The sequence below is a fragment of the Numida meleagris genome, chromosome 1 (genome assembly GCF_002078875.1).
Source record: "Numida meleagris isolate 19003 breed g44 Domestic line chromosome 1, NumMel1.0, whole genome shotgun sequence".
Classification (NCBI taxonomy): Eukaryota; Metazoa; Chordata; class Aves; order Galliformes; family Numididae; genus Numida; species Numida meleagris.
Window position 1 is genome coordinate 89,413,913 of NC_034409.1, and position 252,473 is coordinate 89,666,385.

Sequence of the window (252,473 nt, forward strand, 5' to 3'; positions counted from 1 at the left end):
GAAAGAGAAAAAAGACTGCAGACTCAGTCACAAGAGCAAGGGGTTTCTACTCTATCTGAGAGACAGAGCAGCTCCTCTGTGACCAATATGACATAACCATGAATTGTTTGCTTTATTCACAAAATTCCTAAGATCCATACTATCTAAAAGTTCTTTTCAAGCTGCTCATGCACATAGGTCACTGCAACTGTAAGTTTTCAAGCAGCAGAGCTCTAAGCCACAAGAACACTTAACAGGGAATTTGTTTTTATGCTGATACAGAAAGGACTTTCTTTCGCTTTAGTCAATGCATTGGCAAGTTCACTGCAGGAAGAGATGGAGGGACACTATCTGAGATAAGAAGCAATCCCACCCCAGCTAGACATGAGACAATGAAACCCAAGCATCCAGTGAAATGCATCATCCCTTTGCCAACAGATTCCAGCACAAATTACAGTGAAGTTATGTAAGCACAGAGCTAGCCAGTTAGTCAGCAAAAGAAGAGGAAATGTGTACACATACACACAGGTATTAACAGCAACCACCAACTTGATTAGTTACCATGGTGTCTAGTGGGACTGGAAGAGAAGACCCAGCCCTGTTACATTCCCAATCTGGCGTCTATATCAGGATCTCTGTAAGGAGAGGAAGATAAGCAGGATCCGATCCCAGCACACCAAGGCAGAAAGGAAAAATAAGAACAAAAAACAAAAAAACACCAAAGTCAGATCATGAACGGAAACTGTGGCCATGCAGTGCCCCAGCCCACCTCAGTTTAAGGCAGAGTTGTTATCTAAGAGTAAGTGCATCTCACCACTACCACCACTCACTAGGTTAGTGTCAGGGAGAAGAAAGTTTGTGAGTTTGAAGGGGGTCACAGCGCATTTGATTTCTCTTAGCATGTCATGCAGAGCTGGCATGGTCACCAAAAGCAGTATTTAAACTTCAGAGATTACTTTCCTGGGCGAGTAGTTAAATCTACAGCGAGAAATTACAGCACATAAGCTACTTCTCCAGGCTCAGCTCCAGCATGTATCCTCCAGCAGGAAGACACTGAACAGCGGGTCACTCGGAAGCAAAGCATGTGGACCATCCCATGTGCACTTTGGGTGCATGACATTTCTTCTCAGTTTTTAGGGGAAGGACACATGCAGAAAGTGGAAAGCAGACTTTCCACACAATTTTGAGCACATACCACTGCCTTCACTGCACTCGGCTTTACTATTGGGAAAAGCCAACTCACTTTCTCTAAGCTCGACAACTGAGAAAAGGTCAAGGCAAAGCTCAATTTAGAAATCCCCACAAGTTTATTTTATGAGTTGTTTTATTCTATCCTATAGGCAACCAAAAGAACTCACAGGAAGCAGGAATACTTGTTGGGGAAAGAACAGAAGAAAGTTATTAATCGTGATTTCATTTCTAAGATTAAAGACATAATTTTAATCCTTTCTTAGAGAAATAATCAGCTAGTTAGAAGGAGAAAGGAGAAAGTGCTTCCCCCCCACCAACAAGCTCCATCACCACAGGACTCAAGTCTGCTTTCATTAGATCTTGTTGCTTTCTCTTATCCCCACCTCAAAAGATCTGTGCTTCATTTTGGAGATGTTCTAATACAAAAATTTTTCAGGGATGGTAACAGTTTACTAGAGTGGTGATGAATGGGATTTTTGCAAGTGTACTCCAGGCTCAGGAGCAAAACACTGGAAACTGAAAAATTCAGTCTTAATCTGAACAGATTGTCTCTTGAAATTGCATGTGGGGCAGTTTTTCTTTGGGAAGGGGCAGGGCAGAGGGTGAGGGGCTAGGGAAGGGAAGGGGAACAAAACAGAGCTAGGGGATCTTTGATTAAGTGTTCATAGGGCATACAAGTTAATGGCAGGGAATCAATGGTAACGTTCAGTGATTTTCAGGCGTAACTTACGGTCAGTAAGTCTTTTCAAGCACAGAAGAAAGATAATTATTATAGGCAGATGGCCAGTCTATCACACAGCTATACCCTATCTCCAGCCATGGTTGTCAAGACCTGGCTGACCCAACTCCTACCCCCCTCTGAGCCCTCCCTCTTATCCTACTACTGTTCCTCACATCATCCACAGGTGAGGAGAGAGATCTCTTACCCAGAGTAACGTTTTTTAGAGTTGTTCTTTCTCATAACAAGACACACGACAATAGAGATGAGCAGTGTGAGACCTGTAACCGTACCGATGACTATCCCTGCCACCATGGCAATGGGGAACGCAGGCAGGCTGTCTGGGGAGAGAAGGGAGAAAACATTCAACTCTTCTGCATTCCCTGAATAACAGAAGTGCAAATGACACATGTTCTTGACCTTGGATTCTTTTAGAGCAGAAGCACTAATGTCATATCCAGGAATTAAAACATGCGGCCTAAATGGTAGCAACAGCAGGCAGCTAGCAGAATAATGTATGAACAGATCAGACACCAAGAGCATTCTTTAAGTTACCATCCTTCAGAAGAGACTTTATACCAAGAATTTTTTACATGTGAAGGAACACAAGTGATAATGACAATAATCCTATCTTATTTTGTACTCGAGAAAAAAAGTTATGTTCTTCTGGTAATTCCCAGTGAGGTCAACAGGAAAAGGCAGGCACGCTTGAAAGCACTTCACACATTGCTAATCAACTAAGAGAACTGAATGCTGGGTGTTCTCTGGGTAGCATGCAGCAGACAGCCCAATTACTACCCACAATCACTCTAAGAGCATTTATACATGCTTCTGGTCCCTCAGTTACATCTCTATACATTTTTATAGAGTCATTCTTCTCCTTCTTAAGTCAGGTTCACTGAAAATTATTAGCAATATGCTTACAGGAACACAGTATTGCTTTACTCACGTTTTCCCCAATACAATTTGGGGGAAGGGGAGGCCAAGAAAGAGCAGCCAGAAATGAAAGCCAATCAGAGAATGAGTACAAAAGATTTACAAGAGAAAGAATACACAAAGCACCATTATATCTTTTTTCAGTAGCAAACAACATTCTTCCTCTCATCTTATTTAATGCAACAAACATCTTTGATTGGAAGCTTTCTTACAAGAATCCATGCTACGCTAGCTACCTGCACCAGATACCAGTAAATCGGCATAAGATGCAACTAGTACAACACATTATATAGAAAACCCTTCTCAGACATCTGTGTCTGACCACCACAGAATCGTGGAGGTTGGAACAGATGTCTTGAGATCATCTAGGCCAACCCCCCTGTCCAAGAAGGGTCAGCTTATGCAGCCTACTCAGTACTCTCTTTGGTCTTGTTTTCACTGTCTCCAAGGATGGAGCCTTCACAAACTCTCCATCAATCCATTCCAGTGCTCAACCACGTTTACAGTGAAAATGTCTTTTCCTATGTTGAAATTGAATTTATTGTGTTGGAAAGTGTGTCCATTGCTGCTTCTCCTGTCACTGAGCACCTCTAAAGAGCTTGGCTCAGTTTTCATTACATATTCTCCCTCACAAGATATTTATAATCATTGGCAAGATCTCTCCGAGTCTTTCTTCCCTTTGCAGGCTACACAATCCCTATGAAAGGTGGGCTAGTTCCTCCTTGCTGGATTTTTTCCAGTGAGGACCACATATCATGCTTACACAAAGCATTCACAACAAGTCTGTAGTATGTAGATCAATCCCATTTTGACACACTTTTATAGAAGGGAATAGCACAATGCAGTACCCTGATGATGCAAGGGCATCACACAACATTTAATATTGTTGATTTTGAGTTTAATGACTTCCAAGAAAAGGGCTACATGACCTCCAGCCATTTTACTGATGACACCCCCACCTGACTGAGTATCCTATCAGCAGCTTTCCTAGCTTTCTGCAGTGTTTGATGCCAATTTGTAACAAGAAGTCTTAGAGAGAAATTAAAGATGAAGACATAAGTGCTGCAACCTAGAGGAAGACATTCTTTCTTTTAAGAACCTTCTGGCAACCCAAAGATCCATCTACCATGAAGGAGAAGAATCTTACAAATAATAATACTTTTCAGGTACAGAAGACAGAGATTGCATTTGAGCCTCATGCAAAGAGAAACAAATTTATTTTGAAGAATTTAAGAAGTAGGAGCTCATAGTTTTTGTTTTTCTTTCCCTTTCCAGGGGCAGGAATAATTGTCGGGAAAAGTATCAAAACAGATATGTATTACTGCTAGCAGATCACCTCCTATCATGTACTGAAGAGGGAAAAAAAAAACATTAAAACTTTCGGAACAAGAAAGTAGCAATCTAAAGCTATAGTGTTGCTGTCTGCTGAAAAAGTGATATTAAAAAGATGACAACGTCTAACCTGACAAATTTGTTACTACTTTGATTTGGATGAGGTTTTCTGTTATGTACTGTTGACAGAGTTTTTAAGAGGCTGCAAGAGTGCAACTGTTTGCACACAAAACTAGAGGCTTTACTGTCTCTCAGAACACAATCCTACAGACTACAGAAGTTTATACAATTCTATGACCACATAGCTTACTTGGAGAATTATGCCTCCTACCCCTTTTCTGAGGTTCTTCAGTATTGAACTTGCACAAATTCCTCATAAATATTTGCAGAGCAGTCAATGATTTCATTGTAACAGACAGTCCCAGCTACACACATAAATGTTTGCTTTCAAACCTGATGTTTAAGTTCATGGTTTAACAAAAGTCAAGAAGACAGTCTGTAAAGGAACATTTTTCACTAAAAATCACTGTAATTCAAAGCATCTTCCATTTTCTCTGGAAATGTGCTAGAATTAATTTCTTGCCAATTCCATAAAACAGAAGTTTTCCAATGGAGGTAAGTATAACCATTTCCATAAAACAATTATAGTTTTTGCTCATGAGAACTCAGATCGAAGATGGACTGCCTTCAGGTAACACAAGCTGTGTTGAGCACTGTGTTAAGTAGCTTCCTCTTACAGGTAGGAGGCAGCCTAATCTAGAGGACTTGGAATTCCCTACAAATTTATATCAATACGGCTTTGAATAGTAGTCCCTCCCAGCTTCACACACACTAACATAACAACAGCCTTGCTTCTCATCCCAGCAACAGGATCTTTCCAATGTAGTTGAAGGAGCTGTCTGAGCACATGCTGTGGAGACATTGCAATGAAAATCAGCTGAGTTAGCTTGGCAGTTTTGAACAGCTGAGCCAACAACAGCAATGTATTAGATGGCTAAACCAAAATGTAAGGCCAACCAAGCATAAGTGGTCTAAGATCATTTAAATGTGTAATGCAGCTGACCCAAATGAATCAAAGGAATATTCTGTACCACATGATGCCATATTCAACAATAAAACTGGGTAGATGGGTGGGTGTCCTGTCATTGCTTGAGGACTGCCTGGGCAGCAGTTGGCAGGTGCTGAGCAATTGTGTGGTGCATCACTTGTGGGTTTTTTTTGTTGATTTTTTTTAAGCTTTTGTTGTTGTTGTTTTTCTTTCTTATGGCAAGGAAGAGCAAGCAAGCAGCTTGTGTGGTGCTTCACTGCTTAGCCAGGTTAAATCCTTTGAGATGATGACAGATTTTATTGGAGTGTGGAGTGCATAAAACCAAATTTATAGATGTTAGAGCAGCTTAGCTGCTAATATGCAGGCTTCCATGGGGCTTGCTTGCCTTACAGTATATTAGAGTCCAATTGTTGTTAGTGGCTGCTACAGGATGCGCTAGCAAGCACAGTACCTGGGCATGACATAAACGGTATGGAATAAGGGGTGGATATTGTCCTCATTTTGGTTGGAACAGAGTTTCTTCATATTAACTGGTATGGTGCAATGCTTTAAATTTGTAATGAAAACAGTACTGATACCACAATGATGTTTCAATTGTTCATGAGCAGCACTTACACAGTCATGGGTTTTGTTCCAGTTTCTCATGCTGTTCTACTGGGGAGGAAACTGGGAGAGGACACCACCAGCTAAAATATTCTGTGCCATATAATGTTATTCGCAACAACAGAACCAGGGGGAAGATGGCCAGGGGAACTGCCAGTGCTCAGGGACTGGCTAGGCATTGGTCACCTAGTGGTAAACAACTGCACTGTGCATTACTTGGGTTTATTTGTTTAGTTGCAGGTTGTTGTTTCTCTTCCCCCCCCCTCCCCCCTTTATTTTTCTTTCCTTCTTCCTTATGAAACTGTCTTTATCTCAAACAACAAATTCTCTGACTTTTGCCCTCTCATTTTCCTTCCCCCTATCCCACTGCAGGGGGAGGAGGGAACCAAGCAGCTGTATAGTGCTAAACTGCCTACTCAGGTTAAACCATGACAGTGCCTTTGAATAATTTACAACACCAGATAAATGATTCTGAACAAGCAAACTTATACAAAGGAAAGAAAAGTACAAGAGTAGAGATAAGCTCAGATCAGGATGTGCTACAGCCTATTACATGAGTAGTACTTTCACATATAGTCAAAGAAAAACAGGATTATAGCTACAGCTATTGGCCTATAGTATGAAAACCTATTTACAAGGTGTTGCAGGTGTTCAGAAAATCTGAAGACAATTGCTGCAGCCTTCCCCCTGTGGTACAAAGTATTGCACCCTCAACTTGAGTACTGAGTGCTGTTTTGGGCATCACAGTACAAAAAGGGAGATAAACCTCTTTTGGACACACCCTAATAGTTTTACAAAGATGGTGAAAGGTCTGGAATGCAAGACACATGAGGAACAGCTGAGGTCCCTGGCTGGTTCAGCCCAGAGCAGAGAAGCTGAAGGGAGGCCTCATGGCGGCCTGCAGTCCCTCACAGGGAGAGGAGGGGCAGTGCTGAGCTCTGCTCTCTGGTGACAGCGACAGGGCCCGAGGGAATGGCATGAAACTGCGTCAGGGGAGGGTCAGGTTGGATATTAGGAAAAGGTTCTTCACTGAGAGCATGGTCAGGCAGTGGAACAGGCTCCCCAGGGCAGTGCTCATGGCACCAAGCTCGCCAGACTTCAGGTCTCTGTCAGACACTGGGTCTGATTTTTGGGTGGTCCATTGTGGAGCCAGGAGTTGGAGTTGATCCTTGTGGGTTCCCTTCCAACTTGGGATATTCTATGATTCTATGAAACGCAGAGTCATCCATGCATACTAAACTCCACTTGATTGTCCACAGATGATCCTCGGGCTTCATTTTTCCACAATGTGATTCATTTTATATTGAGTTCGTATCTAATTGAAGCCGGCATGCAAGTCTTACAAAAAATATCAGCTGAATTAGCATACTGAAGGGTCTTCATATTTTAACTCAAACAAACGAACAGGCTTTGCCAAGGCAGCCTGTCTCTGCCAAACCAATCATTGCTTTACTGCTTCTTCACAGAGACTATCAATACAATATAAGAAAATAAAATGACCTATTTTATATACATTTTAACTTCTAAGAAACAGAAAGCACTAAGTGACCTTCAAAGGTCCCATCCAAGTCGAGCTACTCTGTAAAAAGAAGTAGACGTAGACCTTGCCTACAGTGTATGGAGTAAATGTACCTTTTATAGAAGCAGGATCATTCTAACTAGGGAATACACATGATTATCTCCTTTAACATATCAAAATCTAGTGGAATAGCTGTATTAGCACTGCCATTTATGAATTCAACATTTGTTCTTGTCTTATTAAATATAAATTTGGAAATCTGATCACTGTGAGAACTGTTCCTTTGCAGGAACTGTCATACCTTGGCTGACCTCCAGCATACCTAGAACAACCATATGTTTTGGGTGGCCAAGGGAAATAAAGAGCCAAACTGACATATGGAATCTAAGTGCTCTTGAACTGTGATAACTGTTACTGAATACTAATAGGAAGCTTTAAATGACTGAAAGTAGCCAGCCTTTGCAGTTTATAAGAGTCAGTATGGATAATATAAGAATATCTGTGTAAAAGAGATTAAGTGCACGTCCAACACAAACACCTTTGCATAGAAGACAGTAGCATCTCACTGTCTATCAGTAGATGCTCAGGGCAGATTTCTCCCTCGCCCTTCCTCTCACATTCCTCAGTACATATACTGCATGGGTTCCAAAACCAAGATTTTGTCACTTTCTCTCCTTGCTTCCCAGATTTCTTAAGTCATCCTAAACATTGATGTAGCACAATACAGAAAACAATATTCACGGGACTTTGAAATGAAAAGATGGGTTTTCATCAAGGCTTCCATCAACTTTTACTATTATGTGTTAAAAGTTTAGGAATTAATGGAAATAAGAGGAAAAAAAATGCATGACATTCAGGATTTTTTTTAAACACTTGACAGACTATCAGTTCAATAATTAGGACCTGGAAGGAGAGAATTAAAGAGATGGTTGTTCTCTCCAAGCCACTACCCCACCCCCAAGAAAAGTGAAACAGACACAGAAGAGGGGAAAAAATATTAATAAAATAAAATCACACAGGATGAATACCTTTGTCCACAACTCTAAGCCGGATTTCTCCTGGTTTGACAACAATATCAGGTGGGTTCTTGACATCACAAATATAAGTGCCATTGTCCTGGAACTGCATGTTTGATATACTGATAGATGCATCTTTCTTGTTAAGGTCTCCAGCCCAAGTGACCCTGTCCTTAAATGGTATGTCCTTTCCAGTGTATGGCTTCCCATTAGAGTAATAGAAAAACTGTAGTAAAGGAAAAGAGGATATAAGAACAATTCAATTAGATATTATGGAAACACCATGTTTCTCTTGCTATTACAGCGTTATCCTATAATCCACTATATAATACTCAGCTAGCATTATAGATTTTATGTTCTTCTTTTGTTTTACCTCCTGCCTCACCACATTAATTTGGCTTGTTGCATCTTAATCACATAACAAACACTATGGCTTATACCTCAGTTATACTACCATAATAGACTGCAAGCTTTGGTTTTCTGTTGTTGTTTTTCTTTTCTCCCATTTTTGAGGACATAGGGTTTGGCAGACAAAGAGCTGAGGGGAAGAGAAAAATTCTAGTAGACTGGGGGTAATTAAAGGACAGAACCACTCTGGACCACAGCCATCTGTCTTTCAAGCAAAGGAAGCCTTGAGTAGCCTAGCAGGAAAAGGATACCAAGTTTCCTATCTTGTGTGTTGCTGTGTGTGACTCACAACCACAGTATAGCTTAATTAACAGACAATACCTTCCTCCCCTCCATTTCCCAAAATACGCCACTAACAATTTAGAGTGCACCTAGCTGTGTTCCAGAAACCTTTAAGGTGATTAAATATAGCTGTTTCCTGATTTTTAGGTGACTAAGTCCTTAAAGCTGAACAAAAAATTCTTTAAGGAGAAACTGCACCTTTTCTCATTATACCTGTCCAAATTTATAATTTACAGCAGTAGAAGCACATAAAGCTCTATAGGACAGAGGTCTGCTTTCAGACATATGGGATGTTTAAGCACTGGACATAACCTTAAAAGAGTGATCAAGGCTGTATTACAGGAGCACATTTATTCTTTATTTCACATTCTGAAAGAGAATGAAACAATCTTAGCTCAACCAAAACTCAGTCTGAATTCTCTTCAGTTCAGCTTCTGGAGCATGGTTAAAGAAATCTAGGGCTATATTCCAACTTCCTCTTTCTACTGCTCTCTTTATAAAGGAGTTCCTGTTTTACAGAAGAAACTGGTTACAAGCAGGTTCTCTTTCCATCCAAGACATCTCCTATCTCTTTACTTGTTCCTACCCTTGATCTGATGGTTGTCCATTCTGAAATATCAGGGAGACTGATATTACAAACCCTTTCAAAGGGAAATTAAGCAGTACAAAAGCGGAGAATAAGCAACACGTACAATACATAACGTAATACTATAATAGTAGTAATTCAGATTGCATGAGCAGTTTCACAGTTCATTTCCAAGTACAAGAAGATACAGAACTTATATGATTCCCAGATGCTCATCTACTTCCTCTATATGGCTACCACTTCAACATACCGCTCCTCTGACTGAAAAACTACTAGTACATTTTATAGCTGCTGCATGCCCCAGCCTTTGCTGTGACCTAGCATGTTGCAGTACTTTTAAGCAGCTCTAAACAACAAAATAAAACCACACTAAAATCAGAGTGATGGAGGCAAGACACATGAAAGAAGGCTCCAATCCATATTTACTGACTTTAAAACCAAGGAGAAGATCTCTGCTCAGTTTCACAGCCTCCCACCCCGCCAGGTTCCCTACAGCCATTCCTTACTGAGATACGAGTTGCTTCTCCCTCTGGTTGAAAACTCCAAGAAACAGATGCTGCACTGCTGATCACTTCCACAGACGTAAATGTGCATGGAAGCTTTACATCTGTTTCATTTTCCACAAACATCTCCTCTGGTGTGGTGACTTCTACTGCCGATACTTCGACTGTATAGAAAAGGTAAAGAGAAGAAAGAAGTAAAACAAGAGGCATCAGTGCTGTTTTGAGAGTCAGGAAGTTGCAGTGGTAACTGTTTGTATCACATTGCTTTTTAGGGGAAAATTGTAAAGAGACAGCAACAACTCCGCGAGCAAGTGTGTGCACCGACAGTGCATTATACTTACAGTACAAACAAGTATACAGCAGGTCAGTTCACTACTCTTTCCGCATATTATCTGTTACAGGATGTTTTCCATCCACAGATGTTTCCTCTACAACAGTTTATGGAAATAATTTCTATAGTGCAAAGGATGTGCTTACACCCTTCCCTACTGGCTGCCAGCAGAGACTGTAATAAAGAAGATCCACTGGAGGAACTAATATCTCGGTCCCAGCTATTACTCAGTTTCCTCTCCAGCTCACATCTTGTTTCCTATCTCTTCACCTTCTCTCAACTGTAGGTGGAACAAAAGCTCACCTCCACCAAGCTGAGCAGTAAACTTCTCTGGTTCCCAGCTATGCTACCTGATTCTACACGGTCTTCATGTGCTAGACCTTATGAAAAAAAAAAAGCCACCCATACAGTTTGGAAGCACAAGAGTAGCTTGATTTCTTTCCACCACAGGGCTTATGCATAGTCAAAACAGCAAACGGACTACAATGACATCACAGGTTTAAAGCAAACAAGGTTAACTTTGTGATTATATCAGCAGTATTCCTCTACATGGTAAGCGAAATTCTTCAGGATTTGGAAAAAACTTGGTAAATACATTCTTTATCTGGCACTGATTAAACTGCAAAGACACTATTCAGATTTAAGCAAAGATACACCTGCACATTAATTCAAAAAACAAAGAATGACCTCGCAACATCAGGAAAGAATGCATCTCATTGTGTCATATCCAAATGACGGCAAAAATCTTGGAAAAAAATTGTTGTGAGTGGGGGCACACATAACATATGTCCCCCATAACTCACATGAAAACCACATTTTAATAATGTCAAAACTTACAGCAGAGCGACAGTACAAGTAAGCTTCTTCTGATCGTGGGGTTCTGTTTCTAGGCTACAACATCCTATACTCTAGGGCCTTACTCTCTTATTATAGGTGGAAAGCATGCCTTCCTGTTTGTTCAGTACCTCAGTTTATTTCTTAACTTTGAATAAACTAGTTCTCAGAGTAGCCAACTGAAAATAAAGACCACGGTTGAAGACAGTTTTTAAAAACAAAAAACGGGACACCTACATTAGTCCTTAAATGACGGGTTTTACGCTTTTAGTTAGTGACAGCTACCAGCTCAGTAACCTTCAGGAGTCCGATAGCAAGCCTCTTTCACGCAATACGATCATCCTAAGAAGGTACTGATTTGTCATAAACCGGGTTGTTTTTAAATCAGAGCTGAAAATTAAGCTAAGCCTATGCTCCACAGAGAAATTTTAGAAACCAGCTTTTACACATGAAACTTTGAGCCCGGTTTTCCAAGGAACAAAGCCTGCACAAGCTGTACCATTCACTCCCTCCCTCACCACGTGACTACTAGGCAAGTCCGTCTGACCGACTGTGGCAAAGGGCCACAAGCACAGCAGGTAATGGCAGCTGGCCCTGCAGGGCAGACCATATGCAGGCTCTGGAAGGGGTCATTCAGTCAGTGAAACGGCTGAACAATGAAGGAGATGAAAACACTCCGGCCAGCTGGGTAAACCAAGCAATCAGTACATGCAAGGCTTTGTAAGAACTGTTGTCTCTCACTTAGCCATCATGGCAAACAAGGGTAAGGCACAGCACGTGCCCAGGGGACATGGGATGAGCATGTAAGCACTGTAAGAGTGGAAGAATTAAGCATGCCAGTTTAATTACAATAACCAAAACCAGAAGAAACCACCATTCCTTTACTTTACCATTCAAAGGCCATGCTGTTCACTCTTCAGATTCACTCTCTTCAGTCCCATCAGGTTATTCCTGATTCTTTTGACTATCCTGTCACCACCGCTCTCATTTCAAATGAATGAAAGAGAAACAGCACCCCAAGGGAGGGGAATTTTCATCAAGAGGTTGTATCAGGGCTTCTTTTTCTCTTGTACATACTCTGTGAGCCAAAAAATATTCTTTTGTAAAATAATTACCAAATATTTGTTTGGAACAAACAAAGGCTTCTAGCAATTCAATTAAATGAACTCAGAGCTGCTGTGCTTTATGTATTTTTTCCAGCTAATGGAGTGGCGAAGAAAAAAATAGTCCATTGTTTTGAGTCCAAGCCACAGAATAAGTCTTCCTTTCAAGAGTAAAACAAGCAAGATGCCCTCAGCATTTATGTAGGAGGACAAATAGTCTGCACAGACATTGTCTGCTTGTACATGGTACAGAGAACTCCTTGCCACAAACAGGGAGTGGGAAGCACAGATCAGCTTCTAAATAAGTCCCTGTTCCAACTTAGTAGCAACACGTGAGAGAAATGTAGTAAAGAAATCCAACTTCTTCCTACAGTTTAGAAAGGCAGGAACTATACAATAACTTGTACAGGCATTTTATGGACAGTTTAATTTTCACTTTCTACTTGTTGTCTCAACTTCACATCTTTCTTTGCTCATTCTCTCCTTGCCCCCAGCTTAAATAAAAAGGTCACTCATTATTTGCTCCTTCAGCATGCACCAATGCAACATTTTTTTTCTTCCCCTCTGCTGTCTTACAGCAGGAGACATAAGAACTTGGAAGTAGTAGAGAGGCCACAATGTTTGACAGTTGTTCACCCTTAGCCCACAACTCATATTTTTGGGTACACAGTAGCAGTTTGGGTATATACAGTAGCAGTTCCCACTACCTTGAACTCCTCCTTAATCTCCTCTACCATAAAACCATAAGGATAACCTCCATCTCTAGATCCTCACCTTCTCTTTCCACTTTTACCAGACTGACATCCCTCTTCCAGCTCTTCCATCTATTTAAATACTTCAGTTGGAGAGAGTTGAATTTGGAGTCATATTCCAGTCACATTTATCTACTGGTCCACTCCTCAAGCTTTCTGAGCCTAAATTCTATTCAAGAAGGAAAAAAAAAAAATTATCAGGACACCATCAGAGAGAAGAGAGCTTGAGGAATGGAAGGTCTGCAAACCAAGTAGAGCAAAGATGAACACGCATTATTTGCCCTTCTCTCACCAAACCTCATTTATCCTACCATCCTTTCCAAATGCCCTAAGTCCAGGTATTTCCATCTGAACACCTCTTCTAATCTTCAATTGCTTTAATTCTTCTAACCAATCCCCTAAACAGGCCTCCTCTTCCATCATTTATTTTTTTCCTCTCTAGTGTTGCTGGAGTTGTTTTACTCCGATTACACTGACTGTCACAAGTTAAATGCTCAGCCACCACACTCCAGCAAAAATACTTCAAATCCAAAGTCCAGTGGCTCATCCTCTGCGAAGCCATGGAACTGGTGCTCCATTCTCACCTTCTTTCCCAACTCTTCTATTCTTCAAATACGAAAAAACACTCTTCCTCCATCCTTCCATCCTATCCTTTCTTACTGTTCCCACATTGGATCTTCATCCTCCATCAAGGCTCTCTATTTTCACATATCTTCCCTCAGTAGCTTGCCTCTGGATCTCACTGCAGAACATGCTCAATTGCCATCACTGCACTGACTACTCAGATCTTCTTCTCTGCTCAGGGTCTGCCTCCTTCTGTTCAAAGAATAGTCTCAGTCTGACATCTTTGTCAATGCTAAGTTGTCAGTTCACACTACATGGAACTAAAGCATACCTCATTTCTTCCCCCAGAGCCCTCTACCACTGCATCTATCACCATGGTTTATCACCATGGACCAGTGCCACATGCCTCTCCAATTCAACCTGTACAGTGTTTTTTCACTTTTCCTCAGTTTGAGAATATAGCTGAAGCTTCCTGAGCATTTCAGAGTTTTCAGCCACCAGCACAGCTGTCGCCAGTCCAAAAACTCCACTCTGTGCAATAACGAAGAGCAAGATACATTTTGCTCTGGATTTGTGGAGTACTTCTGGGCTTCTGTCAATAGATGCAATGATTCTTTTCTAAAAGTTACTTCACTTGCAAGCTTATCTGCATCTTTCCCCCTTTTCATTTTACAAAAATATAAACCAGCTGGTTTTCACAGCAAGTGTCTCCTGGCCTATTTCCTAGCAGATCTTATTTAGGGTAGTATCAACATCATCTGCATCAGCTAACTAGTGAGCAGTTTTTGCCCCTGGCCACTGAATCCCCAGAAGCACAAAAAGGAAGGAAGGATCCTGACTGGCTTCTTCTCTACAGAATGGATAAAGATAGAAACATTTACCATGTATCAGAACTTAAAAGCTGAACATTCAGCTTCCACAGCAGGATGTTACTATTGACGTACTGCACTTTGAACATGAGGTGAGGTTACCATAAGGAGCAATCATTGTTCATGTTCCCCAAACACTACCCTCAGCACCAACTGGCTGACATCCAGGCAACAAGAATGCCTAAGGCACTGTCTCTATGTAGTGACTAAATGACCTCACTGTAAAATAAAAGACTGGAAGGAGGGGAAAAAGAAAAGAAAAAAAAAAAGCTTTGCCATTGTAAAACAGAAGCAGGGCATCTGGCAGACTTGAATCAGCCAATACATGGAAAGGACAGCTGGAGAGTCACAATACCAAGCACAACATCCCAAATGCTTTTTTGTTCTACTGAAAAAGACAAGCACTAATATAATTACTGGGAACTGAATACTAACTGCTCCAAGGGTAACATCAGGAAGATATCACATATGCAAGATCACCGTTTTCTTCTATGAATTGATGACAGAAGATGCACAACTCACCATACACACAACCAGAACAAGCACGACCCTGTTATATAGCACCTCCACCTAACCAACTTTACTGACTAGGTATTGTTTCAATTTACTTGCTTTGTATGAACAAGACCTTCCTAACTCTGAAGGTGCTGTTCTACAGCATCTAAAGCAGATCCAAAGACTTGGAGCTTCTTGGTTCCTTTGTAATAACACCACAGCATGTTTACCAGGATGTACAAAACTAGGGAAAGAGTTGCATGTTTTCAGCTAGTTCAGCCCTGATTCAGATCATAAACTCCTGCCATGCATATGTCAGCACTGACGTTCTTATGAGTGGAGTGATGTATTGCTCTGAAACCACCTACGTGAAGAAATCCTACACTCGACCAGCAGCGAAGTATAGGAAGGTGAAGTCACTCAGAACAGATAGCTGACAAGCATTCTTAACCACAAGTTTGCATCTAGTTAGTTAAACAAATTATGGTTAACTATTTAACTTCCGGTGAGACTAAGAGCCGTCAAGCATACAGTATTCATCAGAGTAACATAAAAGATTGCAGCATGACACTGCTAATTGAGCTTCACTGATACCTTTGAAATGGGGTACACTTTGAGGGAAAAGCTCAGGGAGAAAGTGGCTAAACACTCTCTACAGCACACTGCGGGTGTTCTCCCTGCAGGTGTTCCCTCAGGGGGATCTTTGTCCTGCTCAGCCAAGACTAAGTCACATAGGATGGTAACTTAATCTGTACAAGAGGCACTGCGTGTGTGACTAGCTATCTAACAGGTCAAAGTCTGGATACCTCCCCTTGTCTGATACCGCTCTCTACATTCAAAACCATATTCTTATTTCTTCTGCTAGAAACCATCTCTAACACTTTGGACGGTCTGCTCAAACAGTGCAAGCTTATTTCACTTCCTTCAAGCTCTCTTAAAACGCCTCCGTAACATTTGGCAACAGCACCTGTATAAACCCAACACTGCCTAAACCGGCAGTGCTTAGAGATAAATGCTCCCTTGAGCTGGCTTTTTTTTCCCATTACTTTGTATCCCCTGATTGCTTACACTTGTTTCATGGTGGTTAGTGAAAAAAACTTGGGAGCAACAATTGGTTTTCTTCTACAATTTTGTATACAAAAATAGGGCATCCACTGTGCTAGGCAGAAGTTGAATATGGAGCTTGGTAGCACTTCATAAGGAAATCCTTTCTTGACACTGGAAGTCCACACTAATTAACACATAGTTGGAAGTCTTTTAGAGACCACAGTCTGCACTGAGATCATGGATCCAATGAAAAAGTTCTGTTAATTAAGGCAATGATCACACCAAAATAAACCTGATTCGCCTGGATCCAACTCAGCTTGATCACTTGGAGTGCCAACAAAACCAGAACACAAACCAAAGCTGTAATCATGGGCATTTTATTCCACAAGTACTAACACAGTCTAAGTGGAAACTTTTATCAGACCACCAACAGTTTCCATACTACATTGCCCTCCTCCTGAAATGACGAGTCATCAGTTAACTAATTAATACAAACAAATTGCTTCATTTATATTAAAGATATCTAGTAACACATTCATTTACATCAACTATAAATAAAGTCTCCTATGGATGAAAGATCAAGAAATAATCAAAAAGTCTGATGAAAGAAAGATTTAAAAAAATTCAGACAGGCTGTTACAGGTAACGAGTTGATGACAGAGTCACGGACCAGGAAAATAGAAATAGATGCTATTTAATTAATTAAAATTAATTAATGCTACAGACTCAACAAGTCACATTCAGAGGTCTTGACAAAACCACAGTAAGTCAACATATCTGTATGTTCACAAAGGCTTCCCTAGCAGCTGTAATTTTCCAGGAGAAAGGAGGTTGTGAGATTGTCTAGTGATTAGGAGGTCATAAGTCACAAAAACAATATACGCTTGCTAAAGAGTGCTTTCATTAAGAAATACTCAGTGTCACCGTGAAACATAGTCCACTGTTGACATCTCTCTCAAACTACAGTTTCATGACATTTAGTTATTTCTCATACCAAAATGTCTTCACATACAACCAGCAAGAAATAACAACAGTCAGCTCCCCACAAAACATTTTAGAAAGGCAGCACAAGGTTATAGTTCCCTACTACAATTACAGGCACCTATTTCTCCATGGGCCACCATTATCTCATTTTCAATAAAATGTGTGGTGGAGCAATCCTATCTTTGATGGTCTCAATAGCTAGGAGCAGACAGGCCCAAATCATTCCTCTGAAACTCCACTGAGATCTGTTGAAACATCCAGATGAAGAATTAATTGACACAATTTAGCCTTAACACAGAAGCAAAATCCGCACAAGCTGTTCTGGCCAATAACAAAATATGTTGCATTTCATAAGAACAACACACAAGTATTAAGGAGCCATATACCTAGGCCTAAGAAACAACAGACTGCCCCATCATCTCCACACCAGAAATCTATCATGGTGTTATCTGAAGTCTCACTGAGCGTATAGATATAAAAATGCATACACGCATGCATAATCCTATATGCATATCATTGTACATCACTTAGGAGAGTTGAGCCTACCTGGCTCCCAGACACCCATCCTCTCACTCCTGCTTATCAAATGGGACAGAAGGAGAAAATAAGATGAAAAAGCTCGTGGGTGGAGGTAAAGACAGGGTGATCACTTACCAGTTACCATCACAGCCAAAACACACTTGACCTGAGTAAAGTTATTTTAATTTGAAATAAATTGTATTAAGAGATGGATTGTGAGGAAAAAGTCAACAACAACAACAAAATCAAGCTCACCTTCACTCATTTATTTCCAACTTTTCTCCCTCCCCAGGCAGCCTGCAACAGGTAGGAGGTTACAATCAGCCCACAATGGCTCCCCTCTGCCACTCTTTCCTCCTCACACACACTTTTTCCCCGCTGAAGGTGCAGGTCCTTCTCATGGGTAGCGATTCTTCAGGAGAACCTACTTCTGCATGTGCTCCTCCATGAGCCACAGTGTGGATATCTGCTCCTCCATGGTCTCCTCCACAGGGTGTAGGGAAATACCTGCTCCATCATGTCCCCTTCCAAAGCTTCTGCTGCAGGGGCATCTGCTCCAGTGCCTGTGGCACCTTCTCTGCCTTCTCTTCCCTGGGTGCCTGCAAGGCCATTTCTCACACCACTCCCCTGCTCCTCCCTGCTGGGTGGTGTTTACCCTCTCTTCCCCAAGCTGTCCACAAAGCACCGACATGCTGGCTGCTGGGCCAGGCCTCGCCTCACACAGCAGAATGGTAGCCCTCCTAGCCCAAATCTTGACAGAATACCCAATATATTCATACAGAACACAAAGCAAAATCAGCTACAGAAAGGATGGCCAGACAAAAATCATACGAACTACTCCTGACACCCAAGTTTCAAATCAACGAAAACTAAGTTCTGCTGCCCCAAAGGAGGGGAGAACGGTCTAGCTCTACTCTGAATCATCAACCACCAGAAAAGCATCTCACTGCTGCAGCAGCTCCTCAGGTTGTCGATCTCACCACGTACTTCAGACCACTGAAGAAAGAGAGCTTCCTGCCTTTGGTAGCACAGCCAGTCCTGCAGCACTGTACCAGCTCTGAGCAGCAGAAATGCTGCTGACACCTCGCCCATGAACACCTACCACTGACTTGCTGCTGGGAATGAATGATCATCCCCCATGGAGATGTGAGCCCAGAAGAACAGCTGCTAACACATTTGCTTTCTGTTGGCCTCTTTGCACAGTTAGTTGAGCTCTGCCTGACTCAGTGATGAGAGAAAAAATGAAAAACTGCGGCATTTTATCTCCTCCAGTGAAAGGAATAAAGTTTCACTGAAAAGCCATAAATAGGCTGTGGTAACACTGTCAAAGCTGTCAATAACAGTGTCACTTAACCCTGTATATCTCTGCATACATACTTGACAGAACTTACAGACAAGTCATAAGAGTCACTTTGGTACCAGCTTCTAGAGGCTCAGTTTTTCAAGTAGTTTCCTTCATGTTATGCAAAGCTGTCCATTATTCTGCCAAGGGGCAGAAGAACTCATGCCAGATTTATGTCTCCAGTCAATGCTTTTAGCAAGAAACTATGGACAAGCATGAAAAGCAGCAGAGAGTGCCTGAACTCCCTTGCAAGCTAGGCCACAGATTTCTTGTTCTATCCTGTGGAAGTCACTTAACTACTGTATTACTCCCTCAACTTGGAAAGCATAAAAATGTAGATGCTTGTGAAGGCCCAGAGTTCTACAAACAAGTATTACTGTTGAACTGCTTCATGCTCCACAGTTACACAACCAGTCATATGTCAGGTTTGGGCAGATGCTTATTTAGCCTAGAAAGCGATAACATCTAGCCCTGTTCTAGTAATTTTTTCTCATGGATCACAAGGCAATATACTTCCCTGCCTATGCCAGAGACTGAGACACCAATCAGCAGCTCAGATACTTTCCAACCTTAAGTGGTTTTCCTTCCGTTACCAACTCAGTTTACAAGAGTTCAAGTTCAAGTAAACAGTTCTTGTTGACCAAGTCAAACCGAAACAATTAAAGACCCAAACAGACAAGTAAACTTACTCAAAGTGCAAAGAGTATCTGGAACAGCTGATAACAACTATTTTACCTCTAATCATGCAATACTAACACAGCTGCTAGCAAATGCAGCAGATTATTCCTGGGCACAGGGAAAGATTCATGAAAATAGGAACTAAGATTAAAGAAGATCAACAGAGAACAAGATAAACAGTGTACCCTAAAAGAGTCTCCTTGAAACACAGTGGTCTTCTCCCACATAAAAGAACATCCTTAAGCTTGTTTAACTACAGAACTGAGAGAAACTGAGTACATACGCTCAACATATGACAGAGATATTGAAGAAAGCATTCCATCATCACAAACATTTCCTAGAATTATTACAGCAGTCCACTAAAACTGTCACAATGTCTGCTAAAGAAACTAGAGTACTAAGGATCAGAAGTTGGGAACAAAATGAATTCAAGGCACAGACAGCAAAGGTATATGTCACTGGCTGGAGCAACAGCCTCCATTCTAGGTCAGCACTAGTTATTAGTACTAGCTGAAGTGAAATGATATTCAGGTGGTATCAAGAAACAAGAACACAACCGTGTTGTGAACTGCTGATAATTTTTGACAAAATCTAGCACTAGCGGCATGGAAACTAAATCACCCAACTGATTACTCCCCTCAGCTAGCAGGGTCACAAGGCCAATCCGTTCTGGTATGACCAGAGACTTACCTTCAATAGCTCGAGCAAACTTAAAGCTCTGTGCAGACTATATCCCTTACCACTTCCACTGATGCTTGCTCACACTAATTTTTCACCACTTGCTAACCAAATCCAGCAGAAAACTCAGTAAGCTAATAACTATAACCTGCATCAGCATGACTACAAAACCAAAAGAAAAAACCCACGCTACATATTTTCAAGTAATTCTTGCTTCACAAGAATTTGGCAGTGACAGTGCCAGTTTAAATAGCTCCCATGCCCCCCTATGACACAACACGATGAATCTGACCAGGAACTAGCTCATGTTCAAAAGAGCATTTCTTCCATTGTTTTCTTTTAAACCAGACCAACACCCTAACCCAGTTCACTGTGCCCCATGTTTGCACAACAACAACTGTGCAGGATGAGGAGGAAGTGACTAGCAGCTGCTTCAGACAGCTCATCTCTGGAAAGCTTCCCTTTCTGGAAGTGTTGATGGCCTCCCTTCTCTCTCTCTCTCTCTCTCTCTCTCTGTAGCACTTTCTCAGTTTACACTAGGGCACTTCTAGAAACAAGCCTTCCAATTAAGGCAGCGCTTTCACCCATGCCTGTGCTGATGTTGTCAAGCTTTAGGGTATGCAGCATCACCACACAGCCACCAGCTCTTCATCTTCCACACTGGAAGAGCGAAGCAAACAAAATTCCAAGATGCATTAACTAGTTAGATCTTAGAAGTCCTGTTGCACATACAGCTTTACAGAATTTACTACCAAGAGGGAGCCTTGTTCACTGTATTTCACTTCAGCACGTTACAAAAACAAGTTACTAAAAACTGTAACCAACGGCAAACAGACAATTGAGGGTAATCTCCTATGCTGGCTATTTCACCTAACTGAAGTACACCTGCCCTGATTTGACCCACCTCATGTATATCCAGCAAGCTTCCTTAACCCCATTTAACATTATGTGTATTAAGCATCAGCAAATGTACTGCAAAGCATTTTCTTCTGCCAGATTGGAAGGAGGAATTCATAGGACAAACAGCCTTCCTGCTTTCCTCACGCATTTCAAGGCAAAAGGTAGAGCAGCACGAACTGGAAACTGCTAACTCAACAGTAAAGACAAAAAAGCAGAAGCTGAAAGACACAGCTGTAAAAGGGAACAACATACATGTGACTGGATGTAACCATCTATAAAACAGGCTTTTTTTAGGTCAACTAGCAGAATGATCTGATCGCTTTTAAAGCAATGGAGGCGGGAAGGAAACACTGGAATTGGAAGAGGTTGCCAGACTGAAGGGTCATCTAGTCATTCAACTAGCTCAAAAAACAATACTGATGTTGGCCATGCATCAAAGTGCATATCCACAGCACTTGTGCTATGGTATCGGTACAGCATACTGCTAAACGACATTCCAAGTAAATACTTGCTCTGCTAAATAGCTGTTGTCCTAAGATAAGCATAAATCACTGCAATTTGAATTCCCTATCAGTTCAGACCTTCCTGTCCATTGCTGCCACAGCTTCCGCTTACACAAGAATTCAGTATCCTTTCTTTTGCACCAGTCACTATATGCAGGGTAATACTAACATAGATCAACACACTAATGAAGATAAGAAAACCTCAAAAAAAGAAAAAAAAAAAAAGACAACAGCAAACACTATAAGAATGTAAATGTTTCCATACTCAGTGTTTCCTGCACTTTCTGATTTATTCCTGGGATATCTCGAGCAAGCATTCAATAATCTTTCAATTTAAACCTGACAGGATGTCTGCCTTGTAAAACCAGGACAGATGGTACCCTGTACAGTACACAGGACACTCACAGCCTACTCTTCCCAGTCAGGATAAGACAAGGCCACTGACAGACAGTGCAATAGCTGATTAACACATTCCTTAATCCATTGTAATGCAGACAGCAAGTGAAAAGGTGGTTAAGTATCTTCACTTACACAGAAGTAGAGGACTGCTGGGAGGCTGGGTTTAAGAGAAACCTAGGCATTTTACAAGCCACATTCTATTACCAAAACATTAAGTTATCTTTTCAACTTCTTCAAGAACTTACTGCTGCTATAAGCAAGGTAACCTAACCAGTAGTCCCACCCTCAACCTGACTAGCAGAGGGTAAAGTTTACCCACCTCAGCACCTCTTCCCCTTGCAGAAACCAAGTAAGTGCTGCAGGCAAGGAAGAGTTCCTACCTACAGCATCAGTAGGCTCCATTTGAAAGAACTAACTGCTTCTGACTGGGTGAACACAACAATCCTGACTAAACCTGGCACAAACATGAAGAGAGCGACGCAACCCTGACTTGCAATGTTATTTTCATGAAACATTTAAAGAGGCAACTGAAACATGCAGGTAAGCTCGAAGCAATAGTAGACGCCAGAAGTATTTAACATCCCAATACTTCTCTGCTTGTTACATTGACCTGTGTGTATGTGCATGTGTGCACACATGTGAGTGAGTACAAGGGGTGGTAAGACACAGGGAGCAAAAATCAGACTTTGTCAGCATGAGAAAGAATGGTAAAGATACTAACACTCTTTCTAGTAATGTCTAGACAATCTTTAAGACTCTCGGAAGTAATCAGGCACCACACCCTTGTGTTAAAGACAGATGCGATCCCACTTTAAGTGATTACTTATATGGCTTACAAACTCGGGATTCCAAGGTAATCTGTTTCCCTGATGCTCTGGCTAGCTGCTCGGGGCTCACCTACCATACAAGAGATTATACCTAGATTAACTACTCATGCCACAAATGCCCACAGAATCACAAAACAATTGGGAACGATTCTTCATTCTTACAAGAAAAGGAAGCAGTTGAGTTTTCAGATGACTGAGCATAAACAAACAGGACAAACTCCAATGCATACATGCAGCTGTACACAAGAAAATAAGCCTAACACTTGTTATCTGAATTTAGCCATGAAGCAACAGTTACGTGCTTGGCTTTACAAGACAGACCATGACGTTAAACTCAACCTGTACAACACATCCCACTTAGTAACATTTCTGTCTCACTGCAGGTTACTGGCCACCAAACACATTAAGAGGGAGAAGAACCACAAACCACAGCAGCTAACTGTGCAGCACGCTCCCCAGCCACATGTCACATCTGGGCAACCAAGTGGCAACAACACAGAACAGAAAGTTACTTCTGCCCTTCCACTTGCTTGGTGGTTTTTCGTTTCTCATCTTCTCATTAGATGAAAATTCAGCACAAGGAAAGAGGAAGGAAAAAGAATCCTTGCTAAATTGCAGGAAGTGAAGCAACAGATGGGATCTGAAAGGCAGACTGCTACACATGACTGCTTACACCCTTAAACTCCAGAGAAGGTCATCTTCTCCTGACCAATCAGCTAGTCACCTTGTATATCCAAGTAGATGGAACAGCTTGCAAGGTAGCTCTTATTCTCAGGTAAAGACATAAACCTTGTGTCAACTCCACACTTAGAAAGGAAAAAAAAAAAAGTGCATTTTCAAAGAAAACGGAAGGATTAACCGTGTATAGTATAAGCATGGGGAGGAGAAGCCAACATGGGACTAACTTCTGATTTGAAATAAGAAATATTCAATAGTTAGAGGAACAGGCAGAGAATCACTGTCCAACGCAGATGAAATAGTTGTTTTAGCATCCATTTAATCCTTTAAACTGTAATCTTGCATTGCCCACCCTAGAGAGGACCTCCTTCAAAATAGTATCTTGCAGCTTTGTTTGCCTTTAAGATACTGTATTTGGTTACATACTTCATGCGCTGCAGCCATCTCTTTCTCTGAGCTTCCCATAGCATTACTGCAGTTCTACCTTTTGTTGTGGTCAGGGGAAATATGTGCCCTTCTTTCTCTTGTCTCCATATTTATTTTCAAAGAACTAAGTTTCACTGTAAGCTATATATTCAGCTTATTTACCTACTTCATTCTAAGTATTAAACTGCCTCTGAAGGCGTACAGCAAGCCTTAGCAGTCTCTACTTACACTTATTGCAAAATGCAGAAGTTTAGGTTAACAAAAGCCAAAGAACAATGCCATTTGGAAAGAAGTTCCTCATCACTGGGCACAGATCCTCTTCACAGACAGACTTACAGTTTTTTTTTTTTCAGAAGCTTCCAGACATATGAACAGAGAAAACATCAGGCTTCTTTAGAAATTGCTACTAACTTCCTTTGCGCAGTTTCAACTGCTAAGCAAGTATTGCCAAGCAAGGCTACTTTCAAGTGACACACAAACATTGGTGCCTCCCTTTTATACACACACAGATCTGCTTTGGGAAAGTTGCTTGTTTTCATTTCAAAATTAAATGGCAAACACAGAACAATTTACCCTGTCAGTACATATGCCAAAGCAAAGTTAAGCTTTATCCTTGCCATTACTACCGCTCCAGTATTAGCTGTGTACTTACTCTCCATTTATACGAGTCACAAACACTTGATTTTGGCTGGTGTCATTACTGCTCCACCCAAATATTTCACCATTGACCAAACAAAAGGTGCTTTCTAAGTTGTTTCCTACAACTCTAGCCTCCCAGCTGCAGGTCACCTCCCCACTCCACTGCGTCCTTCCTCAACAAAGAGGACTGGCGTCCCATGACTGTGCAACCAAAGACACAAACCAGAGAGGCTGACATGCATCATGGTTGCCACGTGCCATGTCACTGGGCCCTGGCAGCCCGGGCACCTTTGGGAGCAGCACAGCACTGCTCTGGGGCACGTCCAGCTCCGAGATGCTCTAGGTACACCTACAGAGCAATGACCGACTCTGCCTTTTGCAAGTACACAACACACTTGAGTGCCACGGTGTGCAATGTGCGTTGAACGGTTTGCTTTTGATCTGGAATGAGAAAGAGCAAATTCTTGCATTCGTGCATTAGATACACACGGCACCAATTTGAGAAACAGCAGCAAAAACCAGCGGAGGTGGGCTTTAAACCGAGCGGCTTCCTTGGATGGCTGGGGAACAGCCAAACGGCACGCCGTTCTCAGAACGGCCCTTCGCGCTGGTAGCCCACCACGGGCAAGCAGGAGAGGCATTTAAAGAGGGGGAGCGCCTCAACCCAGCTGTGGGAGCAGCGCGGTGCCCCCGCGGGAGCTCTCCCCGCTCCGGGGCCTTCCCGACGGGCGCGGCCGACCCCTCGCCCCAGCACCCTCCGCTCCGTGCCCGCGCCGGCGGGGGAGCGGCCGGGCCACGGGGCCGAGCCGCCCCACTCCCCAGCGCGAAGGAGGGCGGATCGGCGCCCGCAACCCGGCTCCCTCGCCTCGCCTCGTCTCCCCTCACCCGCGGGGACAGCTCCCCCGCCACCCCCCAGACCCGCCCGAGCCGCGGGTGCGGCCCCACGGGGACGATCGGCGGCCGCCCCTCACTCACCGGCAGCCAGCACGGCGGCGGCGGCCAGCAGGCAGGCCGAGAGAGGCAGCCGCGCGGCTACAACAGCCGGCGAGCACCCCGCGCTACCTCCGGCCGCTGCCATTTTCCTGCTGCCACCTCCCCGCGCCCCCATTGTCCGCCCCCGGTCGCCGCCCCGCCCCCTCGCGCCTCGCGGCCCTCTTCCCTCGCCGGGATAGGGCCCCGCCGCTGTCAGTCGCACACACCTCCCGCGGCCCCCTCGTCCCCGCTCCGCTGCTTCTCGACGATTGGTCAGGACGCGGATCCGTCAAATCTCGACGCCCAATCCGAGACGGAAGCGCGCCGTCCCGCCTCCCGAGCCGAGCACGTGACCGGCTCTCCCGGGCCCGCCGGGCGGTGCCGCGAGGGTGTCGCTCCCGGCGCGGTGCGGACCCGACCGCTCCCGGGTAGCGCGGGGCTGGGCCTGGTCGCGCTCGGCGGCGAAAAGCCGTGAAAGGAGCTGACGGCCACCCAGCAGGGCTCTTTTGGATGGCAGCGCGGCGGCGTCCGGGCGCTGCTTCCCCGTCCGCCGGAGGAGGGTGGTCGGGGTGAGAGTCTGCCAGCTGAGAGAGCCGGCTTGGTGCGTATTCCCTGCAGCGCCGGCTGCTTCCTCCTGGGCGCCAGCGGGATAACCGCGTTTGCCTTTAACCTGAAAATTTCAGTTGTATTTTAATGAAGTTGCACACGCTCCACCAGATCACGAGACGATTGCTCACCGCGCGCGTGAGACTTCCCAGGCCTAAAACACAGGCGCGGGGCTCCCATGTCAGCGGGGCTGCTGCTCGGCTGAGCCGTTCCCAAGGGTGCACCCGGTGCAGCACGCGCCGCCATGCCAGCATGCACCTTCCTGCAGCCGCTCAGGGAGGAGGCCCCTGGACGGTGCTGGCAGCAGGCCCGCCGCCCTCCTGGGATTTCCAGCGTCATAGCTTGTGCCTTTCTTGTACATGCCCCCGGGGAGAGCTCTGGAGCATGTTCCTCAGCTAACCGTTGCGGAAGTTTTCTAGAAACCCAGGATAGGTTATTGCTCTGCTCAGCGACCAAAGGTGTTCGCTGCCACGGAACACACCATGTCGATACCCACTGCTTTATCTTCTGCCCCCACCCGAACAGCCCAACCTTTCTCTTTTAAGCCATTTTTCCAAGGTAGCTAACCTTGGTTTTTTGCTAGTTTTTAAAAATCATACCCTCTCCCTTTGCAAATTTACTCTCCTCCATGGAATTCATGAGTTCTCTATATAGGAGGACCGCTTGAAAAATAACGCCTCCTATTTTAATATGTTGGCCCACAATGTCAGAGGTGGATGTCGGTGGTACGGCAGTAGAGGCTGAACCATCAGACCAATATTTTGTTACATGTTGTTGCCATGCGACAGGTGGTGGCAGAGGGACAGTCTGACAAAGAGGCGTCTGGCATGGACGCGCATGTGGAGCAAAGTTGTGTCACTGAATCCCTCCACGGGGACAAAATGGCACCCACTGACATTCAGCGATGCTTGCTGAATGTTTCTGGAGACCAAACAGTGGATGTGAGCACAGTGAAAGATGGACTGCACGGGCAACATTTTCCTAGCAACAGTGCCATCATAGCAGCTGTGAAACAGAGGGTCACTTTTGCTGGAGCAGATTTTTATGAGCACGCAGGCTCTTGTTCATTGCTGGTGAGTACGCATAGCTAATGGCAGTGACTACGTTGAAAAATAGCTTTTATAGCTGAGAATTCACTCTATCAATTAGTGTTATGGTGCTGTTTATATTTGTTGTCGTTTCCATGGAAATAAATAGGAGGCGTTACTTCCAGAGCGACCTACACAGCCTGGCTTGGCCAGGTGAAGCCCTGCGATGGCCCAGCTCAACCAGCAGCACTGCACAGAGAGCACCTGGAAGAGTACCGGGTCTGCTTACCGTAAACCCTTTTTTCCAGATCGCAATGACTGAACTACTGCCTTCAGAGGACCTGGTGCCGCCCCCAACGGCCGCCACAGCAGCAGGCCGAGCTGCGCGGGTGGGGCCCCTTCGCTCAGAGATTCCTGTCCGACGGCAGAAATTCTTCCCTCATGGCGGCTCGTTGGTCTAGGGGTATGATTCTCGCTTAGGGTGCGAGAGGTCCCGGGTTCAAATCCCGGACGAGCCCTGTTTTTTTTTTTTTTTTTTTTTCCTCCCCCCCCTCCCAGTTTAGTCCTCCTTGTCGTTCCGCACCCACTCACTTTACGTCTGCTGCACGCGCTGAGCCCGGCGCACATCGCACAAAAATCGGCCGCCACTGCACAAAGCAGCAGGGCGAGCTACACGCTGTTCCCTTCTAAGAGCACAACCAGCGTGATCACGTCGCGAGCGAACAGATCCTTCCTCCCCCTTGCCCTCTCGACTTCCCCTCCCACGGTGCGCCCCGTTGCCCCGCACCGCCCAGTGCCTCCCCCCACCGCCAGCATTGCCCCGTCTGCAAACTCCTGAGCCCCGCAACCTCCCTGCACTCTGCCAGTCCGCTGGGGAACAACCAAGGCAACAAAAACACTGCGAAGGACAACAGTGGCAAAAAACGGGAGGAACTGCAACCACCCTTCACGGAGGGCTCGTCCGGGATTTGAACCCGGGACCTCTCGCACCCGAAGCGAGAATCATACCCCTAGACCAACGAGCCGCTCTCTGCATACGTTTCCCCAGCTGAACAGTTGACTCATCTCCGCCTCCTGCGGCTTATAGCCATCTCCTCCACGAAAGCCTTCGTGCCCTGCCCTGCGCTCCTTTCCCCCCAGACGGCCGCTGTTCCGCTCGCCCGTCTCCAACCCCGTTTCTCCGCCGAGCTGCAGCACCCGCCGCTGCTTCTCCACCCTCGCAACCTCGCTCCGAACCTGGCCGAGGTGGGGACTTGAAGCCGGGCGAGCTCATTCTCAGCGAAGAGAGGGAGCACTTGGAAACGTTCCCGTTCCCCCCCCCGGATGTCCGTGGTTTAACTCTGCCGGCCGCTGTCGCGCCATGGAGGGGCGTGAGGGCTGGGGAGGCGGGTCGGGATCTCCTCCCACGGGCGGGCAGAGCGATGGACTGACTGACTGACTGACTGACTGACTGACTGACTGACTGACTGACTGACTGACTGACTGACTGACTGACTGACTGACTGACTGACTGACTGACTGACTGACTGACTGACTGACTGACTGACTGACTGACGGGGCTTTCTGGTGTCGTCGCTTTCTCCTGTTTGCCTATTCGTGTCCTTACCTCTGCCCCCGTACACGCTTGCCTCGGAAGTGTGCCGGATCTCTGTGGGTGTGAGGGGACAGCCCCAAGCCGGGCGCTACAGTTCATCAAAACGCTTTGAGCCTACACCTGGGGGACAGCAGACGACACTGCCATTTGTGGGCCCAAGCTGGCATGTCCTGGCAGCATGGACACAGCAGGGATATGTACCTACCTGTGCTCCGCTTCTGCAGTGTCGTGGTAGTGGCCAAAGATTTTTTTCCAAAATTGCTTTTCCTCAGCCTGTAGAAGGGTGAGTGTGAGGTTTGTGTGCAGCCTGCGCTAATGGTTCAGGCTCCTATATCGACCCAGAAGGAAACACACACGTTTTGTTTTGGTTTGTTTTTATTCCGCCATTTATTTCTTCTGTTTCTCCCTCAGATTTCCACTCCCTTGCTCGGGACACACATGCTCATTCTCTAAACAGGCACACATGAATTGATATGTACAGTCAGGCACAGTCACTCACAGGTGGGATGCTGCTGAGAGAGGAAACAGGATACAGCAAATGATTGCAGCCTGCCCTGGAATACAAGCTTTAACAAACACATTGAAATAGGTCCAAAGGCCACAATACTCCACAATATGGCTCAAAAGGATGTGGGGGTCGCGTTTGCCAACAAGCCTGTTCTGTGTACCAGGGCCAGCGCTGCTGGCTCTTGACAGGTAACCCCTCAGTGCTCTCACTTGAGGAAAAGAGAGGCAGGGCATAGAGGCATTTATTCCTTTGTGATTTTAGAGCTGGTGAACAGAAAGGGGACATCTCTCCAAACCCTGGGTTTTGTAACAGTGCTGTGCTTCAGAGCGCAGTGCAGGAAGGATGTGGGCTGTGTCGTGTTAAATCCTTGTGCATGCCTGTAGGACAAGGGACAGCGTGAACCTCCGACTCCACTCAGCTTAACATTTGCTAGGAAGAGCTTTGTGAGGGACAAAGAGAAGCTGCCTAGCTCTGCCTTTGGTCTCTGTAGCAGTGTCCGTAATGCTGAACCCTGGGTGACTGCCGCAGGTGCAAGCACTGGCCCTGCACCGCTCACGGCACTGACAGCCACCCTACGGTGCAGCTCAGCTTTGGGCAGCCCTGGCCAGCTGTCCCCACGGCAGCCTGCTGCAGGACACGAGCCCAATGGCCCTGAGCCACAGCAGCATTTTATTCAGTAATACGGTCACAGCTTCAAGCACTACTGACAGGAAATTAGGTATGGGCCTGTTTTCTTTCCCTGCGTAACTTATTTCATACTCCCTAGACGTAGATGTAAAAGCTTTTTTAACTTAAGAAATGTTAGTCCCATATCTTAGCTATTACTCCGGGAGTGAGTGGAAATCTAGTACAATGCCAATCCTACAAACTTCTGAGGGACTGGCTATCTGTCTGGCACCAAATCATATACAGTCAGGTCACATGATTTGAAATGACTCAGCCATCTAAGACCTCATCTTTAACTCACGTATAATTAATAGGCAGTTTCTAGTAAGTCAGGATGCTTTCTGTCAGAAGTGCCACTGAGTAGCTTCAAAAGAGAATCAAAAGGCAGAGTCTAGATGTTAAAAAGACTGATGGACAGGTGGCCCTTCTAAATCAGGACTGGACCACAGCATTGGGTAAGAGAACTTGCCCCGCTGACCTGCACAGCACAACTTTTCTGTGCCTCATGTCTGTTTGTTGTTACTTTCCACCAGCACTAAAATCACTCCAAAGTTGAAGTACACAAAAACTGCCCACCATGACTAGATGTTTCACAGATCAGCGAGCTCAACCCCCACTTCAAAGGCATTTTATGCTTAATGAACAATTTCCTAAGAGATTTCCCCATATTCAGGGTTCACATTATCTGCATTAACATATATGGAGAAAATATACTCTTTTTTCCTACTATGAAAACATTATTTACTGAAATTTGAAAACCCGAGATATTTCAAAAGAAGCTACTGAAAAGGCACCATACACATATGTATGTAACTGATGAACTTCATCTAAGACCAATACAGGGGAGAATAAAATGACATTCTGTAGCTCAGCAGGAATAAGGAACAGAGGGCCCAGGAGTGGCAGCGGCTGCCCGGTCCAGGACAGCACATAGCAAGCGGGTCTCTCAGTCTCCGGTTACCACCTTGGGATATCAGCCAACACCTCAGTTTTGTACTCTCAAGAGATTGTAAGGCAGTCTCTTGTTCTGACTGTCACAAAATATGATGGTGGAAAGCAGAGAGATGGTGAGCAGCCACTCAGCTCTGGGATCAGTCTGGACCTCGGGGAATATCTGTACTGTGCTCCTCTCCTGCCACTGAAGGTTTTCCAGTAGCTTCCACCTTGATTGAGTTAGATGGCTCCTATTCACACGTCATCTCCTGTGTCCTGGTTGGGTACGTCCTTTGGGGAGGGAAAAAGTAAGAAAATGATGAAAAATAATTACAGGTCTAAGTAAATACACGAGTGGGGAATCTGTGACTTGGGGTACTTTGGTAGTTTCCATGCTAGACTGCCTCTTTCACATGGTCATTGCCCAACCAAGGATACATTTGAAAAGGAGACAGATTGAGGTGAAAGGATATGTTTCCTCAGATCTCTGTAGCTAAGTTGTCAGTGGCTGGAGAACAAGAAAGAAACTATATGGAACAAGCTCTGCTTTAGTCAGCAGAAACCCTCTTCTTTTTCAATGGTGGAGACTCACAAAGGCTGCTTGCAGGCCTGATCAAGAAACTGGTATGAGTATATACACTATTTTTGTTGGCACAGCTAACAGGCTAACAAGGTATGTATCTATATATATGGTGTACGTGTATGTATGCATGTAACTATACAATGTGTGCACAAAACAGTAAAAATATATACATGTAGGGAGGTATTTGAAAATAGTATATACAAGGTAGAGTTAGTATATACGTGGTTTCTACTTTCAAACTGCTTTCAAAACAGCAGTTGGGTAAGGTGCCTGGCATCAGAGAGCCTCTCCGTTTTACTGCAGCAAGAATTGTTTGTTCCTTCTTTGCCTCTTTATCTTTTCTTTCTGTAACATCAGCCTGGAGGACTGGTTGTTTTAAATGTAATGCCTTGAAGCCTCTGCAGAGATTTGATACTCTAGAGGTGTGAGAAGCAGCATAAATTCAAGGGGGAACTCAAGGGGGAATGGTTTTAAACTCAGACAGGGGAGGTTTAGGTTAGATATTAGGAGGAAGTTTTTCACACAGAGGGTGGTGATGCCCTGGAACAGGTTGCCCAAGGAGGTTGTGGATGCCCCGTCCCTGCAGGCATTCAAGGCCAGGCTGGACATGGCTCTGGGCAGCCTGGTCTAGTGGTTGGCGACCCTGCACTCAGCAGGGGGGGGTGAAACTCAATGATCTTTGAGGTCCTTTTCAACTCAGGCCATTCTATGATTCTGTGATTCTATGATAAATGTTGGCATGTTCTGTTACACTTGGCATTTTTATTAGTAAGCAAAAACTTCTGGTATTTTAGGAGCTATCCTCATGCTGACAAGACTTACCTAATGTGCATCATGGCTACTCTGTGACCTGGTCCTGCATGGGTGATGTTGAATGCTCACTGGCAGTCTCTAAACCCACTGCCTCCTGCAGTGGTTCAGGTGCCAGTGGTGTTTCTTCAGTATCTGATGTTCTCTGTGTGTCTGTGCTCTCACTGGTCTCCTTTTCTTCAGCTTCTTCCTTCTCTTTGTCTCCCTTCTCCTGTTCACAGGCACCACCTTCCTCCTCTTGCCCCTGAGGAGCCTCACCCACCTTATCTTCCTTGTCTTCAGAAGCTGACTGTGGTGAGTTCTCCTCTCCTGGAGCACCGCAACACACCTCCTTCTCCTCCTTTTCTGTATCCCCTGCATTACTCTTGCAAGGAGTCACTTCTTCCGCTTGCTTTTCCCCTTTTTCTTCATTTTCTGATCTGCTGGATCCTCTCCTTGATGGGGGCTTCTCATCAGACACCATCTGTTTCTTTATTTCTTTGTTCCCTGTTTCTGCTTCCTCTGTCTTGCCCTTATCCCCAAACACCTCATCCCCATCTTCCTTGGCACCATTTTCTGGAGAGGGAATGATGTTCCCTAAATCTTCCCCATCTCCACAGTTGGACAGAGATCTTCGGAACTTCCTGGAGGGAGGCCTACGCTTTATTGATCCCCGCGTCCGCACCTTGAAGGCAGGAAAAGCAGACATTGAAGCAGTCAGTGAGCAGTACTGGAAAGCAGAAAAGCACAATAGAGGGAAATACTGGGGGAAACTTGATTGCTGCACTGGTTTTTCTGCTCTGCTGCTGAGAGGTAGGGAGGGCTATCTGTTGCTGAAAGAGTACTTTATAGGATAAGCAGCTCCCCAAAATATAACCTTCCTTCCCTTTTTAGAGCTGATGCTGAAGATCATTGCCCCAGTATTAACTGTGAGTCTGTCCAAGTTAGACTCTAAACCAAAGAAGCTGATTTCATGGTGCAGATGTTGCTGACGTTGACTGTTTAGCCTCTTCAGCTTTTGGCAGTTTGGTGACTGAGGAAGGAGTCTGCCCTCCAGAGGAGGCTGGTGAATGCAGGTTACAGTTCCTCATTTAAGTGCTGTACACTCTGTGGAACACCTGGGCAGACTGTCACGGCTCCACAAATAGCACCTTAGCCACCTTTGACATTTGCTGACATGTGGCACCATCTCCTCATGGTGCTCCCTGCTCAGCTATCAGCCACCCAGTTACTGCTGAGCTGAAATAATCGAATCCTTCCGCCTTACCCCTTCTCTATCGTCATGGGGCCATGAAAGCTGCTGGAGCCAGTGGGCCACAAATCTCTATGGACTGGTAGGTAAAGAGAAGACCCACAGAACTACACCAAAAGGCTGTTTCAAATCCAGCACTTAGATCTCCTGACTTGGCTAAAAGGCACACTGTTATGGCAGGACTGAGGGCTAAAGCCTCCCCTTCCTCCTCGGCTACCAGCAGCAGACAAGCTTTATCTCACTGTGGTGGAGACCTAGCGCACGCCCTACCTTGTTATAGGATTGCAGCTGATTGCCTTCCGGGGGTTTATCAAAGCTGACCGGCGTCTCACTTGCTTCACTGGACTGCGGCTGGATTCCTGGGCTGCTGGGCGTTGAGGGAGGGGTGCTGAACGGAGAAACCATGACTTTCGGACCAGGGCTTTTGGGAGATGCTCCCGGCAGCAGAGCTGCTGGCGCAAAAGCCAGATTGGCCTGCAAAGAAAAATCCCCGTCACTGCGGTGGGTGACACCGGTGTGTAATACATGCATTAACCACGTGGAGGAACCCTTGCTCACGCCACGGGGCCACCACGTCTCAGCTGTCATAGCCCACATACCTTCTGGTTATGGGTCTCTCCTGGTGACACTGTCAACAAACAAGTCCGGACAGAGGAGTTATGACTGGACATTTGCCCTTCCCCAACAGCTGGATCTCAAGATGAGTTCTTTTGTCATCCTAAGGACTTTGGGGATTTTCCAGTGACCCAGCCAAGCCAGCAGAGTGTACAGTGGCTGAGCCAAGGTATCAACAAGCAGTCAGCAATCACATTGAGATTTAAACCATCCCTATTTGTGCCCAAGCAGACCTCACATTTTCAAGGTTGGTCTGCAGGTCTTCTGAATGACCTGTACAGCCGTGAGGAGAGAGAAGGCCATGGAAAGAAACAAGTTTGTGATTAACTGTGGCAAAGCACCTTGCACTAGCCTGCCATTAGGAAGTTCTCCAGGCAAATGTCCTTGGGTGCATTAATAGGGACACTGCTATGAATAGGCTTGCGTTGTGTCAGGGCGCTCAGGAGGCATTATGTTTGGAAGTCATGCATGCTGCCAGGAGCGGCAGGTGGCAGTGGTAGGGCACCATGTCTATGTGCTATTGAGGGTTGAGCTGCCCTCAGTGGCATGAATCAGGTGCCACTGAGAGACAAAAAGGACAAGAAGCATGGGCCGTTTGAGTGTAATTCAGGGAACTGAGGCAAGGAAAGCACAGAACTTCTAGGCACTCTTAGGGGTGTGCCAGAGACCCAAGTGATGCTGTATGTGCCACAGATCCAGTACAGTGATCCTGTGCCCCACACTGACCTGCCAATTCCCATGCCCAAGGACAGCTGGACTGTTTCTGACAGTAGTTATCCACGAGCAGACCTGATCTGCTCTCCTTGTTTATGCATTGTGGGACTGGGCCATTGTTGGTGAGGCCACTGTCCTCCCTACCTAGCTGTCACCCTCGGCTCCTGGATCCTCTTTCTTTGTGGCTCATCCACAAGGGAAGTGGCTCTGACAAATGCCAAACAATTTTATTTTGCTGGGGCAGCCATGTGGGCTCTTCCAGGACCTACCTGCAGCTTTTCAATCATGGGGGAGCTTTTCACCTTGACCTTGGCTACAGGGCAAGCGTTTGGAGATGGCTTCTGCAAAACAAAATGAAAACATGAAAAGGTCACAGTAAAGTAGGTGAAAAAAAGGAAATGCAGAAAAGGTACAAAACATAGAAGAGATGAAAGTGCTTGTAAGGGAGCTAATGAAGCCTCATATAAGACCTTCACACAAAAGTTTGCCTTCTTCTTTCCTAACCACACTCCCCTTTTGTTTTCTAGACATCTTAGGGCTCTACATGCATTTATCCTACTTTTGGGAGAAAAGGTGATTGTCCTTTGGCTGAAGTGTCTGAGTTAGGTGCTGCTCAGTGGCTTTCAGATGAGTATCTAACCTATGATACAGTTTTCCCTGATACTATATGAGGATTGGACAGATTAAAAGTCTACCTCAAAAAGGGTACGAGGCCTTAATCTTGGTAAAACATCACAAACTTTTTGTAACGGTAAAGACTTCCTGCTACCACTCAACTAATAGTTATGGGGTACTCAATTACTTTGGAAAGGAAAGGTCTGAGTGGCTAGAATGGTTGGGCTATGAAAGGCTCAAAACTGAGAAAGGGAGAGCATTTATTTGAGAAGGAACATATTACTGTTTTCATATCCAAAGGAAAAGGAAGGAATGTGAGACTTTAAATCCTGTGTTTCTCTGGCATGGAGGCGCCGAGAGCCTGTGGCTATCAGAAAAGAAGGTTCAAGAACCATTTTTCTTACTAAGGGCAGGCAATGATGTGAAATTTGGTGAATAAATCTCATACTTTGACATTACAGAAAGACAGAAGTGACTGGAGAGGGCTTGAATATAAACTTGGGTGAGTAGCAGCCAGCTTCTTGGGACATTCTTGGGATCTGCTCATTCAAAGGTGCTGTATGGAGGACACCTCAAGACAACATTCTGCAGACATTGCTGAAAGAAACCCTCTTCACTCTAGATTAATTATTCCTTTTTTCTGAAGAGCAGAACTATTATTCAAACCTCTAGTGTTCATATGAAGTTTAAAAAAAAGATGCTCCCTGTGCTAAATTCTGTTCAAATGTAATAAATGCTAGCAGTTCCTGCTTTAGAATGATTCAAAGGTAGTAAGTGTGTGGATCTGTCAGTGCAGTAGGGTTAAAAACAAAAGCAATAGAAATAGGATGTCTCTGTGCAAGAGGAGTTGGAAGCAGTGTGCTGCTAACTCAGTCAGTGCCTGTGTGGAAGCATAGGAAGGTTTGATGGTGCATGACCGATGTCTTCTGCTGCACAGAGCTTGCTACCTGCAAGCTCATGTCTCGGGAGAGAACGGACTGCAAAGAAGAGATTATTTGTCCCTGGGTTAAATCGATAACTCACTTGCTCATTGTTGTGGCTTGTCTCAGTTTTGTTGGAATACAGCGGAAGGGAGCATGGTGGTTTCCTCCGAGTTGGCTTATGTGGTGGCACCTAAGAGAAGAAAGCAACCAACTCAGCAGAAGGAACAGTAGTTAGTTGTTGTTAGTGTTGTTGTTGTTATTTTGTTAAGTGAAATTCAAGCACTAAACAGCATGCTCTGTAAGTGACCTGTTTGGATGGCAGAGCCGAGCTTACCTAAAGGAAATTTCCAAAGGCACCACATGACATTAGTATATGGCTTTGTGTCCAGCATGCTAGGCTCACAGCATCTCAAGCCCAATCCTAATACTGGAAATGTAGACTATATCTCTTTTCACAGCGTAAACCATGACACTGTTAGTTTTGTGCAAAGGATACTCTTCTAAGCTGTGAAGGGTGGAGAAGCCTTCCCAGGAGCTTCATCCTCTAAGCACCCTGCTGGGCAACCCCTCTACCCCTCACCCCCACCTCTCGGAATAGCTTGGCATTGTTCTCTTTCCTGTCTTATTACCACAACTTGTTCTTAAAGAATTTCAGCTTCCTACCTGGTTCATGATCTTCCTAATTTTTGGACAACATTGTGGATATTCCTTAATATCCACAATATAATATGGGGATAATTTTGCTACTTCCTAACAGGCAGGCATGTGAAAAAATGGATTATGGCACATGCTCTTTATAGAATTGGATGTCTTGGAGGACAAGTGGAGTTGATTTCAATTAACTACTGATGGTATTACATTCAGCCACGGCAATGCTGCATCTCTAAGCAGACAAAAGCAGTCCTGCCCTTTCCCTTACATCACACTTGGAAGCAGTAATACCAAGTTTTATTCATACCCTACCATTTTACAACCAAACAACGCAGTGTTGTGCCAGAGTGATTGTCAGAGGTTCACTGGCTGATAGGTTCCTCATTGCTGGCATGGGTCAAGCAAGGGTTAAGGACCATCCAGGCAGCCATTAATCTGAGGCCAGCCTGAGAAAGCTGTGGGGAAGTGACAGGCAGCTTGGAGAGAAAAGACAGGAAACTTTGTCCTCCTCAGTCCCTAGAGAAAATGAGTTTTTCCCTCACTGTGAGGCCCCTCCACCCTGCCTGGGCTTGGGAACAGCAGAGGTCTGCAGATAACATAAGGGAGGTCTGGGAACTTAGGGGCTTCCTATGGGTGAAGAACTTGGTGCAATTAAATCCCATACCTTAAAAAGAGGAAATGAGTGTAATGGGATGGATGGAGTAGTATACTGGTGACTGGAAGAAAAAAAATAGTGGCTGGGGAGAGATTGGCTATTCCCAGCCTGGGGCCTGGCTATATGAGTGTTAACCTCTGATAAACAGTGGCACGCCAACCCCGCAGAACAGAGGTCACCAGTGCATCCCGCCAAAGATATGATGGGCTACAGGGAGGATGCCCTTAGGACCAGCCTGGGACAATACTGAAATCAGCTGAGCAAGAAAAGCAAACAGTTCAGTTTTAAAGGAGTTTAAAACCTATTGACTGGAGAGGGCTCGTCAGTAGGCATTTACACTTCTAAAAAAGTGTGTAATGATACAGGGGGCTCTCCTAAAATGTCAGTGTCCATTCATAAACACTTTGATTTTCCTTTCTTCCTAAGAGGGGTATTCAAGTGTTCTGCTTATCTGGTGAAAGACAACTTGTGAGTTGAATGCTTGGCATAGTGGGCTTTCAGTAAAATAAAGCCTCAGCATGACAGAGGTAGGCACAGAGTCTGAATGTTGTTACTGCAAAGAGGTAATTAGGGCAATTAAGGAGATAGCTTTCTGTCTCAGAAATGTATAGAAGGAAGCACCTGAAGGAAACTTTCTCCTTTTGTGAACAAGGTGCTGGTGACCTGCCACTGGCTTCTGTTCTATGTAACCTGTTGTTTGCCGCCTTCTTCCATGATTTAAAATTAGCTGCTTTATTATTCATTGCTGTCGTCAGCCCACAAAAGCCAGCCTACACAGTACATGCATTGCTACCTGCTACTGTTTGGGATACGTTCATATCCTACCTGTCTTTAGAGCATCTCATGTGTGAACACATGGCTCTACCCAAAAAAACATGCAGAAATCAGCAAGGCACCAAAGATAGTGTCATAGCTTGCATTGCGCTTATGAGACAAAGCCTTTCAGAAGATTCAAAATCAAGGTGGATTTATGTTTAGATCACTGAGGCTCTAACTTCTACGGGCAGAGGCAAGTGCCTCATTTCCCACTAAGTTACCTGCTGGTGGCTGCAAAGATCCTTACCTCTTTTCCAGTGATACTGGCTGCTTGCTCTTTGAATTTCCCTGCTAGCTGAGCCACTGAGGGTGATGCCGACTTGTCCACCTCTGAATTGGTCTCTGTTGGCCTGTTCTGACAAATCAGAAACAGTATGCTGTGAGCAAAGGCTGGGAAAAGCAAGCAGGCTAGAGAGGAGCCTGCTTGTGTGTTACAAAGTTCAAGAGTAAGCAAGGACTTAAAACAGAGTTCCTCACATCTGGCATCAATCATCCAGTCTGAGAGCAAAAGTTTTAGGAATACAGGACGTAGCAGTACATTCAAATATCCAACGTACTCAGTACAATCACATAAAACTAGTAATTCATGCACCTCTCATCTCTGGCTGAAGGTTCTATACTCAGTATTTTTCATGGGAAGTAGACAAAATATTCCAAAACAGCTACCTGTTCCCTCTCTTTTCCTAGCAGCGAACTGATGGAATTGCATGATAAATGACATCTCCATTCACTTCTCATCCCTCCCACTCCTTTTTGCTGCCCCAGTGACAAGCTCTTTTCCAATGATTCTGTTGTGAGAAGCCGTTCTCTGCCGCTGCAGCAAGCTAGCATCTGCCTGAGGATGTCTCCTGTGCTGTTCTGCTTTCTATGACAGTGAAATAATCAGGCGGGTGGGTGGGAGGAAGGAAATACCAGGACTGAGGGAAGCTTCTCCTCTTCCAGGCCAGAGCAGGCTGAGAAGTGGGAGGATTGCTGGAGACTGGATGGTGCAGCTCTTCCTGCAGCAAACAGCCCTGCTCATCCCACATTTACCTTGTTTTCTTTGCTATATGTGTATCAAGCAAGGGCAAGAGTAAGCCTTGAAATCAAAGCTCACGAAAGGAAACTTTTGTTCTTTGTCTTCAATATCTGATGCAGTGAAAACCAAACCAGAGGAACTGTGAATATCTAGCCAACAATCCTTGTATTGTTGGTAACAGACCTCAAAACAACAAATCAGGCTACAAACCATCGGAAAGGAGCCTCCACTCCCTATACCACCACTATTAATGCATGACCAGCACCACACTTCTTGTCCTTCACCCTCTACACATTTCTATTTCTCAGTCAGAAAGTGCACCAAAGGCTGTAGTTTGAGAAATACGTTTCTGTTTCTCTGGAGGTGCCACCAGTGCTCTTCCTTCTCCCTTCATGCTGCACTGCCTGGAAGGAACTGGCTGGCTAGTTAATGCAATCACTCCTTCAGTATCGCTGGCCCCCAAAACACCTAGCTGGCCCATGCACGGGCTGTTTCTTCTGTGCTAAGGACCTTTCTCAGAGAGTGGTAGTTCCCAACAAATGCCATCCTACTTCTTCCAGCCCCAAGAAGATGTCTGCTGTTCCATTTCCAGGACCCTCACTATATCTTCCCCCTTAAAATCTTCCCGTACACTTCTGACCAGCTTTCCTGCATCCACCCACAGAAGCCATTTCAAGCTCAGTCTTCTCAGTGAGCTTCTAACACCTCTTCCCTCCATCTTCTCAGCCTTCATCGAAATCATTAGAGGCAGAGGAAGAGGCAGAGAAGGGGAAAGGAAGAAACAGTGAAGTAAGCAGATGAGGAGGACAACGTGCAGCACACAACAATGATGGCTGGGCTCAGTGGGGAGGCAGAGCCCTTTCCAAAGCTTCATGCTGTTCAGGAAGGGCTGCCTGGAAGTAGGAGGGGAAGAAGGATGAAGCTGGGAAAAGAAGAAAGAATCCAGATGCTCGACTCAGCCTGAACCAGGGACTCAGCTAGGGCTGAAGAGATGCAGGTGCCAGTAGTTTGTATGGAAGGGTTGCCTCCCCTATAGTCCCTTTTTTTCTCATACTCGTGCTTCTTTCACAGTCCTCTGCCTTCACCCAGAAAAGGCAATGCACTTCCTCTTGACCTCCTTGACCTCTTATGCTGGGGTTGTTGTGTGGCTGTTTTTGTTAAACTTGTTGCTCTTCAGTCTGAAAACATGGCTCCTTTTCTCTAGATTTGATTGGAGCAGTGCAGCTGGAGAGATTCTGTGCATTTCTTGTTTTGCTGGTAGCATTGCAGCACAGCTCTCCAGCACATGGAGCCTGTGTCCGGCACACAGGAAGCAGTGAGCATGCCATTCTAAGATTAGAACAAGTAGCCCATGGGCTGTGTCCTCCCGCAACTGCCAGCTGCAGGCTCTCCAATTACGCTCTGCCTTTTGCAACAGGAAAAGTTCTTTCTCAGATCCTTTCTGGCAATTGAATTGCTGTCCTCTGTCCAGCTTTTTCTACAGGTTGTTTTTCTTTTCCTCAGCTGGTGTTCCAGGCTGTGTGCTTCCTAGTTGAGGAGGTTCACCATACTGGGACACTTGGATGCGGAAAGTTCCTTCCCATGCATGGGAAGGAAAGTGCTCTCCCGCTGACTTCCAGGGGCTGCCTGGGCACTGCAAGAAAGGGGGAAGCCTCATTTTCTCACCCTCCCTGCAGAGCTGGCACCAGCCCTCGACCTCCTCCACTGCTGAGACACGGCTGCTTGGTGCCAGCTCTCTCCTGCCCCATGGTATTAGTGCATTCTCTCCCATTCTTAGTGTTTTTCCCCTTTCAGTGACACAGTCCATCAACTTTCTGAATGACGATGAGGAGCAGCTCTGCTCTTCTTTTGCAAAAACAGCAAAATTAGTCAGACTTGAATTTTGCACCTGTCAGAAATGTGGTCTGCCTGCATGGACCTGAAGCGCTGAGCCAGTGTATAAGACTTACTCCATCGGCCATTTGGTGGCTGCTACTCTGAGGTCTTTCACTCTTCCATAAAAGTAAGTATCTAAGCATCACATATTCTGAAAGATTTCAGATTGAGCGGCAAAACAGGAATTAAATTGCACCATGAATATAAGCATGACATTGGCTGCAAAAGAGGAAGTGCAACTACCAAGTTCTCTGTGAAGGGTTTCACTTTCCTCTTCCAAATAAGTTTATAAGTTTGAATAAATATGAAAATGTTTTTTTTCCAATCCCATCTCTTTGCTTTTCAGACTGAACCCAGTCACTTTAGCTGTGCTACAGAAGAAAGTTCTGCCTTTATTCATGGGGTAGGAACAATTGAAGTGACCCAAGCTTCCCTCTAAAGCCTCTCCTTTCTTTGAAAGAGTTCTTTTCCTCTGGAGTCCTTGCCTCTGATGTGAGAGCAAAATGTGCTGCCTGCCTGTCCTCGATTCTGTAGATGGCTTGAAGGGGCACCACCATTTTTAGCAGAGATGTATGCCCCTATTTCTCTCACAGGCTGTCTGGCAGGCACACCATCAGCCCCACAGAAGTATCCCATGCCATCCCTGCTGTGTCTCTTCAAGGTGCAGTCCCAGCTGCACTGGCAGGTCAATATGGCAGAAGGTGCTAGGGTTAGAGAAGGTGCTAAGGACAAAAGAAGTCTAGAGACCACAGTTTCCTGTCTGTATTGTTTGTGTACTCACAAAGAACTTTTCTTAAAGGTCGTGGATGTAAGTTACAGGTGGGGAGTATCACTACAGATAATGAGTTTCTTACAAAATTAACATTGCAAGGAGTCCTGGAGAAAACTGGACAGCCAGAGGTAGCTTTGGGGATGAATTGGAATGTCCTGCTGGGACTGGTGCAAAACTGGCTCCCACAACCTCCAGGCCTTTGCAATCGAAAGCTATCCTGACCCCATGTCATGAGATGAGTACCCTACAAGTTTGGGCACTGGCTGTGATACGTGACTGCAATGCTAGTCAGAAGGGGGACCAGTAGGGGCTGGAAGCAGACACTGAGGGAGAAGCTCCAGTTTGGATTTGTGCATCTGCTTTGGCTGGTGAAAAGAAGAAACGTGTATTAGTTGCCATACAATGAAGTGTTTGGGCTTAAGTAGCACCTACATACCAGCTGAGTACCAGCAGAGATGTGTGCTGCCCTCTCCTCTGCTGTGCCAGGAATTCTCTCAGGTGCCCGCTTTTGCAGTTACAATACTTTGGCTACATGGAACACTTTTTAATTGCAAGGGAGGGTAACTTTGCATCACTTTGCAAGGCTGGAGTGTTTTGTGGCTATGAACCCAGTTACTGCTACATGACTGTTTGCACCAGTCCTATGTACTTTCCCACTCTTATCCTCATGCAGCTGCATCTAGACTTGGTTTTGAGGCCCGGACCTGTCCTCTGCGTCCCACCCCTGCTTCAAAGAGCTTCACAGGAGCTATTCCCCACAGGCAGTCCTCTCACCAGACCATCGTGCCTGCTGCCTTGTTGCACCCTACGCTTGCACAAGCTCTGCACAGCTCCCCCTGACTCCCATGGAGTTTTTAATTGCTGCACTATCTACCAAAGCAAAAGCAAATGTGGCAAAAATTATGATAAACATAGTGGCAGATGCAAAATAGTGAAAGAGAATCAGGGCCGGTGTCTTGCTCTCAGAAACGGGATCCAGAAATCAGAGATCTTCAGCAGACAGCTCTCAGTTCTGCACCACGAGAAAACCAGTTGTCAATAAGCTAGATGAAAAGCAGAGACTGCCAGTGCTTTTGGGGTGCTGTTTCGTGAAATCCTGGTTTGGACAGAGAGCTCATGTTTCCAACTGCTCTTTTCTCCCCTGACCTTTCCTTCCCTTCCCCCTCCCTCATGCCAGTGTGTTTGTAGGGATGTGCTGTAAACTGGATCACTGAAATGATCTGGGCTAAAAATACTTCCCTTAACTCTTTACCAGGTTATTTTTAACCCCAGTCATCTCAGTAACAGCATTGGTGGCACGGCCCAACAAGGGAGTAGACTGTGGCTGAGGTGCCAGACCTCACCACTGCTCACTTGGCCAGAGCCTGAGGAAAGGCCATCTTGACGTGTCCTTCTGCTCAGAGGGTGATATGATTTTCTTCACGCCCCTCCCACTCACTGCGAACACAGGTACCCAGTTCTAAGAGGCATGCTTCTGTTAGTACAGTAGTGAGGGCATATTTTGAACTTTTCTCTCTACCCACAGTGCTGTTTTGAGCAGCTCCTATTCTTACCCTTCCTCAACTCTGCCAATGAAATTGCCTGCAGAACTGGGCCATAAACCAGGTCGGGGATGTAATTTTGACTACAAATAACCCAATCAAAAAAAGAAGAAGATTGTTTTTAATGCAGCTTCACCATGCCACCCAACAGAAAAGAACGCTGGCACAGCAGAGGGTCAGTGTGGGCACAGGTAGTGCTGAGGCCTACAGTGTGGCACAGGAAGAGCAGCCCCACACCTATAGAACCTATACAGCCAAGGAAAGGATGGGATAGGTGTCTGGGGGCAGGAATCTGCTTAGGTCAAAGCTCCTGCCAAAATAAATATCGCTACACTCTGCTGAGGCTCAGTAAGAAATACTGGGAAACGATGCTGTGGTTTCCTTTGAAATTAAAGTGAATCCAGGAGAAACCAGAGCTTTGCACAGGCTCCCCTTCCCCACCTGACCCTGCAAAACAGTGCTCCCAAGGCAGACTCGTGCCTTCTGCTCACAGCTTTCCCAGACACCACATGTACCCGTCTCAATTTTCAGTAAGGTAGCTGCAGGATTTAAAGAGCCAACCATTCAGAGACCTTGTCTGCAAGGGGAAGCTTACACCATGTACCCTAGGGTCACTATCTCAGCTTGCACAGGGAGCAATACAACCTTCATCTGATAGAAGTGCCTTTTTTTCAGAGTAACTGAACTCCTTCACAATCTGCTGCCTTAAGAGAGCAAGAGAGCCATTCTCAAGCATCTCAACTACCTGTTTCTGACACAGAAGACATCATTTTGAGAGTGATGTAGCAAGGCATGTGCCCTCTGGCAGGGCTTCCCCTGGGGGTGGACATCTCTTGTCCCCATGGTGAGGTCACGCACCTTCCCTCTGGAAAGGACTACCCCTGTGCAGATGGAGTTTGGTGAACCAGAGATACCCTACTTTCTTGCACATCAAGTAGTGGAGAAGTGATGACAGCATCATCTCCTCCCACAACACCCTGTGAAGATATGGGGAGTCTATATCTTCAAGTATGAGCTAATCTCTTCTCCCTGGACAATCCTTCATTGGACTTGTGGTAAATGTTGTATTTCATAGAAGTTACTGCATATTCACAAAGCATGACATATAAGGTATTATTCCTGTCTATCTGGAGAGAATATGAACTTCTGCACTGGAGAATGCATCATGAATGCTCCTCACTACCAGCCAAACGTGTGTGTATGGCCAGTCCTACGTGGTTAAAAGCCACAATAATATTCAATATTGATGCAAAACTTAATAATACCATGTCTGCATGAAGTGAATTGATAAAACCTTCAGTTAGGAGGATCCCTCGATTACCTGTTCTGAGAGTAAGTGTCCAAAGAGGCCAACATACCAAACCATTATTTTCTACCCCTAAGTTCATTTACTGCTCAAGGAAGAGAATATTAAGAAACTTTAAGGCTGAGACATGTAAGACATGTCTTACATGTCTTACATGCTTGCATGTTTTTTAGGAGAAAGGGCAGGAAAATCTTACTTTACATGACATGACTAAGACATGTAAGTCTTAGCCTTAAAGCAGAAAATAGTGCAGAACAGACAAGTTGTGGTTCACCTGAGCAAATCTGCCTTTTTGTCTTGTTCAATGGCAGGAACTAGGTAACTGAATTTTTGTTTTCAACCTCTCCCAACAGGCACCTGTTATTTCCATTCTTGTGTAAGATTAGACAGCTTGTAAGACACTCCTCTTTAAATGAACTTTAAAAAAGCTCAAGAAGAGGTTTTAATTACAACTGGAACCAAATTATCCATGGATAAATCTAATATATAGTCTTTAGTTTCATTCAAAGCCATCTCTCTGCATCTTCCACTTAGATGAATCCCTGTTTGCATCCTCGTGCCAACATAATTTAAACTGTTTATCTATGTCCATGTGAGCGCTGCAGTGGCATCAAGATTATTTTGAAAGGAGAACATTGTTAGGACTGCAAAAGGAGAAATAAGTGAGAATGGCAGGTTTAGAACACAAACTCCCCCAAAGGAGCAAAATGAAAGGCAAGAGGATGGGAAAGTTACTGAGTTGCAGCGTGAGGAACCAGGCTGCAAAAATTGCTAGAATCCAGGCACAGTCTGAGCCTATTAATTCTTCTGGTGATCCATGAGAGTATCACCGAGGGCTGAGTGTAAGTTACCCAGGAAGTGGGATGGCTCACATTTGTGTAGCCCATTTTTACATCCCTAGAAGGAAATCTCATGGTGATGGTTCCGACTGGAGCTCAGCAGTATGCCAGGCCCCTGGCTCGAGGAGCAACACATCCCAAGATGTAAGCCTTGAATAAACAAACCTCTTATTGCTACACTGACCCCTCTCCACCCCAGCAAAGCATCTTTCTTCCCATCTCTTTCTTTTACCCTTCTTCACAAATCATTCTCATTGGAGACTGTCCAACTCCCTGTTTCAGGAGGGATTTATGTGGTTTATTTATTCACTTGGCCTCTTATCTGGCAATGCTGCTGCTCCTCATCTGCTCATGTTAAATTTTAACTATTGGCAGAAGCCCCAGATAGAAGTGGCTGCAGCTGTGCCTGCGATGATACCTTATAGCCAGTTCTGTCCGTCATTGTGTCGGTGTAGCTCCCTGCGATTCAGGGCCAAGGCTCCTGCTTGTGTTTCCTACCACTCATTACAGAACAGGAGTGACTGTAACTGTGCTGTGCTCCACCACAGCAAAAGCTGCGATGAATACTGTGTAAGCCACATCTCTGCAAACCTGGTGTACCAGAGCTTTACTGCAGTTATTTTCCAGGTGAAGAGAGGTCCCAAATACCTTGCAGTTCTGTCAAGGGCATCCTCTGTGCTGGAAAAGAAACAGTAATTTTCTACTTTTCTTTCTGTCATGTTTTCTTTGATAAGCCTTTATCAGAACCTCAATTTCACAGAATGTTAGGTATCTTCTTAAATCCTTCCTTTTGGTAAATTTTATAGGGGAGAGCAAGCTTCTTGCCTGAGAGCAAATCACTGCAGCCTATCTATCAAAATTTGCAAGTAAGTTAGCCACAAGAATAACTCTGAGACATACAACATCCCTCCTCAGAAATGGTTCCCAGGTCAACACTTATCCCACCACAGATGAATGAACATAGAATAAGCGTGTGTCTGAACTCAACAGCAAGGTCGTTACATAGCCACAATGATGGTGAGAAAGAAGTTCTGACTATAACGCAGAGCAGAATAGTATGAGGAACAGGGACTTCAAAGGAAGCTTGCATGTTTTTTAGGAGAAAGGGCAGGAAAATCTTACTTTACATGAAATATGTAAAAATATGTAAAATTTTCCAATGTTTGGGAAGGGTTTACTTTAGGGAAACATTTTTTTTAGACTTGCAGTGGTCTGGTCTTAATTTTTTCCTCCAAGGGCTCCCTTGTGAACTTCTGCCATCTTGGCGCTCAGGGTCAAATGCTGCACAAAGGGTAACAGGAGGAGATTTCAGCTCAGTAATGATGAGCAGCCTTCCTCTAGAAGACAGCAAGCAGCTCCCAAATACAGTGCAGCTGTTTCAATGCTACAGGGACTCAGATCTGCCAGATTTAAAGGCTCATGTAAGCAAGACCAGTGAACTGGGCCAGGGTGGGAGATATCTGGTAGAAATTAGTAAAGGGAAAAATGCTTTTCAAAGGAGGGACTCTGTGTTGAACTTGTCTGCTATGCTGTAGCAAAGTGGTAATGTACTTCCACCTTACCTACTAAAAATAGAAGGGAAACTTCTGCTGGTTATCCTTCTTTCAGTGGCTTGCACTACCCATGCCTACATGTAAAAGGGCCTGGATAAGTAGCAGAGTGATTGGAGCGTGACTTTTCTCCAGAAAGCTTTGCTGTTTCTTTGAATGAGAAAATTGCTCAGGGTCCCAGCCACAATCCCTGAGGAATGCAACTTGTCACTGAGCTCCACTTGGACATTGAGCCACTAACTGCAACTCTCTGAATGCAACCATCCAGACAATTCCTTATCTAGCGAGTGGTCCATCCTTCAAATCCACTTTTCTCCAATTTAGTGACAAGGATGTCATGCAGGACAGTGTCAAGCACTTTGTACAAGACCAGGTAGACAACATCAGTTGCTCTTCCTTTATCTACTGACGCAGTAACTCCTTCATAAAAAGCCATCAAGTTTGTCAGATACAACTTGTCCTTGGTGGAGCCATGCTGGTTACCACCAACCACCTCATCTTTATTTTTCATGTGCTTTAGTAGGGCTTTCAGGAGGATCTGCTCCGTGATCTTGCCAGGCACAGAGTGAGACTGACTGGCCTGTAGTTCCCTGGATCTTCTTTTTTTCCCTTCTTGAAAATGGGGGTTATGTTTCCCCTTTTCTAATCAGTGTGAGCTTCACCAGTCTGCCACGACCTTTCAAATATGATGGATAGCAGCTTGGCAACTTCATCTGCCAGTTCCCTCAGAATCTGTGGATGGATTTCATTGGGTTCCATGGACTTGTGTATCTTCAGGTTCTTTACATGGTCTCAAACCTGATCTTCACTTATAGCAGGCAGATCTTCCTTCTCCCAGTTCTTACCTTTGCTTTCTGCAGCTTGAGCAGTGTGGTTGGAGCCCCTGACAGTGAAGACTGAGTCAAAGAAGTCATTGAGCACCTCAGCTTTCTCTGTATCTCTTGTGACCAGGTCTCTAGTTTCCTGCTGGAGAGGGCCCGCATCTTCCCTGGCCTTCCTTTTATCACTGGTACACCTGTAGAAATTCTTCTTGTTCCCCTTTATGTCCCTGGCTAGATTTAATTCTGTCTGGGTTTTAGCTTTCTTAACCTGATCCCTGGCTGCTCGGACAACTTCTTTGTAGTCCTCCCAGGTAACCCATTCCTGTTTCCACTCCCTACAGACTTTTTTGCACTAAAGTAAGTCCAGGAGCTCCTTGTTGATCCACGAAGGCCTCCTGGCATTCTTACCTGCTTTTCTTTTTTGATGCATTTCTCTTAACAAAGTGGGTACAATGCTAATGTTTGTAGTGCTGTTTTTCATGATTGACAGAAGGCTGGTAACAATGCCAGCTTTTGTAACATTTTCTGAAAGGTATTCCTTCTCCTCAGTGTAACTGCATGAAGTCTCAGTTTAACTTAATCAGGTGGGACTTCTGCCGCTCTCTTCTCAGCCTCCTGGACCCAAAAGTGAAGAAAGCAGACTCCTGTATGCCTATGTGGATTTTGTTAGTAACTTATCCTGTCTGGTCTGGAAAGGCCCTTATATAGGAAGAGAATTCCAGCCACCTTGTACTAGTCTTTGGCTGGCGTTGCAAATTTCTGAGGTTCGATTTATGACAAGTTGTTCTTTTCTTTATGCCATGGTATGTAATTCTCAGGAGTGCCTGGTCTTTGCTTTCTAAACAGTGCCTGGTGAGATTAGTAAAACCAGTATCACTGCAAAAGATGCACGTTAAACCTTGACTGTCCTGCTTAGTAATGAGAGTATTTAGTAATTGCATAGCACTTATAAGTTGTATTACTAGAACATCACTTCAAACATTCAAAACCTTCATGGTTAGAAGCCTTGACTGAGAAAGCAATGCACTACTTTACTTTGAGCATTTTTATGTGCACTAGTAATTGCTGCATACAACACAGAGACAGTTCTGAGGGAAATCTATCAGGAGACAGACTAGGAGATAATTCTCCTAGTCTAATTCTGAGGAGAGAACTCAGCCCACTAGGACACAGGTGCATGCTTCCCTCTGCCCCAGAGAACCGCGGATTCTTTGCTACGTGCTGGCACGGCTTTAGCAGGAAGGCTGCTGAGTGCTTGCCCTAGCCCTGACCTCAGCAACAGATTAAAAATCATCTCTTGTTAGGCAGACCAGAGAGTCTCAAAGCCACACCCCTTGACAACAGAACTGAGCCCAGGCCATGCACTTCCTGAGCAACTGTCTTATCACATCTGTCAAAGGCGGCCAAGAAGGGGTTGATCAAGTGCCATCCTTACCAAAAGAGGCAGTGAACTGCAGCACCTGGTCTCCGCTGTGCTGTGGGCCTGCACGGGGCCTGCATGCACATAAGCTCAGCCCATCCCCTTTGAAGATGGGAGCAACTTTTGGCTCTGTCGTGTACAAAATGCGGCATCTGGCTGATCATCCAAGACTTGCTACTCAGGGAAGGAGGTGGCAGACCATTTAAAAAGGGAATTGTTTATTTTCTGTGTACGTATAGTGTTTTGGGAGTCCTTGTCTGAGGCAACTGCAGAAACCTGCAACAACACAGGAGCACCACCATTTCTTTCCCTGTGAGCAGTGCATTCCGTGAGCTGCCCAATCCTGTTCATGTTCACCGGGCTGAGAGTATTCTCCTGGGGAAAGGAGTGGGTAGTAGAGATGAGAATATGAGCAAGGGGGAATGTAACAGGGAAATGCCTTATTTCTAACACCAGTTTGGTCTGGCAGCAGACCAGTCATGAACAGGTCAGAGGGGGCAACTCCAGGCTTGTACAGAAGCAGAACTCCAGGCACTGGTCAAGTTTTAATGGCAAGAAGGCAGATGCCTTGTGAAGTGAAAGAGGCAGAAGTCAGGCGACAATTGCAAGGTTTTTTCCAGGCCAAAGAATGGATTACAGTGTTTCAGTTCTGCATAAACAGTACAGTTATCTTGAACAAAATGACTTGCCCTCAGCTACTCAAAATCCAGGGCAGAATTTTAGTCTGGGCTACACAAGTTCCACTTTGACCTTGTCTTCCATGGCCCACTGGTTCTCCACAAGACTAATGTCTGAAGATGACTACACGGTGCATTAAGATTAGATAGAAAGGGGTCTTATCGCTATAGTCGCAGTGTTGCACAGCTTCTCATAATGGTGTCAAATGGGATGCATTCGTCCGATGCCGTGCTCACACCAAGGGAGCCATCAGCTTAGACACAGTGCTGCATGAACATGCGTGCAGATCAGGTATCTGCATTTCACGTCTGTGTCCACGGGATGTAGCCATCTGGATTCTGTGCAATACAGAATACTTTGGGCATATACTAATTGAGAAGATCTGTTGCCATAAAACTCTTCCTAAGTACATCCTGAGAACTTCTAGCACCTACAAAGGGCTGATCTTTTTGATGGAATTTCAGTCTGGTTTCTAACAGAACCAGATTTTTTTTTGAAAGAAAAAAAAGATAATATGCAGTACAGTTATAAGGGTGTCTTAAGGACATTTTTCTAGACAACAGATTTCATGTCTTGGTCACGTGCATCCCTTGTTTTTATTGGCCTGTTTGTTCAGCTTACTCTTCCTGTCTGTAGCTGCACAGCTGTACTATAACAATTGTCTGCATGCACAATAGTGTACATAGGCTCAGCAAGTAGAGTCAGAGTGTGATTTCCCTAGACCTCTAACTCAACAATATGAGAGGAAGGAGAAGCTCAAAGATGATGAAAGTAGTAAAAACGAAACAGCTGAAGTAAGATTCAGAAGAGAGAATATGCAAGAAAGGCTCAGAAGAGACTAGGAGGGCAAGAGGACTCCTATTGCAGTGAGCACACAGGAGGCCCAGAGGAGAGGTAGGGAGGTGTAATTAAAGGCTGTTAAGTATCTGTGAGCCCTAACACTATGGAGGGGAGAAGCAGTGCTCTGTACAGTAAGAAGAGATCGTGATCATTAAGATCACTAGATTTTTAAGATTAATAACAACATTTGCTTGTGGTCAGTGAAGAGGAAAGAGTAGAAGGACCCAGTGGAGAGAGAAGAATTTACACTGGCTGGATACCTACAAGGCCAGACACGTACAGACAAGGTAACTCAGAAAGCAAAGCAAGCAGATAAGCCTCATTAACACATTCAATCAGTTCAAGGAGAAATGTTTTTAGCCTTTCCTGTAAAAGGGTCGTGCTTATGTAATTGCCACACTACAAACCCAACACAGCTGCTTGCAGACAGGCCAAGCAGCCAGCTTGGAAATAGTTTCAGACAGCAGGAAAAGCACTGTGGATAAAGCTGCTATCTGGCTGAATCCAGCCATGCTAAGCCACATGAGGGGGGAAACAGTGAAAGGCACAGAGACTCTGTCCATACATGCAGTATAGCAGCCTTTCTCTGGAGCAGCTCTATGCAGATGGAGATTTCCTGTAACCTGAAACAGCACCAACTTCAAAAAATCATCAGTGCTATGTTTTAAGCCCAGACACACCACACGGGGCTCTTCTTTCTGAGTCTTTGGGGGTGCACAAGTGTCTCTATTCCAGACTTACTCTGTTGTGATGAGGGCAAGACATGCTCTTTAGGAGAGCCTGAGATTTTCCAGGTGCTACAGCTTCAAGAAAAAAAAATACAGCAAAATTCACAAGTCAGTAACTTAGTACAGTGCTACAGTAAATAGTAATATATTTCAAACCTTCTAACTGCTACACAGCGAAGCCCTCTGCACTGCAAACTGGAGCTGAGCCATCAGTGGCCTTCAGCAATGACATACAACCATGCGTCTAATTTAACAAAGATCTCTGCACTTACTAAGTCCAGCTTTGCTAGAAGACTTGTTGAAAGTATCCTCCTTTTATGAAAGCCTGGGAACTCAGTCCCGCTGTTTCTTTTGAGTTAATATGTCTGTTTAAAAATACTGGCTGTATTTATCTGGAACAAACAGTTTCAAGAAATTACTGGTCATCATGAATGAGAATTTGGCCTTAAAAGAACAGTTTTAATACTGCAGAGTTCTTCTCTTGCTCCAAGTGAACACCAGCAGCACATCTGTAGTCTTTTTCCACGGAGTTTACAATAACGCAAAGTGTTTTTTGGGGAAATACTTTGTGTCTCTAAAACATGAGTACTGACAGTGAGCCAGAATCTTGCAGCAGATAATACTGAGCATTGCTATTAGTCGAGATTACAAAAATGCGTATTGGGATGACGAAAACCAGGTCTCTTAACTGCCTTAAGGAAAGTCACATTGAAGGAAGTTAATGGACATTACTTTGGCAGTAAGATTTCAGTGTCAACTCAGAGCCAGGGCACCGCTTTCCTAAATAACTGAAGAACCTTGATCTCTTTCAAACACCACCACTGCTGATTTCTCCAAACTTAGTCTTCACAAAATGAACACCTACACAGCTTTCAGCTTAGTTCAGGAGGAACTCTGTTTTTTCTTGTGTGTCAAGCAGGATATATAGTCCTGTCAGCAACACCTTCTCTCTGTCTGATGGGAGCCCTCCAGCTGCTGCCTGAAAACTTGGTTGATACAAGCAGACATGAGGTACTGCAGATAACTAAAATGCAGATAAAAGGCTTTTGGGGGAACGAAAAGGGTTATTTCTCAGAAATTATTCTTCGAATAGGTAAGTCACTGAAGTTGCATGGTTTAGGAATTCAGAGACACTCCAGATCTGAAACAGCTCCTTCAGAGCCAAGGGCTGATCTCTACTCCTAGTACTGCTGATGTCCTAATCTACAGCTGACAACAGCTGTGATCAAGATTGCAGTCTGGCTGGACTGAAGTGCATGGCTTCCCATGTGACTTTTAGCAGCTTGTACAACCAATATCTGGGATTTGTCCTTAAGATATTCATGCTACTAGCAAACGTCTCCATGGTTGAGGGGTGAGATGGTAGTACTGAAGAGGAGCATTAATAGCTATTGTAAGACATTACCCACTTAACCAGCACACTATCTGTATCAACTGCTTGCGCATCACTCTACTCATGGTCTGGGTTTTCCCCAGGATCATTCTCAGCTTCTAGATGTTTCCCACTTGGCTTCTGACTGTTATTCCTGCTGGTCTGGGGACTGTACACAGCCTGTCAGTTGCCCCAAGTTAATTGCTGGTGCCTCTCCATGTGTACTTCTGGGTCATGTCCAAGGGAGTTCTTGCTGCTCTAGACGGATGAGGGGGGAGCTAATGGAAGAACAACTATCAGAACCTCCAGGCTGCCCCCAGAGAGCGGGGAAGTGATGCCACCTGTGAGGCAGCTACATCCACCCTACATGAGCCTCATCTCTCCTCACCCAAAGCACAGGGGAGGGGCAGCTGGGAAGACAGGGGATGGGTGCATACTATTTAAGAGGGGAGACTACAATGCATGAACCATGGCTGCCTGATAGAGGCTCCTGAAACGAACAGTTTTCTGTTGATTAAAATGTGCCTTGCAGAAAATCATTATTTAAAACCATCTGAAACATACTGTGGCTTTCAGTAACTTTCATAGCACTGCACCTGTAGACACAATGCGAAGCCACACTCTGCTTCCACCTACACAAATTGATACACTTGGGTAGCTGCTCTGAAGGAAATGAGCTGACTTAATGGAACAGCCGTAGGAAGCAGCTCAGCCCTGTGAATTACCTTTCAACTGCTTTTCAGTTTGGCGTCTCCTTTGCTTGCTTCACATGGGGCGAGGAAAAGGCCTACTTTTAGCAGAGTTCTGAGGATGAACTTTACCAGGAGGAGGCTCAGACACAAGATGCTTCAGGTGAGATGAGGAAGGACAGCTCTTGGACTGATAGAATGGTTAAAGATGACCTTTAAGCAGGTACATATTCAGTCTGCATTAACTGCCTAATTGAAGCTATTCAGAAGGTCAAATCAGTAATCAAAGTAACTGAACTGTCAATGAAAGGACACAGATAACGTGAAGAAGCAGCGACCGTTCCAAATGCTTTTGTTAAAATATTTTAAGTAGATTGTGATCCCTCCCAATTTAAACTTAATACTAGGTACAGTCTGGTTGTAGCAGCACAGGGATTCAACTCTTCTCAATTTATCATGCTGGGAACAGAAAGTCAGAAGGGTAAATGAGCCTGCACAGGGCTCCCAACTGCTGCGGCTTCCAGGACACACCAGTTAGGACTGTGCTATCTTTGTAACACATTGCTATTAAATTAGGTCTACACTGGATACAAGCAGGGTAGAGAAGGAGGTTCATATTTATCTGGGCCAGGAATTTAGTCTAAAAAGATATGCAGATATGGAAGGGAGGAAAGTGATAGTAAGCATGCAACTAGTGAGGTGTGAATGCTAAGCTACATCCACAGAGATGTCTTTTTAGTGGGACCCTGGAAAGCTCAGCGGCACCTGCTGCACTTAGGAACTGGATTTGGGAGACTTCTTTCTCAGCAGCTGCCCTCTGTGATAGGGCAGCTTGGAGCTTCTGAAGAGCTGGCCCTAAGCTGGGCAAACAAATCCAGGCAGCTGTAGTTTGCAGTTGTGCTTGAAAATGTCTACCCAACTTTTCAAGCTGAGTCTGGATCAGCTGTAGTTACACATTAGGAATTCAGTGATTTCCACTGGTGAATGATTCTAATATATATCCTAAGGAGAAGGCACACAAGCAATTCCCAAGCTACAGCTTAGCCTTTGACGTGGATTTTTCTGTGATCTGAGAAAGACAATTACTTCTGTTTCTGAGTTAACCAGCTTATAAAGTTCTCTCGACAACCCCATAAAAGAGAAGCCCAACGTTTGCAGGAGCTTTGAAATACCCTACCCACACCAACGTTCTATTTCTTTCTCCCAACAGCTGTCTGAAACTCTTACATGTTCTTTCTGTGACAAGAAGAGGGACTGAGTTCCTTCAACCTCAGACACAGTTTCTGCAGGTGGGGCACTGGTACCAGGTCTACAGGAAGCACAGGCTCAGTGCACATCACATTACTCAGTGAGTAAATCATCACTAGAGAGCACAGGCCAGCATGTCCCTGAATTTGCAGACCTTAAAATGAAAGGTTTGGAGAAGAAAAATTCTATTCAATTTATGAGAGAATAATCCAGGAATTTTTAATTTCCAGAAGAGATGCAGAATAAATGAAACACAACAGCTGCATTACTTGGTAGGTTTCTTTCCCATAGGCTACAAAAAGATAAGGCTTCCAGCTTTGGCCTCTGAGAATCTACAGCCTGAACTGATGCTTGCTACAAGGCTCGAAGAGTAGCTATGGATGATGCAGACCTCAGTTTGCTGGGTCAGAGTGTGAAGCTGATATGGGATGGACCCTGTATGACTGGACCTTGAGCTCCACGCTTCTAAGCAATGCCTTGAAGGGTCTGGAGTGAGGAGGTGGCTGGTGGGTGACCCACATCAGTCACGTGAGATCAGAACTGGAGCAGTGTGAGTGTGAGATGCCACTGCCAAGAGCAGGAGACGGGTGGAGTCAAATACAGTGAGGTCCATGCTTGGTGTATACAAAGGAGTAGGGGGCGAGGGTCAAGAAATCCTATGGTCCAGTCTGTGGGTAAAGGTTTCTTGAGTTATACAGAGTAGGACTTGAAGTTGCATGAGATTGAAAGTCCTGATATTAGTGAAAAAGACATTGATCTAGGAGATGAAAGAGCTATGCAGAGAAGAACTCAATATTACATAAGATTAATAGCCCTGGCATTAGTGAAAAAGACAGTTGTGTCGAGAATAGAGATGAAAGTGACAGTGCTAAAATTGCTTCCTTTCTGCATGGGTGACCTGCCTGACTTGTTTCATTTCTGTGCCCTGTTACCTCATACTCCAGAGTATTCAGCAATCCATCCCTCTTCTTCCTCTCTGCCCTGTTTACAGATGCCTGCTATCTACGGGACTGGTGTGCATGTGTGTACTTGCTTGCACTTGCAGCCCCTGTGCCTCTAATAGAATAAATAGCTTGAAACTGAAACTGGCAATGAAAATACCGGGTTTACATGGAGAGATGGTGTTGACAACTCCATGCTCATTACAAATACAAGCAAGGAAACCAATTAAAGTACACACGTATCACAAGTTAAATACACACTAACTGCATGGCCCAAGGGTTGAAATTCCTAGGAAACCTGGCACACAATCTCAAGTGTGTGTATGTGAAAAGAGGGGAGAAACAAAGTGGACCTTTTTCATCCAAACTTACATCAGTGGAAAATGGTACTCAGCAGTAAGGTATTTCAAGAGGATTGACTTGAAAAAACCATTATTGCTACTGCAGTTCACAGTTCCAGGATAAAGAAATCCATTCTTAAAACAGGAAGAAAGAGTAACATCAGTTTTGTGTTTCATACATATCAGCTCCCAAAGTTTTATATGTACTATGCCTGTTTATTTTGACCTGAATTTCCAGAAGGCAGAAGTTTGCAGGGCTTGAACAATGTGATGTAGCAGGAAGGAATCAGAAATGCTTTTTGGTCCTGATGCTGAGTAGCCACTGGCTCCTGCCAGCAGCTGCACACTCAGAAGAGCTGCAGAAACAGCATTGTCCTGCCCCTCTGGCGGCCCCATCAATACTATTGCTTGAATTCAACAGAACATAGCTCCTGATGTTGGCTTTTTAATGCTCTCCCCAGTTGATTCACTCCCAGAAAAGAGGTTTCCTTTACCTTTGGATAACTATTCAAAATCCTGCTAGATCTCACTGCTAGATCTTCCTGGGGTTTGGTGAGATATTTATCTCACTTTGATCCCATTATTCCTAGGCATACTGCTTTTCCATAGAACTAAATGATCATTTCCCCAGTTAAAAGGTTTAGATTCCTGTCCCCTGTCTGACTGCACAGCCACCCTGACTTGTTTACCTCCATTCTTCTGAGTTAGCTTTTCCTCTCATTGCATTTTTTCTGTAAAAACACAAAACTCTGAACAAATAATTAGTATGCATCCATTAGATACTGAGGCTTTCCAAACTGCACACATTCTCTGCTGTCTTTGAAAAGCTGTGGTCTATGTGAGCACCGAATGTCTTGCCTTAAGAAGAAGTACGTAGCTTGGTTTCATGATAAAGCATAAGGCAGAGGTATTAAATTTTGTGAAATGCTTCAGTATGCTCAGAAAAGCACCATGGCGTGCCATTGCTACCAAACTGTACAACAGCACAATCTGAGCTGTGGTCCAGTCGTGCATGGTATTAAGAACACGAGTTTCAGACATCTGAGATGAACAGAGGCTTTGCTGAAGCTGGCACTGGTAAATCAATATCCTTTGCAGACTGGCCACTAGTCATTCATGGTGACCAAAACAGCATGCATCTCATTATGGAGGGTGAACAGGTTTATTTGCACAAGCACACTAGATTATGAAATAGAGCTTACCACCTTGTTGTCTGTTGTGTGGGGTTTGAGCTCTATTGAAATCTGATGCTGAAGAAAAGAAGAAAAATGACATGCATCTGTAGGAGGTGTCAATTTAGCGAGTGAGGTTTGAGTCTTTGTTTGAAGAAGACTTGAAGAAGCTCCTTTTAGCAAGTGATGTGTTCCTATCTGACAGGAATTTGATCTAATCTCTCTCACAGGTGAAAAATTCTTTTGGCACTAATGGGGCAGATAAGCCTTGTCTCTGTCAGTACATCACCAACACCCATATACTGAGGAGAAGATACCACAGAGCTATGCCTCAGACTTGATGCAAACGTAAAAGCATTTCTGGCACGAGCCATAACTGGATACTTAAGTGGCTTAGATGAACTGAAACACCTACATGAGACACCATAAGAACAAAGAGCCCCAGGCCTCTGACAAGACCTAGGTGTGAAGCAACTGTGCAGCGAGTCTGTAAAGTAACTTCTTATACAACAGATCTCCTGTCTGTAGACCAAATTCATCCTCTTGCATGCTGTGTTTCAAGCTGCTCATGGCATATAATTGTCCATAAGATATCAAAATAAGCTGTGTCTCTGCAGTATTATACCGCATACAGGTAGCAAGAGGGCTTCACCTGTAAAATAGACAAGTCCTCCAAACAGCCTTTTTCTGCTGCTATCTCAGCTGTTATCTCAGATCCCAAAATGATGTTGTAGAGTTGGTGTGGAGGAAAAAGAGCATGCACCCATCTAGAATCATTAACCAACTACATGGAAACAGGGGAAAATCTCCCCTAGTTTGTATGGGCTCAGTCGGTTCCTAGTAGAAAGCCAGCAGAGCTTCCTAGCAACACCTATGGCAGCTATCTGTAAAGCAGTTTTGATGTTTTCCCTGTTCTTCAGATAAGCAGGTTCTGGGAATGTGGTAGAGAAGGTATGCATAATATGCTGCTCAACAGTAATATGTCCTGCCAATTAGACTGCGGAGTACAGGAAAGAAGGCTTTTCCAAAAAGCTTTCACCATGACTGACGAAACTCAGACATGCAAAAGTTAAAATGGGGAGTAAGAGACAGGAAGGGTTCAGAAGAATCATACATTCTCTACTGGCACAAGAAAAGATTTGATTCTGCACACCATTTACCCTGGGTCCCATCCAGGTAAAAGTCAGGGTCACAGCACCCCCGTGGGGTTTGGTTTTTTTCCTTCCTGTCCCTCAAGAGGGGGCTTCATCCGGTCACTGGACTGTGGAAGTCTGGTGAACTTGATCCTGTCCAGCTGTGCTGCAGACATGCTATTTACTGTCAGGCAGGTCCTAAACTTGTCCAGACCTAAGGAGTAAAATGGGGTCATCTCCTAATGGTACCTCTCCTAATATATTTAAATACTCTTCTCTTTTTTGTTGCAGACTCTCTGCATTAATTGTGTTATTTTTATGAGTTTTGGGGAAAACATTGAAGATAAGTGCATTTGAGCTGAAAATGCTGTTAAGTAAAAAGATAATAAAGAAAAGTGGAAAAGGAAGGTTTTTTACTTTTGCATTGAAAACCAAACAGAACAGCTTCCTGAGAAAGGGAAATTGTTTCCTGGCAGAGCTAGCCATGGCATACTGCCTGTACTTATCTTGAATCCATGGCTACAAGGGTGGAACTTGCTCAACCCAGCTTACCTTCGTGTGGCTTACTGTCTCAGCCCTCTCGGCTACACATCCTTCATCCCCTCCACTTCAGTCCTCTTGGGTGACAGATGATACACACTTTGTGCAGTTTTCCTAGGCCATGGTAAGCAGCTCTGCAGAAGGACAGCTGTCCTGTAGCTTGGGAGGGAGCATCACTCCCCATGGCTGTTGGAGGGGTGCAGCGGTTGGGATACTAGACCTGGAAATGTGCTCTATTGTGATGTTAGGTTGACCACAGCAAAAACGAAAAACAGCTTCTGACTTTGCTTGTCCGAGGGAGCTGTTAGGGGACATGTTTGAACCCAGAGAGGTTTCTGCAGGGTCCCAGTGAGATTGGGAACAGAGGAGTCAAATAATATTCCCTGGGCTGCTCTGCTCCTAGCTAGAGGAGTGGAGGCGGTCCCAGGGCCTTTTCATGGTATCCTCACCCAACACACACAAGGCTACTGAAAAGAGCAGTGGGGCCATCACTCCCCAGATGTCCCAGATGAGGACAGTGTGGTGTAGGGAGAACACCGTGCTGGGGAGAAATGTCCAGTAGGTTGCTCAGTAGGAAAGTGGAAAACTGAGCAGAGAATTGCTTTTCCTCTGCTTAGCTGGTGTAACAACAGGCAAAATGAAGATCCAGCAGAACCTAATTGCAGAAGAGGCATGGGTTTGAAGACAGCAAACAAAGACGTGAGGTCTGTTGGTAGGCACAAAGGAGAAAGGAATCTTCCTGAAATAAGGCTACTTGCTGCATCTTCACAACTAAGGGAACCCACTGCACCACAGGGAGCCACCAATGTGGAACTCTGGCTTGGATCGCTTCCCCTTGTTTTGTGAGCAAAGTTCAAATGTCTCCATGCTCCCAAGCTCCTACAGAGAGGCTGGAAAGAGGAATGCCATGACTGCTGTTGAATATGAGCTGCAGAAAGCCACAAGCACACCCAGTGGATGCTTTTATTCACATTTACAGTGAGGTTTAATACAGCTATGAGAATGAAATAGCTTGGACTGATTCTGAAAGTGTAAACTAACAAACCAACACAATTCTTTTTTAAATCTAAGTACAGAGATTTAGTGGCTTCTTTATGGACTCTTGCAGCTAACAGTCTGTTTGCGGTAGAAGCTTCATGGTTTCAAGCTCATTTGATCAGCTTTAACACAGGAATGAAAGCCAATTCTCAAAACTATCTTGCACCTAGGAGCTGGGTCTTCGCAAAAACAAAACAAAACAAAAAAAGTCTTGAACATCAGCAGACTCACAAAATTATATGGACTGGCAAGAACGGGGTTTTGCTGCTTTTTTTTGTCTTGCTTCTGTAGGTTCTTCATAAATAGGGTCTTCCTGCCAGAGACGTGATGGAAATCATCTGGCTAGGTCAGCCCTCTGCCCTTCTTTCCCGAATGCTGGTAATCCTCATGCATCCCACTAGAGCAAAGCGCTTGCCAGTTATGCCAGGAGCAAAGTGTAGAGCAGCTCTGCATGCTACTGATGAAGCAAAAAGGGAAATGACAGAACTTCTTGTTCCTGTCACACAGGACCATTACATGTTTTTTAAAGCAAAAACGGTAATGAGCCTCCATGTCCTGCTCACACTGCCTGTGAAAAGCTCTCAGGAAGAAATAGAATATTGGCAAGTGGGAACTCAAGTCTTTGCTCTCTGCTTTATTTTAGTCTAATATATTAAGTATGGGACATCAACCACCTTTTTGGAGGGTTGGGGAAAGGAGGGGAGATCCCCCCCTCTACTAAAAATATGTCTGGGGAGTTGAGGTGTTTTAAAAATAAGAATAGATGCAGAAATCTACCACTGATCTGAAAACAAGGTAGCACGAGAAAAGAGTGGGAAATAGAGGTAAAGGATCAGAATCAAAAGGATGAAAGTCATAGGCTAAATAATTCAGAGAAGCTTCCCAACAGTCAGACCCACTGCATGTGTGACATGTGTCTCCCAAAAGGAAAGAAAAGGTCTGTGCCTTACAACTCGAAAACACACCTGTAGCAGACAACAGAAAATATTGACAGGTGCAGTCCCCGGTGTGGGTAGAGGACAGGAGATGGGGCAAAGTGTCCTCAACAAGACAGAAATCTGTTTCAGCCCTCATTTATTTTTTGCTCCATATGCTACTTCCTGTGCAGAGCAGTGACAACAAATTAAGAGTTCAGCAGCCCCTCTGAGACGTGACAGGATACTACACAGTGAAAAAGTATGAAGCAAGCATTACTGGCTACTGATCCAGGCTTTGACAAACCTAAAAACCCTCATAAAGCTATGTATTTGTCATGCTACATCTCATCTACACTGCATTGGTTTCAGCAGTGCTTGGTTCTTCTCCACACCAAAATTTTTTAGATAGTCTGTTGAGGCCTTATCTTGTAATGAACGTGCCTGATCTTTAACCCTCATCTGGAGGGCAGGCCAGCACAGATAACAAGGACTGTGATGTTAACACCTGGGTGTTATCAGAACTGCCCAGCTGAGCTATGTGCTGGAAATCTTCAAAGAAAAATTACAGTGGTGCCTGGCTTTGTTGCGTGTTCCCTGCTGCTGGTGCCACACCAACACGCAAAGAAAAGGCTTTTCTGGGGAGATTAATATAAAGTGTTTAGTAAGATCTGTGTTTTGCTGAAAGAAATACCCGAAGTCCTCTTTCGTCATTTGAGGTTTTGCCAATGTTGTAATCGCATTTCTATCTTCCGTGCCCCTCCTAAACACAAACAATTTTTCCTCTGCCACTTAAAAATGGTTTGAAAAGCTTGTGAATCCCATCTCACATGAGCAAAGCAAGCGCTGTCACTCCCATTTCATATAAATGGGAAAGGAGGCAAAGAGAGGTGAACTACCTTGCCTAAGAGGCTGCTACACAGGAGAAGGTTTGGACTGAAAAGGCAGGGGAGACTCATTCCTACTTCCACACCCCTGTCCATCAGCAGTGTGCCTGCCAAGGGACAAGAGCTCCTATTCCCTAGAAGCACAAGGCAGACAGCACGAAGAAAAGCACAGCAATCGTTCTGTGTCTGCGCTGTTCATTCACCTTGCCACAGCAACTGCTCTCAGGTTTGCTTTCCTGAACCAAGATGCTGCTGATAATGAAAGTGAGACTGCAAGATCCACGTGGAACAGGAGGGACAAGTGGGTGTAAATCACAGCTGCTGTTCTATGGATCGGCTAAGAATCAACCCCAAGGAGTCCACTAATCCTGTACAGTTTGTTCACTTCTGCTTATGCACACAATTTTACTGAATTTTCAAATCCCCGTTTCAAAATTATTCCTATTAAAATGTGACTCATTTTCCCACCTCAGAGACTAACTGCTGAAGTAAATGGCAGTCCTTCTCACTCCCCTTTCACAGATGTAATTGCTCCCCATACCGTCCCCCACCTCCAAATCTGAACCCTGCAAACCACTCTGAGGTCCGCGGCAGAGGCTGAAATTGTGGGGGAGAGACATTTATCTGAACCTCAACGATGAGGCATTCTGAGCCGCCTTTAGTGAGAAACTGCTTTGCAAGGTGCAGCTAATGCAGATCTAGGAGTAAGCCATAAGCGAGTGGAAATGAGTTTTCTTTACCTCCATGTCCTGAAAGAGAGAGGTGTCCTCAGGGCAATCTTCCTTCCCCACCCCTTTCCCTCTTATCTGTGGGAAAACTTCAGCCGAGCCAGAGCAAAATTGCGCTGCTCTGGAGGGTATGTAATATCCACGCTCCCGCTCAGCTTGAAAACTGACAGAGCCCAGTGAGTGGCCCTGCTCTACGAACAAGGAAGAAGGGCGGGTGGGTGAGAGGAAGGGAGGGAGGGGAGACGAGAGGAGAGGAGGGGAGGCAAGGCAATCAGAGTTTAAATTTAGACACAAATCTAAACAGATACTGTCCTTCCCGGAGTGCTGGACTCATGAGGCAACAAGCAGCAAACTCTGCTGCTGTGCCCAAACTTGGGGATACCACGTGTGCATTTTCTCCCTCCCTTTCTATATCCCCTTCACATTTCTATCACCTCGTTCATTTATTTATTTATTTCTCTTCCCAGCCCAGTTTTGCCTCTATTTCTCTCTTTTTCTGGCAGTTGCTCCCCAACATCTCTGCCTCAGTCTCTCCTCTGCTCACTCTTCTCTCTCCAAGTCTGCAAAGTCTCCTCCTTGTATTTGATTCAGATCTTTTCTTTCTTTAGCTACAGTCTCCCTTCCCTCTTCCTCCAATTTCAATTGCAGTGGACTTTTCTTTAGCGTAGTTCGAGAGGCAGAAAAGGAGCAGCAGTCAGGTGGCAGTGCATTTGCACAGAAGATATGGCTTTGGTACCTTGGTCCACAGCTGGGACTCGCAGGCACAATATAAGCTGTACTAACATTCTGTTGGGCGATTCCCCTGAGAGAGACCATGGAGTCACTGAGAAAGGTGCTGCACAAAAGCAGCCACAAGCAGGGTGTCCCCATGCAAGGTGTCACTGGCTAGCTCTAGCACAGGACTTGCTCTTTCCATTCCGAATTCGTTTCTCACATTACTAGGACAGAAATTGGAGGATGTTCTTCCCTCCTTTTGAAGGGAAAGACAGACTTACGCACTGGAAATGAGAAGCTTCTATGGTGGTACAAAAACTCAGATGGGAAAAACTAAGCCTCAGGAATGTTTTGCAACAGTTTCCCTTTCCATTCAGGCTGCAGGGTTGTAAACTATACATCTTGTTCCTGTTTTAGCAACCGTTTGCACATGCTCCTTCTCAAGAATTTCAGTCCCCACCTCCTGAGATCAGGGTGGTGCAGAGGAATTTGGAAACACTCCCTTTGTCTTCAGCTAGGCCTCCTTGCCTTTTGAGTGACACAGTTTCATGTCATTGTGTTGGGGGAGAAGAGGGTTAAAGCATCTTTTCTGAAGAGCATGCATGCTTTTCCTTTGCAGTGTTTCACAACTCTCTGCTGGCTGTGGAGGAAAACACTCCAGAATGGATTTAAATGTGAACATAATCAAATCCCAGATTATTGGTACCAATAAATTGTCTGAATATAGTTGTTTTTATGGCATACTTAACTTTTGCCATACTGAATGCTGTAGGACTCTTGCAGTTCTTTAGAAAGTATAGGAATTAGTAGATTGAAATCATGATCTCATTATCTCCTAAATTCAATATACAGTGTTGCTCAGTCCTTAGCCAAAAGAGTGATACACTGAGTTGTTGCAATCTGGAGGTTAGGCAAGAGGACAAAATAATCTTCCGTTGCTGAAACACTGGATTAGTTGAATCCTCTCTAGTGTAAGCAACCAGCAGATGCTGCAACAAGAAATCTAAGAAAATAAAGATTATGATTCTAAAAGGAGTACAAAAATGAAATTCCTTCTTGGTTGGAAATCCTGTTCATTTCTTAAAGTTCTGCACAAGTTGAGTGGATAGGAGCTGAAACGATGAGAAGCAGGTTGGGGTGGGGAGGGCAAGACACTTTTGGCCACCCATGCTTTGCCTGCTGTAGCAGCAGCAGGAGAATTTCATGCTCAGGGAATTCACTGTGGGCATTGGTCACAAATGTCATTTTCAAGATGTCTGTCATGTAACAGACCCTCAAAATGAGATACCAATTAGATACCATGGTTGCTTCCTTGTACTCAGGTCCATTTCAGTATTTTGTTTCTGCTTTCAGGGGTTTTGCTCTGTGGAGGAAACTGTCTGCTTGGGCCTACAGAAAAGGAAACTGCTAGGCAGAGATAGTATCACTTTACCCACACTAATAAAGCACAGGGAGTTACAGCTACCCCCCCACACTTCTCTGCTCTATTTATTTATGCCCCAAAGTGTCTTGCCATGAAGTAAATCTTTCCTGCCGGCAGAATTCCCAAATGCCATTGCTCTGAACATGGTACACAATACTCAGTTTATTAATGTTTAATCTTCATTCTTGAACAAGCAAGGAGAGAAATTCACCAAAATAGGGTGCGTGTTTTTCTCCAGAAAGAAAGACATGAGGTATGGATTTGCTCTAGGCTTTCTTTATTCTGGACTGAAAAGTACCAAAAAATCTGTAACAAACAATCCACATGCTTTAACTGCAAGAACCTTCTGAAAAATGTTATTAAGGGAAGTTGTACTGAGGAACTGAGTGTTTTACATGATGTGTACGTGCAAGTATGGATGTGAAATATTCTGGAGTGTGACCCTCTGTATCTCTGTTTACAGACTTTCTGGGATGTCTATAAGACTCATCTGTTGGTACATGCAAAAAAAAGTTTCTGCATCTGCTCTTCTCAGGAGAAAAAAATCCAGACATCACAAGTAACATTAAAACAGATTAAAACAGATTTCACTTGAGTGAGAAAATGCTGCGCTTGTGGACCCCTGGGTTTTGCAGCTTCCCAGCTGATTCTCTTCAATACGGTGAGGCCAAAAGAGCAAGTTCGCTTCAGACCAAATGACTGGTGCTTCTGCTATACACAATCACTCATCCTGGCATGCCTGCAAAAGATGTAGCATAACTAGTTCTGCCACGCTTAGCAATGCCATGTATAATAATTGCTGACCTCTTGCTTTCTGGCAATGAATTATGGAGTAAGGGACATCTCTATGATACTAAATCAATAGAAAGGACGTGTGGGAACGTGGCAATTCTTTCTTCAGAGGCCACTCAGGAAGAAAAGCTTTGGAGGGCAACTGAAATTTTGACTCAGACATTTGTGTCCCCATAGCTAGTTCGTTTGGGTGTGTCGATGTGGGCACTGAATCTGGGAAGGTGTGTTTGTGAGGGTGGTGGACTAACAGAGGGTGGAGGGAGCTGTGGGTCTCTGCAAGATAGATTGAATCTCTGTGTTTTGTTAAAATGTTTGTTTACAGTTTATTAGAACGTGCCTGTCACTACCATTATCTGAGGTTTTCCCATCCATCTATGCGTCCAAAGTAGGCTGGTGACACCCGCACCATTCTCCAGAATTTATATTATTAACCAGCAGCTGTTACCAGGCTGTTTTTGACTCTTCTGAAATGGAGGTCTCAACCTTTCCTGATTCCACTCAAGCAATTTAATTCTCAACTGAAAAATAAAGGAGATGGGGTGACCACAGGAAAAAAAAAAAAAAAACAACTTGCATTTCAAAGAGCAATCAACTCTAAAAGCCAGCATCCTGTTTTGGGCTGCGTTTGTACATCAGCTCCTCTGACAAAGGCAAGCTCACAGGAAGTGAACGTGAACAGCATTTTCTACGGGAAACTTGCGTTTTGAACCCACCATTCTGCTGGCTGCATTCAGAAATATCTGCTCCTGCTAACCCTGCCCTCGCCTCTCAGCATTAAACTAATGCTACAAACACTCAGCCTCACCCTCCTCTTCAGGGAGTTATCGGCAGGAAATGAAGTCAGTTGGAACGCTTTGTACTATCGATATTTTTTGCTCTAATTCTGCAGCTGCAGTGAGGCACATCTGAGAACACACGCACGCACGCTCACATGTGACCAGGCACTCATATACACACAGACTCGCGTGCCACACACTGTACACCCCTGGGAGCTGAGGTGAATGGTCAAGTTCCATTACCAAAGATGCTTGAATAAAACGAAGGGGCATGGCTGTAAGGGACTCTCACTGAGCTGAATTGGACAGGGAGTGCAAGATTGTGTGTGTTGCGCAGCGGTCACATAAAAAAGCAGTTGATAGACACTAACAGAAAAGGTTGAATTGTTTCAAATGTTCCTGATTGCCAGGCTGTGCCTGAGTGCTAACATCATGGTTCTGTACAAATTTGCCAGGCTCCTTAAATTCCAGGATCTGGTCAAAAGCCTGTCCCTAAACAGAACCAACTTAGAAAAACATGGTATTGTATAAGGTGAATTTCACCTGCAATGCCTTGCCTCGGTGGTTCTGCTTTTCAGAAGAAGATCACACTGAAGTTCACCACCCTCACTTACACCAGGCAACCTAGGACCGGCAAGTGGTGTACAGGCAGCTTGTGTCACCTTTTGCAGCACTTTAATTTCTTTGGAGAGCTCTACTTTTGCTACTGATCCACTTGACTTCAGAAAACAAATTGAACTGGGGTACTGTACGGCATGGCTGCATCGCATTCTATTAATACAATGATGCGACAATTATTAGCAGCAGCAGCCACTGCCGGCCTATTTCTAGATTGAAGGGTTCCTCCACCACTTACTAGCTTTAATATGCAACAAGACCTAACAGAAACACAAAGTTATCATCACAACAGGGTTGCTAACACAGTCTCTGGTATCTGTGCTGGATACAACAATATTTTTTATTACATCATTCCCAAGCCAGTCCTACCGCACATCTCTCAGCATCACAGAAAGCAGTGTCACAGCTGGCCCTCTAAACAGGTTCCTCAGCAGGCAGCCCAAGCTCTGACTCAGCAGCAAGATTTTCTGACTGGAAGCAGAATAACATTTCTACTCCTTAACAAGTTAACACAGAGGAAGCTTGCATTGCTGTGCTCTGTGTAATGGCTGCTAAAAAGATAGGGGGACTCCTCGCTGAATGCTGGGCTGGTGCTATGCTCACTTCACCTCTCTTTTGAAATATATACAGACAAAAGGGGAAGAAACTAAATGTAATTTGGGATCTTTGAGGACAAGAACAAATAAATGTATTAGGCACAAGCACACAACAACTTTTTGTGTTCAGCAAAATTCTGTATTGTGTGAAGTTTCTTAATAGCAGCCGTACTGCACAGACCAACAGGGCTGGTGTCTCCTTAGGCTGATAACTAACTAACATTTTTAGAAACAATTTGCATGGTGGGACTCATGTGGCACCCAGTGTTGGCACTTCAAAGCTCTGAGTATTTCAGTTTTGCCAGAGCTGACTCAGAGGTCGGCCCCTTCTGTCAAATGCAGTGGCAAGTGACTTTAATCACTTTGTCTGTCATTTGGATGCAGAGAGCTGGCTCACAAATCAAGCACTATTCAGGACCAGATTGCACGGCCTGCGAGCGTTATCTGCACAAAGAAAGGTTTCTGTTCATGGAGAGACTGCATGATCTAGACAGGAAGCCTGGCCCAGCTCCCAGCTGGGCTGCATCTGAAGAGAAAACTTGCCCAGCCCATCGAACAACCATGCTATCTAAGTGGAGCTGGCTCAGGGAAAAGCAGCTATGAAGAGGGCAGCAGGAGCATGATGAAACACTGCGCAGAGTGGAGACCTCGCTGACTTTCTGGCTAAAATACACCTTCTCCAGAGACATGGCCCCCAAATACATCCTCCAACCCATGGTATGTAAACTACACTGAAATTATGGTTGTTCTACTACCTGGCCAACACCTGGAGAGAGTAAACTGGCTCAATTACAGTAAGATTTTCTGTTTATTTGCAGTTTTGCAGATGTAAATAAGAACATAAGTTGAAAAGGGGAACTGGTGGCTAGCAGTAATTTTCTGAATTTGTTATGCAAGGATCCTGGAAGCCCCTAGACTCATTGCATCACAACAGAGAGAATCCTTCTCCTTTCTCTGAGATCTAGCTGAGGAAGTGAAAGAGGCCTGGACATTTACTTCAGGTAACGTCGTTTCAGACCAAGCAAAAGGAGTTAAAGACTGCATTCTTCACCTTACAGATTCACCCAACGGCCATCCAAGAAGAAGGGGGCCACTGCAAGCCCCCTTCATTCAATGCAGTGTGCAAGACAGACTATATGCTGGTGTGTATTGCCCACAGCAGAGAGTGCTCAGCCTAATAAATCCTGCTCTCTGCAGCACAGAGAGACAACACTACTCATGTCAACAAATGCTGTTCTGCAATGAACACCCACTGGATGCAGCCCAAATCCCCCAAGAGGGCTGGGAGCAGGTGCGCTTGCTGGCCTCTGCAACCACTGCGAGCAGGGCTGGGCAGCAGCACCCCTTGGCGGCTGCTCACGGAGAGGGCTGCAGGGCGCTGTGCGGCTGCAGTGGGAGAGAAAGGAGAGGAAAAACTTGCAGGTGCAAAGTTACTGTCTGGGGAACACCTCTGGTAACACACACTCTTCCTGTGGAAGGACAGATAGCGACGTTTGGCAAATACATTCTCCTAATAAATGTAAACTCTGTAACATAAGCTTCCCCCTTTATGCATTTTTCTATTCTGCAAAAAAAACAAAAACAAAAACAAACAAACAAACAAAAACCCAAAAAACGAAAACCTGCCAGTTCTCCTTCACTCATCTCCTTTATCTCCTCTCCTTTCTATCCTTTTTCACTTCTGTGACATCCCTTCTTTCCTGTATTGACCCCACCCTCCACCTCCTGTCTGCTCCCTATGACGCTGTCCTGTTCCCCAGCAAGTTCAGCCATGCACTCATTGTCACCCCTCCACCTCCCTCTACCACTTGTCCCTTTAGCTGCAGCGGGGAAATGCTGAACCCTTCCCTGGTTCTCAGAGGGCAGAACTGATGTGAAAATGAAGAGTGTATGCATATATATGTTGGTGGAAAAAGAGGAAGCAATATCTCTGCTTCACCTAGCAAAATCTCTAACTAAAAGAGCTTGTTCCAGTGCGTGTTCCTCATCTTTAAGTCCTCAGCTAAACAGTTTAGGAACTCTAGATCATTTTTGATCCTCTTTTCCATACTATTTTCACTTCTGCAGAACAGTTGCTGTCTTTTTCAACACATTCCACTCCTGCCTCACCTCCAAATGTAGCCCATAATCCTATCTACATAAAAGCATCTTTTCAAGCAGCCTTCTTTTCTCTCATACTAGCTTCTTTTCTTGTCATATTTTCTCTTCAGCACTTTGCCCTGAGATAGAACTTGCTCCAAATCAGAGGCAAGGATGCTCTTACTGCTGCGCTACAACAGAGCAGGTTTCTCCCGAGCATTGCCAGGAGAGGGCAGCAGTGGAAGGCTCTGTGCTTCAGCGTTTCCCCTTTCCCAGAAAGATGCCACTCTGCCGGCTCTCTGGAAGCAAGAGGAATGCTAAAGGAAAAACAAATTTATTCTGCCTGTACACAGCTACAGGACAGCGCATAAATGGATCTGCGGTTTATTTTTCTTCGAGTTGAGATGGCTTTCCTGAGTTCAGCCCAACGAATGACTCCTGGAGTACGCCGTCACTCCCACAGGCCTTACAGTTCCTTGGCCTGGCAGCCTGCAGCCGAATCCTTCCCACATGCCCACAGCCTCAGCCACTGCCTGGATACACACGTGCCATACGAAGAGGTATTTGGGGACAGATGTCACATGAGAAGCATGCATGGTGAGAAAGAGGCCTCGGTTACAGACCTGAAGGGCCTCTTGTAAGCATGTGACCTGCCGCAGATGAAGGGCTGGAAACCGTTAAGGTCTGCATTTATCAGGCAAAAAGAAGGGCTCCAGAACGGGCATGTGGGACTCGTCTTTGTAACATAACACCTTCCATTAACATGAGTAAAGCTAAAGGAAAACTCTTGGCATAACCCCTTCTGAGGGATTGAAACTCCGCCTTTTTTAACGTGGCTTTGGGGGTTTGGCTAGAAGGGCTTTGGGATGTTGAGGCGGTCGTATTGGAAACAAAACTCTTGGGGAAAAGGCTTTTGCAGTCTTTGTAGGAGGGCTCACACGTTCTTTTCTGTAAGGCTGTTCTTTGGCAGATTCCATCAGCGTGGAATATTCTGGTTTTGGCACTGTCATCTGAATGTTTTTAGCTTGAAATTCACCTTTGCATGCAGCTGGATCTTGAGCTAGCAACTGACCCGTTAAGCTCTGTCAGAGACTTGAATAGGGAGAAGAACCAAGAAGGCTGGGTATGGCACGCTTCATGCTTTGTTGTGCTCCTGTTCTATACCTCCGTCTGCGTTAGGCATACTGCAAGGTGCTGCAAAACAGCACTGAAAAATATTTCTCTAACTGGCACTAAATAAATATTTCAAGTATAGAAACTTGTTGTTTTTGATGCTGATCTCAGTTTACGCTCCCGCAAACCTGGTAACTGTGGAAACTGAGTCAGTTTAGGTTTCTCTACGATATGCTGCCACTTACACAGTGTACGTACGCTAGGTAAGATTGAAGTGGAGCAAGGCGCCTCTGCATTTCGTGAAATGTGATTGGCAGAGAGTTCCGGCGAGGCCTTTCATTGGCTGCTGGATCACCGTGGCCCCGCCCCCCTCCCCGCTCCTCTGGACGGCGAGCCAGGGCTGTCAGAGATGTTTACCACCTCCGGCGTCCGAGGGGCTCGGCCCCGCCTCCCGTCAACTTCGATTGGCTGAGCGTCGGGCAGGTTGGCTTGGATTGGCGGAGTGCAGAGGGACGCGCCCCTCCCCGCGCCGGGTTGTAGTCCGTCGCCGCGGCGCCTGGGATAGAGTGTGGCGTTGGTGGGCGCTGCAGGGCGTGATGGTGCTGTTGGCGCTCCTGTGCGCGGCCGCGCTGGCGGCCTGCGGGGCCATCCCTCCGCCCGAGGAGGCGGCGCGCATGGCGCGCTTCGTGCTGCACAACTGCGACTGGGGCGCGCTGGCCACGCTCTCCGCGCAGGAGGGGCTGCGCGGCCTCCCCTTCGCCAACATCTTCTCCATCAGCGACGGCGCTCCGGGGCCCGGCGGCGGCAGCGGCGTCCCCTACCTGTACCTGACCGACATGGAGATCTCCGTGCAGGACCTGGAGGTGAGCGGCCGGCTGGGCCGGCGCCCGTGTCTGCGGCTCGGGTGTTGCTTTGATGCGTTAAAATAGCTTAACCGTGCGTCTCAGTGATGCAGATAGCCTGATTTCTCTCGTGTGCAAGCAGTTTCCTTCTCTGAGTTCCCGACGTGTGTTCATCGGGCTGCTGTGGGGCAGTCACGTGGAGGGAGGCAGCTGATAGCAGATAGTGCTGACTAATGGTGAGTCAGAGCTCTTTGCAGTGAAGCAGCTTCCCCTCTGTGCTGTGGGGCAGGTGCTGGCTCCTGTTTCTGAAGCGCAGTCCTACATCACGTTGTGCCTCGGTCACTCTTGTTTTCCCTAAGCTGTCTTGACGGTGTCAATACACTGTTCATCTAAGCTGGCTTTTGCATACACTTAGGAAAAGGTGGTGAGAGCCTCGGTCTTTTTACCAGCATCTCTGGGTTGAATGAAGCCCCAAAAGCTGAAAACGTGGTGTAACTCTTTCTCGTGAAGGTACACAAACCTCTTGTTTTACTGTCTGCGTTTCAGATCAATTCAAATGCCTCCTTAACTGTGTCTTTGGCACAGACTCCATACTGCAAGAAGCACAGATATGACCCTCAGAACCCCCTCTGCGCACACATAATCTTCTGTGGGAGCATTGTGAAGGTAAGCAGTGGAAAGTTGGCACTGGATCTGTCTTAAAACCAAAACATCCAAGGCAACTCTCTTGCGAGTGAAGTGTGAAGAACTTTTCGTCTTATGTTCAGTTAGGTTCTGTGGCCCAACCACTTCGACACGTGCACATCCCAAACTGTATTGAAGTACATATTAATCTAAGCTGTAAAGCTGCAAGTATCGGACACAGAAAAAGTTTGTTGTCTCACCTGGTGCCGCTCCTGCCAGGGCACTGATTTCCTGCACCAGGACCTTGTTGTCCCATAGAAAGAATTTAGAACTGCATGTGTTACTCACCGAAGATCTTAATCCCGTCATTAAGGATAATTGGTGAAGATGAGGACTAATCACTGGTCTCTTTTATATGATAGCCTGAATTCTTGTTTGGTGTTTTCACATCTCAGATTACATTACACTCCAGCAATCCTTTAATTGCTTTCATGAGGTTTGTTATCAATACTGGAACTATTTTAATTCCAGTACCATTTATTTTAATTCCTTTTGTACCATATAACAGAATCACAGAATGTCAGGCTTTGGAAGGCACCTCGAAAGAGCGTCTAGCCCAGTCCCCCTGCTGGAGCAGGAACACCTAGATTAGGTCACCCAGGAATGCATCCCCAGAACTCTTGCTGATTTAACCCTTTAATCATTTGCACATTAAGTAGTAACATGTTTCAGCTTCCATTCTCTTGTAGACTTTGTTATTTCATTGTGTGTGTGTGTGCTTGAATGCATGTGAATGCTGGTTTGTTGGTGCCTCTTTGAGTGAGCAGGTGCAGGAGGAGGTAAAATTACACCTAAAACATTGCCTTCTCATAATGCAGCAGGAATACTTTTCTGTTTTGTCATTTGTTGCTGTTCCAAATAACATCTAGGATCATGGTGTATGTTGTTGTTGCTTATTGATTTGAAGAGTCATACCTAACTTAATATGTTTATATACCGTTACAAATGTACCACTACTAGGATCGAGAACAAAACACTTTCCAGCCTTGGCTTCAGGCTCTTATTCAATTTTTATTCTTAATTTAATACCATTGCTGCTTAAGTACTAATGCCAAAGATACTTTTTTTTTTTTCCCCCCTGGCTTTTGTTTGTCTGGTCAGGTTGTACGCACTTAAATCTTGAATATGAGGGGAAAAAACCTTGTCTCTAAAAGCATAATTCCAAATTACATTCTAAAAGCTAGAATTCAAACAAGTGCTTCAAGGAACAATTTCACATGAAAGTTTCATTCTCTGTAAATGGATAGTTAACATCACTATTTGCTTTTTAATAGAAAAGTAAAAACTGACATCTTAATTCATACGAAAATCATTCAGTGTGTCTTTTAATAACCAAAAACAAAGCTCTGTACCTCATTATTCCACTGTTTATTCATTGTCTCTCTAGTAAGAACTTTAAGTATCCGTTTAAGATCCTTTAGCAAATGTTCTGTGGACTTGAATAATTTTTATCTCTAAAATGAAGTTTTTCTTTGCCCACAGTATAGGGTGTGGTTTTATCCAGTTGTCTTTAGACAGATCAGTGTCAGGTTGGTTATAGTCTTTATATCAGAGCAGAATCAATACTTTTTTCAAAGCTGTCAGGCTGCATCTGTCTCTAGAGAGCGGTAGAAAGACTTAATTTCATGTTGATGAAATACTTTCTTGCTCTTGCTTACTTTAAAGCACCCTTTTGATTTGGTATTAAAAGCAGTTCCCTTGGAGTGTTTTCCTGTCTCACGTACAGTTGTACACCATCCTGAAGATAAGTAGATGCTGCCACAGTAACGAGCACTTTAGGGCAAAATGTGGCTAAATTAAGAAGAGCACGCTTGTGTTTTAGCTAATATTGGTCTTCCATGTGACTCTATCTTAATATTTTGTTGGCTGTTGTTCAGGTGAATGATTCAGAAGCAGCCTTAGCGAAAAAGGCATTATTCACTCGGCACCCTGAGATGGAGAGTTGGCCTAAGGATCATAACTGGTTCTTTGCTAAATTCAACATCACCAATATTTGGGTACTGGACTACTTTGGTGGACTGAAAATTGTGACACCGGAAGAATATTACAATGTCAAGCCTTAGTAAGTACTTAAGTTTGCGTGCTTAACTCACTATATTTGGAAGCTGTAAAACTTTTCCATATTAACAGTGTATTACTAATCTCTGCTTTTTTAATACACTTTTATTTCCTTAAGTAGTCTACTGGAGGCAGTATCTCGAATCATAAGATATGTTTGAATAGGAGAACTACCTACTTCAAGATAACAAGTATAGTATCTATAATTAACTCTCTATGGATAACTCCACTTCTGCTTAAAAGTGTTTTCTTGGGAGGAAGGACTCCTGCAGAGTAAGTGCAGTTGCTATCCTTTATTTGGGTTATTGCAAGGCAGACTATGTTTTGGTCTAGTAGCTAAACATATATTGTTAAGCATTTATGAAGCTTTAACAGTGGGATTGTAGCAATACTACATCGCTTTCGAATCTTTTGTCATGATACTGAAGTATATTATTAATAATAATCTATATAGTATATATATTCTGTATCTGTTGTCAGATACGTTTTAGCACCATCAGCAAGCACCCATACCATTTCACTCTTACTCTTACTCCTTGTAGGCAGAGGAAGATCCTTAGTGATGCTGATAGTACAAATGGATTACTTTGGATGACTGTTCCAAGAAAGATTTCCTACGTGTTGTAGAGCCGAATTAATAATGCAGAAAAATCTTACAAATTACATTGTTAATAAGCTTGTGTAATCCTTCTGAGGCACATGTAAATTCACACTATCTAGCACAGCTTGAATCATGCCATACTCAAAATCCTTTGTGCGTAAGCCGTAACTAAATCTTCCTCAGTGGACACGAATCTGGAAAGTTATTTCCCTTAGTTCTCCACATTTGGAAATGCCATGTTTACTAGAAAGTAAAGGATTAGACTGGTTCTAAGCTTTCAGTGCCTTAGTTAAATCACTTCTGTTTGTAGGCACTCTCAAATTTATTTTATTTTTAATACCACTTCATTTGTCAGTGGTATTAAAAATACCACTTTATCTGACACGGTACTACAGAATGGCTCAGATGACTGCAGACTGTAAAGCCTTACTTATATTGCAGTGACAGATAATATATTGAGTTCTAAATTTATCTTTCGTAGATCATAGAATCACCAAGGTTGGAAAAGACCTCTAGGGTCATCCAGTCCAACTGTCCACCTATCAACAATATTTCCCACTAAACCACGTCCCTCAGTGCAACATCTAAATGTTTCTTGAACACGGCACCTTTCCTTCAACAGCTATACACTCAATTTGAGCTGTTTTTTCTGTTTTGCTACCGTGATTGTGTTTATGAAAATTGTATTTGTTCTTCAGGCTCTTGGTAAGTTCTCAGTAAGTCTTTGTCTAGTAGCAGTTATATGTCCTGATTCTTGTAAAGAAGTACTAGTAGGAATGAAAGTACCCAACTGTAGTGTATGAAGAGAAGTGGCTTGCAAATCCAGTGAGAATGATATAAAAAGTTGTTTACTGACTTGAATTTTGAAATCTTTGGCTTTGCATTCTGATCAAATGACAATGTAACAGCTTTTACCACAATTCACAATTTGGCAGATTTTTTTTGTTATGTTTTGGAAGCCTTACACAGCAATTTTAAGTCTGTAATTCGAGAGTGAGAAGGAAGCTGATACAGTATGCAACCGATGTCTCATCAACGGTAGAGAATGAAAAGTAATGAAAAGTGTTGTAAGTTTTTTTTTTTTATAAAATAAGCCCTATGCAACCATGGAAAAAAAAAATTCAGCACCTTTTTATATCCTGTCACATGTGATTATGAACAATTAATTTGATTTTACCCCAAGCAAATATTGCCTGCTTGACGTAGTAAAGAATGTGAACATTTAGAATCCTTAGAGGCAGATCCGTATATTAGAATAGTGAAATTGATTACTTTCAATCATCTATACATAGTAATTGCATCATTATACTACTGCTCATCTTGTATGGGAAAGATTTACAAAAGCATTTTGAAATAAGTTATTTTCTTCTCTGTGAAGGGGGGGGAAGGGTGCTTTTTTACTGTATTAAACACATTGTGTGCTACTACTTGGGATAAAAAAAAAACTTAAGATATAGAAACAGTTTATGATGAGTAAATAACATTAAAATTAAATATGATAGTGGAAATATTTTTATATAAGGCATAACAATTGTGAAAATTCAAATGATTTTATGGTATGGACTGATTCTTTCAATGGGGACACCTGAATGTGTTACCTGTCTCTCCATAACTTCTGTTGCGTGAGACTGATTATGCTGGACTTTGATAAAAATAAAAATATTTTTATGAAATATGTTGTTGGTTTTATTTATTGCACATTTGAAAGTATTTATCTCTCTCACGCTTTCACATAAGTATACTTACTTCAGGGTTCTTGTTTTATTGTCACTCAAGAGTCATTTATGCTTGCTAAAGTATGCATTGTGAAACCATTCTATTTCCTTTTTTGGTTGAAATAACCATGTTTGAGTTTCAGTTTCTTAATTCCTTTTTTGCAACTAATATTGTTTTATAATTTATTTCACAGTAACACTGCAGCTTGTGAACATGAGGAAAAAGTCTTACTTGACTATTTCTTTGGCTAAGGCTTCTACTTTTATAAATGACTGCATCAGTTACTTTTTCTACCAATACTTTCTTACTCAAATGTCCTGTCTTATGCAGATATTAATAAGTCTCCTTAATATATACACAAATATGTGTTTGTACAAGGTATGGTATGTACTTAGTGTAATTCTAAACCTAAGGTAGTGTTTTCAAATGAGGCTTTTCACTGTTATTTTAATTGTTAATAAAATGAAAATGTCTAATGTAAAACTTCAGTCACACTGTTAGATGAATCACTTCTGTACTGAAGCCTTGATTAAATGGATTAAAGCATTTTTTTTTCCCCCTGTATTGGTTACATTTCCAGACTCGATACTCCCACTTGTATAAGCTCCCCACTATTTTCTGATTTGGATTAGAGGGTTTTTTTGTTAACAACTCGTCTGAAATAGTTTTGTAATGCTACTGCATTTTATTGGAACAATTTTAGATCATCTGAACTTCCTTACATTTGAAACTTAAGAGGATCCCAGCCCGGTGGTACTTTTGGAAAGTGACATACAACAGAATGGTTAAGCTAGATGTTTGGAGTTGGAATTGAAGATTAATTGGAAAAATACTGTCTGACATTGTTATATTGATGTAGCTCATCAAACACATAGCTAAAGATACTTCTGTATGTAGAAGTGGAATGTAAAGCAGACTAGAGTAGAAGTCATACTAAACATCTGTCTATTTTTCTCCCTTAGTAACAGGCAGGTAAATGTTAACAAACACAAGATGTTACTTTAAGAAAGTCATCAACTTCTTGTCCTATTTTTTGTCTCCTTTTTCTTCTCCATGTGCTAACCTTTGTATAGTCTCATTAAGGAATTGACTTTTGAGCGTATTTCGTTTTTTTCCTAATATCCAAGAATAACATTGTGGCTTAGAGTAGATGAGGCTGAGTGTAAGAAATTATTACAGCTGTAAGTCAGTTGACTTCTGATTGTATGTCCTCAACCAGGGCATGCTTAAAGTTTCTGAGCATATTCTAAATAATAATGAAGTCATTCTGCATATTCAGGAAGTGTCTCTATTCATTGATAATCTATGGCACAGGATAACCTTGGGCAACTCACTAAATCATGGGATGTTTGTTAGCCAGGAATCTAATTAGGATAATCTCAGCATGCACTCTAATGATGTAGTAATGTGTTTCCTTTGTCTACTGATCTTGTGTATTGATGTTGTGATTGTTGTGAGGTTCTGTATCATTATAAAGCAGTTTAATCCCTTATTTAGTTCTATCTGGAATTAATTTTTAGCTATTTTATATCTGTGATTGTCACAGTAAAATAAGATTAAGGGTATTAGATTAATACAAAAAGTATTAATTATAACTTAATGTTATGATCATTTTAATTTAGAGAGATTCAAAATTGAGTCAACTGTTGTATTATTGTTGAACACAAGAGGGTGCCATAGACTTACAATCATATTGACTGCTAAATGTTTTGTACTTGAAGTTAGTTACTGAATTCTTCATAACTCAGAATTCCTGGAAAAGGGTATAATGGGGTCACGATACTAACAAACTGTTTTTCTACGCTGCTTTGCATTATGAATGCTTTCTTCCATAAACACAATGGACTACTAGCTGCTAGAAAACAGAGCCTTTCATCTTCTTTGTTTTGTAATCATTTTGTGCTGTGGAGTGCCCAAAGATAATATCCATGGAAGTAATTTAAAGGTTTTTAAATTTAAAAGCTCTAGTAAAGGAAATCGAGGTGAGTATAGAACACCTTGGAACATCCACCAGTTGGATCCAGACTTGAAGCCAGAATACTGAGATCTCAATAGAATCACAGAATGTTCTGCACTGGAAGGGACTCATAGATATCATAGAATCCAACTCCCGGCCCCACACATGACCACCCCAAATCCAAACCCTATGCTGAGAGCGGTGTTCGAGTACTCCCTGAGCTCTGGTACTTGGGGCCATGCCCACTGCCCTGGGCAGTCTGTTCCATGCCACTGCCCTCCCCTGCAGAACCTGTCCCTAACCCACAGCTACCCCTCCCCTGACGCAGCTCCATGCCTTTCCTTGGGGCTCTGTCGCTGTCACCAGAGAGCAGAGCTCAGCGCTGCCCCTCTGCTCCCCTTGTGAGGGTCTGCAGGCCGCCATGAGGCCTCCCCTCAGCCTCCTCTGCTCTGGGCTGAACCAACTACAGAACCTCAGCTGCTCCTCATACACCTTGCCCTCTAGACCCTAATAAAGGCAACACAACCCAGTTCACGTTTTTCTCAAGAAAAGACAGTCACAACTCAACTGTTTCTGTCGGGAATAGGCAGCTCCTGAAACTACAGCTAACCATGGGTTACCTAGATGGAGGCAGTGTCGGGATGTGTTCCATGTTGTGAGGAAAGGAGACGCAGAGTATACTAAAAAGACATACTTCTCAAAAGTTGGAACATCAGCTGTGCTAGTGCCAGAGCAGTCTGGAGCCTTCTTGTTTGATACCAGGCATACAGTTAGTTTCTGAAGTGTTAAAATACATTATTATTTAGTGGATATTCCCTCTTTCTATTCAAAGGATCTGATAGCTGTGGTGAGGGTTCTGAATTGTGTTGTGATTTTTTTTTCTTTTTCTCCTGAATCTTCATATCGTAGACAGAAAAACCCTAACAATTCTCCATCTACTCAGAAGCAAATTTCTGACTCCAGCAGCTCTTAGGCTTACTTTCCCATACAATTTTTCTGGTTTAAACAAAAAATATGTCACACTTGTGGTGTTAGATCCAACACCATTTGAAAGCATTGTTGAGAGGATTCTCTCCTGCAACTTCAGTAATGCTCACAGTGTACCATACAGATCTACAACTACTTCCCATTGGTTTCGCTACTGATCCAGGCTGTAACCTTTCCCATTTTGCACCTGTGTGATTGCTGCAAAAACAGGATAACTTGACAAAGCTGTGTAGAGGCTTTGTGTGTAGGTGTATGTTATGGTACGGAAGATAACAGACTTTCAAGAGATACTAGGTAGTATGTAATTGCATATGTAAGTGTGTGTATTTATGTGGGAGAGAAAAAAAGGAAGATACTTTGTATTTCTAGAATGTTTTATGTCAATTCAATCTGTTAAAATCATCCGTTATTAACAAGTTACTGTTTCTAAACTGAAATCAAGCAATTGTTTAGGGATAAGAAATAGAGAAATAATTGCACAAAACGTACAGTATGACTGTAAGAACCTTGCATAGCTCTTTCACAGTGGCACTTAGCAAAAGTTGCCTAACAAGCGTGAATTGGATTTTTGATTTGCTTTAAATGCTTAAATGTTTTTCAGTTCATTTAAATAAGTTTTCCCCCAGATGAGCCTTTGAAAAGTCCTGAATAGATATGTACTACGGTTGAAAAGGGGAACAAAACACAGGAAATAAAGATACTTATCTCTGGTACCGATATCTAGCTTCATAGTACCCTTACATTCATGAAAGACATACTCTTACTGATCAATTACAGTCTTCACAGGCATCTAAGAAAATACTGAGGCTGCTCTATGATTTATTTTTTGAAATATACACTGTAATGTTATTAGGGAAATTAAGCTGAAATTTACAGATGAAAATATTAGTGATGTGAGAAAGTAGCTTGAACTAGCTCAAAGGAGAAGAGGCACTGGGCTTCCTTCTGAAGATAAGACATATAAGCAGTGGTCTCGCGTGTGCATTAAAACAAATAGAAGTCCAGAGCAGATCATAAGGACTCCACTAAGAATGAAAGAATTGGGCATAGTATATTCAGTAGTCTCAATGAGTATTCAGAAAGGGTGTATTTCAGTTTTTACTAACATCTCCTTTATACGTTTCCAAAACTGATGTTGCACTGAAAATTTTAAGACCATAGCAGGAACAGGGCTCTTCTAGATACAAGAAACAAAATAGTGAATAGGAATTCGTTCTTACACTGTATCAAGGCCTCTTTATCATCTCCCATAGGAAACATACATTCATGACTATGTTTGTCTTTATGATGCTGCACAGATGTCTGTTTTCTTTTTATTTTTTCTCTTTAGATGTGGCAGGGTTTCTATTTGCACAATGCAGCTGCAAGGAGCAGTGACAGTCAAACATTTTTTTTTCCTTGGAAAAGCAGTATTTTCACACACAGAGGGGAGCAGATGTAGTGAGACCAACTTCTCTTGTCTCCCTGTTGGGATCTGCAAAGCAAGACCCGTAGCTAGGCACTGTCTTCTTTCCAGCTCTCTGTGTGCAGTGCTGGCAAAAGTGCAGGGCAGGGACTAATCCCCTCGGAATGCAGCAATTATCACTAAATAAGTATTAATTGCTGCATGCCAAGGGGATTAGCACAGTTGAGCCCAATTATAGCAAAGCGAAGCTTCACTGTAAGGCGCTATGGTGCATTGAAATGCGGTGAGGCAATATAGGACTGTCACTCCTCGACAATTTGTCAATAGAAATTGTGGGCTTACATACTGTAAACAGCAATTTCATCTTCTTTTCAGTGTATTAGTCTAGTGCATGAATGGTACGCCTCGCTGGGGGCTACAGCGTTCTCACCAGAGAAAATTGTTGCTTATTTAACACCCATTATCTTTGTGTGAACATCTCCAAAACCGATTTTGATACTTGTAGAGTTAGTTCTGGTACTATAACTGATTCCCTGCTGAATCAGGGGCAAGACTCTGCAATCTGGATTCTCCCGTCTCCTCCATCAGGTCGGCCAGCTCCGCCATCAGGTGATGTAGGTATTAATTTTGCCTGCAAGTACTAACTGTATCAAATTGGCTTAGGAGAACTTTTGATAACTGACCTGTTCTCAGTCCCAGCAGTCTGCGGTGATGATTACAGGCAAGATCTCTGTGGTGGCAATACATGAGCCAGAGGGCAGTGTGTAGTTATTTTTTAATCCTCAGCTTGACTGCGGTGTGTTTGTTTTCTAGTTTTCATTTATTTCCTGTTAAAACTGCAAACCCTGCTGCTTTTTTTTTTTTAATAGCTCAGTCAAAGCATAACCAGTAGGTATGAAAAAGGAATGCTTCTGGGATGAATCAGCCCCTTGCATTAGAGCTGTTCCAGGATTTCTTGTGTCCAGAGAAAGAAGGGCATATTGATGCACAGAACCAACTGAATGCGTGCCTTATCTATTTTATGAAAGATGTTATACCTCGTTATATAACGAGCTGCACCTTAACCTGTGTTAAACACAATGGAGTTGTACTTGGGGATCACCTTAATTCCCTGCCCTATTCTGTTTCAGGAACCATGGATAAAATCTTGTGGTCTTCCCAGCACAGGTAACTCTCGAAATACTCTTTCCTCCACCCATATGTCTAGATAGAGTTGAGTTAGTTGAGAGCTTTTCCTAACCCATCAGGGAGGTTTTCATGTCTCTCACGTGGCTTTGTCTGAACTGAGAATAACTGCTGTTTCAGCTGATGTTGGCTTTAGTCTCTAGTCCAGTGTCATCAAGATTATTCGGAACTGACTGAAATGAGTAAACTGAAACACTGTGTCGTTTAAACTGTTGGTTAAAAACACATGTATGAGTTTGTCTAATGCACAACATAGGTAGGAGCTGCCAAAATTTAAACTGTACTATGTAGTTCCTAGAAAGGCAAAGACTAAATAAGCTGAAAATATGGTGGCAGAAAAAGAAAATTGTTTCTCATAGTGCAGTTGCAAGATATGTGAAGACAGAGTCAATTCTTCCTAGAGAGCGAACCACTTCGCCTTTTTCTGCACTCCTCAACTGCATGTGATTTGTATCTCCAAGGTTATATTTGTTTTGAGAATAACTCATAATACAAGCGTGATTACTTTTTTGTATACCTTAATTGTATTTCGATTATGTATTTCAATTATTATATTTCAATTATGATGATAAGCTTGCCTCTGTGTAGGAGATGAGGGATTGGAGGAGAGAATTTCTAGGAGCACTATCATGCAAAGCCTTTTTTTCCCTCTACCCACAGTTTTAAATGAAGTCCATTTCTCTGACCTTTCCCTAACTATACATCAAAACACACTGACCCAACTGCTGTTCTCCCAGTGTGCCTACTGTTGCCATTAATCTCCCTTTCTTATACAGCTCTTCATTCCTTTTCCTTACCTTTGGCCTCAACTCTTTATTCAAAGTGATAATTTGCTGGCTCTCTGCCTGAGGGAGAAGCTGTGATCAATAACAGGAGGAGACAGGGGTCAGCAGAATAGTGATGAGCAGTGCCATTTGCTCCTCTGAAGGCGCTGGTACCCAAAAATATCAATAACTGGTATGATATTATTTTAGCTTTTGAATAAGGTGCCAGTGAGATTTAGGTAGCCTGAAGTGGAAGCCGGGCTCATCTCCCTAATCCTTTATTTCAGTCTTCCTTTATGTAGGAAAGTGGACAGAGAGGACTTTATCTAGCTTGCACTGGAATACGGATCATGTACCCCATGTACCTGAGTGCAGCCAGTTCTGGATCTGACACAGCTCTTCCAGCTCCAGCGTGTGAGGTGGCTCTCGTGATCTGTGCTTTGCCCGCTGCCTGCAATGAGCAAGTGCATCTCCAGCTTCCTCTTTTAGCTTCTGGGGTTGAAAAGCTACACAGGAAACCCTCACTGTGGCTAAGAGAGGGCAGACACTCAGCAGTACTGTCTACGTACTGCAGAATGGCATGCAGCACTAGTAATATTAGTGTCCAATTATTTTGGCATTGAATTGTACTGTATATAATAGTTATTAAATAAAAGAATTATGCTGTGTTATCAATATATTAGCTTTCATTATTCCAGACTGCAAGGTGATGTATTTCTTGGTCTCCATCTTCCAAGAATTTCAATTTACTTTGCTTTTGAAAGACTATAAATCCTTACTTCTTATATGCATAATAATTCTCACCTTGCCAGTCATCTTCAGAATACTGGGAAATAGAGATGACCAGTGCTGTTCCCATACTTGCTGGGGATGCACATTCCCTTTTCTCATTTCTAAAAATCAGAAATGAAAAAAAAAACAAACACTGTTCTTTAAGATACTTGTGCTCCTTCCCACCCTAAGCTCTTACCCTGAAATGTATTAATAGCATTCAGCAGTCTTTGAGCCAGTTGTATTTGATGGGGGAAAGGTTGAGTTTTCAGTTTTAAGGTGCACCTAAGTCATGTTTTCAGGCTTCTCTTATTCACAGTTGTCTAAAATCTACTCTTTATTTCTGGTAATAAAAGTGAAATATTTTATTTGCATTTGAAAAACTTAATGTGAATTGTTTTTACAAAGTGAGTGCTGGCATCACTCTGAACAGTTGTTTTTTTTAATTATTTTCTTATAAATTCCTTTGCTGAAGAAATTACTTCTCTCATATATTCCCGTCTCAAGAAGAGTTTTCAAAAACTCCAGATTTCACCTTTCTTAATTTCATTATGCTTAGGGTTGTTCCTTTCCACTATTGCTTGTAATTAGTCTTTTTTTTTTCTTAGCTTCTTACTCTTTAGAATAATAACTACATGTTAAGGAGGAAGTATCCCTAACCACACCTTGGTTCTTTTCATCCAAAACCTCTAAGTTCTAAAATTCAAATAAGAACCTCTAAATTCCTGTTTGTCTTTTAGTGCCTTGTTTTTCTTGTCTTCTGTAATTTCTTCATCTGTTAAAGCTTAACTCAGCTTTGTAATGCTAATTTCAGCAGTACATTGAGGTCCTCAAGTAAAAGCATAATGAAATGATATAATATTGGTAAATCATTTTTTTGTGTCTTGTCAGCTTGTAGTACAATGCATTCTCCAGAGTAATATTTGATGGGTTACTATTTAAGTGTGCTTTTTCTGTTACCTGTGTAGTTTCCACTCCTGCCTATTGAGCGTTGCTTTAATACTGTTAGATGTGATCACAAGCTTGGCTTTGTAAGGAAACAAGTGTTGTGATTCTCCTGACTCAGTCTGCCTCTCACCACCACCACCACCACCTCCCCCCAACAACTTGTGACCTGGGGGGTCAACATCAATCCAGCGAAACAAAGGAGACTCAAACATAACCTGCTCCTACTTGTAGTTTTGTGCAGGCACCCACAGAGATCTTATTAGTGCCCTAAGAGCAGCAGTAAAAACGGGGGCATTTTCACTTTCACATGGAGCTGCTGGGTTAGTCAGTCAGCACGTGCACATGTGCTTCAAATCAGCCACATAACCCACAGCTGTGTGCCTGGCCACCTGGCCCCACAGGGGGACTGAGGGTGTGAAATGGCCTAGAGAGCAGAAGAGGTTTAGGAAAATGTGGAGGGTGCCACAGCAATTGCATTGGATGGAGAATGTGGACTTGCAGGAAATGAAGATTTGCAAGCACTGCAGCTGTGCAGAGCTGCTCTGTTTTGTGTTGTTCTGAGTGCTGTATTAATGCCTATAGCATGGAGCTGAAAAATTCTGTAAATTCCCAGGATGCATCCAGATGATTGCTTCTAACAGTGCGCTATCCATGCTGATCCATTGCAGTACCTCACTAGAGAACAGCTTTGAGCAGCAGAAGGCTGAATCCCACGCCCTGCTTAGTCTGTAGGTGTGGTGCCCAGCTTCCTGTGTCAGGCCTCGCGGGGAGGAGATGCATGCTGTGCTCTCCCACAGAGCTGGCCCAATGCTCCACTATGCAGGCCACTCTGCCTCTAAGGACAAAATGGCTCCGGAGCACTGCACACGCAGAGAGTTTCTCACAATACAAAGATGTGGTATGTTCACATCAAAAGGCACCTCCGGTTCAGAGTTACATACAGCTGAATGAGGCAGGTAGTGCCAGCTGTGCAAATGTTTTATGTCTTGTGGACACTGCAAAGACAGATGGAGTCCAGCTCTCTGCAAAGCAGGCCATCATATAGCCCTGAGAGTGCAACAACTTTCAGCTGCTAATGTGAAGTCTGTATTTTAACCAGAGCTTTAAAATGATCTTGGTGCCTTTACAAGTGCAGTCAAGCATCAAGAGTGGCTGCCACTTACAACTTTAGATCTCTGTTGATGACATACTATACACTGGACATAGTTGTGTCGCTTTTGAAGTTGGATGGAATTTGATACTACGCACACTTTCTAGGCCCCTCTTAGAGCTACTGAATTGCTGAATGGTCCTAGCAACCATCAAAGTTTTAAAGTCTTGTGAAAAAGAAGAATACAAAAGGAAACCCCAACCTCAAGCATCAATACCAAGAATGTAAAACCCAGACCTCAGAAGCTGAGGGGGAGAGGAAGATGCATGCATTTTGGGGCGGCTGCCAGCAGGTGGACTCTGAAAGCCCTTATAGAAGCAGTGCTTCCTGCGGAGGCAGCCAGAAGATACCAGCCTGTGGAGGTGCCTTCCTCCCCACCACCCCTCACTGCACACCCCAGCACGACCCACCAGAGCAAGATGAAATGGAAGAGGATTGCTGTCTTTGTCACCTTGCAGGCGTGGCTCCCACTTACAGGTAAGGCAGGCTTTTATTTTATGAGGCACTGTTTTAAAACTTTTTTGAGGTGAGGGAAGAGCACAATGCTGCGTGGTAAATTCCCCAGCCCTCTGGTTGCAGGAAGGTGTGTTGAACCTCAAATGTGTTCAGCCCTCTAGTTGCAGCTAGCAATGGGCTGGGGCAGCAGGACTGGTCAAGTCTGACACCCCTTGTGTGTCTTCTGGTGGGTGGGGAGGATGGCTGTTTCTTTGTGCCATTGCCAAGTAACTATTCGTCCTTAAGCAAAATCTCAGCCCTCACCTGGGCAGCATTCCCTGGGATTTAAAAGGAGATATTTGATACTAAAATGAAAATGTAGTTACTTTCAGTAATCAGCACAAGAGAGAGTATCTCAGTCTATTCGGATTAAGTTAGAGCCGTGTTACTCGCAACAGGACGTTGGTGGTTGGAGGTAGTGCGTGGCAGAGCCAACAGGCTGGGTATAGAGGAACATATGTCAAGATAAAAGGGATAGAACCCTTCCCTTTGTGTCTTTACCCCCATGATTCTCTCTGCTGGATGCAGTGTAAAGTGAAAATGCTTTTATATATTCATTTGTGGTGAAAAATGGGTTGGCCCTGCTTGGGCAGAAAGTGAGGCTGTTTTGGCGTGCCCAAATCTTCAAAAGTCACATTAACTTTAGGAGTGAGGAATGTACTTCTTTGTAGCTTAGGAGCTCAAAAGAGCAAGAAAACTGAATGTAGATCCAGGGAAGGCCTGGGCATAGGCCTGTGTTTGGGGAAGTCAGCGACAGCAAGATATGGGTAGGCCACATTTGAGCATGCATTAAAATGTCCTGGGAAAGTATGCACTAAATGGACTTAACAAATACATAATCACTACACACAAAGCTCTTGCTGTGGAGACTGCAATGGAATTTTAAGTAAAATGTTTTCTGGAGATCAGAGAAGCATCTCGCAGCCATATGTGGCACCAGTTCTAGTAGTTCGTGGAGATCATTTCAGGAGGGTTTTAAGTAGAATAACATTCTCTGTGGTAAGTATGCCTTCTGTTTGTCTACATTTAACAAGCTACGTCCCTTTCTGATACTTAAGTTCCTTTTATACATTGTTTTGTATGCATAGATACGGGTGTGAGATGTAAACAAACAATAGAAACTCCTTTTCCTTGGTCTTTGAGAAGCACTTTTGAAATGTATACAACCTTAAGATGTCTCAGGAAAAGATTATTTTATTTTATAGGACTGTAAATTTATGGGGATTACTTCAGACACATTTTAAGCTGAAAATACCCTTTTGCATTTTTTTTCTTTTATTCTGTCCAAAATATTGGAACTCTGGTTTCCTATCTGTAATTTTTTTGGTGAGAAAACTTACTGAAAAATATGCAATACTTTGCAGATAGCTAAAGTCAGCCCTAGAAGTGTCTATTGTGGAAAGCTTTTGAAGTATTCACACTTACAAAGAATACATGAGATTGAATTTTGAACAAGCTACAGCTGCCATTGTTTTGAGGCAGTTGCATATGAATTTGAGGGGAAGTATTTTTCACTATGCCACTACACTAGGTAACCGCAGTAGTTTGAAGAGTTGTACGATTTAAAAGAAAAGTAACACTAAATTTGTGGAATTGTTGCAAAATATTGATGCAAAATACAGAGTGGCAAACATGTAGGATCATTGTGATCTTAGCTCAAGGATGAGACTGAACAGATCAGGTTTTTCAGCTCAAACAGAACAAATGCAAAGATCTGCTGCTGCCTGGGGTGTTTTTCGAGCCTTTTTAATGTGAGGTAAAATTCCAGAAAGTTTTGATGAACAAGCTGAGAGTGGACGGAGGTTCGGTAAACTGCATCCCACTTTACAGTGAATTCATTTCCACTTCACTGTAATGCAGTGAAGTGCACAAACTGTAAGTTTGTGCTTGCTCTCCAAGCAGTCAAACTAAAAGCGCTACCAAGACTGGGACTAGTAGACTTGTGACAACTTTGCTTTGATCTTTTGAATACTGAAGTAAATAGGCACGAGAAACGTTTTGTTTTCAAATAAATAACTCTAGAGGTGGAACACAAATTCTGAATCTCATTTGTTGAGTTACTAACATTAGACCACGAATTTCAGAATCCTTGACCTTTGAGCAAGTACAGACAAGTTTTATTGCATACATGTTTATTTTTCTGTGTGGTCCCCATCAAAGGTACAAAAGTGTAGCTCTGGGAGTCTAGCTGAGATCTTTCTATAACCTCTCTACTCAAAAGTATCTAGATATAAATTTTAGCAGATAATTTTATTAATCATCTTGTTCTTTGATACATAAGAAGAATATTAAAAGACCTACACAAATATCACAATCAGAATGGTAAAAATCTTTGTATGGTTTATAGATCTTTTAGTTGGAAGTATGACATGCTTTAATGGCAGTAGGTCAGTACTGTGGGTAATGCTGTAGAAGTGCTCATTTTAAAAATGGCTGATGTGATGGCATTTTGATTTATAAATACACAACACCCCTGTATGTATACAAGTATATGTACATATACACGTGCAAGAATTCTTCTTGACTTACCCTGTTTGTCACAAAATAGCTGTAGTCAGAATTATGTGTTAAACAGAATTGAACAGTGCACTTTTTTTCGCTAGCTCTGCGGAAACTAAAACATGTCAGCCATTGACAGAGATTACTTGCACAGCTTATTTTCACAATATTTTTCTGCATAACTGTGGCCTCTGCCCATTGGGCGCCATGCTAGCAGGAGCTTTTTCTAATCGGTTAATGGACAGGATGATGAAACAGACAGATTGTGGGTCTTAGGGTTCATTTGTGCCTTCCTTTTTGTAGGATGACTTAGCAGATCTGCAAACTACAAGACTTGTAAACTTCAAGTTGCTTACTAGACCATCGGAAAACCCAAACGAATAAAACCAAAAAATTCTGGCTACTATCTACATGTCCCTGCGCCTAGGCTGTTAAGGTCTCCTAGCTGAATTCTTGTTAGACCCTGAAGGGGTGGAAAAGAAATTAGAAAGGCTTAACTTTAATTGTTTTATTTCCCATTTCTCTTTTCTATTCACAGTGACTCATTAATAATTCATGTAAAAAAACCTATGAACTGGCACATTAGCAAATGGAACAAAATGTAGGCAAATGTAGCTTTTCTTTGTAAAGGGCCATTTGTCGAGCTCTTGCAGTGCTGTAGTCAATTCTCCAATGCTTGTGACAGAATAAGAGATTTCCATTTGAACTTTTCCAAGCAAAATTCCTCATGAGTGAAGTAGCAAGTTAATGATAGTGTTCCTTTTGTTGTTTCTCACGTATGCTAGAGAAAGGTTTCTGAAAATGTGTTCCATATATTTATCTCGTCTAAGTATGAATCTGTGGATATCAAATAAGACAATGTGAATTAAAAGCAAAAATTGGGGGGAAACATAGGAGATTTGCTGGCAGTTTTTAGGAGACAAGAACTTGATTTATGAATGAATGTCCGTGTGAGGGACAGTTTTCACAATCATTTTCTGCTACTCATGCGCGCTTGAATTGTGACTAGAGCAATGCTTAAACTCATTTAAATAAATCATTTGTTTTCCCATCTCTAAGCTGTAACCAAACTCCCTTTACAAAAGAAAGAAAAAAGAACTACTTGAAGAATTGCAGATGGATGCCAAATCCCTCTCCCCCTTCTATTTATTGTATATTTGAATGACTGTATGTAGGATTATACAGTGCATTGGCTGTCCTGTCAATAAAATAGACTATCTTTTTACGGTGGCGTGAATGAAGATACAACTTCTTAAAGATACTTATAAAATATTTATTCTGCTGAAAGTATTTGTTTTGTATGTATGCGTAGCTGTATGTTTATTGTTCGTTTTCAGTGTTCTGCTGATGTGAATTCAGTTAACATTTAAAATAAAGTTTTGCTGCTGCTTTTTTTTTAACGTTAAGGAAACAATTTAGGCTGTTCCAGACGCTTTACGAAGCTGAGATTTTACTTTTTTCTGATTTGCACTGATGTATAATGTAATTAAGTTCTGTTTCTTCAAAAAATATGGAGTATTTTTAGCTTTTAAAATATGATAGTCCAAATCAGGTTTCTTCAGGAAAGCAATGGAAGTATTTAACTCCACATTATCCTGTACAGCTGATTAGTAGCTTCATATGTAACTTAGATAAAATACATGTGCAAATGAGCTCAGTTTGTCGTACTTCAGTCTATCTGTTCAAGTGCACAAATCTTAGGAGACAGTGGAAATGCATGTATGTAGCCACATGCAGAGGATACGTCCATCTTTTTAAAGGTTAAGCGTACAGATATATGGTTCTTTCACTCTTGACAATTTGGGTATTAAAAACAGGAGTGAAAATGTCTAGCTCCTAAGCATCAAAGTCGCAAGCACTGGTGTCTATGCAAGTGCTGTTTAAGGGTTAGAAGTCATTTTAATATTTGAACCATACAGACTGGAAATATTTGAATCCCTACAAGTTTCCTAGGAATAAAACATCAACCTTCAGAAGCTCTATATGTATTTTGTTCCCAGTACTTTATTATATATATTTTTCAAGTCTTTCAATCTCACTTTATTTCTTATTGGAAATGGTGATAATTGGGCAGGACAGACAACAGTATACAGAATGAAGGAGAGAAGAACTGAGAAAGATGGGAGTTTTCCAGCTCCTCGTGCGTTTTGTATACGAGAGTATGTTAAACATAGCACTTCTAGTAAACAGGTTGCTGAGCCCAATGAAACGCTTGGACTGTTTGCCCTATTTCTTTCAAAGAATGTAATCATAGTGAAAACTTCATCTCTATATCCTGACTGATGCTCATCTACATCCTGATTCTTCTGGAGTAGAAAAACAACTTTTTAAAATTTATTATATTTCTGACTGAAAGAAAAGCCATAGAGTTAACACTTAGCTCTTCAAAAGCTCAGATAATACGGAGGTGATACTAAATCACAGTTAGGTGGAAGTTGGTGGGGAAAAAGAGTTGGAAAATTGTCAACAAATCATAGCACACAGTAAGTCTGGGTTGTGGCTCTGTCATCAACACTTGTGGTTTTATAAGAAATTTTAACCTATTTGATTTACTTACAATTCAAGCAATTGTCTTAGGTGAAAATACTAATTTTCACTACTAAGATGCTTTGCTGTTTTTTCTGCTAGTTTTAATTCGCATTTTCAAACTTGCATGACACCAGAAAGAGAAAAAGAGCTAAGCAGCTCTATAGCTGGTAACTTTTCTTTTTGCGTTTTGGCATTGCTTGCGGTTGACAAGAACTGAAAATAGCTTCCTGGTCAAAAAAAAGCATGTAGAACATGTAGAACCAAAGAGCACTTAAAAAGAAGCTTTCCTAGGTGCCCTGAAATTTGAATCTCAAGAAAATGAACCTATTTTATTACATATGTTAAAAAAAAGAAATAGCGAGTAATGGACTGAAACACTTTTCTAATGGAGTAAGATGCGATATCCAGGAAATTAATAACACAGTGCTAATTTTTGTCGTATGTTATTTAGTTTTAAGTAAACTGTTGAATAAAGGAAAGAACTACATGATGAGAAAAATGTTTTGCTGGTTGTTTATCCAGGTTTTATATCCAATTTATTCCAGCTCGGAGCGTGAGTGTTTTGCATTCATTTCACTTAAAATGTTGCTGTCATCTATATGACAGCCAAACCTTAAATAAACATTGTCAAATATTTATAGGAATGCTTCCCAAATACTGAATGCATAAGTTTGCATTATAAATTCATTCAAATTCCTCATGGTGTACATCTTGTCACAAAGTAAACTGAGGCTTAGAGCTGGGGAAACAGAAAAATGTCCAGTAGGTAATTAGCTGGATGAGAGCATGCCTTCGTACTTACACCGATCCTGTAAGTGAATCAAGATATTTTTTTTTTGCGGACATTGATGTATGGGGGCAGAGCCCAAACTGGTAAGATTCTTCAGTTAGAAGAATTTATTTAGAATTATTTAATATGGAAAATTGGCTGAAACTGTAAATTAACATACGATAATTCGTTACTTTATCAGGTCAGTTTGAAGCAAGAGATTTGTAAAATGTGACAATACTACTTTTAAATATTCTCGGCGCACATCAGTTTAGTGAAAGAGATCAACCTCCCACAGTTAGGTACTGCGCATTCCTGGCCATCAAATGTTTGTTTTGTCATTCAGAAATAGCTGAATGGTTTGGGTGATGATTTTTAAAAGTGTAATTAAACTGAGCACTGGGCTGAGACTTCACAGCTCGCAGTCCGTACAAAGCCTTTACAATGGAAATTCTTGAATCGCACCTAATTATACATTAGGTCCTTATAATATTATTTAATTTTTTCAGTCGTATATTAGCAAGCTTCAGTCAGAAAACACAACATCCAGTCTTTGGTGGGAAAACTCTTTTCTGTCTCTACTTCGTATTTGTTATTGCAATTTACATTGTTTCTCGTCTAGCCCTGCAGTACTGACTGCAATAAAGAAGTCTTAGCAGAACTCTCTGGAGTGATTGCTCCTTTCTTCTGAGTTTCTCTCTCCGTTATGAGAACTCACACAGTATCATTGTTTTGCACTCTTACGTAAGTAAGGCAATTTTGGCAGCACTTTGTGCAAGCGTGAGGGTGCATTTATGAGGAAAAGTGGAATGAAGTCCTGTGAGTTTCACTAGAAACCGTATTCTGAAGGAAGGAAGACAATACACAGAGAGAGAGAGTAATATCTAATTAATATTTAATAATTGATACCTTTAAAAAAAAAAGTCTGTCTTCACTAAAGGGAGTTGGTTTCTGAGAGGGAAGCAAGCAATTCTGTGAATTACTCTGAGTATAGTTCCTCTGTTCATGAAAGGTCTTCTAACAGATTGGCTTCTTATAATTTTTTTTAAAGGATGTTATTTCAGTTCTCCAGATTTCTTCCTAAGAACTTGCTACTAATTTTTCAATATTGAGTTGCTATTTTATATTATTTTATGGTTTATTACCTCAAGGCTTGATACCTGACCAGGAATAAGTTGCACAGGTGAGCTCATTCTTGAAGGCTTAAACAGACTGGAACTTGTTCAGGGAATTTGTCATAAAAGATTGTCAGGAGAGATGTGTGGGAATTATGCTGTATAAAGTAACGTAAGTACACACTTTTCTGTTGTGTTTTTTTTCTTCACATTTCTCAGGAAGTGTAAACGTTCTTGCTGTCAATATTACTTTGACACTTAATAGTCTGTTAGGATCTGAAGAGTTACAAATGCAACGCAACCGAAATAATCCATGTGACGGCTAACTGAGTTTGGAGACTTACATTAGCGGTAGGTTTGACTTCATGTTTATTACCTCCAATTTTTTCTCCTATTGCCTTTGATATACTCTTCATTTCTAATGGTCTTCTGTTTCTTTTGATCTCTCCCTGGAAGTTTAACCTCGCTGTGTACGTTTGCTGGGGACTACTCTGATGAATGGAATATACCAATGAAATTTGGCAGATAGTGAGCTTAAAGAGTTTTAGTGAAAGTAAATAAAATAAAACCTGCACTTTTAAAAAAACATCCCTTAATTTCCTTTTCTTGAGAAGGCAGGAGAGTAATATTCAATTTCAAGTGGCTTGATTTTTAACTTCTTGAAACTACTCTTCCACATATAAGACCAAGCATTTGTGTACTGCAAGAGTAACCAGACTTAACAGGCCAGAAGAGGTAAGCAAGGTTAACCCATCTGGATTTCTAGGTGGAGGTCAGATGTCATTCCAGTTTCTTAAAAAAAAAACAAAACAAAACAAAAAAAACCCCTAATATTAAAAAATCTTTTATATAAAAGTCTTCAACTTATATAAAAGTTCAACTTTGTGGATTGTTTTTTCAACCCCCTGTTATGATGGATGACTTCCACTTTCTGCATCAAGCTCAATTACAGCTTGCTTGCTGAGAATGTGGTTTTCTTTTTCCTTCCTAAATAATGAATAATTTTATTAAAACCAGCACAACATTGTCCATTTTCTTTATGTATAAATTTTGTGAGAGATCTCAAAGGTGTAATTTAAGGCGACTGCTTCCCAGACAATTAGCAGTGCTGCCTTAGATGTGACCTAGATTTCTAATGAAGACTGCTTGTAACTTCAAAATGTAATCCATCCCCAAAAGTTTGAAAATAACTACAGATCTTCAAGAGTGGTTTGGGGTTTTTCGTTTGTTTATTTCTGTGCATGTGTGTGTATTTTTTAAGGGTTTTGCCTAAAATATAATGAGAAAAGTTATGCATATTTGGTACATTACTGAGGACGCATTTTTGATCACATCTTTGATTGTTTCTCCATGATTCAAATGTTTAAAAAAATGGAGATTCTCACTACATTGTTTCTCTCTCCAGAAGAAGCAGATTTAATTTACTCTGTTCTGAATTCTGTTAAGTTTCAGATGCCTCTAGTACCAATGTGAACTGGACAGAACTGGAATTCTCACTGTCCTGTCTTTCCACACAGCTAAATTAATCTCTTGTCTTCTAATAAGTCAGATGTTACTTTACTACTTGCCTCAAAACCCAGCAGGTACTATGAAGCATTTGTTGCTGCTATTAAGTATGTCTCTTCTGACTGAAAAGCAGCAGATTTTCAGACTCTTTTTTTTTTTTTTTTATAACTCTCTTGAAGTTACAGCTATGAAGCTTCAACCCTATCTCATTGTAACATCTTTTCCAAGATGTTTTTATCTGATTTTATCTTTCTCAGCTGCAAAGAAGTAGCTAACAGGCTTGCCTCCTTTCTCTCTTGCTCTTCTTTTTATATCTTGGGCCAAATGTCTGTTTGTTAGACATGATGGCTTTAGTAGATCAGATACCAGGTTTAAAATTAAACTTCAGGGGAAGCAATTTTTTGATTCTGCTAAACTTTTCAAGATTTTTGCTTCTTGTTTTCCACTGGGGTAAACCAAACCCTTCCAAAGTGTTCTTCTGAGACGCTAAGCAGTCTATGAGCAATTAGTCTTTTGTGTTTGGGAAGAGGGAAACCCAGTTTCAAGTCCTTGGTCTGTCTGACTCAGAGCAGGAGCTTGACTGGGACTCCCATGTGCTAAGCTAGTCAAGAGATACCCATTGGTATTGATGAGAAATTCTGAAGGGAGTCCAGAAACATTCCCCAACCAATGCGTCATCAGAATTTGTCATGTGAAATGTTTCTGATGAACTACTGTTATCTAGTTAAACGTATGTATTTAAAAAAATGGTTTCAGTTTCAGTTGTAGTGTTTTATACAGTCAATTTAATCCTTTGTGGTCAATGGAATACATGTGTTTTTGCTGTGGAGAAGAGTTACCAATGCCCTTGCTGGTCTTGAGAAGCCTTATACTAAGGGTCAGCACTACACAGGGGACTGTGTACTTGAGAGTTTCCCCACCAATCCTTCAATGAATTGTGGTTTCTCTAGTAGTGACTGTATTTCAGCAACAGCATAAGCCCAGGCAGGCTCCTGCGTGCGAGTTTATCTGCAAAATGGAGTGTAGAGGTGTGCTGTTCTCTTATCCAGAGATACATATAAACAACTTACATATGAGTATTGATAACATCTGCTTATACATTGATGATCCTCAAGTTCTGAAACCATGATTTAATGATGCAGAACTGTAAGATTTAGAAGGTCCTAAGCTGCCAAATTTTTAGGGTATGTAAGGACCTGCGGGTGCCAGCAACATAGAATATGATCAGAAGTGGCAATCTGAGAAAGCCCAGCACATGCATAAGCTATCTGGAGCAATAAAGGAGGGCTTCAGGCATCTAAAAGGATTTGGATGAGTAGCTTCACCTCCACCTCTAAATACGCTGTCTATATGCTGTAACTGTGAAGTGATCATAATATTTAATTTCTGTCAAACTTCCTGCTTCTGAAAGGGGCACGTCAGTGTTTTAGAAAGTGCTACTTATTTAAACATATCTAACTTCCAGTTAGTGTTCCTGTTTAGGCAGCTCTCCAATGGTATTGGTAATAATAATGGTATTGGTAATAGTAATGGTATTATTGGCAGGAGTTTTACTTCAGACTAACTGGCTGAGCTTTTAGCAAAATGTTCACTCAGATTTTTGCAGCTCACACAATGATTTATGCTGAAGGAAATACGCTGCTGTCAGTTGACATAAAACCAATTTAGCTATGTTTCTGTGAGCCACTCCCGCCTCCGTAATAACTGCGGTATACACAAACTTTTTGGAAAGGACACATTTCTCATTCTGTACCTTTAAATTCAGTGGGATCTTCTCCTCTTTTGAAATGTCGGGGTCATATTATAATAAAAATGTAGTAGTTTTCAGCTTCTTTTATATTTAGAAGGTATCTCACACCCAAGAAAAAGAAAAAAGGCACCTCTAAGTAGCCATTTAAGCAGATTTTATTTGTCAATTTACCTGTATAAGTGATTTTTTAAAAGTGGTTTTATGAAATCTGCAGTTAGGTGTTTAATTCCTCACAGAAACTTGGTTTGAATTTTGGGTTGTCCTATGCGGAGCCAGGAGTTGGGTTTGATGATCCTTGCTGGGTCCCTCCCAGCTCAGGATATTCTGTGATTCTATGACTCCTAAAGCGGTCTTTGTTTTGAGGCTTTTTATTTTCAGTGTTTTTCTGTTTAACTTTGTGTCTGAATATTTTAAAAGTGTTTTCTGGTGCTTTTTCTTTTTTATCACATTAGGAAAATTGCTATTAAGACACTAGACAAAATTAATGTGACTACAGTGTAAACTTCAAATTGGGAAGTTTGAACTTCAGGATCTTGTCTGAGTCATTTGTAGAAAATTCTGATATTCCTGTCATCCTCACTGTTTTACTGATTTGTCCTCCCCTGCATGAATTAATGTTACTTCTTAGATAAAGCAAAACCTACATGCTGGTGCTCTTAATGTCGATGCAGTTCTTAGTGTGGTGGCATTTGACCTGGCTGCAGTCTGAGCATTAGTATTTAGGGACCACAGCATTGGGATCGCAAATTTATGTGAACAATTATTGCCGCCACCTTTTACTCCCATGACAACACCTAGCTAGGACATGATGATTGTAATGCCTACGTATCTCATTTAGGCTAATTAAAACATACGTTATTTTTAGTGGAAATAGTCCTTGTTATGTCAGTGGATGTTAAAGCTCAGCTCTCAGTTGTCTGTCTTCCTGGAACTGCCTGCTTCTTTTCTTATAGGTAGCTTCCGGCTATGGAGGACTTGCCCTATGCATTAACTATTAACCAAGCATCAAAGCGAGGAGTTCCTTTGGGGATTGACTGCAGTTTATTTGCTCAATGTATGTAGCCTCTTTTGCCTCAGGCACGGAATAGAGCACCTCGGTCTTGAACTCCCTGGTCTTTGGCTTCTGAGAAGCCAAGTTGCCTAAGGGGAGCTATACTTCAGCAGAGCTTTTGTTCAGGATGTTCTGGCTTATACAGGGTAATATTTGTAATGTGGCTTGGAAAACGCTCAGTGCATGGCGCTTATCTATTATCTGTGAGGTAGTATGTGAGAGCCAGAGGGGTGTGAGCTTGCCTGAAAGCTGCTTGGGATTTTTTTTTTTTTCCAGAGCTGTCATTCTGTTGAGCCTTTCAATCTTGGAGCCTTGAGCTGAGGGAGGATGGGGGGGGGGGGGGGGAAGCACAAAATACTTCGAAATAGAGCCCTAAAGGCAAGTGGCACTTTGAATGGAATTTACATATAGCTCATCAAAACATTGCCTCTTCAACATCTGTATGTGGTGTGTAAAAGGACACTCACTTGTGTATTTGTGCAGTAGATTTGAGAGAGGTGATGACTGCTGTCTAAATTACACCAGGAGGAGAGAGGATGAAATAAAAATGAGTGCATGTTAGAACAAATAGATATAAACTGGTTGCTACTTCTTCGAAGGGAATAGAAGAAGTATGTGCACCATATGAAGAGTTTTGGCTTAGGTCATTCTTGGGCAAGGGAAGTAGAAACTGATATTCAGGAGAAGCTTGCTGAGTGTGTGGAATTTTATCATATGACTGTATGTAGGAGCAAAAGACAGTTAGCTAAGAAGGTCTTCTACAGTCCTTTGTTCTTGTTTGTGTATTTGAGAGGTGAGGTGCACAAGAATACACCATGTTTAATCAAGCGCATTATAAGTCAATGGCAAGATAAAACTACAGACACTGTTGACATTGCACAAATGTATATGCAGAAAGCAATACAAAAATGTGTGAATGGGTTTAAGGGTGCATTGCAGGCAAATATGTGTAAGCCCATTCAGTTCATATGTGCTATGTGATATATTAGCATGAAAATGTGTTTCACTTCCATTATCTAAGCTATTTCTAAATGTAAATTTAATAAGAAACGAGATGATCTTAAGCGTTTTACCTCTACATCTGTACATATTAAAATTACAAAATATATTGATTTTCTCTTTTCTATGCTATACATCAGGTTGTTGGTGTTTGTGTTTTTGTTTTGTATTACATGCATACAGTCAAAGATGAGGGGCAAGAATGCTTTCTCAGCTGATCCCAGAAATAGTGGAATATTTATCTTTTAGCTTGCATTTACTATTTTAAAGGCAGTGAGTGGTATTGGTGTCAGGACCTCCTCTGTTTCTGCCCTGTTTCACTTCTCTTGCTGAAGTACTACCCAGATTTCATCTTTAAGAAGCAAGTGGCACAGGAATGACTTCCTAGCTATTTACCTCCCCATTGGTGACACAGCTGAGATTTGTTATCAGACGGTTATATCTATGGGATCGAGACATAAATCTCTCTCTACAAGGAGAGACATTGTGCTGTGTGATGAGGAAAGAGTATGGTGCTGCTCTGCTGTAAGGAAATATACAAGTTATGTATTTTTAGATCCGTGTCTTGTTCACATTGCTTACCCAAAGGTGTTGGTCATTGCTACTTCAGTCACTTTCCTTCTCCTCCAAGAAGACACTGTGGATGGGTGGATTGTGCAGGATCACAAAACAACAGAGATGTGTCTAATGGGTGGGATGTTTCCTTCATACCTAGCATTGTGTACTGGGAGCTGACAATGTGAATGCTGTTCCTAGCATATGAAATTAGCATAGGATGGATACACCAGGCTTTTAACCATTAGTAGCATCCCAGTATCGGTGTTGCAATATGAACAGGAATCTCCTAAAAGCCTCAGAGTAGATGGACTTTTTGTGAATGCAAACAGAAAGAAGCCCCTGTGCAAAATCAGTCAAACTATGCTGAAAAATTAGCTTTTTGATAGCTCTAATTACATTGTGGCTAAAACACATTTTGGTCTTGCAGTGTAAACAGGACAACGAATTGTGTCTTAACCTTGTCCCTGAATTATGTGATAGCCTTTGATTCTGGTTGGGCTGTAACATAATTTGGGAATGTGGCTTGACATCACCTACACTGCAGAATAAACTGTGTTCCTAGCAGGATTTAGCAATTCCCATCTCTTGAGTATAATCTCCTCTCCCAGTGTAGATTTTTGTATCCTTTAATGTATTGGCGCTTGCTGCTAATTACATTACGTTTGTTAATTTAATAACATCTTAGAATTTTGCTGTACTTCATAAGAATTAACAGGTTCTTACACTACTCTTCTGAGATAGTATGTTTTTGTAGTGTGTATTATAATGTGGTAAATCAAGTAAGAAATGGGTAATTGCTGTATAGAAAGTCTTGGCCAAAGCCCGGAATAGAAATGCTAATTGCTTTAGCTGTTAGCTGTATTATGTTTCCGTGTCTAAATTCAGGATAGACTAGCAGAATGGAAGACTAAACTAGAACTAGTAAAAAACTATTCAAAAGTATTTTTTAGGGACCCTTGGTTATGAGTTTTCCACCAAAGCAAGAGGAAGTTGTTTCTTGTTGCTATTTTTGAACAACCCCAGTAATATAAATAGAAACCCCTATTAAGATAAGAGAAGTATCTTCATGTAAGTTGTTGCAGAAAGAATAAAAAGGACTGGAAGATAAATATACCGCTGAAGCGTGTAGTAGATTAATTGTAAGATACTATATATATCTTTACAATCACTAAATTAACAAAAAATAAAACCATCAGTCAAAGCAAAATCTGTCAGCAAGTAAGTGCCACATCCAGCATGCAGAGACCAGGACCCCCTGTACAACTGGGCTGAAGTGAGATGTACTGGGTGCGGCTGGGATGTGCCTCAGGGTGAGTGGTACCAAGAAATAACAGGTGGAAAAAAAACAGTAGAGCATGGCCGAAACACCAGTGATCACTTCAGGCTCTGTCAACAATGTTATAATTAAATTTGTGTAAATATTTACAATGATTTACATTAAAAATGAAACTTCAAAATTGGCTGAAGGTTTTAAGAGTCCAATTAGTACAACCTTAAATGGCCTTGTCTCTTGGGAGTGATGAGAGCTCACTGGGTAAGTTAATGGGAATTCTGTGCTAGCTAGTTCAGTAGAGGAGACCTAGCAAAATTCAAAATAGCAATGGCTCATAACAACATTAGAGAAGAAATCAGTGCGGTTATTTGAAATGACAACTTTGAAACACTCACACAAGCTTACTAGTACTACAAAGAATAGTTAAAATCCATTCAGTGCTTCATAGCAGGATGCTAAAATGCCATAACAGAACAAAAAAAATCAGTTAATATGTTTACGTAGCTCAGAAAGATCCTAAAACTCAGATTGTCTTGTTCTTCTACTCTTGGGAATCTATTGATGCCAGTCAAGGGCAGGCTATTAAATACAGAATTTCGGTGTATGGGTTAGCCACAGGAGTTGCACTCAATATTGTTTTCTAGAAGTTACTAGAAGGTTAGCTTGAGTCTGGGGTACATGCAAAAGATAAGAGCAAAAGAAGATGTAAAAGTAACATTACTATGCAGAAGAGTTCAAAAGGACAAGTGTGAACAAACACAGATGAGGAGTGAATGGCATTCATCAGTTAGCATTTATGTTCAGGTAGGGCACTGGGAAGGGGAAGTCACCTGATATCGATTACAAGATTTAAGAATGGGTGAATGGATGTTAAAAAGATAATATCTTTCTATGATACTACCCTTATTACTGAGAATGCTAATGATGTATGGGAAACTGCAAGAATAAGGTCACAGTATTTCTCTTAAGCAACTGTCTGTAGAACAGAAATGACAAAGTTGACTTTTCCTTGACAGAGCTGGGCATTGAAAGTTGATATTAGAAGGAGGTCAGTATGGAAATAACCACCAAAAAACCTATTGTGAACATGCTCCTCTGTAGAAGAAAATGACAGATTGTTGTGTTACTGCCAGAAGGGAAATCTCTTTACTTTGCCTTTGTTTTTCTTTTGAAATGCCAATACTGCAACTGCTGTATTAAATTAAAGGCTTAAATGGAATGAAAATGTATCAATCACTCGCTCGATTTATATTTTCACTTCTAGCAACGTTTTAATAGCGAAGAACATTTTGTTTCATGCAAAATGTGTGTACAGAACTGTAGTAAGGTTATGAGTTCCCAGGGCACTGCAATGAGACTAGATAGTGTGGTGCATCTACCTAGGTGTCCCTGGATTAGTGCTGGATAGCAAACCTTCAGCAGGCCCTGCTCCTGTTCTTGGGATAGAAGCAGGATGGTGAACATTTGACTAACTCAGAACGTTGGCATCTGTAACTGCAGAGGTACGTACATTAAGAACAGTAGGGGGTTTTCCAAGGTGCTGAAAAGGAGTGGTGAGAGTGGGAGGCAGAGGAGCCGCCAGAATTTTTCTCCAGGCACAGAGGCTAAAAATGTTTTGAAGTCTTCCTCGTTACAAGGCTAAGTCAGAGGGAAGAACCAGAGGGGCTTTCACAAAGGCTCTGTGTGGGTGTCGAAAATGAAAACGCAGTAAGGCCACTGTCTTCAAATTCATACAGCGAGTAAGTTCAATAGCGTAACGGGGTCTGAAGTTGTGGTATTAATTCCTCTTATAAACCTTGATGCCTCTCATGCTGCTGGGAATCTCGCCGCGCTGTCACACACCCTCTCCATTTGCAGTGGTTTTGGATCCAGGGCTTTCACTGACCTGTCACGAGGGTGACAGAGCCCTGGAGCAGGCTGCCCAGAGGTGGTGTAGCCTCCTTCTCTGGGGATATTTGAGATTTGCCTGGATGCTTTCCTGTGCAACCTGCTGTAGGGAACTGCTTTAGCAAGGGGTTAGACTCAATGATCTCCAGAGGTCCCTTCCAACCCCTACTGTTCTGTGATTCTGTGAACTTCAAACAGCTGCTGCCTCTTTTGGTGCCTGTTCCCCTCAACAGATTTTGTCAGCTGTTCATTTGGATTCTGATTGTGTACCACCTTGCGCAGTCCAGAAATTAATGCGCAAATGGAAGTTAAGATTAAATAAACACGGGTCATTGCAGGACTGAGGTATGTGCAGTCTTTTGCAAATATTTGCTATATTTATCTATATAAATACTTGTAACACCTGAAACAGTGCCATCCAAATCACCTGGGGCACTCAGGACTAGTTAATAGCTTATGACAGTGATGAAGTCTTGCTGTTGGACAGAGCAAAATGCAGCCTCTGTGGTAGCAGGAGTTGCTACTGGGAGTTGCAGGTAAGCTGAGTATCTCTGACAATAGTACATAGGAACTTAAAGCAAGAGAACTCAGTATATTTCTTGTCTTGTTTTTTTTCCTGTCCACTTCCACAGACAGTGGTGTTTTCTTGCAAGAGCATCTTAGAAATGACGTCTCTTCCACTGCTGACCTGTTTAGGGCAAAAGAGGCATTTCAGCACTGGGGCTGACCCCTTTTGTTTTCGACGCCTTTTGCGCATATCCTCCAAAACATGCAAGTTTCAGGCTGCTTTCCTCTCAACTCAGCAGAAAATGTTAGTACTGCTGATCTCTGTGGCAGAACGAGGGGTGACAAACTGCCTTGTCATTTCAATCAGAGCCACCCACACTTGTCATCTGATTTACCCAGGGTTAAACCGTTTATTACATACCATCTTGGGCTGCCCAGTGTAGCTGTTTTTCTTAATCCCTTGTCATAACTGTTGTGGGTTGGAGGCGGGAATGAAAGCACCTGGTGGCTGAAGTGACAGCTTTATTCTAGGAGCTGGGTTCACAGCTGAAAGAAAAAACAGGGACAGGAATACTGGGTTTAGTAGATTTTACTGAGTTTAGTGCAGTTCAGTAGGATAGTGTGTTTTGTAGAATTAAGAGTTTGTTTAAAATAAATTATACAGCAGTTGTAACAGCCTCCTACTTTCTATATACTCTACATCTTGGATATATTTTCTGTTTCTCTTGTTTCCCCCTCCCACATGAAACGACTTTTTGTTTGTTTTTGCTAAGAGACTTTGCAGTTTTAATTGGAGTGTCTTCAACAAAACTTAATAACAATTCTTATGCCAGTTTTTGTTTAAAAATGCAAATAAAAAAGGAAAAGATGGTGTAGACCCAGCTGGTGTCTGGTCCCTGTCTGGGTGACACAGACAGTCACATTGAACCAGAGCACCTCCCGGTGCTTTTTATTTTTAACTTTATCATGTTCCTTCTCAGTGTGTTAACTGCCTCTGAATTATAAACTTATTTTTCTTCATCCTGCCCCTGTGCTGTTAGGGAAATACCATTTGGTGCCTTAGCTGTAGGAATTGGATGCCTGGTTTTGAATCTGAATTGCCTTGCCTCCGACTTACCCTACAGCTAAGTGGAAAATAATATTTTTATAGATTAATACACTTGTGGCTAAGAATAGCTGGTATTAATACCTTCACCCTTGTATATGACTTTGCTCATTAAATATACATTAGTAATTTCCTGAACAACCTATTGTCAAAAGCTGAGCGGATATATTAGGGAAAGATCGTTCTGTGTCATGTTTCTTAAACATCTGTTGTTTGACTGTATTGCAAAGAATATTACCTGGATATGTTTTTGGGCTGACTCGCTATGACAACTTCTTGTGTAAGTGATCAAAAACCATCAGCAACGTCTGTGTTATTTTAGGCTGTTTCAGAGAAATGTTGTCTTTTTTTTCGCCTTTATTTTAACATAAACGTTATCTGACATTAATACATCAGAGAACGCAGGGGAAAAAAAAATTAAAGGAATAAAATAACAGTATTAATTGGAGACTTGAGGTTAACAGCCCAGCTATACACATAGCATGGCTGTGGATCCTGAGAAGCTGAGGGAGAAAGGAATAATTAGATAATTAGCTGGAAATAAAATGGCTGGAGTTATTTTAAATAAATATGGGAGACTGATCTGATAAAGATTTTACTTCAGGAGAATCACTAAAACTTGGAATGAATTTTCATAGGATGTTCAAGTGCTGGATATCACGTGCATGTATTTTTTTAGGACCCGAGTGACCTAAATGCTGGCAGCACTGCCAGATATTTGTTTCTAATAGATAACTTTTGATGTTTCAGACACACCAAGCAATTTGAGTGACTCAGGCTTTAAAATAGAATAACTTGTTGCAGGCAGGTTCTTTATTTCCCCCTAGTTTGACCAACTTTAACTTGATAAAGGCAACATTTAAATATGTTATGTCAGTACCTTGCAGGCTAAAAATAGGTGTCTTCTAATACTGTAGATAGTCTCCAAGAAAATGCCACATACATCCCAAGTTTGTGTTCTGGGCCAAGTCTTACAGTGATTACTATCTAAAGAAGGGCTTCTTCTTGTACAGAAAAGCAACATTAGTCATCTGATGTGCACCTTTCCCATGGAGTTCTGAACGATAGGACTCTATCAGCAATGTTTCTCTCTGTATGTGAGAAGACAGGAAGCAGACTGAAGTGTTTTTTTTTTTTTTTTTTTTTTTTTTTTAGGAACTTCCTAATTCTTCTCCATTGCTTTATTCAGAACTACTACTACTGTAGCGTGGCAGCCTGGGCAGAAGTTTTTAGAGCTCTTTGCTTCAGATGAGCTGTCATATATATTTCTATGCTAGTGGCACTCAGTACCTTTACATTTCCAGCACGTCTCTTATACCTTCTCTCTCGGCAGCCCACAAACCTCTTGGGGCCTCCGGGAAAAGGGCAAACTTACCCTGTGGGATACTGCTTCTGTGCAGGTGTCCAGCAAAAAAACAATCCCAGGGTACTTGCAGAGGAGCTACGGACAGCAAAGTACTCAGAAAAAAATTATTACATTCCCTCTCTTTTACTGGGAGACGATTTCTGCAGGCTATTAGGGAAAAAGCAAAGGAGAACTGAGTAACTCCAAAGGATTTGTAGTCCTTCCTTTTCCTTTCTTTATTCTTTCTCTTTTCTTTGTTATCCTTCCCCTTCCTACCAAGTCATATCATTGACACTAATCTGTTCCTTATGTAGTAGTCTTTGAAGTATAAATCCATACATCATACGGATTGATATGAGGAAAAATAATGGCATGATTTGAAAGAGACTGCTCCGTGTCTGAGTTCAATTTCAGTTTTTAGATCCTCAATTCAGAGCCACCTCTCAATGCCTAAGTCACACTAAGACCAAATAAATGAGGGATAAGAATGGAGTCCTGTGATGTTCCCTTTTCTGATTGTAAAGAAAAGGGAAGCAGAAGCCACCTCGCATTAGTGAAGGCAGGAGAGCTCCAAGATACAATGAATGTCATCAGACAAATATTAAATTATTTATAAGCTGGTTGCAAGTCAGTCTTTTGGCTTGTACTGTGAGGGACTTGGCCTAGTACTTCCACCGAGATGAATAAGAGCAGTGGGATCTCCATGATTACGCAGAATCAGGCCCTCTACAGTTACGTGGGATTATTTGGTCACAGGTGCCTCATTTTGATTGTAATTTATTATAGGATGATTTAAAATTGGAGAGCTTTTCTGTAAGATGTCTATGGAAGTGGAGGAAGGTGAAGATGAAAAGAAGAGGAGGGGGGAATGAGGCAAATATTCTGTAAAGGTTAAACTACTTGCAGAGACAGCCCAGGTGGGAACAAAAGGGAAAGCATCACTTAGTGGATCAGAGGATAAGCAGCAAAGCAGAAGATTAAGGAGAGAACTGTAGATTTGATGGCCCAGTAACTTACCTTTGTATCATCCTCTTCATGTTAGAAATGATTCTGGGAAGCCAAGCTGTGGTTCAGAGAAAAGATGCAATTCAAACACTGCTTTGATTGTGACCTCTAAGGTAAAGGTAAAAATGACCTTCCTAAAGTTTTGCTTACATAGATGGGGATGAGCACAGAATCCTGGAGGGATCTCTGGAGCCATCTAATAAAAGATTGTTCTCGCTGAATCTTGCACAGCATTAAGCTGTGATAGCAGCGTCATTCTTGCAGGTAGTACTTACGTTTGGATAAACATCTACGTTGTCCATCTAAACCATCTACAACATTTCTTGTTTTTCTCCTTTTTAAAACACTTTCTATCTTTAGATATTTCAGTTTCTCATTCACTGGTTGTCTGTAAGTAATCCTTCCTGTTTCTTTGCTTAACTAGGCAAAAGAAACTGGGATTGAACCACTATGAGGTCACTTCTCCATAGGACAGAAGTATAACGAACTTGCTGCTAATAGTTCAGAAACAGAAGAACAACGATCAATTACAACTCTGCTAGTTTTTTACCACAGTGGGCTGAAATGTTTCTGGGTAAATTCAGTGGAAAAGACATGAGAGACGGTTATAGGTCAAGTAATACAAAGTGCAAAAAGGCTTTACTGGAGATTGATTCGGAGGATAACCAAACTGATTACTTGGTAACGGATTACTAGTTATCTTCACCTATGTATGGATGGTGGACTTACCTGGATCGTTTTTTCATGTTGCTACATGGAAAAAACGAGTTTAGTGCAAGTATTGTGAAGGACATGGTGAAGTGGCTAGCAATGAAGTGTCAGTAGGACATGCTGCAGGAGAAAATTGGAGACTAAACAGATGGTTAATGGCAATTTCTAAAAGCTTGTCTGGATATTACTGTTTAATATCTTAGCTAATAACAGCGGTAAGAAGTAGGTAGTTTGTGAATAAAATTTGCTGAAGATGTAAGGCTGGAACATGTCTTCAGCACAGAAGCAGACTGCAATATCTGACTGGATTTCATAGACTGGTACAAATAAGGTGCAATGTAACAGTACAGAGCGTAGATATGCTATCTATTATTCAGATGTCTTTACTATAAAAGTACAGTTCCTCATATCTTCTATTGTATACAATTTTTTAAAAAGTTGAAACAAACCAAATTAGTGTACAGTTAATGTTAAATTAATTGAAGCTAGAGTTTCTAAGTCCCTTAAAGCAACTCAAGTTCTGAAACAGCATGCAAGGATGAGCAGGGGAGTTTAACTGCTGAAGTGTGCCCCTGCTCATCTTAAAATGGAGCATGAACTGTGCTCATGCATCTCTGGGATAAGGCAACAGGAAGGCATTCTTGGGTTTCATCTGTAAAACTCATCCAGTGAGTCCTGTTCATCTTTGTTCAAAAAGCCCAGACCATTGCCGCCTTATGTCCCTGCAAATTAAGCCTCTCTAATTAACAATACAGCAGTAACCTGAAAAGATCATGGTTTTCCTTCCCTCCTGTTAGAAGTGTGAGGAAGAATTAGATGAAAATTGCTAAATCTGAAGTTCAAAAGAAGTTTGTAACAACTCTGATGATGATTATATTACCGCTGTTGTGTGAAGTTATGTCTTTTTAAGCCTTATTTGAATTGAATGCAAGTGTTGCATTGTCTAGTATCTTCAGCTGTGTCCTGTTCAGTGGCAAGGCATTCAGACTGATGACAAGAAGGTGTGTCGGAGACCTCATTCTTTTTGCTTGAATGCGCTTTCTTCTGCCTGGGCATACAGAGGAGGTGACTGAATTCTTAGCATTTCCCCCCTTCGAACCTTCTGCTTGTAGTCTTGATTTCTGTACCCTAGTCAGTGTTTCCTCTAGTGATTTTGATTGTGTGCATAAAGCATTTGTTGACTATGGAGGTGTTTTAGTGCATATAGAAAGGAATTCATGATTGGTATCAAATCTGATACGCTCAAGTAACACTAATACAGCAGCTCTAGATCCCATTTCTTGAGCATGCTGCTAAATTCTGAGGGCGCAAGACTGAGGTTTGGTTAAATATGGTGTGTGACGCTTCTTTTTTTTTTTTCCTCTTTCAGTGCTGAAAGTGTGCTAAATTTGCAGGGAAGTGTTGCTTTTGAAAGGCAGGTGATAGGTGAAAGGTGGTAGCTTAGCTTTGTGTCAGAGAGCCTGAGATTGATAATAATCCCTGCCTCGGTATCAGTGTCGCTGAACTCAGTCTTGCAAAACATTTACCCAGTTCTGTTTGTTATGGAACTGTCAATATATTATATTTTTTTCAAGTATCTTGTGGTTTTGTTTGTGTTTACGAAAAGCTTTTGAATGCAGTCTAACTACTTATATAATCCTTTGGTTTTTTAACATGTGGTGTTGGTGGTTCAGTAGCTCTGCTTTTCCCATCTCTTCCTATCTGAATTTCCATCCCCTGTCAGTAGCAATGTACCTGCTTGCCTTCACTGATGTTTTCTGCCCTTCTGTGCACAATTCTTCGCGGCGTTTGCAGCTTGGGGTGCTGCTGAATGGTTGTTAGTGGCCACCTGCACTGTCTCCCCTTGACCTCACTGCATCCCATGTTTTTTCTCTAAAACTTGCAGAGATGCTGATGGGCTGGGAAGCTTTTCTGCAGTGGTAAGGGACATACTGGTAAACAGAATGGGTTTAAGGCTGACATGGAAGAAAGTCATGGTGACAAGGGATGTTCAGTAAACATCTACAAGTGTTGGAGCATCATCGGGTTGTGTCTCTAGGGCACAGCCTGGGCAATGGAACATATGTAGCTGCAACGCGGAGGTTCAAAACAAGCAGAAGAAAAACCCACGTAGAGTCAGAAGGCCACGACTTCTGTGAACTCAAGTGTTTCCGCGTGTGGGGCTGACTCTCGTGGGGTCTGCTGCTGCCTTTTATCGTAAACGGTAGAATGCAGCTGGGCTGGTGCTTGCCAGGCAGGAGCAAGCTGCAGAAACCCCATCTCTGACCTTTGTGCTGAATGAACCAGGCCAGGTCTGCAGCCTGACACAGCTCTCGTGCAAGTGGTTTTGGTTAAGGGCTAGCACTACAGGTTTTTATCACACAGAGGAAGCCAGTCTGCATCCCAGAGAAGGTTGTTGTTGACTAAGCCAGAGAAGTTTTTGAATAAAAGTTATCTTCTTACCTTCAGTAGTTGAAATTTCTCCATCCAGCTGCACTGACTAAATTTAAAATTCAGCTTACTGTCAGTTTCGTGAGTAATTGTAGTGAATTAAAGTGATCTTGAAATATCAGTATAGTAAAGATAAGTTTCTGTATTATACCAGAATGAGGGATCCCAAAACACTGAGACTTAAAAATCTTTTCTGGAGTTAATTCTAAGACTTTTGTCTGTTCTGTTTTTTGTGTTTTTGTTTTTTTTTTTTAAATGCTGTTTGATATTTAGAAATAAACAAAGTTACTTCTTGAGTTTTAAAAATAAAAAAATACATGAAAAAGTATACGGTCTTATTTCTACTTCTGATATGTCAGGAAACCAAACAAAAAAGGTAGTGACCCAAGTATTTGGGTTCTAATTTTACAGAATGAAAATGTTTGTAAGCTGTAATCTCCACCATACTAGCACTCAGCTTTATTGTGTTTTATGAGCATTTAAACAAAAACAAAACGTTGTTTTTTGTTAGGAGTGTTGATATATCTACAAGTTTGGCACTTTTTCTCATGCCAAAACATCTTGTTTCTTCAAAACATAAGCAACTGTGGTGTTAACTATGAAAAATCATTTTTGTTTATAGCACATTAGTAAACGTAGCTTGAACTTTTGAGCGTGAAAACTCAGCTAACAACCTCAGGCACCACAAGGATTCATTTTTTTTATCATTAGAGTGGCTTAGGAGCACACATGCCATTTTCTTCAGGGTGCATTAGGACAAAATAATTCTGCTTTTTTGGCTGAGTTATCAGGTTCATCGAGGGGATGAAAAGAACATTCAAGAGGGCAACAATCATAGCAGCTTATGCTGCCAAGTGAAGGAGTCTGTTTGCTGCTTCGAGGAGAGCACAGTCTGGGCCCTAGGCAATTGCTTCTATTTTAGCATAAATGAACACATCAGATATGGAATTTAACAACTTATTTCTACAAAGGAAAATGTTCTGGTGGTACAAATACTTAGTACAACATATGTGCTAACATCTGATGATCAAAAGAAAGTAGACGAATAACATGCAAATAAGTTTTGAAATACAACTTGTTATTATCAAGTATTTTTTGTCTATTCTCTTGTTAGCAAGTCACCTCTTCATCATAAATGCTGACAGGCAGCACTTGGTGTAGTTTATGTACTTTATCTTCTTGTTTTCTGGTCTCTTCAGCACTGGAGCATCTGCCAGGTGTCAGAGCAGCTTTGGGCTAGGGCAGGGCAGTGTTTTAAAGGAGTGATGTGACATGAGTGACCACTGACACTTTGGTATTGGCTTATTGATTGCTTGTCAGTATCTGTGGCTGTCACAATGGGGCTTCACAGCTACACAAACTGGGAATGTTGTAAATAAATTCTGAGAATAAAGACAACAGCTGGTTTTTATGGTTCTCTTCTCCATGAAGTTGGGGTATTAACTACAACTTGTAGAGCACCATGCACTCTCTCTAGTAGCCTGAGATTGAATATACAGACTCCATTTGCTGACCTAATTTTTTTTTAACCTCTGAATAAGTTTCATGATTTAATGACAGGCCAGAAAGTTATTGTGAGTCTTACAGAAGTGATAATTTTTCTTCAAACCTTGGCTACTGGGAGTTCATGTGATTGCCCACATTCTTAATTTGTTTCTTCAGAAAAATACATGTTTTTTTTTTTTTTTTGACTTTACAATGCCAGGAAAACTTGAGAGCATGGATGGCAAAGACTAATTAGAAAGGAAACAGAGGAGTCTACATTTTGTTCTGTCAGGATCTTAGTGTTGTAAAGGAAGGTACGAATGGAATCTTGAAATTTTTACTTGCTTATGATAATACAAGAACTGAAGCAAGTGTTAAATGTACAATGGTGGGTTAGACGGGGCTGATATGCAGTATACCAGTCCGTCTATGCTGTTTGAAGCACTAGTGTTGTCCCTGACGCGGCCTAGCTGGCCGTAGGCCTGCCAGCAAGGCCTAGGCTGTTCAGAAGGAGCTCTCTTGCTTAGCTGGCAGATCTTGGATTTTGGCAGAGCGGCCCAGCCCTTCTGGCAGGTGGGGCCTTGCTGTGTGCCTTGGGCTCAGCTGCCCTCTGGGACACGGGCTTCAGGGCTTGTCTGCTGCAGGGGCCAGCCTGCGAGCTCCACCAGGGCAGCTGCAGGGGCCAGCCTGTGAGCTCCACCAGGGCAGATTCTCAGCAGCCCGCTGCTCTCCCAGCACAGACCAGTGGAAGGGGCCTTGCCGATGGAAACCATGCGGGGGGATGGGAGCCCTGTGCAGGACCCGTATCAAAGATGGTGTGACTTCCTCTGTGCTACAGTCCCGGCACCCTCTTATTTGTGAGGGGAAGGCAGGGAGGTTCTCCTGCAACACAGCATGAAGGATAGGTGCTCCCTTCTTCACTGAGCTCTTTTTTTTTTTTCTTTAATATACATCTGCCTGGCTGAAAGCTGCCGCTACATGAGTGATCTGTGCTGCCGAGTGTCCTCATCTCTCAGGTCTGCAATCTGCCGTGAGCATGAGGACGAATGACCGGGGAGCAGATACGCAGATGCTTATCTATGTATGCACATCCACAACACACCCCTCATACATACGTATGTGTACATATACATGCACAAACACCCCTGGTATATAACAGGGCAGTACAGCAATTAAGTAGCGTGTGTGCAAAAGCAAAACGGCAATGGATGAACCAAAAAGCTTGAGGAGCTCATTTAGACTGAATAGGATCATTGATTTAACCAAGTCCTACATTTTTAGAAGATGGAATCAGAGGAGAATCCTATTACATCTCTGTATTTCTTTCCATGTATCTGTCACTGACTTATCGGTAGTTTTAGGAGCAGGATGATCTGAGGCAGCATTAATGCAAAATAACAGGCAAAGGGAAAAGATGTTCTTGAAGATATTTTCAAAAGTTTGGTGTAGATTTTTGTTTTGATTATTTAAACTCTGCTACATGCTTTCAACTGCGTGCGTTAATCTTTTTGATCGTGCAAAAGACCTTCAAACCTTTTCTTGCAAATACTGTGTAATGCCTCTGCAGTTCTGACTGCAGCTCGTACCTGCTGTTCTAAAATACCACAGCTCTATGGGCAGTGTTATGTTTTGTGGTTACTTTTATTTCTATGAGAAAGTTTTAGCCCAGCCTCATACAACAAGAATTTAACTTTCTGGATGTTTATTCTGACTTTGAAATGACAGTGCATGAAACATTTGTAGGAAGCTATGTTTTATTCCTACATCTTCAAAATTGTTGCTTGCTCATGGGAGCCAATACAGTATATTGCAGAGAGCACAAGCATGGCTTTTTTGCCCTTTGACATAGTGACTTGAGTTATGTTTCCCTAAATCATTTAAAGTCAATTATTCAGATTGAAACCTTCCAGTTGCTCATTATGAAGGAGTGGGAGTTGGCAAGAAATAATCAGAAAATACATGTTTCTATTCTGAGTGCTTCTTATTAAAGAGAGGGAGAAAGTATTTGTATATTGGTAGTTACTCCTCATGGATGTTAACTTGTTTTTTCCCTCTGGCAATTTCATTTTTTCAATCCCAGAGTCAAAGCTGCCTTCTGACAAGAGATCTATATTTTGCCTTTTATAAAGCCCAACCCAAACCAAAGCACACTGAGCCTTGTAGCCTTTCCTTTTTGTCTGAGCCTGTTGGGCAGCATTTTCACTGGAGCTGCCCTTGTTGCACCCTGATCTGGCTGTGCAACACAGGAGTATTTAGCGTGGTTTTCTTTCCCAGGCTCCCGGGAGGTGCTGACTGTTGATTTCCTCAGCTCAGGCTGCAGAGCCTGTGGCGTTGGATGTCAAGGCATTGCTTTCACTTCTCTCTGCTGAGCTCTCCAGGGGTAGCTCATTTCATGAGTGAACGCAACAACTCAGCCGTGTTTTGCAAGCAAACAAACAACCTCCCATCATCACAATCTTGCTTTAAAAAAAAAAAAAAAAAAAAGCGTTGGTGTATAAGATTGCGTCATATACGTATTGCCTTCAGGGTGTTGAAAGGGCTTCCTTTGGAGCCAGGCACTTCAAAGGAAAACCAGTCCCTAGATGTGATGTGCAGTGCTCTGTAGTGGGGCTGGCACTACGCCTGTGTGTTTGGCTGAGAAGCTGTGTAGTCCTTCTCCAGTGTCTGGCACCTCGCAGAAGTGGGGGTGTAGTCCAAATTAGCACTTTCTTTCATCAATGGGTTGACCTGTTGGATAAATCATGGTTTTTCTCAAGAGGGTTGCTTCTACCTCCTTGAGGCTTTGAGTTTGGGCGAGGGGTGCCTGTGCCTCAGGTGAAAGGAAAATATAATGTTGATGTTGCCCTGTTTCAGCCAAGCACTCATTTTTGTGCTCCCTCCTGTAGAAAGAGAGATTAGAGAGCCCTGAAATCAAAAGACCTCTCCTACGTGGTCTTTGTTTTGAGGTAATGATTTCTAGCTCTGTTACAGAAGCTTCGAGCAAGTGCTTTCTCAGATGCACCTGGTATTGCCTGTCTTTGCTAACAAAAGTCTCAGATGTGTGTTTGCTGGGGCGGGTGTGTAGGGGTAGATCCGTATCTGTCTCAGGGAAGCGTCCTGTCTCGTTTTGAGGCTTCAAAGGGTCTGGGTGCGCGTGAGTGGGGGACCGTGAGCCCCGCTCAGTCGCTGCAGCTTATAAGTGGAGGAGATTGGGTGGGCACAGACACTGTGATGGCTGACAGATAAGCAAAGGTGGCCCCTTTTGATTCTCTCAGCAAATACATGTAAAAAAGATGTTCAAGCTGTTTCATAATCCGCTTCATAGCTCATTTCTGTTATATCTAAGGGCCACTAGCAATCAGTGGTCTTGCACAAGGAAGAAAGGTTGAAGAAATGGAACAGAGAAAATAAACTTGACCTTACTGATATTAATCTATCCACGAGACAAGGAGGATGGAGATCTCTAAGAGAAGAAGGCAGCTCATGCTGTGAGAGCGGCGTGCAGCGCAGCGGGCTGGGTGGCGGCGGAGGTGAGCAGATGCAGGGGCAGGCCCCTCAGTGCCCCCGTTTCCTTCCCGTTGGCTGATGAGAGCAACCAGAAAGCTTCAGCAGTGGGCTAGGAATCCCGTTCCTGAAGTGCTCCCAAAGTAGGATGGCCAGCCTGCTGCTGGCACTGTGTGGCATGCCAGGAAGAGCAAGGATGCTGGGCACGGGAGAACTTTGTGAGTCTGTACTGAGATGTAGCAGCAAGGGGCTGGAGCAAGAGAAGGTTCTTGGCTTTCTGAAAGCAAAGTGTCAAGTTCTGATGTGAGTGGTCTCCCCTAAAACACAGGTCCAACCGTTTCTGGTCAAAATGCATTGTATCTAGAGCGTAACAGGAGGACAAAAAGAAGCTGCACCAAATCTATGGAGAGAAATGCATCTTTATTAATGAAATCTGATAAAAGGATGGTTAGTGGTCAGGGTGGAAAGCCATAATGTGTAGGTGAGCAAGCTGGATAGATATCAGAAGTCTGAGGAGATAATAATGTAGTCATTTTCCTCTTAACTCTGACTGTGAAGCTATTATTAAAATCAGCCTGGATAATGTCTAGCATGCAATGGCCGTGGGGGATGCAAGCACAGAACAGTGTCCTGGGCTGATTTCATGGCTGTGTTGTGGTTGTATTTTTCTCTGAACTGTCCTGGTCAGCACTGAGAGTATCATTAAACTGCAAATGTTTCTGTGCTTAGGAGTCCAATTTTGTCTGACCTTTTACAGTACAGAGTAATTTTAAAGAACAGGAGGAGAATGGAATGGTCTGTAAATAACTATAGAAAATAATTTAGTACATTCAGTTTTATGGTTTTCTGTCCTCTTGCACCATGAAGATTCTCTTCATAAAGTGTATTCCTTCTTAGGTTTCATGTTGTTTTTTTGGTTGGTTTTTTTTTTTTTTGACAAGTGCTTTGGAAATTTGTGCTTTGGTTGCCTGGTTGGGAAGGTTCTGATTTTCAAACATTATGATCACCTCAATGCTATGAACCACATTTTTAAACGAACTCCTGCAAGATTCTGCTGTCACTGCTAGGAATTTTTTCTTTTGACTTGGAGTGTGCATTTGTAGTTTGAAGAGCTCAGATGCAAATGACCAAGAGAGTAATGCCGCGTTCTCTATGACACTGCAAGCAGAGCGCCGAGCTGGCTTTTCACTTCCACACTTCTGCTCAGTAACAAAACTAAAATACAATCCCTGACTGAAAATATACACACGTATTAATTTTGCTGCATTAGCTGGAAGAGAGTAATTACTGCATAAAGCAGCTAGGCATTTTTTCCATGAAAAGGATGGCGTCATCAGGTGCACCAGAATAAGCACAAAACGTTTCTGAGGTAATTAGTAGAGGCAGTTGGGGTTTCTGGAAGTGCAATGAGTTCACAGTTTTGCTCCCAGGTGTTCAAAACGTTGATGAAAGCTTTTATTATCAATTTCAGCACTGAAAGGCAACTGCATGGATGGTGACATTTAAATTGCTTGTGTTCTCATAGAACTTGATTGCTCGTCTGCCCTGAGATTGCAGGAGGTAGCTGCAGAGGTATGATTGTGATTAGAAGCCAGCCTGTGTAGAGCCAGCTGCAATCCCTTCACTACAATTGCTCTGATTTGCTAGGGTAGATTCACATAGCAGAACTTCTTTTGTTTTTAAAGTATAACTTACTGACACTTCATTCGAAAAAAAAAAAAAAAACAAAAAACAAAGTACAACTAACTCTGATATAAGATTCTTTTAGCTTAATTATTCAGTTATGCCTTGAATTACAAATTGGTTGTGCACGCATTCTAATCCTGCATGAAATCTGGTATCGGGTTATTCTGCGGAGAGCACGACCATCTGCAGAATTAATGTCATCTCTTAAAAGCTGCAGAAATGCTAAGCTCTGAACAGCTTATCGTGAGGATATTTCTAAGCCACAGTCAGCTGAGAATTTTAGGTGAAGCGGAATATTCAGTGCAATGCTCTACGCAGCGTCGCCTGGCTTATAAATCCCTCTGTAACACTTACTTCATTCACTTACTGTTCCTAAAGAGTACTTAGTAATGTTGCCTAGGATTTGTTAAGGTTGTTTTTTTGTCTTCTCGTTAGTTTGCTTTTCCTTGATATGCTACCAGTATTATAACAGTTATTGCTAGAAATGTGAGAGAGAAGGAATATTGCTTCTAAAAGCGTACGGTTTGGATCCCTGATTGTGAACACAGTGGTAACAGAACTGAGCAGATTCTTACTCTCTCCCGTGGTCTGACATCTTTTAGAGACTTACTATTTTGACCATAAACTTAGGACTGAGACACGTAACGGTGGGGCACTGGAGGAGAGCAAGGCTTGCAGAAGGAAAATTCAGCTTTAGGGGGCTTGCAGCGCTCCTTTGGTAAAATAGAATTACTTCTGTTCGATGCGGTTTTGCTTATTATTTTTCTGTGATTTTTGTTTTTGGTGGTGCTTTCTCCCCCATATGTAAGGCAGTGTATTTACTCGATTTTAAATAATGTCTTCTCACTATGATATGTATGTATGTACGTGGTTTGAGATACCAAGTTACAGTGTGACAGTGGATGCAATCATAGTCTAGAAATTTCAGGTGGCTGCAAGCTAGAGACTTTGTGTCGCATCTACTGCAAATTGGCTGAAATGACAAATATATGGTGAATTTTTCCCCATCATTTTTTATTAATTTTTATGTTCTGAACAACATCAAAGAGAGCGCTTTGCCCCTATCTACAAAGCCAGAGTTCTCTTGCTTGATGCACATGGGCTTTCCTCCCAGCCTTCGTATCCCTTGCAACTGCTGTGTTCCTCCTCAGTGAAGTTGTTTGGAGTTAGATACGTGCATTTGGTCCTTTGCAATGAACCATGTGCTTCCTCCTGCTTTTTTTTTTTTATCTTGCAATAAGTTGCACCTGCTTAGCTCTTGTAATGGACTTTGAGTAAATGATTGTTAATTTTTCTTGATGCATTAAAATATACATGAAGTACACAAATGATGTTTTTTAAGGTGGTAATTTCAGTCGTTTTTGCTGACCTCTATCATGTAGGTATTTGGAAATGAATTGCAGAAGAATGAATTGTGAAGTTACTCCAAAAGCACGGTATCATATGGCAAATCTAAAGAAAATAGTGATTAGAAGTTTTATTTTTCCAGAAACAATATCATGGCATCATAGCCTCCCAAACTTAATTTGGTTACAGTGAGTAAATAAAGATTCTTGTATGATGAATATCGTGCTAGAGAAAACAGTTGTGTCTGTCTTTTCATTATTGTTGCTTATTAGCGCATGTTTCTTGCGTGTCCTTGAAGGCGTGCGCGTGCCTGCTTTGGGATTAAGCCTGGGCAATCTGAGTTAAATGGCCTGTGCTAAGTTCTGTTGGAATCAGTGGTGTGGGAGGAGAACTGGGCCATTTATTGGCATTCACTCATGTTACTTCTTCCATTTTGATGCGATACATCTGAATATATAATCCTCTTAATTGCCATCACTTTGAATAGCTGTACTTGTACTTGTTTTCTCTCTAAAACCAGGGTAACTTCTTGGAACAATTTTCATTAAGTAGGTTGAAGCAATTAATGCACATCTAATGGCTAATTCTGTGTGATAACACTTTGCTTAATGGGATTTATTCTGTAGCGGCATTTATGAGACGCTCCCAGAGGCGCAAGTGAGACTACTGCACTGCACCTCGGCATTGACTTTGTGCCCAGCATTTCTCTCTTCCCTTTTTCAAATAAGGGATAGACTCTAAGTCCAGATGCAAATGAAATATGGATTAGTCACAGCTAATTAAAAAAAAGAAAAAAAAAGAAAGAAAACAAAAAGCCAACATTTGTGTTAAGGGAGAATGCTGTTTTATTTTATAATAGCCAGTGCATTGCCTGGACAGCCTGGTTCTTTGTTATGTATTTTAAGTAGTACAACATACAGCAGTCAGCTCTGTGGCAGGAAGAAGTCTTCACGGATAGCAGCAGCAGAAGGATTTTTGTAGGGAGTACACAGCAGAAGTAAACATAATGCTAAAGAGCCTTTTCACATATAGGGGAAAATTCATCACCTGTGGGCATTTGGCCATCTCTCACCCCACTCAACAGTTCTGTAACTGCCCTTTCCCATGCTATGTTTGGAAAAAAGGTTAATTAAGCACTGAGTATTACGAAAAATTGAGAAAGTAGAAATCCCCCTTGCATTCTAATTCCAACTCACTTGCACACAGAAAGCAAAAAAAATGCTGTTTCTGGGCAGTGTTTGTCTTTGTCTGCACATCTCAGAGGTTTCCTGATAAGGCTTTTGTGGAGAGAGATGGGGTTTATAGGGTAAATATAATGCGAAAATTTTCATCCATTTTAGGAGCAGCATTAAGGCCTTTTAAAGGAACATCTTTCATGAGATCTGCAAGCAGTTTTATCAGCACAGTGATAGTGTAATGCATAATTCAACACTTAGAGAATGAGAGTGAAGTTAACATCCCATCTTATGTGGCTGTTTCAGAGATGTGTGCTGAAACTCTCAAGTATGAACAGCTTTGTTCAGTCACCTGTATCTGGCCTAGTCACTGAGTGCTGCTGCTGTGTTTTAAGATGCCATGAAGAAATACAAGGAATCTAAACGCTCTACAGGTAGCTATGACATTCCTCCAGGAAAAACAGAATGAAACAAGCCTAGTCGTAAACAGCAGGTAGGATTTCTGCGTGCAGCGTTTCTGGAAAATTATCTTCTCCTGAAAAATTGTGAAGAAAAATGAATAGGGTAATGGGTGTAGTGGGTGTAGGTCGATGATGGTAGCTCTCCTTTCCAGGTATGAATGGCTGTTCCTCATAATGATATACGTGAATGAAAAAGCTCTTCAAAGAAGGAATTCTCTGTTTCTATATGCTTTACAAAGTACGCTGTACATATGCTAAAATTCACAAATATCAGCATTATAGGTTACAGCAGTATGTGCCTTCTTAGAAGCCCTGTTTCCTACTGAGGTCAGCTTATACGCTCACTCTCCTTATCAGTAGGCCCGTTTCCAGCAGACCTAAGAGAGGAGGCAAGCAGGCAACGGACAAGTAGGTTTCTCCAGGTTACACAAGGACTGATGCCGTCTAGATAGAAGGACAAACTCGAGTCAGCGCTTGTGTGACAGCAGCACGAGCTCTGCAGGGACCTGCTGGGTTGTGGCTGCCGATGGCCGGCTGATGGGCATCCACAGCAAGCATCACCTCTGGGCCAGGCTGGGGCTAGGCCGGGATGTGAGGGTGCGAGAAGTTCTGGAGCACGTTTAGGAATGCCAAACACACGTTTAGTTCTAGGATAAGAACAAAAGCCAGGGGGAAGGGGTGAAGTGGAGATTATTTGTAGCTGGGGTATAAGGCAGAAAACAAATTAGTATGGTGGGTGACTTCATTAGTTTTTTTTCCCCATATGTACTGACTTCATACCTCTGTAATTCAGCTTGCTCTTTGTTTAATGCAAGCACAGATCAGCCTCTGAAATCTCACTACTGTTATCATATATGCTTCATCGTATAAAAATCGTAGATCCTGCCGTGTTTATTTTGGCTGATATCCAACTCTAGTACTCACTCTGGTGGATTGACTGTTACTGTAGGATGTTGCTTATTTTTTTTTCCTTAGAAAAACAAACAAGAACTAATAATACCAACACATTAAAATTTTTGAATACGATCTTCTCCTGCCCCTCTGAAACCAGTGCATTCAAGAACCGTATGGAATCTCAGTGTCTTTACTGCCTTGCTGTCATCATCCCATCCTGTTTTCAGCATACAGAACAAGAACTGGTTGCTTCACCATGAAGTGCTTGCAGAGATCGATGGAGATTTGTGCACTCCCTCTGTCCAAGAATTCAGCCCGTGGTTTTCAGAGGAGCCGACCCAGAGTATTGCAATTGGTCACCAGAACTTTGTGCAATATTGTCTGTAATTACTGTTGGCAGGCGGACTCTGAAGCTGAGCCTCTTTGGGAAAAGGATTTCATGTTTTTAATACGTCTGCAATGTAGGCTTAAATACAGCATGGTTACCTGGACTGACAACAACAGGCAACGTTGAAAATCTTCAAACTGTAAAATATAAATGCTCTTACAGAGAGCCCACAGTGCCAAAGACTTGGTTTTACAAAAAGTACAACTTTAGTACCTGTATTAATCTTTGGCAATGGAAATTAATTTTTTCCAAATCTTCACTGTTACATTCTTAAATTTGGTACTCTTACTAATTTTCGATAGCTTTGTTTGGAAGCTCTCACATTCATTTTTGGCATAGAAGTTGTTACAACCGATTAACAATTGGGGAAAAAAAAATGCAGCTAATACAACAGAAATGAACTTCCAGAACAAGTAGCAGGCATGACTGGGGACTACGGCTAGTATTTACCGAAGTAGCTTGAAGGCTAACAGATACCTCTGCTAACATTATTGTTTGTTACTCGTGATGTAGAGACATACCTCTATGGTATATGTTGCTTATGGATATGTTGGATAGCGGAATTAACTTGATAAATTTTAATATTAGTTGCATGCACTATGGGTATGGGTAAAGCACGATAGTTTGCTTTCATCTCAGTCACAAATATTGACCTAGAATGGTTTGAGCTCTTCTTGTAAATATACAGGAAATTTTTATGATGAGAGCTTGGGGATCCTTTTTCTTCGCTTGCTCTGCCTTTGCCATAGTTCTCTCTCTCCACAGAGAAATGATTAATAAGGTAAAAACCTCCCAGTGTCTGAGAGTTGGAGAATACTTCAACATTTTTTGCAGTCAAAATATTACTTTTGTTATCCCTTTCTTAAAGGTGGCAAAATAAAGCCTTGGCATAAAGCCATTAGTAGCAAGGATGTTCTTTCCTTCTGTTGTTTTTTCCGTACAGGAATGCATTGCTTTCCAGCAGTCCTTAATTCAGACTGTCTGTCCATCTATCTATCTATCTATCTATCTTTTCTCTTTGTATTTGCTATTTCCTACCTGTGTGTGAAGAGGTACATCTCAAAATACAGCAGTGTGTTTTCTTACGCTCCAATGCAATCTAACGTAAGGTACTTGAAATTGAGTACCTCGGGATGGATTATAATAAAATATATATAATAGTGGTGAGAGGATGAGCGACCACAGTTACGTCACCTGGCAGCGGACTACAGACTGCACCAGCTAAGTGTTATCAGGGACATAAAGCCATGCCCTGATAGTTTATCCAGCTCATGTCTGTTCTCTTTAGCAGTGTTCTCCTTTGCCAGACTTTAGATGTGTAGTTGCTCCATGCTGTTAAGATGTGAACGCACCCAAATTAGAGGAAAAAACACACCGGACGGGGAATAAGCGATTTCTTCTTTTCCAAAGGGGAACTTGCAAGAGATTCTGGAGTTAGCATTTGCCCTAAGAGCCTGCTGAAAGGTTCCCTCAAGGACACAGGCGTTGTTTGTGGTAATGTTTCCATGTTGTTATTGCTCTTCCGTTGGCTCTTTTTGTGAGACCCATGAAGGGTTTAGTGTTCGAGGTCACTGGAAAAAGGCTAAGCTTTGGCCAGCGGTGCTGAAAAAAAGAAGCAGCAAGGAATTAACATTAAACCAAACCCTTAACCAACCTTGCTTTCTACTCTGTATCTAACTGCCATTACACGTGTGCCATCTCCTAGCAGTCAGAATGTGACACAAACATCCCCTTGCTAAGTGGGTTGGCAGCAGGGGACGGGGTGCTATGGGAAGGGCTGTGCTGAGCCTCTCCCACCCCAGCGCTTGTAGCTGCGCTGTGCAGAGCCCGAGCCGTTAGGGCCGGCAGAGCCTCCTTCCTGCCCATAACCTGATGCCACCGCTGCCGCTGTGAGGTGACTTAACCACTTCTCTGCCCGACAGCAAGCTTCACTGGTAATTTCTTCAGCAACAAAGATGCCTTTTTGGACGCACAGGTCTGAAAAGAGACTGCGGTGAGACATCTTGAAACTCTGCAGGTCTTAAGTGTGTCTACCCTGAATTGTCCCGATGGATGCCCTAAAATAAATCTTAAAAGCTTTCCGCGGAGCTGAAAGCTTTGGATGACAGCCACCCGAGTTTTGTAAAATGCTGCTGTGAGCTTAACTAAAAAAAGTGGATGGCTTTCATTATAAAGGCTTACTGTCCTTTCTGTCGCTTGCTCTTTTGGCACGGGTTAGGTCTTCTGCTGTCAGTGATTTCAGATGGAAACTGATCCTGGAGAAAAGAAAGGAAAGGCAAAGCTGGTTTAATTCCAATAGGATTAGCAGTGATGAGCGTATGGTCACGGCTTTGCCCGACTGAACCCCCAGAGGGGTTCCTGTAATTGTTGCAGCTTTGCACTGCAGCCAACACAGACCAAGGAATTGCTCATGGACCGGTGCCTGCACATAGCTGCAATCCTCCCTCTGGCACCTCAAGCCTTCAGACTGCTGTGCCGTGATGGAAAAGATCCCTGCTTTTCTTCTCTGCTTGCAGCTGATCAAGTGTGTTGGATTTGAGTTCAGTCTGAGACAGAGCAGCCCTGTTATGTCTCTTGTGTTTGTGCATCTCTACGCTTGGTTTGACATGAGCTGTGAGGTCCAAGCAGTCCCTCCCTGCATTAGCACCGAGACAAGAAGAACAATGCACCAATTAGTCTTGTGGGAACGGCTTTATAAATCCTCCGTTTGGGCATCATTCTTCATGTCATCAATATATTTGATTACTGGAGACATGGGCAATGAGTTAGCAGCAAGCTGTCAGCAAACTTGTGCTTCCTCTGCTCTCTGTAAAGGCTAACTTTAAAGTGCTAGGGGAATGTCTACTGTACCCACAGGGTGCCCACTGAACAGACAAATGCCTCTGGTTGTGATTGAAAGCATCTTGTGTTCGGTTTGGAGTCTCTGCCTTCAGCCTTGCTGTTTATAGACTTTAGGATTCCCACTGAGCCAAGATGTGTAGACTGAGTTCTTCTAAGTAGTGTTCCATAGCACGCATTTGGTCTTAGAAGCCGAACTCTTTTAAAATAGATGCCTCTTCAGTACCAACAAGGCTGCCTGAGAGAAAGGCTGGAGTGTGTTATGCTGTGGGATGCTCAGGCAAAAATCTCGAAGGGGAGGAGTAAAAAAGCTAGAAATAACCATATGAGTGGTAAGCCTTGCCTCTCTGGGTACTTAACAAGTAGGTACTTAGAGCAGGGAACATCTTTTACATTAACTCAACTGAGCTTCTGCTATCCCTGATGAATATGAGTCTAGTGAAGGAGCACGTGTCTAACCTAAAATCCCTACAAAAGCTGAAAGCTTCACAGCTTACATCTGTTTGCTGAGCTTGCTGAATATCTGGGTTCTGCCATCGCAGTGCACTTGGTTTGCTGTGTCTAGGAGGCATCACAAGTTTTGCTTCAGGAAAGCCCTTTGCACCGAGTTCTTGCAAAAGCGAGAAGTGAAAGCAGTGCTTTTTCTGAGAATGACTGACTGTTTGGGTACGTGAGGAGTCCCCTTCCAGAGATGAGAAAGGCACTCCCCTCTGTTCTGTTTCTGACAAGGCTCTGGAAAGATTCCGAGGGCAGAAAGATTGCCTTGTTCAAGGTGGGCAGAAAGTTAAACTTCTTCACCTTCAGAGTGAAAAGGGAGATCATTTACTGCTGGGTTTTGTGCACACATTTGGTCTTCTTTCAGCAAATCAGCTGGAAAGTGTTTGGCATTTGGTCACATGATCATTTCCATCTTCTGAATCTATTTCTTCTCAAGTGAATCAAGAGGAAACTTGCACTGCTTGAACTTAGTGATAGTGCCTCCCTGAATGGGATCCTAGCAGAAATATGAAAGGCTTGCCAGGTTCTTAAAAGATCTTATCCTGACCTTGTGTTTCCATAATGCTAACATCTTTCGGCATAAAAAAGTGGAAATTAATGACCTGGAGTGCTTCTTTATTTTTCTTTTTCCTCTTTCAAAGTTTAATTAATCTTGCTGCCTAACGTCCAGTCTGATAACACGAATCCTGATAATATACACGTTTTGCTCCTTGGTTTTAAGGCCAAGGAAAACAGAAAACTAATGTTGAACATGGCCAAAGCACAGCTTGTGTCCGTGCTGTGTTTCATAAACAGGTGATGATGTGCTGATGGAAAAAGTCTTCTCCAGCACTTTGCCCATGTTTAGATATCTTGCTTCAACATCCTCCTGTATTTTAGTGGACTGCTGAAATTTGGACTGGTCAAACACTGGAAAACTGTGGTGCAGGGGGCACCGTGGGGCTAGTTTTGTGTTGAGCCAGTGCTGGCATAAGTATTGTCCTGTGAATCTTTAGAAGAACTGAAGGAAGCTGCTCTCAGCTTGTTGGTTGGCTTAATACGTGATGCATGATGTTAGGCAAATATCTTAACCTTTCTGTCTCCATTTACCCCATGTATATGAGGTTTGATAATCCTGAAAGTAATGTAGTGCTTATTGTTGAACTTTATTTTATAAATTGTAAAAAATGGGAGGGGAAGAAGGAAAGCAATCCAAGATCTTAGTCTTATTTTACTTCCAGAGATTTGTTTCTAAACATAATTAAAAAAAAATGAATGCAAACTCTTAGTTAAAACAGATCTGGTGTTCAAAAATGTGTTTTTCCTTTGGCTGTGTGAGCCTCTCGGTGGGAGCAGTGATTTGATCGTCTACTTCAGAATTTACAGTTGCATTACCGAGTTTCCAGGCACGGATTTGCAGCCATGCTTTATACAAATCACACCCTTGAGCAGTGCTACAGACCATCGCCATTAGCTCCGTTTCTGCAGAGGAGGCTCCCTTGCGCTGCCCGAATGGCACCTGCAGACGTAATGAACTCTCCGTTGTGACTGGATGGACTGGGGAGAAAGCCCATTGCGCAGAGCGGCCCCACTCTCAGTGCGGGAGCAACCGAGCGCCTTGAAGTAGTGCATTAAGTGGTTCAACTGCTATCCATCACGTGTGGTTAATAGGAATTGCCATACTTTGTTCACCTTAGGAAGGAGATGAATCATACCAATTCTTTTCAATTTATCTCCGTAGAAGGGTTTCACAGGCTCTTGATCATTCTCATCTTCCTCTTTTGAACTCCCTCCAATTCTCTGTGCAAAGCATGCCTCAGATTCATTTCTAAGTGATTTTTTCTTTAATAGCTGTGCAATGCACCTTTCCTTTGGCAATGGTCTTGGAGCTGCGTATTAGATCCATATTTACTTTTGCTTCTTGACCTGAATTGTTTTTATTTTTCAGCTGCATTTTCAGGCTTGCTGCATGTTTACTGATTCAGGAGCAAGTTAATTAGTTCTAGCTGCTGAAAACCATTGGCATTGCGGTGCTCTGCTTGATGCGTTCGGGGTACGAACATGTCACGAATGCGGACTATGAAATTAACACCGACATCTTCTGAAGAGCAGTTTTATTGAGCTCTCAATTAGGGCATTAGCAGATTTTCTTCCTCAGCAAAATATTAAGGATTATTTTTGGTACAAAAAAAAATTCTCAAAGGGATCCACCCAACAGGAGGCATCTCAATTGGGACAGGTCCTGGGCAGCCTGCTCCAAATGACCCCATTGGGTTGGACATCCATTGCTGCCCTCCAAGCCCATTTGTTCTAGGATCCTCATTTGGATTTCCATCTCCTTTGCAAAAAGGCAGGCTTGCCTCTGTACTGGCTTCACTTCCTAAAGTGCTGTGCTGCACTGCCACATGTATGTTGTCAAGCACGTGTTGATACAAATGGCCTTGTTTGCTGATATGTGTGGTCTTTCTGTGCAGATGCTGTAGCAGTTCTTGGACTGACGGACCCCCGACTCTGCTACTTGCTTGATGGATTCCTCTTCATTTACGCAGTCATCATCACGGCCCTTTTTGTGAAAGCTAAGGTCAGTCTATCCAAACACTGATGCATTTCGCTTTTGTGGTGCTAGCACGGTGGGCCGAGCTGGAAAATGGGGCTGGAAGCAGGAAGCACATCTCTTAGAATAAGACCTTTTTCTTTTCTCTTTCTTCTCTCTCTCTCTTTTTTTTTTTTCCTCTCCTTTTCTGGTACCAACCTGAGTATTTTGGGCAAATGCTGTCTGAGGGTTCAGGAGTGAAGGGAAAGTGTATGAACGGTATGAGGGTATTTTGATGCCACAGTTATGCATGCAGTCAGAGATTCTGGATAGAATAGCTGGGAAATGGTTGGTCAACAGTGATGTGGTTTCTTCTGCAGATTTGTCATTGGAAAGAGAAGAGAGGGCGTGCAGAAAATTCAGAATGATGCCAAGTTCATGAAGGAAGTAGTAAAATGTCTCAGGAAGGCAGACGTGCCCTTGCCTTTAGCCCTCAGCACGCTCTCTGTCCTTCTGGTCCGTTCAGCTGTTTGCTGGCGGGGTGCATGGTGCTGAGCTGTAACAAGGAAGCTGCTGCAGGCGGGAAGGAAGCAGGAAAGCCATGTGGTAATGCTGGGCTTTCAGCCAAATGCAGCAGAGCTGAAACGCCATCGTCATGAAGCTCCATGAGGCTGATGGGGCATCTTCTGGGTGGTTCTTTGTCTTGACCCAAGCCTAGGACTTACACGTTTCCTAAGCAGTGGCATCTCTCTCTTTTCTTCCCGCTCAGTGGAGTTTTTTTGTGGTGGCTTTTGCTAAAGGTACAGCCTTGTTACGACCTTCTATTTATGGACTATGTAGCCGACGTGAGGCTCCATTAACAGAAGAAGAGGTCGGATGCTTGGTAAATTACTAGCCCTGTCAAAGGCTCAGTGACTGTCAGGAGGAAGGCGTGGAGTGGGTAAATTGTAATTACTACAGATTTTTATTTTTTAAAAAGCCAAATCAGATTCATCCTATTCCTCAAACTCAACTAGAACTCAACTGGAAAGTTGTTTTTTAAGAAAGATCTAATGTGTGATAATAATTCAACAAGATTAAAGCAATACAGAATGTAAAATTACACTCTGAAAAGAGTAGAGCACGAAGGAGCTGCTCTCATTGACCTAGAGCTGCCCTTTTTACCTGAAACAAGCAACTGCTCATCCTGTGGAGCTGGACTTGTATTGCTGCAGCCCCACCAGTTCCACGGGCTGGCTGTGTACGCGCTGCCCAGTTTCTGATGAGAGGAGAGAAGGAATGAAAGGACAGAAGCCGCTGTCCCCTTGCTCACAGTATGGTCTCTCTTCCAGCTTAGCCAGGCCTCTGAACCACAGCTGCTGCCGGGCCAGGACGATGTGTACAATGTAAGTATCTGCTGTGTTGTGTGTGCTTGTTTCTAAATCATTCTACCCGGACACACCTTTCTGGGCACTTAGTGAATTGCCTGTGGATCGGCAAAACATGGGACGAACCAGCTGACAAAAGCACTGCAGCCAGGTGTGAAGCATGGCTTTTAGAAGGAGAGCTATACAAAGAAAAATCAAAGCTGACCAGGGCTGTTGCGTGAGGCCATACCGGAGACCCACCCAACCCTGTGGCCTGGCCACAGTCAGCATCAGAGGCTCTCCCTGCCGTGAGAGGATGGATACGAGTTCCTGCCTGGCCTTCTAGATGAATTGCTTGCTCATGGTAGCACTGAACTCTGGCTCTGCATCTGGTTACCTTGATTTTTGTTTTTATTTTTATTTTTCTCTCACGCTCTTGACTGTAGCCACATCCTGTGACGAGTTCTACCATTTCACGATGTGATGTATGAAAAGTAATGTTCTGTTTTCAGTTTAAAGTACCACCTGTCACCTTTTCAGTAGCACTGGCTACCGATATGCACTCAGTGTACAGAATAACTGTGCTCTTCTGACCTGAAATCTCTCCTTTGCCCTCTTCCAAGGTAACCTTTTCCAGATGGGAGATGTATAACTTCTGCATCCACTTGATGCAAATGCAGATGAGCTGCTCTGCAAAAGCAAACAAAAACAACAACAGCAACAAACAAGGTCTTGTACATACAACCACCAGTGAGAGAGAAGGCACAGAAGTCAGTCTCCCTCTCTCTCCTGCTCTTTTTCAGCTCAGTTCTGCTTGGAAAGTTTCTTGATGTAAATGGTTTGCAGCTTTCTGCTGCACAGACCATTCTTTCTGGCTCCCATAGCTTTGCTGTGGACAATTTTGTTGAAAGAAAAGTAAAAATTAAGAGGTAAAAACAGCTTATAATACTCATGGAGTTGGACTCCAAGCTGGGTAATTTATTTTCTTATGCTAAGCCAAGCTCTGTTTATTTTCTCATGATTGTGACATCCACCACTACTTCTTCCTTTCTCGTTTCAGAAACTGTCCCGTGGGCACAGAGATGAATACGATGTGCTGGGCACCACGCGTGGCGCAGACCTTGAGAAGGGCGGGAGACATGAGGTAGCTTCCTCCCACATCTCCCCCTCTGCTCTTTGAATCCAGTTCCTTCCTCCTTGCGTCCCACCGCGGTTCCGACACGCGTGCACCCAGCACCCGTTTGCAAGTCACCGGGGTCGTCCTTGGGAAGGGAATGGCACAACCCATGCGGTAGCTGTGGCTCTGGCGGCGTGACAGGGACAAAAGTGAACCTCCCCCTCTCCTTTGATCCGTGCCCCCACCGCTTTGCTGAGAGCTCACAGCCGCCCCGCTGGAGGTGACACCCAGCTCTGGCGGATGCGGGGCAGGCGAGGTGGGAGCGAGTGTTTCATGAGCGCTCGCTGCACGTGATGCTGCCAGGCAAGCACCGAGGGTGGCGAGCAGCAGCTGGAGCAACTGCTTCTGCTGCGGAGCCCAACAGCTTCAAAGGAAGAGGGAGGGGAAACCTTCTGCGTCTGCATGTGGGGCGTGCCTGCCGGTGGCAGCTGGGGGGATCAGAGGAGAGTTAAGAATTTTTTAGCAGTTACTAAAATCATGTGACTAGCCTAGAAAACAAGTTGTTTTAACAGAGCCTTTTGGATGGAGGCAAGGTGGGCCCTACTGGCTGTGTCCATGGAGCTGTAGCCGGGCCTTAGAGCAAACCCACGGGCACGTACAGGTGGCGGGACACCAGCAGTGCAACACGTGGGCAACTTTCTTCCTTTCTTTTCCAGCAGAGAAGAAGGAACCCCCACGAAACCGTCTACTCCGTGAGTAGAGGACTAGGGGGGTGGGTGATGGCTGCTTAGGGACTTCTCAATAGCTTTAACTCCAGCTAAATGTGGTGATCTGTGCTCAGAAGGACAGAGCCACGAACACGAATGCTCGTAGCTCACTCCAACTCTATGCGTGTGTTCAGCACTTGCTGAGAAGTGAGCTTGGTTCACAGTCTGGCCCTCACCGTGGCTGATTGGCAAGCCCTGATCAGTGCTGGTCGTGAGCCTGTGGGATGGAGGGAGGGAGAGCCCCTTTCTCTTACCCCTCACCCTTACTGTGTTACAAGACTGCCCTGTCCCTGGGCCTCAGCAGTGCGTTTGGTTTTGTCTCCTGAGCAAACTCTGCTTAAAGGTTTTCTTTGGAGATTTTTGGTGCAGTGCAGTACGTGGCACCCATGTAGCTAAATGACTTGGTCACTGTTCTTTGTTTAAATGGTTGGAGGCGGTGTGGTGCTGCTGAGCAGAGCTGATGGTGCCTGGCTTATGCTTCCCTGCATGTCAGCCAAGACCATCACTGTCCCTCCCCTGGATGGGGTCAAAGTTCTGCACCGGGGTTGTATCATACATGGCAGCCCCAGACAAGCAGGACTGGTTAGCTTTTCTGGTGACACTGACTCCTTCCCCCTCTTTCTTGCAGTCCCTGCAGAAGGACAAGATGGGCGAGGCGTACAGTGAGATTGGGAAGAAGGGAGAGGTGAGTCCCTCCTCATGGGAGCAGGGGTGGGTGCTGCTCATGGCTGCTCCCTAGCAGAGCAGCAGCCCGGGCTGCATGCAGCTGAGGCAGTTACCTATTTCCTGTAGTACCCGCTGTGATAGGTACAGCAGTAAGTAAGAGATGAAGCTACAGAGTTATGGCAGCCACAAAGCCAGGTGGGGATTGGGCGGCAAGGTTTGTGCCATCAGCATTAGAAACATGGCCCATAGGTAGCAGCCGTGTTCCTGAGGAGGCTGTGTAATGTCAAGGGGGAAACACTGCAACTTCTGACAGGAAAAGTCTGACGGTGACCCCAGTCACCTTCTGAGATGAATGAGGAATATCTGAAGGAAATGCCTGATTTCAAGGGCTGCGAAGCTCGGAGCACAGCCCCATTGAGCACCTACTTTCCTCCAGGGCTGCTCCAAGCTGCAGTTTCACCGTGTTTCTCTATGGGCTACTGTATCTGCTCTGCCCTGTAACCACAAGTCAGCACCTGCAGGCACTGCACGCTTGTCTGCAGACAGGGAACTGGGTGAACATTCCCCTCCCCTCCCCTTTTCTCCATTATTTATAAGGGAACAGTTCTGTTGTGTCCAAGCATAGCAGCAAAGGGACAGCTTCAGTTCAGCGAGCTTGCTGCCGGGGGAGGGATGCTTGTGTTGGAAAGAGACCATCGCGGTACGCTGTTTGTGGCAAAATGAAAAATTGCTGTGACCTACACAGGTTCTATTTTGAGTCAAAGCGTCTTACACGTAACCTTTGATTTCCCTCTGAGAAGAGAAAGAAGGGGTTTTCAAGAGAAAGCTTAGCATTGAAAAATGATGAAGCAACAGCCATATTTAACACCTCCCGCTTTTTATTGCTCTGAAGGCCCATCTGCCACACTCAGGCTCTGTTTGTGAGCTATGAGTTTATGCAGTCTCACCCTGGTTTTACTTAAGAATGTTTCTATTACCAGCAGGGTGAGGAGGGAAACCAAAGCCTTCCCTCGTCCTAGACACGTGACCCTTTAACAGCCTGCTGCAACATTAACTCAGGTGGGCAGTGCTCTCTGCCATCTGTAACATACAGGAAACGCTCCCAGAGCCATTGCTGCAGGGCTGCAGGCTGGTTACAGCCAGCCATGGGCCTGGGGAGCAGTCTCCATCCTGGGGCTGCAAGCTCGGTCATCCCGGCTTCCCACCTGGAAGCTGCAAACCACAAGTCAGAGACAGGAACTTACAGCCCGTGTCCCAGGAGAGTGCAGATCACTCAGGCACCAGCTGACCTGGAGCAGCAGCTCAAAATACATGGACTCACTGATTCGGGAGTGCCCTCAGCCCACAAAGCAGCAGCTGGCTGCAGGAATGCTGCCGCACCTCCTGGCGTTATAGCACTATGACAGGAAAATGTCATCTCACCAAAGTAGCTTCCCTTGCTCCTTTCTCCTTCCGTGGCCCTTGCAGGAGGTTGGGGCAGCTCCAGGTGGCACTCACTGGCGGGCTCTCCCCCAGTGCATCCTCAGTACAGGATGGGGGCACTCAGGCTTCTCTTTCCATTGGTGAAACAGGAAGAGCACTAATCTCTGCTTGTTTTTCTTTCCCAAAGCAGCAGCGGCGGCGAGGAAAAGGGAATGATGCTGTTTACCAGGTAGGTGACACGTCCACAGCTGCTCCCCTCATCTATCTCTGCAGCTGAACCGCAGCCTCCATCGCGTCTGCCTTCCCTTCCAAGTTATCACAGGGAAGTCCTGAAGTTCAGGATTTCACGCCTAGTCGTGTAGTCAGCAGAGCTCACAGTTTGCTGGCTCTTAACAGCCAATAGTGTGCAGTTAAAATGTACTCTAAAGATCAGCAAAACTGGTCAGAATGAGGTGCTGCAGCCGTGCATTGCTAACAGTTCCTCAGGGTGCATCCTACCTCCAGGTAAGTGACACCACAGTGACACCAAGGAAATGCTCATGATATATATATATATATATATATATTAAAAAAAAAAAAAAAAAAAAAAAACCCTCTGTAAGAAGCCAAAACCAGAATGATGCTCTGCCACCCTCAGCATCTTGTTCCTGACCTGACAGCCACCTCTGGAGAACCAAGCCCTCACCTTACCTCTGTTTCTCTCTTCCTCAGGGGCTCAGTGCAGCGACCAAGGACACGTACGACGCTCTCCAAATGCAGCCCCTGCCCCCCCGCTAAGTGGGACTCGCAGGGACGGGCAGCAGTGAGGGATGCCCACATGCTTGGGGGGAGGGAGAGGGGGGAAAGCTTTTTTCATCCCAAACAAAACAAAGAGCACTGCGTTTTTTCTCAGTGCAACAGTCTCCTTTGGTTGGTGCAGGGAGGGTTCCTTCTCTCCTCCTCTGGAATCGTGTACCAGCAAGCTTTAGCTCCTGAAGTGTACATAGCTGTAAAGTTATTATTTCCCCCACCAGTAGTTATTAGGTTGTTTTTGCAAGATTTGTGTTGTAGGACCAGGCCCCAGCTCCTGCCACAGCCGTTTCTGTAGCTCCTCCTCACCTTCTGGGGGCACCGAGACACACACCTGCAGGCTCATTGCATTTCAAGACCCTTGTAAGGACAGGGCTGTTTCCTGCAGTGTTTATCTTCACACCATTTGACAACAACAGCCAGCTCAGCCTTCCGCTTTAAATTTACCTTTTAAAAACTGCTGCGGCAGGGGACAATTTTTTTTTCCTTTAACTGTGAAAAGTGATGCGGTGTCACTGCAGTGAGGGGCACAGGGGGTTGCCAGCTCTTCGACACGAAGCAAGCAAGAGCCAGGCAATGGCTGAGAGATGCTTGGGAAGGCAGAAGCCAGCAGCGCTGCAGTGACCACGAGGAGAATGGACTCTGAGTACAAGAGAGGCACTGGGAAAGCTGGGAACCTCACCCGTCCCACGTGGTGGAGGGCTGCACCTGCTGAGCTTCTGCCCCTTCACATTATTCGCAACACCTACCACCACCGCTGCAGCCGCCTCCCTTTGAAAGAGCTTGTGTCATGATGGCCGTGTCGGGGAAAAAAACAAAACTATCACTTCTGGGCAACAGATTCTTTGTATAAAAGCCAATATTAACGCAGTTCCAAACCAGCTGAATGCACTGGGTTACTCTTAAAAGGTAATGCAGGTATTATTCCAAAACGGTAGTAAATCAATAACATAATGTGTTTGTGATGAATTAATAAAGCGAGCGTCGAAGACCTGTGTGTGCATGCGTGCGCCGAGCCACTGTGAGCACGGTGCCCCGCTGCATGGCAGCAGCGCAGTCTCCTGAGCGAGCTGCTGGGGCCCGTGTTCCCCTGGATCAACTGAGAGGCGGCGCTGGGACAACACCGCAAGCCCCAGTGTCAACTCGCTGTTCACTGCGAGCTGCAGCCCCAGGCAGGGATTAGAAGGCTGTGCTGTCAGCATCTGTCAGCAAAGCGGCCAGGGGAGAGCCCTGCAAAACTAGGGTTATTGCAGCACAGGCCTCCAGGCCAGGGAGCAGAGCTGAGGGAGCAGAGCTGCCTCTGTGGCGCTGCCCAGGGGAGGTTACGCGTTCACGTCTCACAAGACACTGCTCGAAGCACAAAAGCCTGCTGCCCTCACCCGCCCCAACACACTGACAGAACACAAACAAGGGCATACATGTTAAAACACTTGGAAAATGGTTTAATGATGTTTACAACAGAAATGAACTGTACAATTACAGTAAGTTTAATATATATAAAAAATTACAGCAGACAAATGCATCTACACAAAATCTACCTTTTCATTCTGATTTACCATAATCTACACAATCTCTCACCGCCTACAGCTACCTGTAGGCAACCACTGGGAAAATAATAATAATAATAAAGGGTATCTTTAAAGAGACAGCACTTCGCCTTCCTCCTCCCCCCCCCGTGCGACCAGCGAGGTTTGAAATGTGTGGGACCCGACCTCTCAGGCTGAGGCGTGGGGTGCAGCGGGTGCAGGTGCTCCACGGGCCCCTTCCCGTGCTCTGCTGACCCGAAGGTCCCAGCGCAGCGCTCGAGGGAGGGCACGAGGACGGCCCCGGGCGGTTAAGACTGAACTTCTGCTCTGTTTTGGAAGAGAAGCAGAAGGGGCTGCTCTGACACCGCACCGTCCTCCGACCACGTGAGAACGAGCGCCAGGTTCCCAAGGCCGGGCTCGTTTTTCAGCTCCCCCTTCTTTGCACAAAGGGCTGGTTTACGAACTAACGCGTTAAATATCTTTTAAAAAACAACATTTGAGCTCCTTCCTCCTCAGCCCATCCCTTAAGAGCAGTGAAGAACCCTTTGCTCTGAGGAAGAGCCCCGGGTTAAGGGGCGCGCGGCGAGAGGAAGATGCTGTCTCTTTAAAAAGAAAGCAAGGATCCCAGTTGGGAGCGGCCGTCAGTGAAATGCAATCCGAATTGGCGGTCTGTGGAAATTCTTCATGGAGCATTATGTACAGTTTAAAAACCCTTCGTTTTTTTTTTTTAATTTATTTATGAACACCTAGGCAGTGAAAACTGTTATGTTAATACATACATAGACACACCCAAAACATACAAAAATACTATTATTTCAAACTACTAAGAATAGGACAAGTTCAGTTATCTCCATGCTATGACTTTAAGAGCATTACACTGAAACAAACAAGAATTTAAACGACAATTTTTTAATATCCCAGAAATATACCAAAATATACATCTAAGCTTTGGAATTACTGAGGTTAGACTAATGCAAGTGCTGGGTAATCGTACTTAATACACAAGTCTAAGGTTCTGCAGGAAAGAAATTATCTTTGGTATCTGCATCAGGCTAATAATATTAACATTTGGATTTTGCTTTGGGATAGAGCTTGTATGACCCTAGAACCAAACACCCCCCAATCAACTGAGATTAAAAAGATCCATGTAAAAAGTTCCTCCGTTTGCAACCCCCCCAAAAAAGTTAAAAAGTCACAGGCATCTACCTAGCATAAAAGGTTGAGAAATACAATGCATAGTTGCACAGTGGTGCTGCAAAAATAAAAGAAATATAGAAAAAAGGAGCTAGAGGAGAAATGAAAAGCTTCTTCTTCTTCTTTCAGGGATTTCTCACAACAGGACAGCCTCTTCCAAGCAGTGACCGGGGGGGTGGGGGGGAGGGGGGGAAAGCTCGGAAGTGCACCTCAGCGTGTATTAATCGACGTCACCCAGCCCCCAGAGGGTTCGAGCACCCAGCAGAGCAGCCAATCCTGCGCCCAAGCCTTCAGCCCCCAACCCACCGGCGAGGCCCCCTCCCGGCGAGCCCCTTCCCCGCCGCCGGGCGCCTCGCAGGTGGGCTGGGCGCTGAAGACGCCCTTTGTCTTTGGTTTGTTTGTTTGTTTTGAGTTTATACAATCATTAGGAAATCTTTGGTTTTGGCTGGAAATTTTTAAAAGAACAAAACAAAACAAAGAAACCGCCCCCTCCCGACTTATAGCGGCCACCGTGACCTGACAAAGGTTCTCTGTCCCGGGGGGCAGGGGAACTACATTCAAATAAAGATGGAACGGGATCGGGAGGCAGCTGCTGGCCAGGCGGGCAGCGGGGGGGAGGGATCCAGGATTGTCAAATAATAAAGAAGAAAATCAAACGTTTGGAGACTTTTCTTGGGTTTGGGGTTTTTTGGTCATGTCGAAAAGCGAGTAGCGTGGCTGCAGCGGGGCCGGAGGCCTGAGGGCCTTGTGCGGTCCCAGGCGGGAAGAGTGGAGGGAGGGGCGGAGATTCACAGACTAATCAAGAGGACCCCTTGTAACCAAAGGAAATAAGATACAATTGCAATTTGCCCTCACTTTGCAGTAGCTTTAAGCAGCGACATTCAGAGGCGTAAGGGGGTCGCTCCCCGGGCTGCAGGTCACGGGGTGCTATAGGCCAGAGTTCAGTGTTCGTCAGAGGAGGGAGGGCAGACTTGGCAACTCTGTAGGGTTTGGAGAAAGTTAAAGCAAGTTACTCGGTTACGAGTTAGAAATGAGGTATACGACAGCTCCTGTACCTGTGGCGGATAAACACCCCACACCTACTCACACCTAGCCTTAGACACTACCACAGAGGAAGGAAATGGAACAACGGCACTGGCAGGACAAAGAGGTACTGCCTGGGTCCCCCCGCAGCCCGCTGCACCCCTGCCAACAGCCGCGGCAGCTCGGCAGCAATCCCTTTCCCACGCCAAAGGGAGGCCTGCCCGGCTCCCCAGCAGTTCTTGGGGCGCGGGGCGGCCTCCGCCTCTTCCGCACGGCGCTCTGCCCTCAGACTCGCTCGGGGCAGGCAGCACTGGGGCCACAGAGGCCGACACGTGGAGAGTGGACGGGGGAAGAACTGAAGCTTTTGTCTCAACTGCCTTGTTCTCAGGACACTGCGACTGGCGCCCTCGCATTCTCAGTTATTTCTCAAGGGGGTTGCGTGATGTCCACCGTTCGCCCCCTGGCACGCGGCTTCCAATGTCATCGGATTCCGTCTGCTCGATAATTTTAGATTTCTATAGCACCACAACATGCCAGCTTCGTCCGCACACAACGTTATCACATTCAGGGAATAGGGCTTAAGTAGCTGCTGCGACAAAATTCAGCAAAGGCAATATGAATCCTGAAGCGGGGCCTACCATAGGTAAGAGAATTTTGCGAGAAAAGGGGAAGCTTCCTTGATAAGTTAAGCATTTTATGGTTTTACGTAAAGCTCTGCAGGAGGACATCCACCAGCAGACCGAAATGGTTTTAAGACAGATCAGCGCATTTTGGTTTGAGCTACTTGACAACGTCCTGTTTGGTAGAGAGATGAGATAAGGCAGAGGGGGTATGTTCCAGTTCTGGGGCTGAGCCTCAGCAGCACTAAGGAACGCCAAAGGGCATCGTCTTCCCTCGCCTCCCACAAGCTGTTTCATTTCCTTCCTCAGATTTGTTTTCCTTAAAGCACACCTTGTTTTCCACTTCTTTTGTTCCAAGTGTTCTTTTCTTTGAGAAGTCATTTCTTCAATATCCCTATTACCTACCTATAAATCTAACTAGCTCTTTGAAAAGTCACACAATATTAATACCACTTTTACATAATGTCAGAACAACAATTCTATTAGTAAAGCTTTCAGTGAAGTTCTGCAACCCGATTGGTGTCTGGAGGAAGAGCGGCTGGACGACCCGCCTCACCCCCTTCCTCCCTCCCTTTCTTCACAAGAGCTCACCAAGCTCACCGATAAAACAACTCAGCCCAATAGCACGATACATGGACATGTACAAGGCTACTTTGGGGAGCAAAGAAAGGAGACTTCATGGCCCCCCTAAGAGGAGGGCCGTACGCAAAAGCTGTTGAACAGACTCTGACCTTAGACTACACTGCTTCCTCACTCGAAGGACAGAAACAGTTTTCCCTGACTGTATCCCAACATCAGCCTAAGACCTGCAGCACTGGGCAAGCCCCACACGCAGTTTGTCTTCACAGAGCCAAAGCAACTCCATGCAGAAAAGGTGGGAGTACCCACGAGAGATGAGGTCCTTTCAGAAAGGGACAGCGACCCCAAGCTCAACAAAAAAAAGCCCACCCAGCTTTTCCTCTTACCCGCTCTGAAAACAGCAGAGCTGACGACGTATCAGTGCCTTTGGTTCCCTACGAGGCCACTGGGAATTCTCCCACCCCAGTGGAGTCGAGCTCCTCTCCGCATCACCACACGCTTGCACGCACACACGCACGCACACTCTCTCTCACACACGCGCGCCCCTCTTCCCCCACGCCATAGGCCTTGAAGGGGGACGAGAAGGGAGCCTTGGGGTGCGGATGGCGGGGCCGCACACCCCTCCCAAGGTAACACCACTCACCACAACGCCGAGACACGCCAGCAGAACGACCCGCTCCCTCTCCCAGCCACCCTCAAAGCCCCCCTCCCACGACAGTCTCACAGTATTTCAACCCGTTCAGGCACACCAGCCAGGTGTTAGGAGTAGGTTAGCTTTCACTTCTCAGTTTGGTTTTTCTTTCATAGTTTTTGGTCTAGACAGATTAGCATTGCTATTAGAAAAGGAAGTGTTTAAAAAGTTTTCCACCTATTATCAAGCACTACAAGCCCTACATTCAGTAACAAGACAAGGGGGATAAAAGGAACCTGTTTCACTTTTGCTCTCCCAGATAGATTAAGATGTGACAACCATTCTTCACCCTCCCCAAAGTCAAACACAATGGACCCAATTCAGCTCTGGCGCAACTCAACTAACTGGAACGGATTTATGTCTCGGTTGAGTCTAACCCAGTATAGCCACCTTCTTTCCCCCAAGCCTCCCGCGTACATGTTGCCTTATCTTTAGATTCCAGCGAAGGGTAAGGATGGGCCAAGAGGGAGGGAAGTGTGCGCACACTTGAAAGGACCCTGAACAGCAACCCAACCAGTAACCTGCATGCCACCACGTGCCGTGCTGCAGATTAGACCACAGATAAACCAACCAAACAACAATCCCAAACCCAGGAGCGACAAAATGTTTCCTTTGGCAAGACAGATACAAGGAAAAAAATTCATGAGCAAACATTTTCCTTCTAACACAGTCAACCCCCTTCTCTGCCCCCAACATCCACCCACCCCCACCCGACCCTATAAAGTTGTAAGCTATAAACAGGATCTCAAATACATACAGCATAATCATGTTTATCAATCATAATAAACATCAGTTCAACTAAACTCTACAGCTAGAATTATCTCAACTATTTATAAAGTTTGCTTTTCTCTTCTGATTTTTTCAGTTTAAAACCAGTTCTGCGACAATGCTAAGCTATGCTGAGGTATTTTATGAAGGTGCCAGAAGCCAGCTGCTACCCACACGTATTGTTCTCAGAGCTGTATGGTGCTACCTTCCACAGAGGAAAGACGGGGAAGGGAATGAGGAGGGAGGGGGGGATGGGAGGGGGCCCAGATTATTCCAATGAAGGACGGTGCTTAGCTGCGCAGTGCAAACCAAATGAAAGCAGCCCCGGTGGCTGCCTCGTTATTTGGAATTTGGTCAGAAAAGAAGTACCTGATACAACCTGACCGCGTTTGTCTACTCAGCTAAAAGGTGTCTCTGCCCTTCTCCCAAGGTAAAACCATTTGTAACTCCAGTGCAATCATCCTAACGCCTTTCTAACAGCATCCCATGAGGGTAACAGCTCAGAGGAGGTACCTGCTAAGAGTGTATTTGAAGTGGGAGAACGAAGGCTGAATGAAGAAGATACATATACCAAAAAAAATCAAGTACTTTTTCATGCGTTGGTGTGTGTTTGACCTCAAAGATATGTAAGTACAGGAATCTCCTCTCTTCATCGTCCCTGCAGCACTGGAATGACTTCTTTTGTCACACCAAGAACCATGCCCTGTTTGGACACGGAGCAAAAGATATGAATATTATAAGAAACTGCAAACCGTGAGTCAGTCCATTGTCAGTTCTGCATCGTTTCATGATTCTACAGCCCTGTAACATCTCTCCACGTAAGCTCCTCTCTCATAAAAAAAGGCATGGGCTGCAGCACCCTCTATGACAGTCTCTGTCAAAAATCTTTTAAATACTCAAGGGGTCTCCTGGTTGTAAAAACAGAAAGGCTCACGAGCGGAACAAGAGTTAGATTTAATGACTAAAAAGAGCAGAACCTCTGTAACTCTGTACCTTGAATCCTGTATTGCTCTAGTATTTTGGAAAGGGATATAGAAGAGGTATTCTTACAAAAATACAAAACAATTTAAGTTGGCTATGTGAGAATTGGCAACCCAAAATCCAGTGGGGAGCAGCAGGTTAGGTGACTCCTTTGGTAGCACTCCACCCTAGCCAATATTCTGCTGCGAATCCACGAGATGTACTCATGCTCTGTGGATAAACATCATGTAACCATTTTGGGCAGAAAAGGACTACTAACTCTTAATACAGTTAACCTGGTAATACACTGACCTAAATTTCTGGTTTAAAACCACTGGACATTTGGGCCAGACACCCTATTCTGTATGGCCCAAGACAATACAATGGCCACGAGAAGCCACCTGTCTAAGAATTTCATAAAGTTAATTTTTACTTAAGAAAGTATCAATTGATATGTAAAGTGAATCAGATACTTTTGTTGAGTGTCTGAGGTACGGTTCCAGCTGTAACAGATTCTGTGCTCCATTTACAACAACATGGGAACTTCTGTTTTAAAGAACGTTGCTCCATAGGAATGTGCACAGAGTAACAGAACAAACACTGCTATCACCTTCAGTAACATGGCTGGAGAAATGTGCGATGAGCCAAAGCACACTGCAAAGCTCACAAAGGTGACATCTGAACATCACCTCAAACCAAAGCATTAGGATACAGTAGCAAGAGAAGTAAATACGTATATATTTTAAATTGTTGCAATGGATGCACATTTAGAATTTTCTCCAACACATTTTAGTAACAGCCATTCTTTTACTGCCCCCTGAGCAAAAATGTTTATTTCTGAGGTTCTTTTTTTTCTAAGGAATTAATCAACCTAAAAGAATCTTAGAAGATCAAAAGTATAAACTTTTTTGTCGAGATCTGATGCACAGCATGAATTTAAAATGAAACAAGAGAGTGGGCAAAACAGAGGCAATGGATTGCTCTTCACCAAATGAAAAACTAACACACTATGAGAGAGCATTTGTTCTTGGGTGTTAGGATCAGTAGATAGCTACTTTGGTCAACGTTGGCGTCCTCCTTATTAACTCTAAAAGGTGCAAGAAATCACAAGCTGCAAACTCCATGTACTTCAGGATCTATATTGTTTTCAGTGAAAATCTTTGTCAGCCTGTTCAAGATAAAATGCAAACTTGAAGCCTCTAGTGTTTCTAAAAGATCTATAATTCAAGCCATCTCTGTCTTCCTCCTAATGTTCTTGCACTTTAGTTTTCTCTTGCAAAGTAGCCTCACTAGCACTCAAACAGAACCACTGAGCAACAGCAGCAGCACACTTCTACACGAAAATCCAACTAACTCTCAAGCATGCTCTCCTTGAAGGTTCATCAGAGCACAGATTTCTCATTCATGGCAAAATGACTTTTGCAATCCAATTTAATTTGTACTTTCGACAACTCCTTACTGAAGCAGAGGATCTTCTGAAGTAGTGGTGCAATGATGAATCATCACAAGTTACCCAAAGAAAAACTAAACAGTGAGCTCAAGTGACACTAGCCAATGGGATGGACAAGAAAGAATCTCCTAAAAACAAACTAGGTGGTTCTGCGTGTAATGAGCATGCTATCTCCCCAACAATTCTACGAGAGCATGCACATACATACCATCTCAACACTACGCAGGAAAACCTACATGATAAACTTTACTGTGACAAACACACAGTAGTAACTCAGAAACAAAAGAAATTCCCTTAAGATTTAGACGGACATGACTTTTGTAAGCAGCAGTATCTCTGGGTACTTTATGATCTGTTCAAGAATAATTCTACAGTGGCTACAGAGAGCAGATTCTGAGGAGTTCAGCTGTGCTAAAGCCAAACAAGAATACATTTTCCTAGGAAAAAAAAAAAAGAAAAACTCATTAACAGTTTACAACAACTCACCCTGAAACCATTTCCTGAATTGCTCTTCTAGACCTTCAGGGCTTATCTATATTTGTGGGTCTGCAAATGTTGTGGTTTTTGTCCTTGGCTATCTGAGAGAGAGATTTTCACTCTTTTCCTGCACATGTCCTTTGGCATGCCTGCAAATATGAAAAGCAACCCACACATCTGTAAATACAGAGCCACGAGCTCAGAAAGAGAGATGAAAACAGAGATACTCTAACACACTGACATTTCTTCTGATCCTGGCTGAGAAGTCAATACAGTAGCAAATGTACCAGCACACAGCTAGAAACTATCCTAGAAACAAATGTTCTCAGAGAAAATCTTCCCCTAAAAAGAAAGAAAGAAAGGACTGTGAGCACGTCACAAAAAATCACCTCCATTCAACATGTAAACCCAGTTATACTGGAGTCAGAGGCACTGCTTTGCCTAACCGGAGGAGAAAAAAAATCTATTTGTTTGCAACATGTATATGCTCTGTGTCTGTCAGCCAGCTTGCAACAATGCAAGTCCCAGAGTTTCCAGAGACAATAATTCTCCGTCTCAAACACCAGTGAACTTCAGACAAAGATCCCATTTACTGAGTCTCTATACAATTGCTAGTCTCTTCAGATGCATCAACTTCTACTGTCAGCAAGATAACAATTTCAAAAATAAACTTTTCCTAAATTCTAGTACTTGATCTCATTCCCGTTCCTTTCACACCCGGAAGTCACGCACCTGATTTCTGTCTTTCACCCAGAGACCGGAGGTTGGCAGCAGCCACGAGACAAAGCACTGCGACAGATGTAAAGCAGGCTCTGGGATCAACAGTCACTCATCGGGAGGCTTGAGGAAAATACATCTGAGCAAACTGATTTAGAGTTTAACCAAAGCACGCTGGTGAGGAAAGCCATGGGATATGTGCTGTCTGAGTATTGTGTCAGCTTCCGCAAGCAAAATCAAGCCCTTTCTGGATATGTGGCTATTCTGAGTTTCCAGTTTCTCTCAGAAAAAGACTTGCAAAGAAATTCCCTGGAATCTGGGCCCCAGAGAGGGTGATGGGGTAGAGAGGAGGAGGGAAAGAGGGTATTAAGGTGCTCACACCAAAGCCATGTGACCAATGCAAAGGTAGTCAGGAAAAAAAGCAGATTTTTATAATAAATAAACCATCCAAGCTGCATTAGTGTTCCAGATATGTACTCAACAAGACCCTCTCCCAGTCACAAACCAGCAAGAACGGGACATGAAAACTCATTCAGACAGCTAATGGCACAGTCTCTTTGAACTGTGGAGAGAGGATATGCTGATTAAGGCCCACCCTTCTTTGTGTTTCTTATATATACGCAACAGCCACGCCCTCACCCTGCCACATCTTTAGGGAATAGAAGATCCATCGGAAAAAAGACCGACAGTATCCCTCTTTAATGAAAAAGCTTCCTGATTAATTGTATTTTTGCACAGGCGTGAAAGTAAGTGGGAACTTTCAGACTCAGGAATGAACATGATAGCTGCAGTTTTCCCCATCCTCTTACTTCACTGACACAAGACCCATGGGGTTTGTGTTCCTTTGGTAGAAACTGTAGTCCACACAGTGGCCTCCAGACCAACACAGTGGGTACCAGCATCTCCTCTTCCACTTCTTCCCTGCCTCCCTGAAGCTCACCTAGCTGTATCTTCTACCGCTCTGAAGCTATTACTGTGGGAAATTTACATTTACGCGGTATTATCCATAGCCCTAAAAGTCTTCTGTGCAGTCTGAAGTCAGAGAGACATCAGACACCCCAAAAATACGTAGTTTTATCCATACTGGTGGGATGAGGGTGGGACCTGTTGGTTTAACAAACCCCTGACATTGCCATTCTATTTACACATCAAACAAATGAAAACAAATTAAAGTCAAGTTAAGAGTCTGCCCCAAGGATAATACAAATTACCAACCAAAAAAAAAAGATTAAAAACAAGCAGCAACTTTTATATAAAATTAATAAAAACAAAAGACAAATGAAAAAGAAATTGTCAGTAGCATCTATCGCCTCTCTGCATCTGAACTGCACTTATACAAACTAGTCCATTAGTACAGCAGCTTGCTAGAAATTGACTTTGGTTCAAGCTTAGTTTTAAAAAAATAAAACATAAAAAAAATCAAAAACACATTAGAAACGGTGGACGGACATTTGTTAGTTTCCCTGCTTGCAGTTCACTAGTTTTGAAGTTACGGGGATAATTGGTTTAAATATTCAGTAAAACAGGAAGGTGGAGAGTTAGAGATGAACAGAGCAAAACCAAGGCAGTGGGGGGAGAGATAAGGGATTCTGCCACTTGAGTGCAAACGCAAATCCCACATGCTCAGGTCACCAACCAAAGCACATGTAGAGTTTAAAGTTGCTGCCATCTGGATCTTGGATGAGAAACTCCAGGATCCCCCTGAATTCATCAACAAAATGAACATAGCTGCATTAGCTCATTATTTCAGAACACTCTGGTGACAACAGGAAGGGGGTGGGGGAAGGAACTCTTCGAATACCCTTGCTAGCATAAAGAAATCTAGTTTTAAACACATGGCAGAAACCTTTAAATCCATCCAGAATGGAAGTTCAAAGTGAACTGCACTGCAGTGATCCAGTCTTCTCTTTTCAAAAGTCTTTTTTGGTTCAGATACTAGATTGTATATTTAAGAATATACAGATCTAACTTCTGTACAGACCATTACTCTTCCTCATCCACATAAATACTCTTTGCTGTACGGATCAGAATCAGTCAGACAGTTACAGTGGCAGGTAAGTCCCGACACTCTGCTCAGAGATGCTTATTGCCATTTCTACACAGCTAGCAGCATCGCAGCTCAGAGACTCCACGAGATCACCAAGGTATGTGCAAAAACACAGAGACAACTCTATTGCGTTGGCATCAAAGATGGCGGCTTCTGTTCTTACAGTTTTGGTTTTGGTATTTTGCAGCCAGCAGCTTTTTTTTTTCTAGAAAATTCTCCTAAACGCAATGTTGGAAATATTAGCAGTAACTGAAGAAGCATGCTGCCATGGTTAGGGAGAACCAGGCCATTTGAAATCCTGTACCAGTTCATCTGGTAGAAATCTAGGACGGTAAATGCTGCTTTATATACTTCCAATTAGCTTGAGTAACTTCATATTTTAAAATATTTGTGTACGTTCGTAACAGCAAAATCAATTCAACAGGACAAAAGAGCCATCAGTATGCCACACAATCTAGACTCAGGAGGTTAAATTCCACTCTCTGAAGTAAAGAGGAACCATGCACACGAACCTAAGTGTAAAGTTTGGCCATTTTGTCTACGTAATTGAGAGAAGGAGAACTGTGGTTCACAATTAATTCCTACCTCCGCTTAAAGAGCAGAGACCAGCCTGGAACTTTGCACACAACGATCTCTACTGCTACACTGAGCTTCCTGCACAAGCGATGGAAAATGAATCCTTCTGACCCCTCTAAGTAGACGTTAGACAAATTTAAGGATGAGGAAACCGTTCAAAACATTCCCAGAAGATTAGGACAGAAAGTCTCTTTGTGCTCATTCTTCCTCTCCACCCCCCCGCCCTCCCCCCATGGTGTGGGAGCTCGCTGAAAATAATCCAGGAGCAATAGACAAACGCGTCCAAACTATATATATAAAAATAATAATAATAATAATCATAATAATAATAATAGAGATACACCAGTAATACAGGCCTGCCTAAATTGTACCAGTTAAGAAAGGAACCCCCAATAAGATTGATACGATTATAAACACCTTGTATGACATAATGGCCTGTACAACAGACCAATAAAATGATAATTAAAAAAGAAAGATATTTAGACCAAAAAGGAACAAGAAATCCCCGTCCTATGTTTGAACTGATAACCCACCTTAACTTGTCATTGTGACTGCTGGAAATGATAAGTAGTCCTTTCACTTTTTTTGTGGTTTTTTGTTTTGTTTTGTGTTTTTTTTTGTTGGTTTTTTTTTGTTTTTGTTTTTTTTACATTTTTGGTTAGAAAGTTCTCCGATCCATGAAGCGATCCTGAAAAGACAGTGTTTATTATAAAATTAGGCAAATGTCTGTCCCAGCTTTAAATCCTTCCTGTTTTGCTTTTGTGGTGTTTTTTTTTTTGTTTTGTTTTTGTTTTTGTTTTTTAATATTTCTCCTTCTCTCCCTTGTCCCCAGCAACACGGCGAGAGGATGACCATCACATTTTTCAGTTCATAAACCCCACTGGCAGCCAATCCCACTGCACAGTGAAAAAGGCTGCTGGCAGCACAGCTCAGCCCAGCTCACTGTGCCTTGGAGGCAGTAGTGGTGGTGGACGTGGCCCCGCTCGCAGAGGCCACAGTGAGGAGAGAGTTCTGGATGGACTCGGCTGAGGTGGAGGTGGCATGAAGGCTGGCGACTGGTCCAGAGGCCCCTGCGGAGGCTGCAGCTGCAGAGACCAAGCTAACCGGGTTGCTGGTGAGCAGAGAAAGGTTCTGAGGGTTCAGGAACAGAGGGGCAGTTACGATGTTAGGAGTACCTCCAGCATTGGCAAACACCAAGTTTCCAGATGCATCCAGTGATGTTATTGGAAGAGAGCCACTAGATGCAAGAGCTAAAAAATGGAAAATTAAGCAGGGAGGAGATAACATCAGTAGTAAGCAACAGTGCAAAACGTGCCTAAAAGCAACAGGGCTCTGCGTTTTCCTTCTCTCATGTGAATGCTCCCTACACCACTAATGACAGACATCATACATAACTTTTTTTTTTAAATGACGACTCCTTATGAAGGGTGGATAAGACCTTGCAGATATTAAAATGCTTCTGTCACCTGCTCCTAATTCCATCAAGCTTTTCTTCAGTTCTTTTAGTGCAACACTGCTCTATGTTTTCTGTCAAAGAAAAACCTGTGCACTCAGGTAACTTGGAAAGGGTTGAGATGAGCGTTCACTTGAAAGGACAGCTACCACGAGATGAAGGTGATGTAACCTTGAGAGTACCTTCTAAATTACAACATATACATGTGGTCACAACTTACTCTCACAAGGCTATAAGGTTCAGTCTGCCTTAGATTATCATCTCATATATTTATCTGTGACACTTTGTGAAATGGTTCTTTCTTGGACCCTGGAAACAAGATTTGTTAAGCTGCTTTAGAAGATCACAGAATCAATCGCAGAACTGTAGAGGTTGGAAGGAAGATCATCTAGTCCAACCCCCAAGATGTTTGAATACACAAGCTTAGCTAGATGTTGAGGCACCCGCACCAACTTCCCCCCACAGATGACAAACTATGAACCGAGAAGAACTCTAACTTGTTAAAGTCAGTGGAAATTTTTGACTGCCTGGCAGCTCTAAAATAAAGCTTTACTCCTCCAAATACGGATTTATGAATTTAAAGTTCTACGTAAGGACTTCTGGGGGTAGGATTTTTTTCACTCATTTGTTTAAAAGACATTTGAGACGAAGAAGCCAGGATCAAGTCTTTCTCAGAAGTGCTCTCGTACAGATCTCAAAACAGTGCAACCCTGCTCAAGCCTATGTTAGAAGAACTATAAAATGTGTATCTCCAACCTGCTGGAGACACACGTGCCTCTAAAACTATGGGGGGGAAGACAAGAGAATAAATTCCAGATCACACGCAGTATCTTAAAGGCCTTCTTGAATCTCTACGAGATTATACACGATTCTAATCTCCTTTCTGAAGTTGTACCTGCTCTTGAATCCATGATACATAAAATGAATTCAGGCATTTCAATTTTGAAAAACCTCTAGTCTGACAACACTTATGTCTAGTTCTGAAGAGTCAGCATTCTTTTTTGGTAGAGAACAACAAAGCTAAGGAAGTACAACAGAGATGCATTAAGAAGAACTTTACTGACCTTGAATAGTTGCCAGTGTACTGTTGCTCATCAGGGCTGGGCTGAGAGCACCACCTAATGTCCCTGGATTGAGACTGAGTAAGGCACCTCTGCAGGAAGCAAGATCATGGAAGAAACAAAGACAAAGGGAAAGAGTGTTACTTTTAAGAAAAGGTGGCCACTGTTTAGAATTACACGATCATATTAAAAAAAAAAATGGCGGGGGGATGACACAGAAGATTAAGGCCTCATTCTAGTTTTTAATTTGTTTCATTTTTTCTTTGACAACATCTTGAGTAGACATTGCCTTTCAGCTCTGTGGTTAGCAATATGCCTGAAATACAGGCACTGTAACTACAAGTTGTGTTGATTGTAGTTATAAAATATTCCTGTAATGTATTTTTGGAAAACTGCAACTTGTTAGATAGCTATCATCACCTCCTAGATTCAGATAAGAAAGATGTCAATCAAGAGGAACTGAAGAAACAAAGAGCCATCTCTCAGAGCAATGCTTTTTAAAACAAAAACTTCAACAATACATATTACGCATCTTTAAAGCTTCTTCATCATGATGGAGAAATGAATACAGAGGTGACAAGCGGGCCTAGGCCAACTCTCCATTTGAGATGATTCTATGATTTCTGATAAGTTGCAGCTCTTAAGTCAAACTCAGCAGTAGGATAGATGATTTTGCAAATTACAACAATGCAACACAGCTTTTTCATCTGTAAAATGAAAACCACATTTGAGTACTCTAATGGGAATGGTAAGTCCACCATCTGTATACAACCCTTCAAAATTTCAAGTAAAAGAGACTAAAACTGCCAAGCGAGCTACCAGAAAATAGCAATACATAAAAGATCACACAAATTATTCCAAGAATTCTCCTTGCCTCTCCTGCCACTCAACCTGCAAGGGTGTGAAAAATTCATCCTTACCCAGCTGCAAACTGTGAGGATGCCATCAAGCCTGGGTTTAGTCCTGCTGCAGCAGCCATGGCAGCGAGACTTGCATTTGCAGGCAACTGTGCAGCTCCTTGTAATGCAGCTGCTGCTGCTGTTTGCAACCCTGATGCTGTTACCATCACCTGGCTGGTCCCAAGAGGGGAGGACAAAGGAGTGGAGGTTGTCTGTGTTGTGCTGGTCTCGCTGGCACTGGATGCCTCTGAAATGGAGGCTGAGGCAGAAGGGGAGGGACTCAGGGAGGGTGATGTCACTGCTGAAGAAGCTGGAGGTGCCGTTGAAATCACTGTTGCTGTGTTGTTGGAGGTGGTTTCTGTTGTGCCTAAAAGATTGAGTCTGGTTATATCAGTACAAAAGCCAGATATAACTGAGCAGAAACCACTAACCACTTGAACTGAACTGCACATCCAACCGAAAGGGAGACAAACACACGTTCTTCTAGAACCAAGAAGTTTGGCTCTGCAGAGTTTGGGTCTCAGTCTACAATGGAATGACACTTCAAGAGGAGGCTGAGGAGCTCTAGAAGCTAGCAATAGGAGGCAGCGCCTTTCACTTCACTATCGCCTGTGTTTGTTTCCCTAGGAAAGTCAACCAAATGGTCACAAAGACTGAAGTTTCAGAGTGGAGTAACAAGGAACGACGACAAGGATGCCCTGGGATACTTGTACGACTGCTCCTGAGATAAAGACCTTCTGAATAATTTGAAAGGGGAAAATGGTAGAGGTTAATGTGGGGGCAAGGCAAATCTGCCCAGGAGCTTCGTTTAAAGTTGAGAGAAGAGGAATGCTTGGAACCAACATACAAAAGATGAGTTCACAATATCTCAAAGATTCTTTATCTATCATAAAGGCATTTTTCTTTCCTGCTTTCCAGTTCCAACCAAGCCGATTATGGATATCTGTCTGAAACAGCTTCACATCTCATTATGCACAGCATACAGCAAAATCCAATACCTACTTTATACAAATCTTAGGCAGATGATCCCAGAGAGTTCTAAATTTCTCCCAGAGAACTACAACAAAGGACACTAGGAATCCAACAAAATCTTTACCTCTATGAAACTTCAATTACTTATTTGACATCATAATTTATCTGACAACTAAGAACAAATGAATTGTGAAGAAATTGTCACGGCGTGCACCTTACCTGTGACTGACAAACTAGTTACAGCAGGACTGGTCAGAGGGAGCACAGGATTGACAGTCAGGGTAGTAGCTGCACTGCTAGTCACAAGGCTTGGCGTGGTTGCCACCTGGAGGTCAAAACAGAATACAACTGCTCAACCGTTATAAAGACAAAAGCAGTTAGCTACTAGACTTGCATTTCTTCCTTCTCATCCTCGGCTGAGGAAATGACCAGGGAAAATACTGCATATAAACTAACTAGTAATGGATTTTGTAAATCCATTACTTCAGCATTCAGTGGGCTAGCCACACTACCTACTCTTATTACCGGCAATATCTTTACTCTCAATTATTCAGCATTTGAAGGGAGGTATACCCATTATATCCATACTCTCTCAGGACTGCAAGTTGGCCCGCCACCCATCCCTCGCCACCAAAGACAGAATATTGTTTAACAGAGCCACTCTTACAGAAAGAGTACAAAAGATACTACTAACGTACGGTGTTTCATTGTTTAAACATCTTTTCAGCTACAAATCTCTTTCCCTGATAGAATGATTGAGCGGCCACAGCATTAGCAAAGGTATTGAGGGTAATGTGTTTACATGGATAAACAGCATAACGTTTCATGTTTACTCAACCAACCTATGAGCTCTATTTTGCTCAGTTTCCTTATGTCAGAGGAATGTTCTCAAAAATTTTAAAACATCCAAATGACATCAGTTTATTTAACACATGGACAGCTTAGTACAAGCAAGCTACAAATAAACCGCAGATATTGTGGAGCAAATAGACTATAAGAACTAAGGCTGGAGAAATTAGCTTATGAACAAAAATCAAATGTAAGAAAAAAAAGGACTTTTTATGGACAAGAAATAGCACCTAACAGTAATATTTGAAGGCTGCTTTACACCAATGAGAGAAATTAATACTTCAAAATTAACCAAGAGAACACAGCTAAGAATACAGGCTAAAACCTTCCTCCTTTCCCATCTCTTACCAAAGTCCACTATCAGAGAAATTTCTCTCATGCTACATATCCTCTTATAGGAAGTCAAATGCTTTACACATTTTAAACAAGGCTGGGGCAACTGGGACTGGTCTAAGAGCTTTCCGTCCATCTCAAATAGTCTATGAAATAAAGAAGAACTAGATATACAGTACACTTCCCACTAATGCAGCCTACGCATCATCTGTCAACTGTCCTCGGAACAGTTAAGGCCAAAGTCACAATCAATATTTCAGGGCAGTGAATGACCTAAAATTAATACAGCTAACCCTTGTGGTTACAGTGACTGACTTAAGCCAATGCAAAAGGAGGTTACAATCAAAAGGAGCATTCCCCTCCAATCCTGCCACAGAGCTCTAGTACTTGTGCAATCAGGGTGGAAGTTAGATTGGTCATCCAGACACAGAACTAAAAATTTATCATTATTCTTCACGTGGTTAATTTGTAGTCAGGTTAGTAAATCGAGATGGATCATCCTACAGACACACAGTCTCCAGAGCTGACACAAGGAATCAACAGAGCATACAGCCAGTGAAGACTAGGGGGTGCGGGGGAAGGAATGTCCATTTGAGTGGTAATACAGTCTTAAGAGAAGCTTACAATGAGTGAAAGCGCTTAGTGAAACATCACTGATAAAATGGATACTGTTGTTAACATTTCAATTTCTCATAAATAATGGCCACTGGAAATTAAAAAGAAATTTATGTAGGGAAATTTTTTTAAGTCGCAGTCCAAGAATGTCTGCACGCTTTCACAAATCTCACTATGTTCTGCTTTGGCAGCAAGGCATGTAGCCTTGCTTTCCAACTGGAAAAAAAAAAAGAAAAAAGGACTAAGAACAGTTAACATATCCCTTCCCCTGAAATGAGAAGTTGCATGCACACATCCTGAGACAAGGATGAGGGGAAAGAATGACACATCACCAAAATTAATGATTCAATGAAGTACTGGAGGATATTAGCTACTACAGTGATGAAGGTGGAATAAATACTACAAAAAGACAACTACAGGCTACATAAATTCCACCACAGTCCTATTAGCATAGCTACTATGAAATCTAATAGCTACTGTTTCTATTTATGAAAACAGACCTCCATGGACATTGGTAGCAAAGGAGCTGAAGGAACCTTGATGCAAGTGTTTTGTTACTCTTATTTTCATGAAGTTTGTGTTTACCTGAGGTAAATACAAGTTTGGGAAATTAATTACATGAGTGTTAGCTAATTTTTTTTTCCTTTGTTCCACATCTCCTTGATATAAATAACTCCTGAATAAAAGTGACAAACAACAGTAACACTGGACTTCTATGACTTAAGTCTCCAAATGATGTATTTTATTGCTGCTCACCTACTTACCACTGCAGCCAAAATAAGACAGGAGAAGCAGAACTGCTAAGCATTTTTTTTATTACTATTATATTATAAAAACAGTTCTGTCAAGAGAGAAAATCCAGATATAAACATGGTCTACTATCTGGCATATTTCCAAAGCAGTAACCCAAATGCAGATTTCCTAGCCAGAATACTTAGTCATGAGTTGGCTAAATACAATGCCTGAAGACCTAATTAGTGCCTGATATTTAAGCATTCTCTCGCTTTTGTAGTATGCAGGAAAGATATTTAAAATGCCAGTAAAAGATAAACTTGTGAGAACAAATCTGCTGTACAAAGAAGGTGTAGCACGTGCAATTACCACAGAGCGCAGAGCAGAACTTTCTTTTCCAGTGGTCTTTGTCAACACAGATTCTTGATTCTTACCAGTGAGGTTGGGCAAGGGAAAATTGCTTTGATGGGCGAGCTGCTGGTTCCACCACTGCTGGGTGGGTTGATCCTTTTCTCCTTCTGGCGCCGGTTACAGAACCAAACGCGGATCACCTCCTTCTCCATGTTTAGCTGGTCAGCTATCATGGTGATCTCCTCCGAGGTAGGCTTTTGGTTCTGAGAAAAGGAAACAAAGTATTTGAAAAGCTGAGAAATTACCTTCAGAAGTTTTACATTATAGCTTCTCCTTCACTAGGCAGAAATCTGGATAGGCTATTTATACACAGAATCTGCTCAGTGGTACATTCTCTAGAGATAGATCATAATAGTTACTTCTGCCCCACATTTTTCAAATGACAGGAAAATTTCTACCAATGGTAAGCTACATTCCTCAAAGATGGGTGATGAAGACAAAGCCCATGGGCTTCTTTGTGAGAGAGAAAGGATCCAACTTGTAAGTTTACTCTTAAAGAAACTCTAGGTCTCTAGGTATTGATAGGAAAGCTTTCTTTTAGCATCTCCCATAAAGGAATAGAAGAGGTTAACTACAGCAGTAATCAAACAAGGCCAAAGTTGTCTTGACTAAATGGGCAGAGACTACCTGCACATACAGCTGCACAAAGTGTCTAAGAAAAGTAACATAAGGTAGTTAACAACTGAATATAACGTATGTTGAGACTGTTACTCATTCACCCATCCTCAGAAAAGGATTATTCTTTTTGATGTGCATAATATCAAGCTTTGAGCTATTGTTCAGTACCTTGCATTGCAAAAATCACTGAGTCAATGAACTGTAAGAACCAATGAGATTTTGGTGGAGTGGCTGTATATATGTTTTTTGTTGTTTTTTTTTTAGATTATGAAAGACACCGATCGCATGCTCCTTGGAACAATCTTTGAATTTACCTTCTTTAGTACATGTATTTTTCTAAATAGTATGGTAATGGCTTCATTCCAGCAGATGCAACATTAAAGAAAGCTTCTTCATTTCTTTATAGGTTGACCTGAACAACAGCATCACTGACCTCCAGGAAACTCTTCTCTAAGGCCACACGTATGTTGGTCTCTATGCTGGTGCGTTTCTTCCTCCTACGGTTCACGCCTTCGATTCCTTGCCCTGGAGAATTCAGGGCACTTGGGCTGGAGAGAGTTGAATCAGATGAGAGGTTTTCTGTAAAAAATAAATTAATACAAATAAAGAGATTTAATCTGAATGCAGTGCAACTTATAATGCAAGTGTTCTTCATCTGTGCGAGGCACGCTAAAAGCCACTCTGTATTTATTCCACACATACAGAGATTTCTGAAGATTACATGCATTAATTGCTGTCCTTGAAACTTAAAATCTACGAGTTAAGCCCAAGAGGGTGCTGTCTTTGCTCCTGTAATATACCAGAGTACCCCTTTTATTTTAACTATACAAGTTTCTTTCTCCCTTATCTCACTCCAACCCACACTCTCACACTGCAACTACAGCTTAAGGAGAAAATGCAGCAGTTGACATCCACAAGCCACAGCAACAAGCCACAAACTACGAAAAAATCTGAGCAATTTGAAATTTCTTTTACCTACTCTGCAATACAGTAGACGAAGAACAAGCTCCCAACCAGCTTCACAGTGTTCAACCATTTTTCTCTGGAGATCTTAACAGATACTCTGTGTTACGCAGCTCTGCCAGAAAGTCTACATATCTAGCAGTTTCCCCCTCCTCAACTTTAGACAGTCTCCAGTTGTCAACTGCTAAACCTATCCTTTCTGGCTCCGTAGAATAGTGAAGAGAAGATGCACTTTTATCCCACTCTGCCTAAGAAAGTGTGAAACAACCAACTAACAGGTTCCAAAAGGAAGTTTAATCAAGATGACTGATTATGGTTGAGCTACACTGAAGACCCCTTTCTGCACTGGGGTTCGTGTCTGATAGGTAAATGACATAGTTCATAATGTCACTCTGGTAGGCTCAAATGGGCAAGTACATTCACCACATTATTTTCTAGATTACATTTTTCTGAGTAACAGTACTGATAAATCTGCTGGATTCCTCCTCCATCCCAAAAATCCCAGAGAACAAGCCAATTTCTGTAACAGTGAATTCTAACACTCCAACGTAACATAATGGAAGGGATCATTGGTATGCTTCTGCTGCCTGCTTTTACCCAAAAATAGCTGAATGACCTTTACAATCATCTGAAACTTTCTTTCAAAGATTTTCAAGAAACTGAAGGAGAGCCAAAGACTGTGGTTCCTAACTTCCAGGCTACAAAGAAACCCAGCACTGGTAACAGTCTTCAGCTTCACTTTACAGATGCAACTATTTCTCCAGGTTAGCAGGAAAAGCAAAGTATGACATTCCCTCAAGTCAGCGGTTTGGGGACTGCTGTCCTGTGGACTAGAGAGTCAGTGTGAAGTTCTTTATGCTTTCTATCATAGATCCAGATTATCTAAGGCTGCACCTGTCAGCACAACAGAATGACACTTTCTTGTTCCAATGCAGAACAAATTTTCAACACTGCATTCAGTTAATTTCAAAATTTCAGGGAATACTGTAGGTAATAGCATAAAGCTCTCTTCATCTTGATAAAAATAGGAAGGCACAAGTTGTCTCTGCCATCTGCTTAGCAGATCCATCAGTTTTATAGTTTGTACAACTGTACACTCAAAAGAAAAAAAAGCTGACAGCAGTAGCATTTTCTATCCTAACACCTAGCACCACCATCCAAGCTCCACTTTCTGGTGGCTTTTTTTGTTTGTTTGTTTTTATCTTCTTTTTCACTAGCATCATGAGTAACTTTCCTCCCAGGAAAAAACTCATTCTGGAAACAAAAAAAACTAACAAATAACTCTTCCTACGGAGAGAAAGAGAGTGCTCATAAGGACTTTTGGAGAGAGATGAAAAGAATGCACACAGGGGATGTGGGAGGAGATGAATGCAATAAGCTCTGCTTACTGAAACAACAAAGCATGCAACTCTCTCGATTACGCATCTGAAAAAGAAAGCTAGAGGAGGATTAGAAGTTTTATGCATTAACATACATGAAGGAGGAAAACCACGACACACATCACATCTCACCCCATGCAATTATTCAGCTGACTGCAGAACACAATTCTATAAGTTCACAGTGGAACTATTTCAGACATATGTGGGCACACGAACGGGGAAGAATGGACACTTATTTCTACATCCTTTTTTGTCCCATGAACATAGATCAGTGGCTTCATAAAACCATAAGGGCACCAACGAAGCATTTTTTCCAGAGTTTTTCAGAATCCTACTGATTTTGGTAGGCTGGTGAAGAAATACACAGACTCATTCACCTGCATCATTGAGCCACTTTTCCAAAAGCGGCTTTAACTTGCACATGTTCTTAAAGCTGAGGTTCAAGGCTTCAAAGCGAGAGATGGTAGTTTGGCTGAAGTCATTTCCATAGAGTTTGCCCATAGCGAGCCCAACATCACCCTGGACAAAGAAAGAGAAAAAAGGGATTCACTAACATAGGTACTTCCAAAGCAAGGAATCCTGTCCACATCCTTGAGTATTTAGTGACTCCACTACTGCATGGAATTCAGTTTCACAGAAACTTGCTCGGCACTAAAGATTCATGCTAAAGCGAATAAAGATAAAGAAATGTCATATTTTCAAACTTCACTTGGTCAGTTTAACTGTGCAACTCTTTCCAGGAAATCCCTCGTGCTTTTTCTTCTTAGCATTATCAATAACCAGAACATTCCACTGAATATTAACTTGCAATTTTTCTCTTAGTTCTTTAAATAAAAAAAAAAAAAAAAGGGAAAGGCCAAACTCTCTTTGGTCTCTTTGGGAGCAGTTTTAAGTCTACGTATTTCACACCAAAGAAGAAAAGTTCAAATAAGAAATACGGTGACTGTATGTCCTCAAATTAGCAGAAAAACACTCCTGAAGAGATGAATGAGGCTTGTCTACAAATTTACATCATATTTAAATAAGCGGAACTTTTAGTATCTTCTGAGGTTCAAATCAAACTTCTCCCCATAGACACGCATTTCAAAGCAGACAAGTTCAATCATTTCAAATAATTATTAATGGTAGTCTTCACTACCAATACCCATCTGCCAAAAGCTATCCATGAAATTTACAGACAGATGACAATCTCTTTACACGGTACTGTTTTTCAAAACTCAGTTTTAGCTAGCTTTCAGAGATTCTGCTCAACTATACGTATACTGCCTCCATGTACTGTAAGCTTAGAAAGTCTCATTTAAAAAGAAAGATCCATTCTTGATCATGGTCATTATAAACGGCATGTTTTCTGGTTTTGTTTTAGAGCATGAAGGTCCTGCCTTTTCAGAAAACTTAGTCATTTCTTACTAAATGCTCTAAATTAGTTTTAGATTTCTCTTTTTTTTTAACACAAAAAGTGATAGACAAAAAGCCTAGAAGAAAAGACTGAAGAGCTTGAGCACAGTTAGTGGAGTTTAATTGCGACTGAGTTAGCTGAATGGTGCATAAAGCTTGCTCATCTTCCTTTAGGTCAGATCCACAACCACAGCGTGACACAAATACACTAATAGCATGCAGAGTGGCCACATCCAAGCAAGGAAGAAAGCCTTTGGTAAGTAAATTGTGCATGCTGCATAAAGAAAACAAACTCCTTCTTAGAAGAGGACCAGAACAATTGGTTTGTAAGCCCTTCAAACAGAAAAGGAGATTGAGGAAAACTCTACCCATATCCCAGGATTCTGCACATTTCAAAACTCACAAATCATTCCAAGAGGAGTAACCTGGATGCTCCAGTGAGCTTTGAAGAAAACCTGGCTATGTAAACCATTTTAGACATGAGCCATTCTACATCTTGGAAGAGAGATTTATGAAATTTGCTCCAGTCCCCTGACCAAATTTACTTCTGCTATCTATGTTGTTCTTACTAACATTTACCGTATGATTTAAAATGAATAGTTAACCATTTCTTTGTCAGTAGTTTTCAATACCAAAAGGTGGCAGGGCAGCATTGCAGATGTAGGCAAAGGAATTTACATATAAGAATGAGAATTTCATGTTCAGGGATGGGCCACTGAAAGGGTGGACGGAACAGAGGATGAATGAGATGTCTGATCTATGTTGTAGACTGAATGACACTCTAGTAATGAAATGAGACTGATCATAAAGTACATCATCATTGTGTGTGCTTGTCTGTAGACAGTGATAGGACAAGGGGGAATGGTTTTAAACTACAGAAGGGGAGATTTAGATAAGATGTCAGGGGACTGAGAGAGTGGTGAGGTGCCGGAACAAGTTGGGCAGAGACGTTGTGAATGTCCCGCCCTGGAGGTGTTTAAGGTCAGGTTGGATGGGGCCCTGTGCAATCTGATCTAGGACTTGATCTACTGGTTGGCAACCCTGCTTATGGCAGGGCGGTTGGAACTTTTTATGATCCTTGAAGTCCCTTCCAACCCAAGCCATTCTATGATTCTATGAAGTTCAGATAGACTAGAGGAGGTAATATCTTGTAGAGAGTAAAAAGAACACTGTCTAAAACGTTTGTTCACATAGCTTCAATCTGTCCTGAGCAATCAGTCCCATAACTGCAGTTACACTAAGATGCAATAAATTCATTGTAACTCTATGTCAGAGACAGAGACATTTTTAAGAAAAACAATTAAAAGGATATAAATACATCTACTATGGATACTTTTGGGGGAAGACACTGCTGAAATTCAATGTCTATTATATTGCTCAGAAGGCAGAATATAGTAAGTGTTCAGTTTGCTGTGCAAACAATCTTTAAAAACAGAGGTGGGGCAGGTTTGAAAAAACTTACAGTGCTACTGGAAATAAATTAATTTTATTCTTTGAAAGGCAGTCTGTTTATCCAACTACAGGAAACTGAAGTAATAGGAATCTCTAATTATCCAGTTACACAATTAAATAGAAGTTATTAGAATTGCCTACATACATGCATACACACTTAATGTAGGACAGGAATGATCAAATACAATTTTACTGCGTGTTCCATGTTTGTCTTTTTTAAGCTCAAAAGCAAATACTAAAATGCAAGCTTGAGTAGCTGTGACCACGAAAATTCGTAACAGGGTCAAAAAAGAAGGGTTAATCCATAGCTTAAAAAGTCTTAGTTGAGCCTTTATAATCATTTCACAGTAGGACAGACTAAACATAATAGCTAAAGATCTACATAAACCTCCTCAATCAGGCTGTATGGAAGCTATTGTGTTTTACTCTATTCTGTTCTGCTTTATTCTAGTTTTTTATGTGTCTATTACTGTTACATTTCTGTACCTCCCTCTAGTGGAAAGAAGGAAGGGAAGGAGGCACACATGCCAGCAAAATGCATCTAATTTTACTAGGAACATTCTGTTCTTCAGTTATAATTAAGATGCTGCCAGGAACTTTCATTATGAACCCTGATTTTTCAAACATTTAAAACTCTGCCAGAAAAATAAATCTGACTTCAGCACATATTTTCAGCTAGAGTAGGTTTACTTATTCCAAGGGTGGACAAATCACATATTTTGGACTGAGTGCCCTGAGCTTAGGCTTTTAAATACCTACTTGGATTTTTGTTTGCTATTTCTTCTGGCGAAACACTTCTGTGCTTAACATAGCCTCCTGACAAAATGAATTGTTTACCTGGACAGATTATTTTAATTTTGTATGAAAATATTTAATTTTTATATTGATACAAAAGGGCTCTAGCATCCAAGTGGTATTTCCCTTCAACAGAATAATGGAATGTATTGTACTTCTAATTATACTCCTCATTCAACCATTTTCACTACATTCAAGATTATTTTTCTTCAGCTCTTCTGGCATTTCTGAGCTTTTAAACAAAACAAAATAAACCACAATTTCAGTTCATCTCTGCAAGGAGAGAACTTCAAAGGTGACAGTCCTTTCAGGTTTTGTTTAGGAACCTCAGCAAAAGCATTAAATACAGAAATCATTGATGTTTAATAGCAAAATACGCTTGAGAGATAAAAACCCTTTGACAAGCAAAGCAACTCCACAGTTGTGACATACTTTTTTTTAAACACGCAGAGCAGTTAATTGTGCTATAGGATTTTTTTTTTTGGAACTTTGTACTTCTGAAGGCAGCTTTAAAGTGCTTTGTCCCATTCATTTTAAATCCTACAGAATGGATAGTGCACATGCAATGACATCTGGAGCTGGTAAATGCATGTACCTGCTGGGAAAATGGCTATGCTTTAAAACCAACAGGGATGTAAGATGGATGTATGGCTTTTTCTGTTATTTCTTAGAAATCCCCTACATAAAGGCCAGAGCATAACCCTATTTAAGAAGATACTCCTAGGAAAAGGTGGAATTGTAGTCTCCCTCCAGACTTGAAAGATGAGACCTCAGATTCCACACTGGTAGGCACTAAGGTACGCAGTCTCACCTGAGTGAATCCAAGTTTGATCCGTCTTTGTTTGAAAGTCTTGGCAAACTGCTCAAGCTCCTCAAGGTCACTGGGCTCCTCCAAGCTGGGAGTGTCGATTCGCTTTGGTGTTGACTGGCTCTGTGGAAGTGGCTGAATGGGGGTCGCTGCTATTGTGCGTGTTGGGGTTGCTGGCTATTAGGATAGAGGGCAAGGAAAACATGAAAATCAGATTTAAAAGAATAACCAGCAAAAATTAACCTTAGAAAAAGTACGAGAGGTTTCCGTGTGAAAGACCAACGAATGTGACATTGCCAACAATCTGAAAGTTCTTTAAATTTATCTGCATTCTTCTCAAGAACAAGCAAACACAACTCAGAAAACTGTAGTAATATGACAGCCTTCTAAAGGCTCTGACAGAACCGATTAAAGAAACCTGAGAGATGTTCAGTGCAGCAGATAACCAACAACTTTCATTTGCTACAGAAGCCACTCAAAGAAAGGCTGAACGCTCCTACTTGATATAGTTCTATTGGCTACAGACAGCTTGGTATTAATCCAATTTTAATCATTTTAAAACGGAATTTACTACTTGTATAAAGTGGCAGACTGTCATCAGCCCAAAAGTTTGAAGTCCCCTGTATAATCTTGGAAGAGTGAGCACCTAGAGGGGCAGCAAACACAGCAAGTTTCCTCTAATGCCATCTCTCATGAGTAACTCAATGATTTGAATAAGGAAAAAATACATCACCCTCTAACCCTTCTGTTTATACTTCCAACAATAAGGGTGATGGCACTGATGATACAAGAAATTAAGTAAAGGCAACCTGCAAAAAATTAATTCCTTTTAGATCTTACTTTACTTCTGCATAAAAGGCAAATCTTCCAGAAAGTCAGCACAAGGCTCACTCTTCCTGAATATCAACATACTAGATACAGCAATAAAAAGAATTTTTTTTTTTTTTTTACAAAAAAAAGTAAGGGATGCATTAACAGGTGAACAAAATACATTATTATTTTGATTCTATGTTTTGGTTGCATAACTAACTTGTTATGCGCAATAGACAACCTGTGATGCACAGACAAATCTTTTACTCTAGTTAAATTCTGTTCAGTTCAGCTGATCAGCTTTGCTGTCCTACATCCAATTCTGAAACTACAGGCTCCTTCAGCACAATTCAATCTCAAGTCTATGCAACACCACAGTAGCTTGCAAAGATCCAGAAATGGCTGTTTTAAAATAAATGCTCCATACACAGCTGAGTCTTTACATAGCTGTTGTTCTTCCCCTGGCTTAGTGCAGCAGTATTGTGCACTGTATAGCAGATGGTAGAGGAAGGTCAGCATCGATAATTCCATTACTTGAGAAACAATATGATCATGTATGAACTTTCTAGGATTGCAGACGTATGTGCCCCATTATTTTTAAATTTACGTTAAACATAGTGAGTAATTACTTCAATGTTTTTATTGACTTCATCTCCTTTATATAATTTACTTTCTCTTAGTGGCTCTGATACTTTTTTAAAATCCAAGTATAATCTTTAGTGAGGAGTCATGCTGCTAACTGAAGTATAAACTACAGAGGTGAGACAAATTTCATTTTCTGCATGGCGCATGAGAAGTACTATAGGTGGTGTAATAGAAAATGTAGTTTTCTAAGACTCTGATAGACACAGGCATCTTATTACAGACTAAAAATTTCTTACACGTAACCAAGGTGGCAGGAAGATACAGTATTTTAGAAACAGCATGCAATCATGTAACTAAACTGCACAGTAAAATACAGAGAGGAGCAAAATTAAATTTGCAGGCACGTGCAATCTTAGAATTGCTTTTCTTACAGTCTGAGAGCTTAATCACAGAGCTTTAATATTTTAACATATATCTAACAGAATATTTTAATGCATTTCTGACAATATCTTCACTTTCACAGAAGGTAACTAATAAGACTGGCAATGACTTGACAATAATAATGAAACAACTCAGCTAGAATAGAGGCAGATTACCACTGCAATTCCTAAAAAAGACATTAGCCTGTAATCCTCTTTTTGAGCAGCCCACACCTTGCTCCTCTGAATTTCACAAATATATAGATTACCAAAAAAAAACCTTACAAATCTCCTCTAGTCCCATTAAATCAAAATGCCAAACACAAAAGCTTTCAGCTAAAAATAAAAATTAAGTGTGTGGAAAAAAAAGATACAGCACATTAGAGTAGGAAGTTACAAAACTGAAGTTACAGGTAATTCTGTTCTACACTGAATCTAGCCAGGAAGACAAATTCAATACTATTACTGTATTTATGCCTGTAGTAGAGCTGCACTTTCTACTGTAACAGAAATACAAAGCGTTCACTCTCTTGCAGTAATTCAAATCCCCTCAGAAACTCATGAACTCAAGAAATAAGGCTGACCTGCGAGGCAAGGGTGATGCTTGGCTGAGACTGCAGGAGGTTGGCTTGGCTTTGCTGAGGTAGTTGCGTTAAGAGATTCTGCGCTTGCAGGAGACCTGGAAAGAGAAAAGGGTGGTTTGGGTTTATCTATAGAACAATGACTATAACATGAAACGACGCGAAGCAAGGCTCTTGCCAAATAATCAAAGTTACAAGAAATCTGAGATGCAAGCCTTTATTTTATCCCTGCAGGGATACCTCCAGACTTCGGACTTTACAGGCCAAAGTCTCCTTGTATTTTTCTGAAGTACACATGCTGACATAGAGGTGAAACAAAGAAGTCTGCACTACTCTCCTCTGTAGAAACAATTGTAGTGACTGAAGTTCTCCAAGTTTTGTGTGCAAGAATCGTTTATTGCCCCTTTCAGCTTACAGACATCATAGGTAAACTTCTCCCTGTAACCAACAGCTGACTGAGAGTCAAGGAGCCATATAAAAGCAAAAAGGATTCCAACAACTGAACGCTAATCAAACATATCAGCTGGGCTCCTTGACCATTCTTCTTTCTCTCCATGCTACCCCAGGCCAGCTACCTAACAAGAAGGCAACTTTCTCTGGCAAACTTAAGCAAATCACACCAGAAGACAAAACAAGCCCAGGCAATGACCTTCTCTTGGTTGAAATAAAGAAGGAATCATTTGCAAAAATAACAAGATGCTGAACACTAGTTTACACTGCGCAAATAGAACAAGCATTACACAGAATATATGAAGCCTCCCACTATTATGAAATGAAAACATTAAAGAACAACTGAGATTGATGCAACCAATGTACACAATATGCCACCACTCTAAAAATAAATTCTTACAGTCCACTAGCTGTATAGCCTATCAAATATTTCTGGAAATTGAGAAATAGCCTTGCATCTTTGTAATTTAACCAGAAGTTATCTGAAATTTTCTGCATTACTAGTTTTAAAATATATTTTTAAAGTGTAAGAATCTTGACAAAGATAGATCTACAGTTAACCAACTCCCTTAATCTTATTGTGAATACTACTACTGCTGTTCTTTGTGTGACTTCTGAGTATGCCTATTAACTTTCCCTACAATGATTTTAGGTTCTGACTAATTAAATTTACATTTAGCAAGCATTTTCAATATATAAAGTTCCTAAAAATCAAGTGGTGAATGAGAAGTGACAGAACAACAGCAGATAGACACTACTGACCACTCGGAGGACAGAACACCAAGTAGCACAAAAAGAAAACTGTGCAATTTGAGTTTGACATAGTCTGTCCAGCCTCATTAGCTGGCAAGGCATGCCATACATGATGAGCTACCTTTTACCAGCAGACAGACAAGGGACACAGGAACTAGGACTTGACAAATAGTGAGCAAGAAACTACATGTTTGAAAGGGTAAGGCCACACAGGATATGCAAAAACTGTCCTGGTACTACCTAGGTAGACAAGAGAAAATGCATCTTCAGTGAGGGATGCTAAACTATAGAAGAATTGTCTTCTGACGCTGATCTTACCGTAATAAAAACTGTAAGAGAATTTTCCTTATACTAAATAATAGGACAGCGTAGACAACTTTGCAAATTTACTTTGTGATAAGGAATGTCTCAACTGTGGTTCTGAAAACTCATGGTGAGGGAATGGATCAATCTGAGAAATTCCAAGACTGCTAACTACTAGTACACGTACAATGTTTATTTCAAGGCAAATATTTGTCTACTTGAAAGATTATTTCAGCTACTCAAATCTAATTACTAATTAGAGAACAGTCACCTCTAAGAGAAAATCTTTTGACTTCAACTGACAATTTGAAACAGAAAGGGCCAAGCCATCACAATAACGCTACAGAGTAACTGACCAACAATGAGACAAAAAAAGACAGCGACCATGTTTGATCTCCGATCTACCTGCTAACACCACTGATCACACCTTACTGACTGATGACTGTAATCAGAGTACTTAGGATTGTCCTTTTATGACGTTCTGTCCTCAAAGAAATCCCAGAGGATATTTTTCTGGCAATAACGCTTCTGCTAAAGAGTACGCAATGACTATGCTTTTCCTCATTTTATTCTTGCTCGTATATTCTGAAGTAATTACCACTGAAGGACAGAATAAAATATCCTGAACATGTTTCACGCACATAGTTTTAACGTCATTTTACCCTACTTAAATACTGATGATAAGCCCCTCAGGCAGAAACTAGAGAAATAAAAAGTTGAAGTTAAGCCTCTAGATGACCAAAGTAATAATTAGGAAACAGAGAAAGCAGCTGAACTATTTTGGTAAAGTATGCATCTCTCTCATTGATTTAGTCTTTTCAAACAGTTGTCGTGTATACTTTGGCCTCTTATTAGCTTCCTCATGCAGGCAGCTGCAGTTTAACTCTTTTCAGATGAGACTTGTACTAGTTTAAGCTTCACTCTTGTTTCTTCCCTGAGACGATTACTCCCCATGCTTTGGTCCACAAAAACTTCAGCGATAACGTACAGCGCCCTTAGCATAGCCTTTAAATACAGTTTAAGTCCAAAATGGCACCTTCTAGGTAACTGCAGTGGCATCAGTGTTTCAGACTTTTTTGCTTCCTTGTGGACTGACACAGGTGCTAATGCTGTTTATTGTCTTTATTACTAAAATGGACTACAGGGCAGAATATACTCTCAGCAAGTTTGTAGACAACACCAAACGAGGAGAGCAGTCAATAGACTGGAAGCTAGGATCCAGGCTGGCTGGACAAATGGAACATCATGGAGATCAATGGAAAATGTGAAGTCCTGGATATGGGCTAGAATAACCCTGTGCAGCAGTACAGGCTGTGCACTTACAGTCTAGTGAACAGTTTTGCAGAAAAAGACCTGGGGGACAACAAATGAATACAAGTCAGCTCTATGCCCTTTTAACAATTGCACCTTATGTTGTTTTAATTAGTAAGAGCACAGCCAGAAGGTAGGACTCTGATTCTACTTAAGTGAGACCATATCTGGAACATCACATCCAGCCTGCGTTGGGATGCCCAGTACATCTCCAGTACAAGACAGAATGACATCCCAGATTACATACATTCAAGGCCTATCAGAATGGCTAACAAGCCTGAACACTCACAAAGGAATGTCTCATAGACCTGTTTTGTTTAGCTACTGCTGTCTTCAAGGATAGAAATGGAGACTCTTCTTGAGGGTGTGCACAGTAATAAGCAGTGATAGAAGCAAGAACATGAAAAACTCCAAGTAGATATAACCAGAGAGTTGTTTTTCTAGGCAGTTTTGTGTGGGTGGGTTTTTTCTGCTACACTTTTTTAAATTGAGAGAGGTGCCAGAAGAATCTCCGGCATTGAAGATGTTCGAAAATCAACTAGACCAGCCACTGAGCACCACTGCTGTTAATGGGATGGACTGTGAACAACACTACATGATCTCTATAGGTCCCTTCCAACCTATGTGATTTCAATTTTTTTTTAAATCTATAAGAAATACTGTACTTGCATATCTAACTTTACAGACGTAGAACCCAGCGCACAGGGTCAGAAATAGTAAGAGTCCAGTAGTTTTACTGTACTAATAATGGCAAATAAATAACTTATATGAAACTGGCTGTATAGATAATTAGATGGATGTAGAAAAGGTTACATGCAAGAAAAGTCTGGTGTTTCAGAGGTATCTAATTTTATTTATATTTATAAATATATTATAATTATAATTTATTTATATTAAAAAAAAGGCATCTTTTTTTTTTTTTTTTTTACAACTTTTCCTCTAATATCTACAAGTAATGTGAATAACAGCTCAAGCCAAAGACTTTCTGCCAGCCAACAGTCCCTAAGGACTGATCTGGGGTTTAGTTGCTATTGTCTAAAACTAAGCAAACATTGAAGTGCAAATTTTTTCAGCATAATTTTTAAAAAGTTGGCCCAGAATCATAATGCATAATTTATCTCTGAGCTCCCTAAGAGAGTGAATTTTTTCATAGAAGAAAAACTTGACTGCTTTTTCTCTGCCAAAGCTGTTCATTTTCTCACAGACGTATCCTGGAAGTTGGTGTACAAAGCAAAACCATTACATGATCGTAATCTGATTAACTGGAAAAAAAAAACAAAAGGAGGAGTATTAGACTACACATTAACTACAGTGTTATTTGATCAACTTCACTGATCGCTGTTGATGCAAGGAAACTCCTGGTCACTTCGGTGTACCTCATTTTATCTAATTCAGATCTTCTAAAGTGGGGACTCAGAGTTGGAATCATACTGGGAATCAACATAGTAGAGGAAGAACTGATCTTCAGATTCCTACCAATAGGTTGCACAGATATTATACCGCTGCATGCTGCTGCACCTTTTGCAGTATCCACTTAACTTTAAGGATCAGTTCAAGAATACGGATGCATATATGCTGAAGTTGGTAAACTGCAGTTTTGAAGAAATATCACACCACTGATCCATGCACAGGTGCTGGCACCCTACTATATGAAAATCTACATTTTTACTTATTGATGCTATTTGGTATGTTAGCTCTGAAGTCTTGATTTCAAAGCAGGCAGTAAATATTAAGGTCTTAATTCATATCTTGGTAATGAATACTTGTAGCCCAGGGGAAAAAGTCAAATCATTGCTTTCAAGTTATTCCTGATTCCACTTTAAGCTTTTCTCTCTTCTCTGGGGAATGAATATGAGTCAGTTACATTTTATTCAACTGTTGTGTCACCAAATATACTGTCATTAAGATGCTCTTGAGAACGAAGAGTTGGATCTCCTTATCTGCATATTGATGGCACCAAAGCACTTGCACCTGGTTCACACAGCACATTATTAACAAAATGAGGAGTCCTGCAAGTGGACTACAGGTACAGTCTCAGAAGAGACAAAAGTTTGTCTGTTACAAATGTGATGTATCTAAGAAGAAACAAAGGTGTTTTTTTCTTTTTTTTTTTAATCCAAAATACAACTAGAAAATATCAGAGAACAGGAATGAATTTGGCCTGCCATCATCATATCAGGTATTTTTACAATAAGAAAGGAAATCAAAGGAAGTCTTTAATAATAAACAGCATTGACCTGAGAATAGGTAGGCTCAGATTCAATGTTTAAAGCTAAACAGGAACTTTTCTTCCACATTTGCTTTTCTGGAGACTTTCCTTACAAGTATCTCATGTTTCTAAACCAGTTCTCTCTTCTTGACAAAGACGCAGTCTTTCCTCACATCTTATCTTCTATATGAAGGATTAATTTAAATGAAATGCAGCACCATTTCCCCTCTCCATTCAGATTTTTACTAATATAATTTTTATTGGCAATATCTTCCAAGTAGAAAGACAAACGGTCATTCAAGTGCAATATTTTTGAGAAGCAGCTACAATTACAGTAAAGGACACTGAACTGATGATTTTAGAGACAGATCTATTACTTCACAGAGTACAAGATACAAGAGGTATAAAGAGTATTAGGTACTACATTCCTGCCTGTAATTTTAACTAAACATGGGAATAATAATTGTTCTAAGTAAGAAATTATTTCAAATTTCTATTTCCATTCAGTCTTCTGCTTATCTGCCGAGGCTTAAAACAATTCCTTTGGGTATGATGCTACTTATTACAAGCTATGAGAAACAAAACTTTACACTTTTTTTTTCATACTACCTCTTGAATAGCTAGAAATCACATGTAAAAGGAAAACAATTACACTAGAGACAGAGCAGCGGACTTATGGCAAGAATTTCACATCTGCTACTGCGATCTATGCGTTGAAGAAAGCAGAATGACAAACTGATTTTTTAAATTAATATTTGGTTATTGAATTTTCTAAAAATTTTGCAGGTCAGACCTTAAGAAGATTCAAGCTACGAAATTCAGCTTCCTCTAAGAACATATATAAGGTTGCCGATGACTGTGTCACTCTGCCTCCACCACCCCTCCAAGTAGAAGATGCTTCTCTCTACCTAATGTTTGCATGTCTTCTATGACCCTGCTTAGTGATGCTATTCTTCATCCATTTCCCTCAATACTAATCTTATGTATTAAAAAGTGTTTCTCACGTACATGACTACATGACATGGACAAAACATGCAGTGTAGTGTGTAAAGCAATAGATTTCTTCCAGAATAGATAATCTATAAATATGAACTTTTATTTTATTTACTAAGTTGATGCATATATATATAAAGCTGCACACAGTACTGATAAGTCACCCAAAAAAGTTGAATGTCTTTAAAGAAACATCTAAGCTAGTTTCTCCAAAATATTTTTTTTATTTTATGAAGTTGACTAATGGAGCAATAGGACAAGAACAGAATAGTGAAGTCTGCTCAACAGAAATGATAAAATAAAAATACATACTTTCTCAATCTTTCTTATAAATGATAACATACTGTTTGAGACTGTCTAACAATAACTATGAAATACTGCAGAATGCCATACCTACAATGTGAGATAAGGACTATTATGACATACATGTTGCTTTATCATTGAGTGCTCATGAAGAAAATTAGATCCATTCAAGCATTTCAGTTTGGAAAGCTGTCACACACTAGAGGCTGATGGTCAGAATACAGAATATAAATCTTCCTACATTTTTGGCCTATTCAGTTGTCCAGGCTGCACATTTACCAGTAAAACATGGTGTTCCTACACACACTGCATCAGTGATGACAGCAATATGCAGGTCTTAACTGTAGTCAAGAAATCACTTTCAGAGCAGATCCCTGCAAAATAAACCATGAAAACATCTTCTGGTACCTACTCTCTACTTCAGAAGATTTAAAACAAAAAACTTTCATCCCATTCTACAATACAAAACTCATTTTGAGAGACGAATGAAATATGCATCTGATAGTTCCACTCTTTGAGAAGCATCTTCAGAGGTATTTTAGAAAACCCAGGAGAAATACTCTGATAACTGTAGGCAGATATGAATAATGACTGCTGAGTTTTTCAAAGCAATGTTTTTTTTGCTTGTTATTTCCTTAAAAGAGTATTTTAAACAATCATGAAGATTCTTGAACAAAACCTTGGTGAATTTTGATATCTTCTAAAAATTGTACGTAAGGCTTTTAAATTCTGCCTCATTTCAAGAAAGTAGTATACTGTTAAGTGCCTCACTGAACAGTTTCTTAACTGTTTTCTACCAGAACTGACACAAAAGCTCTCCTAAGTCAAGTACTGTTAAAAGAAGGTTAATTTTGACTAATCCTTTATTCAAATGTTAGTGCATTCAGCTTCAGCATAATGGAAAAGTCAGTTCTCCAGACATACCATGTAAGAAAAAATGATGCACACACACACACGCAAAAAAGCCAAACCAACAACCTGAAAGGAACAGAAGAAAATAAGGTGCGAAGAGCCACTTTACAGGACACGAAGGCTCTGGAAGACTGTTTCAACCATGACAGGATATGCATTCTGAACAAGAACCTTTGGATTCCCAGACCTGAACAACTAAGAGTTCACATAGAAAAGCAGGGAAAAAAAGACCATTTGATTATATCAGCAATTGGAGTCTATCATCCATGGCCAAACACAGCTATCTGAGGGCATCAAAGAGTGCAATCACTACTCCAATGTACTGCAACATTAGTTCTTAGAGCGAAGAGTCTATGCAATATCTTAACCAGTATGGCACTACTTTCTACTACTGCCTTGATTTGCCTTTAACATGCAAGCCATATCAAGTCTCCAGGCTTCCATCTCCTAGGATTCTGCCTATGAATTCTGGAGAGTTGTCTTCCCAGCAGGCTTCCTTAGAATCATAGAATCCATGGAATCATAGAACTCGATAGACTTGCATCTTGGGTTGGAAGGGACCTCAAAGATCATCTAGCTTCATCTCCCTTGCTGCATGCAGGATTGCCAACCACTAAATCAGGCACTAGGTCAGGTTGCCCAGGGCCCCCATCCAACCTGACCTTGAACATCCCCAGGGACAGGGCATCCACAGCTTCTCTGGGCAGCCTGTGCCAATGCCTCACCACACTCTCAGCGAAATTTTTTCCCGTCATCTATCTGAATCTCCCATCTTTTAGTTTAAAACTGTTCCCCTTTGTCCCATCACTATCTACCAGCGTGAAAAGTTAATTTCACTCCTTCCTTCTTGAGAACCCACCCAAAAATTCAGTATTTCCCAGTAGTCCTTGTTGCTAAATGTCCCCATAACATGATCTCTGGATTGTTTCTCCTTGAGAAGTCAGCTACACAAACTTTGATGAGGCTGAGATCTAATACCCAGAAAGGGCCAACCTGTTACACAGGAATCCTAATTGCAATATTGTTACTTTTTCCAGGGAACATCAACAGATAATGAAGGTGTATAAACCTCCCTGTTTCCACTTTTTCCTCTAAAAAGCTATTTATGATTTTTCTTTTCTGGCAAGGAGCACTTACCCTGCTGCCCCTGCGGTGTTTGTGAGATGATGAACTGTGCTGGCTGCAAGTTGGTTGTTGGATGCACCAACACAAACTGTTGCAGGTTGAGATTCTGCTGCTGAAGCTGCTGCAAGTGCTGCAAATCCTTAAGGAAACAGGGGAAGGGAAAAAAAAAAAAAAGGAGAAAAAAAGAAAAAGGAAAAAGAGCTGTTGTTACACATTTATGTCAGCCATGATTCCTAATTAAACTAGATGTTAAATACAGCAGTCCTGCTACTAAAATATCTTTTAGACTGGTACTGTGAATTACACCGGCCTACAAAAAAACCACAAAGCCAACAAAAACAGCTTGCCAAATAACCCAGCAAAATATTTCTAACACTGTTCTGCTTTTATTTAAAAAATATCAGTTCCCCTCCCCCTCAACCAGTGTTTAAGTTTTCAGATACTTGTCAGCACTTGTATTTCTCAGACTTATGTCTAAGGATGCAACTTCTGCTACATTAATTGCTGACAAATCCAGCACATTTTGCTGGGAGCTACAAGGGCTTCTCTGAAGGTAATGTCTCCTATTTTATTTTGTTGGCCCACAATGTCAGAGGCAGATGTTGCTGGAATGGCAGTAGAGGCTGAACCTTCCCACCAATATTCTGTTACATTACTGTCGTGTGACAGACGGTAGCAGAAGGGCAGTCTGACATGCGAGAGTGTATGAAGCAAAGGGACGTCACTGATTTTCTCCATGTGGAAAAATGGAACCCACTGACATTCATCGATGCTTGCTGAATGTTTATGGAGACCAAACAGTGGATGTGAGCACAGTGAGGCAGTGGGTGGTGTTTCAGTAGCAGAGACAGAGACAGTGGGTCACCTCCACTAGTACAGACTTTTATGAGCATGGCATATAAGCTCTTTTTCATCACTGGCAAAAGTGCAGAGCTAATGGTGGTGATTATGTTGAAAAATAGTGTTTTGTAGCTGAGAATTTGCCCTACCAAATAGTGTTACTGTACTCTTTGTACCTGTTATAGTTTCCATGGAAATAAATAGGAGGCACTGCTTTCAGAGCAGCCTATGTATTTTTCTTTAGAACAATAATCTACAAGTACCATTTTAATTAGTAATAGGAAAGCAAAAAATTATAGATTCCTCATTTGCACTCTAGTTGTTCAGGTCAAATTTTGGGAAGCAGCCAACCCAAATAGTAAGCAATATATTTGATTAGTTTTCAATCAAATTACAGTAAACATAGTAGATACAGCTACCCAAAAACCCCAAACACTACACTATTGTAGAACTCTACTTTTATGTATTTAAACCAACCAGAACTGTTAATTTTTTATAATTAAATGATTGGTTTTGACAAAATGCTGACCTCTGAGAAACCAAATCATCAAGAAAAATGGTTTAATTTGTTGTTTATCTAGAGAATAAAAAAGCAGAACTACAAAAAAAAACTCACACCAAACTAGCCTTTTTAAACTTCTTCAGAGAGTAACTGAAATTTTAAAGCTGAAGCACAGTATAAAGTTAGCCAACAGAATAGTGGTAATCTGCCTAAATTAACCACACACTTATGCAGAATCTTTCCCAGAAGAAGCTATTTCAAAAAGAGCGCTGCTTGCCAAGCAGGTAGATAGAAGTCAGAAACATCTCCCATACTTACAAGTTCTAATTAAAACAAATTCAAAAAGCTGCCCAAAACCTTTCAGGTAAGCTGCTCAGATACTCAAGTATCTGTTTGCTGACAGAAAGCCTCTGCCAGGTCTACCTGTGTCCAAAGGCTAACAACACCAGGCCACTCCTAAACCAGTGCTCAGTGTAACTGCATGAATGGAGCTGCTCATGTTAATGTATCTCTAAATGTAAGCAAAATGAAAGTGAGCCAGACTAAACCTGCTTCTTAAGGCTTGTAAACTAACCACCACGCATTTTTGACTGATGTAGGTTACTGAGCACTTGCACAAGCTGCTCTGCCAGCATATGTGAAAGGTCATTAACTGCTAGCAGTGTTACAGACAGTGTTGAAAAGTCAAGACATAGTGTCAAGGACATCTTCTTAAACAAACATCCATTTGCAATATACATCTGTCTGGGTCCTTATGTTATTTTTAAGACATTAAACCAAGACTTAAAAGCTCCAACAATCTTCTGAGGAGGTGGGATGGGACTGTGAGAAGCTGGAAAGGCAGCTTAGGGAGTTAAAGAATCCACTGACTCATGAGACCACAAAACACGCATTACAAGAAAATGACTACTTAACCTGCATTTATAAAGACATTGGCCATCAATCACTGAGGCAACTTCATCAAGTTAAGTCAAAAGCATGCAGAATCATAATATGGTAGACAGACACCAGATGGCACTGACCAAACAATGGAAAGTTCTATTTTAGAAGAGAATGGCAAAGTAACAAAAAAGGCCCCACAACACAGAGTGTTTTTTAAGTTGATAGTATTGTTTGCTTTTGGAAAATTTGGGAAGTACTGCAACCATTCCTATAGAATTGAGGCTAGTTTCATTCCTTAAAAAAAACAGACTTTTTTTTTTTCCCAGAAATGTTCCAAGTTTCTTCAGGCTTCAGGTTAAAAGTTATATTGTCTAGAAATGTCACTAAAATCTCTTACTGCTTGAGACCAATGCAACACAGACCTCCACTCATTTATTGATGCTCTTTACTTTATTGGTTACTTCTGCAGACTGAGCAAACCCTCCAGAATAGTGGGGCTCACACAAGACTGGATGTAAGGACTAAATGTGGAGGAAGAAACAGAATGAGTAGGGCAAGGCAACTATGGCTGAGAGCCCTGAGTGGAAAGAAAGAAGTAAAGAGAGGTTGAAAGATGAAAATAATGAAAAAAGTATAAATCCAAAAAGTAGTTAGGAAGAAAGTTTTGAAGAAAAAAAATATGGACAGAGATAGGTTGTGGGCCTCCTCCACTAAAGCAAGCTAATGAGAAATTCTGAAATGACATAGTATATCCCAAATGATTTGAAAAACCACCACAAGAGAAAGAAAGAAATATATATATAAAAAACCAAACAAACCAAGAGTACTAAAAACCAGGACAGGGTATATGGTAGCGCAGGCATATCCAGCCTATGGCCCAGCATTGCCCTCAATGCGACCAGCCCCCTGCTACACCAGGCCCTCGTGGCAGTGGCTTTTCCCACTGAGCAGTCCGCCCGGCCCCTCAGCACCAACAGAACACCAGTACAGTGCTAACCTCATCTGGGCTGAAAGCAGGGCACTGAGCGCAGTATGGTGCCAGCTCAAGTGATGGAAAATAATGTTACACATCTTGATACACTGGCTAAATACAGTCCTGTGAAGAGAGAATAACATGCAGCCAGGCTTCCTGTGTTGATAAAGGAATTTGAAAGGGGGTTTAAAGATTGTCAGAACAAAAAAGCAATTTTTTTTTATTTGCAACTCCATTTTTCAGTCTTGCACGTTTTCAAATGGAATGTACAGGCCTGCAAATAAAAAACTGATAATTTCTCTTTACCAGACTTTTATAAGATGTCTCTTACCAGAGAGAAATACCCCTCACCTCACAGTCGCGTCTTACTCATGCCATCACTTTTTGGCAGTACGTACGTTTGTGAACAACTGTTTTCAAGGATGAAGCACAGAAAGAGTAAAATTTCATCAAAAATCTCTGACGAACACCTTGAAAGAATTGCAGCCACTGCCATCAAACCAGATTGATGTTTGTTAGCTTCACAAACACAGAATCATGTATTCCACTGTTTTTGTGGCTTTGTTGTTTTTTTTTTTGTATATTATAATAAAAACCATTAAAAATTAAACTAAGTTGTGTAATTTATGTACACTGACTATATATAATATTTTATGAGGGCTGCTCCAAAAGTAATGTTTCCTATTTTATTATGTTGGTCCACAATGTCAGAGGCAGATGTCGCTGGCAAGGCAGTAGAGGTTGAACCTTCCCATGTTGCTGCTGTGTGACAGATGGTAGAAGAGGGGTAGTCTGACAAAATGGTGTCTGACGTGGAAGCGCATATGAAGCAAAGGTGTGGAACTGAATTCCTCCATGCAGAAAAAATGGCACCCACTGACATTCACCAATGCTTGCTGAATGGTTGTGGAGATCAAATAGTGGATGTCAGCACAGCGAGGTGGTGAGTGGTGCATTTCAGCAGTGACAACAGCAACAGTGTGTCACCTCCGCTGGTACAGATTTTTACAAGTGCAGCATGCAGGCTCTTGTTCATCACTGGCAAAAACGCAGAGCTAATGGTGGTGACTACGTGGAAAAATTCTGTTTTATAGCTAAGAACTTGGTCAGACAGTGTTATTGTGCTCTTTGTATCTGTTGTTGTTTCCATGGAAATAAGTAGGAGGCATTACTTCAGAGCTATCTACATATATGCAGCCCAAGACAATTCCTCTTCATGCAACGTGGCCCAGGCAAGCCAAAAGGTTGGACATCCACGTGTTAGTATATTTGTAAGATCAAAGGGAAGAACTTTTTGTTTAAGGGTACCCAGTTAAAACACAGCAGCTCTTACTGCCAGACTCTTACACTTAAATATGAGAAAACTTTTAAAATCGAGGTGTCAAGATAACTGGTATAAGTAATCTTATCCCTCTACATCTGTTTAGGTAAATGGTTTCTTGACTGAGTCTTGTTTAAATATAGAAATACAATTACGTAACGTAGAATAGAAACAACATCTCCAAGGGTATTCATTCAAATAGCCCTATCAATCCTTCAAATTCATTTGGAGTCCAACTTCATTTCTACCTTTGGAAAGTTTTATTATTTTCTTACTGTAGCACTACAAAAAATCTCCCAACATCAACCACGTGAACAACCTGTGACACAGTTTTCATAGGCTATTCTTTGTTTTCCAAATTGTAAACTGTATACTTCCACAAGTATGTAGAAAGAGAGGGACAGACTTCTGGGAAAACAAGTCTTCTGGTGCTTCCTACAAAGTTAGAAAGATCAAAGCAATCCAATTCCTATCTCTGCCAAGAAGAGTGGAACATTTTGATAAGAGTACTTTTTTTTTTAAATTCAAAGTTCTAAATTCAATACCATTATCTCAAACAGGAACCTCACTATGAACTTAAGTATCTCTGCCATTTTGAAGTTTATGTCATGTAAACATTGATGATGGATTCTGAAAACAAGCAACGAAGTTTCCAAAGAGCTCCAAAACTTGGTACAACTGCTTAGCGACAATTTAGCATCAGCTCACAGCAGCACTACTGACAACTTACCAGATTTCTGCAGCAGATACCTCACATTAACTGCAGCACACGTTAAAGAAGTCATGCTTGTGCAATTAGCTAATTAAAATAAATATGGTAATCCCACTGCTGCAGAGACCTGCCAGTTAATCAATTATTCAAAAACCATCAAATAAAACAAACACTCAGCTATTTGTATAATCAGCTATGTGTTTACAATAGCAACACAAAGCTGAGCACCGCTCATAGAAAGGTGTTGAGATGGGTCAAAAAGCAAAGTGTTATCCAACTACAAAACTAGACCATGGAAGTTTTCCATAAAACATCTCAAATTATGTCCAACAGCTGCACAAATTAAGCCCTGCACTTTTATGATAAGAGGAAGTAAAACAATCAACTGAGCTACGCATATACTGGGACAACCTGTCCTAAAAGGAACTGTTAAATCTAATGTTTAAGAAATTAGGAATCTCTCAGTAAGTGAAACTTCAATTTGTTCCACTTGCACTACAAATACACATCATATGGTGACAACTGCATGATCACATGCTTTTTTTTTTTCCAGAGAGCCTTTAGCTCATTCAAGCACACAAAATAAGAGCTTCTGAAGTGAGCTGTCTATTTGATGGCATATGCTTGATTATTTCAACTCTACTCAAAACTTTCTCTGAAGACTTTGTAAATTCAGGAGAAAAAAAAACCACAGTGCTGAACTAGTGATTGTAAACGCTTCACATATTTTCACAGCATCTCACTGCAGTGGAAGAATAGTATAGCAACATCTTGCACATGCACAAAACTGCCTCTAGAAGTATCAACCACATTGCTGGCATATTTGACAAATGTAAAGCCAGGAAGTTCAAGGTACAGATTTGATATGAAATTTTAACAGTGGTTTGGTAAAGTAGACCTCACTATCTTAAGCTGCACACATGGAGAACAAGAGGCACAACTATGAATCATTTAAGTTTAGGTTAAAAGACTCGCATAATATCAGACAGGAACTCTGACAGATGTACAGATTGCAGCTGGATGCTAACAATCAAATTCCTTTTCCATTCCTTCACTGAAATCTGTCTGTCTTATTGCTTACATACAAATGCTTAATAAAACTGAGAGGTGGTCTTGGGTATTAAAAGTTTCCTTGAATGTTACATTTTTGAGTCATCTCCAGATCATGACATTGAATTGAGATCCTTTGCTAAAGGCAGCCACTTGTTCACATGACTCAAGTGTCACAGTGCACCATGAGGCTCTGTGGGCATCATCAATACTGGCTTTTGAATTTGGGCTTTTGGTATGGTATCACTGTGGCCTCTAAAAGGACAGCCATAGAGGTCAGAACTTTCAGAACAGCACCACAGAGCTTGTACACTTCAGCCAATACAAAATTGAAAACAGAACCAGGCTCTTACCCCATCGGTGGACCACTGCAATAAAGGAATAGCACATTTCAACAGTGGACTTCAGAAATAATTGTGACATTTCCATTGTTCTACTTAATCAGCTCTCATCTTCACTTCCTAGACACTTCACCCCAGCTGAATACAAGTGAAAATAGTCTGAATATCTAGAAAGTGTCAGCCAGTCTTAAAAGGCTGCTCACTGCAAGAAGTAACCATGGAGATTACATACCCTTTGTACGGCCAGACCAATCAAACTACAATACCAAGAGCCTTAATCTATGAAGAGATGGACCCCAATGTTGGCAGCACAATCACCTACAGGTAGTACTCAGAATGTCTGTGCATTACATTTGGTTACCCTTGTCCAGAAGTCCATGGAGTTTCAATACCACACATGCTAAGTTTTGAGTCATTGGTGCCACATTCTCAACACTTCATTAAGCCAATACTGGAAGACTAAAGTAAGCAAAATTTCCTTGGCAAGCAGTTCTTCAGAGTAAAGAATTAACAGGTTGTTAGCAGCAGTCCATAAAATTGGACAGATTCCAACACTGGACTCATTCTGGCAAGATTTTCTCTGGAAAAACAAGAGTGCCAATTCTTTGTCACTGTACTCTCAGCACTAAGCACCAAGTCAAGATAACAAACAAACCTGCCAGGCTGCCTTTATTCAGCTCTCTCATTTTCTTGTTTGGATCCAAGCAACATCCTTTGTGATATTGTGGGCATTCCTTCCCATAGGTCTCAACAACAGCACATCTACAGGCATCTTTCTACACTCATTTTTCTCCCGTTCAAGCTAATTACAAGGAAGGAACTATTGAAAATATCCCATCTAGACAGATTCTCAAACTAACTCAGGAGCTCAGTGGAACTGATAAGCAGCTGGTTTACATTCTTAGCTATACCTATCAATCTCAGAGCTAAGGATGAACAAGGAAACACTAACAGTACCTCAAAGATTCTGGAGACTCACTGAGTAAGGAATAAAAATATGACTTCAATGGTGCAATTTGTCAAACTTCATTTTCCGCCCTCTCAAGCCTCACCTGTGCAATCTGTATTGGCTGAGATAGAGGGATCTGCGTCATCGGCGTTGCAGCAGAGGCCGAGATGGTGGCACCAGCAGCGCTGTGCTGCTGACTGGCTGAATGCTGCACTGCAGCTGCCAGCAACTGTGCCTGCGCCTGTTGTAGCAATAACTGTTGCTGGGCTGGCGTCAACGTGAGCTATAAATAATTAGAAAACAGCCATTAATAATGGAAAGAGCCACTTTAGCTACAAAGTCATTAGCTAGCCCATTACTAGTTATATTAACCAGACGTTCCTAGAACTATTACTATAGTTTAGCCATGAACTAGTCAATGACTTTGGCCATAAATAAGGACAGCTGGCTACTCAACACATTGTATGAATCAACCTACCACAGAACTGGTATAAACCAAACCACGTGAATGGAAACATTTGAACTTACTGGAATCCACAGAATCTAATTTTACTCCTAAGTTCTCTCTTCAACTCTACCAGCAGATTCAGGAAAAAGGTAATTAAGTAGCAAGCAAAAGAAAAGAATTATATCGCCGAGCCTTGAAAGGAAATTTACACCGAGAAGAACAGCAAGTGATTAGCCAGATGAATGAGAAGCAGGAATGTTGGCTGTGGCTACTGAACAAACTGATAACACCCCAGCTGCTTCACATTAGCATGAACCCCTGCCATATTCCATCATTTCCATTATGCCCTAAGATATAAGTAAAGAACATGAGCTCCATTTGTTTTTCTCCAAGTCTCCCCATCTGCTTTTTTTTTTTATTAGATAGAATAGAATTGGCAAGTTTACATCCCTTTCCTTTCCCAAACACACATTATCTCTGTGAAACAGGTGGCAGCAGTCTCTCCTTTACATGTAAATGAATCTTGATGCTCACATTTACTACAATCCATATCTGCATAGACCTGGAGTCCTATGTTCCACTACTGCAAATACTCAAAATAAAAGAAACTAACACTTTTTCAGAATGACAAAAATAAGTTATTAAAACCCAACATATTATTAAAACAGTCTCACTTTTAGAACTTTCAAATTTAATTAACCAGAACTAAATAGGACATCAGCTACAAACTAGCTTACAAGATTTAACAATTGAACGCGAAATTGACAGTTTCATTCAACTGCAGAGATGACCTAACCTAACAGTTCAAATTCTAAACACATCACTAGAACAATTGTCTTAAATTCCTTATTAACATGTACACTCTTAAAGATGGAAAGCTGATTACACGGAACCAAGATGTCTAACTAAAAGAGTCCATTCACAAAACTTTCTTTTTTGTTTTGACTAAAGGCATTTTAGAACAATTTAGAAACATCAATAATCCTTAAACAACAGCTATTTCACAATTCCTCAGAAAACCTTGCAATTACCAACTCAGAACTGGTAGGTTAAAACAGAGGAGTTGAAAAAGCTTAAGGCACAGATCACCACAGTTACTTTAAAAGAAACATGTATGAGAAAAGAAAATTAATGTCAGCAGTTCCATTGTTTCTGTTCTTCATCGTAACTCAAGTATTCAACAGAATTTAATCTCATGCTTGCATGTCTCATTTTTCTCCTGCAGTAATGTCATCAGCAACTCACTTGGGCACACCAGGTTTGAGTTTCATTGTGGACGGGTTTTTTTAATGCAAATACTTTGTAACAAAACCAGACCAAAGGGTGCCTATTCGTAGGAAACTATTTTCCCTCTTGGTCCTGCTTTCACACAAACTTCCTCCTGTGTGAAAAGAAATGACAGTAACCTTCACTGACAATTCTAAAGGGACAGCAGAACTGCCATCATCTGCCAGACAGGAGGCTTGCTACAGTACTCTTAGGTAAATCTTACCCCAGTGATCTGTCCTCCGGCCAGCATGAGCTGGGTCTGGGGTATGGCCGCCTGCACTGAAGGCTGCTGGGAAGGCTGGCTTGGCTGCTGAGAGTCCCCAGATTCTTCATTAGATTTAGACTAGGACAGAGAAAAATACAACTCTTTATAGTGTAAAACAGATGTTAATGTCTAACACTGCTATGTGAACGCTGCACAATAAAAATCTTTCATCTGCATACAAAAAGCCCTTGGGTTTACTTTAAGAGTGGGTTTACGCAATGGCTTTATGTGCCCACCATCTCAGTCATGATTGCTCAAACATGTCTGTAGGTAATGTGCTTTAAACAAAAAGAGACTCGCAGGTCTTTCGTGACTCTGACATTATTTTCAGATCTCATATCATTTTACGCAATGCAACTGAAGCTGACACTACCTTGCTCCATAAAGAAAGAAAAGGTTGTTGAAATTATTCATTACCTAAAATCCTCAACAATGGAATGAGAGAAAGGAGATTGTGTTTCTATTTTCTACATCTGCATCCTGGACCTCTAAGTCATCACATTGTTGGCTGACAGAGAACTAGTTTGAAAAATCCTCATAGGTTTACACACTTTTAGCAAAATGCATAGTACATATAGTGCTTCTAAATAATGAAAATTTAGCATTTATTTAATTGAACGCTGCTTTATGTTAAATGGTTTGTTGTTTTTTAAACAGAAGAAATTGCAAAGACACAAGGGAGGAAATGCAAGTGCATGAAGAGGGGGAAGAGAGTTTTATGATAATTAAAACTGGTTATGCAGAACATTAAAATTCTGCATAGATTTGCATATTTTCCACCACCTGTTTTGGGGACTGCAGAGCAGGCTAATTAACATAAAGGCTCTGATTAATTCTGCCAGTCATTGAGCGATAATTACAGCGCAGGACTGTAAACATTCTGCACTGGAGATACAGCCTGTTTGCCAACATCTCTCTCAGGGATGGAAGTTTACCATGGCAACCAAGGCAATTTTCTGCCTCCTTCCTCTTAGAAAGGAAGGTCACTATACCTCCTCTTCTTTCCAGATTGTTATTATGTATAAGTGGGTCCACATTCTATTGCATTTCATGTAATGCACTACCTATGTTCTTTAATAACAAGCAATGCTGAAACCCGTTTTCAATAATACTATGTCCCTTGCCCTTTAATATAGTAGAGAGGAAGTGGCACATTAACTGATACACCGAAGCGTTCAGCATCATAAGTTTGTAAGCTTTGCTGTCTCACATACATTATTGAACAATTACTCTGACTTACTGTAAATTTACTACGTGTTATTTACACAAGCAATCTATACTAGCCACATTACATAGCTAATCTTATATTACACTTCTATAACCAGCCACTACGAAATGAAGACAAAGTAGTACTTGCTATGTTTAAAGTAAGTTTAGTTGAAGAACATGAAACATACCTAGAGTTCTATGGTTTTCATGATAAATTACAACATCTGACAAATTCAGAATAAAACAATGATCACTGGATGTTTAAACCATCTCAGCTTCTGAATGCTTACAATGCTGATACTCATTTACACTTGTGGAACCATATCCATCTATGCCTATCATCTGCAAGACCAGTCAAAATGAGGAAACAAAGCAACATCTCACAGATTCAAGGCCATCTCTAACAGGACCAACACATGGTCTGGAAAGCAGAACAAGAGAAGGGCAAGCAGCAGATGGAAACAGTTTTTACCTGTACATTTAAGGACTGAGCAGCAGCCTGTAAACTTGTTCCAGCGAGCTGGACCTACAACACAGTGCAAAAACAGAAGTGATATTGAATCCACAGGAAACTAAGTGTAAGAGGGAACCACCCCACCGCAACAAAAAATTACCCCAAGAACAATGCCTGTCCTTCTAACACTTGACTCACTGAAACTCTTTCAGTCTTATTTGTCTGCGTCTTGGGGAAGGTATTCCTACTGTAGGATCCAGGTATTGAAGTGAAACTGAGTAGAAAGAGAGTACTTTGTGGTTGGCAGTCTAACCATTCCTATTACTGTATAAATATCCACACTTCAGGGGAGGGAGCTAAGCTCTACTCCATCCTGCTAATATTTCAGAAAAGGTCTTACCCCAGACATGCACATTGCATTCGCTTGCTTCCTTGTTAAAAAAAAAGAAAAAAGAGGAGTAATCACCTGCATAGCACAAACCCCACAGCATAGAGCTCTTCTGTAGATCAAACCATTCAACTACTTGCAGACCTTAGCCACCGAGAAAAACATTAATATAGAGGACTGGAAATGCTTTACAATGGTGGTATTGATTCAGTTATGCTCAAAACTTGAATCCAGTGTTTGCGATTAACAGTCAAGTCCAAATAAGCTCTTGTGTGTTACCAGTGAAAAGTAACTGATGTTTCAGAAACCTCACTGAATAGCATCATTTTATCTATAATAAGGATTTTTTCTGTATAACAAATACTAAGTTTTTGTTTACTGAAGACTGTTTTAATCAATTTCTCCTTGTTTCTACCACCACTTCTATTATACAGAAGAAACACTATGCAATTAATTACCAACACTTTCAAAGGTCAGAGTACCAGCCTGTAACAAAGTCCATCTTTGACTATGGTTGAAAATAACAGCTTATTTGAAAACAAGGCAACATGTGAATAAAAAACCAAAAACCTAAATGTAGGACTGGCTTCTATAAAAAGATGCGCCCACATAACATACAGTATAAAGGTGTGAAGATATCTCTAAGCATAGGAAGAAGAGTTTTAATTTAAACTGAAGTATTCTAAACTAATAACTGAGTATTTGAACAGGCAACCCTTAAGAGTCACTTCGGAAGTATTTTCTACCACTCTGGATGAAGTCCTAGTAGACTTACTAAGCATGTTCTCTATATAAGCAAACATTCTCAAAAAAACCTCCTCCTTACCACAAGGAAAGTATAGTTTGCCAGTTGATAATGAGCTTTGAAGTAAGAGCAGAGAAAAATCTACACAATAATATCCTGCTGTCCAACAGAATAGACTCAAATCATTTTATCAACTACATGATGATTAAAAAAACAGAGAAGACTGAATGCATCTCAATCAGATACAGCCAGAATATACCTGAACATGTCTTTGAATGCAATCTGGACATCCCTTCCATCATAGACATTTTCTAAGTAGGAATTCAACTGCTCCTGAATGTTGCCTACATCTCAGTATTTTGCATTAGTCTAGAGGAAAGCACCCTAAGACTGAATAACATCTCACAAAGAACAGCCATACTTGAAGTTTAAAAGTAGAGTCCCACACACTCAACAAGCACATAGAAGAATAGTTGAGATTTGTCTTTGAACTAGAGTTTCAAGAAATTAATTGCTTTATCAAACATGAAGTCAAAACAATCCTGACAATTGTTTAAATAAATACATTTTCCAAGTGAGATAAGGCACCGGGGTGCTAAATAAAATTACAATCCTGGATCAATCAATATAACAAAATGAAGACTAAATGCAACCAACAACAAAAAAAGGATTTAAAACAAAATTAAAAAGCTCCCAGAAGATTGTTCAGGACGGCTGTATCTGTCTCCGTGTTAAACACATACTGACAACCGATGAAAATTAGTCAGCTTCTTTACACGCAAAGGCAGCCTACAGAAGCCTATAGGTTCAGCAAATCCAGATGTTGGCATTTCTCCCTAGGTCCCATATAAACTAATCTACTAGGAAAATTGTAATTTACGTGACAAGTGTTGAATGTTCCATACAATAAAATAGCAATTCTGAGCTCTTTTAATAGGATATAAAAGCTTCAGTAGGTCAATTATACCACAACAACTGTGCAACTGCAGACCTCAAGCATTCAAGGTCAGCCAATTAGCTACAGTATTTTAAAGTTTAAACTTGGTGCCGAGGAAGTGAAAGAAATTAGGACATTTGTTTTCACACTTCAACTGCCATCAGATAAAAAAAAGCTACCAAAAATACCGCTCATGCTTCTCTTCACCTAGGGATGTACCATTTTACTTCAGACTACATCTGAAGATCTGCTTTGATTCCCTAAACACAGCAGCAGCACAGAGGGACAGTAGCAGAAGACTGAATATCATCCTACAGACAGATATCTGAAACAACTTTTTGTAAGAAAAAAAACACAAACAAAAAAATCACAAAACACCACACCTGACAGAATCATATGTGCTTAATAAGTATCACGGTTTTATACTTCTAGTCAATACATAAGAGCTCAAAAGATCAGAGCATAGTGCTGAATATCCTTCAACATCATTTTTGTCTTCTTCACGAGGTACTGACAGTTTCAAGATCTTGGCAACTGCTGGGCTAACACTATTCTTTATCAGAAAGGTTAAATTTGACACTGCATTTCATTTCTGTCCAATAACTTTATTTTTAATTACTTTAGACAGTCACCAAGTCGCAAGAAAGGGGCATTTAAAGCTCCTCCCAATAGGTCTCACTCTATCTGGTATAGTCTACAGCACAATGCAATTAATTGAGTGCCACAATAAGAATCATAGGGGTTGGAAGGGACCCCTGGAGATCACCGAGTGTGCACTGACGTAGTAAGAACTTTTTCCCACCTAAGCTCCTTGAGCATGTGGTTTATCCATATATTCTTTCACATGACTACTCATTCACAGAAAGAGAGAACGCTCAAGAGAAGCTGTGTTTGTACCTGTTTGAGTCACCTTCGCTCTGAAATAGGTCTTCTCTTACCTGATGAAGGTGCCCAAGAAAGGCCTGGGCCTGGGCTGTAGAGATTGGTCCTCCAACAGGCACAGGCTGCTTTTGAAAGTCCAGGCCATTTGTTTGTGTGCCTAGAGGAAGAGAGATTATGAGCTATTAGATATGATTTCTACTGAAAGAAAAGAATATTTAAATATGCATAACTCTCAATACAATGTAATAGAAACACTCCAAAGGGTAACAATTTTTTTTTTCTTTTTTACTGGGATGGATAAAACAAGATTCTGCCAATTCCACGCTTTGATGATTTAGTTTTTGTCAACTGAAATACAGTATTAAGCTAATTTAGTTAGATTCTATCACCTTACCTATTGTGTGTATACTACTACCCCATCATTCTCAAACCATGGCAAAGAATCAAATGACTGCAAGCTGTTGAAGTTAAAATGTATTTCAGTCCTGCATATACTCTACTCAGTAATTGAATACAATCTTGAAGTTCAGGAAGTGACAAACAAGGTTCATATATACTCATCTCTCATTAAAGGTAGGAAAAGTAATACCTGAGGAAAACAAAAGTACTGTATACATAGTTTTTAATCAAGAGAGTAAAACTGTCGCCTGGAAGTGCTATCTCCAAATTTTCATTACTATTTTTGCAGAGCTCGCATGACAAGATAACCGACTGTGCCTGCTGTTGCTCTCATCCACTTTCATACAACTACAACCTGTTTTCCTACATCTTTGCTGTTTTCCTCCTAAAGAGCTTAGAAGACACAAAAATCCACAAAATATCTCCAAATAATCTGAATGTGTGAGAAAGAACTCAACTTTTTTTCTCCTGAACTGTCAACTAATTTTCTATTGCCAAGAGGAACTTACTATAAACTTTGAAAAATTATTCCGTGGGTAGACAGAAATCAGTGTTAGGGACAACCAGTTTCGTATGTTGTGTATTACTATCTACTGTGGCTAAGAACAAGGAAGGCACTGAGTTTGTCAGGCTGCAAGAAACGTCTTGAACAGATTATGCAATCTTAAAAATTGCATCTACAATAAAATATGAATAGCTTTAGACTTGCATGTTTATATCTTCACAACAGATTTTGTTGATGCTTATGAACAGGTGATTAATTCCTAATTCTAAACTCCTTCCATCGTCTACATTATTTTCCTCTAAAAAAATCCACGTTATCTACTAAGCAATAATCACAGCTGTTAAAGAACAAGGGATGCTACTCCTTAGAAACATCTGCAAAAGCAAGGAGGCATAAAATTTGATTAAAAATACACTACCCAATACTCAATATAATTTTATACTGCTGTTTTGACCTACAAAAAAGCTTAGATAGATCAGATTTCAAAAAATTATATCACCATTCAACTAGACACAGATCACCATTCAACTAGACACAGATGCAAGCTTTCCAGCACCAATACGAGTCATACTTAGGGTGGTCATGTGATGTGGGGGTTTTTTTTTGGTGGAGGTGGCGTGAGGGAAGAATTGGTCAACTCTATTTTTAATTCTATGCTTTGAGCCAGAGTTTACATACTTACAGACATCTGTTGCAGCCAGAGATCCACAGGCACTTTAAATACTCAAATTTTAAACTATGTAGAATAATTTTACTCAGTGAATCCAAAGTTCAAATACAAAGTGCATGGAAGGACTATCACTGGTCTGAATTGATCCTGAATGAATGTGACTTGGTTGCGTTTCACCAAATAGAAGTAGGCAAGACGACCTGCTGGAAAGAACCAGGAATCCTATCCGTTTCCATTCTTTTGAGTAAAATGCAGAGTTCTCTCAGTGCAGAAGTCCAAAGGGAGTAGGAAGATGACTGGGTAAATATATGAAATTAAACCCTGACAAATACTATAATCCAAAGAAAATCTACAGCCCTCCTTATTCAAGCAACTGCTTTTAATCAGATATTTTCAACCTTGCAGAGGAACCTCCAAGGAGGAAGGGAGGATGAAAAAAATCTACTGTAAGGCAGATATCCCTCTCTCCAACTAGCAACTTTGAAGGGTCAAAAAAAAGTTACCCTTTTCTGAGAGGACTAGCTGTTAATCTCACCTTAAATAAACAGTTGAAACAGTTCTCATCAACTGTCTTCCAAAAGGACCCTCAAATCATGACGCCATATTAAAAAAGCACTGCTATACAGATGTATTAGAGATACTCTGGTTAGTGCTTCTGCTAACTGTGATATGGAGACTTGAAACAAGCCTCCTACAGTTGACAATTCTGAGCAAAGCAAGTTCTAAGACTGAGTCTAAAACCTTCACTGATTCCAAATATTCCTAACTCTCATAGTAGCAGCTCAGGCGGATATCAAGACAAAATAACATTTTCCTTAAATTGATTCTTGAAGGACTACAACTCCTTCTCCCCATGCCATCCAAATCCCAACTTCAAGCAAAAAAAAATCCTAAACCCCACCTGTTTACTCTGTTCTACTTGCACCTTAAGCTTTCTTTGGTATCTGGAAGTCCCTTTCCCTTTGGATGCAGTCTTAGTTTTGAAAAGAATGCTGCCAAGGTTTCTCGCATTTATCGCAGGATGCCTACATCTTTCAAAGAACAGCAGGGAAAATGAACTTTGAGCTGAGAGTTTAACAGGTTTTGCTCTTAAGGTGCTCAGAAGGATGTAACAGCACTCCTGTGGAATCCAAGATATCTGGTAAAGAGACTAGAAAATGGAGCTGTCAGAATCAGAAGGTCACCAACTGTAAGAACGTGGAAGGACCAGAGTGCTGCTTTTGCTCAAGGTAAGAACTAAATGCAAAAAAAAAAAACCAACAACAGATTTTAACACAAATATTTATGTCTTTCCCATTCCCATCACACCTCCTATATAACTGCTACAATTGATCTAATAGCTCACCAACACCAAAGAAGTGGGAATGGGAAGTCTCAGTTGTCCATCACCATTATGTTCTTGCATACAGGCACATCGTCACTGTTCCGTCCCTTCTGATAGTTCATGGACATAGCAGCAAGTGAATTCATGTTGCTAATGGAGTAGAAAGCCCTTTACATTAACTGTTCCCTTTCCCCTAGACCAAGTTAACTCATCCTGCTAAACTGACAGAAAAAGCTAACTTAGGCTTAGGGTCTGACAAGGATCAGATGATGCACAGCAGGGAAGTGCAGAGAGGTGGCAGTAGGGAAACAAGCCTCCCCCATTCCAGCAAGCTGTTAGACCACATCGAGCACTAGGATGTAGTTTCACCCTTACAACCCAAGTCCAGTGCAACTTAAGCACCTCCAAATTCTGGCATAAACTCAGTATGTGATTAGTTACTTCAGAGAACTGGTTTGGATGAAGACTAATAATAAGTGCAATTAATTTTCAGCCAAATCAGATCTCTGAACTATCTCACTTAGGGCCACTCCGGAACAGAACATGAAGTACCACAGCAGCCTGAGTTTGAGTGTTACTGTCTTGCAATCACACTTTCTAAGGATAAACACAGGGCCAAATGGAGCAGGAAGGTAACACTGCACCAGCAGGCAGGAGAGCATGCTTCAAAATATTAAGACTACAACCATCAGAATTTAGTCTGGGCCTTGCAAACTGTTCAAGAAAGCAAGATGAGTGAAGAAGTACAGCTCTGGATAGATGCAGAATAAGGTGCAAGAAAGGACTTATGAAAGGAAGACAAACAGTGAGAAGGAATATTTCCAAACTAACTTGAGCATGCATCTGCAATGTGCTCTAGAAAACATCTTGCAGCACTGACATTACATTTCCCCATCTGTCTTGTGACAGATGCCCAGTATCCAGAAATTGGCGATTCCTTGTCCATGTTTTTATTAATAAAAAGTTTAGTAGTGATATTTGCCCAGAATTCTAGCAGTTAAAAAATAAAAACATTTCACGGTCCCTTTCCCATAGATTCTCTTCTGGAAACTGGAAATTCAATCTCAGGAAATGAAGCAACGCAAACAAGAATATTTAGAATCCTTCTTTCAAGAACTTAACTATTTTGCTGTTACGTCAATGCACATCCTAAAACTACAGCTTTCACAGACATTAACCTTGGCTTTCATACTACTGCACTAACAGCTTTTAAGAACACACATTAAACAAGAAAAAAAAGAATTATTCTGGGAAGTTGTATGCTGTAACATACAGAAAGGAAACAGAAAAGGCTATCAGTTTTTCTACAAGATAGAGTTTTACACTTTTCTCTCTTTTCTTCCAGTAGACACTAAATGACCTGTCCAGCCCCTGCTGAAGGCTGGAAAAGAGCTGTGTAATTCTATGATACTGAAGAACAGTTCATCAGTTCATTCTCTTGTGAAAACAGCTGGCCAACAACTCCCGCACTTATCAAAACTTTTGTTGCTGTGTTTTATTCTTGTGAAATATGATTTAATTTTTAAGATGCTTAAAAGATGAGTAAAATAGGCACACAAGAAAGTTAAAATCTGTTTCAGGCATTTTATCATGATCAATTTCAGGGAACTTTACTATGTTTCTTAGATAGTGTTAAAAGCACAAAATCTAATTTGTTAACTTCCATGTAACTTAAATTATTAATTCAGAACTTTTGATGTTAAGTCACCTTCACCAATGGTAACTGCTTTTTTTCCTGGAAACACTTGCTCTGCCAAACTCCATGCCCAACAATAATTTCTCTTAAAATTTTCAAACTGCATCAGCTTACTACACTGAAAACAGGAATGACCCAAACATCCTCTCTGGATCAAAAGACTGACAAGCAGTGCTTACACAGTAGACTTAAGTGATTTACAAATGTTACTGGGAAGAAGACAATTAATGAAAAGTTACAAGAATCAGTGTCCATAAAAATCTTTTTGCATTTAATGTCAGAGCTCCCTAGACAATCAATCAATGGCACTTCCAGTCCTTTAGCATCCTATGTGACTTCCTTTCACTGCGTACACACAGAGTCCAGAACCACAATCTAAACACGTTGACCAGAAGTCTAAATTACATTCCATGACCATTCCTTTCAGCGTTTAACACTTGTCTGTTGACTAATGCAACCGATGCTTGAGCCCCCAAAGAACATCACAAGTGTCCATCATTACCTCCAGTAGTTTACGAGCACTGTGTTTGAAAACACAGGAATGACTACAGAACAAAGAGCACTCAACATTCCTAGATTGTTGTCGTTTGGAAAATTTAAAAAATTAATCAGGAAATAAATTTGAAATGAATGACCAGAACATTTAAGTTACAGAAGTGGTATTTGCAAGAGATCCAAACACCAGTAAGAGTCAAGCTTTTGTTATAAAGTTATGTTAGCATTATAATATAAAAAAAATATAAACACCGTAGTCCCCTTTGTAATGAAAACACCTACAGGGTGCTTTACAAACTGTCCTTTCTTTATACTATGACCATCGTCTTCACACTGATGAAGTATTTGCCCAGGGCAGCAAAACCAGAGTTCTGTTAAAGCAGATGTTACACTTTCATGATAATGGACTATCTCCAAATGAATTATGCCCTTCTCGGAAAGAGCTCAGTTGAGGTTAAAAACTGCCAACTAAAGCTGTACTTAAAGAAGTGCATTGGGGATGGCTCTTGAGAAAGTGTACACAGAACTGCAGACATACAAAGAAACAAGTTTGAATTTTCTCAAATGTTTATATACACCCTCCAGATACAGTGATTCAATAGAAAAGGGATATTTAAAAGCATTTTCTTGATGTTGTCTATATCTCCAGCTTGTACATTTTTTGAAATAAAGTTATAAGCCATGCTAAAAAGACTATTAAATAGGTAAGAAACGTTTTTTATACATAGAAGTGATTGATACCTCCCCTATTTCAAATACAGCTGAAAGTACAGAAACAGAGATGCCAGTAACCAGAAATACACTAGCAAGTGAGCTGATTTCCTTTTCACTGACACCATCTATGGCAGAAAACATCCAGCCTCTTGGATCAGTATCGGGAACGTTCAGTCACTGTTGGCTACATTAAAGTCTTGCTCAAAGAATGAAGAAACAGCAGAATAAAGTAAATTATTAATTTCAGCAGAATTCCAGAGTTGAAAGTGAAATTCTTATTACTGAATAAAAATGTAGAAAACCACTTTCCTTACACAAGGCAACAAGACTTGTCTCTACACTCATAGTTCCTTCTCATTTTCTCTCCCCAAATGTTACCCTGAGCTCAAAGAGCATTCTGAGTTCAGGTAAACTATTTACTGCCTATTCAGAATAGTCTATACTTGTTTACAAAACAAATCGTAAATTATCTGCAGAAAGAAATTAAGGCATGAGATAGCAGGACTGAATTCTAGTGACTTAAACTTCAATGGGTTATAAATTGGCCTCATCTCAATGATGTGCAGAAGACACAATCGCTGTGACACAAAGCCTACTCTGTCCCAGTCAAACTTCAAGTCCATTCTAACACATGAAGACATCACAGAAAAGTCTGCTAACAGTCTTTTTTTTTTTTAATGTTGAGAAATGATGCTCTCTTCCTTTGCCTTGTTCTTGAGAACAATTGTAGCCTTGACTGAAATCTAAAATGGAAACAAGATCAGCCAATGGCCCACATCTGCCAGTGCCACAGGATTTTTCAGGATATTTGAAGCATTACAACCAAGAAGAAGGAATGGAGAATCTTATAAACATATCGATAAGTGCATGAGTAGTGCCCTGCATACAGCATGGCCAATGACTTGTTTTCAATATGGAGACATGCAGTGTTCTCAGCTATTTAAAAATAGCAGGTGTAGGAACAAACTGTATCCCTGAAATTCTATGTGTGTTTTTTGGGGTTCTGCTCCACAATGTTTTTGTTGTTGTTCCTGTAAACTGGCAAAAAAAATTGCTTTTCACATCCACTTAATTAGATCACAAAAATATTTGTGTACCAATTAATGATTTCTTACCTGTGTTCCCATCTCCACTCTCCATTGATGGTTTACTGGTTTCTGACGGATTGTTCATTCTTGAGTCTGCATTAAAAGAGAAAAAGATACAGCGATGAACAAAAGAATGCTACGCAAATCTAATAATCTCTTCTTGTCCAAGAGATATAGAGAACATCTTGAATTCGATATGTAATTTACCCTAATTCAGCTTATTTTATAACACAAAGAATCATCAGAAGCAGAGCATAATATTGAGTTTTCCAGATAAATACAATTTCAACATTTTGTATGTCATTGACTTGTAAAAACACAGTGCTGAAGAATAAAAACAGCACGTTGGAAGGCAAAGACGGGTAGAACTTAATTTTCAGTATAGTGAAATAGAGAAGCAAAGGGAAAAAATTAAAAAGGAAGGAACAACTATGAAAAGATTCGAGAACAAAGTCTGACCACCAAGGCCTATGTTCAGCCATTATGTTTGAATAGATGCCATTTATCTAAAGCTGCATTTTTATTTCACAGGAATGTCACCAATATTAAATTTGGTATTTCCTATATTTTCATGCAAAACCTTACAAATATGAAACATATTTCTCCTCCTTCTCCCAACAGATGAATCCACTGAAATATCTGCTCTGGATTAGAAAGCTTGTCAGCTGAATACTGCTTAACACAGACAGCCTCCCCAGATAGCAGACAGAGAATATAGTTTCCTTATATAAGAAGCAATACAGATGTTCTGTGTACAGCATCAGCTCTACAACTTATTACCTCCTCATTCCTAGCTACCAACCTCAGTATGCCACATTAATGCAAATCAAATTGCAAAAAGAATCTCAAGATAGTCTCGTTCATGAAGTGAAGCATAAGCAAATCCTTAAGTACATTCTTTCATTCCCATAACCTGTTAAATAAAGCTCAATGAGGTCGAAATGAACATCAACTTCAGGATATTCTCTTGCTAGGTGCTTAAAGGGTTACTTCCTTCAACAAAGCAGTCATCTCCAAAATACCAATGTGCTGAAGAGCAATACAGTAACAGTATTAACTCCTGTATCTTTCCCCAGGTATTTTTAAGAATGCCCAGACTCTTCATTGCTCAGCAGCCCAGGAGAAGAGCTGGAGGTGAGAAGACAGACTATTGCCATGTGCTATCATCTGCTGCCTAGAGGAAAACAGTGTGTTCCTTGGGATATCAGAGCCAGGGGCAACAGCAGAGGAAGAATACAAGCATGAATCAAATGGAAGGAATGAGCACTTGGGCAAGTGCTTGAAAGAGAAAGGGAGTTGCAGTGGAGCTTGTCTGGGTGTAGTGGGTTGAAAGAGGGAGGAACTAGTTAGTAATGCAGTGTATATGAGAGAATCAGTAAAGGACATTAGGAAAAACTCCAATGCGCAGTTTGGAAACACTATCTAAGACATCTCAGTATTTTTAAAACTAATGTAATTTTCCATGTAAACAACTGCTGCAATTAAAGCAAGTGGGGCCTAGAAAACCCATAGGGTGGTAACAAATGAATCTGCCCCTGACAAGTTACTTCAACCTCTCCAATGTGTCAACTCTTCACAGTGAGTTCCTATGGCTACGATTAAATCTTGTAAATGTCAGTTGAGTATAAAAGATACCTGAATTGGCTTCAGACATGCTCCCGTATAAGCATTCCTTTCAGCGTAAAGGCAAACGTGATAAACTGCCTTCTGAAACAGGGAACAAGTGAGAACCATCCCAGCTGAACGCTTCCGGCCCACATTTCAGCAAAAGGCTGACCTTCTGCCCTGCCTTTCACCACCTCCGCTTCGAGGCACAGCCTAGAGCAGAGCTCTGTTAAGGCTACAGATACAGAACCTACTACTTCTCAGCTCCCTGGTTTGTCATTCTCCACATTTGGATAGCAACATACACGCTCTACAAACAGAGAACAGTCTCCCATAGACTACACAGGAAATAGGCTTTTTTGATGTGCCACTCGCTGCTGGTGGGTCTGCATAGAAAACATAATTTGTGTTTGTTTTAATTTAGTAGTTGCATGCACCTTAAATGAGTATATTGTTGTGGTAACAGCACATTTGTTTGAAGCGATTATAGGCAACGTTTGTTTGATAAACATCACTAATTTGCTCCTTGACATGCAGCTGGCTACTGAAACATGCTTGGCTTCAGAGAACACTGTTCAGGAGACTTGTCTTTGGACACAAGCACGAAGAGTGCTTGTCCAGCAGCAGCATGAGTAAGAAGGGCTCCACAGCCAACATACCTTGCCATGAAAGTAGGCTAACTTACGGAGCTAGTGGATGTAGGATGTATTTTTAGGCCCAGAGCAGGACAGCCTGAGCTCGTGACAGCACTGATCACAGAGGGGAAGAGCACAGTCCAGCACATCACCCCCAGCAACACAGAATCCACTTGCTCGAGGACTTTAGAAAGGACTTCCCAAGAGAAAAAACATAGGGTCTCCTGGGCTACTTTGCTGCAGAACCTGAAGTATTAGAGCCAACAGGCAGGATACCCAGGGTGGCACCAAGCTGCATCTAGGGGCAGGGCGGCACCTGTCCTGCACACAACACTGCAACCACTGCCACCCAACAACTTACTGCACAACAAGCATATCTGTTCAGGACAAAAGCAAAACTCTTTTCATAAGGCAAGAGACGTTTTTTTCTGTTAGAGTATTGTAAAATAAATAGCTTTTTAGAAAGGTTTTCAGTCTTTACTCATACTAGACAGACAAAGTTTACTCAAATAGCAGGAGTGTGTCCACCTGACAAATAGTTCATTCTAAGGATTTATCCCGACAGACCTCAAATGTCATTACTGTGAAAAAATCAGTAAGTTGGACACCAGAACATCCTTCTAGCACTGCTCACATTTGAACGAAGGATGGCATCCATTATTTCACCAGCTGACTATTCCTTGCTCAATCTGTGGGCCTTCTGCATGTAAAGCGTCCTGAACAATGCCGCTATTTCCATTGCAAATGGTATGACACACACATCTGAAGCACAAAACTGCCACCAGCAAAACAGACGTATCTGCAGGATACTAAGCCTACAGATTCATTATGTCACACACACACAAAGAGTTTATACATACTCATAAGACTTCTGCTTTAAAGTTAAAGGAATAAACAAATGAAGTGAGCTAAAAAAAAGATAAATCCTGATGCCCTCACCCTTTTTCCTCCCTTCAGACTTTAGTCGTGTTTTAAATAAAGGCCCTGGGCGACAACTTCTGCCAACCTCATGGAGCAGCACACTCCGCAGAAGGAGGATCGAAAGCAGCAGGTGCGTGATCGCGATCCAACTCTCGGAGGCGAACGCAGGCAGCACTGCTGCCGTGCTGGCAACGCCGTGCCGCGCTCCCACAGCCCCTCAGCATGTCTCAGAGGGCATGCAGAAGGAAGAAGCAGGCACGGGACCTGCCTGCAGCATTAGGATCTATGCAGACCTACTGAAACACTAAATCTCAACCATTATCTCGTTCACCGTTTCCTTTCACCCAAAGTGAAAGTATCTAATACTCAGACAGAGCCAGCAAAAATGATTCAGTGACACATATGGAAAAAAAACCAAAGTTCAGTATGAGTGAAAACATACCGAGAACTCACTTGAAGGTGTAGAGTAGAAATTCATTTTCAGAAAACCAGTTCATGTTCAGAAACAAATATTCAGGTGTCTGCTTTGAAATTTACCATCCAAAAATATTCTTTATAAACAGATATAATGCATGTAAAAATAATAAAAAAAATCAATACATTGAGCTCCAGGGAAAGAGCTTTGAAAATAAATAAAATCTCCTGCAAAATTGGGATTATCAGATTCTTGTAAGTAACTTAAAACTACATTTAGAAATTATGGCATGCCTGTTCTGCAGTCCTGATGAAATCTCAGCTCAGGAAATACATTATCCCAGTAACCTTAGGCACAGCTTGCAACGGTATCAATGGCAACCACTGTGGACTCCACCTTGTTTTCTATTACGCATGAAGAACCTCGCTATTCCATTAAAAATACACAGACATAATATACGTTCTGTTGAGGAATGGCTCGATACAGCCAGTAAATTCTTTGAGATTGCAACTCTCTTACTCATTTTCATGTTTTAAAATTTGAAACACACAGATATGTGAGTCAAGCCTTAAGTCTCAATGTTTATTAGAAGATAAATGCTTCTCAGACTGAAATCCAAAAAGCATAAGGTCTGCATCAATATCATCTAAGCTAACAGCAAGTCTCTTCAGTGCAGAGGAAAAGAATTCTCCTGGACCGAGGGAAAAGGAAGAAGAAAATAACTTATTTCCCCGGTACAGATATATACAATACACATATACCAGGCAGCTCCTTGCTGCCGATGCACTGGTGAGCTTCAGCCTTACAAACACCTTCTCTGCCTCTGCATATGTGATTAAGCCTCTATGCATAGTCAACCTCACACCCTCTATTTCCATATTAAACGCTTATAAGAAAGAGCTGAGCTGGTACCCACCTAGAACGTAGTCACTGCAGTCCAGCATTGCTGTGGTATCCTCTACAGGTTCAGACAGTCCAAGGAAAGGGAGAATGGCAATTTCTATCAAATCTACACTACTGCTCTCAACGGCACAAGAAAGGGAGCGGGGAGGTGGGGGAAGAAATACAACTTCGGTTACACCATAGCAATCTTCAACTGAACAGGGAAACTTCAGTTGCTCTGTGGAGTTTTAGTCTCTCCTACTAGCAGTGTCTGACATTGTCAAGGCGACTGAAGCGTGAAAAGTTCCCCTTTTTGTAATAAAATAGAAACAAAGATTGCAGCTGGCAGTTTCCATAATGAAGCTTAATCAGTATGCGCCTGATTAGGGCCTTATGCAAATCTCCCCTCGTTAGCACAGCAGCCAGCACTTTGAAGTCCATGAACAATTCATTTGCAGAGTACACCGAAAGCGCTCCCTGCATAATTTAAATCGCGGTATAAATATTTATCAGCTCATTTGCATATTAATTGGCAGTGCATGAAGGGAAAAATTATCTCCCGAGTGCCAGCATAATAATTAGGGAACAAAATGAAGTTTCTTCCAATAGCTTGGCTTCTCAGCCCTAACTCGAGCACAGTACCACAGGGGAGCAGCGAGGGGAGAGAGACGGAGTTTTGTTAAAATGCCACTGAAATGACACGTACAAATTAGAAACAACTCTACAGACTTAAGCACCTTTAATCTTATTCCTGCTGGCAACAATAACTTCGGTAATAAAGGGGATTTGGAAAAAGCTTTCTGCACAAACCAAATAATCCCAAGAAAACAATTAGCAAGGTAGGAGCTGAACACAGAGCTGTCAAACCGGCGCCTGCACATCTGTGTGGTGTTTTCCACACGGTGACACGAGCTGTCACAAGAAGGTCCCGGGCAGGAAAGAGGAACACCAGGGCAAGGAAGCAGCACAATTCTCTCTAAACGACTGAAGAGGCCGGTGATTCATTATCTGGTAATCCCTTTGCATCGGCCAAGTTAACAGCAGTGGGTATGTCAAGTATTGTGTAATATTTGACACCCATTAATCTATCCCAAGTGAAACCAAAATAGATTTCATTTTTTTTGCTTTCCAATGACTTCCAAGAAAAAAACCAAATCTATTATTAATCCCTACCACAAGCATACACAATATAGCCAAACAAAGCTCACAGTGGAGCTACGAGTTCTGAAAGGTACACTTAGCACCAGGCTGGCAGCTTTGAACCACCAAAGATAAGCAGAGCCCATTTGCTGCTGCGAGCGTAACCTGTAAAAGGGCTGGGGAACAGGCTGTGCTCTATGGAAGAGCCAATCCTCTCCTCCAGAAGTGCTCCACAGAGCAACACGTACTGAAGAACTACGATGCTAGATTAAACCATTTCAGATAGCTTGATTACCACTCAAATCTCATTGTCCAAAACAGCAAGAACATTAATGTAAAAAATTAAAGCAGAATTTGGACGCTGCAATGTTTATTAGACTGTGTTCTGATCAGGAAAAAATGTGTGATGATGAGTGCCAGTGACTGCAGGGTTGGGCCACTCACTTCCCGATATTCATGTGAATTTAAAGATTTTTTTCTTTCTTTTTTTTTTTTTTTCCTCCAAGTTAGCTGTGCTTTTCTCCTCATTTTTGAGAGGAGCTCAAGCACCACCTCTCCACACAAGAGTGCACAAGAAGGGACTTCTCGATCGTCCGCCACTGACTGGAATTTGTTTCCATGCTTGACCTCTTCTTCTGTTCAGGTTCACATCTCTACTTAACACAAGATGTTCCCCACTATATATTTAACAAGTGATCTACACTTGAAGAAGATGGCAAGAAGGGAACGTATACCCAAGTGTACAGAGACAACATGTACCAATTACCTTTTCCTAGCACCCTCCTTCCGACTCTGTTTCCTAGATATTCACGCATCCCATGAAGACTTCTGGGACACATCACGGTTCCCAGATCTTCCCTAAACCTTGCTCTTCTACCCATGCTTCTGGAATACATTAAGATAACCCATTTGCTCCATTGGCAGAACCTGGACAGATGATGACACTCGAAGCAGGAGCCGCCCAGCGCCGGCTGAGCCGACGCAGCCTGCAGCACAGTGCCAGGCCCGCAGTGCTGTCCTGTAGATCCTCCTCACACTGAGCTGCTTGAACACAGGTGCAGTAGCAGAAGCACGCGAAGGCAGGAAGTGACCGTTAAAGCAGGCGTGTGTAGTGACGGATGACTTGTATCAAGCAACAGAATAATAAAGCAGTAAATAAAGGCCGGGGAAGGATAAGCCTGAAGCAGTGTCAGCAAGTGTTCTGCAATACCACTGTGCTGCTCGTCTGCTCTGTTGACACTGCACTGACAGCTAACAAGGAAAAGGCGAAGTTTTCTTCCCATTCCTGACTGAGCCAACCCATCTTTCTTGGAAGTACCATCCCCCCCACAAACATGCTCTGCAACTGTAACTTCCATTAACATGCTAATCCAAATAAGGCCTTAAAAATGTTACTTTTCAAACGAAGCTTCACAAAAAAAGGAGATCATATTCTTCAAGTGATCACTTCCTTCTTTGATAATTTTATTATCTTGCATTTTATGTAAATTTTGATATTTTTGGCCAAAAAAGCTATTATTCCATCTAGGCCACACTATTACAACAATTTCTCTGGTATGCTTCTGAAGGAGGCCTGAAGACCTAAACAGAAAGGATTTGGGGAGGAACCGAGTACATCACCTTGCTTCCAAACCAATGCTGTTTTCCTGTCCAGGTTCTGCCACATCATTGGCTATCCTCCTCGTTCTGGATTTTTACACTAAAAGTTAATTAATGCCTTGAACGAGTCACATCTGTGGCACTCACATTTAAGCAAGACACCACTGGAGGAAAAATAAGGATTTTTCTGGAAAACTCACAAAGGTACCTTAGATCATTTTCAGGGATGAGAAAAAAAAGAAGAAAACCTTCTCAGTTTCCCATGCAACTACAGACATTTCAGAAGTTCTCTTCAAGCAATTCTGCAACGCTGACATTGTTGATTTTTTCCTTCACACAACTTTGTTTATGATTTTCTGTAAACGTGAAGAAACCAAGGCCACTAACATGGACTCAGATATGACAGGCATCTTCAGTCCAACACTGCAGAAAGACTCCTTCTCCCTTATTCTCCTCTTCACTCTCTATATATCTTCCCACTTAAAACAAATGTGTTTTTGCTTTGCTGTCTCTCCCACCAATTCGTTGCTATTTATGGAGTTCCAGTGATTATAACTTGATACCTTGTTTTTTGGAAAGCGTATATCCTTTCCCTCTGCAGCTTATGCAATTTCTGGTTAGACTTGTTTTGCATTTTCTCCTTCTTCTGCTTCTTTCATTTATTATGGCCAATTCACTGCCTGTAAATTCAGTCGAAGGGGGAGGGGAGGGCAGGTAGGGGACTACAGAAACAATGCAGAGTTAAAGGGATAAACCGAAGTTATTAGCAAGATTCATTCATTGAAACACTTTAAGGGGAAAAACCACCTTAACTTTCACATGGGCATACTTCCATGTATTAGTAAAACGTCATTTATTACATGTCCTCAATGACAGCTAGGAGATTTCTGCCACTAGGCAGTTCTGTGACAAGCGTGACCTTTGCAAAACTCCCGACACGATTTCTGACAGAACATGGCAAGACTGCCCAATAAACCAACACCACATTTCACTTCTATATGGTGTACTTGTAACAAAACGTGGTACTGATCATAACATGTTAGCATACTGCCTTGATTACTGCACCAGCGTCTAGTATATTTCCATCCTGAAGATGACCAGACACAGAAGATTTCATAATAGTGCATGACTAAGCATTCAACCAGTGCAAACCGAAAATATGCAGAGAAAGGCTGCTTTCCATACGCCATGCCAGCCAAGATCAGTTGATACAGTTAGCTTTAATTTGACATTATACAGAACTACCACGTTTTAACTCAAGACATTTCCAAGCCTCTGTTCCACAAAGTAAATGAAACCTAACAAAAATTTTGTCAAACAGAACTTCCATGTGCTATTAATATATATTTTTTTAAATGATGTACTTCAACAAAAATAAACTGTTATTAACATTGGCACAATCCTCTTTGGATAATTATGGACAGACAGACAGCAGCCTGTTCATAGTTAGAGCTGCAGACCAAGCTCTAATTTTAGCCACCACCTTTGACTTTGGCTAACAAAACTGATTTTATGTGAAAATTGCTAAGTTCATTCTGAAAGCCAAGAGTACTTTTCTGGAAAAGTCAAATAAAATTGGCCTGTTAAAGAATTACGGGTCATTATACAATCGCTATGAACTCAAATTTTGGTCTACATCTAATTTTACTTCTATCTCCAACTCAAATCATAACTACCCTTTCAAACTTTCCATTGCACAAAGCATCTTTCAAAATGATCTTGCATACCTTTTTTGAAGACAATTAGGCACAGAGACAGCAAGGCAGGAATGCTAATTCAGCTTATCAGGGCAAGACAGGAGATACTCATAAGTATCTAATACATTCATATAAAGGGACTTGTTTGTATGTTTAAAACCTCACTTTTGTCCACAGATAATAGCAACTATAATGGTTTAAGTCATCTTTATAGTACAAAAACTGTGGTCATGAGATACTTATAGTATAGTTCCACCATATGGAAGGGAAAAAAAACACAACAGGAGAGTAGCGGAGGAGACAGAAGAGAGAAAATTGAAGAAATACCCTTATTCAGAAGCTGCAATATTTTTGCTTTAACAGTTTTAGCTTTCACAAGCAAACTGCCTTGTTTGAAACTCATGTCTAATACTACCATCCCAGTGAATCAACTGAACAGTTTTGCCCTCCTCTTACTGCCCACAAGTCACAGCTTACAAGAAAGAATCCACACTGTATCTACAAATAAGTTTCACTATGAGTGTTTTCAGAGGCACTGGATATAAATTTAGCACAAGCTTAATAATTCTACTGTATAAGCAGCCCTTCATGTTCAAAACCCCACCTTTGATTCACAAAATAGTCATAACATTTTCTTAAGGTCATGGAGTATTTAAAGAGTAGCAAGCATTAGATCTTCACATTTTCTGATTTAAGACCTCATGTTTCACTCATGTTTTCAAAGTTTTCATCACTATCACATAATAACTTGAGGATTTTTCTTCTTTTCATTTTTATACTGAGCACTACATCATAAGCACTGACTTCAGCAATTAAATTCAAAGAAAAAACTAAAAAATCCACAACTTTAACGACCACACTTTAGAGAACAAGTTGGTGTTATTTAACCAGCACGCTGTATTTGCCATAGAGCTGCTGCACAGTTGCACTTCTGAATAGCTACAGAAGAGTACTCAGTTGCATTCAATTTAACTAAAAATAGCGTAAATATGTGCAAGTCATCCTTTGATACTGCCAAATTCGAAGTGTGGATCCATAACATTAGAACTAGTGTTCATTCCTGTATTAAACTTGCCCATGAAAAGTAGCACTCCAGCATTATGCAGGCTTTTTTTTTTAAAATAAAAAATTCAAACTGTTTTTTAAAAGCAAATAGTTGAAGGCAGACACCTGTATGAGGTGTTTGTTTTTTTTTTTTTAATGACATAGACGTGGGTCTCAGCTCCCCTTAAAATTCCTGGTTTGTCGGATTTGAGTACTTCACACTAAATTATTAAAGCCCCGGAGCAGATGCATATTGTTTAATTAGTGAACTTTTCCTATTATTCGATTACAAGATTTTCATGCCTGCCATTGCTTTTCAGAAGAGTACCGCAGGACACGAAGTAAAGACTGAAATGAAGACTGATGTGAAGTTACATGAACACAACACAAGGGAGGGCTGAAGAACACCATCTGTAAAACTTCAGAATTAACAGAGCAGGAAGGGAAAAAAAAAAAAAAAAAAAGAGAAGCAATCTAAGGGCATAGATCTGCACAACAGCAGTATTGAAACTGAAAAAAGCAGCCTTGAAAGCTCGCAGGCCTTTATGGGAGGCTGCAGCTTGGGCCGTGTGGCAACTGGCACACCAAGGACGGGCAACTCTGCCTCCCTTGCAGGGATGGGCAGCCCACGTTCACACCTACCCCCTGGGGCACTACAGCACACCCTGGAGCAGTCATTTCTACCGGCTGCATGCTGGGATGGCATTTATGAGAACTTGCCTTCCACATGTGCGGTGGCTACTGAAAGTGTTGTGCATGCATTTGAATGGACGATGCAGTTGCAGTTTGTGCTGTATTGGGGCTCCCTAAGTACTCTGCCCCCACCTCTCTTCACACACACCAAACAAGGAAGATGGCACGCAGACTGAAAATTTCAAGTTATTACTGTACACATTAAAAACACAAAGCATTTGATTGATTTGTCTGACAACGTATGAGCACCAGTTATGCCATGCTCAACTACTGACTGCAATATTTGCCTCAGCAGCTGTATGACTTGTTACATTTCTGAAATATCACTGCGTGTGCACTCCAACTGCATTACATTCGCCTCCCTGTGTCCACCCACATAACAAGAACAGGTGCTCAGAACTAAAAGGCATTATTTTAAAGCTCACCTGTGAATCAACACAAGAAGCATTTTACAAACACGCTGTTTCTGTTCCCCGCTTTGAGAAAGCAGTAATAACTAGTCTACCTTGATGAACGGGGGGCTCTACAAAGAACAGACTAATTCAACATATAACTTAACCATACCATTCAGCTCAATTCAAATCCCAGAGACCCCATGCGACCTGTCATTAAATACACTACAGCTCACTCTCAAAATACATACATCAAAGTCACCAGCTTAAGTTTATTATGATTGCTGCTGGAGCCAAGTGGATACATCAGAATCAGCATAGGTGGTATTTAGTTCTAGTCAGCATTCTGAGTGTTTGCCAAACAAATTAATAGAGGAAAAAAAAAAAGCCCATGCAAAACAGATCATGACAGGAACTGAAGCTGCTCTGCTGTTACCACCATCCTCTGCAGAATCTGATTCTGATCTCTTCCGTAATAACTACCTCCAATCTGCAGAAGGATATTGCTTTACTGCCCCCAGCACACTGATCCAGACACTATTAACACCTGTAGGAACTACAAGATATGTCACGAGAATGCCTCTTTCTGCAGCTTAAATTATTTGATCTTAAAGAGGAAAAGGCCACATCCCAGACAAGCTGCTTTGTCTGTTACAAATGGAACAACAATTGCCAGACGTGAGGTCTGAAGGAAGCAGTAGTTACACAGTGCGGACACTGGCTCCATCCGCCCGCACACCCACCAAGCAGCTATCATTTTGGCTAGTCAGAGCTAATGTAAGATTGCATTCGTTATCAATCAAAAAGATTACTGGGCACATGGGTCTTTAATTTATAATTTAGGAACAGCAGATTGTAAAAATCTCAACTTAACTACACACACAGAGTATTATCTACATTAGCTCTTCCAGGAAACGTTCCCGGGCACGCTGGTGTCAGTTTTAGCAGCTGCACTATGCTGAAGCAGATAAAGGCACTGATTGGCTTTTCCAGGAAACAACCACAAGGACTGTTTTACCAGCAGAAAAGCTGAAGGGCATGCGGTATCACCGCCACCTGCAGCTGTGACTGCAGAGCATTTGCTGGGAAGACACACACGTTTTGTTTACACGCAGGTGGACACACGCCACTGAAGACAGGAATGGGTTATTTTTAGAGCAAGCTGCAGCACAGGTAAGTCTTCCCACACTGCCCCAGTTTCTGTAACCTATTTTGATTGGAAGCATTACACCGACAGACAGAGTCCTTTCAAAAGAGATTCATTACCTAGTCCCGAGTCACGGGGTAAAAGAAATCAACTGATCAACAAAAAACGTTGAAGTGATATCCAGAGGACTTTAACTCTTACTCGCCAATTCCTCACTAAAACACACTCCACATGTGCATCTCACTGTTTCCATAGGCAAACCAAACGTTAAAAACTGGACATTTAACCCAGGACCACGTGTCGATCGCTGCTATAGCTGTGGGTGACGAGTGCTGAGTCAGCAAAAGGCAGCACCCCTCCCAGAGCGGCAGCCCCAGCACCCTGCTGCACCTCCTGCACTGCCACTGGGGGAACTGAGCCGGGTTAGCGCTAATGCGACCACAAGCAGGAAACACACGGCTCAGTTATCTGATCCACCGCTGAAGTGCCAAGGCAGAACAGAGGCAGAGAAAATGGGGAGTGCAGGCAAGAAGCTAACAGAAAAAGGAGCAACAGTTACAATCATACCAGGCAGTCCTTTTAGCATAGACCTGGCTCAGAATGCTAAACCCCCGATTTAAGGAATTGCTTTGAAGAATTTGGAAGTAGGTTCTAATAACCCCATAATATCATAGCAGGCTAAGTGATAGCAAATAAAAAGTATACTGCATTAATGTCTTAGCAATGTACAAACAAGGTGCTGCCCTACAGCATCACTACAAACTGAGAACCTGAACCTTCAAGGGAAAAAGGGAAACAGCTGATCTCTGCTGATGTCACCTGCCATTAACTCCCAGATTATTGTTTTTTCCCCCCAAGTATTGAGATTCATATTTCAGAAAGCTTTTAAGCCCACTGTTCTGAAAACAGTTCAAATACTCCAGTAAGACATTCCTGCAGCAAGGCTCCAGGGTGTTTTGTCAGCCCTGCGGTATGAGGGCAACAGCAGGTGAAAAACACAAAGAACAGTCAGCACACAGCGTTGTTATAATCGCTTTTGTCCAGTCTTGGTCAACAGGCAAGTTAATGTAGCAAGAAAGAAGCAAAGTACTTATGTGCCAGGATGCCATAATCCACAAAAATCCAGCCTCAAACAGTCTGAAAGCTGCTAGCTGACCACTGCTTCTGACTTGAATGAAAATTGTTCCACAGCCTTCTTAGGAAGTTCTCACAGTCATCACTGGAAAAAGAGCAATTTCAGTGTTCAGAAGAAAGTCAGGCTAAGCTCTGCAGCAACACTCTACATTGCACTGACATTTTAATATTGCACCGAGTTGCAGTAACACGCTGCCTTAAAAGAATGATGTGTGTTCCGTACCGCCTTCACAATCCTTCGCTGTAACACAATCACATAGGCAAAGAAAGTTGGCGAATTCACTGGGATTAAACTAAGTTAGAGGGAATAATACCAAAAAGCCCATGATGTTGCATTTCTAATAAGCCTCAGCACACTAACAAAACGCACGAATGGCTGCAAAAATCAGAACCCCACACTGGTCTGCAGGAGCCATGAATAAGAGCAGCCTTCCGCCCCGTGTGACAGCCTCAAAATGACAAGCCCTTTCTGCCTGCCTACTACTCCTCATGTCTTCTGAATTTTCCCCAACTTAAATTGAATGCAAATAAGCCAGGTGTGGTCCCCGGAGCAGTAATCTCCAGACAGTCCCCACCGAGTTCCCATAGCAACTTGCACAGCTGGCCACTGGGAAGAAGTTGTATCTGCTTCATATTGGCCACAGTGTTTAAACACTCAGCAAATGAAACGTCAATTACGGTATCTCCTAAAGGAAACACCTCCTAAAAAGCACATCCATTTTGCCTTGATTAATACAGAAAAGTAAAACCGTGGATATGCTCTTAGTCTAGCAGCCACTCAGCATGTAAAATTAATTTGTTATTTACAGAACAGGAGCAATGTCTGAAAGGAAACAGCTCTTCTCTTCTGCTGCAATGCACTGAAGTTTAACCAACACTGCACCACTTGGAAAATGCCTGTCATCCCATAAATTATAATCAAGAAAAACAGAACAGAAAGGAAATAGAACTCCAAATGCAAATCCTTCTGGTCAGTACATATCTTCCACAAAACAGCATCTCTTACAAGTACTTTTTAATATTTCTGATTTTAATTGTATTCTGTCTCAGCTTTCCAAGTCTCAGTCTAAAGATGGAGTCACCTTGTGATCCGCAAAAAAAGAAGCATCAGATACATTCCGTACCTACAAACTTGTATCCTTCTTCTCTTCTAAACATTCCTCCTGCTCCTGTGTCCTGCACACACAACTCACTGCTTCCACCTACACCCAAGCCCACAGCTCTGTTCTCAAATGCCTTGCTCCAGCCTCCTCCCCACATCTGCTCCCAAATCTGCTGGCCAGGTAGAAGGCCAAGGGGCTGATGTGAACTGATGGGCAAGCAAGGACAAAGCTTCCTCTCCTTTTCTTCAATATGGCCACAAACAGGACAACTCTCCGCTACTCAGACTGTCATTTCAAGTGACAAGAGACCTACAGGCCTACGCAGAAAGCCGATGCCTCGCTAGGAGCACAGGAACACGGACGGTGCATAGAATCACAGAAAGGCATGGGTTGGAAGGGACCTCAAAGCCCACCCAGCTCCAACTTCCTGCCGCAGGCAGGGCTGCCACCCACTGGATCAGGATGCCCAGGGCCCCATGCAACCCAGCCTTGAACTTCCCTGCCCAGCTTTCTTCTTCCCACAAACTGCAGCTCAGACTTTTTGGGGCAGAGAATGTATATGAACACTAAGCTAACCCTGGGGGATTTTTCCTCCCAATTAATTAATCTGTTTGACAGTCTTTTGAGCCTATGTAAACTTCTAGGAGTCATCCTACAGCAATGAGTTCCACAGCTTAAATACACACTGAAAAACTTTGTTTTTTAAATTTGTTGCAAATGTCATCTTCTGTAGCACTACTTCATTCTATCCAGATCGCTCACAAAAAAAGACAGTCAAGCATGTGTCTCTATTCACCCCTCCATGAGGCTTCACTGACTTCTGCCATAGCTCTGTCTTTTCTGGGATGATAATCTTTAGCCTACACAGATGTTGATGAAAGTGTGATTGGCTTCCATACAATGATCTCTAAAGCTGATTTTCTACATCTTTTTCATGTAGGGAGAGAAGAGCTGTACAGTACAGTATGCAGGACAAAGACGCATTAATATAGACTTCGGCACAATGCTGTTTTTTCTTATTTTGCTCTGCACTCTGTTAAGTTCTAGCACTGAGTTTACTTTGACTACTGTCAAGCACAAAAATACAGCAGATATTTCCACGAAAAAATTGTTATATGAAAGATCTTGCACCTGGAGTGGTACGCGTACCTATTCCACTCTACATAAAATTAGGACCTTATCTCCGACTTTTTCACCACTTCCATGAATGCTACAGGAACTTGGTATCATTGAAATATCACCACTTGTTTAATTTTGCTCCAATTTGCCAATTCTTTATGAGAGTGAGGGGAAAGAAACAGTTGGACAAAAATGGCACAATCTCCTTTCCTTAAGAAATCTGGCTAAATATAAAAATAACAGTATGATCCTTATCTCTTTCTGAAGAGCAGGCTACCGATAGAAATAGTCTCAGTATCAGTCAGTTCCATTTCTGCTGACTTCAAAAGGCCTGTCCTTATACCTGGCTTAACCTTCTATCTTCAAGTGATCTCTGCTTTTCAAGACGAGCAAGCCAAGCTTACTCAGGAACATTCAGCATGTAAGCACCCAAGAGGTCACCATTATGCCAGCTGTCTTATACTAGAATAGACATTTACGTATAAAAGGGAAATACAAGAGAACAGGAACAGTATAGTGTGCATACCAAAAATTAGCTATACATTTTATTTGTCCATCAATATATCTATGATACTGTAGATCTGCCAACTTCATCCATTACCCCACCTATGGGAACTATCCTTAATCCATCAAACTTGAAAGGTGCTCATTTGCTTAAGTAGTTTTAGTTTTCTTCTCTACCCTTTCTGAATCCCCTTCCAAATTTATTTCCAGACTAATCAGCAGCACTTCAAAGAAACAGCTGAGCTGGTGGCATTAAAATGACCAGGGAAACACACAAAGCTTTAACAGGGTACAACCGCTGAGCAAGTGAAACATGCCATTTAGCGTTAAAAATGATGACTGCAAGCCCACTCAATTGAAAAAAAAAAACAACCCACAATTCATTAGGGAAAAGAAAAAAGGGCTTGTATTTGTATTCCCCTATAGGCATGGCATAGTTTGCACTGTATTAACAGTTCATCTCAGGTTAACAAAAGGCAAAGGATGGAAAACTGAAATCTGATCTGCATTGCAAACAATAGGTATACACAATTTACAAAAAGAAATGAGATGGACGTACAGAAAGCTCAACAAGACCAAGTGTCAGGTCCTGCAGTTTGGCCACAACCCTATGCAATGCTACAGGCTTGGGGCAGAGTGGCTGGAAGACTGAGGAAGAGACGAACCTCAGGATGTTGGTCAACACTCGGCTGAACATGAGCCAGCAGCGTGTTAAGGTGGCCAAAAACACAAATGGCATCCTGGCTTGGTCAGAAATAGTGAAACCAGCAGGAGAAGGGAGGTGATTGTCCCCCTGTACTCAGCACTGGTGAGGCCGCATCTTGAGTACTGTGTCCAGTTTTGGACCCCTTGCTACATGAAAGACATCAAGGCCCTGAAGCATGTTCAGAGAAGGGCAACAAAGCTGGTGAGGGGTCTGAAGCACAAGTCTTATGGGGAGCAGCTGAGAGAGCTGGGATTGTTCAGTCTGGAGAAGAGGAGGCTCAGGGGAGATCTTATCGCTCTCTACAACGGCCTGAAAGGAGGCTTTGGGGAGGCGGAGCTCGGCCTCTGCTCCCATGCAACTAGCGATAGGATGAGAGGGAAAGGCTTCAAGTTGTGCCAGGGGAGGTTCAGGTTGGATATTAGGAAACATTTCTTCTCCAAAAGAGCGGTCAAGTGCTGGCACAGGCTGCCCGGGGAGGTGGTGGAGTCACTGTCCCTGGAGATGTCCAAGAAACATTCAGATGTGGCACTGATGGACATGGTTAGTGGGCAATATTGGTGGTAGGTGGACGGTTGTACTGGATGATCTTGGAGGTCTTTTCCAACCTTGTTGATGCTATGCTTCTATGGCATAAGCTGGAATTTGAGAAGCTAAAAATTCAAGTGATTCTATATTGGAAGCAGACACGTAATTTTGAAAGAATTCCAGGTACAGCACCCACTAACAGTGGTATAACAACAATACTTAATGTCAAGTTTTAAGGAGGAGATTCTCCAAACGAAGTTCCAAATATGCACACAAATACATATACAATCTCACTCAGATGCATCTCTTCCACCAAACTTAAGCAGGTTTTGAAAGCTTCAAAAATACAGAATTTAAGCACATATAATTTCTGTCCTCTACAGTTATTTCTGCTGCAGATTTCTATTCATGACAGTTGATGCATGCTGAGGATAAACTTCCAATGAAATTGACCGTATGTGATTACAGCATCATTTAGCCAGATCAGCACTAGCTCAACGCATGACACTTAGTACAGAGCTTAAGGGAGGGGGTAGATGGGAATAAGAAGGTAAGAGGGAATGAGGGTTAAAGATATCTGAAGAGTCTTGAAGACAAGGTGATAGAACATATGAAAAATATCATATCCTGATTAGAACACTCCAAGAGATGGAGCTTTTCATTTGCTTAGCTTTAGGTATTAGCTTGATGTCTCTTTTATAAATACAAGGCATGCTTGAAGACTAAAGTTACCCAGGATCAGTTTCCAGCTGGATCTTGTTACATACCTTTGACTTTGTTATAATGAAGTCCCTTTACGTACTGTGAGCAAGTCACTGTTTACTTAGTCTAACTTGGTTTATCAAAGATTCTGAATTTTAAATTCAGTTTGACAGGCTTTTTTCCAACTGAGTCCTTCATGACTCTTCTCAGAAATGCATTCATTTTTGTTACCAACTTTCCCAATATCACGAATCTCCTAGTACCACCACTCACGGTGGTACACCAGTCTCAACAGCACTTATACTTCAAGAATTATATATTTGTTATGATAGCTACAAGTCTTACTGCAAAAGCCATTTCCAGATTGTAATCTATCACAACTCGATTCATTTTTAGAGTCCCTGAGTTTCAGAGGGCAGGCTCTTCTTCTAAAGGGGAAATTCAAATGTCTTTCACTATACATTTAATAGATAGTGATCTGAACGTCTTTCACTATACATTTAATAGATATTATTCTGGCTAAATTGGCTAATTTCCCAGAAAGACCAGTGAATCCTAGATGTTTGCATCGTCTGAAAACTTCACCGTTTCCATACTTATTCCTGATCACTGACAGATACTGAAGAACACTTGCTGAAAGACACTGCTAGTAGACATTGACTCTCCATTAACAACTACATTGAGATTTTTCAGTTATCCTGTCCTTAATCCCTTTAGTGTGTGCTACTATTGATTTTGTATCACTTTAATTTGGTAATCAATAAAGCAAGCCACTCTAAATCAAATATATTATAAAAGAGCGTATTTTATCAATACAATTACAAAACAAAGCTTTAATCTTAACAAGAAATGAAAAAGCTTACAGCAAATTCATCTGACAAGGCCTTCTCTCCTACTCCAGAAAATCATATAAATTGATATGAGATTATTTTTATTGACCAAAAATTATCTCGTCGCTCAAATAAGCACAACTGGCCTCTAGTTTTGAAATGAACCCGCACATTTTTCATTTTTCACATTATTGACCTGCTCGTTTTTCCTATCACTTCTCTGCAGCTTCCTTGGCCATTTAAGATTTACTGAAATGTAACATCAACAAATTACAGAGATTTCTTTCCAGTCATTGTAAATTACTAAATGCAAACTGACTCACGGTGCAGATTTTAGAAATCCAGCTCATACACAACCTCAAACATTCCTTTCCTATACTCATTTATTTTATCTCCATTTTTAGGAAACACTTTAGACCACTCAGAAGCAGGTGAATATCCAGTGAGGTTCAAAGTCTGCATTCTCACTCACGACTCTGAGATTAGTTAGGAGCCTGTATGACTCTCTTCTCATGAGCAAACAAGATAGCTTACAATTGTGCCAGATCAAATCAGTAAGCTTTACAGAGCGGGGAGGAAACTTCTTCAGAAAATAGGCTAAGAAGTCTGCAAACTTTCTGCTATGTTAGGATGAAGGCTCACCCCTGCACTCTTCAGAAAACACCTGCAGAAAACAGCTCCACAGGCTGATCAGTCAGCTAACAGCTTGCTGCTACCAAAGTGAGGCAGAAATAAAAACTCACTATTGCCCTTTTTCGTTGTTGTTAGTGTTTAGTTGGGTTGCTCTGGCCTTATCAGTCCACAGAGGTGTTTAACTAGCAGAGGAACTTGCTAAGATAAGAGCAGAGAGTCGCTGGGGGCAGAGAGAAAGGTGCTGCTTCTTTCAACAGAGAGCTGCTAAGGTGATTGGCTTTGCCACATAACAGCATGAAAAACAGACTATTCTAACACCATATGACCGCATCAGACGTGTTCCAGACCATGCCTGTACTCCTTACTTGCTAACTGGGACATAACCACTTCAGAGAGCAAACACAGGCTGCTGTTTTAGAAGGAAAGCAGATAAAGTGAGAAAGGTCTAACTAGGACTCTTGGTCTCTCAAGCTAACAGAAAGATAAGTGAAGACCAGACTTCAGTTGGACTCCTCTGCTTCATTCACAGGAAAAGGGGAAGGGGACGTAGAATCATTAAGGTTGGAAAAGACCTCCAAGATCATCCAGTACAACCGTCCACCTACCACCAATATTGCCCACTAACCATGTCCATCAGTGCCACATCTGAATGTTTCTTGAACATCTCCAGGGACAGTGACTCCACCACCTCCCCGGGCAGCCTGTGCCAGCACTTGACCGCTCTTTTGGAGAAGAAATGTTTCCTAATATCCAACCTGAACCTCCCCTGGCACAACTTAAAGCCTTTCCCTCTCATCCTATCGCTAGTTGCATGGGAGCAGAGGCCGAGCTCCGCCTCCCCAAAGCCTCCTTTCAGGCCGTTGTAGAGAGCGATAAGATCTCCCCTGAGCCTCCTCTTCTCCAGACTGAACAATCCCAGCTCTCTCAGCTGCTCCCCATAAGACTTGTGCTTCAGACCCCTCACCAGCTTTGTTGCCCTTCTCTGAACATGCTTCAGGGCCTTGATGTCTTTCATGTAGCAAGGGGTCCAAAACTGGACACAGTACTCAAGATGCGGCCTCACCAGTGCTGAGTACAGGGGGACAATCACCTCCCTTCTCCTGCTGGTTTCACTATTTCTGACCAAGCCAGGATGCCATTTGTGTTTTTGGCCACCTCAACATACTGCTGGCTCATGTTCAGCCAAGTGTTGGCTATCACACCCAGATCATTTCCCTCCATGCAGCTTTCTAGTCACTCTGCCCAAAACCTGTAGCATTGCATGGGGCACACTTTACATGTTTCTGTTTCTATTATTAACTATTTTTATTTTTCTTCCGTAAACATTTTCTTGTTTTTTCTTTTATCTGTAATATCCCTTTAAATAGGGGTATATGGGCAGTTACTTTTCTGTCACGTAGACACCAAGTAGCAGAGGGACAAATTAAATGAGGCTTCCCATTCAAGCATCTCTGATTTTGGTCATTTTTATGCTATTAAAAATATCAGCTATCAGTACTTGTATATCTATCTCACTGAGATCTGTATCTCTAAGCAACCAATCTGGTTGCAATAGTCAACAACTAGACTCCACGATCCGAAAGCTCCTTGAGTTTCCCTCACAACTCCTCTTTCAATTTTTCTTCATGGTGTGCATTGGAACCTTGCAACACTACTTCAACTTACGGTTAGTCTGTCCTACCTGCCCAATAAATCAGTTTGATCATGAAAGTCTCCTGTTTGCTTGTCCTGCCTCATTACAGTAACATGCACATCATATTAAGAGCCCCTCTGATTGGTGGTTAGTTTGCCTCATTGGTTTTTAATACAGATTTTCAGGTTAAGATATTAACCACACTTGAAATCAGAGGTACGTTCACTTCTATTTTCACCCACTATTGTAGCTGCGCTGTTAAAATTCCCTAAGTGATGATGTTAATACCACTGACCTCCCCACCATTGATTTTGCCTTTCATGTGCTCTTCCTCACAATTTTCATCATACACCACTGCCATAAGCAATCACCCTTGCTATTTCTTCCTCAGGTTTCTAGTCCTACTTTGATTACAGCAGACCCTATCCTTTCTCCAGAGGCTCTCTCTTCTGGAAAGAAATCTTGTGTATAGCTAAATTTATACTTGGCTTCCTGAGCAATCTTTCCCACTACACATTCACACTCAAATCAACGGTAACACCTGGTAAAATGGACATTAAAATCGTGAAAAAACGATTCACCTAAAACTTGCCTAACTGATTAATACTAGGTACAAGAAACCTCACAGAGGACACCCATGGAATAGCCTACTTATTAGAGAAGTTTCTTCCTAATCCCTTTTAGTTAGCACTTTATTTGTTCCCTGTTGTATAATGGTTTTTCAATTCCTTACAAAGGCTTTATAAAGCTTTCATTTAACCTAACAATGTACTGTAAATGAATAATCCCTTTTTTTTCCTGATCCTGTTAATCTTTTGGCCTCAGCTACGTATCACAGCAGTGAGATGCAAATGTTAATTATGCAAGAAGTATAAGATCTGTATTTTGATTTCCATCTGTCCAATACAAGTCCAGTACAACAGGCAGATAACCAAATGCTTTCTTATCACCATGGGAACACAATTGCCAGGACCACACCAAGAACATCATCTCATATTGACTCCCAGAAGCCCCAGTCAAGTACCTTCTACCCATTAGAGCCTCCTTTATGCCTTTTGTTGATTCATATTTTTCACAAACTCCTGATTATTCTCACTGTACCTCACTCTTCATGAGGACTGAAGAAACATCATCTTATTTGCAGTCAAGACCCTGAACTTCAGGAGAGCAAACTTCTGGCTGTTTAAAAAATTATTGGATGAGATCCCCTGGGAAATTGTCCTTAGGGACACAGGAACAAAACAAAGCTGGCAGCTCTTCAAGGACACGTTTCTGAGAGCACAAGAGCTCTCCATCCCCCAGCATAAGAAATAAAGCAGAGAAGGCAGGAAATTAGCATGGCTAAGCAAAGACCTGCTGGTAAAACTGACGGAAAAGAAGGAAAAACACAAGCAGAGGAAGCAGGGATGGGTGGCCTGGGAAGAACACAGTGATGACATTCGGACGTGCAGAGATGGAACAAAGGAAGCCAAGGCGCAGACGGAATTGAATTTGGTGAGGGATGCAAAAAATAACATGAAGGCATTCCATAGGTACGTTGGCGAGAAGACAGGCAAAGGAGAGTCTATCCCCTCTGATAATGAGCAGAGGGAACTGGCTTCAACAGATCTGGAGAAGGCTACGGTATTAAATGAGTTCTTTGCCTCAATCAACGCTGATGGTCAGGTGTTCCATACCTCACATGTACCTGAACCTCCAGGCTGAGGCCAGGGGAACAAAATTCCTCCCACTGAAAGAGCAGAGCAAGTTAGACACAGCCTCACAAGCCCAGGGGCCAGATAACTTGCATCCCAAGGTTGTGAAGGAACTGGTTTATGGTTGCCAAGACGCACTCTATCACATTTGAAAAGTCATGGCTGTCAAGTGAAGACCCCCAGTGACTGGGAAAAGGGAAACATCACTCCCATTTTCTAGAAAGGGAGAAAGGAAGACAAAGAATCATGTGAGTCAGAAGGGACCTTTAAAGGTCATCTAGCCAATTCCCCTGCAATGATCAGGGACATCCACAGTTAGATCAGAGTGCTCAGAGCTTTGAATGTCTCCAAGGATGGAGCATCTGCCACCTCTCTGGGGAACTTGGGTTATTCTAACTTACGTAATATTTCCCCCTTGATAGCATTACGGATGCCAGTTACCCCATCTATTGAATTCACATGAATGTAGAAGTAGCTGAACTATTTTACTGATGTGACAGCGTAGACAACCTTAATTCACAAAGTTGCAGTTGCACCACTGCACCCCCTCTCCCATACCATCTTCAGAGTTACACCATTTCTCAACTGACAATTCCTGCATGCTCAGCTCCCTAACCTGGATGTCCATGGCATCAGAGTAATGCAATAGAGCAAATTCTACTCATGGTGGGGCTGAACAAAAAAACAATCTAATTTGGTTTAAATTGTTGCTTAAATCACAGCCTCATTTAGATTTTATAACCAATTCCATCTAATGGCTGTCTATCACTGAAACAGAAGTCCTTATTTTCTTTCCTTTCCCCAGTCAAAATGCAACAGATAGCTTTACTTCTCCCCTCAGTGATTTCGGAGCTCATCGAAAACAGCCACAAGGATGGAGACTGTATTATGAAGGAGTAGGACAGACAAGAAGTGGTCTGCCCTTTCAGTGGCATCAAATTTAGTCATAGTAGATGCAGAATTCAGGTGGAGTATGTAGCCTCTTTTTATAGGTGGTAAGCCGTCTCATTCCTGAATCCAGTCTCTTCGCCACTGTTAGATTACATTTCTGTGTTCTGCTGGCTTTCACAGGGAGACTCTTCCAGAATGGCATATAACCTGTCAGAATGGTAGAAGACTTTCCAAGAATAGGTGAGGAAAAAAAAAAAAGATCATGAGGCCAGAGGCAAGGAGTAAAATTAGACACTACTCCCCATTTCAGCTTCAGAGAGCTGTTACACTGACTTATCTACACATAAAACCACAGCTTCAGTAGACTCTTCTTCCTGAAACAGCAGTGCCTAAAGAATGATGTTGTAATCAGATATACATATGTAGGTGTCACTCAAGTTATCCTCTCATAGAAGTTCAGCGTAGCTGCTGTTGGTAGCCAATTGCTACATTCTTCAGTATCTTAGCAGTTGTACACTATAAAGTGAGGTTTTCTCTTAAGTAAGGCATTAGACTGATATCACTCCAAAGTCTTATACGGCAGAATGCACTTGCACTCATGTTCTTAGCTTCCTTCAAATAGAAGACAATGTGCAAAATCTAATGCATCCAACAACGCCAAGAGAAAGCCAGAGCAGATGTTGCCACAGTATTAGCATATTTTCTAAACTGGCTGAAGACAGCCAAAGTAATCTTCACTTAGAATTACTAGTTAGGTCTTACTGATTAACAGTTGAAAGATAAGCATGTTCGAAATTAGCTGATACATTGTTACGACTCCAAAAAAAACACCCAAAACAACCACACACAAAGTCGAGTTTTGTCAACTCTTTCCATCAACAGAGAATGAAAAGACATCCATGAACTTCTCATTCTTCTCTGGGGCAATTCTATTCTCTGCACCACGGTAGCAAGGAACAAAATAAAGTTCAAACTATACATATATTTATCTTGGGTTGAACTAAAATCAGATGTGTAATATTCTAATGGAGAAAAGAAACAGCAAAGCACTGCTCCATTTCAGAGTTTTTCTTAAGCAATCAGCCTTTTTACATTCCATCTTTTTTTCAGAACAAAAGCTTTCAAGAAAACGTAGGCAGCTAAATACCGTTTTCACATTTTTGGTAAAAAGATGTGCAAAACTTTCTCACCCTTGAAACAATGCAAGACAGAAATGCTATGAAAACACAGGTAGTGGTAATATAATTCAATGGGCAAAGGTTCTTTTCCGAAGTGTTTGCATCTTGCAGCTGTTTTTTCTAATCAGATTATGACTACAGTAAGAGCTTGTCCCTTTTGATATATCAGACTCCACCTACAAAAAAAGCTGTTCTGTATGTCATTTTCCAGAAAAGCTCAAAAAAAAATAAAATTGCATCAGCCCAATAGAAGAATCCATGCGGCAGAGAAGCCATCCTTTGGCAAGTGTTTCTTTTGGCAACCACGTCTTCTGAAACAAATTCTGTGCCCCTGCACTTATTTCCTCCCCTGCTCTACTCCCTCACTTGGCTTGTACAGCCTCCCAAGAACAAGATTAAAGAATTGATCTGGTTAAAAGTAACTGTACTTTTCACCATATGAAACAATTGTCTAACTGCAAGGTTAGATATTAGGATATTAGGTACATGTTAAGAAAAAAATTCTCAGAAAGAGTGGTGAGGCATTGGAACAGGCTGCCCAGGGAGGTGGTAGAGTCATTGTCCCTGGAGGTGTTCAAGAAATGCACAGATGTAGCACTGAGGGACACGGTTTAGAGGACACGGTGGTGATGGGTTGATGGTTGGACCAGTTGATCTAAAAGGTCTTTTCCAGCCTTAACGATTCTTTGATTTTAAAGGCATGTCACATATATGTATATATATATGTATTTTTAAAATATTGATGAGACTTTCGAATTCTTCCTCTTCACAGGAGCAGTAGCAGAGTTTCTATTTGACCATCTACTAGGAAATGCTTAAGAACCTCGTCGTATCCTTGAGACTTCCACGCCTCTGTCAAACGTGACCAACTGGACAACAGAACAGTCAGCATGATCAAATAAACTCACCTTTCTTTGGAAGTCAGGCTTAAACATGCACCTATCCCAAAAGTTCTGTCAAACTGTGGTTTAATAACACTCACAGGCTTTTAGTATCATATCCAAATTAGAGCTTTTAAGCAGGTTAACAATAAAAAAATATTCCCAAAGAAAATACAACCTTCTGTCAGTACATATTTTTTCCCTGCTATCTGGAAAATAGATAAAGGTATAACTCTTCTTGAATCTTTCTGTTCTCTCCCACTCTATAATACGCTGTGTGTGTATTCCATACTTTCTCATCCTCAACCAAAGAATTGGTCATTCTTTTAAAATCCACCTTGCTGGCTTCACAAACACACAGTGTACCAAGCTTAAGGTGTAAGAAAAAGTTTCTAGGGCTCAAAGTAGGTGCAAAGAATGCAAACGTTCAAAATAAGCACTGAAACAGTACACGCACTAGGAGGACTAGCCACAGAGAGACAGTTCTGCACAATGGGAAATGTACTGAAATGTAAACAAAATTCTCTGGACACAAGAGCCCTAGGGGTCTGAAACGTAGTTTTATTAGATAGTGAAACAACCATTTTCAAGTTCCAGCTTCTGTTTCTCGATACTTCCCCAATTTGCCCCATGAAAAAGAGGAAATTTCCACGTGCAGTGTTTTTCCAGGTTTCTCCTCAGGAAATTCTTTTAAATTGGGTAAGAGAGTTCCCATCTGTTACTTGGAGCAACACACCTTTTTAAATACCACATGCTGAAATGCAAAAAAAAAATTTTAATTTTAAAGCAGCACTGCCACTTGGAACCTTCACACACATCAAATAAGCTAAAAAATGCATTGGAGCAACACGAACATTTCCAAAAAGCCTGGACTCCAGTACAGTTTGCATAAATAAGCTTAGCAGGAGCTGAATAGGCAAAGCTGTCCCAGTAATGCTTTAATATCTGTTTCATGACAGCTGTGTACAATTTTCCTCCTGAAAAAGTACTGTTGTTACCTACGAAGTGAAGGCAGGCTGCATTACACTACATTTTATGCACCAGTAAAACACTAAGTAACATTCCCATTATTTTAATAGTATTTAGCTTATTCGTATGCAGCGTATTTTTAACTTATCAATAGTCATGATTTCCCTATGAACAAAAAGCACAGAAGTTATGTTTTTTTTGCTGTTTAATAGCTAAATAGGTTCTGACTACCTCAAGTTCTGCTAACTTGACTCTGCCACTGACTAGTAACATTGTCAACCAGCAGAGGCATGGGGTACCTTACTGCAAGCAAAGTAATACAGAACAAATATGCATTATACAGTGTTTGTATTTGGAAGACTGTAATTACATGAGTTGGGTCTTTTTTTTATTGTAACTTAAGTTTTAAAGGTATGAATGATCTAAGTCACCATTCCAGCCCAGAATACCTTCATTTCTTTAAAAAATGAAACTTAATTTACAAAACGCAATCATTTAAAGCTCTTCCCTTACTACTACTGGAATATTTCAACAGAGAACAAGATAACTCAGCTAGCACAGAATACAACCACATACATACACTTTCTCCAAGAAACATGATACCTGTGCACTACAGTCTTCACTGAATTTATTATTTCACCACCCTTGCCTTCTGTAAACTCCAGCTTGCTTTGAACCAAAGACCTTTATAGTTTTAAGTCCCTGGAGATGCTGAAAGGTGTTCTCAGCGGAACAAACTTTTCCAGAGAATTCACACTCTGATTTGAGAGAATTCATTTCTTTAGGCCTTTGGGGAACACTGCAAGTCGCATGTATTTGTTCAAGTCTTTACCTAGCAAGAGCAGAATCCCTCCTAGACTTTGTCAGGTTTGTGCTGATCTTGCAACATCTGGCCACGCATGGCTGTATTGTTTATATCTGTAGTACTGTGCATCAAGTAGTTTGAACTCAATCTTTTAAATATCAGTTTTTCATTCCTTTGAAACAGGATTTTAAGACAAACCTTGAGGGAATACCAAATCAATTACATATAGTTAGAGAATATTTTGAGCAAGAAGTAAACAGTTGATTAGTTTATAACAAAAGTATCCAACCAGAAAGTCACAGCAAGGTAAAGCTTGAAAAACTGGAGTGAAATGTTGTGAAGGCAGGGGAAACACTTCTAACACTGACAAAAAGATCACAAAAGGCATTAATAGATAGAAGAGGTATCCCACATGGCACAAAAACAATTTTATACGTTTGAAATGTGAGATGTTATTATTCAGGAGAAAGTTTTTAAAAAGTGAAGTAAAAATAACCAAAAAAAAAAAAGGCTGCAGAGGAAGGGAAGACATTCCTGTGAGAGCAACCCTTCCATTTTGCACAGCCACAAACATTTCAAGCACCTACATTATAACTGCTCACATAATTAATTCAGCCTAGCAGTCAGAAACAGCAGTACTGAGACGGCCACAGTTCAGCAGTCTACGCTTTGCTGCAAGGAAATTTCTCCTGAAGACAGATGCCACCCGGAGGAACAAAACCAGAAAAACAATCCACTGCCTGACCAGAGGCAACGCACGGAGAGATTAGAACTGCAAGGCTTGCCCTCCTCCTGAGACTTGCAGCCTGCGCTCACAGAACCCGCACAGCCAACAGCGGCAGCAATTTTCTGAGCTGAGACAAAGCAAAGCCACGCTGTGGCTACAAGACCAGCCAAGGAACAAGCAGAACAGCATCTCAGAAAGGCTGCACGAAGAAAGCATATGCATCGCTGCCAAGAGCAAGCACAACCACAAACACCGTCCCTTAGCAGCCTGGTACCACACACGCGTTTCAGTGCACGCTGGTGACCCAGGAGACAGGAGTTTACCCACTAACTCATTTACTTATTTATTAAGTGGACCGTCAGTAGCGATTCTGCCTAGGAAACCTACATCTTCTGAGTAAAGGAAATGTTGGGCCATGCCCGTAACTCCCTCAGAGAGCTGAGCTTTAGACACAAGCAGCCACAAACGTGACAGCTCCGTTGCCTTTCTATTTATACCATATGTTAGCATGCATTGAGAAACATATCTGTTCAAAACAGTAATTAGTTCTGTTAATCAGGCTTTCCAAGAACGGATATTGAAGGCATCCACGCGACTTCAATGTAAAACTGCATTCTGCAGGTCTGCTCTCCTCCAGTGTGGGTACTACGCCCAGGAGCAGACGCAGGGAATGAACACAGCGCTTACAGACTGAATGCCAGGCAGCAGCTCCTGAGTGCAACTCACCTACAGAATACCCCTGACCTCACCAAAAATAGTTACTTCAACAAATTACAAGAGATGCTCATATAAATACTTGCTTTAGGAAAAAAAGCAAAAAAAAACAGGGGAAGAAGCTGCAGGGGCAATCTTTCCTACAAGTCAGTCATAGAGAACTGCTAAGTGGGTACATCTCTAGATAACAGCTTAGGACTATAGTTGAAGAAGTACTCTACACCTAAAACCTTCTATTGAGAACCGATCTCCTAGAATTTTAATACTATACACACATCCAAAGATCAGCATAATACACTTTCCAGGGACTAAAATGAAGTTTAGGCAGGTAGGCACATAGGCAGAAGAAAGGATCTAACTGGGGAGTTCAGATTATGACACAAGTCCCATCGTCTCTGTATAGACTGCTGCGTCATGGTAAGCAGAAAAAAGGAAAGGATCTGATTAGAATATAGATTTCATGGCGTTCTTTGCTACCGTTCTCGCTTTTAGCATGAAGTTCTAACGGAAGAGTTAACACTCCTAAAGGTGCAAAATCCTGATTTACGAAAAAAGAAAAACGTTTAACATTCACCACATTAACTTTAGGCGTAAGAGACTTGGTTTCAGACCGGCCTCTTTCTAACATGGGGACAAGCCACAAGAAAATCCACGGGAGATAATTAGGCATCAATTTTACCCTGACGATACCTTTAACAAAGTAAGTCCACAAGAGAGAAGAACTATATCTAGATACCTTTACAGGCTTGTCGTTAGTGCCTCAGTTATTATCTGAGGAAAATCCTTCCTGTCTCACAATGACCCACGTAAAACAGAGATATATGGCCTGACTGCAATCCCAGAACAGAGCAGATTAGCTGGAAATAATTCTGAGTGTACAGTAAGTCTTTAAGAATCTTCACATTCAGACATGCAGCACTAAAAAAAATGGAATGATGGTGAGATCAAATAAATCACAATTGAGCAGGAATAGCTTAGACTGTCTCAGTGAGATGAAAATGAAAATAAACATCAAAAATGAAGAAGTATGCTTGGTGTGGTTTTTTTGTTGCTTTTGTTCGTTTGCTTCGGAACATATACTTGCTATTTCTTATCACTTTAAAACAAAGCATCCAGTCTTCAAAAAAACAGCTCAGTGGATTTGACACTGGTAATCTAAATTGGGATGGCTGATTGTACATTACTGTAATTTGGGAGACTCTTCAGACCTTAAAAACATAGTTAAGAACTGTTGAGATCAGCCAGTCAAGTGACTAGAAGCAAAAGAACCCAAACTGACAAGATTAAGTCAGAATTAGTTTTATCAGTTATGTCTAAAGTCTCCAGAACATGATGCCACTGTCTCCATCTCAAACAATAAAAATGTGTATGGGATGAGAAGTAGAAGGAAAGAATGCTAGAATAAAACATCTTGACCAACGTCACACATGGAAAAAAGCTACCAGAGCTGGAGACAGAAGCCAGCTCTCCCAGGCACCGTAGTCAAGGTGATGAACCTGACTTAATATTCCTGATGACTTCAGAAACAGGAGCACGTAGAAGGCATTAAAGCAGTAGAGAATTCAGAAAGCTTCCTACAGATCCAAGTGACTGAAGTCTTGCTTATTGTTGTCTGGAAACTAAACATTAAGCAGCAGAAAACTATTTGCTTTAACTTAGTAAACTTTACATTTTGCATGATTAGAGTAGTTACACAGTTTCAAAGCTCTACCAGGAATGTAATAAGAAATATTAGCCCTTTGGGAAGGAGTAGACGATGTAATGGACCATTTATCCTGGACCAACCCTGAGAATCTCAATGACTAGAAGAAAACAACCTCACACTTCAGAGCTATGATAAGCAAGCCTTTCCCAAGTGACTAAGAATTCAAAATGAAGACAAACTCAAGAAGTTTCTGGTGGCACCAGTGTGAAAGAAAAATTCCATATTCACACTACAGGAAGAAGTTATAGATATAGAAAATCCTTTTAATCTCAGTACCAAATATGCAGTCTGTACGGCTGAGTCACATATGGCAGCTTGGCACTAGCACTAAGGAGCATTCAGGATACTACAGACATACAAGAAAGTGGAGCTCTTCAAAATGTAACAGCAAAGAGACAATCCTAATTTGAACACAGCCCTTGGAAAAAGAACAGAAGAACCCCAAACCTGGTTTAAAAGTCTCTTTCAAGGAGTTATAGGAGTTTAAGGAGAAAAAAAAAAAAAGAAGAAGAAGAAAGAAAAACAGCAACAAAAACAGCATGTAGGCTAAAAAGGCACTCAGTTATGGGATAGCCACCCGGCTGATAGCACCCTGTGATGTCCCCACTGGATCAGGTACAGCAGCTGCCATTTCAACAGTTGACCCTCTTCCTCCTCCATCCCTGCATTTCCCTATTAGCTTTAGGGACTTTGTGGTTATGAGGCTAAGACTGCTTGCTGCTCCAGCTGAATAGGATTCTTTTCTTGGAGGGAGTGTTTCTGCCATATCAACTCAGAGGCAGATGATAGCAGAAATGGCAGAAACACACAACTGGTGACAGGAAAGGGCAGAATCTCTCTAGCGATGTTAGGCTCAAATCCATCTAAACTGTTATCAGAAAACCCACAGTTCCACCACTCCCATGCCCCCACTTTCACAAGAGCAGACCTAACTGTATTTCAGATGGTTTAAAGATTCACATCTCCACATGCCACATTTCAGTGTTTTTTGAAGCTATGGAACGCATCTCAGCTGAAATCTGTTTTTGCAAGTGCCAACATGGTGGTGCAAAACCCTTCCTGAAGGCATCACCACTTCTTGGGAATGATCAGCTTATTTCACAAATAGCAATAGAAGTCTCCAAGGCTCCAGATACTATACTACCTCCAAGGCTCTAGATACTATAGTTGAAAATTTGCAGCTCAGGTACTAAAAAAAAAAAAGTGTTTTGAATAATGAAAACTTGTTATCAAAAGGCTTAGTTATTTCATGGTATATTTCAAGAAGAGTACAACAGAAAGAAGTCTCTACTATGCATCACAAGGCTTTGTACAGAAATGACCAAATAAAACTCAAAGCTCAGGCCATAAGCCTGTGTCATGCAGACATGCGATGAAAAATTTGCAGCAGTCCTCTTTTGGAGTCTTAAAGACTGGATAGAGAAACAGAGCTCCACCAAAACAATAACGCTAGCTTTTCACATACATGTCACGTGTTCCTACAGAACAGAAATGATATAAGCTAATGGAATTTTAAAAACACAAGTTCACTAAAAGATGAGGGAAAAATACTCGTGTTAGTTTCTATGTATTTCTTCCAACAGTATCTGTCACTTACGGTTCATTGTATTGGTAACATTTACTGATATGTAAGTTCCATTTTATCTTTCTAGAAATTCCAAGAAGTGTTACAATTATATGACTAAATTACGTGACGCAGCCTCAGCTACATCAAAAAATGTCTCCTCTTACAGTACCTACTCTCTCAGGGCTAGCAGCTCACAGGCTGTTGTCAGTGGTGGTGTGTGAACAACGCTTGGCATACAGCACAATTCACAACAAAAGCACCTCCATACCAGCAATTGGTAGTCAACAGTAGTCAGCTGCTGTAGCTTAAGCTTGGATGTGACAGCAACGTCTCCTCACCCACTGCTCAGCTCCCAGCAGCTGGTGGAACCAACACCTACATCTCCTGCTCAGGACCTGGGAGATAATCTGTTTCCAGAGTCAGTCTAAGTTCAGCAAACAGAACAGCCCTGCAGGTAGATGGGGAGGCAGGGCTTGGCTTGGATTTGTGAGACTGGGAAGATGACTGCAAGACCAGCTCCACTACTGAGAATGAGGACATCAGTCAGATGACAACAAGAGAGGCTAGAAGAGAAATGGCATACAGCAAGGGGGAGAAGAATGACAGAACAAAGGTTCGTTTGCCATTCTCAGGCAGCTACAGCCACTGCCATTAATCATGGCATCCACACGTATCAGATGTACTGCTGCTACCTACACAATATTCTACCAGCACACTTGACGTTACGGATTTTGCATAAAATACGGATCAAAACAAACCAAATATACAGTGAAAGTTCATCAAATGCCAGCATCACTTCTCACCCACACACTTAGCAGAAAGCTAAGTGGGCCAGGTACAAGAGGTCAGAGAAGTGAGTTCAACTCCTTTGCTGGGACAGGGAGCATGTTCCCATGTGGGTGTGCAAAACCTTACCCCCATGCACAGCAAAGAAAATTCTGACTAATTACAATCAACGTAACTTATACAATTTCTTATGCAACTTGGTAACAGGAAAAAAAAAATCAAACTTGCCATGAAATGTCAGATTTCAAGGTAGATTTTCCTTGCTTTGTAATCTACAAAATAAACCAATTAAAGTTGCTGTTATTCTTTAAGTAGCCTTATTGATGTTTTCTCTGGAATTACCATGATCTAGAATTACCAAAACGAATAGTCACAAAAGGATATAATCCATGAGGTAAGGTGGTAGCACCAAGCAGCAGTGCCAAAACCAGAATTAAAATGCTAAGGCATTTTATTTTAATCATTACCTGTTCAACTGTGTTCCACAAGCTAGTAAAAGCACTTTCTCATCAGTGAAAATGCAGAATTAGGAGATCAAAACAAACATATCAAACCAATTAGATAACCCTGAAAGTGATTTATTTGGGGAGAAGCAGCATTTGGGAGAAGATGAATTATAAATTCCAGAAAATACGTGTCTGGAAATTGTAAACTTAGGCATGAATTATGCTATCCCATAGCAATTATCTTCATCTTTCAAGACTTCGTCACAAAAATGCCTTTTAAACTATTAGGAATTTCCATCAAGTATTATAAAGTTTAGCTGCAATTTTAGGTTTAAAGTACAGTGTTTTCTACTAGTTCAAGTTTTTGAATATGCATGCTTACTTCCCAGTGCTGTTTTTAAGCGTCACTTCATTGAGGAGGGCCTGACAGATTTCTTTTCAAGACACGTGCGCTACAAAGTTCACATTTAAACCCGTCCAGGTCTGAACCTCAGCTGGTACTTCTCACCAGAACTCTGGAACAAATAGCTGTTCAAATTATAACAAAAAATAATCAGTCAAGAAGGCTCAAGAGGGGATTTCTATACCTTAAAGTCTCATAGCATGCATTTCCTCATAACTCCGATTAAGTCCTATTTCTTTGTTCCTTTTTGAAACAAACAGGAAGAAATTGTGAGCTTCAATGAGATACGCAAGTGTAGCCAGGACACAGAGACAACATGTTAAGAAGAAAAGAAAACATCTGTATTTCCTTCCCATTCTCTTCCACCTGAAATAAATTCTTTGGCTGCAGTTTGTCTTCTTTTCTGGAAGCATTTACACAGTATCTAATGCTATCCACCACCATGACTACCCCTGGGGCTTTTATGAGGGTGGGAACAATCAGTATAAGAATTACTAGGGACATCAAAGAGACAAAACATTTATTGAAGAGGGAAGAGGAAGAGAGAGTGTGAGGTAACGAGGGTCCTACTGTATTTACCTTATGTGCCAAGCATGCGGACAGCAATAAAAACCATGTAGGGAGCAATTTTGGTCAGAGAAAGAACACGGCAGCCTAATGGGAGGCCTTTGTTCTTCAAAAGGGTCTCCTTTTCCCCTTTTGTGCTTCACTTAATTCATGGCATCTGAGCTGCTCTTGAACTTGACAGACAGAGAGAAGGGGGGGGGGAAAGAGATGGAGAAAGGGGGAGACAGAGACACAAAGAAAGAAAAAAGAAAAAAGGACTTCAAAGAGTTTTCCTTTGAAAATTCACTCGTGCTATATGCATCGCTGAAGGTTTTGGATTCAAAAAAGGGGCAGAAAACATTTCATATAATTTCATCGTGCGGATAAATTGTCCCGTGCTCTTATTAAGAAAGGTAGAAGGAACAGAACAAAAATATAAAACACCTATCTGAACTATGGAATATAAACACAATAGAATTACTCCCCTGGGTGCTCTTTATTTATTTTCATGTTAAATCTTATTCTCGATGGATCCCAATACATTTATCAAAATCTTATCAAAAACCATCTGGTTTCCAGCAGCCACCTGAAAGGCACACATTTTCCAGACAGCCCAATCAGCATTCCCAGCACAGCGCCCGGCCAGCAGCAGCAGAGCCAGCGCCATCTGTGGGGCCAGCTCACAGGCCAGGCCAGGCCACAACGCAATGCAGGGCCACCCCGCGCACATCGGGCAGGGCCACCAGCTCCCACAAACTGGGAGCGATGACGAGCGCTGCCTTAGAGACACGCAGCGCCTAGAACGCGGCGACCAAAAGAAAAAACACAACGGCGTATATGAGGCAGGCTTCCAAGTTTGGCCCCCTCTGCTTTAAATTGGCTGAGCACGCTCCGACAGCAGTTAATATTAGCGCTCGTAATATATTCGGCTTTTCGCCCTCTTTAAATATCCATGCCATAGGCAATACTTATATGAAATAATTCGTAACTGCAGCCTGCACTTTTCTCAAGCATCTTTTTTGTTCTGTCTAGGCCACCTCCTCCCCTCCATACTGTGCAGCAGCTACACGGATGCAATTTATATATTCCTCTGTGGATTTTTATCTATGATGTATGTACCGAAACTGCTTGCCAATAATATTTGTAATAAAATACCGGATTGCAAAGTGTACCGACATGTGTGTCAATATCACTATAAATTATTAATAGTTAATCATGTGAAGTTAATTCCATAAAAGATTTCTAATGCATAAGGATCTTAAGTTGTCCCTTATTGACAATTACCCTGTCTCCTTACTGATTTACATACTCTGACAACGTACATGCACGTTATTTCTACAGCATACTATGTTCAGACTGCACTACGGATGCTACTTTCTGCAACATGCCCACTTGGTACCACTCTTCTCATTGCTTTACTGTTCTAACTTGAGATCTTTTCCTCCCTCTGAACAAAACAAGGGACCCAAACTCAAATCTCTTAGAACACTTCTCTTCCTTTTTCCTACAGTACCATAGCGTCTCCATTTTAAGCATACCCCGTTTGATGAGCCTGCACACTATTTAAAAATCCAAATGCCCAATTAGACCACGCCAACTGTATAAACATGCACACTAACATACAGTCAAGCGAGTAAGGGTCTAGCAGACTCCCAGCACAGCCACTGACTTAGCAGAGTTCAGTTGTCGCTGTGCTTTGTAGAGAGGTCTCCCCTCTCACGTTGCCACTGTTTTTAAAGGCAGGATTCCATGTTATCACTTCAGAATCCGTATGAATTCCTCAGGAGATCAGACATCTATTACAAATCTTCTGTACATCAGGGAAAACAGTGAGATTCAAAGTTATCAAATCTAAGGACTAAGCCAAATTTCATGCTCAGTTTAGGATTTTTAGCTTCACGTCCCTTAATATAAGACATTGTACCCTCTACTCTGGAAAGAGAAAAGGAGCTTTCTAGTTTTGCAAAGGACATTGCAGGCAAGTTCCATACATGCAGGTAACCCAAGTCTAAAATAATCAATGCCACCTGCAAGGTAAACCGAGAAATATCATGAAACAGAAATGGTAGAAATATAGCTTCTTTACATTAAGCTTGCTTCCTATGATTACCAGTTTTGTTCATGAAGACGTTCTGCTTTAAAAAGTAATCTGGGGGAAGTCCACCACAAAGCTACAGAACCTGCCCCGTTAGGTCCACTTTACAAGCTAGGCAACGTATTTCAGATTACAGACACTAAGTGGAAGCAAAAGAGATGGAAGAGCTTGCAGAGCAATTTAAGTACCTGAAGATAGAAAACCTGTTTTGCGCAGCAGGAGTACCCTTGAGTATTATTTACACTTACAGAACACTTTGAATACTGACCATGTTACACCCATACGAAGCAGACAGCGCTGGAATACTTACTGTGTACTAATTACAGAAATCTGAAGTATTTCAGGCTAAAACTAAAGGAACTTTGGACAACAGTAGAGGCATAGAATCCAGCATTTTTACTGCCTTCTATTCTAACTAGTTTGCTCCCACACTTGCTTCTTTGCAAACAAAGTTTATCTTTGCCACCCAAATATCTCACACATTCCAAAGAATTGCAATCACAGGCATTTAAGCTCCTACAGCTGGCAAAGACAATACGCTTATGACTACAGGGACTTCTGTCTTGACCACCTTAAACGCATCATTCTGTGAACACTGGCTTATCTACTAACGTTTCATACATTATGTTTGACTGAATCTCTTTTTGTGCAGGACATTTTTAAGGATAGCTTTAGTAACATTAACTCTTGAATGTCTGTAACAGAATTCCGTCTTCCTCTCAGAGCATCCCCGCTAGGATCCCTCTCTTCTCATTACCTACTTTCATGGAACCTGCAAAACATTTTCTAACTACGCTTGTCTTTCTGTCAGACTGGTTGAAAACTACAAGGATTTCAGAAAAGTGATTAGAGTACAGGAAACAGACACTACTAAAGGCAGAGATAATAAATATCTCCTTAATGCAGTAAGAGATCTGATTTGTATACCTTATTTCTTCTCGCTAAAGCCAAGTAGTCCTGAAAAACATTTGACAAATCTCAGCTAAAAGCAGGGTGAAGATCCTTTCAAGTATACAGATAGAAAATAAACAACAGACAACCAACACCTATCATGACACTATTCAGCAGACTGGTCCTAGGCTATTTCATCATGCACACAAGGTGCTACGTACATCTTCTGAATAATTCTAGAGTACACCTAACACTTAACATTTCGGACGATAAGCAGCGTAGTCATATCCCATACTTGAATCAGTCATCAAGGAATAGTATATAAAGCAAACCAAAGAAAGAATACTGCATTAATCCCAAATACAGAGCATTAAAACAAGTCATTCATCATGACACTGACTGGAGGCAGCAGCGGTAATATTTTAAAGTTAAAAAGAAATGTCATCGTTTAGTTTGTTAGTGCAGCTTCCAGGCATAAGCTCACTTAGCTTTCATACAGGGAATATGTATATTGCATAAATAACTTCTGTAGAGTCTTCCTCCTCCTGTGATGCGCACAGCAGTCACTCTTCCACTTAGAGGCATTCCATCCTCAAAGTGACCATGCGTATTATGTATTTCATCTCCAACTATTTCCTTCTCTTCACTGCGCATATCTTTTGGGAACCCTTCGGAGAACATCTCCAGAAACCATGTTACCAAAACCAGGTAATTGCTCTGGTTTTGGGGGTTTAAAATACATCAGACTTAAGGGCAATACCAGACCCACAGTAAAAGCAAACAACAAAAGCTCCCCACCCACACCACAATCATAAGAGCCCTACATTCTTATCCTCTTTTTAAGCTTCTGATACCTTTTCCCAGTCAAACCAAACCATGAACTCTGGACGAGTCTACAGAAATCAAACCAGAACTGGAAGCAATTAGGCAAATATTTTTTCATTCCAGTGATACTTTACCAACATCAGGCTGCTCCTCTATTTCTTCTAAGTTTCCTCTAAGATTTGTCAATTCAAAAGTCAGTATGAAAACAGAGCTGTCTGATGAGCAGTCAACAGCTATTTCCATCTTTGCAACCTTCTTCAGAAAGGAAGAATGGCTCTTCAAGAAGGAACTGCTGCCTGAGCAGCTTTTCTTAGATGGATGTTCTTACAGACTTGCTACTGTCACTGAGGAAGGAGTCCACAGGGCAGCTGCTGTATCAGTGTTCCCTGCTCCAATTCAAGGCCTGTGGGCTGGAAGGCCTCCACTGTTTTGGTTTCTCCATCGGTCTGATACCAGAGACTTAAACTATTTAGTTAGCATTCAAAGCACAGGCCCCTTTGTGTAAACATTGTGGGGAGGCACCAAAGAGCAAGAGACGTACCTCAACATCGGTACCATATACGGACAAACTGAGAGACCAACAAAGACCCCTTGCAAGAATCCTTTAATTAAACAGTGCATGCAAAGCAATAGATTTTAATATGTATGACAATTCTGGGAATAGGCGGGAACTTCATGGAAACCCTATGAATATTCATATGTTAAATGCATAGAATGAAGGTGATCTAGCTCTGGTGCATGCATACTAGATGGAGAGATCCCTACGCACCCAGTGCTGCAATAAACCAATGTCAGTTTTCAAAACTATTGTTTGGTTTGGAGAATTTTCTTGGTTACGGCCTTCTGTAACACCTCTCCCACAGCAGCTGCTGCTCTTGGAAAAAGAAGTTACTGTTAGAACAGTGAAGACGGGTACATTCTGCTTATAGAAACACAGGATTAGATAGCACTTCTGTCCTCAAAACAAGGCAAGGCTTGGTGCATTCTGAGGACAACCTGTCAAGTAGCCTCAAACTCAGCCAAGAAATTTACTTAAGCTTTCTGTATCTGATAAAACAGAAAAACAAGGAACCAGCTTCCTTATCACAAACAGTCAAATCAAGCTTATAAAAACAGCGGCCTTGAGACTTATGGCTCCAGTGTAATCCAGAAGCTTCAGTTAAACAGTAAAAAAAATAAAAACTATGCACTGCTTTACTGTGTATTGATAGCACTTTTTTTGTACCAAGAAAACTATGTATCCCTGACACCTCCTCTAAAATTACAAGAGTCTATCTACCTCTTGTCTTGACACCACACAAATTCCATGGCAACTAAAAACCCCCTTCATGTTTGTTTTAGAGAAGCCAGGAGACTAAAAGGAAACTAGAGTAGGGGGAAGGACTTCCCTCACATCAGGGCTTAGTGCCACCATTCGTGGCTGGGTATTTAAACAAACATTGACTCATTTCCTCTCAATTTATTCAATCTCGTCTTACTATACTGAATCAGCAAGAGTGAATATTTGGCATCACCTTCATTTTTACAGCAGCTGATTAAGATATCACAGATAAATGATCAGTGCTCTACAAAAGCAGCAGTCCATACCAGGCACTACGCAAAAGTCTCCTAAGAAGAGTGCACTAAGTCCTTCTGACAACTGATTACCTTCTGCAGTGCACTGTTAGTGACTTTCACATCCACATCTATTAAATGATTTTGGTTGATAATGAAGGATACTTTTAAAAGCATTCACTATTAATTCCGTCAAAAAAAGCACACTGGTACAATAATTTCTATCTGATATGTCATTTCCTTTTCAGGAGGCTGACGTAATGTACAGTCAAAGCTTTCTCGGTAGCCATGTTTTTTTATTCCTACTAGGTCTTATCATTGAGAATTCAAAATAAAAGACTAACGTCATCAGTGCTAGATTACTACAACTGTGATCTTTAAGTGCTGTGAGCTCCAAAATAGTCAAAAAGAACTATGAAAAGCTAACTGCATACCACAATGCAGATATATGACAGCAATCAGAACACCGAAAGCTGAAGAGACAGTGCAATAAAAGCCAAATGCCGCAAAGGGTTATCGCAGCTTGAATAATGCTCTGTGAAAACTACAAAATGAATACTGAATAACAAAGACTGAGGACTCAAAAATCAGCATCTAAAAATTAAATTCAAGACACTTGCTGTTTCTTTGGCAGGAAAAGTAAAGGAACACACCTTTGTGTATGGAGACACACATCGTTAGAAATACCTTTTATCACTGGGAAAGAGATAAGGTTTACTTGGGTAATACTAATTTCTTAAGGCTAAGTAATATTTTACTTCGTAATCAACACTTCATTATTTTATTTCATGTTTTGCTTTGTTATGGAATCTAGCATTTCAAACTTCTCCTTGCTGTGTCAACGTATCATGTCGGTGCCAAAACAGTATCGCTGCTCCATTTAATATGTATTTTGTATCTTATTTCTTTGCCTTCCAGTTAACAGCCTAATACTTGCCACATTGAACTGGTTTTCTCATTTCCTAGCTCACTTACCAACAACATCCAAAACCTTTCACAGCAACTGCATTATGTATATGAAATAGCTGCAGCTGAATATGTGCAAAGTAAACGCACGTATCCTTAATGCAGCAAAGAAACAGCAACACCTCGGGGTGGAATTTTGTTCAAGGAAAAAGTCCTGCTAGCACTTATGAAACAAACCCCCTCAAGGGATTTCAGTAGAGACAAAATTATCCCTAAACAACAGGAAAATTAAAATTTGGTGGTGACGGCTAGATGCTAAGGGCTGTGATACTCCTGTAATAGGCCGTGCCTCTCAGTTGCCGACTCCAGAATCAAAGCTCAGAGACCTGGAAGCCTCTGACAGAGAAAGCAGAAAGACAATGCTAAGAACATTGGTTTACTATGATACTTTGAAAGGCTGAATTTTCCAGCTTCCAGCAAATTTCCTGAAGTGCACCACATTTCTGATTTGGAAAAGAAAAATCCAACTTTTTCTCATGACTAGTACTGTTCTGTGGTTCTACAAAGGATTCTTTCGAGTACCTTTATTCATCCAAGTACCAGCAGTTATTCTTTCACTCATCTATCAAATTTCATCAGAATCCTGATGACCACGCATGCTGCTCTCCATAGCCTACATGCAAAAATAAGTTTTTAACTATGAATGAGTTGTGATAGCATTCCTAGACCCTCTGTTAGTTTCACAATGTCATTAAACTGATTTGAAATACCACAGTTGAAAATATATTATCTTCCAGGTGAAAACCAACCGTGTGCCTCGTACTGCCGCTGAACTAGACGTGCTAGCTTCACAGTGCTGAAGGATGCTGAAGCTAAATTTCACACTAACAGGCTCCCCATTCTGAACAGAAAGTAATCAGAACTAGGCAACATGATAAAAAGGAAAATTCTTTACCTCGTGACACAGTTTGGCTTCGGTTGCCATTAAACAGCACATTTAAGTAAGATATTTATTGTATAAGACTGAGCAGTCTTTCTCCAGAACGGCAGATACTCCAACAATCTGCACAAGTTCAGAAATAGTATTCATTTAGGCTCCTTCACATTTCAGTATTAAGAGTAGCTTTGATACAGAGCAGCAGGCACCGAGAGGTTGATCCTCAGAAAGAAATTTCAGAAGTGCCTAATCATTTCTCAACATGTGTCCATTCAGCTTTGTCTCGAATTAAAGTCTGCTATACTGACAGATTCCTCTAATGAGAAGAGGGCATTCTTCCAGAGTTAGCTTCACATTCATGATTTTGGGAAGGCAGAGGATGTCCTTCTTTTCTTCTGAATCCCTACGCAACTGAAAAGCAACCAAACTGCCTTCATCTGAAAACTCAGGAAAGGTTGTTCCCAACTACTGTTTTAAATATCAGAATGCTTCATTTCAAAGCAAAAGCACATGAAAATCTGCTTCTACTACAAGTTTAACTTCCGGCACTCAACTGCAGTTCTGCATCGTGCTGTCAGCTTACAGTCCTGAGTTGTAATACATTTACAGTCTGCCTATTCCTACAGAGACTTTGGAAGGGCAGAAACTCTCTTGCTAGGCCACTATAAATACAAAACAAGCTTTTAGTACCCTTAACTTAGACCACCTTCTCAACTCCTAGGGCATTACAGTGAACGGAAACAAATGTATCAAAGAACAAGAAGACTGGCTAATATGTTCTTTGCATTGAGTCTCTGTAACAGCACTATGTATCCTTATCTGACCAACCTGCGCCAGGAAAACTGCACATCTACAAGCTACACAAGGTATTAGGCAGCACCCTGTCCCAACTCTCCTTTCAAAACACTTCCTACTCTCTCAGTTAAGTAGAACACACATCAATGCTGCTGCTCAAGCAATCAAAATACTATACTTAGGAAAATGTCTATACACATGTAGTCCATCACCTGCCTTAACTGCACAATGACTCACCACACAAAAATCAGACTTGTCTAACAGAAGCACCATATCCCAATGTTGCAGTTCAAGGGAGCCTCACTAATCCCTGGGAACATGACACAAGCATCCTGTAGTTGGAAGCACACCTTGCTTATCCTTTTTAGAGGAAAAACACATTTCAAGCATCAAATTTGCCCAGGTGTTCTGATCTAGCACTGTTTCTTTCTCTCCATGACCATAGGAAAACGAGCCAATGACAGGAGCTAGTTGCTCCAGGTAGAGTTTTTGCTCGAAAATCCTGCAAGCCTGGGTGGTTAACTCTCCCAAACCCCCAAGAAATGGGAATAAAGAAGAAAAAAATTACCAGCGCTGCTAGTAGAAACATTTTCACAGAAAAACCAAAAAGGAGCCCACAGCAAAACATTCAAATAATGATTTAAACGTGATCCATCCCTCCCCTCCTCCCCAGCCACCCCAGTCAAAAAAAACAACTGAAATCTAGCAATACATATCTCACTTAAGCTTTTTATTCACGGGCTGGGGCGGAGTGCTATTGTGAAGGCAGTGCTCTGTGCTAAGCGCCCCGCAGCCGCTAGGCATGGCTTTATGTTTGCATTCTATTTGCATTGCTTTCACACCCACAAAGCAAGAAATCTCTCTGAAAAGACAGTTAAAACTAATTAACAATGGCAGCGTTACCAAAAATAAGTCGAGACATGGGAAAATAGGTAAGCAAAACTCAAAGGAAAAGAATCAGAGACTGCGACAACCAAGGCACGCTTGCGTCACAGAGAACAAACCGCAGAGGAAAGTCAGAGGAGGAATTACATTTCTATGATAAAAATGGGGGGTTGAACATGAGAGAAAAATGGGAGGAAAGCTGTGTAAGGTTTCATTCATATGAGCAAAAAAAAAATTCCATCTCTATTCTTTCCCTTTTGAAATACCATAAAGAAAAAAATATTCCAGCTGTTAATTTTAAGATAGCTTTGCCTCTTTTTTTCTGTTTGAAACTTGAAAAGTGATTTCAAACCAGTTCTTACAGTTTCCTCCCCTCATTAGGAAATTGTGATCACACGGCTAAAAGCACTGACACCTGGATGAACTAAACTGCTTGCCAGCGTTACAGCAGGAAGAAAGAAAGAGGGGAATTCATCAATTGCACTACTGAATATGAGTTCATTTATATAGAAAAAATGCGCATCTTATTGAATGAAAGCGGTATGAGGAGAAAAAAGCCACTGCAGTGGCACATCATCTTAGTATTTAAACAATCAACTGTTCACGATGTCTCTTTTAAATATAAAAAAGAAACACATCCAACATTGCTTCTCAGGCAAAGGTTCGGGAAATGAAAATATGAGACATCCACGTTCTTCCTAACAGGTCTGTACGTTTCCTCTCTAGTGCAGGTATTGCACAAATTAAAACAAAACACCACTGAGTTCAACCGGTTGAGCTGAACAGTCTCTAGATTTGATTTCATTCTAAAGAACATATGACAAAGAACTATCATAATATATGTGCGCCTAGTAAAACATGATGGTAACGGGAATTCCTTCAGCTTGAAAAAGATGTGCCACAATCACAATGCTCTACACGCTCTCAGAACTGAAATCATCCTTAGAAATCACATATGAAACCTTGTGACTCTCTTTGAGACCAATGATGTTTCCATAAATGCTCTTTTCTCTGCAGGAAGCACTGTGGACAACTATGTAAAGATACCACTTCAAGGATACTTCTCTCCAGTCTGACTAGGTAATCAGCCTTGTATGTTTATCATCTCTAGCCCATAATTAATTTTTTCTGCCTACATATGAAATACACCGTTTACTGTAAACAGCTTCATTTTCTTCCTACGCATTCAATGCTATCTAAGAAGCCAATGGATGATAACCAGAGGCCAATGCAAACACCACAAACCTGGGCAGCCAAATGCCAATCACTGCCTAAAATCTTGAGGTTGCTCTGCTTGAACGCTGCACTTACTCGCCTTTTTTTTCTTTTTTTAAATTGCATATATTAATAGCTCATTGAAGGAAAAAAAACTAAAAAGCATGTCCACTGATTCTAAGATTTCTTCTTCACATTGCGACTTTTCTCTCAAGAAGCATTTACTCCAAAAACACTTTGCAATTACAACAAAGCAAGTATCTCTCCATACCTGCTACATCACATGTGAGGTTCACCCACATGATGCACCGCTTACAGGCTGAAGCGTATGTGGAGTACTCTTTTCCTGCTTTATCTATCTCCTGTTTCCTTAGATTTCACGAAGACCTTCTGATAACTTGCTCCTCTGTCTTTACGCTTCTCCCCTCATCTTTTCCTCCGCCCATAACGCTGCAGCAGAAGCAAGCATGTGAGTGCATTTGGTGAGGAAGGAGAGAAGGTTAAGCAAGATGTTAAGAAAAAAGCGCCTAAAAATATCTCCTTTCCTAAGCCTCAAAAACCAGAATTTACTAGAAAAAGCAAAAAACAAAGCAACAAGCTTAATCATAAAAGCCATGGTTAGATTACTGAAATTAATCTTTCCTTCTGTTTACTACAGAGGGAGCCCACACTTCCCAGCAAATTCAATGTTCTTTAAAAATTGGATCACCTAACGTTATTAAACAGAGTCAACTTACACGGCCATCGCCTTACGTGAGGCCATTACCAGTGGTTTTCATTTGCAATCATACTGATTATAGACTAATCACGGAAAGCTCACGGTGCTTGTTGTGCATGGGAATCTGAGTACACAAGGAGCCCTGTTGAAGGCTACTTTTTGGAACAGATGTCTAACTTCAGCACTTCTGCCTCTGACTGCAGACTCAGTAGGCACATCTCAGTAGGTTCAAATTAGTTAGGAATGCACTCAAAGTTGTTAAAAATAAATACAAACAGGTTAGCTGGGTATTTTGTTCAGGTTTACAAGGACATCTTAGTCAAATTTTGTCCTATTAATCACATATATATTTGCTTCTAAGATATCATTCGCGTGTGTCAATGAGCAAGGCATTTCCCAAGATTTACATTAGTTTCCTAAAGAGAAGTTCTGAACGCAGAACATGGTTTATTCTAAGACAGTTTCTGTAACAGTTAGGAAATCCCCAAGGGCTACATCACCATCACCTTTTCTTTCTATTTGAGTGTGATATTAGGATAGCTTGGTTCTTCAGCTTTTTGCCTTAGGTACAGTACCTTTTACTGTGCTTTGGGCAAAAAACAAGACGCACGGGAGCTCAGTACTTCAACTGCTAGCAGGATATTTGTTTCAGTGAAATCATGACTTAATGCCAAAAGGACAGGTATCTGATAAAGAATGTCCTTTTTCTCCAGAAAAGGCACCTTGCACACAAATCTACAAACACAGTGGTGTGTCACTGCTCAAAACAGGCACGGCAATTTCCTAAACTGATGATTCATTATCTGTAATTTAATGATTATTGCTGAAACACGTTTCGTTTTATTATCGATTCATTTAACATAAATACAGCAAGCAAGAAGAAACAATAACTGAGGTCAACAGGAAAACATCCTCATGAAGCATGGATGCTGGCAGCTAATAGCAAGTCAAAAAGAAGAACCACGCTATCATACCTGACGATTAAACTCAAAGAACGTCAAAGAACACTCCAGCAGTAATACATGAAACGAGGAAATGCTGGTTGGCTTTTTGTTTTGGTTTTTCTTTTTTGGCTTTCCCAACAATGAAAAAAAGCCATTTGTATTGTCATAGCACTTCCAGCAAGTTGATATTAAAAAGGAGATTTCATGCCAATGTCGGCTGTTTAATCAGATAAAAAAGGCTTTCCTATTTCCCATTGTATAGATCAAGTTAGCTACAGGAGCCACACAGAGCTTTGAGCAGCACATTTTTCCATGAGGGCTGTATCGTTTGATCATAGCAAAGCACAAGGGCTGCCGGGTAATCTGAATGAGAGCTGAAAAAAAAAGTGAGCCAGGCAGCCTGCTGAGGCCAGGATAACCATGTCATCCTGGCATCCCACAGCACTCCCCAAAACAGTCCGAGGGGTGGGGAGGACCCTTCATCTCCATGCACAAACTCATGGACATTCTCACGAGGTTCCCAATTAACGTTTGTCAGAACTCATCAATAACAACTTTGAAATGTGCTTGTTACAGCCAGCTTCCCTGCACTAAGGAAGATTCTCCCGATTGCCTGCACAACATCAAATTTCAAATCTTTACTGCTTTGCAAGGTTATACAACAAATTTTCTATATCGGTCTTCGCAAAGCACGTAGCAATTTATGAAGCCAATAAAAGCCTCTAAAGACAAAGGTTTTATTATGAGAGGACAAGGCACCTCTGAAGGGGTGTCTGTGCTGTTGTTCAGAGCCTTCCCTAGCAGAGGACCTCTGGGTAAGGTCACCTGCTATTCAAAACCATGAACAGATGGACATGTTGATAGGTTAATAGGTCAGGAGGACCCCCAAACAGGATCAAGTTTAGAAACTCAGTTTTCTACCAAGCACAGCCCCCAAAACAACACATCCCTGATATCTGCAGCCTTTTAACCTTTCCGCGGTAGCAAGCAGCCCCTCAATCAAGACTTTGCTTTCTTCTGTTAACTCCTCTTTCATACATCCCAACTCTGACCCAAATTTGTCTCTGGGCTGCGAAGCAGGCAGAGTAACCCACGTGAGCATGTTAGCTCATCTCACCTAAATTCTTTTGGAGCTGTAGATCCGAAGAAAAAGCCTTCAGAGCTGCCGATCATCGCCAGTAGCCCTAGCCCCTGAACAATCCAACTCGAACTTAGCTCTTAGTTGCTGTGTCACGAAGTGCAAGCTAATTACTCATCCATACTTCCACCAACATTACCACTCTCTTTCACGGAATACCAGCACTAGTACTAACTTACAAGATTGCTTATACAGAGTCGAGAACCTAAGCATGCTAAATTTGGTACTTTACATTATGAACTATTATTATATATACTTTGTATAAGGTCATTTTCATGCTGCATTCTCAGCTAGAATCAACAACGCTGAAATGCAGCTTTTTCAATTAGTTTGCCTCTTTTCTGGGTCCCAGAACACAACTAGTCCTCATAGAGGAATTTGTAGTGGAATAAAGAACACTGACAGCTTATGCTGTTTTATTCCATTATTAAAAAATAGAGGGTGGGGGTGTTGCTTCCTTCCCCATCATGACTCTCATCACCCCATTCTCCTAAATGCGAAGTTTGAAACAGCAGCAGGTTCCTTTCTGATCTATATACTGCAGATAGGTCATAAGCCTGCCCATTCATAAAGGACAGTATGGGCACTCACACAGTAAAAACTGATTTTTTGCTTTTTCCATTCCAAGTTTCCATTCTTTTTTCACAAGACTTTTGTAAGGTAATCATTTTCTCCCAAGCGAGAAAGCTTCCTATGCTCCCCCCTCACATGAGGAGAATTTTCACTGCCAAGGCACCTGCAGTCCAGAGCTTTAGATTTCAAGTATATTCAGCCTGATAATAACTGCCACAGCGCTATTTCTAAATGTAACACTAGCTCAGGCAAACACTGCTGGGAACTGAATGATCTAATCTCCATGTGACTAAGAAGTTTGGGTTTTCAGTTAGCAATTTTTCATGTACTGTTATGCCAGTTCATCATTAAGAAAGCTCTATTCCTTCCAACACCTCAGTGTTTAGAAACGAACAGAAAAAAATGTAACAGCTAAATTACAAAGCGCTACACTGAGAACCACATAGATCTAAGTACCAAAAGGTTTAGCAATCAAATTGTATCAGTACTCTCAAATTAATAAAACAGGCATTACACAGATAAAAACGACTGCATTTTTAAGAGAAACATTTAGAGATTTTAATTCAAGCTATCTTGGCAATAACACGCTGATTAAACAAAGTACCTACTAAGCACAACTGTTACCAGCATAAACCAGCACATATGCAAGGAGGTAATGGGAACAATAGCACCAGCAACTGCATTTTGCAGTCAGCTCTGTATTAGTAGCTTATTACTAAAACACCTCAATCATATTTTTAACTCTGGTTGCAGCATGCCAGAATTCAACTTCCACGATAAGCTCATCAGAAATGACAGGCTACACAGCGTATTTTTTTTCTCGTCTACAGAGACAACTGCAACTTTAATTTTCCAGATCTGTTTTCCATCTTCCTTACAGGCTGCCTGCGACATTCTCCCATTTGCTGGTGGATGATTTCAAGTCTCCATCTTTCTTCGGAGGAAGAAAAATGTGAAGAGGTCATTTAATTCTAACCTCAGATAAATGGATGGATGCTCAATACAATTTAATGCAAATGATAACCGCAGTAGTAAGCCACGAGAAGAAATCCACACATCCTACATTTTGTCCTTTTGTAAGTGTGCTGAAAGCCTTTCTAATAACAACAAACTTCGGTCCTACAGAAACCACCTTCGTTGAACTAAAGCAAAAGGTGAAGAACCTTTCCCTTGCCAATGCAAGATGTTAAAAAAATATACCTGGCACGCCACTTTAACACGCTGTGTGCTACACAGTGATAACATAAGTCTGACAGGCTAGAAGTTTCAGGCAGCCTCCGAGTTAAGCCATTAAGCCAGCACTAAACAAACATCTGGTTACGCCAACAAACTAAAAGCACGCTAGTTAAGCTCAATGTTTTTATTCACATTTTATTGGTGGCTGTATTTGGAAATCTCATCACTTCATGAACATGGGAAAAATGCTAAATATTTCTCTCCAACTATCAGAATGCAACAGAGAACGCAGCGCCGGACACAGCCAGCACTGCTACCTGCAAAATGAAATGGAGGTGCACAACGCAGTGACAAATGGAAGTGCTCAGAGAGCAGAAACAGCTGCCCATTTCCAAAGGCTGACGGGCAGGAAGTCTCCCGGTACAATCTGCAGGTCAACAAACCCTTAAATGAGACCAGGAAAACATTTCACCTGCTTCAGGAAAGAATAGGACAAAGAAAGGCAAGCCAGAATTGAACAAATTCTTCTGGGAGAAGACATAACAGGTCACTACTCTGCTCCCATTTTCAGTTTTAGAAGTACAAGCATTTCTCTCAGCTAGATACAAAAGCATTTTCCTCCCCATTCCCAACATATCAGAAAGCTTTTGAGGCTAACACAGCTAAAAAGATCGAGATAAATACAGACGTAATATCCCAGGTTTGGGGGGTGAATTTATAGCAAGCAGCCATTAGGTTTAATTTGAGAGACCTGGAGCACGTGCGTTGCTGTTACTGAATAAACAAGCCTCGGGTTCACACAGAGACGCTTATCACCGTGCCAGAGCTGAGGAAAGCTGAGAATAGAGTAGACTGCAGTGAAGTCACTGCCCTGAATTCGTGACATCATAATTGTTTCCATGGCAACTGGCTAGTCTCAAGCACCGGCCCTGCCCCTGCTGCAGAGCCACCGCGCACCTGTGCCGCCACAAAAGAAACCTCCTTATTCACACACACCTATTCAGCGGCACGGGAAATAAGATAGTACGGGAAGTAAATTGCCTTTTCAATACCTCGTTTTGTCCACCTGGCTTGCGACTTTTAAACGCTCAGGCACATAGAATGAGGCCTGGTAAAGTACGCACGTGATGAAAAGGGCCTAATTGAAAAAGTGATGTTTTTCTTCCACAGTATTCATAATTTTTCTATTTGTACTTTCCTTTCCCCGTGCATACATCTGCAGCCATATACAACACACCTGTGCTCCAATAGGAAACGCGGGGCAAGAACTCCCAGGGACAACAAACAAACAAACATTCATTTTCTAAGCTGGGCAGCCAGTGCAAGTGAGACTGTCACGCAGCAGAACTAAGCGATAGCCAGCACGCCGCACACCAAGAGCCCAGCCCTCCTTTTGTTTAAGGGCTGCACCAGCAGGGCCCTCCAGCACTGGTAATGCTCACTACATGCAGTGCAGCAATCTGCAGGGCTCTGAGAGCGGCCACCGAGCAGCCTGCATGGAAATAAAGCTTCACCCTTTTCCTCTAAGCTGGCCTTTCTCGTGGCTGCTCCCCAGAGTTTTCCTATCACATAGTAATTCCATGTCAAATGCTGCACAGTTCAGCCTTGAAGAGTTGATAAGCAACAAAGCAATCGTTTCCAAACAAATTTTAACAAGTAATCGCACTATATAGTGAAGTATATTTATTTGCTACCTCCACTGTTCTTAAAAACAATCTATAAGATTTCTGCCGGACCAAACAACACTTTCGCACAACCATATGCAATGACTCAACCTGGGTACAGAGTTCCAGTATGCACTGATCATCAGCTTCTATGAAAACAGAACCATCCTTGTTATTAATTAAACCACATTTCTATCCTGGCTTCGTGCCTGTCGGACACTTTCTCTATTACTATCAAGAACGCTGATTGCAGTGAAGGCAAAGGACAGAAGTACTGAAGCAGTCTGCCTGTCCAGCACCCACACTTCATAAAGCTGTCACAACAAATGACTACACACAAAGCACAGACTGCAAACGAGGTGAGGAGTTTAGATACAGGTAATTAGTAGACAGCTGTGACCACTACATTTGTCTCCAGCGTTCTCCTAATATTAATACACATAACCAAGAATGATGGCCACAACTTGGATGACAGTGTCACGAAAATCCCTAAGCAACCTGTCACAGAATGAAGCCTGTTCAGGAATCAGCTGCCCACTGCAGCCTACATACTACAAGAAAACTGTTGAGCATACCAACCTATTCCCTGCTAATGAAAGGCGTGATCATTTCTCTACCTTCCAAGTGTTGTTTTTTTTTTTTGTTGTTGTTGTTGTTTTTTAAGCCTTAGGAACAGCCTCTGGTGATAACTACTTGTGTGTACAGGCATATAGCCTAATACACAAAATACAGCCAATACAACTGCCACAAACTCAGAAAACTGAAAGCAGTGAGCTGATGAAACCTGAAGCAAGTCATGCCATAAACACATTCAGATTTCTCAACTTCTCTATAATTTCAAGCTTCCTTAAGTGTCTGTATTATACAATTCGCAGATGCATTTGTGATGAGAATATATGACAAATGGCAATGACACTTCCTTCCTCATTTGTAAATAGAGCATTTCTAGCTCAGACCCACACCACCTGAAATCAGAACTTCAATAAATAATGAAGATGCCACTCTGCCTGCAGTTAATTTTGCATTTAGAGAGATTGACAGATTAACCGATCCCTCAAGCAACTAAGAACTAGCACATCTTCTCTGAGCACACACAGAAAATGACAGATTGTCTCAAGACTTTGGAGAGGATTTTTACACAACTTTGAAGTGATCTTACTGAATGAGGTTTATCCCAACAACAGGCCTCCTCTTAATCCTGACTTCCGCTTATGTTAACACTATATATGGAGAATGAGAGGACAGAACTGCTGGCACATCTTCGTACATGGTATTTTTAATTCATATTATTCATCAATACTATTAGAAGAAGCAACAACTGAATTTTTTTCCTAAGATCTTTAGAGATGCCCACAACACTTGCAAACCTGACTTAGAGACCCCACAATGCACAGACACCACCTGTCCCTCCTATCCCCCAGCAAACCAAGGTGCAAAACTCTACTGGATTTAAGATGGAAAAACAACCATTCTAATTCTTTATGCCTTTATTCAGACTTCCACGTAGCAAATCCTTTCTACTGCTGCAGAGTTCATTACCCCAAATTACAGAAAACTGAAGTTAGCAAGTACTTAAACTCAACGCTATATCCTTTAACGTAGCTGCTAGCTTATAAATAGCTAGTTTGCTACAGATATTATTAAAAATGTGTTATAAGACATTTCTGGATCCATTTTCAATTTTAACTATGTTGAGAATGATATTAATGAAGTAGTTTTTCCAAACACAGGCATAGTTCAGTCACATTCTCAGGAAGCTTTATGACACAGGGCTTTAGTCAGTCTGCAGCATAATTCCAACAAGTCCCTGCTCTGCCACAGAACGGAACCATATACGGCGCAACTGTTTTGAAACTAGGTTCCCAAATTAAAACACGTGATAAAAACAAATTTTACCTCTTGGATCTCTGAAGGGAGATTATCCTTTAAAATGCCCCAGTTTCCTGCTGCAATGAGAAAAGCATCAGCCTCCCAATAATGAGATCTAAGAATTATGCAGATTTCTGCAGTCTGTGCCTGTGGGATATTTCTGGAAGACACTCAAGACCCCCACAAAGTTGAGAATCCACTCAGCTGTGGATTCTTTCTATGCTGCAGTAACAGAGGCTGAATTTTTAAACACCGACCCCTCACAACTTTCCCATATCTTCACAAAGTAAGACAGCAAAAGGAGCTTCCAATTTGCTAGTTCCCATACAAGCAATCAGTAGGAAAGACACCCAGGTTGCTCCACAGAGCTGTGTATGTGCAGGGCACGCAAACAACATCATCTTCCCAGAACTCTTATGGTGCTGATGAGCACATTAGGGTAGGAAAAGAATCACCTACGAAACCTAACATGGACTGAGAAGTAAGTGGGAAGGTATTCTCTTTTTGTTTGAAAGAAGAAAGAATATCAAAAGTCACCATACTGGCTCACATGCAAGATATACCTGACCCTCTTCCAACAGCAGACTCCTGGGAAAGATGTAAAACCAGGGTAAACACAAGGACAGTGCCTTTGGTTACGTTCCCAAGAATGTAAGAATTTTCATCTCCATGCTTGCCTGAGCTGGACGTGAAGAACAATGTGCAACAGAATACTTAGACCTTCCTTGTACTACCTTGCACAGGCAAACAACACGTAAGCAGCAGAGGTTTAGATGATCCGTTTGCTAGTTTACACTTCCATCTGACATCTCCTCTCCAGACAATTTGCATAAAAATCTTCCCTACAACTGCTGCTACTTCAACATCTTTTCTAGCATGATGCTTGGCTAAATTTGAGAGAAAGCGATGCAGACAGGCAACCAAGGGCTTCTTCCTTACTTCGGTACATCCAGTCTAACCAAAGAGCATCTGTGCCTGCATTAGATAGCTGGATAAAGGTTAGCGGTGCTGTGAGATTCAAGCAACTTGCCACGTTAAGAAAGTGCAACTCATTTGAAGTTAGAAGCTGCTAGACTTTGTACTAAGTAAATATACAGAAGAGTAAGTTCTCAGCTGTTCTGAAAGATACTTTCAAGTTCCCGAGCTTAACCAGTTTTGTTGTCATAAGATCGCTAAGCTAACTACATTCTAACTGAAGTGGAACAGCAAGTAAAGATAACCTTACAACATAGTTGTTTTTTTTAAGGGCACTGACAGCTTATGGACAAACTCATAATTTACATTGTAAGTTCAGATCAACACATTTAATAAAAAAGAAAGACTGGAAAGCCACGTATTTCTAACACTGAGAACAGACATCCCCATTCAGACTCAAACACTGCCAGCAGAAACTTGCTCCTCCCTTTGCTCTCCCTACCTCCAGTTTCTCCATGCAATACTACCCAATTTCTGCCAGAAGCTAGAGCAGTTTTACATAGGCTTTATCAGAACAGACAATCCAGAAAGTGACAGCCCAATACTCTCCCTGTTTATGTTCCCACTTCTTTTTGGCAGCAACCCACCCTTAAATTGGATTAAGCGTAACATGAACTGTACCCTCAGGTACGATGACAAAGCAGCTCAGACAATCCCTCACTCATAGATTTCAATCAGAATTATCTGGGCTACTCCAGGCAGCTTAGACCACAGTCTTCGCTAACCCCGCTAATTTTAACCAGAATGGATTAGACAACACTCACGTGGGCAGACCCATCAACAGATGCAAGGGAACAGCAAACACCAACCAACAGTCAGAAGCAACGATGTCTCTACTGCTACAATTAGAGCTAGAAGAATCTGTTCACAGCCCAAGCTTTCCAGTACATTTCCTAAAGGGTGTTTGCACATGCATTGTAGGATGCAGTGGGAAACACTCGGAGAGGCTGGTAGGGAGTTGGGTAGCGTTTTCTGGCATTTCCATCTCTCTGCAGCCTTCAAAATAATCAAGTTCCAGTATCTATATAAACTTACATTTGAAAATTCAAATAGGAGTGATAACCTTCTGTACAAGAGATCAGCAGGTAAGAAGCAGAATTATGGATAAACAGAAAGGCATCTTTGCAATAGAATTCCTGAAAGAAACTTAAAGCACATTTCTCATTTGGTAGACCATATTAACTAATACATAAATGAGTGATTCATCAAATGTCTGAGTCATTTTTACCTTTATTCACTGTATACTCCTCCCCTTGGGCTATATCCAAGCAGTATAAAGCTACAACTCTACACTGGCATGGTCAGGCACAAATTACTAAGTCACATGGCATTTTTCAAATAAAACTGAATCATCAGAAGGACAAAGAGAACAAACAGCAAAGAAGCACACTGCAAAAATGATGGCAGCTTCCTAACAGCCCTTAAGCCCTAAAGGAGAGGAAAAGAGAAACAAGCTACACCTCCGCCCTCATTCAACAGGTTCTTGTGCATATATTTTAAACTGTAAATACTACAGAAGACTTAAGAAATTTAGCTGATCATAGCTTCCTTTCCTAAACCTTCACAGTACATCATTCAGCGTGAAATACTGCCGTTTCATAAAGACTGCTAATACGCTACATCATTTCCGTACAGCCAAATCTGATTTCTGGGAAGAGGGAAAGAAAAAGAATGATGAATAAAAGGTTCATTGTCACAGTGACACAATTTATAGAAAAGATGCATCTTTTTCAAACCCATCATGTTAAATGGCTGATACAGGGATGGATACCAGTCAGAAATTTAGCAGAAGTAACAGCATCTGTAACTTCCTAGGTACTCTTGCCAATATGCCCTTTGAAGCCACAGTCTTTCTCATTGTAGGCAACTCTAAAGCAATGGGAACCACCTACCGGTCTTTGCTGAACTTTTATTTAAGAGTTTCTGTCACCGGTACCATTAATGCAATCATACCTGTGACAGCATACACCATGCCCAATTGTCAGCATCTGTTGGTTTCTAAGCTACTCTTTTGCTGAAGTGCAGTTTCATCACCAGTAACCTCTGTAGCAGCCTATTGCTAGCATAGGAGGCCCAGCACTATGCCCATGGCCATGCATTCCCATCATGTCCCTTGGGCCAGCACCACTTGAGATCAAGTTGAGCTCATCAGCTGTGGTTGTGCCGCGCTTCACATCACTCTAAGGTGAAGCTATACAATGCAACTAAGTGAACTAAAACGCTTGCTGCTCCCGAGAAGAGAAAACTTGACTCTTCTTCCTTCCTTCCTCTATGCAGTTCAATCCTCTCTCTTGCACTGTCCTTAATGGAGCTGAAGGCTTTTGTTGAGCCAACTTTGATTCACAAACTTGAGATCTAAAATTATGTCAGGCTAGTTGTTCCAACGGGTCAGCAACTTAACCTACAGCATCCTGGAAATCAGTAGATGCCAGAACTTGTGTCAAGCAAGTGGTATCACACTGCCAAGAGCACAACGCCCCATTTTATAAGGGCATATAACAACAGGATGAGGGGAAATGGTTTTAAACCAGAAGAGGGTAGATTTAAACTAGATATTAGGAAGAAATTCTTCACTGTGAGGGTGGTAAGACACCGGAACAGGCTGCCCAGAGAGGTTGTGGATGCCCCCTCCCTGAAAGCTTTCAGGACCAGGCTGGATGGGGCTTTGAGCAACCTGGTCTAGAAGGAGGTGTCCCTGCCTACAGCAGGGGGGTTGGAACTAGATGATCTTAAAGGTCCCTTCCAACCCAAACCATTCTATGATTCTATGATTTCCACCAACAGGAAAGCCATCAGATAGAATGGAACTATGAGGAGACTTGAGTCAACATACGTGTTTCTTGTCCTCTTCCTCCAATGATGTCTAACCACACTGCGAGCCAGTTCAGAGAACTAAACCAACAAAAAAACCCTATTATTTTTGGCAAGGCTTGCTTTATGCCAACTTAATTCCTCAAACAAGCTCAGCAAAGGAATCAGGCAAGCATCTGCCCCAGTGCAGTGAAGGGGACAGGAACACACAGAGCGAGGAGGCCAGACTCAGACTGATTTAAATTGCCACTGAAATGCATACCCTACAGCAGATTCGCATCACAGCGTAGTTAGAACTGACAGTAATCTGTGCCTTTACAACAGGAGGCCTCCAACACTGATGAGAGTACGCGAACATGTCAGCACCGGAACATCCTAAGCAAAGTTTAACCTGGACACAAGCTTGTACAATTACATGCACAAGCAAAAGCAGCACAGTATTATCTTCAGAAATGCAACGAAACATTAGCTAATTATTCCCCCAGTAACACTTCTGTGAAAACATTCTCCATCATTCCCATTACACGGATTTAGCCCAAAACTGCAAAGTAAGCAAAAGTGGTGACAAACTCAGGATTGGAACCCAGTAAATCCTCTACTTCAAACCACCACTTCATCATTCAAGGGTGCTATTTATTAACCCTAAACTAGTTCAATTAGCCAGTAGCAGTCTATTAAAAAAAACCTTTTGCAAAGATTTTGTAATGCATCAAAGAGATCATAATTTCTAAGATAGTTATGCTAACAAAAGCAGATGTTTGCTAGCCGGTTGTGAAATAAGAAGCTAGGGAAAGGAATAACACTGACATTCTAAGCAATTATTTCTTCCAGGGAGAAGAGTAAGCGTGCATGAAGCAGCATGAGAGTCAATTCATACAAGAAATTTAACGCAAAGAACAATAGAAAGGAAAATGTATTTATGTGTATGTTTTCAATTAGCAACTGTCAAATAGTTTCAAGTAAAATGCAAGCAATTACTCAATATACGGTAACCAGGACTAGCACCTTTCCTTAAATGTATCAGTTCTCCCACACTGGCTCAGCAAAACCCGCACTTAACTTGCTTTGTATTGCAGCACAGCACAAAAGGGAAAGGGGTGGGAAAATTTGTCAACAGAGAAGCAAATCTCTGCAGCAGCAAACAGCACTGTAAGCCTACCCAGCAACACGACATGGACTCTCATTCACATACTAGTGTAAACACTCAAACCAAGCACGCCGCATTTGGGACGCTCGAGTCATGCTTAATTTTGTTCAGCCTCTTTTAACAGTAACTTTGTCACTGAGATTGAAAATGGGTCATGAAACACAGTCATTTGGCCAGGACCGCCAGTGTATCTCTCAAGATAAAAAATAACAAAAGCATAAGTAGGTTCCTAATTGTCAGTCATATAAATTATCAATATCAAGATTGCTGTTTTATGGGCAAAAACAGTTTGACGGGAATAGAAAGTATTACTGGGAAAAAAATAACTGGGTAGATATATGCATTAAACATGTTGCAATGAGTTTGAAGTCCTGAACTCCAAAAGAGTCAAAATTTGATGTAAGCAAATGAATAAATTATTGCATAGTACAAACAACTTCTGCAATTTTTTTTCCAGAGAAATCAAGAGAGAAAACAAACGTGTCTCTGGAAGAGACAAATGCTATTTATTTAAAAGAAAAAAAAGCAGAATGGCAGATCAATCAAACAAAAGCATTCTTGACAGGAAGGACAAAACATTTACCTCAAAATTCTTTGCATCCTTGCATATTTGAACATAATGAAAACAGCCAAAAGGTGCCGCTTTGAATGCGGATTTACCACTTGAACTTTGACAACGATTATTTAGGTGACAATGACAGTCAAGATCTCATTTTTCAGGGTATTATTAGGATTGACCAGACGTAGGAACAACACAGCCTAAGAGACTTCTAGCAGAGAATCCGTTGGTGCTTCACAGATTTAAAGGACAGATGGAGCTGAAGGTTACCTCACTGATTCCATCAACTGAGGCAGCTCCAGACCTCATCATCGCTGCTTGCTAAGACAAGCATCCAAAAGCCACCCACATTCAGCATCGGGAAGTCAGTGTAACACTTACTTGTTTGAATTATTACTGTGGGCTAATCTTTGAGAAATTGTTAGTGACAGCAAAGCCGAGATTTCCTCCTCCTAAGATGACAGGGTGGGAAGCTCAGGTTCTTTCCCTTTCCTTCAAGGAAGGGAGGAGTAACCCCTAGCTCCTGTAGTTGATAACATTACCATACTGACATATACCTTCCCAATTCTGCTCTTCATGGGTAATGATAGAGCTGAATCTTTCATCCAACCAGCTGCTAGACTATAAATTTTGGTCAATTTGAGATTGAAGGGAGGAGGGAGGGAGGGAGGCAAAACAGAGCCACGTTGATAACTGAGCAAAGGCAACCAGACTGTACAACTGCTCAACAGGGTGGACATGCCTTCTTGCTTCTGTCCCTGAGAACAGCTCAGAAGACAGCAAAAATACCAGAACATAACCCCCTTGCAACAGTTAGGAAGCGTCAGGACAGCAGGGCAACTGCCCACCCTCACCACAACCAGGTAGTCCATGAGGAAGGAAAAAAAAAAAAAATAAAATCATTTCTTATTCTCTCACCGCTGGCAGAGAGAATCTGACACCCATTTGTACTGAAGTACAGAAGTCCTTGCTCGGGACTGAGAAATTGTACCCTGGCATTAGTCCTAGCACCTTCCAAAAATCAAAGATGAGGCCAGGGTTTCAGAAAGGGGACTTTCCACTAACACACCGCCATAGGCTTCACTGCCGAAGACATTACTATCTGCATCAAGCAGGATATTCCTGTACAATTTTGAGCTACAACACAGGCTCACAAATATATGTTTGAGAGAAATGCATTTGTATTTTGTCATGTAAATAACTGAATACAGAGCCATAAACCCCAGTTCAGCTGTAAGGCTGCACAAGGCTACTGTCCAGTGTTCTGTTCTATAAAAATTACCAAAACGTCAGGGACAAAGAAATTTTGTTTTCAAGACGCAATGTACATTTTTATCATCCCGGATAAAATATCTACAGTCTCAGCAGTGGTTAAATTGCTGCTATAAAGGAAATTGTCCTCAGATAAATGGTTTCCCTATGAGAAGGTTTCAGTGCTACACCTCACCCCAGGTCAATAAATCAAATTAACTGCACCTTGTCCTCTGGCCAATGACATCATCGGCTTGACCACATCTCGCGAAGCGAGTGCAAAAACATATGCTATTTAAGGCATGAAATCATATTATGGCTTTTTGTCCAGCCAGCCCCGGTGCTGTTGGGCTGTGAAACAGTCAGTCACCTCAACAGTCTCATTACCGCTTCCACTGATTTTTTTTTTCCCGTAGTATTCAAGGCCTGTCTTCGCCAAGGGTGAAGCAAAAAGGATAAATAACTCGAGCCGTTATTTTTGAAATCCAAACGCTTTTCATTAGCTGCAGCGTAGTATTTGGAGAGAAATTAAATTTAGAAGCCAACTGCAAAACAGACTGACCGCACTTGCATAGGAACTCTCTTCTCATCGTGTTTCAGAGATGTTTACATGCTAATGGGCGCAGTTACTGGGAAGAGCCCTGCTGCTAGGTCCTTTTCTCCACGGGCTGAAAACAATGGTCACTAATGAAAATCTGGACAGCTTTATCGAGATCCATGCCCGCATACATGAATTTTTTAAAGTTGCCGCCTCTTTCTAATAAAGCAGTCCATTTGTTTTCTTTCTAAGTAGCCTCATATCTGGTTTAACGCTGAATTACTGCAGACAATTTAAGAGGATTAATTTCAATTTCCACTTGGTGGTCTTATGACACAATCACTGCAAACTTATCTTCCTTCCTAGGCCCTGCGCTGCCTAGTGGCATCTTTTTTTCTTGAAAGCCAAATCTAAATGGGAAAAGAAAAAACCTACAGCCAACCAGAACAGTCAGATACGAGCAGCGACAAAAGCATCTGACACACAGCACTGCTAAACTGCATCCACACCAAGCAAAAAGGTGAATAAGATTATCCTCAATGTATTCAATACTGTTTGTGATCAGAAGGAGAAGAGCTGTTTGGATTTTGAGTGTGTCTTCTTCAGCTCTCTCAGTGCCAGGAAACGTAAATTAGGAGCAACTCTCCATTAAGGAAAAGAAACAAGGACAAAGGGACCAAAAATGCCCAAGCCTCTGCAAAGCAAATATGAAAGGCACAGCTTTACAGTCCTGAGTTGCTATAAATTAAAAATAAGCTCCTTATTTAAAAGACATGAGTGTTTGAGAATCTACGAGCAGATCTGATGCTGCTCAGGCCCCAGGAGGGTTTTGTTTTTGCTGGCAGGGGTGGAGTGGAAGTGTGTGTGTGGGGGG

At 41.9% G+C, this 252,473-nt stretch overlaps 5 protein-coding genes and 2 non-coding genes across 22 annotated transcripts in view; 3 read left to right on the plus strand and 4 right to left on the minus strand.

Annotated features, from left to right (window-relative positions):
* Positions 1-25,830, minus strand: part of MPZL1 (myelin protein zero like 1) — a 35,891-nt gene extending 10,061 nt beyond the window's left edge. Inside the window, exons 1-4 of one of the 2 annotated variants that reach the window (XM_021401963.1) lie at positions 25,665-25,830; positions 10,125-10,285; positions 8,355-8,568; positions 2,097-2,229 (exon numbers count right to left, since the gene is read on the minus strand). In XM_021401963.1, coding sequence (XP_021257638.1) covers positions 2,097-2,229; positions 8,355-8,568; positions 10,125-10,285; positions 25,665-25,797 — 641 coding nt within the window. In that variant the 5' untranslated portion in view covers positions 25,798-25,830. Of the gene's footprint in view, positions 1-2,096; positions 2,230-8,354; positions 8,569-10,124; positions 10,286-17,874; positions 17,900-25,664 lie in introns of those variants that run through there. The other variant, XM_021401972.1, reaches the window with a different exon arrangement.
* TRNAP-AGG lies at positions 27,742-27,813 on the plus strand. Its single transcript has one exon. It is a non-coding gene; the product is annotated as a tRNA-Pro (tRNA).
* TRNAP-CGG lies at positions 28,249-28,320 on the minus strand. Its single transcript has one exon. It is a non-coding gene; the product is annotated as a tRNA-Pro (tRNA).
* On the minus strand, positions 29,247-63,215 carry RCSD1 (RCSD domain containing 1). 4 transcript variants are annotated; one of them, XM_021401944.1, is made up of 7 exons: positions 63,013-63,214; positions 38,857-38,964; positions 36,588-36,677; positions 35,219-35,290; positions 33,891-34,094; positions 32,402-33,053; positions 29,247-31,287 (listed from the first exon to the last, which is right to left on the minus strand). In XM_021401944.1, exons 1-6 carry the CDS (start codon positions 63,016-63,018, stop codon positions 32,418-32,420), a joined length of 1,116 nt encoding a protein of 371 aa, XP_021257619.1. In that variant the 5' UTR covers positions 63,019-63,214; the 3' UTR covers positions 29,247-31,287; positions 32,402-32,417. The 4 variants fall into 4 exon arrangements, with proteins under 4 accessions (XP_021257619.1, XP_021257608.1, XP_021257626.1 ...); XM_021401933.1 differs by lacking the exon at positions 63,013-63,214 and adding an exon at positions 39,276-40,955; XM_021401951.1 differs by lacking the exon at positions 36,588-36,677 and having other exon boundaries at positions 63,013-63,215.
* Positions 71,609-76,969, plus strand: CREG1 (cellular repressor of E1A stimulated genes 1). Of its 3 annotated transcripts, none has more exons than XM_021401995.1 (4): positions 71,609-71,974; positions 72,500-72,619; positions 74,515-74,699; positions 75,238-76,969. In XM_021401995.1, coding segments are annotated over exons 1-4 (573 nt in total). In that variant the 5' UTR covers positions 71,609-71,707; the 3' UTR covers positions 75,239-76,969. The 3 variants fall into 3 exon arrangements, with proteins under 3 accessions (XP_021257670.1, XP_021257678.1, XP_021257661.1); XM_021401986.1 differs by having other exon boundaries at positions 71,611-71,974; positions 75,778-76,969; XM_021402003.1 differs by lacking the exon at positions 75,238-76,969 and having other exon boundaries at positions 71,610-71,974; positions 74,515-74,700.
* Positions 86,431-133,578, plus strand: CD247 (CD247 molecule). 3 transcript variants are annotated; one of them, XM_021402079.1, is made up of 8 exons: positions 86,431-86,656; positions 126,422-126,528; positions 127,812-127,865; positions 128,887-128,970; positions 129,660-129,695; positions 130,339-130,395; positions 131,986-132,027; positions 132,510-133,578. In XM_021402079.1, exons 1-8 carry the CDS (start codon positions 86,446-86,448, stop codon positions 132,573-132,575), a joined length of 657 nt encoding a protein of 218 aa, XP_021257754.1. In that variant the 5' UTR covers positions 86,431-86,445; the 3' UTR covers positions 132,576-133,578. The 3 variants fall into 3 exon arrangements, with proteins under 3 accessions (XP_021257754.1, XP_021257764.1, XP_021257773.1); XM_021402089.1 differs by having other exon boundaries at positions 131,989-132,027; XM_021402098.1 differs by having other exon boundaries at positions 129,663-129,695.
* POU2F1 (POU class 2 homeobox 1) lies at positions 145,826-243,075 on the minus strand. Of its 8 annotated transcripts, none has more exons than XM_021402041.1 (16): positions 241,537-243,075; positions 191,790-191,855; positions 184,928-185,028; positions 181,938-181,991; positions 180,215-180,334; positions 178,378-178,557; positions 170,717-170,843; positions 162,349-162,443; positions 159,954-160,127; positions 155,878-156,019; positions 153,592-153,737; positions 152,564-152,743; positions 149,820-149,925; positions 148,650-148,995; positions 147,733-147,821; positions 145,826-146,465 (listed from the first exon to the last, which is right to left on the minus strand). In XM_021402041.1, the coding sequence occupies exons 2-16, from the start codon at positions 191,845-191,847 to the stop codon at positions 146,155-146,157; spliced, it is 2,229 nt and encodes a 742-aa protein (XP_021257716.1). In that variant the 5' UTR covers positions 191,848-191,855; positions 241,537-243,075; the 3' UTR covers positions 145,826-146,154. The 8 variants fall into 8 exon arrangements, with proteins under 8 accessions (XP_021257716.1, XP_021257688.1, XP_021257685.1 ...); XM_021402013.1 differs by lacking the exon at positions 241,537-243,075 and adding an exon at positions 230,079-230,460 and having other exon boundaries at positions 170,717-170,834; XM_021402010.1 differs by lacking the exon at positions 241,537-243,075 and adding an exon at positions 230,079-230,458.

Excerpts from the sequence above, each read along its gene's own strand:
- RCSD1 (XM_021401933.1), bottom strand. The coding sequence starts at position 39,440 with ATGCTAGCTTGCTGCAGCGGCAGAGAACGGCTTCTCACAACAGAATCA. Across the intron at positions 36,678-38,856 it reads CCAGTATCACTGGAAAAGAG|GTGCCACCACATAAGCCAAC; the intron begins GTAAGGATCTTT and ends TTCTTCTCTTAG. Across the intron at positions 33,054-33,890 it reads AGCTGCAATCCTATAACAAG|GTGCGGACGCGGGGATCAAT; the intron begins GTAGGGCGTGCG and ends CCTGCCTTCAAG.
- CREG1 (XM_021401995.1), top strand. The coding sequence starts at position 71,708 with ATGGTGCTGTTGGCGCTCCTGTGCGCGGCCGCGCTGGCGGCCTGCGGG. Across the intron at positions 71,975-72,499 it reads TCTCCGTGCAGGACCTGGAG|ATCAATTCAAATGCCTCCTT; the intron begins GTGAGCGGCCGG and ends TCTGCGTTTCAG. Across the intron at positions 72,620-74,514 it reads TCTGTGGGAGCATTGTGAAG|GTGAATGATTCAGAAGCAGC; the intron begins GTAAGCAGTGGA and ends GCTGTTGTTCAG.
- CD247 (XM_021402079.1), top strand. The coding sequence starts at position 86,446 with ATGCATTTTGGGGCGGCTGCCAGCAGGTGGACTCTGAAAGCCCTTATA. Across the intron at positions 86,657-126,421 it reads GGCGTGGCTCCCACTTACAG|ATGCTGTAGCAGTTCTTGGA; the intron begins GTAAGGCAGGCT and ends CTTTCTGTGCAG. Across the intron at positions 130,396-131,985 it reads AGATTGGGAAGAAGGGAGAG|CAGCAGCGGCGGCGAGGAAA; the intron begins GTGAGTCCCTCC and ends TCTTTCCCAAAG.
- POU2F1 (XM_021402010.1), bottom strand. The coding sequence starts at position 230,187 with ATGGAAATAGCTGTTGACTGCTCATCAGACAGCTCTGTTTTCATACTG. Across the intron at positions 178,558-180,214 it reads CCGGAGGACAGATCACTGGG|CTCACGTTGACGCCAGCCCA; the intron begins GTAAGATTTACC and ends AATTATTTATAG. Across the intron at positions 148,996-149,819 it reads AACTAGTTTGTCAGTCACAG|GCACAACAGAAACCACCTCC; the intron begins GTAAGGTGCACG and ends TCAATCTTTTAG.